This window comes from Diaporthe amygdali (assembly GCF_026229845.1).
Source record: "Diaporthe amygdali strain CAA958 chromosome Unknown NODE_4_length_2575358_cov_65_588622, whole genome shotgun sequence".
In the NCBI taxonomy this organism is placed as follows: Eukaryota; Fungi; Ascomycota; class Sordariomycetes; order Diaporthales; family Diaporthaceae; genus Diaporthe; species Diaporthe amygdali.
This window is the reverse complement of record NW_026517024.1, coordinates 1517844-1785114: the sequence shown is the minus strand read 5'-3', so window position 1 is coordinate 1785114 and position 267271 is coordinate 1517844. Positions and strand designations below refer to the sequence as shown.

Here is a 267271-nt window from a genome sequence, read left to right as displayed (position 1 = left end):
CCATGTCAGATGATGCAATTGAGGAGGATTTTCCAATCTTGTGGCCGCAGAGAGGCGCACCTAGGGATCTTGATACACCCCATATGATGCGATTCGCGAATTCGCACATCGACCACCTTCAGGCTTCCAATATCCAAGATCCCGACCCAACGACGATGCTTCAAAATCCACAGACGATTTCTCAAGTGGGCCACGATCTATCTCAGACACATTCGCATACGGGACAGTCGACCGAACGGCGCAAGGTGCCCGATATCGAGTCCCATCGTGACGACCCTGAGGAGGGTCTTGATCCAGATGGGCTGGTACAAACTACCTTGTACTTTGATAAGCTAGAGAAACCAAGATCGAGGCAAAAACCTCAGGCACAGCTTCACATTAACGAAGTCCCAACTCGGCGCAATCCACCATTCCGAAAGCCAAAGAGAGTCAAGGAACGAGATCGAGGTGACCGCAAGAAGGATGCTTGCACTGGCAGCGGTCTTGAAGAATACCTGCTTGAATCTCGAAACGAGAACAAAACCTCGAATGGTCCTGCGAGACGTCGGCGCGACTTCGACTCCCCTAGTTCACAAGATTTCATACTTGTGGATTCTGGGGTCAATCATACTATCAATCAGGCGGCTGCACAACAGCTAGATCGTGGGCATACTGGAGTCAGCCCATTCGATGGAGACTCGAGGAAGTACCTGATGAGAAGGCAGCGCTCAGAGGCAGAACATAGAAGGAAGGGCCGGCAGTCCATCAAGAGGACTAAGACTTACATGTTGCCCTTGGAGACTGTGCCATCGAGTGATGGAACCGTGCACCTCATGCTGAACATGGAGCCCGACAATACTGAACTTTGTAATCCTCCGAAGAGAACGCTTTCATTGGTCGGATACCGCCAAAAAGCAAGCTTTGGCGTCTTGATGAGTTTGGAGGACGTGGATGACATTCAGTCAAGATTGCAGACTGTCATTTCTGGCTGGACAGAGAGAACATTTGGGGAGAGAGCGGACATCGAGTTGAATCTTCGGAGTGCAGTGAAGAACTTTGCGACCGCCTAGTGTTGCTAGGATATCATGGCAGGTTGTCTGCGAGATCTCGGGCACCTAGGAGGTGATTTGCTAGGAGCATTTGAGCTGGGCCCGTTGTGGAGTATATGGAAAATGTTGCTTGAGCTTGCCGAACATGTATAATATCCTGTGGCTAGATTGGTAAGAGCTCTATGATCTTTCTTGACAAGAGCCGGCCGCTTCGGACTTTCCGCTTGTCCTTGATTTTGCTTTGCTTGCAAGTGACCTGTAACAATATATGAATTGCGGAAAGAGAGGTCTGGCTCACTTACACTGCCCCTCACACGGGGTAGACACAAATGCACCAGAAACATGTCCTTGATGGCAGAATCTGAATGATTGCCCAAATTTTACATTTGACGTTGTTCGCTAGAATTTTTGAATAGTCGCATAGCTTATTACTTAACCTTACACAAAACAGAGGATAGACCTCGTATCTTAGGACACAAAATACTGAGAGGACATTGTGTATCTGTTGCATAATCGGCGGCTAGAAAGCATTTAAACAGAACCTCGAATTGATCACTACTACGGTTCTATCTAGTCTTCATTCGGCGTGTCTCGGCCACTATGAATAGTCAGATTGACAGCAATCTCTGGTTCTCGAAATCTTGGAACTCACGAGCTTCCGCCTCCAACGAGGAATTCATCGGTCTTGATTGTCTTGCTCTCGTTCAGGTCTCTACTGGGATATGAGAACAGCTTTTCATCCTTATGAATGCTCAGCAATCTGGTCGACCCAGGTGGACAAGACCCAGATTTTCCATTAAAACTTCATTGTTTTTCATGGGCAGCAAGACCATTTTCCCCGAGCAGTTCAGCGCAGGCGAGCTTGTGCGGAAGGACAAGCCACAATCGATGAACATTTCCAAATCACGGGCATTCATGAGCTTCGGAGAACAGATAATAAGGTGCGTATATTGCCTGGAGACTCACCGTGACGGAACTCATAGCAACAAAGTGTGGATCACCAGCGAGTTTGATTTCGCCGTCGATTCTCCGAAGGGATTTCACTTGTAGTAGAGCAGCAGCGACGACATTGGACTAGGTAAAGGTAAGTAAGTGACTAGTGAGAGCAACGATATCTCGCCAGAACACCTGTTCCGGATAGAAGCAGTCGGCCACTTTTTCGGCATTGTTGCTGGCCAAGGCTGTATTCAAATCGTCCAGGACGGTCTGATTGTAAGAAGTAGGTACGTCATCTGTCATCACAACCGGGTCAACAGTCCCGGTAGCGATCTTTGGCAACGGCCTGTAGACATCTCCACGGAGATCAGCCTTCGGGGAGTACTCGACGCCCGGTGGGAATGCTTCAATATCGGCAGGCATGATAGTGAGGGTGTTGAAGCTCAAATGCTCTGAGCGAGACGGAGATCTGAGATGAAGGCGGAACCGAAGGGATCGCAGGCAAGTTGATGCAGTATGACGAGGGGGCAAGAAGCAGACACTTAGCTAGCCAGCAGAGTTGAAGCGAATTTCTTTCAAAAAGACACAGGAAGAAACTTGGTCAACGGAGCTGCCACCTCAGCTTCTCTGACCCCATCATTTAGATCTCTTAGCTCGCTGTCACTGCAGTCTTTCGTCTAATTGGTCTTGCATGGCCCAACACGTGCTGCTCGGTCCAACATGTTCCAATGTCTGTTCGTGGCGGAATGACCAAACACGTTTTAACTGTCACTGACTTTTTGCTTCAAGATTTATACAAAATTTGATTATATACAGACCCGACCTAATTTGTCACAGTTTGTGGTAATCAGTGTAATTGAAGACTATTATATACTTTGATATCGAGCATGAAAACTTGCTCGCTTTCGCACATGGGGAAAAGAATAGCATACGGTAAATACTATTTTCATGCTTGATAATTTAAGCCGTGATAATTTCATACTATCAGACTGCCTAGTGCTGACTGACGGTGACAAGCAACTGGTGGTTTTGGATGCATAATGCGAAACAATGTTATGGCAATCTCTGTCTGGTCTAGGTGTAATTTCCTGACATCGACCGGCAGTGACTAAGAACAGCCGTAGGGATTGCGTCGAAGGAAGCGGACTCTTGAGGTGTGGTGGTGTTCAGGGGAAAGTGGATAAAGAGAACAGACGGAAGGACGGATGGAAGAGCTAGTCATGGCTGCGAAATTGTTGTCTGAGAATAGGAAATATATACTTTATACTCCCTGGTCCTTCCGCGGTCCTTATCTGAACGATTTCTAGTATGATCGAAGACTAGATACTGCAGAAGCTGCAAGTCGAATTCCTCAACCAACGAAAGAGTTGGCTCGGAAGTATTGGGTCAATGAAAGCTGTAGGGATCGAGTCTTTTACTAATATGTTAATATGTTTATGTTTTCTGGTAGCATTGCCCGTGCACCAACGATGAAATGTTCGACTTTTCTCTTCCTCTCTTTCACTTCTCATTCTTTTGATTGTGCCAAAAACCGTTTGAGGGGGGGGGGGTGGTCTTCCTGCACTTCTACCGTCGCACACATTCGCTTTGTTTTAGTAGCTATGGAGACGTGATTATCGAGGGTGGTGACCTAGGGAGCAGCCGGCACAGTGGTGGATACGCGGTTACGAAGCCGGTCCGCAAGGACCAGTTATTAATAGCAGCAGCTCGAACGGCATCATAGGCATAGGTGCAGAGGCACGAGAGGGTAGCGCAGAGGATCGAAGCCATCGAAGATTCCCAGGGCTTCTGGTTGGTCTGCCCGTCGCCAAGATGGCTTACTGTGCAGATCACTCTGTGCGCAGGACTACTACTTCGTGTATGGTGCTGGTGCTGGCGCTGGTGCAGTGTTCTCAGTCGACCGACATTGAAGTTCCAAGGTTGGCAGGGTGGGGCGAGCCCCCTTGACATGGCCTGCCCTGCCCTGGCCCGCCCTGCCAATCGTCCTGTCAATCCCGTCACTGGCAGTGCAGGACAGAGTGACGGAATACCAGGGAACCTCATTTCCCGCGCAAATAAGGTTGGCTGCCAGGGTCCCTGTAGCAGTCAAGGGGGGAGGGGAGGGGTGCCCGGGTCGGTAGGCGGCAGTGACAGTGACAGTGACAGTGACAGTGGGCAGTGACCTGGGCTGTTGAAGAGCGTGGGCATATCGCGACCAGCGTACTGTAGGTAGTTTTCATATCGCGACGACGAGGTGCTCGGGTGCCTCTTGTTGATGCCGTGCGCCGTGGGAATCGGGTGGCGCTGCTGCAGCCGTATATGTGCGTGCGTAGCGGAACTAAGGCTTTGCTGACCCGGCGCCATGCCATTCGTCTGGCCATTCCGTTCCTTCGGCCTGTTTCCCCTCGTCGCGCAGCCAACTTGCTGCTACTGCTGCCTTTTTCCGTGTTATGCCATGCCCATGACATGCCCATGCTGTGGGTTGCTTCGTGTCTGTGTTGCGGTGTGATGTGACTCTTCCCGAAGCTGCTCGTGGAGGAAAGAAAGAAAGGACTCTCACTCGCTGGCCATCTTCGTTTCATGCCGACCTGGCTCACCCACAGTGGATACGAAGCCCAGCCCAGCCCCAGCACAAGGAACAGGCACAAGCATAAGCACAAGCACACAACAAAGCAACAGGCCTGCTGCTCCTGTTTCCCAACCTGGGATGCCAAGCTCGATTCGATCCATTTGCGCCCATCCACGGTTGCTACAAGCAGGCAAGCTCCTGGCAGGGAGCCCCGCTGCCCCGTCCCTGGACCGCGGACCCAAGATTGCAATCTGGAGTCGTCCCAATTCTTGACGGCCGCAGCGCAAGCAACACCACCACCACCACCACCACACAGTAGACAAACAGCACCACCACCACCACCACCACCACCACTCAACCCCCTTACTACGTAGACCATCTCCAACTCATCCCACCTGCCAACACACCACGTCATTGCCCAGGCAAGCCTGCAACAAGACATTCTCCCTAACTGAACACGCCGTTTCAGACAACAAAATACCACACGCCTTAACCACCTAATCAGCCAACACCCATTGTATCCGTCGCTCGCCCGCCGGACCCGCCAGACGACACCCAACCTATCCATCCACCCGTCCCGTCGCGTCTTGTTCCTTGCTTCGACCTGGACTGTCGATTGATTGCCTTTCTCCAGCTACGCCCAGAGGAACGTCGTGCGCCGACCTGGTGCCGGTTGGCATCCATCTATCCGTCCCAACTCCAGCTTCAGTCCCGAATTGCTCCCGCGGTACAAACACGAGCCTCAGTGGACCCAGTCTCCCAAGATGTTCATTATCTGACAGAGCTGCCCATTTTCCTTCCGTCTCGTCGCGATTCCACGCCTCCGCTTCTTCTACTCGTGCCGCGCCAATCATGCGAATATTCGATGCAACCTATCCTGAGATTGATTCTGGTCGGGCCTGCACTCCCTGCGACCATGACGCCACGAGGAACCGAGCCATCCAGCCGCAGGCTGTCGCACGGGGAAGCGACTTAGACGGAGCCGTGTACCACAGGAAGAGGAGAGGGAATCCCGGGCTCGTGAGGCATCTTCACTCCACGCCGACGCGCTTCGATAGGGGCATCACGACTACGAACAGCAAGCGATCATCGCGCTCTGCGACGAAACGCAGGATGCGATCCCTCGTGTGCCTATCGCTCTTGGCGCAGCCCGCGGCCGCCGTTCTTCTCGACAAATTCGACAACTGTCTCCCCGATTCGACCAAGTATAGCAATCCTCTCGAATTGCAATGGGTCCCGCTCTACGTAGGGGCAACTTTCGACACCAAGAACAAAAGCCATAATCTCAGGATCACCGTATGGGGGAACGTGACAGGCCGTTACAACCCGACCGCAACACCCGAACTGCCTCCCTGGAACAGCGATGATTGGAGCAATCCCAATGTCACCGATGGCAAGATCGTCGACAACCCATTCGCGGACACTGCGAACCTCCTCACCACTTTGCACAGCAAGATCGACGTTGTGACCTACGAGCCCTACTCGGCCGATTTCGACTTTTGCAAGGATGCTCTGACGAATGCGTCATGCCCGTTGGGCCCCGTCTTCAACACATCGGAAATGTGCGTATCCGCTCTGGTGCCTGTTCCCCTGCAAGGATATCTAGAGGTGGGAAAGAACGGCCAGTACGGTGATGAATATTGTTCGCTTCTCTGCGTTTGAGGTATGACAGCAGTCTCATGCTCAGGCTTGGACCGTTTCCGGTCGAGACGTCGACATCTCTGCTTATTAGGCACCGTTACGATGGGATGCTCACAGCTGGCATGAGAGCCTGATGACTGCTGTCTGACTAAATAGCAGATGCGAAAGTCGATATCCCCCAGTGATGGCCGTGCTTCCTCACCCCCTGATGCATTTCTTTGCCATATGCGTGAGAATAGTGCTAACAAGCAACGCAGAACCTCGCTCGCTGGCCTGCCATCCATCACGATGACGAAGGACTTCTATTCAAGCTATGCCTTCACATCGTTCTCGCCCACTTTCTCCATCATATATGGCGATGTCGTGCAAACAACCGTCGGCTGCATCTCTGCCACATTGACCCCGGATCTCGGCGGGCTGGCGTGGATGTTGAAGTTTCTGCCCCTCATGGTCCTCCTGTCGGTCGGATTTGCTACTGTCTTTGCCAGCATCTACAGTCCGTGGGGCACCACGGATATCTTCCACTGGAGCTCCAACTTTGGAAGGCACAATGACCTTCTCCGCTTGGTGACACCAGGCTTCGGCGACTGCCTGCAATACATTCAATTTGTGGCGTTGACTGGCGGCCTTACTCTCAACTACCCTGGGTTCTTCCAGCCTATCGTCAGCCAAGCGTCTTGGTCTGCGCTAATGTTCAATCAGAGCTTTGTGACCAAGGATCCAGGGTGGCAGAACTTGAGGGACGGACTTTACTTCACCAACGGCACCTACGGCCTCCATGAACTAGGCCAACTGGTCGGTATGGGCAATGTTGAGGACATCTGGGCGGGCATGATGGTCTGGCTCCTAGGCATAATAGGGGCTGTGGCCGTCATCACTCAATTGGGGTTTGCAGTGCAATGGGTTTATCGCTTCGTGAAGAACGTCCAAGAGGAGGATCTCCGCAACAAGAATCTTCCCTTCACCGTAGGGAACGTTGTGAGGATTGTGTTCAACTTCTTCCTACTACCTCTGGTGGCACTGTCCATGTTTCAGCTGGTGGTTGCCGCCCAGTCACCCGCTTATACGGTAGCACTCGCCGCCGCAACAATCGTGCTGCTTCTCATCTTTGCCGGGTGGCTCCTACGGCTTATTACGACGACCAAACCGCGGTCAGTTTTGTTCGACGATCTGCCGACCGTGCTGCTTTACGGGCCTCTCTATAACACCTATTCCGATGAAGCCGCCGCCTTCGCCCTGATTCCCGTCTTGTTGACGTTCATCAGAGGTGTCGGGATAGGCGCCGTGCAGCCTGTGGGAATCGCACAGATCATTGTTCTGGCTATCTGCGAAGTCGTGCAGGTGATAACGCTGCACGCATTCAAGCCCTTCTCGTCGCCCACGTCGATGAATGCGTACCATACACTCTTTGCGGTGCTACGATTCACGGTGATTCTTCTCATGACGGCATTCATTCCGCAGCTTGGGGTCACCGACGGCTCAAAGGGATGGATAGGATATGTTATACTTGTGATACACAGCGGCGTGTTGGTTCTGTGCTTCATGTTGAACGCCTTGCAGACTATTATTGAGGTCATCGCAAGGCTGATGGGCGCAGGAGGAGATGACAACAAGGGGTTGTCTCAAGGACCCTTGTCAAGAATATTCGGTGCTCGGCAGCTTTCCAGGCGAACCTCGCGACGTGGTGGTCCGTCCAGACAAAGTCAGTTGTCAAGCACAGCAATGTTGAGTGCGCAAGATCCAGCCCAGGCAGGGTACATCGCACCAAGCGGCCGCCTCCGAAGCGAGTCAGCTGGCAGTGTGGTGCTTCTCAACGGTCGGCCTCAGAGAAGCTCATCCGCCCTTGATGCTATGAGCTTTGACAATTCGATGCCGCCATCTCGTCTCGAGGCTGGAACGACTTTCACACCATCGACACCTGGCGAGACCAGCACATACTCCTTCCTCCCATCTCCCGTGGTGGGGCAGCAGAGCCGACACTCCGTACCGCCGAATGCTTTAGTGGCAGACAACCCGGGAGACACATTCTACAGGCCGCCGAGGAAGCGGGGGAAAACACTTGATAACCAATCCCCACATTCTAGAGCTCGCGCGTCCTGGGGAACAAGTGGTGAGTGGTCTCAAAAGCGGACGAGCCAAAGTGGTGGAGCGGCGCTCGATCCAGTTGACGTCGATCCCATCGACCGTGACCGCGATCGTGATCGCGCAACGCCTGCGACGTATGCCTTCCCCACCAGAACAGACTACGCTACTCGTGAGGTCGACTTTTACTACGGCGTCCAGCGGGGTTCGAGGCTCAATTCGGACGCGCCACAAAGAAAGTTGGGCACAGGGCCTGCAGACCCCACCGGGACAGTGGCCACTGCAACTGGCTGGTTCAAGAACATGTTTAGCGGCAAGAGGAAGGAGAAAGGAAAAGGATTTGAGGTTGTCCGGAGCTCACGCATGCCTCCTGCCATGCGGTCGGATCAAGCCTACGATGACACAGATCCTCCTGAAGGGACACCTGTAGCGATGGGAGTGCTAAGGAAAGGACCCATCGACTCAGATTCCGACGAAGGAACTGCCAAGCGCCCGCCGCCCGCCGCGCAAGGCGATGAACCTCCTCCGACGGCTCGATTACTCAATGACGATGGCGTCAGCATAGATGAAGACGCTGCTGACGAGCCTGGGGACCTGAGCTCTTCTCGAAACCCACCAGTGCTGCCTGACCTGGATGCGGGAGGAAGCTTTCACGTACCCAGTCGCGCAGTCTCGAAAACCAGCCACGCCTCCGAGAGGATTGACGTAGTCCGTGGTGATATTCAGAAAGCAGTGCCTGATGTTCCCAGGAAGAGTTCCAGGCGCAAGTCCGACCTGATAAGCGGACTGACTCTGAACCTGGATGCGCCGCCACCTCGGGGACAAGATCAGGCAACATCTTCACGCCTACCTTTTCAGCCGTTGTCGCGGAACGTATCAGCAGATCAGAGAACATCCTCGATCTCCTCGCTCGGGGCGGAGTCTGACACGCACCAGCTGTCCAGTGAGAACCGCTTGGGCACCGTGACCCATGGTAGTATCAACAGATTCCCATCAGACTCCCGGGGAAAGATCGAGGGCAGTTCAGCTGAGTTCGTTGATCGTTAATGACCACGCATGAAGATAACACAGCTGGGAACTACAACATACATACATGCATACATACATACCTACATACATACCACCCTTTGCTGCAAGCAGCACACACAGACGAGCCGTCTCCAAACTCGATCTGACACAAATACAATAATAGGCCATGGGATATTTTGGCCCAAAACACATCTGGGTTCCTTTTTCGGCAATCGGCAAGCGGGAGTTGGGTCGATCAACGTTCGGGACGTGCTGCCAAATGTACAAAAGGCGGCAATAGACTGATTTCTGGGTAACCTCATTTTTACTCGACTGCTAGCGATGGCGTATCAAAAATTTACTCTCGGGTGCTTTCTTGCGTTCTGCTATTTCGGTGTGATATCTCGGGACGGCTTCTCTGTAATTAGGGAAGATATCATGCGTGTACACTGGGATGACGAGTGTCTGTAGCAGCAGGGAAGAAAACAACAATCCTGCATCCACAACTGCCTGAGCTTCTGTTGAGTGATGTTCTGCTTGACTCTACAGGTGAAGACTGCCGTGAACGATCAATATCTAGTAATATTGCTAACCTCAATGACATACCTTGCCATCATGAGCGTAGGAGGGAGGGAGGGGTTGATGTAAGTTTGGTCAGTAGCTGGTCTAGATGATTCTTGCGTATTCGCGAAAAGTAAAATTTAATCAAAGAGGACGAGAAGAGGATTTCAAGTTGTTGACAACAATCTTTACAACGTGATTTGCACTTCGCATTAGTAGCTAGCTCGGTGCTTCCCTAGGCATTAAAGACGGTGGGTATTTTGCGAAGTGATATGCCAACCTCGGCGTGTCCCTAGCACTCGCCAGCGCAACTCACTTGACGGTCACAATCTGCGCCCATCGCTGTCGCCTTCTCCTTACCCAGTGGGCTCGCAGGCTCGCAGGCGGCAGGAGACCCGGCTCTGGTCTATTTTGGAACCATCTCCATCGGCTCACGCACCGGACCGTCTTGGCTGGACGAAAAATCCAACTCCCTCGTCGTTCTCGACGCTGACGGCATGGTAGAATTGTGCCCGTCTCAAGCTCGTGAGCCAAACGTACGGGTGAGATATATCTGTGTCCCTTCCCCCAAGACCACTATTCCGAAGTTCTTTTCGTAGTTCTTTTTGCACCCTGGCATTTGTTCCTGACGCAAGTGCCTGCAGAACGGAGGCTATAAGACACTAAACTGGACCGTGACCAGTCCTCAAGGCGTTCGTGCACATCGGCTCAACCCCAGTTTCATATCCGCACTCTTATCGGGAATTTTATGTTCAACGATATATTTTAAGCAGAATTAGTGCCATTGACTTAATACCGCCTTACTCTCGTGGCCAGGTCGCTATCTTGTGGCGCGGCGTGCAGAACGTGGGCAGAAAGGCAGCCACGAGGCAGCTTTATGAGGACCTAGATGAGCGCGCACCATCTTTGACGCCAGTCTATACTGAAATTTGTGTGTCTGTAAGTTATAGTGATTTTATTATTGAGCCTCAGTTATTTTCCACACCTAGTCCGTCTCGCGGTGCCACCCATTCTTGTCCGAAAACACATCACATCATACACTTTTCGCACCTCTATCCACCCAGACATCCTCTTCACCTTCACTCCCACACCCTCGAATACCCTTCACAACTACTATAAACCCTCGCTCCATCACCGGAAAGATCACCACACCAACAACAATGAAGACACCCGTGCTCATCGTCGTCATCGCCTCCGTCGTGGTCCTCAGCGCCCTCCCGGCCCTCTACCTCTTCCTCGCGTACCACACGCACAGGGAGCGCGAGGGCTGGAAGACGGACCACGACAGGGCGCTCGAGAAGATCGAGCACGAGGTCCGGCGCAGCCGGCGGCTCGCGGGGGAAGGTGCCGCCGGCGCCGCGAGCGGAGCCTTTTCCTCGGCCGCCCCTGGCAGGGCACCATCGTCCGTACAGCAGCAACGTCATCACCCACGAGGAGCCGCCCCGGCGCAGGCCTCACGGGCGCCGCCGCGGGAGGAGCTGAACGTGCCCAGGAGCTCACGCAACCATCTGTCACAGGCTAGCAGCGACGACAACAACGCGCCGCGCGCCGCATCCAAGCGCGGGAGGAGGCCCGCACCGAGCACGAGGAGGAGGAGCATTGGCGCCGGTGGGGGCGGCAGGAGCATCAGGGGCTCCGAGCAGCAGAACTCCGCGCACGAGGCAACGTCAGACGACAACAGCTAGGGGACGCGGCTCCTGCCGTCTGCCTCTCGGCTGCCATCCGTTTCTCAGCTGGCAGCTGCCTCTCAGCTGTAGAGAGCCGGCATGGCGCCGTCCGAGCAGAGCCGGCTCGCTGTTGCCGCGCAGACCGAGGGCGGCGACGAGCGCACAGCGCGGAGGCTGCTGAAGCCGAGGAGGCGCGCGCAGATCGAGGTATGGCTGGACGAGGCCATACGCACACGGGAGGATCAGTACTGCGGTGCCGGCAGGATGTGCGGCCACCGTTCGGATGCGCTCGCATTGCCAGGCGCCGACCAGACCGGTGGTGGCTCGCGCTCGATTTCCTCAGATGTCTGCCCAGTCTGCGGTCGGTCCTGTGAGGACGAGGAGCCTGTCACCACCAATCAGACAGAAAAAGAAAACCGACTAGAAGAGCAGCCACGGCCGGGCGGGAGCAAGCTAGGCAAAGGCAAGCACATGCTTCGCGGGATCAAGACGGCCATGGGCCACCTCAAGGCCAGGGACGGCAGCAAGAGCGAGGAGGAGGGGTTGGGCCGGGCAGTGTCGACGCAGATGTTCGTCGCAGAGGCCAGCGAGTACGGAAGCTCCATCTGCTCTGCATTCAGTTCCAGCCTTTCGAACATGGGCGGCGGCGACAACAACAAGGCGCTGGATGAGCGGATGGCGCGCTTGAGGAGGGCGCAGAAGTTACTGGACAAGAGTCAGGTCAAGCGTTGAGGCTGCAGGCAGGTATTATATTAGAGGACTGACTTAATCGTGTGACCCTGTTACTCACCACGTCTCCATGTAAATGATCGCCCATCAATATCCAGTGCCGTGACTGTGGTGACTTGTCTTCTGCGTGACCATTTTAAGTGAGCCTGGTGCCGCAGAGCACGGCGAGGACGAGCCCTTCAAGGTTGGTAGAGCCTTCACTTCCATATCACCCCTAAGATGTGCCGAGCCCACGGGTCGTTGCTTTGCATACTATCAGATCGGCGTATCGGCAGATGGGAGAGCTCGGGCACCCTTGTGACGTGGGCGTTATGAGGCGTTGCCAGCGCGGCATGCTCGAGGTACCTTGATCTTTGCAGCCCAATATCTAACTCTACCTTGTTGTCGCCTGCTTCGCTGTCTGGCCGTAACCGGATTCGGAATAGTAAACAAAGTTTGGAGGGTCGCTTTCAGTCGGCATTGACTGAAATGGTTGGTTGACTTGATGACTGTTTTGATTTTTTGGGGGGTAAAGGGGGGCTTTACATCTGTCTGTTGACCGATAAACATTGGGGGGTAATTCCGAGACGACCACACACTCTCTCTCAGTATGAAATAAGGCAAATGACGCATACAGGCGGAGATAAGGAAATCAACATAATCCATGAAAATCCTGGGTTGTGACTATCTGAAAGGGGGTAAACACCCAAGGGGAGTGCGAGGATCAGCCATGTTGCTAGAGCACAACGCCGAACCCGTCCAGGTGCCAATTCTCCCCCCACGGGAGCCAAAACCAGAGGACCCAAAGTCCATGCCCTGCGTTCTCGCTACCCATCGCAACCAACTCCCAGGAAGAGTGACCCCGATCGTGACCAATGCCATAAATCACATCCTCTCTCCACCCGTACTCCGCTTAGAGAGCGCCTCCCAACATCCTTCTGGCACGGACGCTAAGCTTCAGCAGGGAACTATCACTTTTCGACTTTCAGCAGGCGCACAAGGGACTGTGTGGCCCCTTAAGACTCAGGTGCGGGCTCCTCGGCCTTGGCCTCGGTCTTCTCCTCTGCGGGCTTCTCCTCCTTGGCGGCTCCCTCGGCGGTGCCTGCGGCCTCGGCCTCGCCGTTGTCGGACGAGGTCCACAGGGTGAGGTTGTCCCGGAGAAGCTGCATGATAAGGGTGCTGTCCCGGTAGGACTCCTCGGATAGAGAGTCGAGCTCGGCAATGGCATCATCGAAGGCCTGCTTGGCGAGGTGGCAGGCGCGGTCTGGGGAGTTCAGAATCTCGTAGTAGAACACAGAGAAGTTGAGGGCCAGTCCCAGGCGGATAGGGTGAGTGGGGGTCAGCTCGGTCTGGGCAACGTCGGTGGCGTTCTAGAGACAGGGATGTTAGCAGACTGCGCACATGAAACCACCAGGCGCAGCTCTCTCACCTTGTAAGCCTCGTGGGCAGCAGTGGCAGCGGTCTTGCGCTTCTCGCCGGAGGCGAACTCAGCGAGGTAACGGTGGTAGTCACCCTTCCTGTTTGTGTGGAAATCCAAAAGTCAGATATGGAGACGACCCTTACAAGGGAGTTAGGTAAATAGGCTTACATCTTGTGGTAGAAGACCTTGGACTCGCCGGAGGCGGCGTTGGGGATGAGAGACTCGTCCAGAACATCGAGGACGTCCTGGCAGACCTTCTCGAGCTCCAGCTCGATCTTGGAACGGTACTCCTTGATGGTGGGGACGTGCTTCTCGGAACCCTTGGACTCCTCCTTCTGCTCGATGGAGGAGATGATGCGCCAGGAGGCACGTCGGGTACCAACGACGTTCTTGTAGGCAACGGACAGCAGGTTGCGCTCGTCGACGGTCAGCTCACCGCCGAGCTTGGCAACCTCCTTCATGTAGGAGACCATCTCATCGTAACGCTCGGCCTGCTCGCACAGTCGGGCGAGGAAAGTCTTGCTGTTGGGGATCGGTCAGTTGGTTCTGGCGCGGATACGGGCAGGCATCAACCGATTCGGAAAAACGCACCTCTCACGCTAGAGATGGGGAGCCATAGGTTAGCGACTTGCGGAATCCAGATGCAACGGCACACAGAGGCAATATGAAGGTGTTGACAGCTTGCAGCAGCAGGGGGAAGGCAGGTGATGGGAGGTTATCAGGGGCGCAAGGGCAGAGGCACAGGAGCTGGGCAGAGAGGCGATTTCGAGAGCAAAGGGGAAGTGGGGGGTGGCTTGTTGGAGTGCAAGACTACACGTACCTCGTTCGCCATCTTGTCGGATCTCTTGCTGGTCTATTGACTGAAAGGTGCAAAAGAGAGAGAGGGAGGGAGTACGAAAGGAAGTCTGGCGGTGGTGGGAAAGAGAGAAGGGCAGGGTTGGGTCTGCTGGTTTTGCAGGTCTCGGAGGCTGTTTACAAGTGGTCGTTGGTTGGTGATGTTGTTGTGTTGTGGGCAAAGTCGGTGTCTTGGGGTTGGGGGGGAAGGGTGGGAAGAAAAAGCGGCAAGCCAGCAGGCCCAGGTAGGTTAGGTAGGCAGAGGGTAGGGTAGACAGGCAGGCACGCTTGGGCTTGGGTGTTGTCCCATCTGGTCTGGCTGGTCTGGCCTGTCTGGCCTGTCTGTCCTTGTCCTGTGCTCTCCTGTCCTGCTGTCGTCTGGCTGTCTGGGTCTGGGTTCAGGTCGGCAGGGCTGCGCGCGGGAGCAGGACGCCCAATGGCAGGGCTCGCCGGCCAATGTACCCAGCAAAATCAGCCTTAGCCCAGGAGGGAGCGCAAAATTGATAGCGGGGAACGCCCCAAAATTGAGGCTACCCCACTACCTACCTGTCTAGGTACTCTCTCATTCTCACTCTCCCACTCTCCCATCCCACTCCCTCAACTCCCCTCACACACACACTCAATCTCAATCTGGCATGCGGCCAACTGGCAGCCCACGCAGGCGTCGGGCTCCTTTTCTGGCAATGCAATGCCTGTCTTGGTTTCTTTGCTGCTGGCCCAGGTCTGCGTTGTTCCACCACATACACATACAGTATTCTACCGTGGTCCACCGTCGTCTACGGGACCAACCTGCCTACCTGCCTACCTGCCCTCTCCCTGTCTATACCAAGGTATTATTGTACCTAATCCAGGCAATTCGCGTGGGATTGGTGAGGTGACAGCGATGCAAACGCCGCTCTGGGTACCTAGTCCAGTACTCCGTAGATTAGGTATTCGGGTAGCTTGAGAGCAAGGCTTTCTTCTGACTCGGCAAGAGCTCGACGAGGGACGTCCGTGTTAGCCGAGCCTCGTCTTACCGCCCGTATATTACATTTTATTACATTAAATGTCTGTTGTGCTGTACATAGTACATTCGCGTGTACATACAGCCTCTCTCTCTCTCTCTCTCTCTCGATTGCTGCTGCACAGTACCATCAGGCCGGTCTTATTGACCACCAAAACGTGCGAGTTCGGCCTTCGTCCCTTGATCCCTCGTCCCCTCGTCCTCATGTCCTCATGTCCTCTCGTCCTCTCGTCCCATCGTCCCATCTAGATACCTGCCTGCCACATGTAATAAGAAGAAGCTATAGCTAGCTCGTTGCAGTCTGCACCGTGCAATAGCTAGCCTAGGTACCTGCTTGCCCGTGGTAGCCGGCATTGACCATCTTGTGATCGTCCTCATCCATCCTTCCTGTGGGCTCGTCCTCCCCGATCGGATTCTGTCCCCCTGAAGCGCCCCTAAATTGAAATCACGACAATTTGCCAGAACCTCGTCACATTCTCCAGCCCACGCCTTTTTATTAATCCCTTCCCGAGATAAGCTGCCTTCCACCGGGTTCGCCTGCACGTGTGAGTGGCAGTCTAGACCCTTGTGCACTCAAACCTTCAGCATTGCAGTGCGGGCGAACCCAAAAAAGAGTCATCATCATCAGGGCACAAAACAACTGAAGAGTCAGGCAGGGGCCGTGTCTTGGGCACGCAGCATCTGCCCTGCGGGCTGCAACATGACGACAGACCACAGTCGCACAAGCAACTTGTCTGAGCGCCGTCGAAGCCCGGTTCTCTTCCCTGCATCTAATTAGTTCACCACCACCACCACCACCACCACCAAGAGGCATGGGCCCGTCCTGCCTGCCTGCCTCTCCATTTGGATACAGCTCTGCCTCGCCTGTGGAGACCAGGTATCCAAGCCACCAAATCATACGTATTACCACCCCGAGGTGCCGGCGAGATATCCAACAAACTTTCTCAAGCAAAGCAGCAATGCCGATACCCCTCTCGGGCCCTGGCGTCTGGTATCAAGCCTTGATGAGCAAGTCAGGCTCCTCCTCTCGTCGTCATGCGTCCGGAACCCGACGGGCTGAGCCGCGCCTCCGAGGCCCAGGGTCTTCCCTGGTGGCGCCTCGAACCTTGGAACGCCCAGGTGCGGATCACCAATGACAAACAAGATGGAACTATGACACACCTGCATTGGGCGGATTTCCAGTCTCCCGGGGGCCTCACGGGCTGCAATAACCGTGAACGCGCCCGGGCCGGTATCGTCTGTCGTGAATATGTGAACTGCTCTCGCATCTACGAAGCCGTGGGAGTCAAAGATCGCATTGCTGTTGTCTGAAGTATTGCAGCCTGTCATGATTCATTACAAAATTGTGCTCTTTCTCACGAGCAAACTGCACAAGCCAAGGTATTAAAGCTTGAACACGTCGTAATCTCAACACACATGCCGGAATGACGGCATCTTGACAGCATTTCAGCCTTCTCTGGAAAATTTGAGAACGTCTGAGCTGATGAAAGCCCATTCAAAACCACCCTGCGGCCAGGTAGCCATATCTGGAGCCTGCGAGGGTGCCACGAGACTTGAATGTTCTCCTTCTTGCTACAGCAACCTGAGCGGACAGGCGAGCGCATAGACAGCCTCAGAATACTAGATTAACAAGCAGGTGAACATGAATATGTACCTTGTGCTTTAGGTTTGCCACTAGACAATTGACTCTGTTTAGGCAATAGTATACTTTGTGGAAGGGTGAAAAGGAACTGGTCATTCTTGCCCGGGTTAAGTTGTAAACTCGGAGCAGCCAGTTTACTTGCATAGAGAAGTCAAATCCAAACGCCTATTGCTGTGCCCAGGAATTTGTACAGGGCTAGCCTTGTGACCATGTTTACTCCCAGTCCCATAGATAATCCAATTCCGATCGAACCTCGACCAGAACGCCCATGCTAGACCTTCCTAACCGAAACAAGTAGAACCCGCCCATCAGGGCAATTTTGTTTTCCAGAAAAGTATTTTCCAGCCCAAGAACAAGCTCACAACTCATCAGGATGCGAGCTGACATTATACGGCGGCCGGCCCCAGTCCGACGGATCACCCCCAGGAACACATAGGCCAAGCCTCCAGAAATAGTCCCGATGGGCAAACAATAGTTGCCAAAGCTTCAGTCTTGATGGGATACCAGCCATCGTATCCGACAGGGTGTCTAGCCAGCCTTCACCCTTACGCTCCGCTCGAGGTACCTCATTCATGACCTCGGCCATCCGGGCCAGCACAGCACTGTCAGCGCCCGCGATGCACGCCGGGTCCTCGTCCCCGCGACACAGCCTCAAGTCCTCGACGCCGGGCGAGAGCTCGGACTTGGCGATGAAGACCTCCCCCGCGTGCGACCTGTAGCCCCACTCGCTCAGCGGCAGCAGCGGGACCGGGTCGTCGACGTGCGTGACCCGCCGGTACACCCTCTTCTCCAGGTCCGGGTCGTAGCCGTCGAGGCCGCCGAGCGCGAAGACGCGGTCGACGTAGTCCACGAAGCCGTCGTTGCCGGTCTGCGGCTCCCCGAACGTCGTGACGACCAGGTCGTCCCAGCCCAGCGCGACCCTGAGCTCCAGCGCCGCCAGCAGCGCGACCGCGCCGCCGAGGCTGTGGCCGACGAGATGCACCGGGTAGCCGCGGTGCCTCGCGCGCGCGCTCTTGAGCACCGGCAGCACCAGCTTCCTCGCCTGCGTCCACGACTCCAGGAAGCCCATGTGGACGGTGCAGTTCGCGCACCTGTTCTCCGTCCCGTTGCCTTTCCCGTCGTCGGGCGCCGGGTACGGCACGTACTCCTGCGGCACGGTGCTTAGGTCGATGACCGTGTTTGTGATGCTGTACGTCCCGCGGAAGGCCACGACGATGGCGCCGTCTTGGCCAGCACCGCCGCCGCCGCCGCCGCCTGCACCGTGCTTGGAGCCGGAGCCATGGTCCACGGCCACGTACCCACAGCTGTCGCTCATCAGCACACCGGTGTTCCACGTCGACACGAGCTGCAGGTTGGGGAACTCCTTGCAGCGCGAGGCGCACGAGAAGGGCGGGGAGATGCCCGTGGTCCCGACGCAGTATGTGATGTCGACTAGGCGGGCGAGGCGCTCGAGTGAGGCGAAAAGGGCTGTGGAGACGCTATTGGCCCCGGGGTACCCATCGTCGCTCGAAGAGGAAGAGATTGGTCGCTGCTGGTGTTCGGGGTGGGGTTCGGCGGACGAGCCGGCGAGGCTCGCCGGGTCGAGGACGCAGAGGGCAATTAGAGAAGAAAGGAGTCGCATCTTGGGATGCGCCGCAGACTGGTCGTGTGATCAAGGAGGGTGGGCCAAGTATAGGTTGATCGATTGGGCTATACCAAAGTCGTCGACTTGGTGGACTTTTTCACCTCACATCTTCAGGGTGCAGCGTTTGCCGAGGATTCAGTTCGGCGTGGAGAATTAGGGAGGAGAATGAATATGTCAATTGCTAGGTAAGAGAGTATTGGTCAAAAAAGAACGAAGTCATCTGGGTCATCATGAGGAGAATGAGTGTGGTGTTTGGAGCATGAATAACCACATGACGTCGGCTGGCGGCGGCTTGGTCCGTCTTGGGGTAGAAGGGCGAAGGTGGGGAGGGTTGGTTCCCGCAAGTCACAGCGTCAACGCCCTCAGGGGTCTGAAAGGGGAATGTCCCAAGCCACCATGCGAGATGCATCACCATGTTCTGTTGGGGGCCGAATTTCCATATTAAGATCTGACACAACGAGGCCAAATAGATGGCCACAGTCTCATCGCACGAAGGAATATTCGTGAACGGTGCTACAGTGCAACAGCTTTGTGCATACAAGACTCCCGGGCGAGGTTGTCGTCAAATTAAGAGGATTGTGCAACCCAGCACAGCCTATTTTCCGACTACTGCCTCCTCAGATTCCTCGCCAACAATCTTGGATATCATACCTCATCCCTCATCCTAGAAGCACCGTTTCCTTACACTGAAGTCTCAAACAAACATCGATGCCCTTCGCAGTCCTCAGGTCCGTCGGACCAGGCGGGTAGGTCCTGGTGCACCACCTCCTGTGTTCAGCGGCTCGATGCTCGTAAATTGTCCCTGGTAGGACGTTTGATTTGCTGTGCACTCCACACCACTGGTACTGTCCTGGCACGCCAACGTGGGAGTCCAAGATCCTGAAGTATCGTATTGCACTCTGCGTATTTGTTAGAGTGGGCACGCGGTAAGAAAGAGTCGTAAAACTCACGAGCTGGTGGAGCAGGCCAACTCAATCACGGTCAACTTGTTTTTCTGCCAGATAAAGTTGACTGATGAATTGTCACATGCGTATCTTGGGGCGGCGCCTTCCGCGCCAACGTTTTCTGAGGTTGAGTTAAGATTGCAACTGGTTGTGATGTTCGTGTCCGAGTCGACATCTACCATCTGTCAATCATCTGCAAGGACACCTAAAATGGCAATATGCCCAGAGCTCCAACTATGAAAGGAGGTACCACGCGTCATGGCTTTTCAAGCGAGACATACATCCAAATGTAACTTCTGTTTGGTTCGACGCATTGGGCGTGCACGTTGCGAAGTTCTGAATGGTGAAATAGGCTGGATATTCACAGTCTTGCGCGAGGTTCTCCTTTGGGATAGCGTCGGCGTAAGCCAACCCCTTGATGTTCTTCATGGCCGCCGCCAGAGGGGCGAGGCAAGCGAGAGCGATGCACTTCATTCTGGTAGATCTTGTGGAGTGTTACGGAGAGGAACAGGCGGGAACGGATCCGGAAAGGGAGTGGGAAGAAGCGAAAGATATTGATCTACGAGGCGTAGATGTTTGTATGGACAGTCGGTACGAGGCAGGCAGCCAAGACAGAGACAACTGGGGGAACGTCGAACAAAAGCTTATACCGGGTGCATCACACGCCCCTGGATGGATCGCACTATTTTGGCAGTGGTACCTTGCGGATCCCTTATTGCCGGCATTGCAGATCCCAAGTGGGCTGGGTAGTCAGTACTGCAATAATGCATGTTGGAAGGCTGGCAGGTTCCCGGGCAGAAATGGGGCCTCCAAGGCCTTCGGGATGTAATCCGATGGTCTGAACTGCGAGAATTCGCTTCTGAAAGTTGTGACACAAGACGACGTAATGAGCCTCGTATGGGCCCCTTTTTCAAGCATAGAAGGTAAGACAGTCGAGGACTCTTTTCAAAGTCTCAGGAGGTTGTCGGTAAAATGGGAGATGACTTCGATGCCCTTCTGGGACTGCCTGTGCCCGGTCCTGCGCTGATTGGCTTCCGAGCGAGGACCGTTTCGTTTCATAGATCTCGACTAAGCACTCCCGCAAACACGAGATGGCAGACGGGAGATGATTGGTGGCTGGTATGCGAACGGGGAGACAGCGACGGGTCCTGCGTGAGGCTCACTGCACGGGGCATTTGTGTCACCACCGTATCCCTTTGGTGTAAGGGGAAAATGCCCTGCTGTGGTGAAGCTGCCGACTGCCGCTCGCACAAAGCTTGAAGTGGTGACGGAGGTGAGGGAAAGGGGACGAGGATCAGCTCCTGAGATCCAGCATCAACCTCGCCAGTCCGGCGCGTATACGATGTAACTATGGGCCACGGTACGCAAGGAGACGTCGATCGAAATCTTGCAGGGTAGGTTCATGCAAGTCATGTCTAACACGTGATGAAGAATCAATCCGATACAGACATACCCTTTTGGCAGCCAACCCAATTAGCCCGTGCGAGAAGACAACAGGAGTGGATGCGTGACGTTAAATGTGCGTACACCGATGATATTGTACTTGCTGCATATTTATGGACAAAGTGCACCGCCGCGCTTCCTGTCTATGCAGAGGGGAGGGAGCCGAAACGTTCAAGCCACATTCAGCCAGTGAGACGACCTCTCCGGGATGACCTTGTGCATCTCGTAGGATAATCAATGAGTTATGGAGAAAGACAACCATACCTCTTGTGCTCTTCGAGTACACTTCACAATGCTTGTCCAGATGAGAATTGTACATAGTAGTTGGGTATTGAGCAGGACGTGCCAGCGAGATGCCACAGTCTACATGGTCTACAAGGTAGGAGTGAGGCTGTGTAACCAGCAGAATGTGGCTGATAGGGTTGGTCTAAGGCCGACAACTTGCAAGCTTGCATGTCACGTATGTGTAGTCACGGCAGCAACACCACGAATCTGATTACAGAGTACCCTTGGCGGTAGAGAGTGCGAAGTAATATCTTCCAGATTTGAGAAGAATATAGCTAAACAACAAGAGAGACACCCACTCGAAATGGGTTCTCCGTTGGATGGGTTAGGGTCTGTCTGTCTGTCAGAGGGGGAATCGGGAGGGGGGGGGGGGGGTTCTGGGCAGGGCAAGAACGGTTCGCTTTCAATTGGTCGCTTTCAACTGACCGCCCCACAATCGGGCAATCCACCTTCCGGCCTAGCGTCCACACCCACTCGAACTAAATCTTTTTGCAACTGCAGATTTCCTCACGAAGACCTCTCACCATCCCACATCGACAACAACCACAGCCATCCATCGCCATGGCCAAGGAAACTCCCGCCCGTTCGGGCCTGATTGTCGGCGTCAACAAGGGCCACGTACGTTGAAACAAAAAGCCCAGTCTCACCTCGTGGAGGATCTCTGCGCTGTCTTCTCGCAAGGCAATCGTGGACGATGGACTTTGAAGCTGATTATCGGTCTGTTCCAAAAATGTAGAAAACCACCCCCCGCGTCGTCAAGCCCCGTGTCTCCCGCACCAAGGGTCACCTGAGCAAGCGTACCGCTTTCGTCCGCGACATCGTCAAGGAGGTTGCTGGGTAAGTGCTATCTATCCCACTCCGCACCTGGCTCAAGGGGAGGATCCGAAATTCTGAACCACCCTGAGGGCACACATTCATCTCAAGACAAGTTCACTGACGTTCACTATGATAGTCTCGCTCCCTATGAGAAGCGTGTGATCGAGTTGCTCCGCAACTCCCGGGACAAGCGTGCCCGTAAGCTCGCCAAGAAGAGGGTACGTCTCAACCACATCAGGTCCTACTTGCCTCGATACCCGCAAATCAATACTGACAAACTTTCCAGCTCGGTACCTTCGGTCGTGCCAAGAAGAAGGTCGACGAGCTCCAGCGTGTCATCGCTGAGTCCCGTCGTGCCGGCCACTAAACGTATCCTTGCGAGCGTCGACTTTCGAGAAGCAACGACACGGACCAGGATTACGTTTCGGCGTTATTGGATGGGATTTCATGGACAAAAATCTGGTTGAGGGAACGAGGCTATGGGCACTGCTTCCACACATCGTGAGAACTGCCAGGCGTCAAAAGAAACGTTACGTCGATACCAAATGATGATACTTTGAACAACCAATCCATGATCTCTTGCATCTACTCTTATTACAGTCTGAGCGCTATGTGATGTCTATTTATGAAACGTCACTGTTAACATCCCCCGTAAACCTGGTAGCCTTCTATGTCTGACTTCAGGCGCTCGATTACCAGTGTCAAGCACGTGGCCAGGGAGGAGGCCGCTGTCATTTGATATGCCACAGATGCCCAACAAGCAAGGACGATTGTCCCGCCTACGTGTGATTTGAAGCGCCCCAGTTGTCTTCGTCTTGTTGTCGCCCAAGTGCCAAACACCATCGCAAGAAAAAGAACGAGTTTATCGCCTTGACGAATCGCGAATTGCCAACATCTACTCTCAATGGCTTGCGAGTTGCAGGAGTACAAGAGGAATACTCGCCATCAACAAGATGTGAATCCGCGTGGAAAGTCCCATAACGCCAACCACCTTCGCTTTCGTGACACCGGGGTGTGCTCTTCTTAGCAGATGTCTATTTCTTTGATAGGCCCTTGAGCCACTTCGGCATTTTGCGGCTGCTACCGCTGTCGTTGCTCTGTGACTGAGGTGGGGGTGCAACTGGAGCTGGAGCACTGCTCTCATCCTCCTCTTCTTCTTGGGGAGCCTTTGCAGGCTCCACCTTCTTCGCCTGGCTGGCGTAGCTGTCTTTCAGGAACGGCGCCTTCTTGACATTTTGCGATACCTCATTCTCCCAGACAAGATTGACAAGAACACGCCCCGACAGCTTGTAACCTCGGACGAGGGTATGCTTCACTCCATCATCATCTTTGATGAGGTTCGAAGGAGATGGAACCCCAGGTAATACCAGCTTGAATGGGGCGGAGTCATTCGCCATTACCTCCCGGACTGCCTTGTAGACGGTTGCACCGGTATCCTTGGGCCCAAAGCTCCATTGCGCCGATGTTTCGTCTGGAAATCGCACTTTCACATCAATCTTCTTCACCGCTGCTGCCTTCGCCTCCTCGGCTTGAGCCTCTGCTGCAAGCTCCGCATCGGACTTGAGCCGCTTATTGATGGCACTCGCCTGCAGCTTCTGTTGATGTGCCTGAGCATGTGCTATTGTCGGCGTGTAAACAGAGTCGGGAACATGCACCGAGGCGGCGGCCGGCGTGGTGTTTGTGGGCGCGGAGAAGATGTTGACAGGCTGAAGATTTGAAGTGTTCGAGCCAGGGACAGGATCCCCGTCATCAGTTGACCGAGGCTGTGTGTTCCCATCGTCAACTTCCATAGCGTCGACCGACTGTGAGACCACCTCGTCCGACTGGCCATCAACTGACAGCGCGTTCCCTGGCGATGTTCTCGACTGCGCTGGTTCAACACCTCTTGAGCCATCAGGGGCTGCTGCACCTGTTTCTGCAACTAAAGGAGCCTGCAGACTGCTACTGCCGACGCTCTCGGGGTTGGGCGCGTCCAAGAGCGATTGAGTCTGGACTGGCGTTGCTCCAGCTACAGCACCCTTCTCTTTTGCTTCTGCTTTTTTCTCCTCTTTGAAGAACTGGGAGATTTCCTGCATAGCGTCGTTGAGCGTCTTGTCTGTGGACTTGAAAGAAAGCTGGATCATATGGCTCCCCGACGTCAGGCCCAGTTGAGCAAGAGTCTTCTGAAAGTCCGCAAGAGTCGATATCTCCCGGCTCATGATCCGAAGTGATGGCATCTCATAGTACAGCTGCCCACTGCCTGCCTGCGTACCGTTGCTGGTCTGAGGTATGCCTCTGTCAGTGAAGTTTAATGTGTGGCCAGACGGGGACCCCTTGGACTCGAATGACCGCAGCATCTTCCATAGCGTAGTATCACTCCTGAATTTCTCCATAAGACGGCCATTAGGAACTGTCTTGGCTTCGGCTTCTGGAAGCTTGAGGGCGACATTCACCACCGAGGTTGTCTTGGAACTTGCTACAAGTTCAAGTTTGGCCCCTGGCGTAAGACGAGTGATGCGAAACTGATCGCTGAGATTGATCACATTCTTCTGGTGCCTGCCTTGCTGATTAGGTCACCAGGACAGAAAATAGGACTGACTATCTAAGTGAGAGTCTACTTACTTAAGAGACCACTTGTCCACCTCTAAGTTCAACTTCTTGCAAGCCTCCTCGAGAACATCGAACATGTATGTCCCAGGGTTGACCTTGACGCTGACCCGTTTGACATCAGGCGAAACGACGACCACGTGAGAAGACATTTTGAACAAGGACAGATCAGAGCACGGCCAATGGTTCAGTATGTTGTAGAATGTCGTCGTCCACTGCTGAAGTGAGATGCGCGTCAGGAAGCTTAGGCAAGCCTAGCTGCGGTGCGTAGCTTTCCTCCTCCAAAGACAGGCCCAAAGTAATTCTTTCGAAGATGCAATGGTCAGGATGTCCGAAGACCGACTCTGGACGTGGTGAGCAAGCTCCGGTCTCCTGGCTGGAGGTGCCCTGCCCGAAAGATCGCGGCGAGCTTCGATGTGCAACGTAGGTCAAGCAAGAGCTGCCCCTCCACGGACAGTGGGGCAGGGACTGTTGAGCTATCTGGGCAGATCAGGCACTGCGTGACTTAGAAATCCTGAGGACAGGGCTCTGCTGGCTTGATGGAACAGAGAGGGGGCAGAATGGCAACTTATAGAATAAGAAATGGTTCGAAGAGGAGGCTATGGCATAGGCCGGTTGTGGCAACCAGCTTGTCATGCAAGCCAGATTGTAAGCAGCTGATGAAGCAGTCAGGCAGCCTTGTGAGATCATACCTGGGCCCCCGTAACACTGCAGTCGGTCCCTGGAGTTGCCCCAAGGAAGGCGCCAGAAGAGCTGTGTGTACCTCCTTCCGTGGCCAATCAACGCTGGAGGCTTGGCTGCAGGGGGTGTGGTACCTACGTACTCTACCTACCACCTGGAGCAGAACTTACGCAGCTTACAGGTTGCCTTGGAGCTCCCCAAGCCTCGCCCGGACCTCACCAGCTGCATCGAGACGCCAACCTCACCTCCATTCCACCCACGCCTTCGCAAGCCCGCTCATACCAGCCCTTCCGACTCAGACAACACATCGTCAGACCTACACCCGCCAATTTCGTCCCAGGGTCGTGCCTTGGCTCAGTCAGAAAACCAAGATGGTGAGATCCAGACACCATGGCAAAGCAAACGTTCATAGCTAACCGCCTTTACAGTCATCGCCCTTCTCAATAAGTCAGCCTCTCAACATACCCCCGAGCCCATAAGCCCCCGAAGTCGAAACTAACACTGCCCTTCCAACAGACGGCGGCGCCTGCGTCGCGATGGTCGGCAAGGACTGCGTCGCCATCGCCTGCGACCTGCGACTCGGCCTCCAAGCCCTGACCGTCTCCAACAACTTCCCCAAGATCTTCAGCTACGGCGACAGCGTATACCTGGGCCTGACCGGCCTGGCCACAGACGTGAACACCGTGTCCGACCTGTTCAGGTACAAGGTGAACATGTACCGCCTGCGAGAGGAGCGCGCCATCGCACCAACCACCTTTGCCAACCTGGTCTCGAGTTCGCTGTACGAGAAGCGGTTCGGCCCTTACTTCGTCAGCCCCGTGGTTGCTGGTCTGGAGCCCAAGACGGGGAAGCCATTCATCTGCGGCTTCGACAGCATTGGGTGCATTGACTTTGCCAAGGACTTCATCGTGAGCGGTACGGCGACGGAGCAGCTTTTTGGCATGTGTGAGAACCTGTGGGAGCCTGATCTGGTAAGCTGGAAAGACCATTCATACACGATGGGAAATGCTGCATGGTCGGAGAGGTGATGCTAATCTGAATTGGTCACAGGGACCCGATGAGCTGTTTGAGACCATCTCCCAATCCCTACTGAACGCCGTCGATCGGGATGCTTTGTCTGGTTGGGGTGCACACGTCTACATCATCGAAAAGGACAAGGTGACAAAGAGGCTACTCAAGGGACGACAAGATTAAGCGGACGATTCGGGGCGAGACGTGGAATGGGGATTGGGCATAGAAGAAGACATGATGAAAGACGCATCCCGGCCCGCGGAGGGGAGGGCGAGGAGCTACGACCTTTTGTGCATTGTACGACTAGACACATCACGACACAGCTGGCTTGACTTGACTGCAGCCAGCTAGAATATCAGCCACGATGACAAGAAAGACCAGTTCATAGAGCCAGCTTCGCAGTGAGGATACGCCAAATGGACGCGTAGTAGCACAGGCGCAATGGGTCTTGTCCATATTGGCCACTCGAGCACTACACGAGTCTCTCGCACAGCTGCCGTACCGAAGCTCAGTTGGGGCGCTGTTGCCTAGCAAGAATCAGGGGCGTCGTTGGAAAGCCGTTTGTTCAGGGCATCATGTAGCTAAGTAATGGCCTGGCTTACTCCCAGCCGTACAACCGATCCCCGCCAATAGTCAGAGCCCAATCTTGAAGACATAACCTTTCAATATCAACATCGTGTCCGAGGTGCTCCGACGAAGCAACTATATCGCCTTACTACCCTCGTGCTCAGCGCGGGAAGACTAGGCCAGTCCACCAGTTCTCGGCAAGACGGCTGCGGGACAATCCTCCTCTATACACTGAGAGACAATTTGCAGGGTACGATGCGAAGAACCCTTGTGCCCCTACAGGTGAGTTCTTTGTACCGCCCTTTTACACAGTCGGGCTATCATCGGCCTGCCATATGTGCCTCGTGTATGTTCTCGAATATGTTGAGGGCGTTGTCGTCGGGCACCCAGCCAGCCTTCATGAAATTTAGCTCATGTCCGATCACTATCAGTACATGTCGAAATAAGTGGTCGCCCATTGCAGTTTGTACATTATGATTCGCGCAAAGCACACAAGCTGAAACGGATAAAGTTGATTGATGAGTGTATCTATAACCACGACACGTCACTCGTTGAGCAAATGAGGTGCTCATTGGCCTTCCCGTACTGTCATGTCCTCCCTCTCTATTTGACCTGATGGGAGCGGAGAGCAGGTGTTGGCAGTCAGACTGTGAAGTCGATCAACCACAACCGCACTCCTCGCTTGCCTATCTCTAAATGAGATCTAGAGTGCTGTGTTATACATCTCTGTTATTGTACATGGCCACCGTCTAAGATCATATAATGCGGCCAGTAATGGATCGTTTCCATCACTCTACTGTTCCTTCTTAGCTTTCAGCTGGCCTACGCTTGTTGTCTTTTGCATAAAGAATGACCGCTCAATGAGCTTAAGTCCTTCATCGATGATGCTAGAGTGTTTGTTAGCTAGATGTTCAAACAGCGCGAGTGTGGGAGCGATGAAACTTACATAACAGGCGCACTAATGATAAGCACCGCCTGCCACTCTGGCCAATTCAAGGGCAAGATCGAGAAAAGGGTTTGCAAGAACGGTGTGTAGAGCAGAGCAAAGTGCAGCGCCATCGACAGACCAATGGCATACACCAGCATGAGGTTGTCCCACAACGGAAGCGTCAGGAGTGATTCGCTGCTTGAAAGTGCGTTCATGGCGTTCAACATCTCAATTGTGACCAAGATAGACAGCGAGACCGTCGAAGCAGATTTAGCCATGTCATTTGTGAACATTTGGCATCCAATCTCTGGGAACTCAGCAGAGCATCGGTGGAAGTGGCGCAGCTGGGAGAAAGCAATCTGGGGGCCGCCGGAGTAGTACATGAACCACCAGGCGTAGCCGGCAACGGTAGCGACACCGACATAAGTACCAATGATAAGGTAGCGGATGAAGAGCCACCCGCCGATCAGAGGCTCGTCGCGCTTGCGAGGCTGGCGGCGCATGATGTCGTGATCAGGCGGATTGAAGGAGAGCGCGGTGGCTGGGAGACCGTCAGTGACGAGGTTGACCCAGAGTAGCTGAACGGGAATGAGTGCCTCGGGCATTCCCAGGGCGGCGGTCAGGAAGATCGAGACCACCTCGCCAATGTTTGAAGAGATAAGGTAACGGATGAACTGCTGGGTGTTGTTGTAAATAGAGCGGCCCTCCTCGATGGCGACCTCAATGGTAGCGAAGTTGTTGTCAGCCAGGACCATGTCAGCTGCCAGCTTTGACACATCGGTACCAGAGCCCATGGCAACACCAATGTCAGCCTTCTTGAGCGCGGGAGCGTCATTGACGCCATCGCCAGTCATGGCAACAACTTCACCCAGAGACTGAAGCAGATCAACCAGTTTAGACTTGTGGCTTGGCTCTACGCGCGAGAACAAGGAGGCGTTCTTAGCAGCCTCGAGCTGCTCAGAGGGGCTCAAGTTGTCAAACTCGCGGCCGGTGAAGCTCTTTCCCTTGAGATCCTCATACTGTCCAAAGACACCGATTTGACGGCAGATGCTCTCAGCGGTGTTGCGATTGTCTCCGGTGATGACGATGACGCGGATGCCAGCCTCCTTGCACTTGGCAATGGAGGCAGGGACCTCAGGACGAGGAGGATCAAGCATGCCGACCAAGCCAAGCAAGGTCAGGTTCTGCTCAATTTTGGCGTAATCAGCGGTGGATTTAGCGGATCGCAGCAGGCTGTTCTCTGAGACGTCATCAAGACTTGCGAGTGCGATCACCCGCAGACCCTTGTTTCCGTAATCCGTGACTTCCCGCATGATCAATTCTGAGAGCTTTGCATTCATCTGGACCTTGTTGCCGTTTGCGCCAAGTACGACACTTGTGCACCGATCAATGATTGATTCAGGGGCGCCCTTGACGAGAAGCTTCTGCTTGCTACCATTCTGAACAAGAACAGACATGCTCTTTCGGTCACGAGAGAATTCGAAGGTGGCGAGGCGAGAGTACTGCTTGTCATACCATCCGCTGGCGTGGTGAAGACGATCCTCGGGTGCGCTGTTCCTTGGCGCACATGGGCCAACTTTCTCAACCAGAGTTCGGAGGGCACCTTCGGTAGGCTCGCCAACATTAGAGAAGGCACCAGACTTAGAATCATACGCCAACATGGCATCGTTGCAGAGCGCAGCGACTTCAGACAATTGGCGGATGGTAGTAGACTTTTGAGAGAGATCCTGGACGACCTGGCCCTTGTAAGTGACGTCTCCCTTAGGCTCAAAAGTGGTTCCTTCGACGTCAAGTTCCTCCAAGTCTGTTCCATTCTCGTTAAGATAGACAATCTTGTTGACACTCATCTGGTTGGTCGTCAAGGTGCCGGTCTTGTCGGAGCAGATGATGCTGCAGCTTCCCAGAGTTTCCACCGAGGGTAAACTGCGAACCACAGCGTTCTTAGCAGCCATCTTCCTAGTTCCCAGGGCCAGACAGGTTGTGATGACGACTGCTAGACCTTCGGGAATCGCAGCGACACCAAGGGAAACAGCGATCTTGAGGTAGTAGATGGCCCCCTTGGCCCAGGTACCATGGCTGGGGTCCTTGAAGTTGGGGATGTTGATAAGCCAGACCAGAATGCAGATGACCGTGATAACCTTGGCCAGACTGTCGCCAAAGTCGTTCAACTTCTGCTTCAGCGGGGTCGGCTCGGAGATCTGGGCGGAAATGCTCTCGTGGATGTCGCCAATGGCCGTGTTTGCGCCAGTCAACACCACAACAGCCTTCGCCCTGCCAGTCACAACAGTGGTTCCGGAGAAGAGCATGTTGACCTGGTCTTGCTTGACAGACTTCTCATCTTGGACGACCGCTTGTGCATCCTTGCTGACGCTCTCGCTCTCGCCGGTAAGGATGGCCTGGTCGACCGAGAAGCTGTTGCTCTCGATAGCGATCAACCTGCAATCGGCGGGAATTCTGTCGCCAATGTGGACAGAGATGATATCGCCAGGGACCAGATCTTCCGCTTTGACTCTCGAGACATGGCCGTCGTTTCGGATGACGTTGGCTTCGTTGGCAGAGTATTCTTGGAGTGCCGCGATGGCTTTCTCGGCGCTGCTCTCTTGGGAGACACCAACAACGGCGTTGAGGATCAGAATGGTCAGGATCTGGAGTTTTGAATTATGGTCAGGTCCGGTCTGGTCTGGAAAACATTGAGCGCATAGCCAGGGGCCATCGGAGACTTACAACGGCGGGGTCGACAAATGCGCTCCAGCCGCCTTCGTCCTCAAACAGAGCCAGGACGAAGGAGACAGCAGCGGAGCCGAGTAGGATGAGAACGAGTTGGTCCTTGAATTGCTCAAGTATGAGCTCCCAAAGAGGCGTGGGTGGCTCTTCCGCGATAGCTGGACGGGGTCTGTCAGCGTTTCGGCTCGAGGCGCTTTGCGACAGGATGCAAACCTACCGTTCTTGCCATGCTTCTCGGTCAACTTCTTGACCTGCGCATCTGTCAGGCCAGTGGAAGCTTGCACCTCCAAGGTCGACAAGACCTGGTCTATCGGTTTTGCGAAAGCGTTCTCCATCTTTCGCGGTGGGGAGATGCGGGAGTCTCCTGGAAAGGACGCGATGTGAATGGAGGAAGCAGTCCAAGCTTCGGAAGCTTTTGGGCGCAGGGAACCGCCGCCAAAGCCGGAAGGGTGGATATGAGATCTCGGTCTGATCAAAGACACTTGAGAAAAGGTGACCGGCTTTCCCAGGAGGAGTGCAGGTGCAGCCGTTTAAGTGCAGAAGGAACGGATGAGTCTTGACGTCTTCTCCCAAGTGAAGAGACTGCAGGAGGTGCAGCAGAACAAAAACTCACGAAGCTTGGAATCAATCCTTCAACGTGTCAAGAACTAGATAAGTGCAGGTAGGCTGTGCTACGATGTACTGCCTAGGTTTTCCAGGTACATGTGGGTAGGTACGCCATGGAGGGCAGCAGTACCCACTCGGCACTGTTGCCGATGTCATGGCGGGGCTGTTTTCGGCAAGCCAGGCATCTGGAATGTTCACCAGGGTGGTCCGGGGGCCTGGCGGGTGACAGGCTAGACCTCGCTCTGCCTGGGGCTGACCTGCAGCCGTACTACCACAACTATCAACCGCTACTGTACCAGACTAGATCTGATAAGGAGGTAGTCTAGTCTGATAGTCTAAGTATCATGTAGTTGTGAGTCGTGTCTTCTATCACCCACGTGGACTTCCTGCATATTACTAAGTCGTCTCGCTGGCCTCGCAGCCTGGCTGTTGTTCTCAAACACCAAGCCCATGGGCTTTCCGTTGACATGCGTCCGGCTCGACGTCTTTGTGGGTATCTCTCTCGTGGTAAAATGCTCAGCCCCAATTCCTGAGATATTTTCCCCTGGCGTCTTGGGTAGAGACCCATTTGTCAACCGGCTATTGTGCTTCGGCACTGGTCCTCCGGGCATCCGTGCAATCCACTTCCTATTGGATTTTGTTTCATAACATGTCACTGCGAGATCCAACTAGGCGAATAGCCAAACAGACCATCCAAGAGCGAGTGCTTGAGCTTAAATTCATGAGTGGCAGTTGTACCTGCTCGTACTGAAGGCGCCGCCCCCCGGCCCCTTGAGTTAAAAAGAATGAAATTAAACTCCGAGTACATTTCCCAGACTGCTTTCCCGAAGCACATTTGTCATCATCTCGCCAAATCCCAACTTCCTCACAGCTACATTCCCTAACCCCTACCCCGAGAGTATTGTGGACTTGCCTGCGGCGGCCTATATGGGCGGTACACGACAGGGGTGCGGGTGTGCGTCGGGGAAGTTGCCGGCAGCTCGGGTATCGGCCGATCTGCCCCTTCAAGCTCAGCGAGCTGTTGGAAATGGTGGTTTGATGGTTGAGCCTGTTGATGTTCGACGCCTCGCTGTGCAGTTGATGGTGAAGTAGCCACGCCGTGCCAAACATTCTGTCCCGAAGATAATGGTCCCGTCGTATTGTTGCTTCTGGTCGAGCTTACGGAGTTCTGGCGACTTGACCGGTTGACGACGACGAGCACAGGCCTCTGCTCATTGACAAGTGATGGAGAGGGCGACCGCGACTGCGACCGCGGCGGGGACGTCGAGTACAAAGACGCTTGAATTGCGCGACTGGGATCTGAACCTCTCGTCAGTGCTGGAAGTGTCATCTGATGATTCGCGAGGTGCTCACCGCGAGGCACGTAGGAATTGCTTGTAGGCAAGATCATGCTAGATGTTGGTGGCTCTGAGCCCCTGACGACAACTCCTGTCCGTTTCTTCCATTTCCGTCTTGCAAAGAACAGCAACGCGCCGACCAGAAAGAGCAGGGCTAAAGTGGCTCCGGCGCTCACGCCTGCGATGCCCCCCTTTGATAGACCCGAGGAGCTGCTGCTACCTGCTGGGATCACTGGGATTGTGTTCGACGCTGAACTCGCCTCTGGGAGAGTCGCCGTCGTATCCACACTCGAGGTCGTCGTTGAATCGGACGAAGCGGCGGACGTAGTCGAAGAACTTAAGCTAGTCGACGAACTTGACGTGGCGGAAGAAACGGAGCTGGTCGAGGGACTGGGGCTGGTCGAAGAACGTGAGCTTGCCGACGAGCTGGAGCTGGTCGACGAGCTTGAGCTGGCTGTTGAACTTGTGCTGGTCGACGAAGTTGTACTTGACGAGATACTCGGCATCGACGTCGGCGTCGGCGTAAATGTTGTCTTCTTGAAAACGGCGGCGCTCTCAGAGTTGCTCGAGAGCTTCGCGCCCACCAAGTCCTCGTCCGGGCATCCGTCGTCGCAAGCATCGGAAGAACAGCAACCTAAGAAGGGGCGATCCAAGTCAAAGCACGTGTACCACTTCCCCTTTGGATTGAGGCATTCCTGGTCTTTGATGCCTGCTCCTTTGCTCTTCTTGAAGCTGGAATACGTGACATTGCTCGCAGGACAGATCTTGTACAGTCAAAGTCAGTCTTGGACTTATCCAAGGAAGAACATTTGAAGTGAGAGGAGGGGAGAAGGCTGAGTAACATCTCGTGGCCTTCCCAATGTGCTCCATTCGTGGGTATTTTGGGACCATGAGCTCATGGATGTTGCAGAAGTGTCTGTCATTGGAAGGTGCAGAAAATATTTGGAAGTTGCTTACACCTGAACCGTCTAGGCACGGGTCTGAAGCACAGCACCCTAGGAAATGGACATCGCTGTGCTCGCAGACAAAAAAGGCGCCTCCCTCAGGGCATGAGAGGCCGAATGCGTCGACTGGGTTGTACATGATGGTGATGCCAACCTGATATGGGAGTAGTTGGCTGGGCTCATGCTTCAAGCTCTAAATATGAGCTTCGGCTGATGGGCAAGAAAGTTTCGTAAAGGCAGGTTCCTGAGTAAAGAATTGTCAGAGCCCAAGTGAAGTGGCCTGGGGAGGGTTTGTCAAACATGGAGCGTTCGGGGTGGGAATGACTGGGAAGCAAACAAATTGAGATGGTTACAAGCAACGGAGGTACCAGGGCTTTTTTTTGCTGTCAACGTAATGCGTCAAATTAAACAGCCCGTGCTACCCACAGCCAAACCAAGTGACTTGAAGCTTCTTGTTGTGGATGTTAAGTTGGCCGTCTCACAATGTGTGTGCGGCCGTGTTCTTGGGCGAAAGGAATGTGTGGTCGACAAGTACGCGGCACAATAGTTTGGAGGCCTTGCTATGTAATATGAAAGCGCTTCTCGTTGTCTATAACACTATAGAATGAGCAGTGCTTCCATCCATCGGTCAGCTCGCACCAGATCTCTACGCTGAACAGGTGATCGTACTATTTCCAGGGCTCACCCAACTTCTGTCATGGGGAGGTTTCTCATAGTGTGCTGCCCATCACTACGGCTGAGTGACAACCAGCACTGCCGATGTGTATGTTGTATGTGTGCTTGTGCATGCTTATGCATATCTATGTATGTGGCTGTGTGTGTGGGCGTACGTAGCGATTCACTGTGTAGGACTTGCCAGACAAGTAAACCAAACTAGATCGGTGTTTTCGCTTCTCAATTTGTCGCCTCCCCTCAAGTCGTGGGACGGCGTAAACATTCGTAACCACCGTAGTCACGAAAATTCATGGTATCATTTCAGGTCGCTACCGATCTGACTGTGCCTCAGTCATAAATAGTAAACCGTGGACAATGCACGCATATATTACAGCCCATTGAGCACACTCTGAATACCCACACTGCTTGAGTCCTCTCTCTTCTGCACGATGGCCTTGAAATCGGCCTTGGTCAGCTTCTTGCCCGTCGCAGCTGAGCCCGATCCCAAGTTCCTGCTCTTCTCTCTCAGCGCCTCGGGACCAATAATGAACAAGTACCCGATCTCCGGAAGGAGATCTAATATCCCCTGGACGTCCTTGGTGAGGGGCCACTCCTTCAACGTCGAGATGTACTTGTTGAGGTCCTTAGTCACCATCAACCCACCAGTCGCGTTGACAGAGAACTTCTTGAAGTGCTCCAAGAGCAGCTTGTGTATCGCCAACGCCAGCTCACTGCTGAAGATCTCAAGATTGTGGCCATCAATGGCCTGCGTCGATAGTACGGAGACGCGTTTGAGGAAGGTGCAAATCGTTTGACATGTAGGTGTCTGCAACAGCTCTGCGATGAGCTCGAGCTCTGCATCTTTGGGGCGGAAGTCTGTCTTGCGCTGTGTTGCCAGTGTCCTGGTAACCCAGTTTATCACAACGTCTACTGAGCTTTTGACGACACTGTTCGTTTTTCTCTCAATTGTTTCCATCGCCATCTTTGCCTGAGCCTCCATGCTCCGCCGTACGGTCGCATTCCCTTCCGCGAGCCTGATCATGACAGTCTGTATGAATCGAGACATGATGTTCGCAATTGTGACGGCGGGTCGGATGTTGGGCAAGTAGGATATATCCGGTTCGACCTTCGAATTTTCTTGCGAGGAAGAAGCGTCCAGCGCGGCGTCTAGAGCTGTCTCGATGTAGACCTGGCCCATGCTGGTAAGAAGTAGGCTGAGTAGACTGTTAACATCCCTCGCAGTGTCGGTGGAGGAGCCGAGCTCGAGCGTCCTGCGAACACTCTCTGCGAGCCACCGCATCATCCTTTGAGCTACCTGAACGCTGATAGCACCGTCTTCATCAGAAACCTCGATTTCGTTCTTGTTCTCGCTGCTGTCCTTAACGCCAGCGACCCGCAACATCATTGCCTTTTGAGTAGGTGTGAGATCAGATGAATCAAGACGTTCCAAGTAAACGTCTTTGGCCGATGCCAGTAGCTGTGAGCCTTGTTGAGCTATAGCCGCCATGAAACCACTTGGTGCTTTCTTGCGTCTAGAGTGAAAGATGGTGTACTTGAAGAGCAGCGAGCTGTACAACTCCTCCAGATTCCTACGCTCTCTTTCGATATATGAATTCCCGACGAGATAGGGCACAAAAAGCTCTTCCATCTGCTGGTCCAAGGTTTGTGATATTTGCGCAGAGCACGGCTCAGGGTTATCGATCAGTCCGTGAGTCTTCAGGTCCTCGATGAGTTGACCAATGTAGGTTCTCGCCGAGTGCAGGGACCGCAGGAATGCTAGCGACGATACGGAATCCGCTTTCTCAAGCACCATTTCCAGCCGCTGTTGGACAGACTGTTGAAAGACTCGTTGAATGAATTTGATCAGAACTGTTTCCGCCATCGGGAAGGCTTGTTTGATGATGAACGACTCCTCTTGCATGACAACCCTGACTTCGTCAATTAGAGATTGTAAACTCTGCTCGATCCCGGGAGGTTCCTTGTCAGGATCGGCAAGCAATTCCCAAGTGTCATCGTCACCGGTGACCTCGTCTGCCAGAAGCTGGTTTCTGTTGATAAAGAAGTCGTGTTGATTGACGAAAGTGGCCACGACGCTGTTGCCTCCGTTGAAATCAAATAGAACCTTCGCACACTGCAGCATGTCGGGGAAGTTCTGAGATCGGTAGCTCCTGTTGAACTGCTCGAGCAGGTCCTGTTCCAGAACCTCGCAGAACTTCTCCAGCACTTCGCGAGTGTTGTGCTTCCGGCTGGTGCCAGTCACGCCATTTGTCACCCCGTTCCGTCGATATCCGTTCGTCTGCCCCCACGACGTGGGATCTAACCTCTGGCTGATGCGCATGAGTTGTCGCGCAATGTTGGCGCAACGGACTTTGTTCTCAGCTCCGCCTACCCTCTTCATCTCCTCTAATGAGCCAAGCTGCCCAGTCTCGGATACCTCATTCCAGCATTGAATCAGGAAGTTGGCGTCCAGCGCCCTCCTACGCTTCCGGTCCAACTCCTCGAGCCTCTCGCCGATCTGCACAGCTATGTTCCCCCCTATGTCGCTTCGCGCTGTCCTGTCGTGTCCATTAATGCCGTTGGAACTATTTAAAGTGGAGTCGAGTGCTTCGAATTGAGCCATGGACTGGTCTAATTTTCGACCAAGTGTTTCCAGGGTCCGGTCGTGCTGCGTCTCTGCTCGGCGCACGTCGTTCTGGAGTCCTGACTCCTCCTCTTCCAGCTTCTCGGTGAGTACGCCCAGTTGCGATAATGCATCTATATTTTAGAAAAGGATGTCAATGAGAGTCTGCAGATGGTCTGAAAACAAGAAAGGGCGACGTACTTTCAAAGGTCCTGATCAGGGGCTTTGGGTCGAAAGCAGGTTGTGTCGCAGGGGCGGATCGCCGGTTCACAGGAATGGCGCTCTCGGCCAGCTCGTCAATAAAGTCCCTCACGATGAACTCCTTGGTCGAAAAGTCCTTCTCTTCCAAACTGGGTCCCTGGGGGAACAGAGCTCTCGGGCCAGACCCGGACTCGGCCCTGTTCACAGCCATTAATGCTGCCGGCCCCCGGGGCGCATCGGTTCTCTGATGGGTGATTCGATCAGTTCAATAGTTGACTCTCCCAAGCCCAAGCCTGTAGCCGCTTTGGTCTGCTGTCGAGTCGCGGTCGAAGCCAAAGTCGAAGCCGAAGCCGTAGTCGTCACCGTGGTCGTGGTCGTATTCGTCTGCTCGTTGAAGCCAAATGTTGCCTTCGGGACGTTTCGCCCAATGTCTGCTGTGGAAAGGGAGCCCCATAGATCCCTGCCAACGCTCTACAGGGGTCCCCACCTATGCCCGACCTCCCCCAGCCTTGGACGCTCTAGCCCGTTCAGCACTGGGAACGTGGCTGGAGTTGAACAGCTTACTGCATGGCAGACAGCCAAGAGCTCCCTGCACAGCCGGGGTTGCAGGACTGACGACAGAGTTGGCCCAGCCAAGCTCACACATGCTTGCAGCGGGCCAGGATGGAATTTCCCAATCCTGAATAGCAACGCGGCGCCCATCTTCACTGCCACTCAGCATGCCATTTGTTCCACCGCCTTGTTGGTTCACATCTTCGCCTCCAATGCATTCGCTTGTTGCCATGCCCTTCTCTTGCTAGAACCACTTCTTTCTCTTCTCCGCATCTGCATTGCGCGTTCCTTGTGTATAACATTTGAGGCTACCATCACCATCACGTTGGAACATACCGGATCATCAGAAAATGCCGTTTGACACCAAGGACACCGAAGTCTATCGTCGCAACGAGAAGGCTGGCGGAAAGCTCCTGACCCCAGAAGAGAGGATCAAACTTCTAGAGGTGCATATGCCCCGTGATCTTGAGCGGCAACGGCAGCTAACACATACAAAGCCATACCTCCCTCCCACGAAGGAGGACGAAGGACGCGAACAACGAGCTTCCCCTGGCCGGCGCATCACATTTGGAGTTAGGAACTTTCTGAAGACGCAACTGCACATCCTGACCTTTACAATTATCCATGCCATATTCTCCATTTACATTCGTTCCCGACAGGCCTACCATGCCGTCCGCGATCGTACCTACTCGATTTTCTTCTACCACCATCGCGACCCAGCGATGATACAGAGGGACGTGAAACGACTCAGCAAGGTCCCCAAAGTTCTGAGTGTCATTCTGAGAGTGGAAGATGACGGGAAAGGCGGCGCCGAACTAGAACGCCTGGTGAACGAGGTAGCGGAAGTTTCGGCATGGTGCGCCAGCGCTGGAATACCCGTGCTGAACGTTTACGAGAAGACAGGTGCGCATCCCCTTGCGCCGGGTCCAGTTCTGCAACTGACAAAATCTCTCAGGCCTACTCAAACAATACCTACCTGAAACCCACCGAGCGATTTCCCAGAACCTCCGATCCTACTTCGGCAAGCAACATCCAACATTAACAGTTTGCGCACCTCATGCGCAGTCGATAGAGTCCACGTCCAGCCCACAGACCACAGATTTTGGTGGACCAGTCAGTCACCTTACCATGAGACTCATATGTGCCGAAGATGGCCGCGACTCTATGGTAGATCTTACGAAGACGCTGGCGGAAATGGCCCAGAAGCATAAGATCTCTCCTGCCGACATCGAACCGCGACTTCTCGACGTAGAGCTTAGGGAGAGCGTCATGGAAGAATCCGACTTGTTGATCATCTTTGGACCCTACATTGAGTTCCAAGGATATCCGCCCTGGCACCTGCATCTCACCGAAATCTACCAGGTGCCTGACAACGAGAGCGTCGGTTATCAGGTGTTTTACAGTGGCCTGTGCAAGTATGCGAATGCTCAGTTCAGGCTGGGACGATAGTTGAGGTCCTCAACTTCTGATAGAGCTGCTCTGCAGACGCAGCGCATGGGTACAGGAGTTCAAGGTGCAGCATAGAGAAGTGTTTACAGTTTTATACCCAACATCAAATCCTCCAGATCTTCATATCTTGAGCACCCTTGTCCCATTTGTAAACTGGCCCCGTCCCAACGTTATAATGGTAGTAGTTGTTGGTCCCGCCTTCTACCATGGCTTGACGAAATGTAATGTTGATTCTACCTCCGTCCTTCTCATTCTTCCCACTTCTCTTCGGAATCGAGTGCAGCCAGCAAGACTGAGTCTTACCTCGCATCAAAATCATGTCGCCGCTGTCAAGAGGCAGCTTCAGAGGTTTCGGGTCTGATCCGCCCGTATTCTGCTCGCTTGGGGCAATGGGCTTGTGCTTCAACAAGAAATCCCTCCTCGCGCCAAAAGAGAATGAAGCAATGGCTGGATCTGAGCCAAGGAAGCGCTCATCGTCAGAATGATAGCTTATACTGTCCGATCCTGAGGAGTAATAGTTTACAAGGCAGAAGTTGAACTTGCAGCCAGTAGCAGCTTCGGTCGACCGCCGTAGGTCATCGAGGCACTTGGGAATTGGACGGGGCGCGCAGTTTGGATATGAGCTGCCGAGAACTTTTGTTCCCGTCTTCGTATCGACAACAGTGCCCTCATCCGAGAAGCGTGAGGTGTTGTCTATGCCGAAGACAGTGGTATATCTTGGCGTGTTGATGAGAGTTTCCGTGCCTCCTCTCTTGATGGTGTACTTGACTCTGTAAAATGGCAGCTCCGACCTGAGAAAGTTGAAAGCGTCCTTGGCGAGGTAGCTTGGGACGTAAGGTTGAAAGTACAATAGGTCGAGGTCCAACTGGTCGTTGATGGCACGGCCTTGAGTCGCCGGGAGCGATGACAATTCCTTCTCAATATGAAGTGGGAGCCCGGGTATGGGGAAAGGATATGTTAAATGAGTGGATGTGGCGCTCTATGGCATGTTAGAAACATATTGCTATGACTCCAAACTCATCATCAAAGGCATACTGGTTCCTCTTGAGCTTCATGCTCATCCACTTTCCGCTGCTTCGCCGGTGGCGTAAAGAAAGAGTCGATCGTCCTCTTCTTTGACATCGTGCTCATAAGGGGGGAATTTTGAAGCGTTAAGCATACTGAGTAGAGTCTCAAAGTATGCCAAGTTATTATGAACTCTTGATATTCAAAGGGCGACTTAGTGACATCACTGACTAGCAGGAAGGCCATGGGCGGCACTAGCCTGCCCTTCAGCCTTGTCCCTTGCCGCTGCGCCAAGCCTGAAAGCTTCCCCAGTAAATTCCAACCACTGCGGTGAGCCTGCAGCCTCGTGAAAACTTTCGAGCCCCATAAATATTCATCACCTTCCTCTCACTCACGGACACGAACATGCACACACCCGCAACATTGCCCCCAGAAATTTGTTAATGATGTCTACCGGTGGAGCTCCCACAAACAATCCGGCCACGCAGGAGGAAGATACCATGGGGATCCTGCGCCCACCAAGATTGCCGCCCAGCACTACGCTGAACAAGGCTTTGTTCTCAAAAACTGTCAACCTGGCTGCAGCGTCTGTAAGAGACAACAAGAACCTATCAAAACTCAGGCAGGCCCTTTCCAAAAATGGAGACATTATGCCCATGGAAAGGATATCTGCCATCGCCCCAGACCCGGACACCGACCTCGCAGCAAAAGGCCGGAAATGTCTCCTGCTCAAGCCTTCGATCTCACCCAAGCAGCCAGAGACATGGGGCCCTCTTGTCTCACAGCTGGTGAAGCAGGATGAGGTTGGCATAGTCCCATATGAGCTGCAGCTAGACTATGACTACTGGAACTACCGCGACGTACTGTCGACTCTGTTGCCCGAGGAGCTGCACGATGACATTCCTGCCGGGTTCAACACAGCGGGACACGTCGCGCATCTAAATTTAAGAGACCAGCACCTTCCGTACAAGATGCTGATAGGTCAGGTCATCGTGGAGAAGAACCAGCACATCAGGACAGTCATCAACAAAACGGACAATGTGGGCACCGAATCCGAATTCCGGACCTTTGGCTACGAGCTGCTTGCCGGCGAGGACGATATGAACGTTGAGCTGAACGAGAACGGGTGTGTGTTCAAGTTCGATTATTCCAAGGTTTATTGGAACAGCAAGCTTGAAAAAGAACACACGAGACTCGTCAGGTCGTTCCAGCCGGGAGAAGTTGTGTGCGATGTGATGGCTGGCATTGGGCCTTTCGCAGTTCCGGCTGGGAAGAGGGGTGTCTTTGTTTGGGCCAATGACTATAATCCGGAGAGCTACAAATATCTTCAGGATGCTATTGGGAGAAACAAGGTGGGTGCCTTCTGCCGTTAAGCCAAATGCCTTGATCTCGACTGACTGGACAACAGGTCTCATCTTTCGTGCGGCCATTCAACGAAGACGGTCGTGTCTTCATCCACAAGGCAGCCGACTCGGTCCTAGCATCGTCACGGGCTGGTGAAGCGGCCGTAGTACCTTCAAAGCAGAAGTTCTCGAGAAGTAATCCCGACGCCAAAAGGCCACCGCCGACGGTAATTCCCATTCCACCTACCATCAGCCATTTTGTGATGAATCTGCCGGCATCCGCGACCGAGTTTCTGTCGTCCTACAGAGGTCTGTACGCCGGACAGGAGGCGCTCTTCGCGCCACACACGCAGACCAGGCTACCCATGATCCATGTCCACTGCTTCGCCCTGAAGAGCGACGATGATGTGCCCAGGATTGACATCTCCGAGCGTGTTTCGAAGGAATTGGGCACCACCTTGCGCTGGGACGGGAAGACTGGGGCGACCGTGAATGAGGTAGAGGATGGACAGGTTGCCGTGAACCATGTCCGAGACGTGGCGCCGGCGAAGAGCATGTACTGTGCGAGCTTCAGGCTGCCGTCCGAGGTTGCTTTCGCTGCTAGGCAGTGAAATCCTGGTCAGAAAAGGCCATTCGAAAAACTCATGACTGTCTTCTGGGGTTCTATCGCCACAGCTACTACGCGGCAGGAATTGCCATCCTGTCTCGATTGAAGGACTGCCGCTTCTGCCAACCAGCTACCCCCAACCGTTCGCGCTGCCCTTGGGCGGTCTTCCGACCGAGTCGACGAATGAACACCTTATCTGGGCGCTCGTGGCAACTGCGGGAGGAGGCGTTGCATGGGCCGTTGAAGATATGCATGTCACACGACACTATCAGCATACAGGACAACGCACAGCATTTTGACAATCTACATACTTTGCACTCTGGGCGGACTAGGTCGGCTCGAGGATGAAATGGACCTTCTTGAGATTTTGGCGCGCGGCTTAAGAGCTTATCCGGTCTCATGCAGAAAAGCAATGCTGGCCACTCTCGTCAAGATGCAGAGGGCGGACTGGAAGGCGGGCGCAAAACTGGGTCGGTCTGCTCACTTTTGCGCCAGCACCCCTCTTTCGCATCTTGGGATGACGATGGCTTGCGGCACTATCTAGCATTGAGATGGCTCCAATTTGATCTTCGCACTCGTCTTGCGCCGGTCGTCTAGGACACGGGTTTCATCACCTGTGGAAGCCTTACGACGCCTTCAAACCAGGGTCTTCCGCGTGCGTCCGCCCCCGGTTGTCTACCCCAGGACGTTGCTACAAGTATGGTGTGCGAGTCCAATCAACAGCAGCAGCATGCCCTTGTATAGATGCATTATGTCAAATCAGAGCAGACGGCTATTCGGACCCAATTGCTACCTCGCAATCGGAAAACACCAAGGATTGCGGTCGGGGATAGGATACTCGCGACTGCTGTTCAATTCCTTAAACCTCATTTCCCCCTGGATATGACATCAGGAGACGGCTCTCTGCAGATGAAGATTGTTGTGAAGGAGGAGAAAAGAGTCATCGGGTATGGTAAACGACGAGTATTACCACGAGCCAACAATCATTTACATGTGATTGATGACATGGGACAGTCGCACTGAGATAGGCAAGCTCGCGCGCTCTGCAGACGACCCTATTTCTGCACGGCAGCGGCGTCGAGATCATGTATGCTCACACCGGGTGCTGAAGATCGGTTTCCAATTAGGGAGCTCCTCCGGGATAAGGGGCGCGTTCAGGCTACTGCGGTCTACTGAGTCGTATCTGCAGGTTGAAGGGCTGCAAAAATATGTGATTGGCAATGCGGCTCTTTGCCAATCATCGAGGTCAATCACCCAACGAATCTACTTGGTTCGCAGAGAGGATAGGTTACACAAAGCGTTGACGAACGCGTTTGCCGAACAGCGAAAACACCAGGTGCACCGTCTAGCAAGAACGCCATGGGCCACGAAGAAGACCACTATGATGCACTCCAGGCATGGCATTTCTTGTCGGGGATTGAGGCTTATGTGATGATGGGCCACAACCTCGCCAAGGCAAGTGCCAGCCGTCAGCCCGGCAATAAGATGCGAGCGGAAGCCCTGCGGCGCAGTCGTGCTCTGGACATCATGCCGTGTGCCTGTTTCACAGCGGCCCCGGTCAGGTAGGAGGGGACCTACCACCCGCCTGTGGAGGGAGCTGTACGCAGATCTGGGATGCGCTGCAGATACAACATGCCCTTGATGCTTCCCAGTTGCCACGCCTTCCTACGGTGGGGCGTCTGCTTCGTTGCGCCAGCCGCCCAGGGAGTAGCATAGAAAGGCATGGATGGTGGTACGACAGGTAGACAGGAAGTATTAACCCGTAGGGTGATACAGGGCATGACGGATTGGAAAAAGGCAAGGCATGAACGAAGCGGCCCGCCCATTGAAGCTCGGTAGTGGCAGGACGGAGACAAGGAAGGTCGGGTAGGACTCGGACTGGGAATAACCGACTGAGGCCATCCTGCCATTCCCTCTGGGCAATCCCCACGTCGATCGCAGCGTCGTCTTCCCCATACATTCGCGTCTGCGTCTGCGGGGGGAAGATTGCGATAAACTTGCGGCACACCGGCTCCTACCCCCCTCCTGCCATGCCTCCTAATCTGATTAGACGCACACAGTCGACACTCGACCCTGCCACACACATGTACAGCGCACGACTATGACGAATCTGTTACGAAACTAGGGGATCTAGAGAGCTTGCCCTCACGCGATTAGGAGGTTGCGTTAACACAGTCCCAAGTGAAGCGAGATGCTGGGAGTACAGACACCGGTGTGGAGATATACGAGGCTGATTCGCCGGAGGATTGCTGCACGTTATCGCGGAGGCATCCGTGGGTGTTCGGCCTGCATCGGGCAGACCACACGCGCCGGCCATGCTGTCTGTTTTTGGGCGCATGTACATTACCAATAAGAAGTGCGTGTCTGTGACAATATGTGATGACAATAATATCAACAACAATAATGCCGCCTCTGAGCGGTGGTGGGATGGCGAATGCGGGGAGGCATCTTTCCCAAAACTCTGCGTAGAATTTGCTCCGGAAAGCCGCGAGAAATAGAGCGGCCGAGATGGGCCATTCGGGCCTCCTTCGCTTCGGGCTGCGCTGGATCGAACGCCAACTCCACCCTCCTTGGGGCCTCGCCTTGGGAGGATCCCGGCGCCGAGCGCACGGCGAAAAAGGTCGAGCCCGTATCCGTCTTCGCTAGAGCACCCAATGTATAACCGATCGAGGCTCGATGTACGTAGTTTCTGCACGGTACACATACTTAGCAAGCCGCTCAGCCCCTTCGGATTGCCTCATCAGGCGTGCTGGTCGGCGATCACCCAGAGCCTAAGCAGTGCTTGCGTGCTTGCGTGCGATAGCAAACCACAAAAGGTCGCATTGCTTGAGTATGCCCTCTACGTTTCATCTGAAGAAAGTCAAGGCTGGCCAGACCGTGTCGGTTCCCAGTCTTGCTCGGTGCCAGTCCTAGGCCGATCCCTCCAAGGGGCCACGTACGGGCTGGGCGGACTGTCACTCGGCCGATACTGGTGTAGAGGTTGTTTTTCCCAATCGTCAAGTGTCTGGCCATCTATTAAGCGTCGGCGGCAGTCGGGATGTCAAGACCTGGGGTCGGCTAATGCAGCGAGAGCGAGATTGGCAGAGAGTATTAGATTGCGCCCGTCCGGTGCCTGCCCGCTAGTCGTTGGCCCAGGCCTGGCCCAGTGGGAACTGGACCGGCGAGCGAGTGGCATCTCACCAAGGTCCTTTTCGATGGTACGGCGGTAGTCAGTTTCACTTGACGGTGGGGACGAGCAAGTGTGTCTCTCTCTCTTCTTTTCCGGGCGAGCCCTCTGGCCCTCTACGATGGCACCTCGTCCGCTCCAGTCCAATGCACGGGAATCTTCCCCGGGGGGACGGGAGGGAGGGCTGGGGAGAACTAGGCCTAGATGCAGTGCTGACACCTTCCAGGTCCTGCTTTTCTGTTCGCCCAGATATGAACTGTAAATTGTCTAATTATCTAATGAAAATCCACCCGGGGCTAGCCAAGTACAGCAAGACTTTTGGTATGAGCATCCCGCGCAAACCAAACCCACATTCAAGGCTTGTGTTGTTGCTATACGAACTATGGACTCACAACGCAGCAAGAACATGCCGAATAAGCCGTGGATGATTTGATTTACGGGAGGTACCACAGTACTCGTGACAGCTCTACTGGGTTCGTAGGCAAACCTAGCAAACGTCACTCACGGTACAGCGCCACCAGAGTCCTCGAGAACCCGGGCAGGTAGTCCTCGTCCATACCTGTTGATCCTGTCTCGCCAGGCGCCACCAACCCTGGGAAAGGGCTTCCAGAACGTGGCAGCTCCACTCCACATGTCTGAGGCGCTGGGAGGCGTCGTCGACCCCCGCGCGGCAGCAGGAACGCCCCCTAGCGAGGGAACGAGGCATATTCACAACGGCGAGCCCCATGGCTTGGACGTGTTTAAGACACCGCATCGACGGTGTTCCCTCCTGGACGCTGGAATGCCGCGAGTCAACGTCTCTTGTGGCACGACAAGGGAGAGCACACATCTCCGGGTTACCCGATGAGCAACACCCGCCCAGGACGACTCGCAGCCTTGACGCTGGGCAGTCAGCCTTGACAAGAGAGCCCGCGTCACTGGGCGGCTCCCAACTCGCGGCCCGCCCTGTGCTGGGTTGCATCATCTGCTTCGGTTCACTGCGCCTCGGGAATATGACAAGTCGAAAGTGACCAGGCAGGGGGACGGGAGGGGCTTGCTCTTTGTTGTGAACTGCCACTTGCCAATGAGAAAATTTTACGGGTTTGTCGTCTTGAGTCCAAGCCCGGTGTTCCTGCAATTCTACGAGTACCTTGACGAAACTGTAACGGCACCGAGTCCAGGGAACCCGAGCGGGGTGTAAAACACATGAGAGATGATAGATGATAGACGACAGGTTTGGTTACCGATCGAAAGCCTCGAGATGCCCACCTTCCCTTTCAGCCCTTCCTCGCCTACTCTCGATGTGGGACCAGGCCGTACTCGCGGGCCCGTTGTGTGACGGTCGTTCTTAGACGAAAACTATGGGCCGTGTCTTGTGATAGAGCCTCAACACAGAGCCTCAAAAAGGCAACTCCTAGCCGCTGGCCCCAAGGCCCGGAGATTTCCTCTTCTTATTTTACTCTCCCCCGCGGGCTGGAGCCGGCGCCAGGGCCGTGGTCAGTTGGTTTGTTTGTTTGTTGTCATGAGAAAGGCTCATTCCTAGGGCCTGATGGTCCCGGAGGCTAGCTTATCTCTGGACATCAAGGTCCATCCATAAAAGTCGTAACGTCTCACGGAAGTAGTCTACCGCAGTAGGACGCTTCCACTGCCCCCTGGCTTATCAAGAATGCGCACGGTTGAGGCAGTCTGCCGCCTGGCCGTATCTTGATGGCGTTGCCGTCGGCTTCGGGAGGAATGGACAATGGATTGAGCCGACAGATACCGCTCGAATTACGTGTTTGTGTCTCGAGTGCTGTAAGAAATGCTGCTGAGAGGAGCCTGGCCTCGCAAACTATAACACGATTCCTTAGAATAGATGCTACCGTGATGCTTTCGACCGCTACGCAGCCAGGCCTCTGGGGGCCTGGAAACATTGCGGTGGCCGCTGTAGTCCGAAACGGCTCCCGCTACGGCGACGATCAGGGTCTCGTCGTCTCCGCAATAGCTGCACGACCGGGCCCCTGTCCTTCCAACAATGGCGGCGGCTGGCGTTAGTCGGGAAAAACCTCCGAATCATTCGGGCTGCATCTCTGCCCGTGTTACATCTGGCTCACCCAAACCGACCTATGGTACTGATCAGATATGGCACGAGCAATTCCTAATCTCTCACAGGTCACCTCTCACCCGGGGGATAGTAGCATTGATTCAATGAAGAACCATCTCGGCCGTCGATGAGATCTAGTCAGTCGAACGTGAACTACTCTTCACCGCCCTATTCGGACGAAAGTCTAAACCCCACGAGGTGTGGGCGCGAGTCACGGCTTTGACCCTGAGAACCCACGGTTTCAGGCACCGGCGATATTAGCCGGCTCTAGGGCATCTGGCGTGCTTGGTTTGATACTGGTTGAGGCTGCTGTAGCTTGTTGAATTGGCTCCTGGGACTCCAGCCTGGCACCAGATATCTATCTGATGGGTAGTAGTGAGCAGGAGGACGCAAGGAATTTGCAACATGAGATCCTGGTATGCCTAAGGGACGAGGTTGCGTGGCGGCTCAGATACTCCGCCCAAGCGTCTGGGGAAAGATGAATTGAGCCCTGAGCTGCATCGTGCCTTGATCCCGGCCGCCCGCTTATGTGTCATCAGGGAGGACAGATTGAATTCGGCTTGGCTGCAGAGTCAGGGAAGTGGCATAATATGGAAATGCCGCATTTGCTAGGTCCTCTGTGCGGCTCGCCGTAGACAGCCCTTGCCGTCTGATGGAGCGAGAGATGTCAACCCGGCCAAGACAGTCGTGTAAGTTGACTAGAGTACAATGATGATGATGATCGAGACGCGGAGATCAATCGTGATTGACAGAACGGGCCAATTGATTCCGTACAGAGGCTGCAATCTGGTCCATCTATGGAGACGGCAGAGTCGTATAGGTTCGCTCAGTGCAAGGGACAAGCTACGCGGTCCGTGTTATGCAAGTATGTTTGGTTCGATCGAGGCCAAGACGGCGCCCTTGTCTCTCATTTGCATGTTCGCATGGCCTGGTGTGCGCGTAGGTTCGTTGCCCTACAGATTGGCAAGGCATACGATGTGACGGGTGAAGAAATAATGGCACTCCTTGGACGTGAACATATCGCGTCTAATGCAGCCGGTGGCCAGCAAGACCGCAGAGAACAGGAGAAGATGCTTGAATGACAGAGCTTTAGCTCGGACTATTTCATGTAGCTAGAGGACTGGCCGGAAGTAGCTCTAAAGTTTGGCGCCATCTCGTCTGCAGCTCCAAGCATGCCATGGACGGCCGGATTGCAGACCGACATATGCGGAACAATCCGGAACCCTGGCCGTGACAGTTGCCGACGGACGGGCGGGCTAGTGTTTCTGGTCGAAGCTGTATGACAATGAGCTCCCGGCCAGTCGACGTGGGAGATAAGCCGGAGACGCGGGGTGTACGAAGATAGAAGGTGAACCACCAAGGTTCGTTCGATGAGACCTTGATGGCCCAGGATGGTCAAGGACGCCTGAAGAGCTTGTGTGGGGTGCACCAGACGGGTTGCCGAATCTGCTAGCGGGTAGCCTTGATCGGACTCTGGCCTCAAATCTAGAGTCGATGCTCTCCTCAGCCTTACCGTACGTAGCGAGGAGGAGAAGGATGCTCCTAGCAGACAAGGCGGAGACAATTGGCTGGCGCCGAGCTGTTACACGCGACTCTGAGCTCGCAATTGGGTCGATAGGCAAATGACGAGCACAGCCTAGAGGCAACCGTCAATCAGCGATGGCCGAGTCGACTGCTTCTGGATTGTCGCTCGGCCTGGGGGTGCCGTTGATCAGCCTCGACGAAGCGAGACGTCAGCTTCAAATATGTACCAGTGTCAATACCAGCGTCAATACCAACGTCAATACCAACGTCACAAGGCTGGGCCCGTGTGTGCATGTGTGTATGCCAGGTGTGGTCCAGTGCCATGACACCGCAGTGCCAGCAAGAAGAAAAAAAGCAATATAAAGGCGTCAGAGAAGACCAGAAAGAGTCGACAGAGTGTGTTGAAAACTAGCAGCATTTTGCGTTTTCTGGCATGCTGTTGTAATGACATCAATTGTCAAGCAAGTCTCAGTCTCGGGCCAAACCATTTGTCGCATCTTCCTGCCCTGGACGCTGGACGCTGATCGGGTTCTCCAGTTCTGACGGTGAGAGCTTTGATCACCCAATTCCATGAGGCCACGCCACGCCCCCCCCCCCCCGGCGCAGATCCATCATCCCCAGGTTGGCAGGCCGTTTATGGGAATTCTGGACATCGATCACCCCCGGATTCATCAGAACCTAAGACATTCCCCAGTGTGACCCCCGCACTCCTTGGGGCAGAACAGGCTGAGAACCTTCAGCTCCAGGTTGATTGCAGCGCGTGTGAGCCCTGCACCCAGCAAGCGTAAGGTTTGCCCAGCAGGAGGGAAATACATGTAACATCCGGTAGAGTATAGTGCTAACGGGCTTCATGCCAAAGCATCTCTCGCCGCATCGCATCGCATAGCAAGATCAGCCAACCTGCTGGCACTGGCAGAGGCAGAGGCAGAGGCAGCGAGAGGGCATTTATGACGCCTTCTGCACCCAGCCCCACCAAGTCGTCCTGGAGTCACGCCAGGTCCGCATCAAATGACCTCTGTGTTGGCCCGGTCTGTCTGCCTGTCGTCGCTGGGACCCAGGGATTGAGAGGGTACATACAGGACACGACAGTACAGTCAAGTACGGGTACAGTACAGCACACGAGTGACACCCACGTATCAAGGTCACGACATCCTCGTCAGCGTCAGCATCGGCATCAGCATCAGCTTCAGCACAAACACCACACCACAGCAGGGCCCCATTGAATTAACATTCCGGACCCCATCCCCACGGACCGCGCGGGCGGGTGACACGGGGAAGCGCAGGAACGAAACCCAGGCCAGTCATTCATCGTCCCGTGACCGTCTCTGAGGCAAGACGGCGAAGGTAAATCAAGAGATTTGCCCGGCTCCCACTCTCAGCCCGCCAGTTGGCGTTGACGTTGGCCCCTCGGGTGCCTGTCCTGCCAGTCTGACCTGGAAAGCCCCATCCGCTAGATTTGAAGAGAATTCCTCAGCGGGCTCATCTTGGCCCATTTTCGCCTCCTCGCCTCGGAAAGTCCATGCCAAGGCCCCATATTCCAGGCGTACCGGGTATCCGTCTCTCTCGCTCTCTTATTTTCCTTGCCCCCCCCCCTTCTCCCTCCGGCCCTGTCTGTCTCCAGGGAGTTTCGACCAGTCTGCCTTACTGGCCAGCAAGCTTTGTCGCCTGTCACCTGTTGCTTGTCGCTTGTCGCTGGTCGCATGACAATCTGGTGCACCTAACCTAACTGCATTGCATCTGACCGGTCAAGCAAAGGCAACCAAAGGGACAAAAAGCCCGATACAGAAAAACGACGTGTTAATCACAAATCATTCATTAATGTGCGTACAGTTCCGTACCCTACAGGGCAAGTTCAAACGGCGGCCTCATCCTGATTAGGTCTAATTATTGCCCTGTGCCTGTGCCTGTCTTCCCCTGCCACTACCAGCAGCACAAAACCCCCCATACTGTTTAGACACAAGACGCTCGGACAGAGAGATCGGTGGGAGATAGCGAGGGCGAATCAAGTCCCCGGCTGCCCCCCTGCTTCGATGCTGCATCTCATCCTGCACTCCGCAATCCGCACGTTCGTTCTCCCATCTCTTGTGCCCTTGTATTTTTTGCTTTTTTGGCCCAAAGGCAATTCAAAACCCAGCACGTCCTTGACAACAAGCCCCATCATCATCGCTGCCATCATCATTCATCACCCTGTCTCGTCCAGCGCCCGGGTGCCCCAGCAGCCCAGGTTGGCCGCTGACCGCCCAGGTTGACCGCCCCAGGTGCTGCCCTGTAACTGTCTAGGTAGACTGCCAGACTACCAGATTACCTGATTTCTTGTACTTGTCCTTGTTGTCACCACCCAGCTGCCGGCCTGCAGAGGGCGCGGTGGCTGCAGTGCGTCAGTCACTTGCATGGGCGCGCAGACATGTCCCCTCACGCCTCCGGTCTGATAGCCTACCAGCTTTGGCGACGGCCAAATGGCTGACAACCTTGAAACCCTAAGGCTGCGTTCGGTTCGCTGGCTGCTCTGCCCCAAGATTGCAAGGTTGAATCTCAAATGATCCCCCTCCATTGCCCCATCCGACCGTTTCGTTCTCTCCTCCGAGCGTGTTTTGACGATGCTGCATACATGCTGCGTACATACTGTATATTCATACATTCATAACATAGCCCACTCGTCCACTCATCCATTCGTCCATTCGTCCATTACACCCGCCCACCCGCTTACTCCTCTTACCTAGGTACAGTACGTGCCCATGCCGGGTGTTTTTCGTGCATGAGGTGTGAGTGAAGCTTGACGCTGCACCAATCTTGGAAGCTCTAGAATCGCGAGCCACATGCACACACACCCCCTCGGCCTGATCCCGATATCCTACCGCCTCCCAGCCTGGCCAGCGTACTACTACTACACAGTACCGGCCTACCTACCGGCCTACCTGACCCAGGTATCTGCTTGCTTGCTTGAACTTGTCAAACCGCGTGCTGTGATAGACCCTGTACTCAAATCAGTCAGTCCGCCTTGTCCCGCCCTATCAAAAGAGACGGGCATCGTCGAGAACCAACCAAAACCGCCCTCCCTGCCAGGTCGTTCACACCGGTGACCCCCCTACCTCCCCCTACTCGTTACTCCCGGCTCCCTACCCCCCACCCTCTCTGCCTCTTCATCCCACGTCCTTCATTGCGCTACCAGTGTCAAGGCACGCAAGCAAGTGCACTTGGTCCCATGTCGTGTCGTGTCGCTTGGTGTCGTGGCAGCAAGGAGCCAGCGCTCGAGCGGTGCATGTCTCGGTAGGAGGCCGGCATGGCATGTCGAACAAATTGGGATTTCCCACCCCCCAGGTGGCCAGATGCAGATGCGAGTGCCAATGCGAGTGCCAGTGCCAGTGCCCACAGCACAGCACCCCAATGAGGGTCTGTCCCTCCCCCACGCATGCAAGCCAGCCATAGGCCACTTCCCAACCGGTGCTAGTGGCTCCAAGCCGAGCTACCCGCTTTGGTTAGCACTGCGCCTACTACTCTGCTCTGCACTCTCTGCACTCCCTGCCACAAGTACCCAGGCGTCCCAGATAGACCACTGCTGCTGCTGTTCTCCTGCTGCTGTATGCGGTTCCCTGTCCCGTCCCCATGTACCCTGGTACCCTCACACGCAGTTCTGCTGTGCAGCGCCAGCCAGAGAGCCCAGACCCAGACCTTCTGGGATCGGCAAGGACCCCAGACCTTTCACCTCCAACCCACGCAATCCTCCATCATTCTCTTTTCCACCATCCCACACTTTTAAGTCTTGGACCCGCCGCCTCCCCCCCCCCCATTGTCCCGGTTCTTATGTGCTTGCCGAAGTCTGTTTGGTGCTTTGCCCTCTAGGTCTCCTCCGACCACCGCCTCCGCCCTCCAGCAAGCCCCAGAATTCCTCCTTCGAGTCATCTGCGATATCTCTCTTCTCTCCACGCCCGCGCCCTCAGTCATGCAGCTTTTGTCCTGACCCTGAGACCCGCAGTTTCGAGACACCCACGCACCCGCACCACCCTCTTCCTTCAGATCGGCACGGCGCTGGCACCTGGGCGTTCTGGCCGGCCCTCCTGGCACTTTGGACGGACCTATCTATATCTCACCTCACCCACCTTTCCCTCAACGCACCCACGCTGCCAGTCATAAACCAAACAGCCACCCCGAGGGCCACCTCAAGGCCCACCTCCAGCCAGGCACCTTCACACAACTTCTCCACAACCTTGGTCATTGCTGGCCGTCCTGCCAATTCAGTCTGCCGCTGCACAGGATCGACTTCCAACACAACCAGGCAAATTCAGCTGCACTAAGGCGACACCAAGTTCGGCTGCAAGCTGGAACATCTATAACGTCACGGCGCGCCGCACAAGTGATAGCCCGCTCTTCCTGACCATTCTGGCGGCTTACAGATGACGGAATCCCTCTTATCTAAACTCGGGCAAATATTGACGGTGACGTTGGACGCCACGTCCAATTGATCGCCGGTGGTAGTCAAAATGGCGGTGGTAATAACTTCTGAAGAGAGCAGCTACTTCGCACCCTCCGCGCTGCGTCGATCTCATTCCCAGTCAAGATTCGGCTCAAGGCAATCGAGCGGTCTCCACGGTTCTTCTTCTGCCTCGAGGATACATGATCTCTACCCACAACCCGTCAAAATCTTCGGCGACTCGACACTCTCTACTGCTCCGTCCTCGCCGCAAACAATCCATGCGTCGACCGCCGACCATTCCTGCTCATCCACTCCCGCGAGCAACCTGTCGCTCTCGACAGACAGCGAGGGGTGCGACAATGGGCTGTTACACGATTTAGGCGACGACAGCGATATCGTGTTTCCAGCCTACAATGCATATTTAGGTCCACCAACACCCGAGGAACTGGAGCCTCCTCCCAGCCCGCGGACCGCCAATTCTCCAGGGAACGACGCATCCCTCACAACCTCAAATCCCGAGACTCCTGAATCTTATTGTGAGACTGGAGGTGCTGTAGACGACACAGCTGTCGGGGCACAGCCCACTCGTCATGTTGACTACCTGTCTCATGACTGGAAGGAGGAAGACATTTGGTCGTCCTGGAAGCACATCATTTCCAACAGGGATGGCTTCGGTGGCAACTCTGCACGGCTGGAAAATGCATCTTGGAGAACCTGGATCAAGGCAAAGAACAATCTTAAGACCGTCTCTCCTGAGACACTCAACTGGTTCGTCATACATTGATCCGACCGTAAATACTACCCTGCTGACTTCTGGTGCAGGTTGAAGGACTGTGATGTTACTTGGCTGTACGGCCCTTTACTGACTGGGAAGACGAGTGATCTATCGGGCTCGCGAAACGACGAAGCAACGGTTGGAATATCGAAGTCGAATTCTTTTATACAATCGCAGTCAAAGAAGAAACCGATCTTGAAGAAACGAAGCATGTCGGAGATTATGCTACAGAAGTCCTTGTCATCATCGTCCCTGATCAAACAGGCCGCAGCAGCTGTTCAGGCCCAGCAAAAGGAAATGCCTCGCGGCATTAGAGTGTCACCAAGGCCCAGATTCGAACGGGCTGCTACTGACTATGTGACGTTTCCCTTCTCTTCACGGCGGCTGAGTCGGGATCAATTAAGTACTGGGCCATCAACGTCGACCTCCGGGATCATCTCGCCCAACAGTGAGCGCAAGCACATACATTTCAACGAGAAAGTTGAACAATGCATTGCTGTGGACATCAAGGGCGATGACGAGGAGGAGGATGATGTTGACTCGGATCGGTACAACTACAATAGCGATTCTGACGATGGCATCATGATGAAGAAGACGACGACCAGGAAACGGAGGCCAATTTTGAGGAGGAAAGCGAGCAGCCACAGCAAGACTGAGAAGAAGAGCATCAACATGCTGCCACCAACCACCCTGAAATACCGCGAGGACACACCTGAACCGCCAGAGACAGCTATGAAGCACTCTTACAGGAGCCCAGTCATGTCGCCATCATCGTCGCAAGAAACTCTCCGGCCGTCGAAGCCATCCTCTAAGATGTTTTTCGTTGATGACGAAGACGAGGACGAGGACGAGGGGGATGACTGTGCAGAGTTCAGCGACGGCTTGAGATCGCCGCCTCCTGGCGGGCTCTCTTCCTCTGGATTCCGCCGCACAACTTCTTCGAGCAGCTTGAATGCGGCACCCTCCGGTATGAGACGGACGGAATCAGGTATGTTCATGCCCTATGAAGAAGGTGAAACGGCATCGGAAGGCATCGTTGGCTTCGTCCTTGATACGGTGAATACGGCCCGAGACATCGCCCAGTATGTACCTTCCGCGCCCAGAACCCTCGAGTCTTTCTTACGAGTCGACGAGACTCGAAAGACACTCAGTTGCCCAGATTTGCTAACCAGAGAATTGCACAGTGTTGTCTGGAATGTAGGATGGAGGAGATGATGTTGACTTGCTTGTTCAGAAAAAGAAGGCTTCGCAGAGATAAACCTCCGATTCCCTCGCTAAGATTGAGAGCCCCTCAGGGCTGTCTCTTCGTCTTGTTGCGGCCTTCCAGCACGTCTCTTCTGCCTATCATCAAACCAGTCCAGCCTCTGTAGCTAGCGAGCGATTGTACGATAGCGTCGTTGGTGCATTTGAGCATAGGGCATTGGTTGGGCATTGCCATTTTGTTTCCCACATCCACTACGACATCAGCCGGTATCACAAGGCCAACGGCATATTCGACCAAATTTAGCATTCGAGTCAAGCGAGATCTGATCTCCACATAACGATTCGACATCAGCATCGCGGACGGCGTTAACGAACATGACACCGGCAAATTTCTATTTTTCATCGCAACCTAGTGAGCAGCTATCGCTGCTCACTGGGCAAAGGCCACTTTTTCGGCTGTTCATTGGCCACTTGGGCAGGTCGAGCGCATGACCCATTTTGACTTCATTTTTGCGGCGTTGCGGACGGTCCCGGCTCATCGCAAATTTCTCTCGGCTGGTGCATGAGGGTCTGTCTTTTTTTTCTTCTGCCTTCTTCTCTTTACTGTTACGCCTTGCCGTTTTCGGCATGACGTGCATGGATCGAATTTTCAAGCGGATGCGTACAAAAGAAATAATAGGGAAGGGGAAAAGTCATTTGGGGTTTTACAGTGGCGTTAATCAGAGAGGGATATATCAAATAGGCCAATGGATGGACATCGAATCCGGGTTAACGGTCATGGGTCGAAGGGGTCAAAGGGGGTCTCAAATCCAAGGGGAACAGCCTCTTGATAGATAGGAACAATCAATACGAGCGACCACCCGCTAGCGTGGGACGCCGGCACTGACAACAGAGAGAACTACGACCCGAGATGCTGCGCACGTGTATCTCGTGTCCGGACGTGACACTACCTATAGAGGCGCTATTGTTCCGTAGGGGGAAAGGGGTAGCGAGCCGCGAGGTCATCTTGTGAGTAGTAGTGGTTGGACTTGTGTAAAAGCAGAGGCAGGCTGGAAAGAGGGGTGATCCAGCAGCCTTGACTGCAGAAACTTAGGCGCCCGTGCCGACTTACAAGCAAAATAGGCCCGAGTTTTCGAAAAAGGCCATTTTCGAGCGTGCGGGATTTTGTCCCTTTCCCTTTGTTGATCCCGCCGCACTGTTGCTGCCGCAGGTTCGCGAAGCGAAGCGAAGGGGCGTGCCGCTGCCGAGCCGGCGGGCCTTGGGGGGCGCGGCAGGATGCGATCCGATCGGGTTTCGAAAGGTGGGAACGAGGATGGACGGGGAGGAAATATGCCTCTGATGTGGTCTTGATGGTAGGAGCCTAAGGTGGGATCCTTTTTTTTTCCTTCTTTACTTCTGGATGCCTTGATCATTTGTTTGGTTGGTCCTCTCATCCGGGCTGTTCTAGGAGATGCATGAGAGATCCTGGAGCTGTACTGTTATAGACTTCTTCATCGAGCCTCGCTCGGCCGACTGTGTGGACCAGGCTATCCGTTGCCAGACTACGAAGCTACGCTTAATGGATCTGTAGGCCTGGCTGCGCATAAGCTTCTGTACTTTGCCCATAAGATTTATCGGCCTTCCTTGATGTGTTGGCAAGATATGTCATAACATGACCCGCACATTTACCGCGTCTCGGGACATGTCGAGACTACTAGTGAAGTGTTTATTCTTATTTCCTATTGTACATGTCGTACGTATTGTATCGTCACGGATGGGGGTATATATCCTACATTAATTGTACACCAATTCGCCTATGCGTGGTCTGTTATGTACCGTTTAAGTGGTTCGAGGCCATAAAAGATGCATCGACCTTCCGCACCAAGGGCATATTGTCACCTATTTCTCACTCGATATCCGCTGTGGCGTTCAGCCCTGCGTCGAGGACGGTGTAACCTCGCTGCGCTCCTGCGTGCTGATTCTGCGCACCGCCTGGACGAATACCTGGCCCAAGTGCACGTTGATGTCCTTCAGCTTGACCTCGAACACTTCGTCCCTCTTGATGTCAGCAACCTTCACCCCTATATTCCCCAACCCATCCTGGACCATGTACGCGTCCAGCCCGAACCAGTCCAGCCAGCCGCTGAAGCTCATGTTGTGTCCGAGCCCGGAATGCTTCACGGTAAACCGGAAGGTTTCCGGCAGTCTCGAGTCGTTCTTGGAGGGGTACTTCCACGCCCGGAAGAGGGCCTGGTGCATGTACGCATGGCTCCCCTCCACGTTTCCCAGGCGCCTGATGATGCGCTGCCGGAGCAGCAGCCAGGGGAACACGTCCCTTTCGAGCTCCTTCTCGCTGAACGGCAGCTTGTCCACCGCCACCTTGCCCGTCTCCATCTCCTGCAGGAGCGCGTGCTCGATCTGCCAGTGCGCCAGGAGGTCCGAATATCGCCGCAACGGGGATGTTACCTTGGCGTAGGCATCCAGCCCCATGATGAAGGATGAGCCAGGCTGCGTGGACATCTCGTCCGGGCCGACGAGGTCGCGAAACTGCCTGAACTGCTCTGGACTGGGCTGTTGTCCGCTAAGCAGGAGTGGATAGTAGACTTTGTCCGTGTAGGCCTTGAGAAGCTCCGAATTCTTCTCGGCCTTGGATTGCTTGATGTAGGGGATGTGTATTTTGCGATCTGCACACCACCGCGCGGCGATCTCGCCCGCTAGCACCATAGTATTGGTCACCAAAGGGGCCTCGCCTCCAAGTCCCCAAGAAATGCTGATGGATGGATCGCCATTGCAGGTCATGAGTCCTGGAGGTACCTCATGGATCAATGTCCCGTCGAATGAGGCCTTGGCGTCGGCGCGAAGTGGAAAAACTGGTACGGAACCCTTGGCCAGACGCCTTTTTCCAATGGCGCCTGCGAGCCGATGAAGCGTCTTGAGTGAATCTAAGTCATCTTCTCGAAGCTCAGAGGCAGTGACCATCTTCCTATTCTCAGGTTTCTCGGGAGGCGAACCGCCCACCTTAAAGCTTTTCGTGGTAGACCATGACGGCGGCCGTCTGGAATCTTTAAAGCCAACGGCCTGGTTTACCTGGTCGGGAGTCATGTAAATGAAGTCATTCAGCTTGCCAGGGGTAATAGTATACTCCAGGAGCTCCCCGTCATTGTTCACCCTGCCGCTGAAGGTAAGACAAGGTTTGTTAGGACCAAGAGAGAACAGCTCCTGAACCTCATTTCGCACGCCCCAGATGTTGGACTGGTGTCCTGAAAGGTACAAATTCAGCGGCAACAATTGAGCGCGTTCTCCGAGGGGAGATTCGCGCCGAATCCGGGAAGCAGGGTCTGCTACGTGAATGTGGATCCAATGTTCCTCTGGTTTGTCGGTCTTCTCGATTGACACGGCATCGTCGATATCGACTGTGCTTTTGGAGTCAATAGCAAAAATCCGGTGATCAGTCCACTCCTTGCGCTTGCCCACAAAAGGGTCCGCAGTCAAATAAGTTGAGACGCCATCTCGCCCCAGCTGCATCCGCTCGAAGCCTCTTTCCCGAGATACTGGTACTCCTGGAACGCGTTGGGTATAGCGTGCGTGGATCTCCCATGGACTCACATATCCAACCTCTTGCAAAAACGTCCATCCGGTGCTGGTAGATAGGTATTCGCTGTCTTTATACTTCCCAAGAGCTCTGAGAATTGTGGAGCCTATCCAATGAAAGCTCGAGGTCAAAGAGAATTGATCATAGCCAACCCACAAATTCATGAAGTGCAAGATGCTCAAGTCGACGTCGGTCCATTTTGTGCTAGGGGCCGGCCGAGGCTTCTTCTCAGGACCAAGAGCCCCATGGGGTGTCCATTCACGGTGCCGCCGGCTCTGGTCAATAGCCTCCCTGGCCTTCAGAATGAAGCGACCTAGCTGACTTTGATTCAATTGTGATGGTTTCAGAGCCGACAGGGACGTTCCGAATTTTCCGGGAAGGTCAGTGAAAAGCCTGATCAGCGTCTGCATGTTGTTTATCAGAGTGACATCTTCAGGCGGTGTGACTTCGTACACCGTATTGCTGGTGGGACCCAAGGCACCAACCAGACGGAATCCAACGTCGTTGCTCGAGATAGTGCGGTAGACAGCAAACAATTTATGCCAGGGAATACGCCTTTCCCCCCGCCCACTTTTTCCGTGGAGGATCAAACGAGTTGCGATCTCATGCAAAGTGAGATACCTGTCCGAACCACTGGCCAAAATCTCATGGGCGCTTTCGAAGCGCGTGGCGAATCTTTGCAGAACATCTTCCGTCTCCTGTTGAAACTTGTGCATCTTGCGCAGCAGGGGACCACCAGATTTGCGGTCCGGACCCATCTTGAGGTCTTTCATTGCCTTGATCGTCTCCCAGGGCAGAGCATCATTTGGCAGCTTATCGATGACGGGCTGGAGGATTTCCTGGCTAACGAAGTTCCTGACCACGAAGCGCGTACTGATGTTCGGGATCGGAATCCACCTTCCAGTGGCTGTGTAGAAGTGATAGACCCCGTGAATATTTCCAAGACAGATGGCCAAGAGCGTCATGTTGCCACCATCTTCCCGAAGTTCGATCAAGTCGCCCGCTCTGAACTCAGAGGGCGGCGGCAGAAGCTCGAGAAAAGCGTCTGTGTCGGAGGGCGGCTGGTCCACGTCTAGGAGCTCCTCCTTATCCAGTCCCAGCTCATCGAGATGGCGAGCTCTGGTAAGCAAATTCAGGGGTCTCCCTGGGCCGCCGTCGTCGACGTGAACCCCCATAGGTGCTGGCACATCGTTCTCCGTCTCCCATTTTTGCAGCCGCCGGCGAATATTTGGCACGAAGCCATCTTTTGAGCTTGTATTGGGCGTTTCTTGTACGGTCGCGAAGGCCTTGATATCACGTACACGTCAGACACGGAGCTGAACAGCATAAATCTATGCAAGGACCCTCCCAGATTGATGTGGAATGCCTACCCTGGGGCTCGCTATAGACGCGACATGACTTCGTAAACGATTGCCGCGGAGGCTTCTCTTGGCCAGTCCTGCTGCTCTGTTGGGGGAAGGCCCAGGATTAAAACCTCTTGATAGGCATCTCCAGCAGACATATGACCCCGCGGCAGGTATTCGCATGGTGGAAAGGGGCACTCAAAGAGTGGGTGTATATAGTACTGCGAAGTCGTCGCGCAGGCCGGCCAGTTGAAAAGTTTATGGGGCATTCCGCTTATCGCTATCCGATAAGAAGGACAGCTATGACGTGCATTGCATTCCGCTCACGCCCCTAGCTTCCCCGCGAGGAAATCTACCTGGGTACATCAAGACCACCAGTGCATCGGGACGTAGATGCATTCATGTATAGATATAGTCTATGTGTGCAAATAAACACACTATGCATACCCTCGCATATATCGGCTTATTAAAAGTGCTGAGCGAAAAGAAGTCCTTTCTCGCGCGACCACTTTCTTACTACATAGCTTGTTTGCTCAAGAGTTGCATGCAGATGCGCATAGGAAACAGCAGGCGACAAAGCCATGTGGTGCACGAATCCCGCTGCCCGTTGAGAGCTGAGTGATATGACCATAAAAAGGGCCATGTCTCACATTGCTTTGCCCGTGGCCTTCATAACCTGTACTACCCCTTCATCTCTCGCCCGTTTGCGCTGGGGGCAGCATTTCCCCTCCTACCATGCCTCGTGGCGGTTCGGGTGCACAAGACGTGCTGTGGATAGATTCGAAATGTCTCAGTTGCAATCGTCGGCCCGATCAGAACACAATCTCCCCCAAAGAGTCCTCAATAAGGAATGCGTCGGGAACGGGTCAGCAGTAGGACACTGGATTATTTTAACATGTTGGTTTCAGTCGCTCGTCTTCCGTCTTTCGTACCTGAGTAAATCGACGTCAGCTTTTCCCTCTAGGGAGCCATCCCTTCATTTCATGGGGGCCTCTTTCCGTCCTTCCCTCGATACTCTGGTCGTCCCTCGTCCTCGGCCGCGTTGATCCTTTGTCTGTGTCTCCATGCTTGCAGGACCGCTTGCCACGAAGCCTTGCATCGTTTGCGGCTCCTGCAGCACCCGGTCTTTGACAACCCCAGAAGGCGAGGACGCGCAAGGAGCCAGGCATGACGGCACACATCTCCTGTTTTCAGTGGACAACATTGCAGCCCTGACTGGCTCTTCATTCCGTTCTTCCTTTTGTTCATCGGCATCTTTCTTAAGCATCGGGCAGCCTGCCGCCCTTGGCCGTCAGAAAAGGACGTCAACAACAGCCTGACCTTCCATATCTTGTCGAAGCGTACCTCTACTCCCCAGCGCCGTACCAGCCGACGAAACTTGTTCAACGCGCGTCCTGAGCACTCGCTTTGAGAACATTCATCGTCATCATCCACAATGGCTTCACGATTCTTCGTTCTGGCTCTCGCAGGCTCGATGGCTCTGGCCCAAGACACAGACTCAATGCCGCCCGGCCACGACATGCCGCTGACCGGGGACAGTGCGACGACAACTGCGGAGAAGGCCACTGCCGAACAAACGACAGCCAGCTTGACCATGGCGGCAACGACGGCCCTGCCAACCGCAATCATGCCGTCTGACGTCTCCGACGTCACCGGCACACCGACCACCTTGGTCGTGGACACGCAGACGCCGCCGCCACCATCTTCTAGTATGAGCTGGGCCATCACAACCACTCATGACATGACCCACATGACCAACGCAAACGTGAGCGGTGCGCCGGCGCCAACTGGGGGCGCCCTGCCGTCAGGCACTGGCAGCCCAAGCGGCGCTGTTGGCAATGTCAATGGTGCCGCGCGCAGCGTGTGCAACAAGATATCGGTATGTTGGAGCTAGGCGCCTTTCAAGGACACTATTCATGACTAATGGCTCTCGCAGATTGGAGTCCTGGCTCTGTGCATTGTTGCTAGCGCAGCACTGCAGATGTAAGGGGGATCATGGCTCGTGCCAGGCTCACCATCGGGGTGTAACTTAGGGGGCAGGGGACGTGTGTTTGGGTTTGGTTAATGAGGCGATTCCCATTAGATGTGCGAGGGCAAGATGCCAATCTCATGTAGCCCACGTGGTGTAGGAAGTAGAGCGGGTATGTGCGGTATTGTTGTATCACAGACAGTGGGAACGACAGGTGACGATGCGTAGGGATGTGGAGTACTAGGCAGGGGTGCTGTGTTCTTGGAGGCCGCGTTAAAAGTAATGTTGATAGTATGAGAAGCCCCTCTGCCGTGGTCTGTCTCTCGTGGGTTGCGCTTGGATAGGGCAGGGGGGCTCGGAAAGTTGTCGAGTTGACTTAATGAAAGGCGACAATGCCTCGACATGTCATGAGGCCCTTGCCTGTTCCAGAATGGTACTGCCCCGTTGCCAAGCGGCTGTTGAAATCAGACAGCCAGCAGCGTGCGTAATTAACTGGACAGCCAAGCTTTCTCATCACGAGATGGATCTTCCGGAGGAAAACCAGTGATCAACAAGAGAGTGTCAGTGACAGGCCTGTGTGAAATATCAAGGGCGGGTCATGATCCAGTAGGGAGAAAGGTGGTCTCATAAGCGAATGGACAGTATAGTATATCCATGCGATGGTGCAGACAAGAGAGAGTGGGTGTCTAAAGATGGAAAGACACCGATCTCCAGGCCAAGGGATGGTCAGATGTCCTGACAGAACTAAAATAAACAGAGAGATATGGGATGGGCGTAGATTGGCACATTGGTCCCTGGATCCCGGACCACAGATCTACAACACAGCAACAGTAGCGCCCCCTCCAGATGCAGGTACGCCAGGTACGGCCTGCCCTTAGACGTTCGACTACACCGGTTTGAGTTACGGCTATGGAGATCGTGGAAAGAGCGATCGCCAGTGCTGACTGCTTGTTCAGGCCATCAAATCTTCACACTTGGTGTCGGGGCCAACCAGGTGCAGACAGCCTGAACAGCCCATCTGTGATACGAACAGCCCAGAGCGAAAGCGCGACACCATCCATCTCGTCGCATCGCATCCCATCGCATCCCATCGCGTCGCATCGCAACGGAGGGAACCACGGCGACGGCGAACGGCAGAGGCCATATCCGCCCAACGGGTCGGTAGGGCCTCGACTCGATCGACTCGAGTCATCATCCATCAGTGCAGTCCCTCTGCTCTATTTCTCAGTCCCTCTCCATCTGCATCTGGGATTTGCGGGTGCAACTCTATCCCCAGTTATACTTGGCTACCAAACAACCCCCCTCCCCTCCTTCATGTTACCGTTGCTGTCAAAGCTGGCCGAACTGGTCAGGCGGGCTCGAGCAGAAGTGCCGATATGCGGTCAGCTTCGGGAACTGTCCACACCCATACCATCACTCCTTCACACCCGTCATTTCGTGGGGTTGGCCGTGGACTTCAGCAGACGGCACCCAATCCCTTCTCATCAGCAACAGCTTGGCTTCTGATGCTGCCGCCGCCATTGCTTCTCAAAGTCGCCTCGAGCCCGCCTGCCGGGTCTGCCAAGTCAATGGCTGCAGGGCTAGCCTAGCCCAACGCTGATCTTTAATTCTCCTCGACTTCTCATCTTCCCACTTCTGCGTCGAGCAAGCAGGCAAGCAGGCACTGGGAGCCAACAGCAACAGTTGTTCATGTGCTGCGCTGGACTTGTTGTGCTAGGCAGATATCCAATTTCCCTTTTGTGGCCCGCCCATCCAAGCACCATCTTGACTGGCCAGGGCCCCCCTGGGTCCCCTGTCGCCGTTCGTCTGTTCTCGGTTTAACCTCGTCTGCAGCCCTGTCCTCTCCCCGTCGTGCCATCTCCAGGTTTCCCCCTATTCTGCCCGCCCTCACTTCCAACTCGGATCTCGTCGCAATACTGATTGCCGCTTTGGTCCACGGATGAACGCAATGGCACCTGTGATTGCGACTCTACCGCTCGAGTTGGCGTCCTGATGCTGTACCCAGCGTCTGTGCCCCCGCGAGTCTGTGCCCAACCAGAATATCAATGGCCTTATCACCTGCCATGCCATGTTGGATTGCCTCGTGACCGTCAAGCCGACTTGACCACGGCTTCGTCCACGGGCAGCAGTCCACGGGCGCTTCACGGGCAGTCCACAGGTCGACCTCTTGGCGGGATCCTGCGCTCCTCTGATGGGCCACCAGAGCCCACTCAGGCTTGATGAGCTGGTGGATATCATCTCTCCGTAGAGATTAGCACCCCTGCTCTACCAGACCGCACGATGGGGGCCCCCGTTGGACTCGACTGTGGGGATCCACCCGCGCATCTCGCCGTCAGTGCAGAGTTGACCCTCTTGCCTCCGTCTGTGGGTGACATGTGTGGTCAGGGGTACCGACGCTCTGCCCGGCTCCGCTCACTCTTCCCCAGCGCGCCGCCAGAGGTAATAAAACAATACACTCCCGACCCGGGCCCTCTCATTTCACCTGTCCCTCCTTCTCTTACCTCCCTCACGGAACTCGTCCCCTTTGATGCGGTGATATTGCCAAGTTGAAAGCATCGCCAGCTTTCGTCTCTCCGTACCACAAACCCGACCTACCGCTTCACTCTTTCAGCGGGCACTCGTTATTCTGCGACCAAGTACACATATAAATATTCCAACAAAAAAAAATTCTACGTCCAACTACTGCGACGAAATATAATACTTCTCGATTTCTTTGTGCTTTCACCCCGGAAACATGAAGTCCTCATCACTTGTGGCCGCGGCCCTCCTCGGAGGTGCCAATGCCCATGCCCACCGCCGTGCGCACGACCTCTTTAACAAGAGGTCCAACGACACCGAAGTCTGCGTTCCCGGCTGCACTACTTACTACACGACCATCACTGGAAGTGACTTCATCTGTATGCCGAGAGTTTATTATTCGACATCAGCATCTATTGCAAGCGACTAACCCTGAATATAGGGCAGCCAACTCCCAATGCCCCGGCTAAGACCACCAGCAGCGAGGTCATCACGCCTTCCGCGGCCGTGCCTGTGACCACGTCTGCCGCCCCGGCGGCTTCGACCCCGGCTGTGATTCCCACACCCATTGCCCAGACGGTCCCTACGCCAGGTGAGTAATCCGGGGTGAAGAAACTTGACCAAGGGCAACGCTGATCTTATTGCAGGAACGTACACATTCCCGGCCACAACCATGACCGTGACTGAGACAACCTCTACCGTGGTTCCATCCACGGTCGAGGTCCCCCCGGGAACCCACACGCTCGGAGGTGTGACTACGTAAGTCTTCTTGAGGTGTCTATTGCCTCCCGGGCTGGCTGGTGAGGGCTACGGGCTCTGTGCCGGATTAGGGATATTCGAGAATTGTCGACGGGGTGTTCGCAATCGATCATGGCTAATCAATCTGCAGCATCGTGGAGACTGCCACAACTGTGGTCTGCCCCTACGCTACTGTCTCGACCCAGAGCGGAGGAGTCGTTACCAGTCTGATCCAGACCACTACCTATGTAAGGACCGCCCATGCTTTTCAACATTCATGCCCCGAGTCAAAAGCAATGGACACGAAGCTGCGGCAAGTATCCAGAAATCCTTGGCTAACATTGGAATTAGGTCTGCCCATCCGCTGGCACTTACACCATTGCTCCTACGACTGTCACTGTCACTGCTCCCACCGAGACTGTGACCGTCCCTGTGGTGACGACCTTCCTCCCCGGTACTTACACCGCCCCGGCTGTCACGACCGAGGTCACCACTCAGACCGTCATCTACTGCCCCTTCGAGAGCGCCGAGACCCCAGCTGCGACGACCTCCAGCGCCGCCGCCGTCATTCCTCCTGTCTCCAGCATCATCCCTGCCGTGTCCAGCGCCGTCATTCCTCCTGTGTCCAGCATCCTTTCTGCTGTCTCCAGCGCCGTTATTCCTCCTGTGTCCAGCATCATCCCCGTGGCGTCCTCGGCTTCGTCCACTTCTTCCTCGGCGACTGCTTCCTCCACGTCCACTGGATCTCTCGGTGGCGGTGAGGGCCTGTGGGCTATGACCTACACGCCTTACGACTCTGACAGTGGCGACTGCAAGACATCGGATGTCATCGACACCGACGTTTCCTCCATCGCGGCTGCCGGCTTCAAGACACTCCGTGTGTACTCCACCGACTGCGACACTCTGCCAATGGTGGGATCCGCCGTTTCCAAGTACGGCCTGAAGATGATCACCGGTATCTTCATCAGCGAGTACGGTTGCGCCAACGGCACCCCCGACGTCGATACCCAGATCTCTGCTCTCAAGGAGTGGGGCCAGTGGGACCTCGTCGAGCTCATGGCTGTCGGAAACGAGGCCCTGTACAACGGCTACTGCACTGCTCAGCAGCTGGTCGACCTCATTAACCACGTCAAGAGTGAGATTCCGGACTACACTGGTCCTTACACGACCACCGATATCGTTGGCGCTTGGGAGCAGGAGGACGTTCAGTCCCTCGTGTGCGACGCCATCGATGTCGTTGCCGCCAACGTCCACTCCTACTTCAACGCTGATGTCCTGCCCGTCGACGCCGGTGAGTTCGTCAAGGGCCAGATCGAGATTGTCGAGAAGGCCTGCGGTGGCAAGCCCGGTTACGTTCTGGAGTGCGGTTACCCGACGCAGGGCAACACCAACGGTGTCAACGTGCCCTCCGTGGCCAACCAGCAGATCGCCATCGCCAGCATCAAGGAGACGCTCGGCGACAAGGTCGTCTTCTTCTCCATGTTCGACGACAACTGGAAGGACGATGGCGCCTGCGGCTGTGAGAAGCACTGGGGCGTTGGTACGCTCTTTGGAGCTCTTGGCCTGGGTGACAACGAGTAATTAGTATTAGTATAATGTGGCGAAGAAAAAAAGTGCGTCTTTGACTTTCTTGTACATCGGATTCATATGCCAACTACCAATTCGAGCTGTCAATTACTACTACTATTCGAGAAAGTACCTTGCTATTTGCGCCCGTGTGTGAATTACCAGTTCGGTGAGAGATTACCAGGCCAGGCCAAACATTGATTACTGTCATCTTCCGCTGTTCCGAAAGGGGTCTCGGCAGCAAGAGCCTAATGGCATGCGAAGGCTTGGCATTGGTATTGAGCCAACGTAAAGAAGTAGTTGAATAGTGAGTGTGCTGATGTTGACTGTCAAAATGAGGTTGGTGTTGGCATTGGGAGTGCGTGCTTTCGTGCGCACAAAGCTCAAAGCCCCTGGTGCATCACTTGCGGTTGCTGAGGACGGCGGTATCATGCACTTTGCCTATATACATGTTCATACGTTTGGCACACACACAGTGCAAGGGCCGGTCGGGGGTTTGGTCGCAGAGCATAGCTTAAACGTGCCTGGTCACTCTATATCAAGACTGTCATGCTGTCGTACTGAGGCTCAGACGGTGTGACGGCTGGCTGGATAGGGACCCCATAGGCCTTCCGGAAATACACCGTAGCTTATGATACATATTGTTTCAGCAATGAACTTGGCGGCGCCTCGCGCCTCAGTGGTACGATATTCCGCCCCTTGAAAAGTTAGGACAGCGGGCCATTCGGGGTCCTTAGTCGTCTATTGAGTCTACACACACGCACAAGGAGCAGATGAGAAAGAAGTGTACCGCGTGTCCCTCCCAAAATCGTGTCCTCACCCGCATACATAATCAGAAATTCATCTAGAACTGACAGGGCAGATGCAAATCCTCCTTCATTGCTGCCTAGTCCTATCTTAATGTTCACAATGCCGCGCCGCCTATGAGAACCACCGTGGCCTTCCAAAAAGTGGGTTGTGAATGCTCCGTAACACAATATCCTATAATTTGCAGCATTACAGCGGTGTGATTTCAGCTGACATATCGTATGGCATGATAGAGAAAGCAAGGAAATATGTCTTCCGAACATGCACAGAAAAAAAAAAACCAAGGAGTTGTTGAACCGTCTAGGTTGTGAGAGACAAAACAATGGATTGGTACGCCTTCTTCTGTGAAAACAGAAGCAAGCAAAGGTGAGGAAAATCCCAAAAATCTTTCCATGTTGGCTCGTGCCTGAGATCAACGCTCCTAATGCCCGAAACTCCCGCCTGATCGTTCATGCCCGCCAAATGCTGAAGCTCGTGTAATACTAATGACGCAGCCGTAGCCTTGTCAGGAGGGATTCGAAAAATTTCGAAGGGTATCATGTGTGGTTGCAATTATATAGAGAAATAGTCTCCGCCGCTTGTCGTTGTTGTGTTATGTTGGTGGAAATCGGGCCTCAGAAAGGAGTTAGGGGCTCGAGAGCTAGGGCGCGGCGTCTCCTTCGACTATCAGAGTGCCTTTTGATTTGCCTGGGCGTCGTCTTGAATTCGTGCCAGTCATAAGTGGTGTTCTTCCACCAACGGTCATAAGGCCTGTGCCTCAGATCGTCAACGTCGTAATTCCTCTCGGCGCCCACTCCGCACCGTTCGAGCTGGAACAAGCCACCCCTAACACGGTCACAGCAGAGGACATGGAGGTCCTGGCCCTCGTTGACGAAGGAGACACCGCCAATTTCGCCGAAGAAGTCGAAAGTCTGCTTCGCCTGGAATGTTTGTGCATCAATAATGTTAACAAAGTCTGCTTCTTCTGCAGCCACCAGCACACGCTTCCCAGACCCGACGGGTGAGAATTTCAGTGCTCTTACACCAGCCATCTCAGATCGCAGTGTGCAAACTGGTGTGGCGATTCCGCGGGCATTCGTCCAACGACGTGCGTCCCATATTTTGATAGATTTGTCCTGAAAGCCCGTTGCAACAGTCCAGCCATCGTCCGCCCAATCACATGCGAAACCGAAATCCTCGTGGCCCTCGAGACACTGTAGTATTTCAGGTTGGCCATCGGCTTCCGCTTTCGCAATGAAAACCTGTTGCTGATCGCCGACCATAACCCGCAACCGACAATCCGGAGAAATGGCGGAGCAATTGATAGGTTGCTGGAAACTCATGTCTGAGACGAATTTGTCGGTCTCAATATCAAGAACGCGGAAGCCTTTGTCATTGGATGCGAAGGCAGCCTTTGGACTCGACGAGTTCCTCGACAAGTGAAGCTGTACGTGATTCGTAATGCCGCTGTTGTCATTTGTGATAGTGCCCTCTTGGACCTGTGCGCTGCCAAACTCTTCATCTGAGTCGAGTCGGCGGAAGCAATATTCGCCAAAGAACCCACCCGCTATCAGCGTACCGTGGGCTGCGGCGAGGGTCGACACCTGTAGATGTGGCGTTTCTTGGGCCTTCATGGCAATTTTGCCCTTGCCGGATATTGGGTTGAACTGGTGAACGGTCATTTGACCAGGATAGAAGACCTGGCTTCTCGAGGTCGAGGCCAGGACATTGCGAAGCTGAAAGTGAGTGAGATTCACGTTTTTCCGAACGTTCAGGCGTCGAAACCTGAAATAGTTCTCGGTGCATGGCAAAGCATCGTGGTGCTCCTGCGGCAGAGTCAGACATGTCCTGGGTGGATTGCAAAAGTAAAGCATGCAGGTACTGTGGCCTGTGGTACTTCTTACCTGCCATCGGTCAGAACGTGGTATGTTGACATAGTTCTTGTATGTGAGCAATCGCCGCTCTCGGGCCTCGCTTCTTGTGACACCCAAATCATCCCAATTCATTCCCTGGACATCGCAGCTGTCCCCCTCAAGGTCCTGGTATTCTACGCGTGATAGATCTTTGGTGATCTGAGGGCTGATCCTGTCCAGCCAAGGATACCGGCCACGTTCTCGCGAAACACCCTGCCACACTCCGTTTTGCCAGGCCCACACGCGGATAAAATCGGCAAGATTATAATTCTCTGGTGAGAGTGCGACCGTGTTCGGGTTGTTCATGAAGTTAGTGTGTGCTGTTTGGGTGTGGTGGAGCGGAACGTGGTGCGCGTTATCGTTGTTCGTTTCTTGGCCCTCTTCAGGTGGGCCTTGAGGAGGATGAGGTGGTTGTATGTTGCCTGCAGCATGTGTATGCAGCATGGAGGCCGGATACTGGAGCGCATACTGGGCTTGGAAGGTGCCGTAGTGAGGCACATGGTTCATCAGCGGAGGGGGAGCGGAGGGGAGGTCTGGCAACCCATGGTGGGAGATGCTGATGTCATCGTCATGTTCGGAGTCGTAGTCCACGTCCATGCCTTGGGTCAAGATGTTGGCGATGTCCCCGTAATGCACAGGCGCACCGCCGTCGTCCATGTCATGATCGTCGGACATGTCGCCGGCTTGGGACTGGGTTTCGGCTGAGTGGAGGAAGGAGAGGTGTCGTTCCGAGTCGTGGTCATAGTCGGACAGATCGCGGTCGTAGGAGGCGTGCAGGTAGTGCTCAAACTCGAACGCAGACGCGGACGCGGACGCGGACGCCTTGGGGCCGTGGTCGTGCGCAGCAGCCGCTTGCGAGTGAGGGAAGGTCGAACTCGAGGACGAGGCCTCGCCGCTGCTCCCGTAGTACGAGGGGTTGTGAGGCCGGTCTGACTCGTCAGACCACATATCGGTCGACTAGCCAGGAGACTGCCGACCTGATCGCATCCGCAGGCGACGTCGAAGTGCTTGATGGCGGGGAGCCCCTCCTTGATGTCTCCGGCCGGGAGCACTGTCCACTTTCCGAACAAGTTTGTCGCAGAACCCTTGCGGTCGGATGGTTTCGTTCCCCTTTGATCTGCAGAGCAGCGCAGGGAAATACCGCGGGTTTGGAATTAACCAAGTAGTAACAAAGGGAGACTGCTGGCAGGAAGTGGACAGGTCAGGATCGCGAGCAACCGGGCGGCTGTTTTAGGGATCCTCGGTGGTGGGAGTGGAATATGACGGCGGAAACGGAACAAGGACGAGAGGTGCAGAGGCTAGACCAGACGAGACTAGACCAGATAATCGAGTCAAGCTCTGGCGATCTTTGACGGGATTCTGGTCTTGTGTCGAGTGATTCGTCGATGAATGCGACGATGGTGTGATGGTAAGAAAGTTAGTCTCCCGTCAGACCTTAGACTTTGAACATTCAGACGGTACACAGCAACAAGATGGATGCAGTCACTGCAGTGGCCGGTCAAGGTTCAGGCTGGCAGCTGGCAGCGAGCGTGGCCGAGGGCGCTGGTCGTGGCAGCAGCCAGTTTCCTCGGTACGTAGTCTCGTTGGCTGAGAAGGGGGGGGTGGTTGGGAAGGTCAGCTGCGCTCAAGTGAACTTCCAAGGATTCAAGGGTGAGAGAAAGAGAGACAGGCAAGGCAGCGAGCGCAGTGGGCGCGGGGAAAAGGTGAATTGGATTTCCTTGTGCAGGCTGACGGTAGGCTTGTGAGTGGGGATCAACCCAACTCAAGAGCAGTTCAGGTGGTAGTCTAGTGCTGGCTGGATGAACAAATCGAAGCGGGACTGGGTGGGATAAGAGACGACGAGACAACAGACAAGTCACTTCAAATGTGAGCGGCTATATTCTGATCTGACAGACCACGCTGTGCTGTGCTGTGCTGTGCTGTGCTGTGTTGTGTTGTGTTGTGCCTTGCTGTACAGTACAGGGAGTGAGTGACACTTGTGGGTGCATGGGTTGGTTGATATTTATTTGGCTGATTGATTGATGGATTGACTGATTGATTGACTGTTGGAGAGTGATTGATACGGCCAGACGGCTCAGAATTCGCGATTCGAATTCTTGTTTCCGTGCTTCCTCACCTATCGCTAACGAGATGATATCCTCATGGAATGTGACGCAGCGGGGCCACCCGCTCGCTTGACATGGGCTTCGGAGCACGCAGGCCCTCAGCCCTCAGCCATATCACCCCTTCACCCTTCAATCATCAATCAATCAGTCAGTCAGTCAGACTGTCAGTCTGTCTATCTATCTGCAGTGTCAGTCTGCCGCCTGTCTGTCTGTCTGTCAATCTATCAACCTGTCAATCAATCAGATTCAAACCACACCGGCCTTGGAAGCGCGAATCTCCACATTCGCCGCCATGGATGGGTTTATAATATGATGCATCATCCATCAGCACACTACTGCTCAGCGCAGTATCATGACCCTTATCATGTGTCAAAACCTCACCCTCACATCCTCACATCCTCACACCCTCTCAAGCTCAGCTAGCAAGACCGGCGACAAAAATAATTCTCATCATCATCGTCGTCACCACCCACCCACCTCCTCCACCATCATCATCGCTAGCATCGCAATAATGGTAGAGCTGGATCATGCCTGGCCCTCGCCCATGTGGCAAGCTAAGCATGCAAAAAGTCCAAGACCCCGGGCCTGCGGTGGAGGTATCCGGGGATTTTCGAATCTCGTGTGCCTCCTCCCTCCCATTGGCCCTCTCGCAGACAGCAGACAACCCCCCGACGCCCCCTCAACCTCTTCAGCTTGCACCTGCAGACGTGATGGTGTGCACTCCCTACTTTGCGCTCTTACACATCCATAGAGCCGTGCAGCCGTCGCAAGCAGTCATCCACCCCATCTGCCCATCCACCCACCCACCTTCGCCAGTCTTCGCCTTCTCCGGCTGTCCCAATTTGCCTCTTGCCGCCCCAAGGCCAGCCCGTCGGCCACTCCCCCAACAGACATGCCATTTGTCCCCGATAATCTGTTTCTGAGTGATGCTGTGCAACATCACCAAGTATTGTGTGGTCTGGCCTTCCCTGGACCGCTGCCGTGCCTCCTCCCTCGTGCCCAGGCACTGCGTTACCCCTTTGCGGCCTGAACATGTTCGACCCTGCATATCAACCGCCTTCCACACTCGGGCGAGACTCGGGGGAAGGGGGGAGTTTTCCTGGGGACTCGAACGTCAACTGACCCTTTCAAGCTTCTCGCAGGAAGAGCCTTAGACCCTGACTTGCTCTCCCAACTGCACTCTTCCTCACCGCCCCCGAGAACGTGTCGGCTGCACACGCAGGTTCCCGTCTCGCCAGCTATACCATCGACGGGCGATTACAACAGTAGTAGTTGCCAGACGGGACTGACGAACGCCCGGGGGGGTGCCCAAGGCACGAACGCGAAGACATCACAGCACAGTAGCCTGACTCGTACGTAGGCCACAAGGTCTGCAGCAATGATCGTCAGGGTAGCGTACACGAACGTGGAAAAAGCAAATCTACCAGGCATCGCTCCTTGATTGCTGTATATGCTAGATATGTATCAGATTAGTCTAGCAAGGCCCCAGCAGGCCACCAGGCCCTGCCCTCTCTCCACACGCACACGCACACACACTGTCTCTCTCTGCGTCTCTGCATCTCTCACTTTTTCTTGTCCCCCTTCCTCACTCACGCGCGTCTGCCTCACATCCATTGGGCCCGCAAGCCCATCCTGCCCCCCCATACCCTCTCCACGAGCTTGTGCAACCCCCCCAATCCGTGCAGCGTACCCGAGCCCGGCCTTCCCAAAGCGGCAGTGTGCAGCACGAGTCTTGCTTGTTCGAGTGTCTCCTGCCTGCCTGCCTGCCTGCCTCCTGCTCCCCGCCAGTGCCCGGGATTGCTGGTTCAAGAACGGATGGCTAGTACCCGCCCTGCTGCGTCTCGGTTCTCGATGGTCGCTGTGCGTGCCGTGCGGCCGGCCGGCCGGCCGAGGCCAGCAGGGTACACCATCATCATTATCATCATCAACATACCCCGTGTGGTTGGATTTTTTGTTGGCCCGCCCGTGGGGGCAAAATTATTTAGATGTGGGAAATGAGGTAGAGAAAGCCCTGCAATTATGGGACAGGGACCAGACTGATAATCCTCATGGCCTTGCTGTAACTGTGCCCTAGCACAGCACGAAACTGGGTCAAGTGGGTGTATTACTTCCTATAATGTCGGCTCTGAGTTTCACAGCCCTTTAGAGGAAAAGTTGTCAAGCTCGGTCGAACAGATGGCCGTTCGCGAGCCTTAATATACAGTGTGATAAGTGAATTCAGGCCATTTAGTATGAGGCTGGACAGACGAATTCAAGTTTCAGAGTCATGTTCTATACTGTGGAAATGCCATCTTTAGAGAGATGATCGTGGTTCATAACATTCATGTAATTACTGCTAAGCTGGGTTGTAATGACAACACAGACCTGCGTGTGTTCGTTATTTTATATACATGGAAGCAGCTCGGTTCGTTTGTTCGATGACGAGCGAAGACAGAACCGACGACTCCGCCATGCCCTCTGACCCCCCTTATTATTAAGTACTAAATCAATGCAACAAGCGCTTTTTCTTCAAAACACGACGACCACTCTACCTCTCCATCTCTAGCTCATCATTGTTCATGCATCCGAGTAGTACTCGTCATGGTAGCCAGGCGAAGGAGTCGCTGGCCAGTAACCACTACCGGTGTTGCCTGCGACACTATCTTTCGAGCCCCAGTACTGATCTCGCGTTCTGCGCTCACGCTCGAATTCGGCCCACCGCTTCATGGTGATCTTGCTGCTGTCGAACTCGCCCTCCTGCTCACCATGACCGCCCTTCTTTGTCTCGCCCGCTGTCTTACGAGTGTCTCCCCACGAGAAGTCATCAAACTTCCAGAACGCGTAGGTCGGCAGAACAAAATTCCAAATAGGTAGGGACACTAGGTAGATGATCATCCACACGATGTATGTCCACGAGTGTGCTGTCACGACCACGAGCACGCCTGGCAATCCCAGAATCAGCGCGAGCAGGACCAAGGGAATAACTTGGGCTGGCCCGATGATGGAAGAGACGACTGCCACTTGTTAGCTAGTGCAACTAATTGGGTGTTGGGAGGTCGCCGATATCTACTTACCGACGTAGAGGGTGAACGCAATAGCAGCAGGCAGGACCAGCGTGCCCATCAACTCGATGAACACCACGAACTGCATACTAAAACAGAAGGTACCACAGAGATCTCTGACAAGGACGAGCTCCATGAGATTGTGGATGGTCGAGTTGATCCAGCGACGCCTTTGAGACAGGAGGACCATAAATTTATCAGGCACCGTGGTCTTGCAAACTGCTTGAGGAACGAACACCTGCTTTCGCTTGGGGAATGTCCGAAGCATAAGGGTCGTCAGGTAACGATCCTCTCCCAAAAGGAGCAGATTCTTCTTGTGCAAGGTGTCCACCACGTTCTCCGAATAATGCTCAACCACGTCGGGGTTGGCCAAGACCGGGACCCAGTAGTTCGCGCCCCCTTTCGGAGCCTTGATTCGATACATGCAGAAACAACCTGGCAGGCAGGTGACACCACCAAAGACCGATTCAAACGACTTGGCCTGGTGATGTGAGATGAAATATTCAAAGACCTGGATCGCCGTCACCCAGCTGTCCCGTTTATTGGCAATCTTTGTCTCGCCGCACAAGCCCATGATCTCAGGATCCTTGACCATCGCGGAGACCATGTGGGTAAGACTGTCAGGGAACACCTTCGTATCGGCGTCTACCATCAATACTATTTCGTAGAAATCTGGTGATATTCCGGTGATTTTCCATAGGCCGTTGAACATCTCATACTCGAGTTCAGTCATACGTTCGTCAAACATGACCTTCTGCAGGAAAGACATGAGGATGATCTGACTGTCTCGCTTGCCTCGATTTCCGGGTTTCGATTTAGTGGCCTCGTCGGGCGTACCGCACTTAGATATCAACATCATCGGGACCCGTTGTTGCTTTTCCAAAGGAATTCGCGACTTGGTACCGTAGTCGTAGAAACCAGAGTAAACCTTGGCCATGTTGTGACGCTTGGAGCCCGTAGCAACAGCGACGTACGAGAATGGCTGTACCTCCTCGGGCAAAATAGTGAAGTCCTTCATCATGCTGAGACAGTATTCAGGTGTCGACATGCTCTCGCCCTTGCCCTTGATGATACCATCGCAGATAACGAGGATACACTTGTGGCTGTTAGGATAGTCAGTCATGGCGATTGAGTCGAGTGTGGTCCGAATGCCTTCCTCGCCCTCGGAATACCCAGTGACAAGACAGAGAGTGTGTGCTAGTGGGTACCCGAACGGCATCCAGTCGGATGGTGGTTGGGGCACGACTGCCTCGTGTATGAAGCCGGCCGGGCCCGGTCCGTCTGTGGGGCTGGGCTGAGGGCCGTACGGATCGGAGGCCAAGAAGCTGTTGCGACTGGGGTTTTGTTGCCCGTACATCGAGGTCGGGTGAAGCAAGGCAGCTCCAGAGCTTTGGCTCGCCATTGTTGTCGGCATAGTAGGCCTGCGGGAGTTCCGGTCGACACCGTACACAGTTGAGAATCGCGACGTAGTGGGTAGGAACGTGCTGGCGCGCTTGCTTGTGCGGTCAGACGAGGCTCCTGCAACACTGCTCCCAACGTCACCTGGCAAGCGTGCCGGTGCGCGGTAGATGTCCTCTGACCATTCCTCGATTTGCTGGTTGCGTTTTCTCCTGTCCGATGATTGGGACGTTTTGGCTGCTGCGTATCGCCGGCTGATGAACCACTGGAAGATCAAGGCCAAGACGAAGCGGACGACAACAACAGACAAAATTAGAACAAGTGAAAGATACAGAACGACCTGTGAAGCAATGCAGCCCACCGAGTCAGAGTCCACTGATCCGACCTTGATGATTTGCTGAAGACATTCAGCCGTCGCCTTGTCTCCTGATTTCATGAAAGCGTGAGTGACATCGCGGCCCCTCACATCCGCGTTTGCCGCAGAATTCTTGTCAGCAAGCTCCTTGAAGCGATTGGGAACTGAGACTTGGGATGAATTGAACCAGTTGAGAAGATCCAGATCAAGTACGTCCCCAGAGTAGACCACAAGATTTCGGGAGCTATTCTTGACATCATCCCAGTCGAAATAGACATCAGCGGTCGGGTTCAGGGCATAAAAGGTGTTCCGTGAGGATGCGGTCGTGTGGCAAGCGTAACCAAGGTAGTACGGAATGGTGAGGTTGGGGTCGGAAGATCCGTCTTGATTAAAAGTGTTGCATGGGAAGTACCAAGCCAGATCACCATCGCTGTTTGTGGGTACGTCCGAGTTGTCAGCCAAGGTGATAATGTCCTTGCATTTTCCGTTCACATTTTGGAACAAGAAGCTCCCGTCTTTCCCACCCTGCTTCTCCGGGAGGTCGTATAGAACATTTGCCCCTGAGGAACCCGACTTAGGGATGCCCTCAGCCGCCGGATGGTGGGATGTAGAGAGGTCGTATGCTTGCCCGTGGAAAATCATGAAGCCGCCGCCCACGTGGTTCACTTGGAGGCGCTGCGATGGTGTACCACAGACTGTGCGGGTGAACCCAAAAGTCAAGAAGCCGACAACCGCCATGATGAAGGCGATGATACTCAGAAGTCCCATCTTCTCTCGCCAGGCTCGTGCTTGGTCCTTTGATCGCTTCCCAAAGCACTTCAATACGAAATTCGGACACCAGAACGTGATGATGGCGCAGTATATGTCCCAGAGGCTAGGTGGTCGTATCTGCTCGACGTCCTTTCGGTGTTTTGAGCCCCTCTTCGTGATTTTCCCCGAATGCTTCCGGCTGTTTGCCCTCTTCCTTGAGCGTTTCGGTTTCTCGGCTTCGCCACTATCTCTGCTGCTTCCTTTTTTACCCTTTGATGTTATCGATTCAGACAGTGCGTCTTCCCGATTCGACGTGGCCAAATAAGTCGTCCCTTCGAACTCCTCGTAGACTGGGTTGTTGCCGGTCCGCGACGGCCTCGTGTCCATGTGTGCTGAATGTTGACGGTAGTGGTAGTTCGGATGATCCTTCCCAATTCTGTTCCGTTCGGGCTTTACCAAGCTTCGTTTCCGCGATATGGCTGCCTCGCCAGGCATGCCAGCACTCTCAAGGTCTGGCGACAGGGGCGCATCGTCTGCAGTGGTGTTAGATGGAGGTGGCACAGTTGTCGCAGCGGAGTGAGATGAAGCCCCACGGGAATGCATTGTGCCCTCGTTCCCATAACGACTACCAGCCTCGATGTCAGACGGACGGTTGCGCCGCGTGGATTGCCTGTATGCAGTACGCTGCTCGTACGAGGCTCTCGCACCGGGCCTTTCGGGGAGAGACATGGCTCTGGAGAAGGATACTGTTAGTTAAACTGGATTCTACCGGGCATAGTACCGAAAAGATGTTTAGGACCTGCGGGAAAGGGATGGCTTCACACTCAGAGAAAGGGGGCCAAGGGTTCTTTGTGTTGCTTGAGGCGGAGGAGAGGACTCGGGTCGTGGAGCGCAAACACAAACGACCCGTGAATGCTGGGGCACTCAACCAAAAGGGAAGCGAGAGACAGAGACAGAGACAGGTCAATTCAGACCAGACGAGGAAGCCAAGTCTCGAATCTCGAAGTCATTGTATGTTGTTGCGAAGGCTAAACCAGAAGGATCAGACACTCACAGTTGTTATGGGAAACGGCACCCAAGGACTGTATGGGTATAGCGCAAGCTGCTATTAGCGAGGGGTTCCTTGGACGACGGGCTGGAGAGTTTGAGCCCCGAGTCCAGACGACGGCCAGCCTGTTCGAGTCCCAAGGATGATGCAGGATCGAGGACAAGCCTGACGGGACAGCAACCACTGAGAAGCAGATAATGCAGTCCCACACTGCCGAGTCGATGCCTTGTCACAGAGGTATTCCTTGTTGTAGACGCAGCGGCACAGCTTGCTCTCCGTTGCCAGGTTGCTAGGGAGCGGCTGACAGTTGGGTGGTGGCTGGTTGCCCACTTGCGCCCAATGCACAGAATAGAAGCGGGCACAGCACTATCGATGTCACAGGCCTGATGTTGTTGGCGAGATGAACTGTTGCTTCAATCCACAATGTCGATGGGACAGCGCAACGGATAGTTGGTCTGGGAAGCTGCGCCTCTGCCCTTAGATCGAAGGTGGGAAAACGGCCACCACGACCTACCAACCGTCGATGGAGGATTCAAGCAAGGATAAACGAAGGAGCACGATCGATCCCCAATAGTGATGGTGATGGATTTGAAGTCCACGTAGACTGGTGATGTGATCTAACGAATGCACGGTAGAGATCGGGTTGAGAACAAGAGCAAACGCGCCCACCTGGTAAAGTTGGTGCTGCAAGGTGTCAAGGAAGAACGGCGAGTCGCGGCGGCGGCGACGACGGCGACAGAAAGAGAAGCAGTCAAAGGCGATGGCGATGAGGATTGAAGCACCCCCTGCTCACGAAATGATTATGATTATGGGTGGCAGACAGCGCAGATGAATAGAAGTGCAGTAGGTCGACCCCCTTTGGATTTAGCCATCCCTGTCGGCTCCTCCAACCTGCCTAGGTTACCATTCCACCCACCAGTCCACTCGGCGGCTTTGATTTCGCACAGGCACGGTCTCCAGAAAATAGTGCAGGGTGCGTGGAGATGGTGTGAGGGGATGGAATGTGCTCGCGTAGAGGATGATAGGGGTTTGGTTTGGCTTGTAAGCGATCCCTATCCAGGGTACTTTGCCAATATTAGCAGGGGTTGTCGATGGTACGCCGAATACGATCCGCCAGTCGTTTCCCCGTCGACCAGCGGCGAAAACCTGGAGAGAAAAATGCGAGGGCTGGAAGGTTCCAAGTTGTGGAAGCCTCTCAGCATTCGTCTGGTGCTTGTCAACAATAGGGAAAACCCCTCCGTGCTCCACGATGATGCAATCGGACACTAGAAACAAGTAAAGGCTCGGCCCAGATTACTGTCCAATATCAAGAATATCTGTGACGAGCATGGCGGTCTGCAGGCACCGGCCACCGGCTACCGGGAGCTCTGATATTAAGCATTCCTCATCTCCACAACTGGCGCGGGTCCCAGCATGATCTGGGTGGAGCGATCTCGAAAGTCCCCCATCACGAACGCAGGCGAGTCGCGTCACGGCAGATCGTACAAGTCTACTATGTAGATAAAGACACTTCACTGGATGACGAAGACGGTCCAAGCCATCTATACGTCTCCATCGTCTTTTAGGTCCGTACTGGCCTGAGTACCGCCGTCACGAACACCCAGGCCCGGTGGCGTCAGATTGCTGAGAGCACACAAGGAATGAAAACCGAAAGCAGGTTGAGCTGCTGACGGAAAACAAATTTGGCATCTCCTTTGGTGCTGCCCTGCCATCTGTTCTGACACCCTCGCCTCAGCCCCGAGGCGCCCAGCCTCGAGGAGCCTGCAGACTTGCTGTCTATTGCCTTTTGGCTTATGCGCCAAAATCTCTTGTGCCCTGCAACTGCTATTGTCGGAACCTCTTCTCCTTTCATCGGTCCGCTCTCCTGGCGGGTGGTGATCTGAAGGAAGGACTGTTGATTTGTTTTGCACTATCCGACCTATGCGACGAGACTCGGATGTCCTGGGGATATCGGTAAGTTCCGGATCCTGCACGATCGACTACTTCCCACACAGGGCTAGCCAGAGGCTGTACACATGTACATGCATCTCCTTTCGGCAGCCTCGCAGCTACCAGCTTGGTCCCTGAAACGGGTTTCGTGAACGGGCGTCTGGATACTGTCCGGTCTGTCGCCCTCAAACACTGTGGCACATTTGGCCTGAAAGAATATGGCTTCAAAATTCCCATCATCCGGATTGGCCGCAGTTCGCGGCAACAAAGGCATGAGGGGGACGGAGAAAAAGAAGGAACCTCGTATGTGTCCCAATACGAGGGCGCTAGGATGAAAAGGGGGTTTGCCCTTTTGTGGCAGGCTGACAGCCATTCTTCCTTCAGCCTACCTCCTGCATCCGCCCCAGGCCGCCCAGGAAGGATAGGCGCACCCCCGCTCTTGCTAACATGACGCGATTAAGTTAATCTCATATATAAGTGTCAATGGGCCTTCCCCAGACGCCATTGTGAGAGATTTGGGGCGGATCGGCTCCTGTGTGAATGAAACCTTGGGTTAGCTTGGTGAATGCAACACCAAGTGAGGGATGCTGGCCGTAGAGGGCGAGAGCCTTGCTAATTCCCCAGATTCCTCAGCTCCGCAACAAATTTCCCTCGCGCTCAGAACAGCGTCCGCACCCCTGAGGTGCAACGGAGGATCTGCACGGGATAATTCTCCGATGCCTGTGAACCTCGAATTTGGTGGCCTGTGTCTCCATAAGCGGGATCGCTGCCCAAGATTGTACTGCCGATCGAAGCATCAGCAGTATTTCGAGAGGGTTTTCAGAGAAGCCAACGACACGATCATGCTTCTATAGGGCTGTGTCAAGTTGCACAGTGTCTGCATTGGGCCGCGTTGACTTCGTTCTGGATGCTAACCAGATCGGACTTTGTTTGAGATGAGGCAGGCGAGGCGCGTTTTGGGTAAATTAAATTAGAAAGTAGGACCCAATGCTTCGGCAGGGAGCGAAGGAATATCTTCATCTCGGATTCAAGTAATACAAACTCATGGCGAAAGGGGTTTTCAAGTACCATGCAGTACACAAATTCTGCACGCTGCAAAGGCCCGGTGCAGCTGACCACCGGAATGCTACCCTCAAAGTCGAGAGATGACGCCCAGATCACATCGAGGCGCGAACTCTAGTAACGACGTTGGGGAACTGCCAGCTAGCTACAAAGTTTAGCTAGCAGCTTAGTAGCTCGTCCCGTGACAGGCCGGTCGACAGTTGGACCTGGGACCAAAGTGCGACCGGGGCACCGTCTGTTCGCAGAGCCGAGAGAGTGGTCATGTCATCAGAGCTTGGTGGATTCTTCTAACGCCGAAGCTGAGATGTTTGATCTGCCTGGTCTTAATGAATATCACTACTTCCAACGAGACTCGAGCCCCCGTACTGAAGTATACTTCGAACGCGGTAATGGCGCCAGCGACGACGGGCACTGTGGAGTGCGCCAGTGTGCAAGTACTGTAGGCATGCAGGTGCTCTCTCTCATGCGATACTGACGCGGCGCGGTCGTATATACCCATTGAAAACGGAGAACACGTGGGCTTGACCGAGTTTTATCAGGTGTACGGCAGGGTTTTGGTTCTGACAAATTCGTCTATCATCTCGTGAAATCGGCCTCAGGGCTGCCCAGCCTACGTGTAGACTTTGGTTGGCGCTGCGCCGAAGTTGCTGCCTCCTCGTATGCTCCTGGTTGGCTTTTTGCGAGGACCTTGGAATGCCGGGATTCCAGTGGATCGGTACCGAGCTTTCTTTCACCAGGGCATATGGATACCTGCTTGTTCGTGTTTGTCACGCCTCAGTCTGGTTACACTGCAGCACCGTGGTCGACGGCATCCGAATAGACATGACTCCGCGACACCGTCCGTGCAGGTCGATGCGGTCGGCGTGGTCGGCGTGGTGGTTTGGAAGGAAGTTGGCCGAGCCTGAAGGAGCCGTTGGACATCTGAGCCGCGCATCTATTTGCGTCTCCATCCATCGCCTGATCGGACTGTTGGTACAGGCACAGTTGCGGAGTTGTCAAGGGGTGCGAGACTTTTCCTGCCTCCTTCCCATCTGCAACTGGAAAATGTGAGGATGGACAGCTCAAGGACCAGAAGTCGGGGTCTGGGGCTACACAAGCACCCCGTACCTAATTTTGGTGCCCTGAGCTGCGGGCTACTCCTGGTGGAGCCACCGTGCATTGGGGGCTGCTAGCGCACGGTGCAACGGGCCCAGTAATGAGGAACCCGCTAGAGCAACGATCTACAGCCAAAACGGCTAGGTAGCCCTCCGTACCCTAGGCAGGCAGGGTCCATATACAGTAGTACCTGGTCTAAGTCTAGCACCAAAGTACCACCCACCTGGGCAGCTGGGGACCGCTTTCTCGGGGTCGCAATTCATAGCACCAACGGCGTCACTCTCAGCGTGCTATGAGATGAGTGCAGCCGCGCATTCTACCCCCTCTGGCCTTTTCTGATGTCCAGTGCCCTCTCATCACATCCAGTGTCGTCGGCCTGCGCTGACCTCCAAAGTGGCCTGGTCTCCTCAGCTGCCGCCTAGGATCGAACCGAAACCCAACAACGTGTGTGACCTGACGTGACAGAACGGACGTCTCTTCTGTTGTCCCCTTGTCTCGCTCGCTGCCTCGCCTCGCCTCGCCTCCCCCGGATCCCACCAGTCCGCCCAAGCAGCATTACGACTCGTCTCTGCCGTGCCACGTCCCGCGAGACTGTCGAGTTTTCTTTGTCATTGCATATAGGAGCATCTTTCCGCGCCATTCTCTTCACGGAGCATCTCAAGAACCCCCTTCTCGAGGAGCGCGACCTCCCCCCCTCACGATACCTCAACCGCCTGCTCGACGTCTGCCTGCCGCCTCCCCCCTAACCACCTCCTGACCACCCCGCCACTTCAGTCCCTGTATAGACAAGATTCCTCCACCCCAAGGTCAGATTTACAATTATTGAACAGTGCAGAAAGGAACACTGGACACTTCAATGCAGTCAGAAGAGAGCCTTCAGCAGCTGTCGCAATAGCATTGTGCCAAACGTACCCCTTCGCTGGTCCGTCTCACCTGCGACACCAGCTGGGATAGTTACAGCTCGGGAAGTCGGTCTGAAGTAGACGCCCTCAGACCAAGAACTCTCCTGTGCTCTGAAATGGCCGCGGTCGACACTTCAACAAGGGCGGGCTCAGGCCCATCAAGTCCCATACAGCGGAAACCAGTTGCTCCCAACCAAGGGTCACCACAGCGCAGCCTACGGGAGAAGGGGAAACCACTGCCCGCTCTCCCTATGTCTGAAGGCTCGCGACTAGGGCAATCGCCTGTTTCCCCAGTCAAGATGAACTTCAAGCAGGACAACTGGGCGCAACCTTCGGCTGCAACTATAGAAACGGGGGAGCCTCACCACCAGCAACACTTGCCAGTGAACTTGGAAAGGGAGGGGCTGTTGACAACCCAGTCACCTGCACAGACGTCGTACAAGCAAACAATAGAGTTCTCGCAACCGGAGGGGACCGTACGCCGTGCAAGAGAAGCCTCCCTAGACCCGCACCCTCCGACACAAGGACAGGCAAACGTGTCGGGGTCCGCAAGCCCAGCGTTTGGTTCTGACTTTGAATTCCAAGTGAATTCGAACCTCGGAGTAAGTCGAGCTTCAACAGAAGCGGCCAGCAGCACAAACCAGACGCCCACGAAACAGGAGGATAATCGGCATAGTCGCGAGACAGACACCTCCGGGTCTACACCCAGCTTGTCGAACCCTCAAACATCGACCGGTGTGTCGGTGGTAACAAGCGCAAGTTCAGTCTCCAATTCATTGGACAATGGACAAGGCAGAAAATCAGAAGATGCTTGTACCGTGGGCTCCATCCCTGAGGATCCTGAGGAGGCACAGCTCGTTCCACAGCTCCAGTACCACCATCAACCCTTCGTGCCGAGGACGGCAAGTTCTGCGAACGAACAAAACCCGCGCGCCGTGTCGACGCCGGACCTGTTGGAGAACGGCATGGCCGTCAACCGCCACTTGACACCTGTCTCTAACGTGAGGAGAAGCTCGATGCCTCGGCCGCAATCAACATACTCCGTCCATTCTGATCGTGGCCGATCGTCCGCGTACTATGGGAACTCGAGCCCACGCGCTCCTTCGTCTCATTCGGCAAGAAAATCGCCAGATAACCGTCAATCCACATACGCCGAGCTTCTCAATGTGCCATATCCGCAGCCAGCTCCAGCACCGCTCACCATTGACAATTCTCAACTGCGGAACGTAGTAGGATCTAATGCCTCTTTACTGAGCTCGCAGAAGACGCTTGATATGTACCGACAGAACGTAAAGAAGACGAACGACGTTTCGCTCCAGTACTCATTTGCGGTCTTTCTGATATCAACAGCACAGGAGCAGGGATTAGACGTCACGAAGCCTCAGCCGAAACCATCGTCGAAATCAGGGCACAGTCGCGATGGCTCATTTGTTGACGAGACGGGATCTGGCCCGCATGAGCTGGTGAGAGAAGCTCGAGCAATCCTGCAAAAGCTCGCCAACGCTGGGTACCCTTTTGCTCAGTACTACCTTGCGGATGGCTATGCGTCAGGCTTATTCAGCAAAGGAAAGGAGGACTACAACTCGGCCTTTCCTCTGTTTGTCTTGGCGGCCAAGCATGGCCATGCAGAGTCTGCATACCGGACCGGGCTGTGTTACGAGTTCGGTTGGGGTTGTCGAAAGGACCCGGCGAAGGCTGTCCAATTCCTGCGAACAGCAGCCTCCAAACGACATCCAGGAGCCATGACGAGACTGGGGAAAGCCTGTCTCTCAGGCGACCTTGGTGAAAAGCGCTATCGTGAGGGTCTGAAATGGCTGAAGCTGGCGACTGAGTCGGCGGATGCGATGTACAATGGGGCACCTTACCACCTGGGCTGCCTTTACGAGACGGGGTACGGCGAGGATATCTTCAAAGACGAGGGCTACGCCGCTGAATTGTTAACGCAAGCTGCCGATCTTGGTCATCCGGAAGCTAACTACCGCATGGGCGATGCCTACGAACATGGCAAGCTCCAATGTCCTCGGGATCCTGCGTTGAGCGTGCACTTCTACACCGGCGCTGCGGAGCGAGGCCATGCAGCAGCTATGATGGGTCTCTGCGCTTGGTACATGGTTGGAGCGGAGCCGGTTCTAGAGAAGGACGAGGAGGAAGCGTACGAATGGGCGCGCAGGTCTGCTGAGTTGGGTAAGTTCTGAGCTGTCCCATTACTCCTCCCATCAGCCGGCGTCAAGTTTACTCGAGAAAAAAAAAACCAAGGTGCTAACAAGCTCTTCCCAGGTTTCGTCAAGGCGCAATACGCGGTCGGCTACTTCACAGAGATGGGCATCGGTTGCAGGAGAGATATTCTTGAAGCCAATGTCTGGTATGTCAAGGCCGCAGATGCCGGGGACGAACGAGCCAGGCAAAGACTGAACGCCATTCGGGCGGCAGCAAGCGGCGGCACACCAATGGAGGTCGCACCTGCGAAAGCCCAAAACCTGAGGAAGTCGAAGAGCGGCACGAAAGACGACAACTGCCTGGTGATGTGATCACATAATACGTTGAGTGGGCCTGGGTCGTGTGTGAGCATGGACTTGTCTGAGCCGGAGCGGTGGAATAGCATGATGGAATTGAGCGATTAATGTTGATGCATCGGGGCTCAATTTCCTTTGGTTGTGGTTCTGGAAAATGCCCTCAAAAGGGCCGGTTGCATAACTTCGGAGGGTGATGAATTGGAGGGCAGTCTGCAATGTTTGCTGCATAGTTTCTACTGAAGAATTGGCGAACATAGCATGAGCTTTCAGAGCTGACCAGAAAAGATCGTTCGGACTGGAGCAAAGGACGCGGCATTTATGTTATTTATCTTTCCGCACACATCATATGTGCGCATCGTTATTAGCACCTCAATGATACACCCTTCTCGTGCGCCCGCTTCTCATCCAGCTCGAAATGTGCAATATGCCCTGGCCCGGCACGATCATGATGATGGTACAAACACCCCGAGCAGTGTAGCTTCCACAAATGCATAAATCATCCCAACCCCACGAACCTGAGGGGCTGGCTCGAACATCCAAGCACATAGCGAAGGGACCCCAGCTGGAGCACAGGATCTACAAAGAAGAGCCACGATGCTCGAAGCGACGCCTCCCTGCTCCAGTAGCCTTTTACTGAAATCCCTAGTCCTTTCAATTATGCAAGACCGGCGCCATAGTGAGGAAAATCACCAAATCTGGTACGGTGTCTTCGAAGAAGCATCTCCCTACTTTGCCGTCCTTGTGACGTTGTCAAGGACATCCAGAGCGAGGCAGACTTCGTGTGATGTATACTTTATCCTGATCATGACCCGTTTTCGCCGATATTGACTTGCCACCCAGCCAGCTTTAAATTACGGTCGTGCTTCATACCTGTAGTGTTATTGCGCCTCTGCCCGGTGGCGTCCTCAGCCCAGTCCGGCGCAAAGCCCTTGGTTGGATTTCTCAATAGCGACTGTCGCTACTCAATGTTTCGAGGTCCAGTGCTCTTTGCTGGACGAGTCTTTTAAAGGCCAGGTTCAAAAATAGTAGCAGACAGAGGGGTGACTAGTCGCCCTCCTAGTAACTCACAATACTTAACTTGGAGTGCCGCAGTGCAACACAATTCTCTTCCCGTGTTCGAGTACATCGGCCTTCAATTTACAAGCCCTGGACCACACTGCCTAATGCAGGCTGCCAATTCTTCATCGACATGGCGATATTAGCTTCCAAAAGCATCTAGATGAGTGTGGCTGATGTTGTGAACAGGCAAAAAGAAAGACAGGCCTGAAACAAGGCCCTCTGAGACCAGTGGGAGCCAGCTGAATCAGACTGGTGCCTACAATGTCTTGGGCAAGCAAAGAAGGTGCCCGAAGCCATCCGGAATGCCCTACCAGCCCTACCTGAGTCCAGCACAATACGTGAAGGCTGAAGGGGCATGTCGGGCACCATAAGGCAGCCCAACTCCCACGTGGATCCATGAATTTTGAACTGTCTTTGATAAAAGGAAACCACATGACACGAGACAGACGTGTTGAGCTTACTGTGGAAGCTGATTTCAAATCACTGCAACCATGGGCTCCGGAAGAGAACCTACACACTTCCACACAGCAGCTAGGCTACAGCGCGCCTTTGGTCCTGCGGAGGACCGATTGAGCTTGGCACATACTCAGGAATGTCAAGGAGAGATGACGGGTTTGACGAGACTCATAAGTTGGTGCCTCCATTGTTGTTTGTAGGACAGTGACTGTAGCAAGCCCAAGCCCGCATTCACTTTATCAGCCAGACACTTGTAGCACGTCAGGCAGGTTGATACTGATGAATGCATCTGCTGTTATATCGGGGGGTTAGAGGAGGATGGCTGGTTCTGGCAACAAATCAGACGTCACGTGCTTGTCAAAAAGCGGGTCCGTACAAAGACGATTTTTCGCTGGGATCCAAGGCGCCTAGCAACTTGCAACTCGACCGGCCGGGTTCAAAACATTCATCTGCCCAACACCATCACCACCGCCACTACAGGTGCATCTCTTCTCTCTTCATACCCACACACCCCTCCTTTCTTTGCACCCAGATACCCGCCCGCGAAGGTTCGTCCATCCTCAACCCAACTCCCAAATCCTCCTCGTCAGCCCGATCCCGCCTCCCTAGCCTCTGCATTTAAAAAGCCTTGTTGTCCAACTCTTGCAAAAGTACTGACGCCTGGTCCACCAGCCCCCACTTCCAGGCATTTACATCACTCAACCGCTTCCCAGTCACGCCTTTTCCTTCCTGTGGACTGAACAGAACACAACAACACAATGGCTGCTCCTGCTCAGCAAGTCCCTACCTTCAAGCTTGTGCTTGTCGGTGATGGCGGTACCGGAAAGGTGAGTCAATCCTTATCGTCATCTTGGATCAGGAGGCGGTGGGCAGCTTGCGCCTAGCGCTTTGCCATCGCGGGGCAAGCCTGCACGCCGCCCCCCGTTATCCCATCACTGCTCAATAGGTCTCAATAGGTCTCAACAGTGCCGAATAAGAGCTGACAAATGCTGAAATGTTATAGACCACCTTTGTCAAGCGCCACTTGACTGGTGAATTCGAGAAGAAGTACATGGCCACCCTTGGTGTAGAGGTCCACCCCCTCGGCTTCACGACCGTTAGTACCTGCCTCGCCAGCACACAATCGAACCCGAAACTAACCCGAACCAACACAGAACTACGGTCAGATCCAGTTCGACGTGTGGGACACCGCTGGACAAGAGAAGTTCGGTGGTCTCCGTGATGGATACTACATCAACGGACAGTGCGGTATCATCATGTTCGATGTTACCTCCCGTATCACCTACAAGAACGTTCCCAACTGGCACCGTGAGTAATTCGACCCGACCTCGGGAAGATGCCCATTCGCTAATGCGCTGTCAAGGTGACCTCGTCCGTGTTTGCGAGAACATCCCAATCGTCCTCTGCGGTAACAAGGTCGACGTGAAGGAGCGAAAGGTCAAGGCCAAGACCATCACCTTCCACCGCAAGAAGAACCTTCAGTACTACGACATCTCGGCCAAGTCCAACTACAACTTCGAGAAGCCCTTCCTGTGGCTGGCTCGCAAGCTTGTTGGCAACCCCGGTCTCGTACGTGGCTCCCGCCTATCTCTCATCGAGCATAAAGACATCGTTTGGCTGACAAACTAATACAGGAGTTCGTTGCCGCCCCCGCTCTTGCACCTCCCACTGCTCAGGTCGACGAGACACTCCTTGCCCAGTACGCCAAGGAGATGGAGGAGGCCTCGGCCATGCCTCTGCCCGGCGAGGACGAGGACGACGACCTGTAAACGGGTTGCTTCACCTTGGCACCAACCCTTTAGGAGACACTGTGCGGTGGATAGATTTCACGGGCTCTTTCATTCGACGTGATCAGCATCTTGCTTAGGGACAGCGACATATACAGGCAGGGCAGGCCAGGGGCAGGATTAGGCTACGTTGATGAGCTCACGATGGGATACAGGATGTGAAAATGCGAGGCGCGATGCATTAATGGCTGAGGAGGCACGTCGTCCAGTCTTGGTTTGATGCAGCATCGGCCCTCCGCGTTCCGAGAGTAGAATTTCGCGCTACACTCTGCACTCAGGCGCAACTTAGGTAGAATATCACCAAAAAGTCTCAATAGCGATCGCCCAAGCCCAATGAGTTTCCTATTCTTCTACTATGTGGGGTATCTGGCTTGTTCGCAACTACCACAATCGCGTGGCCTGGCTAGACACATTCCAGACTTGCCAATCCGAGTGGGCAATGACGCGTATGATGAAAGTAATAAACGCGGTCTACGTCGTACCAAACAAAATATTCAAGGTTTTGCCATGATGTCAGTCAATGGAGCGCTCTGCATGCGCCCCCATGTTTGATCCAGTTATAGGATGCCCAGGGGCCCTGGCAAACACGTGGTAGGAAATACAAGAACAATGTCAATATAGTAGCGGAGCGGCCTAGTTAGAGTCCAGCACTGACTGCGGCTAACAAAGAATCACAATCCGATGTTCTAGAGGGCTAGGCCTGACGCTGGCTTATACTGCACGGAATAAGCTGGCAATAGGAGGAGCGACTCACAGACGCTGTAGCAATAGGACAATAGTCGACCTAAAGGTCCGGGACTCGTGCGATGCAATTCGTGCCCATTATGCTCCAATGGTTACAAGGTATCTGTCACCGCCTTCTGATCAAAGCCAGACCGGTTTTGCCATCTCGCGGAGATAGCGGTAGCCCAATCCCCTGCACAGATGTGCCAAGTACAGCCAGAGCAGTCATCTTCTTTTCTCGGGCCAGAGACTTCCGAAATCACCTTTGACTTGCTGAGCTGGGCTCCCACCGGATCCATTTCTACCCCTTGTGCGCTCATTAGACATTGTAGACACCTTAGCGCAGTGACTAGCTGTGCCAGTCCTATCCTTCAAGTGGACGCACGTCAGTCTCGGGTATGAAACCATCTACGACACATGGACCAAGATCCAGATCAAATGTCCCAAGAGATATGTTGTATGCTGGGCAATACCGTCTCTCAAAGAGGCAGTATATGGCATCCCAGCATCCCCCGGCCGCCCCAGCCCTGCCTTGGCACCAAGGTCAACTGTAGTTCTCGCTGCGACGGTGCTGCAACGGGCCTCGATATCTTGACGAGAACACTCTGGCCGGCATTGCCTTGAACACATTCCGCCACCTTCTTCAGCTGGTCGTGGTTGGACGAGTCTACATAGCCAAAGTTCCTGATCAGATCGCCGGGCTGCAACCCAGCCGCCTCGGCCGGGCTTCCCGGGGCCACCGTGTTGATTTTCGCAAAGGGGTCGCCCAGCCGCTCTGGCACGAAGTCCCTCAGGGCGGGCTCCTGGGCGGCGCCCTCGGACGAGGACGACGCGGCGGGGACCTCGGCGTCGGTGGCGCTCTCGGCGAGGCTGGCGAAGTGCTCGTGGATGTGCTTCTCGATCCTGGCCATCAGGTCCTTGTAGTCGTTGCGCAGGTGGATGATGCGGGCGCGGGCGGTGCGGATCTGGGCGACGTCGATGTCGGCCCTGGGGAAGCCGTCGGGGGTGAGGAGGCTCGTGTGCATGTCGACGCCGTGCGAGTCGAGCACGCTGCTCAGGGCCTTGAGCTCGGCCTCGATGTTGTCCTTGCTGCGCTGCAGCTCGGCGAACGAGAGGTGCGCCGAGTTGCCGTTCGCGGCCCTTGCGGTGGTCGGCCCCGAGGGGACGGTGGGTGCGTGGAGGTTGTTCATTCTCAGCGGTAGGCCCATCGATATTCCTTGCTATTATGTCCAGCTACCATTTCTTCTTGGGCAATGCGGGAGATGCAGCGGGCGAGGGCGCGGGAATGGTTGCGCTGTGGGGCAAGCAGACAATCAGTCAACCGCCATGACGCGTTGCTTGCTGGTAAGACGTACTGTACTGTGTGCAGCAGAATTGGCGGACGACGAAAGCTAAGGCTGAGGCTGAATGAGAGGAGCTATGGAGGGGCAGGCTCACCTAATGAACCTAACTTTGTTTCGACCAGGGGTCGCCAGCTTAGCTACAGCGAGTATGGAGCTGGATGGAGAGACCCTTGGAGAGGTAGGGATTCTCCGCCAAAGATGGGCAGCAGGGGTATAGAATTTGGATCTTCACACACTTCAACCTACATGGTAATTTCTCATGGCAATCGGCCTCCTTCAACGTCATGTACTCCTGATGCTCTACACGCCGTCCACCAAAGCTGCTATGGGACATAAGGCACAAGCTGGCACCACACGTCATCCTACGTATCGCCAATCTCACATTGACCATGTCTAAGATGAAAAGGCCAAGTCAACCGGGGAGGTCGCTGCGCAGCTCCCGCGCCTCTCAATCTCCAAGTCTTGAGGGTCTGACACACAAGACACGCACACAAGCAAGCGTGGAGAGGTGCCGTACTGTCTCGCAACGGCCCAATGTGCCACTCTGTCAAGGGCGGAAGATTTTCGATTCATCGGAAGGGCAAGTCGCCCAACATCATTTCCCCGTGCGCATGGCAACCAGAGGCCCTTGTCTCTGTTTCTCTCTCTCTCGAAAGAGAGGCCCGCCTTCCACTTCCACTTTCAGACCACACCCAGACCAGACCACGCGCCTTCATCAGCCGTGTCCTTACACAACAACAAGTAGCTGTTGCGTTACTCTGTCTGCGGCACCTTCCTTGACCTCTTCCTCTTCCTCTTTCCATTTTTCTCTGTTTTGTTACATTGCAGGTCCGGGGGAGTTGACCTTCTCTAGCGGCTGATATCTTGAAGTTTGCCTCTCTTTTTGCCTGCCCTCATTCATCAGCCATACTTGTCATGATGTTTTGATACCCCCGTTTTGGACGCCTCGTTGCGACTTGTCTTGGAGCTCCTCTCCTTTTTGCCTGATCTCGAGGAGCAACAATTTTGGTTTCAAAGTTTCTTGGTCTCAAAAGAAGATATTATGGCTTCCTCCTCTGAATCCTCCGGGACCCCCTCTCCCTCTGGGTCGGTTCGGATCATCCGAGGCCCTGAAGACGGAAGAGCCCCCGGCCACAGCTCCACCGACTTTAATACTCCCTCGACCGCTCCAGAAGAATCGCTACAGGGCAGCAAGGACGACTTGTGTCTACCAAGCATCGTGCCGACCCAAACACATGACTCCGGCGACTGGGCTGATCGGGACACGATAGATCCGGCGCTGATTAGGTTCACGCTGGATGAGCCCCACGCCCTCAATCTACCCACATCGGACAACCCGACATCGATAGACTTGTACAAGGAGGCCTGTATAGAGCAGTCGCCCACGCCGTTCCACAGGTGGATGAGGACGTTGCGGCGGCGTGGTCTCGGCCAGCCGGTTCTGGTCACAGACGACGACCTCGTGCCCAGGCCCTTCTCTGCGAACGGCTTGCCAGGCAGGCTCAATGGCGGAGGCCATCACCGCCAGTCATCTTCTGGCTCGTCCTTTGGATTTGTCGAGACCGTCAAGACGGCCAGCGCCAGCCTTGCGAGCGGTAGCATTTTTGCTCGGTCCAGACGGACTAGCATGCGGTCCTCCCGATCTAAAACGCACACCGACCTCAGTAGCAGGGCATCGATGTCTAGTAACAGATGTTCGGAGGACAGCGCTGGGTTAGATAAGCCACAGGTCCTGGATAGGGCGACAGTGGAGCGCTCGCTCCAAAGGCGTCGGATTTTGGAAGAGCTCATCAGCACAGAAGAAGGTTACATTGGCGACGTGCGGTTCCTAATGAATGTCTACGTCACGATACTTGTCTCACTGCCCACTATGCCTTCGGGTCTGCGGTCCTCGATTAATCGCAATCTGGCTGACATTATCGAGCTTCACGAAGAGCTCCTGGGGGAGCTGCATCGAGCCGTTCCTTACTCAGAGTACACGCAGATGAACATTCCTCCACATTCAAAACACCATACTCATGGCCACAATCGGATTCGGAGCTTGGATGTCGTACCTGAGAATAACGGAAGCATGTCGTGGCTAGAGACTGTTCCCGGGATGGTTGCCGAGCCCAGTGTCGTTGCAGATGTTGCCCAGGTCTTCACGAAGAAGGTTCGACTCGCTCACATTTCCTTAATGTGGCTCAGTCTCCGCTAATGATGTAGCAGATGAATCGATTCTTCGTATATGAAGAATACGGCGCAAAGTACGAGATGATGATGAAGGACATTGCGTCGGCTCATCGAACCATGCCGCAATGGGAGCTGTATCAGAAGGGGCTGGAGACACTGGCATCCACACTTGGCCCAAACAGCAAACATGGGATCGAGTCAAAGAAGTCCTTGACCATCGGAGATCTTCTCGTGAAGGTAAAGTTGTCTCAGAGAGCACCTTGTTGTCCAGATAGACATCTAACATGTCTCAGCCGATGCAACGGGTCTGCAAATATCCACTTCTGTTCTCTGAACTTTTGAAGTACACACCCGTCATAGATTCTCCATATGCACATATGGAAATTGAAAATACTCTCGTCCGGTTGAGAGAGGCAACATCTCAAGTCAATCGAGCCACTGACGACGCACGAAAGAAGGCTGTTCTTGAGAAGACGTGGCTTCTGCAGGATCGTCTCGTCTTCCAAGATTCTGTAGGATCCCTTGCAAGCTACTAAACTTGAACACGCGCTGACTTCGGCTAGGAACTCGATGCTGCATCCAAGAACCGCATCCGCTCGTTTGGCCATATAGAACTTTGTGGTGCACTACATGCCTGCTGGCAGTCAAAGGATGGAATTCATGGGCAGTATATGGTGGCTATGCTTTACAAGGACTGGTTCTGTCTTGCTTCGGCGAGCCGGGTCGACCAGGTTTACACACTGCAAGTCTGTATACCAACAAGTAACATCAAAATCGAAGCAGCGGACAATGGACGAGGTAAGTCAATCCACCATAATTTTTACCATGCCATTGACTGCAAGTTGCTCATACATAAGTCTAGGCTTGCAGTGCCATACTGCTCCTTTCTCGTGGAAGATCGTTTTCGAGTGCGACTGTCAATTATATGAAATGATGTTGACTGCTTGCAATCCGAAAGAAGAAGACGAATGGCGATGCCGTCTTGAGGTTGGCTCCATGTCGGAGCCACAAGATCTAGCTAGCCCTGAGCTCTACGGTTCCTTATTTTTGAATATGAAAAGCCTTAGTACCGTTTTCGGAAAACAAGGTGAGAGATTCGCGTCACAGCTCTCTGACGACAAGCGTTGCTGAAACAGTCACAGGTACCATTGCGCGCAGGCTATCCATACAAAGAGCAACAACTGTCGGACCGAAAACGCCGCTTTACCATGTCGTTGTAAGAAACACGAGCGTCGAGAAAGAAGCTCTGTCTTCGTCCAACATGAACATCAGCCGAACACAGTCTCTCCTTGCTACTAAGGGTCGAATACCGGTGCTGGCACCATCACGAGGAGACAGAGCCAGGCTGGAGGCCCTGCTCTCGGATGTATGGACTCGAGAGGTCCTCCCGTTTCCTGGCATGACTACTCGAGCTCGCAATGAACACATTATCCGCACCTCGGCGCAATCTATGATGCGAAAGCTGAGTGTTACGAGCATCACAAGTACTTTTACTAAGCGCTCGGCCAGCTTCGCCAGTATCACTAGAAATAGCGACGATGAGTCTGTTGAAGAGGAGGTACTCGCTCCAGCCATCAACATGAGAGACAATGCCCCGTCTATTCGAATGCAGATTGGTGAGGAGGGTAGTAAAATAGCGCGCTTATCCGTCATCGATGACGAGTCGGCGCCTTCAACAGTTCGAGCCCGCTACGAGCCTCCTCGCACTGCGGACAGTGCTGAGAGCAAGAGGAGCCCGCAACGCCGAACGCGCATCCCCAGGAGCCCGAGTGCGTGGCAGCTTAGGGAGCTTGCGCTGGCTAAGACGCCGTCGGCCCCGGCTGCCCTTCACGCCAGGTCCGTCAACAGCCCAGGGCTAAAACGCCAGGCTTCCATATTGTCACGGAGATCGGTCTGTTCAGCATTTGACAAAAGTGATGGCTTCGGCAAGAACACAAGGAAGAGAAGGGCATACGAGCAGTCGGAGCCTCCATTGCCCTCAGAAGGGTCGACGCCGTCTCCGCAGACGCAGCATTCGTCTGCCAAGTGGTCCAAGGTGGATATGCTACGCCGGGGTGCTGTGGCTCAGGGGATCCGAGGCTTCTTTCGATAGTCTGGGAGAAGTCCAGCGTGCCAGTCGGCCTTGAGTTGAGCATTTCCGGAATGATAAGGATTTTGCATTTTTCTTTGAGAGGGACTCGGTTTTGGTTAGGGCTCTCATTTGTACAAACAGGCCCATGGTACTGCATATACCCTTTTTTTTGTGGTGGAGATCAGGACGGTTTGGGAAAGGTCGATGGTAGTACTATCAGGACTTGGTGGGTCACTCTCCTTTGTATATACATATCTCTGTGGCATCGCAGTATACCTGGCACGGTAAGCTGCTCGAGGGGTTCTGGGGGTTAATCCCAACCAACTGTGGACATCAGTGCGAGGGTCCGAGGGTCTAATCCACATAGGGAGGGATACTGAAATCAAAACATGCATATTTCTATTAAGACTTAGTGGATAACTTTCGCCATCGCCTCATGTAAATTTTGGTCGTCTCCGGGTGCCCATTTCCAATGACTCCTTGGGCGGGGTGTTAAGAAGACCGTCTCCTGCGAAGTTTCGCGGAGGGATGAGCTGCGGTACCAGATCAGATTAGTTTCCCAGGCTACTGTCTCTGCCATGAGTGACTGCGTGGTGTGGGTGATGCTCTCGTGACGATTTCTGCACGACTCGAAGGGAACGGTCTTGAGTAAGCAAGAGCGAGCGAGTCAGAGACATGCAGAGCGATTATAAGTATGAGCATATGGAGGTCTAGCAGACATTTCTATCTATGAATGGCTGTACTGCACAGCTTGGGCAGGCTGGCCTACGTCTCCCCGCTGAATGAATTTGTCGTTGGTTTGTATGGTTATTTGCATCAGTGGTGCGCTTGATCTATAAGCCCGTGGCGACCGGGGAGAGGAGCGCGGTCTCACACTTCCTGAGAAAATTGATGCGTCTTAGAGTGGCGTCACGTTGGCCAGGACTTAGCCCAGCAATGAGCTATATTTGGTCGTGTTTAGATTTCTTTGTGTGTTTTGGCAGGTAGTCTTGTATGGAGCATTAATGATTGATGGAGCCAAGTGAAGCTACCCCTGTCTCCCGCAAGATGTGCAAGTGACGTAGGGATTGGTGCTGCGGGAATGCAGGTACTGTGCGGTCATCTCCAGGCGGGATGCCCCACCAAGCTTGGAAATGGAAGCTCTGGACCTGAAGCCCCGCCATCGCAAGCTCTCTGTATGACGTAGTGGTCACGAGCTCCCCTCCTTATAAGACAGAGAGACACCACCTTGTCCTCTGCCTTCTTACCACCAACTTCAAATCAACACATCTACGAATCTAGAAAACAACGAATTGACGACCAAATTCTCTGATAACCATCGCAACTTTGATCAATTTCCTCCCTCAACACCAAAACAACCACCACAACAACAGTCAAGATGAAGGGCGCCGCTACTCAGGTCAAGGTTCACTTCAAGGGTAACGACGACGACTACCTCGTCTTCGTCGATGACCTCGAGACCTACAAGAAGTGGCAGGGAGACAAGTCCGTTCCCCTGGCTCACTTCGTCTCCGCATTCAAGATCTTCGTGACGCACAAGTAAGTTCTCTTCATGTTCCTGGAGCCACCCTCAGCGTAGCGGGACCTATTCTAACGAAAGCCTTCTTCCTCTGCAAACAGCCAAGGCGCACAAGGAGCATACGACAGTGCCCCTAAGGCCCAGCTGGAGAACGAGTTCGGCACGAGCAACGATGATGAGGTCATCAAGGCCATCCTGGGGAAGGGCTCCGTGCAGGAGTCTTCGGTAAGCCCGCGTCTACTTCCTCCCTTGGCAGGGCAGTCATACGCCCTGTCACCTAAGTAAACAGTGTGACTGACCATGGCGCCTTCATAAAGATGCCCGAGCGACAGGGACCCAAGAACGACTCCAAGGGAGCCATGGTTGCTCACTAAGCCTCAAGGCTGAAAAGATACCCATTGACGTCACGAACATTATTGGTTTAGCATTTGGAGGTTCAAGATGAACCGTTGACATCGGCGTTTTGGTAGTCTCCATAATCAAAATTGCTCTGTCTTATTAGGCAGTCTCCAAACAATTGCCTCCTCTGGTGTGCTCGTAAAGTCACAGAGAAAAGCCCCGCCCTTGCCCTGCCCTGTAGTGGACAAACAATGGTCTCAACCATCTTTGCGGCCAGTCTCCTAAGTAGTAGCTGTCTCGTCGTTCTAACTACAAGAATGGCGAGCGTCTGAATACAGTCTTCGACTTGTCACCCCGATTGCCTTCTTTTTGTGTGTAAAATGTAACAGCTCAGCCTGACGTGACTCCCTCTCGAGTTCTGCCGTGTCATGCCGCGTCACGATACACCGAGGCATTATGTCGTTTCTGAGCAGAATTACCTTACTAACCCATTTGCGTCGGCAACCCGTGCCGACAAGCCCCATCTCCATCAAGTCTGGGCCACATGTAAATACTTATGACCTATTCGATGCTTGGCATGATTATTGTGATGGAATCACAATCAAGTTTTGGCAGCTGCTGCGGGTGAGTTGACAATCGACAGTGGGACATCTGGTGGCGGGCTTCGGGGCCGGCCTTGACTCGGCCGGCCACCCACCGAGAGGGGGCGGGAAACTCTCCAACTACAAAGCCAGTGAAAATGGGCTCCACTGGAGTGGGTACTTCAAAAGCAGGCAAAAAAGGCAAAAACATACAGCACCGGGTATTCGCTGGTCGTCACCGACCCAACTACTAATCCAGCGATTACAGGCTTGACTATGGGAGAGCGGACGGGATCCCGTATTTTCCTGTATCTGTGGCCGTATGTGCTTGATTTAGAAGTAACGCAACCTATATAGTAGACACACCCACCTAGCATCTGGGACTCGACTGTGCTCTGAGCATTTCCAGCGACTAAGCTGTGCCTGTGTCTGCAAATTTGAATGGGCAATAGGATGCAGCAACCCCAATGATGGCCCCAATTTGACATCCACCTCATCCCCAAATCAATTGAGTAGACCCAAGACACAAGACTTCTGCCAAAGTCTAAGCAAGCAGAGGCACACACACCCACATTGGAACCTGAGAGAAGTCTGGGCGCAACTGAGCGAGCGTATCAATAGGGGACACAGCCAGAGTCTGCTAATCCGGGACCCATATAACATCGGGCCACCCAGCGGCATAGCATGAATAAGTAATCAATTGCACAGACGTTCTATTCTCTGCCGCTCACTTTGCGGCTCAAAAAAAAGGCTAAATTTGCAATGAACTCGTGACCTGTGCGCAACATGCACACAATTTCCGACAAGAAGAAGTCGGCAGTCGGAGCAGACAAGCCAGATCCTTGGAAGGAAAAGGAGGGGGAGAGAGAGAGAGAGAGAGGGTGGGAAGGTCGGACAAGAGAGGTTATGTCAGCCTGCCTTTAGCGCCAGGGCACCCGTTTCGCACCAGTTTCGCATGAGGGAGCCTCGTCCAAGCCTTGCTGACTTCTACCGGCGGGCAGGCGGCAACGCCTATTAGCTGGGCCCCCAATAGCTGGGCCCCTAACCTTGCCCTGCCTAGCCGACCTGTGTCAAAAGGGCAGTGTCTGAAACGGGAGGAACCGTGGGTTGCCTGGTTAGGGGGAACCGCTACGCCTACGTCTCCCTCGACAACCCCAATGCTTCCCCCTAACGCCCACTCTTCTCGAACCCTTGGCTGCAATAGCTCGTCTCGACCCGCGCCGTCCCATCTCTTGCGATGAAAACTCTGGGACGGGCTGCTAGTCGCCCTCCGATCTCACTTCGTCTAATGCCCGGCGGCTGCTCACACACATAGTTCTGAGGGTGGCAGTGAGATGAACGCTAAAATTCCATGATGAATTTGGTCTGAGCCTCACCTGCTGTACAGTCAAGGTGGGCCCAAATCATGCTAATAATAAAATAATAAACCTCCTCAGATGGTCGTGAACATCCCCGTCGTGATGAGGTCGTGGTGTAAAAGAAATTGGGTATTTTCCTAGCTTTCCTCCCGCTGTCCTGATCCTCCCGTGCCTGTAAGGTCATCCCAGCTCGTCCAAAGCTCCTGTGCCGCCTATGCGGTGGTGAGATTCATTCGATATCGAAGTCCGCTGCTGAGAAATTCGTTGTGGTATTTCCTGGCGTCTAGTCGTCCATTCGTGTGCTGACCCCGTACCTGTCTTGAATCGGGTTTGCCGATGATCGAGCCGATGGCTGTTTCGTGAGGACGGACTCGGGTTCTTAGGATAGTCTATGCTGTTTGAGACCGACCGCCTCGTTGTGGTAATGTCCATGGCTTGGCGCAGATGACCTTTGTGTCTATTTAGTCTTCATGTCCTCGAGTAGGCGATGGAGTCTGAACATACCTCGCCCTCAGAAAATGCCCAGAATTCAACGACCATTGCGACCAGATAGTACAAGGCAGCATTTGTCCCTTGGTACGTCAAGACAGCGGCGAGCGCAGCCAGAGGCAGGAAAGCCAGGCGGGCCTCCAAACTTCGGTGAATTGCGGTACCGGCGATGAACGATAGTGGCCATTCCCATGCCATCACCCATATTCCCATCACAAGATTGATGATCTGTAGCGTCGGAAAGGGTTTCACAGCTGCATCTAGGGTCTTGGTGGCGAAGTCCCAGAATATCTTGGGCCAGAAAAATGCCTCGATGGCCGCAGCAATTTGATCTGTGATGACTGTCAGCACATGCCCCGTGAACCAACAATCCTTCCCATCCCCTCAGGTGGTTGAACTCACATGCTCCGGCAGTGAGGATGATGAGCCTCGCCCAGTGGTTCTTGATAAGTCTTCCCATCGTGGATCCGATAAATGCTGCAACTTCCCCAGGAATATTGCGATTGCTTCCTAGCTCTTACTTCCTGACTCTTCCGAGGTTACTCTTCGTGGTTCTGATCGTTGGTGGCGTGTTTCCCCAGCTGAAATCGAGTATGCTCCAATTCGAATTAGAACGAGAGAAATTGGACCCGCTCAACAAAGTCCTCCACGGCACCAGCGTCGACAGTCGATAAATTACAAGTGAATAGTAAGGAGAGACGAGTGACCGGACTCGCTCTTTAGGTTGATATGCAGGTTGCCGATATGAAAGAAGGCTATCGACAAACTGTTGCCACACTGACGAAAGGGAAGGAAGGAACAGGTGCAAGGTTGTCAAACGATGAGTGGCCAACGGGGCCAAGCAGGACTATATTGCCTTGTCTTGGTATGCTGAGTGGTCTATGCCCTGTGGGCACAAGCCCGGGCCGAGAGGCGTGTATCAGTTGGCTTTGGGGGTGGACTGGGGAGGGTATCGAATGTTTCTGGCTTGATGCTGGTACGTCTTCGTCGGAGGTCCAGGCTCTTGAGATCCGGTCTATGATGACGGCTGGCATCCGAGCAACATTAAGCTTGATCGACGCAGACCTGGCAAGTGGAGATGATGGCTCATGAGAAGTATCATCAAGGGGTTGGTCCAGGTGCCGGGGCCAGGAGTGGAGCGAACGCCCTCTGCGATGATGAGATGGCGTTGTTTGATGCTCGCGGCGAAGCCAAGGCGGGTGAGTCGAGATGAGGTCAACAGTGCGTGTATGCTGGTAGCAGGCAGGGCTTGAGGCTCCTTCGCATTGATATGGGGTTTGAAGATCAGACAAGACGGAGGTCTGAGGCAGGGGAAGCTAGATGTTTGAGGCAGGGTCGACCTTTTTGGCATGTAAGAGAGCTCGCTTGATCTTCGCAGGTGCGGGAGCGGGAACATGCAACTTTAAGAGTGACATGAAAGTGCGGGTCAAGACGTGTGAGGAAGCCAATGCATGCAAGTACCACGGGTACGTGCCAGGGTCCCGGAAGAATGCAGGGGTGGCTATGGCAGAGACTCCACTCCCCCAAGGATGTACTGCACTACGCACATACGTACATATTCCGTATGGACGGGAGGGGATAGAGGTACAAGGGCAATTTGTGATGAGAGAGAGAGGCCCGCGCCAAATGAGACGAAGTTCGACTCGTCTGAGTGTCATGGGCGATCAAGCCACGGCCACGGCCGCTTCGAAGAGCTTGCCTCGGAAGCCGACTTAGAGACCGCCACTTGGGACCCATCCTGTGGAAAGGCGATAGGTTGACGCAGCGGCTACACTACTGGTGAACATGGAGGAGTTCTGACCACCTGACCAGAAGCAGCAAGTATCTCGCGAGTGTGCCGAGCAACGGTGAGGCGATGCTAGACGACGAAGAGGGGCTGGATGCCGTGTTCGTCTTGCCTGCCCAGGCCTCGGAAGCGGGAACCCTGCGATTCGTGTGCGAGAAGCCCAATCAGCAAGGCAATATGCTCTGCAAGAGACGGCCGCGCCCACGGCGGTAACGCACACGTCGTAACCATTGGGGAATGGGGGGGCAGGAGGCATGGTGTTGCGGTGGGAAATCTGATGTGCAAGACCGGCGGCAAAGGCATTCGTCTGAGGTGATTGGCAGAACATCAGATAGTGCAGAGTGTAGTACGGCGCGTAGAGATGGGGAACAATCCAATCAAGCCCCTGCACACACAGGGGCCAGGACTAACCCCTGCAGCGAGGCTGCAAGCTGGGTTCAGGGGTCTCGCCCTGGACATGCCGTTACTCTGAGGGGCAGAGGGGTCGTTCCAGGTCACTTTCGTGCTTCACATGGGCGGTTCTTCGCCGAGCGATAACAGTCGAGGCACTTGGAGGGCATGGCCCTGGCAGGTGAGGGGACGCCGCATGCATGGGGCCACCGTGATGCTTTGCTAATACTCCTTGCCTTTTCAGGCCTTTTTTTGCCAGTCTAGGGTGGCTGGATATCGCTAGACCATGTCGGCAACTCGATTTGGTCACTATCATGGAGTGGTGATGGGTGATCACAGTGGCTAGCTGTTGAGGAATGCCGATATCAACATCGCAAATGTTGTTGCATTTGATATTCGCCGGTAAGATCCCATTATTCACAGCATGCAGCCTCTCTTTGCCTCCCTGCGGGGTGGCCGTGGTGTGGCCGTGGTGCTGCAACCAGCGTCGGGACGAGACGCCTCAAGCCGCCTCGAGACGCCTGGTACCAAAGATATCAAGACAAATCACGCTCGACTTGCTGCACTCCAGACGTTGAATTCCTTTCAATTTGGTTGTCTCACCAAGATGTGCCGCTAGTGCAACTCGACTGTCTGTAGTGGGTTGACACTCGTCTCGTCCTCTCTTCCATCCCAGGCTGCGGTAGTGGCTCGACGCCACTGAGGAGTTCATCAGACGCAGATCTTAGGGTTCGAAGGTCAGCCGTCCCAAGATTGATGGGATAGTTGTTCTGTCCATTTTAGGTGCCGGGATTCATGCGACAGACGATCAGACAAATAGCGGTTTCGCCGAGACCAGCAATGGGAGGCTGAGGCAGAGGCCGTTTTAGGAGACTGAATGAGTGCGCCTCCAACGCTTTGGGCCCATTTTCAGGATAAAGTTGGGTCTGACAGGTCGCCCAAGTGGTAGCGGGGGGCCCCGAAACAGGGGACGCTAGTTCGGATCCGCACAGAGCCGCAATGCCTGAGACTCTCTCCCAAGGTCGCGTCCCATACAAAGCTACGCGGTGAGGTACATACATTTTAAAGTAGTGCACAGCAGGCCCGGCGGTGATGCGACAAGATGTCAGGCTCTTCCCTGTGGCGTGGTAGCGTCTGGTGCTCATCCCGTCGAAGACGAGCCATGCAGACATGCAAGTCGGGGGCACAGCGAACTGCGGGTCTGGAAGAGAGAGAGAGAGAACGGATGCATCTAGAAAACCGTCCGTTGTTCTTTGGATTTCATCAGCTCGGACGAGATTCGCCCAGGAGTTTCGAGATAGCCTTGGACGCCTCAAAGCGAATCTGCTTCGTTCGAACCTTGGATGCCACCATGGCCAGGTCGGACGGAAACATTCATCCTGATCTTGTTTTGGACCAGTTTGCAAGTGGAGAGCAGACACGGCGGTCGTTCATCAGATCGAATGAAAAGCCACCCGCGTTGTATAGGAATCGACTGATGCCCTGTCAGGCCTGTGAACTCGTGACGTGCTCGCAGGTTGACTAGCTGGCAGATGCAGCGGGCCTCCTGCCTCTTTCTGGCAGCTGCACCCAGGCAGGCCAGGCCAAGCAGTCTGTGGTGATCGGATGCCGATCATCCATGGCCGCAAAAAGCTCTGTGCTGTCGTAATGATGGGCGGGAGATAGAGTTAAGTTTGCAAGGTCTCGGCTGATTAGCAACAGCAGCAGCAGCAGAACGTGGCAGCTTGGCAGCGGCGTGCAGGACCAGATCTGAAAAAGGTCTGCCCAGTCATAGAGACTCGTTCCCCACCTCTGATCTGGTCCACACTGCACAGGCCTGCCCAATGCCAACCCAGCCCAGCGCTTGCACCACGACTCCAATTGGCATATCGAACGGGTGTGGGCCGCGGCGCCGACCCGCTCCCACGGTGGCTGGGTGGGGAGCACACCAGCCTCGCCCGAGAGGCCAATCAGCTCAGCACTCTCGACCGTGCCTATTTATTCCCTCGTGCAACCTTGATCTGCGAGACGCATCGTGATATCCGTCGTCACCGCATATTATGCCCCGACTGGCCAGTTGACACATATGAGCCTGGCGAACTATTTGATACCAAGCAATCTATAAATGGGAGCATTCTTGGACCCCACGATGTTCATATGTGCCGCCGTGCCGTGCTGTCTCGCGTCGACATTCGTGCTCGATGGCTAATTACTGATAGCTGAGATGGTGTCGTCTCCGGCAGTCGATCCCTATTGCAAGCTGTGGATCGCGAGCTCGATACGACTTGGGGCAGTCTGTGATCCCATTCAACGAGGGCCCATGAGGGGGTCGCCGAACTCCCACCAAGTAAGGTGGACCGGGAAAACCACGAACCGGGCAACTGAGGGTTCATGCAATCCTGGCTGCAGTCTCATCGCTGTGGCTTGATGTGGTCGACTGCCGTCGCGTGTCCGGGTCGACCGCACATGATCATTCCGGCATAGTCTTCTTCTGCAAAGTGGGCATACGTTCCTATACATGGTACCACACGGCGTGGACGACTTGACAAAGCCAGACGATGGCTGGACAGAATCTGCATCAATCCGTTAGCCCGTCCCGAAGACCTGATCTCGTAGATCATGGTCTCATATCGTTGGCTGTCATCCGATTGTCTAAATCTCATTGTATGGAATGTACGGGTTCACACGATATCGCAAGGGATGATGCCCTGCTTGCCAGAGCCCTTTGTACTAGCCCCCTGCCCCCGAACTTGTTCCTCAGTCAATCGGCCATGCAAGTGTTTTAAATCAGAACCATGCAGTACGCACCTGGGAACACACACATACACATCCACCGAGAGGGAAAGAGTACCTCTAACGTTTCGGCTGCATCAAACGCCGTCGACCTGTGGTTTGCGTTGCTATGATCCAGTCAATGGTTAGTCCATTTGCCCCAGCTGGAACGGTCTTTATTCTACTTTACGGTGACTGTTAGCCAAACCGTAAACAGTGATTCCACGTACTGCTTTTCAGCAGCCAGTGGCTTCCGACCTTTGATGGGTAGACATCAACCTTCTTCCCCGCAGACAAGGGACTCTGCGATGCATAATTGAGGGTACTTCACTCCCATCTTTGATTTGCGGTTGTAGATTCGAGCAAGCCAATGTGTTACGTGTTCTGTCATGATTGTTCCGGGCATATAGTCTTATTGTTTTTGGCACCCACAATTTCTCGGGGGCATAGCTAAGTTCTCTTGGACTTGCTGGTCGTTGTGTGTCCCTCCCAGATAGAAACGCTCTCCTGGGCGAGACCCCTGCTTGGTGTCTGTCCGTCCAGTGATTGACATAATGGCGGAGTATGGTCGATACTCGAGACGGTCTACATGAGTGCAGAATTGAGTCAACAAGACGAGCGAAGGCAAGGCAAAACTGCCCGATGGTTTGGTCAGTTCAAAAAGCATCGTGTCAAGTTCTTGCTTCCATTTTCCGGCAGAAACTCCGCCGTGCCTTGACCCAACGTGGATCGAAATGCCCTTGGTTCATCTCCATCACAGCAGATACTCCTGCGTCCAGAACAAGATTACTCGTCGTGCTTCCTCTTTGCCAAGGTATTCGGCAAGCTCCAACTGCCCATTCTCAGCCACCGCCTTGTTGGCTAGGTGTGCAAAGCCCATCGTCAAATCAGTAAGCAAGTTGGTTGTATGCTCACGCAGGGGAGGCGAGAGACCGCTGTAGGGGAGGAGCTTCTGCACGGCACTCAGGGCTGAATCTGGGCGAGAGGCGTTGGCTTGAAGGAATGCACGATGGAATCTATGGAGGGCGTCTGGCAGATCCTCCACACTTCGCAGTGGCAGGAGAGGAATCTCGAAGCTATCAACCAACCTTGCAGTAACATTTTGTCAGAAAGTGGCCCCAAGACAGACAATTATGCAACAAGAACGAGGAGTGGTTCGATATTACTCAATTTGAAATTGCAAGTAAGAGGACTGGTCGCCGCCTTCTCCCATCAACCAGACGACGGCAGCGTCGCTTCCACCGGACTGATTCTCAAGTCGCTCGATGCGCTGGCGACGGGCAGTCGAGTCCTGATCGGCTGAGGAAAGAAGAACGAAGCGCAGATATCGTGTTCCTGGCGCGCCTGGGCTGGGAAGTGGCAGATTGACATCATGAGTGTCAAGCTTGCCCTCTGACGCATCCATTCACTGGTCAGCACGCGATCTCCAACACAAGAGTTTGTGAATGCATCAAGTCTCGTTCCAACCTCTGAACTTGGGATTCCTGTTCTGAAGCAGACGGGGAACGACAGGCGCCCATTCTTTGCGCCTCCGTAACGAGGTGCAGAACATCGTGTCGTGTCAACTTGGTTGGAGCAATGTACTGCCACACAACTCAAAGGACTAGGTGCAAATGGAAGCATCTACTTAGGTAGGTAGGGGATATGGTTTCCATTGGCTTTTTTTAGATTGAAGAGAGGTGATTACGAGGACGGATGCCTGTCTAGCAGTCGGTTCCTTCCGTCCCAGCGGTCTTCTGCGGTGAGAGAGGTGTTTTAGAACCTGGGTATCGCAACCACCTTGGAAGGCACAGCTACGAACACAGCACTGTCGAGCCTTCCTGGGTTTGAGTAGTGATCGTGCACTTCCCCCCTCCCCCCGCCATACAGCACCCAACGCCATGCTCGTCCTTTTCGAAGTGACCCCCTGCTGAACGCCGTGGTACGATTCTATCGTACAGTCTATCTACAAGCTTTCTGGACATAGGGCGAAGTTTGCATGCCGACTTAGTTCACCTGAAAAGACTGTGGTTCTTTGCCTGTCCCGTCTCCGGCACCCTTGGATAGGAAGGCCATGGGTTTCGGATTGGGGGAATTTTCATGTTGCCGGCGTCGGTGAAGGCAGTAAAGGCTGCTTTGTCTTAGGGTCTTTATAATTCCTCAGGACCTCCTCGAGCTGCAGTATCCTGCTTTGTTGTCGCTTTTCCTCCTCTTCATGGTCTCGTTCCTTGGCCTGCAGGTCCTCGAACTGCTTGGTCAACTCCTCGATCCTCTCCTTGTTCCTGTCTGGTTTGATCGATGAGCGCCAAGTCTCGTAGAGGATCAGGGCCGTGGCCACCAGGAGAATAAAGCCATCCCCTATAACATCCGCGAAGAGGTCGACAGCTTTGCCTTCAGGCAGAGGCTTGAACTGCCGTTTCCATATGCTGGGCCGTAGAGAGCTTTTGGGCTGATTTGAATCTTTTGTTGTTGATCCGTACTTGGCCTTCAGTTGTTCTTCCTTCTCTATCTGCTCTTTGGTCTTGACAGTTGGTGCCTCGGCCTTCTCCTTGGCCCTCCGCTCTGCGTCGGTGTTCCGTAACAAGGCTACATTTAGCCTCATATTCAGCTGGTGGATCTTTTGGCCATATCTGGCAGCGAACGCGCGAAATTGAGGGTGGTCGTGGGCTTGTGATTTGATTCGGTTCTGCACTCCCGGTCAGTTAGTTTAACTCATCCCGGTGGGAAAGGAATCGGTCTCGACGGGTGGACTGACGGCTCCATATTTGGACACATGGCGGACAAACAGAGAGGCGAGCTTGAACAGTGGAAGAGGGACCATTGTGAGCGGGATGGCCCGGTGAGCACTATTCACGGGCGCGAATGTGTAACGAAGTCGATAGACCGGCCTCCGAAGAAACCGGACAGGCGACGGCGACGCGGGCAATGGCGACGACAAACGATGCAACGCGTTTGGGGTTTTAAGACAGCAGACAATAGAACAGAAACCTCAACATCCCCGACGAAGCAGATTTAGTAGCACTCATTCATTCACGATCGCCAATTTTGAAGTCCCGCAGATGCATTTGAATGCCGATAAGGGCCAATCCACGTCGTTCTGCTGACTCCGTACCTGAGTACCTAGGTACCGGAACGTCTCCAGCACGTAATGAGACAACCGTTCAATGAACCTTGATGGGCGCCGAAGGAGCCTAGTAGCCTGCCAGGCTGCTTACCTGGCTACCTAATCTAGGTACCTACAGCAGGTGCTGTAGGTAGTCTACTTAGCCCATTCACAGGGTAGGTTAAGAACCCCACAGTGGGCGCCCCTGCAGGGTAGCAGCTGGTTGCCGGGCAACGAGTAAGCAAATTTACCTGGCCATGCAGACCTCAGAGACAACAAGCTGCTGGCTCATTCAAGGATCCATCTTTCTGTCACGAACTCTGCCCTACACCAACTTGAGCTTCACTTTAGACACTGCTTCAAGCAATGGTCTAAGGTGCCAAATCCCCATCTCAATAGTGGCATTCATGGTCCTTAACTACCATCTCATGCCATCTCGCTGAACAGTCACCTGTGAGTCTTCTGAATCCACATATGCCCTCCTCTCGATGAAATATTGCAAGACTCCCTCGGCTTGTACGACGCCCCTCATCGGACTTGTGCTTCAAGGACAAGCCCCTCGCTTTTTAATACACTACCAAACCCCCCATTACATCAAGTGCAAAAGAAACCTTCGATCCCTTCTTCCCGACATCTAGAACATCCAGCATTTCTTGACCCGCCATCTCGTCATCAGTCTTTCTTCATCCGGATGTCAATAATCAAGCAGAGCATGAGATACTGACTTGACTGCAGCTCACTTTTCAAGTACATACTGGCAGCCAGGGGGCGGTATCGCTGCATTGCGTCTCAAGTCACAAATCTCCGGTTGCTAAATCCAGCTGCTCGGCTTCAGATATCCAGGCTCTAGCTGCAGGAGCTACGAAGAGCAATCACACATCAACACACATACATTGAGCTAAGGAACCCAGAATGGCTGGGAGAGGAGGCATCGATATGGAGGCTTTATCCCCTAGAGATGTGAACGCCCTTCCGAAGCGCACCACCGATCTCAAAGCGAAGGCTGCTGCTCAGCTGAGAACCGCCAAAGACAAGGACCACCCTCCTCCTCCACCACCACAGGTTGTCGAGCCTCCCAGTTCTGATCGCAAGAATGGAGCTGTGTACCAGGTTGGGAAGTTGCTAGGCAAAGGCGGCTTCGCTATTTGCTACGATGGCAAGCACGTCGACTCAGGGAAGAAATACGCTCTGAAAATTGTGAAGAGTACAATGCCTGTCAAAATGCAGCAGAAGGTTGGTGAAGTCTGATCAGGCTCTGGATGCGAATTTGCATATATTGGTACTAACAACTGGCCCTTCAAGTTCCAAACTGAGCTTCAAATTCACTCCAAGATGAGACATGCCAACATCGTACAATTTCATCGGGCGTTCACTTTTGAAAGCTGCACCTATCTCATCCTTGAGCTTTGTCCAAATGGCTCGCTTATGGAGATGGTGAAGAAGAGGAAAGGGTTGACTGAGGCCGAAGTCCGTTTTTACACCATACAAATTGCTGGAGCCATCAAGTACATGCACGGAAAAGGTATCATACATCGCGACCTCAAAATGGGCAACATTTTCCTGGACAAGAACATGAATGCCAAAGTTGGTGACTTTGGTCTGGCTGCCCTGTTGGTGACCGGTAACGACATGCACACCATCAGGAGAACCACCCTTTGCGGCACACCGAATTATATTGCCCCCGAAATTTTGCAAAAGGGCAAGGCTGGGCACGACCATAACGTTGACATTTGGAGCTTGGGTATCATCATGTGCGTACTGTTTTATTCGGCTGTATGATCTGGCTGGCCGCAAGGAAAGGTTGACTAATTGCTTTCCAGGTTCGCCATGCTCACTACGAAGCCGCCGTTCCAGTCCTCGACAACGGACGAAATTTATCGCCGCGCACGGGACAGAGACTACGACTGGCCACAAAACGACCAGAAAATTATCAGCTTGGAAGTAAAGGACATCGTGGCTTCCATGTTGGTTGAAGCAGATCGGAGGCCAGATCCAGATGCGATCGTGCAACATCCTTTTTTCACTGCCGGGTATGTTCCTGCTCAAGCCGACATAACATCGAGGCTGCGGGAAACAGCACCAGAGCAGGAAATCTTTCACGACTCTTGCGCGAGCCCTAGATTACAAGAGAGAGTCGAGCGCAACCTGAGGGATCTTTGTCAACAGTGTGAAGTCGGCCCTTGGCATCAGAAGATTCAACCAGTGAGGACAGCAATATGGCGGGAGATTGCATCGGAAGAGAAGCATGGCCTCACTCCCAGCATCCCACTGGCCGTTGATATCGTCTACCGACCCTACGACGAACTGCGGAGGGAAAAGCAGCAGCTTCAAGCATCACAATCAGTATCTCTATTGTGTGAGAAAACCGAAGCATTGACTCTTGATGCACCCGCGAAATTTGCACCCTCTGGATGGCTCAAAGCGCCGCCACAGAGCTTCGCAGCGCAACAGAGGGCTGCGAATAAACCCCCCAACGCCATGCCTAGCTCACGAACCCAACCCTCAATGAGTGCTGCGCCGGCGAGGCCCTTGGGCACCCGATCTCGTGGCGTCAAGAAAGATATCCCTTTGACTACTAGCGGGGCATTGTCTGTGGAGGACCATGAGCAGGCGGCGAAGGTATCGGCTCGAGCAACACGAACACAGCTGCCAACCGGCAGGTCGCAGCCGGTCGCGCGGCCAGCGCTTGTAACGAGATCATCTTCCACCGCAAAGGTTGAGCCTTCGCCACAATTCAAGCAAGAGGTTACAGATGAAAAGAAGGTTGTGTCACTATTCGGGCCTGGTGAACAGCAAGAATACCTAGAGGACACAAGACCTGATCTTGTCTTGACCAGGATGCGGAAGCTACAGGCCGAACTCGAGCGGGCTCTCAATTCTCGATCCATGGCGTATATTTCCACTAAACAGAAAGGGCCAGAAGTTCCCAAGGTCGTTGTGAAGTGGGTCGACTACACGAACAAGTTTGGACTTGGCTACATCTTGAACGATGGTAGCGCAGGGTGCATCTTGAACAGTGTAAATGCGCCGGGAGGAGATGAACAAGCGGTGCTGCCCCCATCTTTTCTGCTCGTCCATGATGCTGAAAAGCATATCACACGAAGGAACGACTCAACATATCACGAGAGGCACCAGGTCGTGCCTATGACGGAGCCCATCTCCTTCTACGAAACCAAAGGCGAAGAGGGGATCAGCCGAGTGCGTTTGGACCCAGAGGAGTTCAGAGTACCTGTGAACCAGGACGGGACGGCTTCCAAACTCGGGCCTGGCAAGACTGACTACGAGCATCGGAAGAGAGAGCGTATTGTGCTGTGGAAGAAATTCGCAAACTACATGCTTCAGTATGCGCGAGAGCATCCTGATGCGGAAACCGCCCGGCCGTACCCTGTCGACACGCCCGGTGACCTCGTCACATTCTACCAGAGATTTGGTGATGTCCAGGTATTCCACTTCTGCGATGGACACCTTCAGGTATGTAGCACATTGATGAAAGACATTGTCTCCCTTTTGAGCCCATACTAATAATCGGGTAGTTCAACTTTCCGGACCACACCAAGATAGTACTTGACTGGACGGGCACATGGTGCCACTTCTGGCACCTGTCACAGGAGGCCGCAGAACAGCTTGCCGCGACAGGAGGCATGGATGAGGCATCGCTGGATGACCGAGCTGTGTTGTCATACCCCCTCCAAACGCTCCTCAATTTCTCGACAGTGCCCAAGGCGTCGCAACGCAGTGTCCCCAACTCAACGCGACATCGGCCAGAGATCCCTCTGGAGCTCCAGGGCATACCGGCAGCGAACGATTTCCGGCGCAAGGTCGAGTTCATCAAGGCTGTTGTGAAGGAGTGGGCCAGGAACGGGGGTCTTGGAAAGAGTGACATGTCACGCGACGGCCGCCTGAAATGGCCTGGACTCCGACAGACCAAGGATTGTGAGGTGTTGTCGAAGCAAGCCTGGGTCACGGTTGGTGCTCGAGGGGGGGACAGCCGGCGTGCTGTGTGGGTGGACAGTCGAAGTCCAACAACGTTGCTGGATGAGATCGACGAGACCAAGAAGAGCTAGGGCTGTTGTTTCTGAGATGAAGGCGGCGGAGGCATGTGCCTCTTTTCGCTACGACGTTTTTTTCCTCCCTTCCTTTCTTCAAACCTTTTCATGTTTTGGCATTCTGATCTTCAAGGCGTCAAGGGGCTTTCAGCTTTACGAGACATGATGACTGCTTTACTCTTGCCTGTCTTTCCAAACTGCGCTGTCTCATGAGAGAAGTGGCGGGGGTTTCTTCCAGCCCCGGTGGTAGCCACACAAAGTAGCGAGTAAAGGGCATACATAATATGACAGTGGTTCTTGCACTGCGAGGCCACTTGTGTTTGTACAAAGTTTCGTTTGAATATGATCGCCAAATAAGCGTTGACAACTCACGAGCTTGTTGCAATTTCTGGGGGTCCAGTGGCTGTGTTGTGCTGTGTTGTGTTGTGTTGTGTGGATAGCTCGAATCGGGCCTCCACAACACAAACAGTGAAAGTAAACAAGACCCATCCACTGCGGGGCAACGCCTCGGCTCCCAGACAATGTCTCGACGGACCGTGATTACTGGGGTTTAAATGGCATCCATTACAATGGTTCATTTTACTTTGGCATGACGATATTGCCCCTCCACCCCCCGGTCCAGGTTAATTGCATTGCCTGTCTCCTCACGGATACTCTCATTGCATGCACTCAGGCGCTGTATTTACATTGTCTCGGAGTTGTGTACAACCAACCTGCTGGCTTATCGCCTCTGCAGTCTCTTCTGACCATGCTGCTGAAGACGAGAGGACGAGGCAGAATAAAAACGCGTTGTCGTCATACACCGCTCATCCAGAGGATTGGACATTGAGGACAGATGCAGAGATCAGACTATATCCAGTAGATTACCTCGTGCTCTACATAATGTAGGCTATATCGCGTATGCAGGCCGCTGCAGGATGAACTAGGCCTATTTTTTTCTTTCCCAAGAGGAACGAGCTGCATCGACGCCAATCACAGGCTGTGGTTTTCTCACCGGGGGTAGAGCTTGAGGAGCTCCCCACCATGTGCCACGACAATCCTTGTCGCTGTCAACCACCCTGGTCTCCACCAAAACTCGCTCAACGCGTCTCGTCTGGTTTGGTCTGGGGGACTCTGCGTTACTCGACGCGGCTGAAATTTGATATCTGCTGCACCACCTCCTCTTCTCTCTGCTTGTGTTTCTGTCTCGCTTGCATTTCCACTTTGGTTAACAGCATTCCTTCCTCTCTTTACCTTACTCCAGGCAATTAATGTTTCCATGAGTTCATCCTGTCAAATCATGTCTTGCTGAGGCTCAAATACTCCTCCTCAATTGTCATCAATAACACCAGCATATCCATTACCGAGACCAAATATGTCCAGTCAACCGACCTCTCCCGCCCCACTCCCGGGGAGCTCGCAACAGCAGAATGAGAGCACTGGGAATGCTTCGAGCTCACCTCACAGCACCGCCGATTCCGCCGTGCATATAGACGAGACCCAGGACAAAGTAGATGCCGACTCGTCTTTCCAGAGCAACTCGTCCGAGCGGCACCCCAAGGGCAAGAGGAAGAGAACCGCGTATGTTGCAGACACGACCCGCGACCTGGTCAACGCGACGGGAAACGGACCATTACTAACCACTGCTCTCTGACTCCAGTGCAAAGGACAAGGCAATCCTCGAAGCAGCATATAATGCCAACCCCAAGCCGGACAAGGCAGCGCGTCTAGACATCGTGAAGCGCGTGTCCCTTAACGAAAAAGAGGTCCAGGTACGAATTCCATGAGCCCAATTGAGCTCCCCACGCGCCGGACGCACTCAATTGGCTTTTGTTTCCAGCGCGGTGAGCATCGCTGACCGGATTTCGCGCCCAGATATGGTTCCAAAACCGGCGGCAAAATGACAGGCGCAAGTCGCGTCCCCTGTCACCGCAGGAGATCGCCGCCCTGCAATATGGTGGCATGCAGGTGCTCTCGTCCGACCCGGTTTCGTACGGCAGCCAGCCTCACATGTCTACTCTTCCCAACCCCAACACTTCTCCTTACCAGCAGTCTTCGCTGCCCGAGGGGACGGACGCGTCTTCACGACCCATCGCGGAGCATGCCCAGCCTGAAACGACGACCGAGTCCCAAGTAGAGTTGCCCGAGGCGCATCATAATAGGAGAGAATCCGCGGCATCGATGGGAGCTGCCGTCCTGCCGTCTTCCCAGCCTGTCGAGTTCATGGCAGGCCAGCCACACCACTTGCACCGGTCTGCCTCTGTAGGATACTTCGCCAACAGATTGCATGCTGGCACGTCTTACCAGGCCAATCGTCAGAGCCCGGACTCGTTGAGGTATGTCCTTATAATGGCGGCGGGCTGTCAAAGAGCCTTGCTAACGTGAGCAGACACGAGTTTCTCTCCGCTTCGCGACCGTCATCCTCAGCCCCTGTGCTTCCGCCACCGCTATCATCAGGGTTCCGCTTGTCGATGTCCATGGAAGGCAAGGCAGAGCTTGTCCCACAGCCATCGCCGCCGCGCCTCTCTCCCTCAGCATTGTCTGATGGCTCTCCTGATCCTTTCGATCGTCCCAACCTTCACCGTAGCCGTAGCGCAGCAGCCTGCATCACGCTGCCTCCCATTTCAACACTAACCGCTTCTCTTGACACGAACCGCTCGTCCCCGATCATCCAGGCTCATGTCTCGCATCAGCCACAGCCACGTCTGCCCCAGAGCCTCCACCGCAGCCGCTCTCGGGATGTTCATGCGTGGGAGGCGGCCTGCGAGGCAAATATCGAGCCCAGGGACGAGCTGACAGCCTACGCGGCGCGCGAATCATCTGGATCCGCCATCGCGGCCATCAGTCTCTTGCGCACCCTCAGCTCCAGCTCACTCTCCAGCATTGGCCATAATGGCAACGTCCTCCAATCCAACAGCGCCAAACGGAACGCGCGCCAGAATCCTCACCCAAATCCCAGTGCTAAGAAACCCAAGCTCAGCCGCGCCTCCAGCAGTGTCGGTCGCCTGCAGACAAATTTTGTCAACACCACAACAGATAAGCCCCCTGTGCGGCGGGAGCAGACGCCAGTGGAGGTTGACGACCTGAAAAAGGGCAAGGTGTCAATCCTGTTCTCACCGGGCGGCAACGACTCGGACAAGGAGAACTGGAGCCCCGATAAGGAGGGATACGCGATGTTCCGCGGCGCATCACGGCCTGCAAACGGAAGACGACCGCTGCCCTCGGAGCCGACGTCGAAGGGGGCGCTGCAGAAGCCCCGCAGGAGCGTGGGCCGCGTGCTAGGAGACGCCGGCAACAGGACGCTCCTCGGGCGCGCGAGGACGGCGCCGACCTCGAGGCGCAAGAAGGGCAGCACCCCGGTGAGCATCTTCGAGGACGGGGCCGGCGAGGCCGACGTCTCCGAGGCCGAGGAGGATCAGAGCCGAGGTGACCGGGAGGACGTCGACGACGAGGAGGTGGAGAGGTTCATGCGCGGCGAGGTCAGCCCGAGCAAGAAGGGGGCGGCTAGCGCCATCGCGGGGCTGTTGGCTCTGAGCCAGGGCAATTGGCGATAAGTCCTCCCTGCCCGACGGCTCGTCCTCTTGCTACGAGTGTTATTATTAGTAGCGTTGTTGTCGTCCGTTGCATTGTCACAAATGTCGATTGATTCCTCACCTCTCTCGATAAGCCCCCGTGCCGAGGTCCCGGTCCCTGTCTCTGTGTGAATATCGTCCGCCCCCCCTCGTCGTCGCGTTCGGCGGCCAGATAGCTGCCCCAGCCAGGCCGAAACCCTATCTCGACCCGGTGATAGGTCTGACCAGTGCTTAGCACATGGATCGATCGGTCTGGTCTGACCAGGTGCTCCGCGCGCATCAAACCGTAAATACGTGGGATGGAAACTCCGGACAGGTTTATTGTCCGCTTATAGTGCGTGGGTTAAGAAAGCGGGGAGGCGGGTCCGCGCTCTTGCATCTCGTGCCATCTCATCTCATCCCCCATCTCATCTGAATTCCCCCGGCGAGTGAGGCCGCTGTGTGGGTGCAGAGTCTGGGCTCTCACCGAGGATCATGCGCAATGGGCGCGCTGGCGGGGAGCCATTGAAGTTCGGTGTGTATGTGCGCGCATGATTGTCGGGCTCGAACGAATGTCATCTATGAATAAAACGAAAACGACACCTGTTTTGTTCTTGTCTTTTTTTACCTTTCGTTCTGTGCCAGCGAACGGTAATTGCATGAAACGTTCGGGGACAGGGGCTTGAGGGGAGTCAGGAGAGGGCGTAGGAGAAGGGGAACCAGTTTTGCTTTTCGACTGCATGAAAACAGAGATCGGCGTCCAGTAGAGCCCTTTCAAGGCTACCGATCGTGAATTTTGCTTGTAAAATATACGAACTTACGAAATGAATGAGAACTTGGTGCATAGAGAGAGAGAGAGAAAACCGTATAGTGTAAAGGTAGCTGTGACTCTAAAATTGTCATGGTATTAAGGGTCTCATTCCCTTTCTATCTGTATTTCGATGCCAACGAAGGATGGATCATGGTCTGCCACCATATTGTTGGAACTTGGCTGCGCTTTGCGGGATTTCTGATAATCAACGCTTGAATAACTCCTCCCATGGCTGGGTCTCAATCAAAGAATGCCTCCTCGCTGCCATGTAGCGAGCGTTTCGAATATGCTATGTCCAAAAGAAATGCCACGCTCTTGTCTCTTATCTATATTTCTCTAGAATATATATGCACTTCCTCGACGGGATAGATGGCTGTCGCTGGTAGCTTAAGATCTATCCTCCGTGAATTCGGCCCCGTACTTCGTTCTAGCCGTTCGCGACGGCCTCTGTTAGGTATGGTTGATCTACATCCCCAGAAGGCTCATTTGCCTCCTCAATGGGCTCGCCGCAGCACTGCCTTCCTCGGAAGCATAGCAAGCGGAGTCCGTGTCGATGTCCCATTCGCCCTCACCATCGTCGCACGCCTCGCTGCCGTTGGCGCTGCCAGTGTCGAAGCCCTTCTGCATCGCTGCACGGACATTCCACCGCAGGGTCCGGGAGACAGAGTCAAACCACTCAGTGTCGGTGCGGTTGACGGTGGGGAAAGGGTACTGAGATGCCGTGATGGTGACGCAGTCGCCCTGTCTGAGTTCCACACGTCCCTTGCCGTCGAAGGCACAATAGGCCGTGGCGCGAGAGTTTTGGGGCACAGTTACGCGCAGAAGCATCGTGTCGGAGAGGACCATGGGCCGGAAGGAGAGCGTGTGTGGGCAGATGGGTGTGAGGAGGATGGCAGGAATGTCCGGGTGGACAAGGGAACCGCCTGCAGAGAGAGAATACGCGGTTGATCCTGTACAGCAGATTAGTGATACGGTCCAGACATAAACAGTGAGTCTTTGAAAAATTGAAACTTACCAGTCGGCGTGGAAAAGATGCAGCCATCCGCCTGGACAACCGTTAAAAGCTCATTGTCTCCGTAAAGCTCCAAGTTGGAGACGTAGGGTGACGGGCCACGATCAATGACGAGCTCGTTGAGGACCTCGAACTGCTCTCCCTCCTCCAACTCACGACCTTGCTGCCCGTTCCGGTACACCGTACACGTGAATCGCATCCGAAGGTTGATTTTCATGCCATCATCTCCCATCACGCGACTCAGGTGTTCCTTGAAACGGTCATAGGCAAATGGCGTCAAGAATCCCAAGCTGCCCAGGCTGAAAGAGAGCACTGGCGGGACTATCCTCTGGAAGAGCCATGAGGTGAAGAGCACGGTGCCATCGCCTCCCAGGGTCAGGACAAGGTCGAATTTCTCGGGCTGGCTCCAGCACAGATCCGGCGTCCAGTACTTGAGCATGTGTTGGAAACGAGGGTTCTCGTCAACCAGCCCTTGGGCATTGAACCGTTTAGAGTTCCGGAGCTTTGCGTCCACATAGACGTTAACACCGAGATCTGACCCGTAACGAGGCGTACTGAGTAGCCACTGCGCCAGTTCGCGAGTCAAGACAACCAGCTGGTTGTCCCTCGCCTTGGTCACAATCATGACGTTCCGCACTGCCCGCTTGATCGGCCTCCTCTGCAGCTGCTTGGACACCTCACGGACTCCGGTCGCAGTCTGGACCAGGCGTGAATGGGACATCCACTCGTCGTTCTTGATTTCCTCCAGGACCTTGTCGATGTCGACGATGCCATCGAAGCGTTGGTGATAGAAACATGGCGACTGCAAAGCGGGGAAAGCTGTGGTAGGTGTGAGGGTACGCTGCGCAAGATCGTTGAGGGCATCACACAATTGGGAGGATGAGGTGCCGCGTTGGGCGTCGGCACCGCTGGGTTGCGAGGCTGATAGCATGCTGGGCAGGGATAGGGCCTCTGGCTTGTTGTTGCGTGTGACTGACGAGGCTAGAGCCTTGAAAAGAGTCTGTCGAGGAATAGACTCGATGGAGCGGGAGTTCTTCCGGTGACCTTTGGCGTAGGGGCTGGGGTCGGAGTCTTCGGAGTCTCCCCCTACGAGAGCAGCTGATAACGAGATGGGTTGGTTGTGATCGACATATCGAAGGTTTTGTTTTGCTTCGTCCAGAGACAGGTGTTGCAGGGAAGGCGGGTAGGGTATGGAGGTGGTCAAAGTAGGACCGGAAGAAGTTGATGATGAAGTTCTGGGGCGGTCATGTAGGTTATTATTATTACTGATCTTCGATCCCTCGGACTTTTGCAATGGCGGAAGCGCGGCCGGATTACTGAGGGCTGGGTGGATCGAAGTCGGGGATAGGAGTTGGTCCGACATGGTGACGAAAGGGGCACCCGAGAGATCTGCCGGCAGCCGGGAATCGTGACTGTGCTCTGGTAAGAGAGAACGAGAGGTGGTTGCGTGTCTGCAGGTGCAGGCACAGGTGCAGGTGCAGGTGTGTGCAAGATCCGGGCTGCAGGATGCTGCTGCAGCACGACACAAACAACCTTGGACTTGGCTGACTTGGAGCTTGCGACTCAGCAATAAACCCAAATCCTACCCGTTAGGACCGGACTGTCCGCGGCACGAAACACTGAGCGGGGTGGGGTTGATTGTAAGGGCAAGCAAGAGCGAACAGCGGCACTCCTTTCCTCTTCTAGTGCTCTGCGCGGCCCTGTCTAGTGGATCCGCACTGGAACAGGGGACGTTTTGGCGGGTGGGAGCGAGAGGCGAGATTGTGGGTGAGACAGCGGGATAAGGACGGGTCAGGACCTGCTGGTGGGGGGAGCCCAGCTTGTGTGTGGGGCTTCCTTAGCGGGCTCGTCAAGCAACAAGTTCAGCTACTCTGTTGGCTCCAGCTTCTGGCTAGACTTCTGGCCCAAATGATCGACCTTGTTCTGTGAGAGTGCTGTGTTCGGTGACCTGGGTGTTGACCATGCAACGTCACAGGTTTGGTGCCGTCCGTGTCTGGGCTCACGGCCGAGACGGTCTTCGTAGATCTCGCGGAATCTCGAGATAGGAAACACGGACGAGGCGATACCACGGGCAAAGGACCTGTAGGGGCCGTCACAGCAAGTCGTCAGTCTCAAAGTGCCTTCGACTTTCCCATCCAGGCTGCTTCTGTGCAACCTGTCAGGCGGGCGTCTGTCAGACAGGGGTCATGATCACCGGCCGCTGTGCAGCATCCGGATCTGAAGGATTCTGCTGCTTACCGTGATTCGGGGCGTCCTGCGTCGTCTGACTGAGGTGGTGACAGTGTGATGTGATTCGAGGTGCAGAGAGAGTTGTGCGTGGCTGGAGCCTCGTGAATCGATAGCCAAAGATGGTTAGAAATGGATTGTTGCTGAACAAATCGAGAATGCGATGGGTATCTCTGCAAAAGCAATGTGGTCTTCCGGGTATTAAATGCTGTAAGAAGTCGACTCCAGGTCTTGAAACAATGTAGATGCACGCGATGCTATCAAAACGACAGTCTGAAGAATAATTCGGTGGCAGGCCAGTATGCAGGCAAAAGATTGAACATATGAAGAAAAAGGGGCAACAAGCTGCTCTGCAGACAAGAGAAAAGAGCAGGTTTGAAAAGAAGGTAAGAAACGACGCCGGCGTGATTCAAGAACGTGGTGGGAGAATGAGATGGGACGGACAAGCTCAAGAGGCAAGGTAATTACTAGAGAACTACCAGAGCTCTGCTTACAGCCTGCCGTCTAGGGAGAAGGTGAGGAGGGGGAAAGAAGTTATAGACAAGATCGTCTCCAGTGTGTTGTGCCCAAAGAAGGTCGCGTCGAAACAGCCTACTTGTATTATGCCGCCCGCGCACTTTTCGATATTTATCGGGGGCCGTGAAGCAACAGGCAAGGATTGGTGCGAACCCAGGCACGCCGCTTATCACGGCGTGGAGGCATCTGAGTGGGAGCTGGGGTGAGAGATGCAATACGGGCCGCCTCAGCGAGGGGCGCGGGACATTGTCGAGCACGGCGCGGCTCTTGCATTGTCCCCGCTGTTCCAGAACGAAGGGCCTGACGGCCTGGCCCGCCAAATCAGATCTGTACGGCCAGCACTGATCCCCGTTGTGTACCACAGGACTAAATGCTCTGTTTGGCAATAGGGAGGATGGTGAACCAACGGAAGTTCCATGATCCTTGCCCCCTGCCCTGTCGGTTTCTGGCGAAGGTCCGCATTGATACGTCAGATCTTGCTGCCCCAGTACTTTATTGCTTTCCAGGCTCGGCAGCAGGCTGCCTGTGTACGTGATGATACAACATCTTGCCGATTGATCCGTATGCCCTTGGGAACAGCCTTGGCTCGGTGGATATTGGTATGTCGAGCCAAGCAGGCCTGCAGGGCGGGCTATCAAGGAGAGGAGGCGTCCTAATAGGCACGACGTTGTTTTGTGCATGCACATGCGGCTTGACAGGAGATGCTCCAGGGGTTCGGGGCCCTAGGTCCAGTCGAGTCTCAGGTCAGGGTCGCCAGGGTCTGCGGGAAAACTAGTGCAGCAGCTCGTCTCATCTCACGAGGCAAGGCGCCCGGGCGGAGCCCGAATATACCACTGCCTGCTCTTAATCATTTCAGTAGGCCTGACTCGATACGCCATGAAAATAGTTGTGCGTACTTCGAGACCTTTGCCGCCCATGTTGAAAGATGTTTGGCAGGATCTGCTCTGGCCGATCAATGCAGTCGGTGCCGGGCTGTCTCGTTTGACCCGTGCGGATCATACACCACTGTTGTGGAACACACGTACACAGTTGACGACGACAACAACAACATGACCAACAAGGGCCAAGGCTATTATCATCCTAAGGCAGAAATTAGGTCCTCTTGATAATGATCACCGTCAAGGTGCTACTTGGTGAGGTTTTCTCGAAAGGCACGTGGTGTAAACCTTGGCTACCGACTCGGCGCTTGCCCGGCTGCCCTGCATTTAGACATCGGATTGTGCTGATTTCGTCTGGTTTATTTGCCTATGTGTCGATGAAGATCCGCTTGCCGAAGACCCATTCGGCGGCAATCTGATGTGTTGAAACAGCCCCTCAAGCCTCTTCGTGGCTCCAGACGCCACCATCGCTGGAGAATCCACGAAGGGCGTTTGAGGATGCCAACGCGACCCTTCCAATAACCACCGCCACGAACACAGCAAGTGACGAGTCAGGTTTCACGGCCAATAGTGCATATGAGACTCACACGCTGATGTCAGGCTGCCGATGTCGACAGACTCGCGTCTCTTTGCCGGGGATTCCCAAGCATCCCATTCTTCCAGTTGATTTTTTACTGCGTCAGTGCAGGCAATCACCACACGAAGCCATTTGCTTCCTCGGGTCTCTAAGTATTAGACACACCCTGTCTCCTCGAACCGCCATCCCCCGCACTGCCTGGATCCGCTCTGTGTTTTAAAGGGGATTGTCGTTGTCGTTTCGATAGCGGGCAAAAGCCCCGGCCAAAATTGTTCATGCGGCAAGACACATCAAATTGTGTCAAACAATATTTGTCTGGAGCGCAAGAGACGCCCCAGCGATAGTCGTGGCTGCAGTCACTTCCAGTATAGATCTGCCGCAATTTTGCCCTCTGCTGCTGACCTCACAAACTGACGCATATTCGGGCCACTTTGTTGGGCTTCATCCAAAACAGCGTGGGTCCCGTTGCCGTCAGCCGCGCCGCAACATGCATTCCGCGAGGCTTCGTAGACTTCATCCCATTCGGTCATTGTGAAGTCACCCTCGCTCTCAGCAAGCAAGAGCTCGCTGGATGATGTGAATGCCAAGACATGGACGGATCGGGATTTGTCCGCCTGTCGTGGAGAAGGGTCCATTGTGATCTGGGTCTTGCCGTCACTGAGCGAGACGGCTGTAACAGCGCAAGTGGCTGTGGCCCTCATTGGCACTGCAGCGGACAGGAGGGCCAGGACTGCAGTCTGAAGCAGAGCCGGGATGATGAGCAGATTCTGTCAGGAAGGGTCAGCAGCGTTCAAGCAGCCCCGGCCAAGGAGACCAGGGGAGGGGGCCACGGGGAGCTCTTCAGCCTCATACCGAGCTCGCCTGGACGAGTTTCGTGTTGACATATTCATTGGCAGGCGTTGCTGTCACTTGCAGGACGATCTGTACGGTGCAACGAGGGAAGTTCTTGACCAGGATAAGCTGTCGCAGTGACTGTTGCAACAGAGATTCCAGATGCCTTTCTCTGGTGCCTATTGGGGAGACGTGAGCAGATGTTTCCTGATGGGCTTTTCTGGTTGCCCAGAGAACTGACCTCCAACTCCTGAGGCCGGTCGGACTACGACGTCGACCAACGCCTCGTAGGGATGCTCATCCCGTTTCTGGGCCTCGACTGGACCATTTGCAGAGGCTGTGATGGTGTAGCCCGCATAGGAATAAGTAGCAGAGCCGTCCGCCTTTGGCAACGGCGACATAGCCGCCTCGGGCTGAATTGACACTGTCATTGTAAATTGAGGCCAGCGTTCGAATACCCAAGGGAAACTGAGGTTCTGTGGCAGTCGGAGAGATTCTTTGCACAGAAAGGAAAGTCGCTTCCACTAACATTTGTCGGCATCACAACATAAAAAGTCGACGGGAATGAACTCATAGGCCCAGGAGAGCTTTGAGCCCCACCACTGATTGACTTGCGCTAGTGGGTCCCTGGAAATGCTTACCACAGTACCATGGGCAACTGCGTGCCTGGATGCGGCATGTGCATGTACCTAGGTACCTATACAGTCATCAGGCCTGCCAAGTTGCTTTGTAACTCGCATCAACGATGGCCAGTCAGGAACTACGAACTTCGTCAGAACATCAACAACCTTGCTGCCATCTACGCATGTGGGTTCACTGACTGTGTATTGAGATCATGGCTCCTACTGCAATGGCTCAGGCCACACAACAAGCGGCAGACACCAAGTCTCCGCCGATATCAGCACCGGCACCAGCATCAGGGCCGCAGGCAGTACCGAGTCTGGGGCACAAGCTTCCCAAGCTCGAACCCAGGCGGCGCCGAGCACAGCCTGAGAATCCCATCCCTTTCCCCGATACGCCTGCTCTTCCACCACCCCCAGAAAGCCCAGGCTCGTTCCGTGTACCGAGCCGTCGCATCTTGTCCAAAGCAGACCACGACTTGTTCATCTCCTCCCCATCCTTCAACCTGATATTGTCATGGATCTTCGGCCTGTCCGAGTCTGTCGTCGACTCGCCCATCTCAGCAGTGAAAGACGACGAGCTGACCACTCCAGTACGGACGCTCTTGGAGATCCTGGACGAGGTAGAGCAGCTAGTCTACCAAAACCCGCCCGACGACCAGGGAGGCTCGAGATTCGGCAACAAGAGATTCAGAGACTTCCTGGACAAGGCCAGGACACAGGAAATGAAGTGGCACCAACGGCTCGGCGTCGAGAACCCGGAAGCCGTCGCCGAGCTCTCAATGTACCTCAGCCAGTCATTCGGGAACCGGAAGCGCATCGACTACGGCTCTGGCCATGAGCTCAACTTCATGATCTGGCTGCTGTGCATCTACCAGCTGCGCATCGTCACGCGCGAAGACTTCAAGCCTCTCGTGCTCAAGGTCTTCACCCGCTACCTCGAGGTCATGCGCGTGATCCAGTGTTTGTACTATCTCGAGCCGGCAGGCTCCCATGGCGTGTGGGGCTTGGACGATTACCAGTTTCTCCCTTTCCTGTTCGGCGCGTCGCAGCTGGCACACCATAAGTACATCACGCCGCGAGCCATCCACCAGGAGCTCATGCTCGAGCAGTTCGGGAAGGACTACCTCTACCTGAACCAGATCGTCTTTGTGAACAGCACCAAGACCGTCAAGGGCCTCAGGTGGCACAGCCCTATGCTGGACGACATCTCATCCGCAAAGTCGTGGGAAAAGGTCGAGGGTGGAATGCGCCGCATGTTCGTGGCAGAGGTGCTGAAGAAGCTGCCAGTCATGCAGCACTTCCTGTTTGGGTCCCTGGTCCCGGCCGTGGACGGCATGAGCGAGCAGAGCCTGGCTGGGGTTCCGGACGAGGAAGATGACGATGAAGGCGGAGAGGTCCAGGTTTTTGACGAGGGTAACGTCCGGCACGTTCATCAGCAGAACGGCTGGGGTGAGTGCTGCGGTATCAAGGTTCCCAGCGGTGTTGCTGCTGGGATGGAGGCCATGAAGAAGGGCGAGACGCTACGGAGGATACCTTTCGATTGAAGAAATTTGGAATAGGTATGTCATGGGAAACTCGCAGCGGATGAAATTCTCTGTATGTGTGTCACGGCTTATGAGACAGTGAGAATTGACTACCTCGATCCACCATAAATCGTATCTGGAAGTTCTCGTCCGGCATATCCGATTGCAATCCAATTATCCAGAGTAGTTCATGAAGCTGGCAATTCAGCTGGATAGAAATACAGGTGCAATTGATCAGTTTCTTTGCCACCAGACTGCTGGCCAACTACGCTCTCTGCTTCTCTTGAATTTCCTATCTTTTTTTTAGTCACTCCGAGCGGCAATGCACAGGCGTCACAATTTTCACAAGGAAGCAGTTTTGGCAGGCATGCCGTAAAGAATGCTGCTATTCCAAGTCAGAGCTAACTATTCGCGCTGTATACTTGATGATTTCGACAAAAGCATTCTAAGAATGGGACACATCGTGAGATCTAATGTTGGGAAGCCACATGAATTAAAAAAGAGACCGCTTGCTGATTACCTCGACGCAGACTTGAGTGTGAGAGAATTAGTGGAAATGAGAGACAGGAAGTGAAAAGCAAGAGCTGCAAAGCTTTGGGCCGTCACGGCTCGTCTTCCTTCGGCGGAACACCTCTCCCCTCCTCACTTAAGCAGTTGGGTCGCCGCACGCCACGTCGTACCACGTGTACGGCTGGAAGGGGTCGATGGAGTCGACCTCGTACGCCACGAGGCCGCCGTACAGCTTGCACCTCGGGGCCCCCAGGCCGGGCTCCAGGTAGAACGAGTAACTGAAGCATCTCTCGACGGCGAACTGTGTCACGGAATGTCAGTACAGGGGTCAACAGAATACGAGATAGGAAACGGGGTCTGCTGGGGTCGGGGGTTCACTCACGCTGCAGAACTGGAAGCAACCTTGCAATGTCACAGGCACTCCGACCTTGTTATAGGCATATGTGGCGAGGTAATACGTGCCGATGGCCGTGCCCCGGATGCCACAGTGAATGTCATCTGGCGACGGCGTCCCGGTCGGCGCGTCGGTCGCGGAGATGGTGTTTGTGGGCGCGATGACCGTCGTCGGCAGGTCCGTCGGCTCGACGCTGGCCGAGGAGATGGGCGGCAGAGTCGTGACGATGACGAGCGTCTGCGTGGTCGAGCCCGAGGTCACGGTCGAGTTTGCCTGGTCGATGGGAGTCTGGGTCGGGTTGATCACCAGCGACGTTATGGTCGAGCTGACGTCAATGTCAGTCGTCGGCGTGGGGATGATGATGGACGTTATCGTTATGAGCGACGATGTGGGCTCCTCGACGCTCGTGGGGGCCACGAGGGACGAGTTGGTGAAGAATGCCGTGCTACTGATGTTTGGGAACGATGTGAACGATGTGAACTCCGTGTTCGGGATGGGCAAGATGCTGATTTCAGGCGAGGTGATGGTGATTTCAGTCGTGGTGACACTGATTTCGGGCGTGGTGATGTTGGCAAAGGAGGTGAAGTTCGCAGAGACCGTCTCCGACGTTGGAAGAGGCGTGGGCGTGATATCAGGGGTGGAGATGTTGGGGAAGGACGTGAAGTTCGAGGGGGCCAAGGTCTCAGTAGGGAGGATGGTGAAGTTGTCCGTGCTGGTAGCGTTGATGAGAGTGGGAAGTGCAGAGCTGGTCTCGTTCTGCCCATGCTGCCCCGGGTCTGTGATATATGGCCCGCTTGTGGTGGTCGAATTGGAGATGGGGAAGTAGGGCGTGCTTGTTGTAACGTTCACGGTGAGTGTGCTTGTTGTGATGTTCAAGATGGGCGCGCTTGTTGTGACGTTCACGATGACTGATGAAGGAACCGAGGTACCCGTCAGAAGGTACGAAGAGGTGCTGACTGAGGTGTTCCCGTAGGGGGCCGAAGTGAAGTTGCCAGCAGATGATGATGCGGGCGAGCCTGTACCGAACACGGTGACGGTTTCTGTGATCCTGACCACGGAACACACGCTCGTACTTGTGCTCTCGGGAAGTGCCGTGGAGCTATCAATCGCAGCCACGCTCACCGTCTCGTCGGGGGGAGGTCCATATGTTGGAGGCTTATACGGAGGCACGGACAAGACCGACGTGGGAAGCTGCCGGTGACGGTGACCTCTATTACGGGGGTTGAGACGCTGATATTAGTGTCAGTGGGGTGGTTCCAGGAAAGGTATACAGCCGTGTCTCAGTTCCTTCGGGAGTATTGATTGATATCACATACATTATTGGCATTGGGTGCTGCGAATACCGGGGTACAAATGAGCCCTGCGGCGACCAGAAGTACGTTGTGATGCATGCTTCTGTTATAGAAAGACTACAGAAACGAGTGATTCAAGCGGTACGGGTAATCAGGAGGAGGGTGCGTTTAGAGAGTGGATGCAAAGCGAATGACCGTTGCTGATGATGTGTTGAAGCTTTCGTCCTGCCATCTCGAGCTTCTCCTCGAGTCTTATAGACATCTTCATCGCTTGGGGTCCAAAGACTCAATTCACAAGGGATAGTATTCTCAGACCTAACCAGGCAATTATTGGCATGTGAGGGCTGTTAGCTCTCGCGAGGCTGGGAAGGGGATCTCCATGGGCACACTTTTTTCAGCAAGGGAGAAACCACCACACCATTGCGCCGCCATCACGAGGCGGGCAAGCCGCCTTGGACCTCCACCTTGACATCACTTCCAACCATGATCGCCAAAAATTTCCTTTAGGGATTCCACCTTGGCTCAAAGTCTCAATGTCTCAATGTATTCGGCTGCCCTTGACGACCTAGCGCTTATTTTGAGTGAGGCTCCCTAAGAGAAAAAGAACGGTTGCCATACTGTACAGTCCGAAATGTGAGACCCCCTCGCCGGTCGATCGGTCAATGAACAGATGCGATAGGGTATCGAACAGGCTCACGAAACGCCCCTCGCTTCCCTTGCGTGATCCCAAAATGCAGATATGCCTTGCTTCCTAAAGACGCCCTAGAATGCTTCCTGGCTGAAGATTATACAGTGTTCTTTCTACAGCAGCCAGGGAAAGGTAGAATGAAGGCTGGACCGGTCCGCGCACAGTCCACCCTCACAAGCGGCAACAAAAACAGCCATAGTCCGCTGTCTCATAATCAATCTTCCCAGATGGTCTCCAGGTCCAGATCCCCTCTTCTCTCTGCGCCACAAACACTCCACCGCTTCCGCTTATCTCTTGTCCCAAACCCGCTCAGCGTTCGGCCGCGTACTGGAGCGTCCAGGCTGCTCCGGCCCTTAGGCTCACCGCCGTCCTCGGCATCAGCAGCAGCCTTGAGCTGAGCAATCTTTTCTGCCTCAAGCGCAGCCTCCTCGGCATCGGGCGAGTCCGGGATAGTCTCCAAACTGGAAATGCTGGGGCTTCGAGACCTCATGGAAATGGGCGTAGAAGGCATAGATGATGATGGAGCGTAGCCGCCAGAAGATGCATAGCCGTCCCTCTCGCTCAGTAGATCGTAAGGTCGCTGGATCGGGGAGGAAGTAATGGATGATGATGTAAAAGAGCCGGGCAGCGAGCTTGTGCTGGAGCTCGGTATGTGACGAAGAGGCGATGAAGGACGCCGCTGGCGGACCAGGGGTGTGGCGACACCCAGGTTTGGGGAGCTGTTCCTCTCTGACAATTGTCGATCAGGGAGGACGGATGTGCGAGTGGGCGAGGCAGGAGGGTACATCTCATCGACTGGTTTTCGCAAGGACCGCTGCCGTTGTGGAGAGCCCTTTGGGCTCTGGGGACGTGGTATGAGGATGTGGCCGAGCCCGTTCACACCGGGCATGGACTGGGCACGACCCATGGGAGGTGGCGCCAGAGTGGCAGCTGATTTGGACCTGACATGGTTGCCTGACAATGGCGAGGTCGTCCGCGGGCGATATGGCAGAGCGGCGGCGTTCCAGGTCGGGGAGATTGGCGAAGAAGGCGAGGGATCGGTAGAGCGACGCATAGTGGGAGGCTTCCGAGGAGATTCGGGCTCAGAGGACTGAGACTGGGGGTGGTAGTTTGAGTGTTGTAGACGAAGAGAAGGGAGGGGTGCTGAACGGAACTCCTCGAGCTTCTCAGTCTCCGGGACAGGCTCCATGACGATGATGCCTCTAGGTGCCCGGGAAAGGATCACCGGAATGACGCATGCATAGAGCAGCGAAAAGAGTAGGAGGTGGTGGTCTGGACGTGACTGGAGGCGAGATGTAGCGGTAGTATGGTGGAGTCGTCGCAGCAGGTGCAGAAGTCGGAGGCGCGATTGGTGGAGGGGCGACAGGCTCGGCGATGGGTCTCTCCTCGTGCAGGCACGCCAGTACGTGTTTTGTGGTCGACAATGAAACGGTTTGTCGAGGCGATTGGAAAAGGGCTGCAGTGTGACAAAGACAGAGAAAGCGCAGCCACAGCGGTGAAAAAATTGTAATTCTGGTTTCGAGGACCGGTGCGAGGACTGTCTTAGGCCATTTCAGCTCGTTGCTTCTCCTGTCAGTCGGTGTACTCGGGACGCTGCAGCACTGGGAAGATAGTGCTTGCGGGGAGCAAGATTCGAGGGGGTCGTGGCGAAGCTTGGAGGAGGCGACGTCGTGATGGTGACAGGAACGGTGAGGTAGGAGGAAAAGAGTTGAGGTTGTCTAGGTATTCTGAGGTGGGTTAGGAGAGGTGTTGTGTAGACCACGAGAGGACAGGGTCGGGATGGTGACGGCGGTGGTATGGGTTGATGGGGAGGCGAGGCTAAAGAAGAGAACTGGGGTTCCTAGGACTCAGGCCTGTCACCAATGCCTAGTGCCTGGCCGTTTGGATCTGGCTCCAGCCCGCTCACTCTAACGTCCTGCCGCGTGCCTGTCTGGTGCACGCACACAGACACACCAAGGTACCGTGGGTACCTCGTGTGGTAGGTGGCGCCCAATCCACATACAGGTAGATCTGCTCTCCATCTATCTGACCAGGCGCCACACCAAGCAACGATCCCCTGGCGGCTCACGCCAGCAAACGCTTCCTTGAGGTGCTTACGGTACCTTGATTTTACATGGTCAATCTCTCAGGGTCAATGCACGTCGTCACTTGGCAGCAGAAACCATAAAGCTTCCTGCCCATGACGAAAGACAGCAACACAGCAGGCGGATAGACGGGCAGTGAGCAGTCCTCGATACGAGCCATCACTGGAATGCAAACGGCACTATAGCTCAGCACATCACTACAGAGCACACACTCATCCCTTTCGGGACCGCCCAAGGCCCTCTCGATCACGGGCCGAAGTCACGATGCTACGCTCCTTGACACATGTGACACTATGGCGCTGTGCACAGATTCAACTCCTGCAGCCCCTACAAATGCACTCCGTCTGTCCGTACTCTGCGGTGATCAGAACTGCAGATGCTGAGGCGGTTCATGCTCATGATTCATACCCTCTGCCCCGATCGCCCCCACTGGCCTTGGACTCTGTTCATGCGCATGGAGCTGCTTCTCCATCTCCTGCTTGCTTGCTTGCTTGCTGTCCACCACAACGCCGAGTCGGATGACAGCACATGAATATAGCAGAGACCCCTGGGCCTATATCTGCCGTCACACTGCTGTTACTCCTTGCCGCACTACAGTGACTGACATACTAACTCTGTCATTATGTACGGCAGACGGCTGGTATGCGAACAGGAGCACGATAGTGATCTGCGCCGTCTCACTCACCGCCTGCATCCTCTTTCATGGGACATGCATGACAAGCGTCGGTGGGACGGGGCCCTGCAGCCTTTGGAACCTCCGAGCCCCGCCTTTTGTTCCTGGTGCTGGTCCGCTGGCGGGTAAGGCGCCAAAGGAAGAACAAGCAAGACACATTGCATTGCATTTGCGACCTGCAAATAACCAACCGTCACTCCCTCGCGTCCCGCCTCCCCGTCGTCAGCCCGTCAGCCTTCGCTGTATATGCGCGATCTGCTCGATCTGTGCTGCGCGAGATCTCCTCTGCCTCGACCGTCCCACTGCTCGGAACATTTCCACCAACACACCGCACTACTTTGTAGCCGACCAGCAGTGGAATTGCTATGACACTACCGCTCAGGGATCTGGACTCTCGAAATTCAGGGTCCTCCAGCGTCCCGGGGCCATCCGCTTGATTGGTGGACTTTCAATTAGTACAGGCCGACCACTTCTTCGGGATCCTTTTTCAGGAAAGCTCCTATGTTCATGGTTTGCGGCTTTTTAATTTAGTAGCTGGGCAAGACGATTTCGGAGGGCATGGGTTTGAGACAAATCCGTCAGAAACTGGCTTTGATGTTGCCTGCCTCGAGCCTGCCAGACCGTGGTTTTCGGGACTCTTCCAGCTGTGCAATGAGAGAAGGCTAATTTGGCAGGGTTCATGAAAGACCGTCGTCCTCGGGGTGGATCCCCCCACAAAGAGGCGGTCACTTGATCGTACCCACGGGGACGGCTCGGCCGGGCAAACCGAGGCCCTGCTCCATTCCTAGTACGGCTTCGGCCCAGGGGTCGGCGGACTCGAAAGACGGGGCCCACCCGAACAATGCGGAAGAGAGCACGTAACGCACCAATGGACGGCGAAGCAACACGGACTCATAGGTAATCGGTCTAACGAGGGAGCAGATCCAACGGTTTGTCGTGTTGCCGGCTGTATTCTGCCCCTGCCGGACTCCAGTGCCGGCACTTTGCCGACCCCAAAAGAGACTTTTACACCAGTGGCGGGTCTGAGGAGGACTCGAATATACTCAGAGACAGATCTGTCATCCCATCAGTTTGCGCCATAAGGAGCGCTGCGATAGCGGCTAGGGCATAGCTGTTTTCAAAGAGCAATCTCCCCAAGCACAAAATTAAAGAGGTATCAAGTTGCTGAGAAACCAAAGACATGATGTAGCGGATAAAAAAGTAGTCTCCAGCAGAGAACACGGCCAACAGACTGTCTCTCCTTTGTCTTGTCGATTGAGAGGTTCCACGCGGATTCCAAGACTTAAGGGCTTACAAGGCTCACTAGCCGGCTATCATGTCATTCGATGCTCTTCACAGAGTAAGCGGACCGTCGACTGGTGATGGCCTCCGCACCGGTGAAGCGCTAAGCCTACGAGCTGGTTGCCGGCTGTAGAAAGCTGTCATATCAGATCAAGACGGCAAGAGATTGGAAACTCCACGATAGTGCCGCCTGTCCCATGGTCACCGACGAAGACACGACGTGTTCCGAAGCACCTAAGAAAACTGGCCGTCGGAGACATTCCTCGCTGTGGAGCCCATCCGCGCAGGTAGGATAGTAGGGGGCTTCAGCAGGGAACTGCTCATCGTATGGCCGACTTGGCCGGGGTGCCCGCTTAGTTGATCTCCATGACCCTCTCCTTAAGCAGTGGCTGGATCTACGATCGTCGTCCTGGGGAACATCCTCATAGTGCTGGCGCGATACTAGTATACGTGGACGATAATGGCCGAGAAATGGCCCGGAGGACCCATCAAGAGCAACGCCCAGGGGGCAAGATCTCCGCGGGACGATCCGGCGAATATGGCCATGATTAACACAAGGAGGAGGCTCGGCGGTATAGTGGACTGCCCATACTGGGCCAAGTGAGCATTTGAGGGCCCATAGTCCAAATCAGATTAAGCGAATGCTGCATACATGTACCTGCTGAGACGGCAAAATCACTTGTGGACTTGTATGGTAGTCAGGCTCCGATGAAGATGTGTTACCATAGCACGCCACAGGCTGGTTCTCACATTTCACGATATTGTTGACCTACTTGAGAGGTATTCAGGCAAGCTAACATGCTGTCACCGCATGAGACAAACCTGACGGCCTGGGCTGGTCAGTGAGACCTCAGGTCATACATGATAGTGGATGACGGAATCAAGAGCGACGTGTGTGTGGCAGCGCGGAATGAGGTTATAGGGCCGATGACTACCTGAGTGAGGAGCCTGTGGCATTTTAGAATCTTCACTTCTGCCTGTTGGTCGTACCATCCGAGCGCGGTCCTTGGATAAGGGGCATGTTTTACTGCCTCCTTGTATTTCGAGCGGTCACATCCATTCTCGCGGTCATGGGACCAATCCTGCTCAGATGTATTTAGGAGCCAGCACAAAATCTAGCTGTCCCAACGTGCTTACCATGGCCTGTAGGCTTGTTTTCATCCCCTCGGGTATGCTTTCAATGCACGAACATTGGGTTAATCTGGATTCTATTTCTACATGCATGTCTGCTCTCGAAAAAAAAAGGATTCCACGCTTTGGGGGCACTTCTCTCTAGCAACCCATGATTTATGGTCAACCCGTCCTACAACATGCGTGTGACAACAGTACATTCAGAGATCTCTTATTCCAGAACCGAATTCAGGAGTCTGTCCTGCATCGAGTAGCAGGAAGCAGGATAGCAAGCCATCAGACTGCCAAGTTCGGTAACGACCCAAGGCTTCAAGGCTCGTTGATTCGAAATCCGATTGAGATATGAGGACCAAACTTAGATGGTGGCATAATACGTCCTGAGATCGAGCCAAGCCTATGTGGCTTCGATATTCTCTGACTCTCAAGCCCGATTTCATGCTGTAGTGACGTTCGCTGAGACCGCCAGAGATACGATTTCATTAGTGATAATTTCAGGTGTGGTCAGGGCGATTGTTGCCGATCGCCCTTGGTTGACGTGACAACGCCATGTGCTTGACCATGCACTTGATGAGGCAATGAAGGGAGGCGGGGTTCTCTGCTTAGTTCGCAGGCTGTCTTGTGCCGTTAAGGTCCTCTGGACCAAACGACATGGGAAGCAGCTATGCGCAGACGTCCTTGGTCAGCCAGGGGTTATCTAGGGAGCATCAGTCTGGGGAGGCACTTACATCCTCGAGGCGGAGAACACAGTAGTTTCCATCCTTGTCAAACATCAAGATGGGCATTCGCAAATCGCAGAACTCCCGGATGCTAGGACGCAAGCATGTTAGCCCTATCTCTCACTTACAAAACAGGAGGGTGGGGGGGGGGAGGGGCTCACAACTGCCTGCACATGCCACAGGGACTGGCAGGCGGCGAGATATCGGTGGCCACCGCCACGGCCTTGAAGCCGCGGTGACCCTCGGTCACGGCCTTGCCAAATGCGACCCGCTCCGCACAGGTGCCGACGGGGTAGGCGGCGTTCTCGACGTTTGCGCCCGAGACGTAGGCGCCGGCGCTGGTGAGCAGCACGGCGCCGACGCGGAACTTGCTGTAGGGGCAATAAGCCGTGCCCTTGGCGTCGACGGCGTGGCGCCTGAGTGTCTTGATCTCGTCCGCCGTCAGGCCAAAGGTCTCGGCGGTCGACTCGATGTGCTGCTCGTTGATGCTGGAGAGCATCGGGGGCGGTTGGGGTGCCATGCTGATGATCTGAGGCAGGGGTTCAAAAGTTTGGTGATGAGGGAGTGCTGGCTGAGACAAGCTCGATGAATGGACTGCCCTACCGTGACTTGTCGCAAAAAAGAAAAAGAAAAGAAATCTATTGCCGTTCCTTCCTGCCTCGAACAAAGTTTATTTTCGGTAAGGAATGAGACAAAATGAAGTAATGCCGTATTGAATCACTGAGACTGATAAGTGAGAGAATTCGGGCCTTAGTGTCCCTAAGGAGCATCGAGACTCATAGTGGAGTGCGGTAGTCGCCGGCAGCCGGCAAGGCGGGCTTGCTAACTGCACTGGATTCTTCTCACCCGTTGACGAGTATTCAACGTCCAAAATGGCTCATATACCTGGACACCCGGAATATTCACGTTTTCTTGCCCTATTGATTGTGTCAGTTGGACATCAATAGTCGACGCTGCCGGGCCCTTGTGAGCAACCCAGCTACACCTGACCGTTGCGCTCACCCGGCGGGCTTGTATACCTCCGATATCTGGGACATTAAAAGATATTGGACTGTATATTTCTGATCCGATGTAATCGTCAATGGGTTCTGGTGAGCGTGAATAACAAGCAAACACGACACTTCAAGGTGAAACTTTGTGCGGGAGAACCAAAGTGCCGGGACACTCAATACACTGTCGCACTTGCGCATCACTATTACTTTGCAGCTTCTCATAATCTCTCTATCATTATCTTCAAGGACGGGCAATAACAGTTCGTGATAGCACACAATCCTATGAATGCTTAAGCACACGTCTCTTCCCAGGAACTCCACTCATATTGGGATAGTCATGGGGTTCATCACACTGGCCCCTCCATCCACCACCATATTGGCCCCGTTGACATAGGATGAGAAATTACTTGCCAGAAAGCCCGCGACTCTTGCCACCTCTTTTGGTAGACCAGCACGCTCCAGCGGGATGGTCTGCTTTTGAGCCTTGATCGTGCGCGCAAAGTATCATTAGCAAGAAGAAGCTGGGTGCGAGCTACGCTGGTGGAATTCTTACCTCGGGTGTTTGTAAGGATGCTGGGGGGAATTGTGCTGTCATCCCTCTCATGTCCATCTGCATGATAACATGTCAGTATAGTGGACAGGAACAATGCCCTGGCTGCGGCTGCTTACCCCGTTCAGATCAACGCCCACGTCGACTTGGCCCGGGGAAATGCAATTGATCCTCACGCCACTTCCCTTGAGCACTGCAACGCCGGCCCTGACGACCCCCAGTGCCGCGTGGGCTGCCATCGTGTAGCTTGGCCCCCAACAGCCGCCATAGGTAGATGCAACACTGCTGATGACGATGATACTGCCGTACTTTTGTGACTTCGGCGCAGCGTTGGGGTACGATTGCTTCTCAGTGAGCTTGGCCATGGCCGGGGGCGCGTACTTGAGCGCGAAGAATGGAGCCATCGAGTGCGCCTCAAAGCACCTCTGGAGGTCGTCCGGGGTGGTATCGTGGATCGATGGAGGCCCGAGCAGGCCAGATGAGCAGACCCAGATGTCGAGGCGGCCAAAGGCGTTTAGCACCTCGTCGATGAGCACGACCGTGTCCTCCTCCTTGGCGATATTAAATGGATAGGGGATGACCTTGGTCTGAGGGTGGTCCTTGGAGAGAGCATCGAAAAAGTTCCTGCCAGTATCTAAGGTCGTTGCTTGATCACAGGCGTATATCGCAGCAGCCCCGTGTGCTGCCAGCTCCTGGACGATGGCCTGCCCGACAGGTTGCGAAGTACCTGTGACGACACAGACGAAGCCGTACTTTGGATGGCGTTAATTTTGTGCTTCATTGATATACCATGGGAAGGCGATGGAGTCCAACAACTCACGATCTTGCCGTCAGGCCGGTATGGGCTGAATTCTTCAGCAGTATCCATTTTATCACGTCCGAGCGGCTAGACCTTACGAGCGAAAGTATGTGTATAAAATACAGTGTATGGAGACTATCAGTGAACGACACGATAACAAACCCAAGAAGCAAGATTCTTGATACGAAGGCTGGAAATACTTTGGGTGTTGAACATGGAGGCCTTATACTCGGGCGTGTAAATATGATGTCGAGCCATTTGTATTACCCATCGACAATGGAATGATTCTGGTTCGTCAATGGCTACGTAGGTACGGTAGGTGGTTGGTTAGTGTGCGATTGAGAGGTGCTTCTCCGAGGCACCGCTGGGTTACGGAAATCGACTGATGTGTGCTCGAGATAAGGACACACAGCAGGCGGGTTCGGTAGTACAACAGCAGCTTGCCTAGGTAAGCCAGGGCAAAGCAGCCATACGGAGGGTATCCCGTGGAAGGTTATCCTATGGCCCATAGAGGGTTATCCCACAAGAGGTTATCCCACTGGGAGGAGTGCTAAATACTGCCCAGGTGGTCAGGTTCTATCTAGTGCGAGGTGCAGCCTCTCGACTATTCGGAGGTCGTTTAGTGCTTAGGGCCTGAGCAAGAGGACTTGGGTAAGCACAGAAGTGTGAATTTGGACCGCATGCAGATCTGCAGGGCTGCCATTGCCCAATGGCCGAGCGTATTTGCGAATATCGGTGCAGGAATTGGTAAAGCTTAACTTGTTCGTGAAGACTCTCGAGGAGACTCGCTTGTCGGACTGGGGGGATGGGAAAGCAGAGTCTGGGAAATCACACCTTAGATTCCGATGTTGCAGCGATCCCCACCCCCCACAGGCTGGCTGGCCGAGTGCCGGTGCTATCACGCTTGGTCTGGTCTCGTCTAGACTTGTCCGTCGACCAGACTTGATTCCCTGCCCATTTCAGACACAGAGAGCACACGACTGCAGCCACCAATTGATCGCATCTCGCGATACACCGCCCTCCCGACCACCCCTCAAAGACATGCGGCACTTATGACACTAAGTTCGACCTCTGTACCACCGTGTCTCTGCTTTCTGCGTCATCGAGAGAGCATCTGCAGCTGGGCAGCCCGCCCTGTTACACGAGCTCGTGCCCTGCCCTGCCCTCGCCCGCGCCCTTCTTGATCTCGCCCGCGACCGCGACTCTCGACCCGATCTCACCATGGACCAGGCAGATGTCCCGGCGCTGCTAGCGCGCCTGGCCAGCGACGAGGATGCCTCCCGGAAAATGGCTGTGTTCAAGCTCCAATCCTCTATCAACGACCCTGCCTTCGCCGACGTCTTCATCTCCTCGGGCGGCCTCGTCATCCTGCGACGTCTTATCATGAGCACCGGTGGCAACACCCTCGCGTACTCGCTACAATCCTTGAGCAGGCTGCTTGAGGTCGACATGGGATGGGACATATTCGAGGGCCACATGGCCACCGACCTTGTTGAGCGCATCGTAGAGCTCATCGTCATGAACCCCCTGGTCAACATCCTGAGAGGTGCAATGTCCATACTGGTTGCGCTCGTCTCCCACTCGCAGTCGGCTCCCAGGACCAACCACATCGCCGCCTCTGTGAAAGGCCCTAGTTCATATGGCTTTCGCGCCCTCAAGCCCGCCGTCGCCGTCTACCCTCAGCTTTTCGAGCACGTCATCTCTCAGCTCCAATCCGCCGACCACGCCCTTTGCGCCAATGCATTGATGCTGATCAACGCACTCATACGTGACGCCGTGTCGAAGGAAGAACCGCGCAGTACTGCAAACGGGGCACGGTCAGGCGCGAATGAGGATTGGTCAAAGTTCATAAAAAAACTACAGGATCTCGGTCTGATCAAGGCTGTATACAACCTGATGCAGAGCTCGGCAATGCAGGACCTTGCCCAGCCTCTACTTGAATTCCAATCACTTACGAAGGTGCTCCTGAGGAGGTGGAAAGAGGTCAAGGTCGATCTGGAGCGACCCGAGCACAGGAGAGCACTGAAAGGTCTGCATCTTGCCAGCGCGCCAGATAAGTCGTTTGGCAACGGGTCCGGCTCTACCACCCCGGTGATGATGGACGGCGAGAAAGGTGGCAGGAAACACAACCCAGAAAAGTGGCGCAGGCTTGGTTTTGAAACAGAGAGCCCAGCATCAGAATTTGGCATTGCTGGGTTCCTGGGCATGATGGACCTGACGGATTACGTGCGCAAGAACGAAGACGGATTCCAGAAAATGCTTTTGGAGCAGTCGACGAGACCACTGAGCGAGAGATGTCCAGTCGCACGTTCGAGTCTGGCAGTTACGACAATGCTTTACGAGCATTTTGAGGTGAACAAGGCAGATCTTGAGGATACGAAGGGCTACCAAGCGCTTGAGAATGCCAAAAACAACGACAAAGTTTTCAGGCCTCTGTTACTACAATGGTCGCGGTTGCACACTGCTGGTCTCCATGCTTTCTTCCGGTTGTGGAAGGCAACAGGCGCAGAGAGGGACGATTTTGACAAGGTGGCTGAGCTGGTCCGAATACTCATCGAACAGGTGGTCGGTCAAGCGAGTAGGATGAAAGACGTGGTGGAGGTTGAAGAAGAGCTCCAGGAGCAAGACTGTGCGCGACTACGGGAACTACAGATGGAGCTTCTCGATTTGTCATTTGACGACCAATGGGGCCAGCACCTCTACCAGGTGCGTGAGGAGCTGAAACACGAAGCGTTGTCTTTCGTAAAGGAACAGCGCATTCGCTGTCTACTCCAAGGGGCTTGGTCTTCCAGGCCGTTGCCACGGCGCGATCAGCCGGAGCACCAACAAGATGATGGCTCGGGAAAGAAGAAGCTGTACCAGCCAAAGCCATGGAGGTTCGCGAAGCTGTCTCACAACAGACGCTATCTTCACTACGCCGACTTCGCGGAGAAGATGGAGCCAGATCCTGGCCTCGACTCTCTTGCCGAGAAAATCGACCTGAGCACCATCAGCTCAGTGGTCTCCAATGTGTCTGCCCCTAACGAGGACGTCCGGAGTGTATCTAGCGGATCTACGCTCAAGAACCAGGCGGCGAACCCTGGCGCGATGGCAGGCACCAATGCCGCGCCGAAGACGACGACAAAGATCACCATCTACAGCTACGTGAGGCCGGAGGAGGCGGCGAAGGGTGGTGACACCAAGGAGCAGGCCATCCTGACTCTGTTCCCTCTTAACCACTCTCTGGCGTCTGAGTGGCTGGACGGCCTGCTCATGCTGCTTAACCAGGCGCCGATCACGGCGGAGACAAACAAGCTGGTGACGCTGGTGAGCGATTACGGCCTGAAGATCAGGCTGCTTAATGTGAGGGTGGATGCGGTCTATCAGGGGCCGCCACCAGGAGCCGGCGTGGTGCCGAGCAGGGAAGGGTTGGACGATGATTACTTCTATGAGGTTTAGCCTTGCTGCAGTCAAGGCGATGTAGAGGTCCAGTCCACGGATAGCTTTTTCCGTTTTCTGTTTTTGTTTTGAGTCAACGCGTATACCCCGATTTAACCGAGGAGGCTGAGGGTTCGAGGGCTGTGGGGGACTCGAGAGCATGTGTTCAGGTTTTGCATATAATAATGGTCTTCAGCATAGCGATAAGACGTTTGTTTCGCGCTGTTTGTTTCGCGCTGTTTTTTTCTTCTTTTTTCGCGATGTACCATAGTTCACGTAAATAAGTACGCTCAGCATGATCTTGAACCAATGTCTTAGGCATCTGGGATGACCTTTGAAAGGAGTTGAGAGTGTGAACAATCAGAATCCTCCCAGGTGGAGACGAGATACACACAGTACACCTATGAAGCAAGTTGACTGATTCCAGGCAATAGAAAAAAATCAAGAGGAATGCCAGGGTACTGGAGGCAGCACAAGGCCTCGTGTGGGGTCACTGACCCAGCGCGCCGGGCCGACCTGCAGCAGCTTTACACCCTAGTCGCCTTAGTCTGCTAAAGACTGGGCTGGCAGGTGGCTGGGGTCAGGGGCAGGGGTCCAGCTCCGAGCTTAAATCAAACGGTCCCCGTCATTGACGGTTCGTTTGCCAAAACATGTTACAGTGAGCCCCTCCAGGCTTATGACAACATCAAAGCCCGTTCGTTCTTCATACATCGCGTGCATCAATCTCCGCCGTCTTCGAAGCTGCATTGAAGCGACGAGATGCCATACAAGACCCCATCCAGAAGGGGGGCGTCGGCCAAGAAGCCGTTTACGCCTCGCAAGAGAGGTCTCTTCGAAGACGGCCAATGGCTCTGTGAGGCCCACCTCCCCACCGCATGTGACAGAGTGCCTTTTCCCTCTAACCATGACCCTTTTTATCCTTGTAGGCGAATGCACACCGCGGAAGCCGGCTCTCTGCCTGACAGTGAAGAAGGACAGTCCGAACAAGGGCAAGCGGTTCTACACATGCCAGGAAAACCCCAAGAAATGCGACTTCTTCCTCTGGTTCGTCTCTCACACAGCTGTCTCCCGAAGCTCGGTGTACTACACCTTGTCTAAGGGGCATCTCGAGTCGCTATATGAGCACCTCAGCTTACATCAGATTCAGGGAGGAAGAAGCAATGAAGCGCGAGCGCGACGCCCTTCTGCTTCACAACTGTAATTCTGAAAACGGCATCACCACCAACGTGCGGGCCAAGACCCCCGAGCCCGCACCACCTCTGAACCTGCCTGCACCCAAGCCGGCCGCGCCGACCATTTCTCAGTACTTCGAGAGGCCCGGCGCACCCAAACAGAGGATTTTCAAAGGGCTCGATGAACCACGACAGGTTCACCCCTCACAGTCTAGCGACACGGATGACGAGATGAACGTGCCGGAGCCCAGCCAAACGCTCCGCGGATCGAGCTCGTCTAAGTCACTCAGCACCGACGCGGCAGCGGCAGACGCTGGTAGGTACGGCTCTGGGTTGCAGGCGCGGTACGGCGGGGGAGCTCCGGTAACGCCGACGGCAAAGCGGAAGCGGGGCATCTTCCTGGAGGACAGCGACGATGAGTTCGGGGGCGACGACCTTGACGACCCGGAGACGGAGAGGCAGCTCGCCGCCATCACGGACGAGAGCGCGCGGAAGCAGCAGCGGACGAAGGACGTCTACGATACGCCCGCCACAAACAAGAGCAACGGCCTCCCAACGCCCGTGAGCAGGAGACCGGGCCTCCTAATAGCATCTGATGAGCGGGAGCGCACGGCGAAGCACCAGCAGCACGCTGGGGCTGGCAACGACGAGGCCCAGTCGCAGGTGCTAGGAGACCCCGAGACGCCTACTCCCTACCGGAAGACCGACGCCCTCGCCGGGTTGAAGACCGCCACCGCAGCGGCAGACAAGTCGCCGGGCAATGCGGCCGTTCTGGATGACTACCCCAAGATCCTGGACGAGGTGCTCTCCCTCCTGGCCCACCAGCCGGTCGCGGAGTCTACGAAGCGGACCTTAAAAGCGGCAATGGAGCGGCACGAGATGCGCGTCAAGGGCGTTGTCCGTGGCAGGGAGGCTGCGAGGGCGGGCATCGCGGAGCGGGATGCCAGGATAGGCGAGATGCAGGACCGCATCGTGGCGTTGGAGAACGCCAGGAAGATGGACAGGGAGAGGTTGCGTGAGCTCAGTTCGGGGCTGCTCAAGTTGAGCCAGGAGGATTGAGTGGTCTGATTCGTCTGCTTTACTGGGTTATGGCCGGAGTTTTATTAGGGCTTTGTTCACTGTGTTTGGGAAGGTCCAGCGGGCTAGGACTATCGTGAAAGGACTGTAGTGAGAGAGCCTGGGCCTGGCTTTACGTTTGGCGTGCAGGATAGGATACCCCATTGAATATTTATAGAGACTGAAGGACCAAAATGATGCACGAGGAATCCACGGGATTACTTCCCGTCAAGTTCGACGTGGGTGATGTGATGATTTCATCTGGCATTGTTTAGATAGATGAGTCGACTTCACTGTTCCTCGGTTCGTGTTTTCAATCGAGCCGCTCGACCTCCCAATAACTGCAGCCTCAAATTGCAAGGCTTGCCTCGCCTCGCTTCTCCTTCGAAGCTAGGGATCAACCAATCCAACATTCAAGCAGGGGGTATCTCATGCGGCGAATGCAATAGTATGTAGCTATCGGCCGCTTAACGCTTGTACGGTGTGTCCTATATTTCCATCAAGACGGTTCCACCTCATCCCCGTTTAGTTTTACTTTCCAGTAATCCTTGACATCCTGGATCCCTTTACAGGGGCCGGCAGGCACTGGCCAAAAGCGTCGCGCTCTGTTGAAGACAGTTAGCAACTTTGGAGCCAATTGTAGAATGCATGTGGGGAATGCAACACTGACCTTCCTCGCTCTCAAACAATATCGTGATATCATCATGCTCACCCGGTATCTCGGGCAAGTCCAAGCACACAAAAGCCAGATCCTCCGCCGACTCTTCTTGGCCCTCCGGCCTGCGAGGCAGAGGGAACTTTGCGTCGTCGATTTTGATACCCGCCAACTTATTGCGATTTACAGCCTCGAAGATGTCGGTTGGCTTCAGGGGAAAGCTCATGCTTTCACCATGGTGGAAGTCCTCGAAGAAGGCCAGCACCTGGATGATGTTCTCTGACTGCACGACCTGGATCCTTGTCGCGCCTGCTTCCCACTTCTTGTAGATTGGAACCACCATGCGCCGTCGGGAGATGGCTAGGGTCGCTGCTATTCCATCGAATAATACCTTGAATCCGGTCAAAGCCTCCTGGAACTCGTGCAGGTTTCTTTGACTGGTGAATGTGAGTGTTCGCACTGAAGGCGAGCGTTGCGCGAGCTGCAGCGCCTGGTACATATCCTCTGGAGTCTGTTTTGGAACCTGGGATTCCGACAAAGAGATTGTCAGATCCCGTTGCGGCTGCCGTAAGATGGAGAGGCTCAATTTGTCTTTGACAGGTAGTCTAATCTTCAGCTCTCCAGGCTCGACATTGACTCTGTCAGCAATGGTACCGCATTTGAAATCGACGACGATCTTGAGCTTCTCAGCCAATACCGTTTCTGGAATTTCGTCTTCGGTGTCCTCATTGATAATCCTGACTCTCGACCATGGCAACTGGGAGAAGCCTTTCATGGGCCCGGACCTCGCGTTCTGGGATAATGCGAACCCGGTGATAGGCACTTCGGAGTGAACCTTCTCGTCCTGTTGGACAACAGTGCCGACCAAGATACTGTGGAAACGAAGACGTTCGGGTTCGTCGTTGAAAGCCATGACCATTCTGCCTGTTGAGCCCCCGTCGTCAAACCTGAGGAGAAGGGCCGGTTCATTGTGCTCGCCGCGCAAAAATCCGAATTGGACCGGTGTTTGTGGGCTATATGTATGATTCACCGCACTGAGTACTTTTGTGCTCGGGCCGGTTACGACAGCAAGGCGGAAGCCTCGGTGATAGCTTCTCTGCCCTGTTGGCGAAGACTCTTTGAGGATCTTTTCGAATAGGGCAATCTCGCAACTTCGAACTGCCTCTCTAGGAAATGCGGTCGATTGGGCATTCGAGTCGAAATATTGGAAGCTACGCAGAGTGGACTTGAAAACTATTTCCTCGTCTTTCCGCGGCTGAAGGGTTGCAAGCGACTTGGCGTTGAAGTCTTGCATGCCCCATAAGACCTTAAAGTCTTGTGGTCTGCACTGAGTGGCAAGCGCAAAGCCACGAGGCAATTTGACCTCCAGGGAGCATTTTTCCACCCTCCACTTCACGTCGTCCCACGTCGGTCCCGCTGCTTTGTTGCTTTGTATGCGGAACTGGACCGCACCATTCTGGCTTGCGAGACAGAACTCAAGACCAGCCTGCTTCGGTGCTCTTGTCACGGAAAGGAGGCAAGGGAAACGCAGTGGGTGGCTTTCCATCCCCTGTTCCATGAGGAAAACGTCCACAAAGTAGCGTCCGAAGCAATATAGCTCGGATGAATCACCTAGTGGCAAGGTTGCGAGCAGCGGAATCCTTTTGACGGATTGTTGCTGTGCAAGGGACCCTCGAGAGCCCCAGAGCAAGGCGACGACATCCTGACTGACGGCAGGATACTCCAGCCATATCGATCTGTCCAGCGTTTGAGGGAGTAGCGCATCCTCCGGGGGCAAGAATCCGTTTCGCTTCATCGAAGAGGAAAGTTTTCTCAGCTGCGACGTTATCGCCTGACCAACCTCCTGGACTTCTGCATCGATGGAGCTGCTCTTCTGACCCATGACTTCGGGCAGGACTTCCTCATATAGCCAAAGCGCTTTGGCCAGATCCGCGTATGCCTGCTGACGTGCTGCCGACACTTGCCCTTGAGTCTGTGGGGTCTGCGGCGTCTCTCTGATGGACATTTCCAGTGCCATTCTGCCCTTCAAGAACCACCAAAGTGCTGCTCGAGCAAGATCGTCTGGCAGACACGAAAGTATGGGTTTCACTGCCTCGGCATGCAGACGGAAGAGCTCGAAAAGATGACGCGTTCGAGCAACAAATATGTCCAAAGCATCGTCAACGGGTGCGCCAACGTCAGGCACAGCCATGTTGCGCTTTGTCGGGGACTCGCTCGGCCTGGGCGGTTCCCTGGTAGATGGCCATCGCTGTGAAATATTCGGGCTAGATGTAGACGTGTGAGAATAGTTTGACGACGCAGGGCTCTGTTCTACGGGCGGTCTTCTAAATTGGCTCTCAGGAGACTCGGCGCCGACTGAGGACGCCGCTGATGCCCGAGAGTCGGTAGGCGTACCGGGGCCAACGCCACTATGCCTGACTTCCTCCCACTGGTGCTCGAGAGAGTTGGCAGAGGACTGGCGCACGGCTTGGGCAAATGCCATGCCCTCTGCCTGACGCTGTTTCGCCTGGTTGATCTCGATGAAAGACTTCCTCTTTTCGTCGTTAGAAACCACCGAGGTGTCCAGGAATCTAGAAGTGTTAGGGGTGCCTGCAGGCACGGCGGGCACATTCTGAGGTGGCTCGGGAGGCAGATCACGGCTGGGCGCTGGAGCTGGAGCCGGAGGCACAGGAGGTGCTGGCTGCGGAGGAGAGTCCGAAATGGTAGAGAACCCGGTCTGTGTACGTCTCATGGGTTGCGGGACGAATTCTTCCTGTTGGGTCTCCGAGTACGCCCTCTCCCTCTCTCCCTCGCGAAGGTTTGCTATCTTCTGCAATTGCGCTGGTGGCGGGGCAGACTGTGCCCTCTTCCTCTTCCCAATTTCAGCCGTAGGAACACTGCACTCGTCTCCACCATCACCAATTACCTCTGGGAAAGTGTCGACGAATCTAACGACCAGACCCTTCTTGTTTCGTACCCGAGGGCTGTGAGAGCGCGTTCGAATGGGGACGCTGGGCTGGAGTGTCGATTGAGGGGGTTGCTGAGTACTGTACTCGGCCGCGTTGGGATATCGCCTGGCGGTGGAGGTGTCAAGCTTGGCTAGCAACTGCGGGCCGGGGTGATTGACTGTGACGGGCAAGTTGTCGTGAGAGCCGTGGAAGAAGTTATTCAAGTCCTCGTTCCCAGATTGGGCAGGGTTCGATGTCTTGCGGTCCCTCCCAAACAGCTTTCCCATCAGGCGTCCCCTTTTGGAATATGCGTCCTGCTCCATGTCTGTTGTTGGCTGTCGCTGGTCTCGTGATGAGTGTGTTCGAGATTCGGCGGGCAAGGGACGACGGGAGCTTGGTATTTAAACGTAAAAGATGACTCGTGCTCCTCAGGCGAGGTTAGGGGGCATGGTGTCACGGTGGAGGAGGGAAGGTGAGGCCGGGGCCAGCAACGTTCACAGGGCTGTGATGCGTTCCCTCGAGATCTGGTGCGACACGATCGTGATCAATGGCAAGTCAGGCAGGTGTTTGGAGTGGGAGGCTTCAGAAAGGGACGGGACTGGGGCCAGAGTTGCGAGTGCAAGACAGGATAATTATCTTGGGTCTAAATTTATGCGGTGATGTACAATTGCAGCAGAGTAGGTCTAGTAAGGAGGCTCGAGGTTGGCGAGGAGCCCACGGGTAGCCGTTTCAGCAACGTCGTCCTCTCAGGCTGTCAGTCAAGGGTGGGCAATGTGGGTGAACTGTACATGTCTCTGCTGTAACGACAACGTTGGGATACCCTGGACCCTGTCGCGCGCCTCTTGCTGTCACTTACTCACAGTAACGCAGTAAACGCAGCCCTGGCCCTACCCAGGTACCCTAGCAGCCCAGGTATGCACGCTGGTACGGCACAATACCTGAATACCTGGCCCCCGGGTGGGCTAGGCGGGCGTGGGTACAATGTTTCTTAGGTACATACAGTGCTGACCCGTGCATGTGGGACCCCGCCGCGGTTCACATCAGACGTCCGCAGCATGATGCTTGGCCTCCACCCCGTTGTGTTCCTGAGCTGGAGCTTTGGACCCCTTTTCCCAAGCTGCTGAGGCGCTTCTGAAATTAGGGGTATTGTATGAATCAGTGCCTCGCCCGCATCGCCCGCATCGACCCAGCGGCCGCAGCTTCAGCGCCAGCAGCAGCTTGGCCTCGGCCTCCGAGTTCAAAAAGAGGTCTCGAGTTTTCCTTTACGAACAAACCACTTCGTATTGCTTGATTAATGGGCCTGCCAGAAGCTTCAGAGACTTCGGAGCGGTCGCGTGGCCACGCTCAGGCACCGATGGGGCCCCACGTTCTGTGCCCGTGTTCCCGCGGTCAATCGGTGAATGCGCACCCCCCACCCCTGCCTCGAAATTCAGAGTGCCCACGGACGTGGAGCTTCTGTCTGCCTTACTGCTGGGCATACTATGTACCCGGGTGTGCCACGCCCGTCTTGACGGTACTCAATGGATGTACTATCAGAAAGTGGCCAAGAAAAAAAAAACTGCTTAGTTACTGAACTTTATTCCACGACATCTTAAGATTCTCCCGCATTACACACGACGTTCTGCCGAAAGCGGATATTCCAATGGAGAATTTCCAACGTAGGATATCCCAGGGGCAGGTACTCCACGGGATGTTCCCGCTGGAGGCTATCCAGAGGAAGAATACACGTCGCAAACACGGCTAGTAATTTCACAACCGAGTCCCTCGCGACCATCTGGCTGCGGCCGGTCCATCGATGACCTGAGGACAGAGGTCCACCGGCTGCTGCCTCTTGCCCTGTTTTACCGAGCAGATCAGTAGATCAAAGGCCCGTCCAGGTAATGGGGTAGGTCGGTCGCACCACATTGCCGCGGCCCAGGTGGGAACGTGGGAACTGTTGTCGAGACCACAAGGACAATTAAACTCTTATCTCTCTCTCATCTCCCCATCGCCGGGTCTGCGTGCCGGCCCTGCTCCCCGAGCCGTGATGGATTAAAGGCTTGTCTACTGACAAGTACCACCAGGGACATCATTTGTTCGTTTCATGTGGGAAAAAAGTCGACGCTGCAATCTCGACTATGCCCGACGGCTGTATGCCAAGAACGCGCCGTCCGGGTCTAGATAACAGCTTTGCTAGGGCCGTCTGCTCCCTCGACTCGGACGATCTGCTGGCTGCTTTTGCTTGTCATGTCTTGTTGTGTCTGTCTGTTTTGTTGCTCTTGTCTTTCTGAGACAATGGGTTTCATTTCGATAGGCCGATCAGCCGAACTAGCGGAGCTGGTCATCCATGATGGGGTTGTCTGCGGTGAAAGAACAATAGAGATCAGTTCGCACCAGGCAAAGCAGATCTGTGGGATCCCTGCGAGCTATAGGGACGGGACCCACTCTGTTCTTGCGGTGGCTTCCACATGTGAGGCGTCACCGGAGACTCAAAGGACCAACGTCTTATTTCCATCAACACAGGTAGCGGTCAAATGCTACCTAGGTACGCATCCTGCGAATTTCGGTTCTGCCAGTGTCACTCGCCTGAATCCCGGTGCGCGGCAATCTCCTTGTTGAATTGGCTTTGACGTTAGATCTGTGGTCCAAACGTGCTGGCAACCACTCACACGACACAAACACGCGTGGTTAGATCAACGACTCTCGATTGTTTAACGAAGGACCTTTCATTCCCCCGACGTAGGCATATATTTCGTCTTTCGAACCTACCTCGCCTCTTTCCTAAACACGAAACATATGATCCAAAGTTGTACGAGACATCTCGAGTCGAGCAAGGGACATGTGTGACGGCACAGCTATATAAGACTGCACTGTGTTCCAGACGGTATTCTGGAATTCTGACCTTATTTTGGGAACGGCGCTGGCTATAGTGCAGCGGTCAGGTTTGTCGTCTCAACATGCTCTTGAATATGGCTTTACGTATGCTCCTGCCTGGGCTTATCTCCCCCATACAGAAGTCTTGCGGCTCTCCGATCTCATTTTGCGCAGAGCTTGCTTAATGTTATCGTCGTAACGGCTGGACGTGCAGCAAGGGAGGATGAAGAAGGCTAAATAAGATGGCCAGTTTAGGCCCATCAGCCTCCTGGGATGTGTCTTGGATCACGACAGTCGCGACTGTGGACGGGTAAACTGACCTTTCGACTGAGTGACGAGGCTGAAGAGGCGATATAGCATAGAGAGGACGTCTGCTGACGAGTCCGAGACAGGTTCGTCATCGGTGGCAATGACAGTACCAAATCTCTGGATGTCGTGTGTAACAAGCAGACCATGACCTGGTTGAATGCGTGCCTCGCACGTCAGGACTAGCCTTGGTGGTCTCATGAGGCCTTCGAATGGGCAATTCCTCTGTTCACTATCCTGGACCCAATGCAAGTATATCAGGGCCGATTCAAGTCGACATTGACCAAAAAACAATTCTTGCGCGAGGATGAATCCCTTTACATGTCTTTCACGGCAGATGGCAGGCTCAGCAGATACTTCTGATGATGTGTTTCCCCTCGACTTCGATAGGAAAATCCCAAATAAGGTAAATCAGTTACGCAGGGTCTCATGGGTTTAGGAATCGGATAGTGTTACAATTTCTTGGGTCATTCCGGCCCGTCTATCCTCATGACTGATCTAGAAAGCGAAGGCCAAATGGGATTTGCGACTCTCGTCTGAGAACCGCAAGTGGGACGTGGTGAAGCCCCCGTTCACTAAGCGCTTCAAGATCCGCGAAGCTGACGTGGATCGTGGAATTGGGGCTCGGGTTTTCAACCTGAGGAGGCGTACTGGAGATCCCATCCGCGAATTTGTGGCACGGGCAACCGAGTTGTCCTATCAATGCACGGATGAACAGATGGCTGGACTTCGTTACCGTCTGTATGCACATATGGCTGTCCCCGAAGGCCATGCAGATTTCGAATCCGACCGTCGGATCCAGGCCGTCCCGCAGAAGTTCACTTTCTATAGTCTTATTTTAGAGCCCACTAGAAAATATCCCAAAGACAATATCTTACGAGATTTAAGATATACATATGCACATACACACACGTGTCTAGTGTTGTTGCTAAGTTGTTGTTTTAGAGCTACATGGAAGCCACGGAAGGCGAGTGGTGTGACCCGTGTATATCCCCATCTTAATCGAAGTGTATATCGAGGGCAGCAGTTGCAAGAATACTACCTCCTACAGAATTTTGCAGTCCCCAAAGTTGATAGCTGCAGACCAGGGCAGACACATGGATCGTTGAGACCGTGGATGTGCCTGGATATCAAAGGAAATGTTGCCGTCTTCAGAGCTCCCGCAAAGTGTAGACAGGGATATTCCAAGCAGGTACCAAGGAAGCAACATGAACGGAGATGACCACTTTGTTTATTGGAACGAGCGACTCAGTCTCTGCAACCCTGGAAGGCCTTGACCCATCCGAGAAGGTTTTGTAGTCCAATTTCTCCTCTGGTCCTCTGCCTGATTCATTGTAGTAGAGGCTATGCGGACAAACCGACTTTTCCTGTCTCTGCTTGAACGCGAGGGGGAGGGGAAGATGCATTACGAGGCTGCAAGTACAGAGTCTCTCAACATGCACGGCGCAATGCAACGTAGATCAGAATCACGTTGCGGAGATGCACCTGCTGACTGGCTGTCCAGGGATGGTTAAAGGACCGCAAGACTCTATGTATAGGCATCCAATGTACCTTGCCGTACTCCACACGCTGTGGTTGAATCCGAGGAACCGGTACCTGATCCAAGATCCAGCCATGGGCGGCTGTTCTACTGTATGCGGGGGAGCACGGGCCTCGGGTGCGCACAGTCTGTGCCTGCTGCTCTTCGATCAGAGATGCAGAGAATGACATCGGCATACAACGTCATGGGTCGGTGACTGCATTGCTGGCTTAGGGTCCAACCTTGGAAGAGCAACGTACGGCTGGCAAGCCGGGCCTGGGCCAGGGGGGTAGGTGTGGTTGTGCGGGTGGGGGGCGAGGCGAACCCCGCCAAATTGTCATTTGCTCACCCAGCTACTACCGTAGGCTTCTCTTATTCCCACCGGCGACGTCGGGCTGACCCTTCTGCCTGCTCTCAGCTTTCCCTGCCCTACATCATCATCTCGACAAACCAAAAAACCTCACGGTTGAGACTAGATTTCCCAACGGAACCCCCCACTGAGTGTGTGCTTTTTTGCCTCGAGACCGAAATCTCTGCCATCATCCTCCAGCCTTCTTTTTCAAGCTACCTGCTTCCATAGGTGCGTCTCGGCGCGACGAGCTCACACAAACCCCCCTTTGTGTCTTGACTTCCTTGGGAGAGAGGCCTCTCTCCTGGGCTATGCCGATGATGGGGCTTGTGTCTGGAGCACGTCGACGAGCGACATCAAATGCTAGTGCGTGAAATCTACAGTTCCTCCTTTGATAACAGTTACCCATGTATCCCGCCGCCGTTGTGACTGCTACTGCGCTGTGCTCTACTGAACGCTAACCTCCCCCTCGTTCTCCCCGTAGGTAGCCGAGGATCCGTCGATGAAGGCAGAGGTGACCAAGGTGAAGATGAGACCGTCATTGAAGCCGACCAGGGAAATGGTGCGTCAACTTCCAGCCCGAATCCCGAATCTTGTCCATGCTAAATATGTGGAATGCAGTGCTTGGGCATATCATATCCCAGCTCAGGCCCGGTGCAGATCTGAGTCGAGTTACGCTCCCAACATTCATTCTTGAACCTCGTAGCATGCTGGAGCGGATAACGAAGTAAATCGAGCCCCTATCTATACCTTGAAGCAAGCAGTTCCGGCTGACCGTCCGCCTCAAAGCTTCATGTGCCACCCCGAAATGCTCCTACCTATCCCAGAGATGGACGATCCCACCGAGAGATTTGTTTCCGTCGTGAAGTTCTACCTCAGTGGTTGGCATATCCGTCCTCCGGGCGTCAAGAAGCCTCTGAATCCTATTCTTGGCGAGATATTCACTTGCTACTGGGACTTTCCAGACAACACAAGAGCATACTATATTTCAGAGCAGACCTCTCACCACCCGCCGAAATCGAGTTACTTCTACATGGTTCCTGAACACCACATCAGAGTCGATGGATGCCTAAAACCGAAGAGCAAGTTCCTGGGAAACTCGGCAGCAAGTCTGATGGAGGGCACTGCTACCCTCACGTTCCTGAACAGGGGGAAGGACCCTCAGAAGGGCGAGCGATAGTAAGGCACAATGCGATTCGGCAGCCACAACAATACTGACTGTATGCCACAGCTTCCTCACACAACCGAACATGTATGCGAGAGGTATCCTCTTTGGCAAGATGAAGTATGAGCTTGGTGATCACAGTTTTGTTCGATGTCCCGAGCTGGGCCTTGTCGCAGACTTGGAATTCAAGACAAAGGGCTGGGTTGGTGGCACGTACAATGCCATAGGCGGCTTTATTAGAAACGAGAAGACCGGCGAGACGCTATACGAGTTCTCCGGCTTGTGGAGTGATGAGATGGTTATCAAAAATCTGAAGGTAAGCCAAGGATGCCTACTGGGAATACGCCATGGTGACACGGACCATTAACGAGAAAGCAGACTGGCCATAAAGATGCGTTCTTCAACGCACACCGCGCAAAGCCATCGCCTCCTCAGGTCAGGCCCTTAGATGAGCAAGACGAGAAAGAGTCCCAGCGACTGTGGCGCAAGACCGCACAAGCCGTTAAGGATAGGAACCACGAACTCGCCACGGACGAGAAGACCCGGATCGAGGATGCGCAGAGAGACGAAGCCGCCAAGAGAGCCCAAGAAGGGGTTGAGTGGCATCCGCGCCTCTTCAGAAGAGTCAGGGGTGGCCCCGGTGGCTCTGAAGAAGGGGAGGAAGACCTTGAATGGATAATCAACGCAAAACTGTGAGTGCCGCCCTCCCGAGATAACAGCTTACACGGAGCTTGCTGCTGATTCTCAACAGCGACACCTCCGACCCGAAGAAACAAATCGAGCAAATTCTGGACATCTATCCTATCACGCCAGGCCAGAAGGCGAACAGCACTCACTCGATTCCTCCCAGAGCTAGCATAAGCGAGGCTCCACCACCTCAACCGAAGACCGACGACTTGATAGATTTCGGCCAGGACGATACCCCAGCGGAGCTTCCCAAGCCTATGCAGCACCAAATCAAGGACGACCCCAAGATAGAAAGCACGGGGGAGATTTCAGGGATGCTCAAGTCTACTGGCAAGGCATCTGAAGGACCGCTGATCGATTTTCATAATGATCTGAAGAAAAGTGTTCCTAACATTCGAAGATCAGACACGACCGGGTCTAATGACGTCTTCGTAGATGCAAAGGAGTAGGCAAGCACGTCCACATGGTTTAGGCCAACTGGCGTAATAGGACTGTGCTCGAGGCGATGGCTTTGTAGATGATGGAGCACGAGGTCGACTGCCAAACGGGCATGCGGAGGAACACGATGGCGTTAAACTCACTTTCGCCTTTCACATCGCATTACAGTGGCGATCTCTATCGAGACAATATTGCATGGGATTGACTTCATTAATGACTTGGGCTGTTTCCTTCAGCATATCCCTGTGGAGAAATCATTGAATAGACTCCTGACGCCGCAACCGTTGTGATATCTCACATAGCACGCATCCCAATGACCCAATCACCCGTGGTGCTGAGAAATATACGCATGGGCTCTTCGCTTCCCCCCAATCACTTGCACTCACAAGCGCAATTGTGTCCTCTGTATCTTCGTACATATATGTCCAGTCGTGGCTCGCCACGCCGACAAAACTTGCGGGGCGCCATCATTCTCTAATACGAGTACAGCGGAGTGCTCTCCCCTGGCGCTCAAGTCACTGCTCAACCTTGTAATCCTGAGGGAGGTCCTAGTATCTCTTCCGGGTGGGCTCGGGGCTCGGGGACCTCGTGGGGCTGCGCTTGTTGGCGCCACTCTCCTTGAGCCACTTCTTGGTGCTGAGCATCAGGTCGCGGTCCAGCTCGTCGGAGGGGTTCTTGCGGTGGATGAAGTTGCAGAAGCCGCCGCGCACGCAGCCCTCGCCGCTGTTGAGGCGGCAGCAGGCCTCGCGGAAGTCGGTGACGGGCGACAGCTCGCAGTAGATGGGGCGCGCGGCGTACCAGCGCGAGTTGAGGTCGTCGCAGGCCTTCTGCGCCGACTCCTCGTACTTGAAGCGCGCGTACACGTTGCCGATCAGGTGGTCGTTGTTGTTGTCGCACACGACGAGCTCCTCCAGCTCGCCGTACTTGCACATCTCGCACCAGATGTCCTCGTAGAAGGCGTCGAAGTGGTTCTGCAGCTGCGACGCGTTCATGCGGTTCTTGGGGTCGAAGGCGGGGTTCTGGTACAGGTTCGGCATCAGGATCGTCTGGCTGTAGGACGGCTTGACGTGTTTCCGGGAGCAGCGGTCGCCGTGTCTGCAGGCTCCGATTTTGTAGTAGAATGAGCAGTTGACCTGTTGCGCAATTAGTTAGAGGAGCTTGAGGGGGGCGGGAGACGAGGAGGGGTGCCAGGAAACGTACCTTGTCCTGCTCGGTTCCGAAGATGCTTGCTAGATACTGAGCCATGATGATAGGTGTCCTGGCGGCGACTGGTGATATTGGAACGTGGTGTTGCTCAGAAAATGAATGTTGGCTAGGCGCTGTGTATGTCCGGAGGCGGCAGGTTGATCGCAAGATAGGCTCAGCGTGGAGAGCAACGCATGTGAAGTCTGGAAATTTCCCCAGCCACAGCTTGGATAACAGCTCGCTGGTCCATATCATATCGATACCGGCGGTTGCGCCACGATGTATTAGTAAGCGGACCCGTCGAAGCCTCACTACTCACTACAGTACTGCGTCTACCAGAGTCCACAGGGGTCTAAGGCGTAGTATGTAAGCCGGCAAGCAAACCGCCCTGTAGCATGATCTCCTCTGGGATAACCACTGTGATGACTTTCCATAGAGTAGCCTTATATGGATTGCCTTCCATAGGATTACTTATGGAAATACTTGTCTTCTTTTATTGGACAACCTATGAAGTATCAAGAGACAATTGCTTATGTTGGCTAGCATATCTTTCTTTTCTGTTGCTTTCAAATGTACAGCACCTCTGCACATCTTGGAAGACCCCTGTCGTGTGTATACTACATGTATTGTGCACCTGTGATGTTTGTGAAATGCTGTTGATCTGCTTGATCTGCACAGCAAATTGCTTATTGTTGAGTGGGTACTCATCCGCATTGTCCTTCTACTGAGCCTATCCTTGGGCGTTGATTTTTATTTCCTCGTATGGAAGGACTCTGGGTAGCAGGATCACGGCCAGGAGGCTGTCCTCTCACCCGAGCAAGGTATAAGTGCATCAATTTCTCCCGCAGACAGAGACATACCACTAGTGAAGGGGTATTCCGTCGTACGGCTATCAGATAGCAGCGTTGGGTGCGGGCCTACGCTGCTTTTCTCATATCTGTCCTGATCTGATGCACACCCACCCCACCGAACGGGATTCCTTCGTAACCCTGGAATACGGTGAGCCGCGGAGATGGATCTACGGCGGCTGATGACTCGGCCGTATGCTTTCGGGCAGATCAACGCAAGCAGCAGCAAAAGAATGGTTGCCATGTTTAGGAGACCCCACAAATACCTCAGTACAAAATCACACCTCATAGCCCACTGCTCTAAGGTGATTGTCTGTCTGCATTGGGTTAGGTGACCACGTGTTTCGGTCCATGAGAGTGTTTCGCATGCGAAATGCAATAGCATCATCATATTGAAAGCGCATCGCTCCGAGGCAGCCCATGTGGTTGTATAGAACAAGCTTTCCGGGGCCTTCCCTGGCAGACGAACTCATGGCCATCGGTCGAGCTACTGCGAGCCCCGCGTCTGAAAGATACGACTCGTACGAACCCCCATTATTGTCAGTTTCTTGCTCTTCCTTCCCGCTACCCTGCCGTCCATGTGGGGATGGATCCAAGTGGCAGTTCGCAGTGGAGGCAAGCTGGCAATGTCGCGACTTCAGTGACTGCGATAGGCTGGCGCGGAACGTGTGGCTTGCTGAAATCATTTTGTCCAACTGAGGCCTCGTGCAGAAATTTGAGTTTAGTGAAGCTAGATAGGTGATCGCGCAGTAATGCAAGCGCCGCGAGGCCAACGATGGCACCCTGGACCAAGCCATCGATCGGGATCGCAGCCCAACCTGATTGCAAGGTTGGCGAGAATGTATAGGTAGGCAGGTAGGCAGGTACTGAACTAAGAGTTTCGTGGTTCTTCGGCCCAGCATTGCGACAGGCGGTTGCATGCCGAGAAGCTGAGCAGCCGCTGCCTCTTGGCGCCATTCCACTTTCTGCCATCTGGAGACCGGCTAACCGAGCCTGTCGCCTGTCTGTCCTCCTTAGCACTGGGACAATTTCCTGTTGGATAACCCTCCATAAGGTTTCTTCCTGTGGGATAATCTCCCGTGGGATAACCTGCTGTGGGATAACCTGCTGTGGGATAATCTCCTGTGGGATACCCTCCAGTGGGATAACCTCCTCATAGATTGGCATCACCAACCACCTCAGGCCATATTCGCCGAGACAGGCGTGTCTCCCCTCAGCTGCGGAGTCGTACGTGCTGTGTAGCAGACAGACAGACAGCAATGAAAATCCTGGCCAGCCAGCTCCAGCCCCCCATCTCTTCGAGAAGCTCTGCGCACTGCTCTACACTCTGTATCCCTGCCCGAGCTTGATTTGACCCACACCCTAAGCCACAATGACAGACCCATCTCTTTCCCCGTTCCAGGTAGGCTCGAGGTAGGTCTACGTCACACTGAATGCCAGCTCTCTCCTTCAAGGGTCCCCCAGGGGGCATCTGTCCAATGCGCGTTTCTTGCTTGGTCTCCCACAAAGCAGGCTTCCAAGCTTGGAGGTTCCAGTTGTGAGCTGCACTTCTGATGATTCCGGTCCGAGACAAGACCACTTGGACGGGACTCCAAGCAAACAAGGCATTGGCAACAGGCTCGGGAAGCTTACCACCAACCTCCAATATTGCTTAGACTAGTACAATCCAAGCTACCTCAGCACCTTGTTTATCTGTCCCTCTTTTGCTTCAGGTCGGCCGACCAGCCTGCACTTTCTCCTTCCTCCCGTATCATCACATTAGCTCATCTCCCCCACCTCTCGTCCTCATTTCTCCAGGAAGACTGCTTGTGCTCAGGACAGTCGAGCCTTGTCTCCTGGCCAACGTCTCTGCCCGCAGCAAATTTGTCCCACGCCCTTACCTCACCTTCTTTGGTTTTGCGTGTATCAATTGATTCCCCCTCAGCGCTGCTGCATTTCGTAGCCGTGTTGTCCACTCAACATGGCGACCGAGCAAGCGGCATCCGAGCTCAAGCAGCAGGGCGCCATCGAGGCGGCACGCGACCCTGAGAGCTCCGTGACAGCCGACGATGCCCAGAAGAAGATGCTCGAGGAGAGCAAGGCTGCTGGTGTAGCTGCCTTTACCTTTGATCCAGATGCCAGCCCGGAGGAGAAGAGGGCCCAGGCCAGAGCTGTGAGCCCAAACGTCCACGATCCCAGTCGTGTCGTCGCGCCACTAACCCCAAACCCTCAAAGGCTGTTCCAGAGGGATTCCATTCCAAGCGGCCCAAAGGCGCAGCACTCGTGACCGACCAAGACGACGGAAGCAAGCCGCAATACGATTTGCCAGAAGCCTCCAAGGCCGGCGTTGTTGAGACCTCGAAGGACGCCGACGGAAAGACGATACAAGAGGACGACGACGCGGAAGATGGCGGAGCAAAGATGGGGCCGATGACTGGCTGGGCACCCCAGTTTGGCTGGCCTGTTGAGTCTATCCAAGAGGGCGAGAGCCTGCTCGACCATCAGACCTGGATGGAGGGAAAGGTTCCGGACAAGTTCTATGGTGACTGGTACTACAATGCCGCCGTCATCGCATTTGCTTGCATTTCCTCGTGGTTCGTGGCTGTTCTTGGAGGCGGCCTGGGATGGGTCTTCATCATCATGGCCATCTGCGGGACCTACTACCGGACTTCGCTCCGTCGAGTCCGCCGCAATTTCCGGGACGACTTGAACCGCGAGCTTTCACTCAAACGCTTGGAGACTGATACAGAATCTCTCGAGTGGATCAATTCATTCCTCGTCAAATTCTGGCCCATCTACCAGCCAGTGCTTGCGCAGACTATCATCAATTCGGTCGATCAGGTCTTGAGCGGTGCGACGCCCGGGTTCCTCGACAGCTTGAAGCTAAAGACATTCACACTGGGATCCAAACCGCCGCGCATGGAGCACGTCAAGACCTATCCGAAGGCGGATGATGACGTGGTCATGATGGATTGGAAGTTCAGCTTCACCCCAAACGACACCGCCGACATGACCGCCCGCCAGGTCAAGAACAAGATCAATCCCAAAGTCGTTCTCGAAATCAGAGTTGGCAAGGCCATGATCAGCAAGGGCCTCGATGTCATTGTTGAAGACATGGCTTTCTCCGGAATTATGCGCCTGAAGATGAAACTACAACTCCCCTTCCCACATATCGAGAAAGTCGAGATGTGCTTCCTCGAACGTCCGACCATCGACTATGTCTGCAAGCCTCTTGGTGGTGAGACCCTTGGCTTTGATATCAACTTCATTCCCGGTCTCGAGAGCTTTATACTTGAACAGATTCATGGCACATTGGCACCCATGATGTATGCGCCAAATGTGTTCCCTCTCGAGATCGCCAAGATGCTTGCTGGATCTCCTGTTGACCAGGCCATCGGTGTCGTTGCAATCACTCTACACGGTGCTCAGGGGTTGAAGAACCCCGACAACTTCTCCGGCAATCCTGATGGCTATGCTGTTGTCACTGTGAACAAGAGACAGCCCTTGGCACAGACTAAGGTTATCAAGGACACGCCGAACCCACGGTGGAATGAGACCCACTACATCATTGTTACTTCCTTCCACGACTCTTTGGATATTGAAGTCTACGACTGGAACGAGTTCCGCAAGGACAAGGATCTGGGCACTGCCTCTTTTGCTCTCGAGCATCTCGAAGACGATTACGATCACGAGAATCAGCGCCTGGAGATCAAGTCTGGCGGAAAAGACCGTGGTGTTCTTATGTGTGACATTCGCTTTTTCCCAGTCCTGGAAGCTACTAAAGACACGGATGGCAATGAAGAGCCGCCGCCGGAGACGAACACAGGTATTCTCCGGTTCACTGTGGAACAGGCCAAGGATCTCGATGGCTCAAAGAGTCTCGTCGGCCAGCTCAACCCATATGCGAACCTCCTGCTCAATGGCAAGGAAGTACACGCTACGAAGAAGTTGAAGCGGACCAACAACCCTATCTGGGACAACGGGTCCAAAGAGATCCTTATAACAGATCGTAAGAGCGCGAAGCTCGGCGTCGCTATCAAAGATGACCGTGAGCTAGCCGGTGACCAGATCCTGGGAACGTACCAGATCAAACTAGACGATATGCTGGAGCTGATGGCCAAGGGACAAGACTGGTATAATCTCGCTCAGACCAAGACTGGCCGAGTGAAAATGCAGGCTCAATGGAAACCCGTGGCGTTGTCTGGGGTTGTTGCTGGCACTGGAGGCTATCAAACACCAATCGGTGTCATGCGATTTCATTTCAAGAACGCCAAAAACCTGCGCAATCTCGAGGCAATGGGCAAGTCTGACCCGTACGTACGCGTTTTGCTCTCTGGCATCGAGCGGGGTCGCACAGTGCATCACCGCAACACTTTGAACCCAGACTGGGACGAAGTCATCTACATCCCCGTGCACTCTGCGCGTGAGAAGCTGGCGATCGAGGTCATGGACTTCGAGAAGATGGGCAAAGACCGAAGCCTCGGCTTGATTGAGATTCCTGCCAGCGAGTACATTTCACAAGACGACGTTGGGGAATATCTTGTCCACGACAAGAAGGAGCCACGTGAAGACGGCCTTAAAATGCACGGAAAAGGTGTTCCCAAGGGACTGCTCAACTATACTGTCGCTTTCTATCCTACGCTGAATGTCGCCGACCCCGAAGACGAGGAGGAGGAAGAAGAAAAAGAGAGACTGAGCACGTCCGCAGCATCTCAAAACGGGGACGCGAAGCAGTCACTCGATGTACCACGCTCTGGAGAAGCCGGCAAATTCTCCTCCACATTGGGCGCGTCCGCTGATGGAGACAAAGGCAAGGACGGAACACCGCCCAAGTCGCCTGTCACCCCTGTTTCCCCTGGCTTTCCAAGGAAGTCGAGGGAGGAAAGACGCCCGCCTAAGGTTCACCTCACTCCTCAAGAGCTCGTCAAGTACGACTCTGGTCTTATCATCTTCAAACTCATGGAAGCAGAATTGCCAGAAAGCCATTCTCATATCGAGGTTTTTGTGGATGACATGGCTTTCCCCTCTTATGTGTCCTCCACTGCCAAGCATAAGCACAACCAGTTCGATGAAATTGGGGATTGCTTCATTCGCGAGCTGGAATTCTCCAAGTTGACGATCAAGGTACGAGAGAAGGGTGGGAAGCAAGGCGAAGACGATAAGGATCACACGCTGGCTCGGCTGTCAGGCAATACCCTGGACACACTGAAGCAGTGTTTGGTAAGTTTGTTGCCAAACTGTCGGAGAATTTCAATGCTGACTTGACTCAGAATAACCCTACTACTCTAATCATGAAGGATGAGGACGGAAGACCCAGCTCGGTGAAAGTCAGCCTGAAGTATGTTCCAGTAAAGATGCAGCTTGATGCCAGTGAGAGCATCAACAACATGGGCAATCTTCGTGTCGACGTACTGGACGCTGCGGAGCTGCCGTCCGCAGACTCAAATGGCAAGAGTGACCCTTACTGCAAGTTCGAGTTGAATGGCCGAGAGGTATTCAAGACGAAGGTGCAAAAGAAGACACTCCATCCCGCCTGGAACGAGTTTTTCGAGGTTCCAATTCCCTCGCGCACTGCCGCAGACTTCAGTGTCAAGGTTATGGATTGGGACTTTGCAGACAAGCCTGATTTCCTCGGTGGAGCGGCCATCAATTTGGAATCACTGGATCCGTTCAAGGCGCAGGAGGTCAAGCTGATCCTGGATGGAAAGTCCGGTGTCCTGAGACTGCGGCTACTTTTCCGCCCAGATTACGTGACGAGAACCCGACAAGGTTCTTCAACATTCTCTGGTACATTCGCTGCGCCAGGCAGAATCGTTACTGGCGTCGCTGGTGCACCTATCAAGGGCGCCACGGGTATTGTCCACGGCATCGGCAAAGGTGCTTCTTTCATGAAGCGCGGCTTTACGGGCCGGAAGAAGGATGATGATTCTATCCCAGAATCACCATCCGTCGGCCTCCAGGAGTCGCCTGTGGTCATCAATGGTGGTGATTCGACCCCTGGTGGTCTCAAGCGATCGACTGGTATTGGATTCCCCGATGGTGATGTTTCACCGGATGCCTCTCCAACACCGGCCCTAGGTGCCAGCAACGGAAACCATAACCGCACGAAAAGCTTCGGCGCAGCGTCTACACACAGTGCAATAGTGCCTGGACCAGGAGCTGGCACGGCTACATTCACCATCGTTTCCGCCGCAGGCTTCCCAGCGTCCTCGGACTTATTTATTGTTGTCCAGCAGACAATGCCGAAGAACAAAACCATCGGCAAGACGAAGCATCACAAAGCCTCAGGAGGGACATTCACCTTCGGAGAAACATTCAAGTGTGTCTGCGCCCCTGACGCAGCCTTCTCCATCCAGGCCAAGGAAAACCACACCCTTCGAAGCGATGAGGACCTGGGCGAACAGTTCTTCCCTCTTGATGAATCACCATCTGTGAGCGAGAAGACGATCAATGTTGGCAGCGGCACGGTTGTCGTGAAGAGTTCCTTCGTCTCCTCCTCCTCCGAAGCCAACGGTGGCGGCAGTCTGGGCGGCGGCAGTCTGGCGCCGGGCAGCCCTAAGTCGGCATTCTCGCGACGAAGCTTCCTGGGCAAGAGGGAGGGCAGCAGCGCACGCAGCCGGGAGCCTACGCCCAACCCTTAGAGAGGGCGGGCGAATATGTTCTCAAGGGAGTCGCTGAGGTTGTCCCCTGATTCTCAAAGCTAGGAGTAAAAAGGAAAACTGTTTATGAAAATTGTGTTCGTTCGCTTTTTCGTAACTTTATCACTGCGGATACCTATTTCCCTACATCTTCTTTCTGTCGTTTCGGCTTGGATGAAAACGGGTGGCCGCGGCTGGACAAAAGGATTGGATTTGTCCCGTGCTTTGAATTGTGAAGACCGGGGAATTGGCTCCGGATAAAACAGGGCTTGGAGGAAATTCGTAGTACATTGTCTTATCAGACCTTCACCTTGGCCCTTGGTAGCTTTCCAGTAGAACCACTATTAATATGACGATGATGAATTTCATATTGCGATTTTGTCATCCTACGAGCTAGGCTCGACCTTCAATCTGACCCTGATAGTGATGTCAAGCGCAGGCACCAGCCAAAGATGCAGAATGCTGGTTCCATCCCACCGATATTGTGTAAGACGTGAAGAGAATCTGAGGCGGGATTTTATGTCAGGTTCTCGGTCAAGTGTCGCTCGTTTTCATGGAATTGTATGGTGGTGGCTGCTGGCCTTCGTACCAGCATATGTACAAGAGTTCTCATTAAATTTACGTATACGATACGGTTCCTCAATGTCCGGGCTCGCCGGCACTTTCCACCGTGGCCAAAACAGCCTCATTTCCAAACGCCTTTTATGAGTCCATGTTAAACATTCCCGGCGCTCTGATCCATTCAGCTATGTGCAATATCAATGCCGCCCATCCCCACCCCTGGTCCAAATAGTTATCGTTCATTCGTACAAGCGTCGTGTATATCAGTAGTATCTATCTATCGGGTCTTGAGAGCTCAACCAGCGCTCGGCTATGCTCTCAAATGGCGATCATGCCAGCAAGGAAAAGCACTAACGGTGCAGTGAGCTGCAGCCACAGCCCGCACGGCGTCGCGCTGGCGGATCTGGCGCCGCCCGAGACGGCCGTCTTGGAGCCGGCCCTGCTGTTAGGATCGGCGGCGGCGAGCGGCGGGGCCTCGGGCGCGCTCGTGGACACGGGGAAGCCCTGGTCGTCGTAGCTCTTGCTCGCCGTCGCCCACCCGGACGCCACTGTCATGGTGGTGAGGAAGCCTTGTCCGTCCCAGGTGGTGATGGTTTCTTCACCGCCAGCGGCCGCCCCAGGCTGCGAGGACGGAGAGGCCGAAGAGGCCGGCGAGGAGGAGGTTGTGAGGGGGCCCTGTGAGGAGTTTTGTCAGCGTCTTGTGTCTTCGGTGTTTCTGAATCCGGACAGGATGGCTTGAGCCCTTGGAGCTTGATTTTTTTTAAACGTACTAACCGCTGTCGAGCTGTTCGGCACGATCTTGCCGCTCGATGTCATGCGCCAGCCGCTGGGGATCGCGTCCACGCTCGAGACGCTGGTCGACGATCCGCCCGAAATGCCGCTGCCGGGGAAGTTCGAAGAGCCAGTTGAGGTGCTCCCGCTCACGGTGGTGACAGTCGCAGCCTGGCCCGCGTTGGCATTGATCTCGCCGTTGTCGCTCTTGATGGACTCCCACGTCCCGGACATGTCGCCGTATGAGTATTTGCTTCCGGTCGAGTAGTCGGTGACTTCAACCTTCTGCACCGCTGCAGAGAACGGGCCTTGCGAGTAGTCCGTCGAACCGCCGGCCCAAGAGATGGTGCCCTCTGAGTTGCTGGGATCGCCGCCAGCCCAAATGCCGAACTTGAGCTGCATGGGAGTCTGCGGATAGTAGTCGGGATATGTGGACGCCTCCAGGACGCGCACATCAGTGCCACCGACTGACCACACAATGCGCTCCGAGGTCCAGTCGACCGAGTAGGTGACAAACTCGTCCTGGTTGTTGGGAGCGGCGGCGTAGACAAGTGGATCGGTCGCCCTCTGCCCCTTGCCAAAATACATGAGCTGGACCTGAGAGTTGTCAACGCCGAGGAATTCCATGTCTATCTCATCGAGGTCGTCGGATTGGAGCACGACAGAAGTGACAATTCCGGTTCCAGATGCGCATTTCAGGGTGATGTCGACTTTTCCGAACATGATGTAAAAAACACTGTTCAGCTGTGGTGCGTCGCCTGATTTGCTGATTGTGAAGGTGACGCCATCAGAGCCGTATGTCGGCGTACCACCACTGGCCGTGAATGAGTTGACTTCGCCCTGAGTGAAGTCGACATCGATGGCCATTCCCAAGGCTGGATCAGCGTCACATGCTAGATAACTGCCGTTAGAGAGTGTCCATTCACAGCGGTGCTGCAAGGAACGACCTACTTGTTTGTGTGGGGTTGCAGTCGGTAGATGTCTGAGCCGCCGCGAAGCTGGCGAGAAGCGCAGCTGTGGCAGCTGCCCGCAATGACCTTGGGAGGAACATACTGGCTGCTTGAGTAGACTGGCGAAGGAGATGTCGAGGAGCCGGAGCAGAAGCAGGAGACAGTGAGCTTATTCTGCCTCGAAGGCTCTACTCTCTCCAGCGTCAACAGCCGAGGCGAGCAATGCTGGCGGAGTGAGCACTTGTATACTTCTGTGGTCTGCAGTACAGCCGACTGGGTGCGCCTTGCGAGAGAAAACAAACAAGCAGAGGCGGACTGTCTGTGAGGCGGACGTTGGGTGAGTCGCAAAGATGATGTCTCGGGAGACGACATGGCAGCCACATGGGATCGGGTCATGGCTTATGGGTTGGGTTATATGCTGCCCTTTCCCAGCCTCACCAAATCAAAACAAGCGGCCCAGACCAGACCAAAACAGACCGCAGGCAGCGTCATACCGCGACGACCACGTCGATGAGGAGCATGGGTGTGGGACCGTTGTAGGGCGTAATCCTTGCCCTGTAAAAGCCCCCAATGTGTTTGTTTTGATTGGCGCCGCGGGCCGTTGCCCATCCTGTCAAGACTCCCATTTCGGGCAGAAATCGAGGTGGTTGGGAGGGGCTGGAGCGGCCGAGCCCCCTAACAAAACCTGCCCACAGCACCGGCTGATGCTGATAGCGAGTCGACCGACGAAATAGTGGGCCACTCGACTTTCGCCGGTTGCCCTGCTTCAGTCTGTCTAATTTCACCCATCACAACACAACAACGGAGGGACCCCTGAGACTTCACTGCTCAGGGCCAATGCGACTGACGTCAGAGCTCACCAGTTCCACAATGATCACAAAAATCAAATCCCTACAGCAGGTTGTCTAGACCACTGCTATGTTGTGTCTCTCCTGTAGAGAGAGCCCCTGGACCTATGCCAAGCTAGAGACATCGCTTTGCTCCTGGAGCCCACCAAGACGCTTCCGCGGGAGGTGTCACATGTCTAACCTCCATCCAGTACGGATACCGGCATGTTATGGGCCTATGCACATGTGACCCAAATATGCGGGAGGAGCTGCTTGTCTCGCAGGTATCCTGCCATGCACGCCCTTGACTCGACGCAGCAAGCTGCGCCACTGCGTTCGCTGTTGTGGCATCTCGCAGTGGAGGCTCGGAGGAGGAAGAACCCTTCTTCAGACTCGGTTCCTCGTCTCGTGTTCGAGTTTGATGGCATGCATACATAAGCCGGCACACGATACAGCACACAGTGGATCAAAGATGAGCAAGAGAATGATGAAAACGATTTCCTTTAAATATGTAAAATCATCGCTTCCTCTAGCAATTTTCCTGTTTGTTTGGGTTTGGTTGCTTCTTCAGCATTGTTTCCACAAACCTTGTCTCTACTTTGTAGACGGAACCGGAACGTCTTGAGTGCGTCATCTAAAGCGCATCTAGAATCCTCTCTATCAAATGGTGAGCATTCAAGTGGTTTTATCGGGATAGCAAAAGATTGCCCTCGCAGGATGTATCCAGCCGCGTCTTCTAGTCTCAACGGTTTGCATGCCTGGCAGGGGCTAGACCGATTGTCTGGTTAAGAGAATATGCCGTCGAGCTTCGTTCGGCTGAAGTCCGGGTTCCGGGGGGGCGCCGAGATTTCTGGCCGAGTCGACAATTAATACATACTGGCGAATTGGGTGTGGTTGCCGTTGTTCAGGCAGAAAGCGATTTAGAACTCCCAAGCATCGTCGTCGCCGATAGAGGCGATGGCCCAGGTGAACTTTTCGCGGAGAGTCTTCGGGAAGAGTCGCTCAATGGGCACATCGAACTTGTTGGAGAAGACGACGCTGAGCCGTGGGTCGATGTAATTCTGCCCTAGATTAGCATAAATTGACTCTTGTCTGGGTCGGCGGCACTCACGATCTTGGAGGTTCCTAAGGCAACCTCCTTGTTGCCTTCACGGTCAGCAGACTGGGCTTCAAGGTTCTTGATCCTCTCCTCGATCTTCACGATATTGGCCTCGAGCTTGGCCACCGTCGGGCCCTTGCCCTCGGCCTCGACCTTCTTGGACTTGTTCTCCTTCTTGAACTTCTTCTCGAGCTCGGTGGCCACCTTGAGGCGCTCCTTATGCTCCTTTTCAGGAAGGGGTTTCTTCTTCTCGGCCACGAGCTTCTCGTTGTCTTTCTCAAACTTCTTGTTGATCTTGTTGCGCTGGTCCTCGACAAGGAAGGCTTGATGGCTCAGAACCCACTCATCAGTAAGATCATCCTCTCTCTCAAAGAACGCAACTCCCTTCTTCTTCTTCATCTTTGGGTCGACGTCGAGGATCATCATCTTCACCCTCCATCTCTGGTACTTGAGCCCTTTGATCTATGAACTTGCCCGTTAGCATAGGTTTCAGAGGCTTAGATTTCCAAGGGATGACTAACCCGGTCTCCCAGTTTCTCCATCGCCTGCTCATGGCTAGCACCCACGGTACGCTTGTGGTTGCAAAGAATGGCGACCTCTCGATTACAGTCGTTGTAAAGCTTGACCTTCTCATTGACTGTGAGGTTCTTGTGCTGCCTGGGATCAAGATCCTGCAGCAGGTTTGACATGGTCCATGAGGCGTTGTATGTACGGAACACCTTTGCCGTCAATCCGGTCATGTAATTGGACAAGTGCTTGTTCAATTGTGACGTCTAAAAGAGTCAGTATTTCTTACCTGATAGGTCAAACAGAATGGCGGACTCACATTGACACGGTCAAAAATGTCATCGCCATCCTCTTTGGGAGGCTTCTTGAACATCTTCAAGTTCTTGAAGACCTGACGGTCGACATTGACCTCGTCGTAGAATCGAATGCTGTCCTTGCCAAGGAAGTCGAAGATGACCGTATCTGGCTCTCGAAGGGTAAGATGCTCGAACTTGAGCGAACAGCAGCCCACGGTGTCGGCCTCGTTGTCAGTGTCCTTTTCATTTCCAGCCCTGAGCGCGAATTTGTCGATAAGGTACATCGCAGTGGCCATCTGGCGCTCTTGCATGACCTCGCTCTTCAGCTTCTTGGTGTAGTCCTTCCGAATGAAGTCGATGTGCTTCTTGAGCTCGCGGGCCTTCTCAAATTTGGCCATATCCGCTTTACCCTTGACAGAGGCGCTGGCAGCAAGCATAACGTACTTGTAGTTGCCGTTGACGTTCTCCTGCCACATAGCTAGCCAGGTTGCCTTGTTGTCATGCTGAACTGCCTTCCAACTATGTCCTGGTGGCGGCGAAGGAACTTTGGCTTCCTTTCCAATGTTGATGGTGATCTGCTCAGGCAAGACCCGTTTCTTGACCCTTCCAGTCTTCGGGTGCTCGCCACGACCGCGGAATAATCCAGGAGGCTCGACACGAAAGTTTCCAACCTTCTCTTTGCGCCCATTCCACTTGCAGTACATTAGCGGCTCCTCGATTTTCAATCTCTCCTCCTTAGCCTTGTTCTTTTGCTCTTTTGACCAGGCCTTCTTCGCTTCGGATATCGCCTTGAAGTGCTCGTAGATATTGTTGAAGTCGAGCTTCGAGAATTCTTTGATGTCAACCTTGTTGCCATTCTTGTCTTTGGCACCCCCAGTCTTTTGCAGGATCTCCTTGAAGTCCCCAAAGAAGTTTTTCTGGAAAACGGGGTTGGTGACGTTCTGGGTTGAGTTGAGCATGGCGCCAAAGAAAGTCGCAACTTCTTCCGCATCAGGATGAAGGTCCACTGGAGTGCCATCGTACAAAAGCTTGACCTTCTTCGGCAGTGGCTCGTACGGCGGGGGGAAGAGCACACCATTGTGCTCAAGAGTGTTCCACTTGACGCTGTCGTCTTCGGGTTTTGGCTCGTTCCACCACTCGTGGACCTCGTCATCGTCCTCGTCTTCGGGAGACTTGTCCTTGGCCTTGGCGGGCGCTTTCTTCGGCGCAGCCTTACCTTTGACGGGGGTCTTCTTTTCGGTCTTGACACCATTGGCTTTCGAAGCGGTTCCGTTCGGCTGCTTCTTGGTGGGTTTAGCCAGTGGCTCATCATCAGATGAGTCTTCCTTCTTCACAGCCTTCTTTGGAGCAGCCTTTTTGACCTTGGCGTCGTGTGCTCGAATGGCCTTGGCGTCCTTTTCCGCCTTCTTCTCGATCTGCGCCTTCTTCTTGGCTAATTTCGCGCCAAGAGGGGCATCATCGTCGGATGAGTCGTTCGGAAGGGCGGTCTCCTTGTATGAAGGAGGCAGCTTCTTGGCTGCTATGGGCTCATCATCGCTGTCGTCAGTGTCTTTGGGAGCCTTTTTGGGGCGTTTGGCCTTGTGCCTGTGTCAGCGAAAAGACTGGCCTTCAAATCAAAGTGGCGACTGTTCCAAGCTCCAAAGTGTCGAAAGGGCCAAACCTACCAGAGGAATCTCGTCATCGCTGTCGGATTCGTCCTTGTAGCTGACTTTGTTGCCGATGGAGGAACGTGACTTCCTCTTAGCAGTTCCATTTGGGTGATCTACGTCCATTGAATCATCGTCGATTGGGCCATTTCGGATTGAGATGCCTGGGGCAGAAGGCTGTGTTCTGGATGCGGACTCGTCCATAGCCTTGTCTTCGGCCTTCGAAATCTTGGCGGCTGAGACTTCACAAGACCATCAGCATTGGTTAGCCACGTGAATGATAACTTCCTTGAACGATGATGATGGACGGCAGATGCAGAGTAGGCGATCGAGGTGACAGCGGTTGGTGTCTTTTTCAACAAGGCAGTGGCACGTGAAAAGGGTCGAGTCACCACTTACGATGGTTGCCGTTGGATCTTGCCAGAGGCATATCATCGTCAGAGTCACTGTACGAAGACATGGCTGGTGATGTGGACGAGTCGAGTATTCGAAAAGGGTGGTGTGTGCTGTGCCCTGAAGGTAGCTCAGACGGGAGGTGGATGGAAGGAGGGAGGTCTGAGGTACTCGGTAGTGCGAAAGGAAGGGGAAGTCAAAGTAAGCGCAGGACGAAGGAGCAAGTCGCCGGGGCCCGAGCTGGCTCTACGGGTGGCGTTGGGGGTTTGCTCGAGTTTTTTTTGTGTTTGGTGGAAACTTGCGGTGGGCAGTGAGCGTTACGAAGATATAGACGGGCCAGAGAGCCAAAGAGAGTAAAGTCAAAGTGAAGTGAGAAGAGAGGGACGAGGGAGAGGATCGATGGCCAGGGCGGGCGCGCAAAGACTGAAGACTGACTGGCGCAAGGCGAGGAGGTACCTGTCTAGGTACCGACCCGAGTGCCTGCCTCCGGGAACCCAGACGGTCTTTGGTAGCACCCCCTGCCGTCTGCTTAGCCCACGTGACAGCTCCAAGCCGGTTCGGGGACGCGGCGAAAAGAGAACGGCTTGACGGACGGCCTGCAGCAGCATCATTTGAGAGATTGAGAGAGAGCTTCTCGCGTACCCTCCTACCAATCCCCCCGCCCGATCAATTGGTACTCCGATTGTCACTGCTCAATTGAGCCACCGTCGGCAGAGCATTCATTTTCAGATCCCCACACGACAAGATGCTGTCTCGAGCTGCTCGGCCGGCTCTGAGAGCTGGAGCTGCAATTCCCTCTCGGTATGTGTTCGACGCTGGCAGGTGGACCGCGACTCTGGATGGGCGCCCACCTCTAACTCTACGAGCATGCACGGTGCCTGAGGATGGATTGCCTTGACTGGGTCGATGCAGGAGCCTTCGAGCACGATGGAAGAACGGGTCGAGAACCAACCAGCTGACATCTCTTGTTAACCAAACAGCGCCGTCACGTCCGCCCCTCATGCTGCCGCCGGCTTTGCGACGCTGCGCGAAATCGAGGGCCGTCTCAAGTCCATCCGCAACATCGAGAAGATCACCAACACCATGAAGATCGTGGCCTCGACCAAGTTGACCCGTGCCCAGCGCGCCATGAACGAGTCCAAGGTCTACGGTGAGACTTCCAAGGAGGTCTTCGACCAGGCCGAGACCAAGCCTCTCGAGGGCGAGGACAAGAAGACTCTCATTGTCGTCTGCTCCTCCGACAAGGGCCTCTGCGGTGGTATCCACTCCGGTCTGTCCCGCTACGTCCGCCGTCAATTCGCCGAGAAGCCCAATGCCTATGAGCTCGTCATCCTCGGTGAGAAGTGCAAGGCTCAGCTGTCGCGAACCCAAGCCAAGGACATCCAGCTCAGCTTCGCTGGTGTCGGAAAGGATGTCCCCACCTTTGCCGATGCCCAGGCTATCGCCGACCAGATTGTCAACTTGCCCCACGAGTACGCCTCGATCAAGGTCCTCTACAACAAGTTCATCAACGCCCAGAGCTACGAGGCCACCGAGATTGATGCGTTCTCGGAGGACGCTATCAAGGCTTCCCGTACGTGCTTAGGCCCTCTTGGATTCAGGTTCTCGACGTCTCCTGTTTCTGCTGTTTACTGACGTCGTTCCCAGAAAACTTCTCTGCTTTCGAGATCGACGAGGAGCTCCTGCCCAACCTGCAGGAATACGCTCTTGCCAACGCCATCTACTGGGGCCTTGCTGAGGGCCACGCCTGCGAGCAGTCTGCTCGCCGAAACGCTATGGACGTAAGTGCCAGCACTTATGCCCCCTATGGCTACCGTTGTGACGCTAACCCTTCTATAGAACGCCTCCAAGAACGCCGGTGAGATGATCAACAAGTACCAGATTCTCTTCAACCGAACCCGACAAGCCGTCATTACTGGCGAACTGGTCGAGATTATCACTGGTGCCACTGCCTCCGCAGACATGTAAATTCAGAGCGGCGGGTAGAAGAGCTGCTCGGGCACGTTGCCGAGGTCCGGATGGACGGAATCTAAACAAATTTCCCTTTGTGACAACACATACCAACAGGCTTCGTTCGGCCCGTGTACCAAGATCAGTAGAATAAGAGAGAGATTTGAGAGGTGAAATCGGGTTCTGGCTCATATGCTCCGGATAAATTGCGCGGACCGCCCTCCGTGACATGAATTACTGCCAGTCGTTTTTTGGTCCACTCACACATCCGTAAATCACAGTAATCACCAACCCCAAAGTGTTACGCCACAATCAGCCTTCTAATGTTGGACTTGTTACCGTCCATGTGCTTGGTCCATCATCCATCTGCAAATATGGCACACCGGCGCCAGCATGAGCCCGTCAAACCAGGAGATGACGCGCAGTCCGAATAAACCATTCAACTAAAATCTCGACCCCGTTTTTGTCACTTACACATTTGATCCCACGTCTGTACGTACCTGACAGATACACCTGTAAGCTGCAAGGGCAGTCTAAGCCGTTCTCTACACGTTCAGTGCCATGCCGAGGAATGGCTCTTAGACAATTGGCACCTTCACAACGGCGCGCCGGGCACCAAAAAGCACAGAAGCCGTGCATTATAGAACATGTGCATTTAATGAGTATTCTGTTCTAGATATGTGGCGTGTTTTTGAGGAAGCCCCCGGAAGCCAAAGGAGACGGGACGGAAGCAGAAAGCAAGCAACAACGCAGTGCGCCTTGTCCCCAAAACACCAACCATGCGTGATAACCCGGTTCGTTTCCATGCGCTTCGTTTCCCTGACAATAATACTCCTGCGCCTCTAGGGAGACACATGTCTGGCGGCCATCACGAGCCGCCCATCTCAACACCGGAAAACAAAAGGAGAAAAAGACGGGCACACTCGGCAGAAGACTGGAGATGTGCCCCGCTCGCCAATTGGCATTAATCCATGTCAAGATCACTGTCGTCCTCCGCATAGCTCTCGACCCTCTTCGCCCTCCTCCCGCCACTCGCATATCCATTGCTATCCGCGATAAGCTCCTCTGGACCAGGCACGTTGGGGTGCGCCTTGATGTACTCTTGCCTCAACTCGATGGCTTCTTTCTCCCACTGGGCTGCCGCAGCGGTCCACTCCTTCAGCGCCTGGGCATAGTTTCGCTTCTGCTCCTCAGCAGCATCCTCAAAGGGCTGTCGGACTTCCGGCGTGGCCTCCTTCCACATCTTCGACGTCATGGTTCGTACCTCGTTGGGGTTGGGCTTGCCCTTGCCTGTGCGCCGGCCCTCCTCGCAGCGCTTGCGCCCCTCTTCGTAGTGCGCCTTGTTGAACAAGAGATATGGGTTCCCGGCCACTTTGGAAGGTTTCACCGGGTACAACCCAAGTTTGGAGTAGATATGCTCTTGAATCTCCATCTCGTAAGCTTCGAGGCGGGCTTGCACTGGGTCTTTATTCTCTTCCTGAGCCTTGCGCTTCAGTGAGGCGGAGGTCTCTCGAGGGAGGACCAGAGGTATGGGTATCTCGATAGGGCCCAGCATTTCCTCTAGGACGTCGGATGCGGCCCGCAGGCCAGAAAGGTAGGCACCGTGGACGGTGGCAGGGTGCGTGACGATTGTATGTTCGCCGGCGAAGTGCAGGTTGCCGATTGATCGAGCCATGATTTGGTAATCTTCGGCCTGCATCTTGACTCCGGCATTCGAGTAGCTGCCTCGAGCAAATCGGTCCGACTCCCATCTAGTCACCACGGCTTCGAGCGGCTGTGATGGTACTCGAGCGCCATATCGCATACGCAGGACTTCAGTGGCTTCCGCAATGAGCTCGTCATTGGGGGTTACCTCGGTATCGTACCCTGCATCTCCGGCCATCAACGCAAGTAAGCAAGGCATGCCAGTCGTGTTGCTGACGTTAAACCACTGGAAGAAGCGACCACGTCGCGAGATGTAGTCCTTCTGGTTCAGACTCAACCGATTCGTAGGAGTTTGTAAGGTCCCAAATATATCTCGATCTTTGTCCCAGAAGGCGTCCTTGTATACAAGAATGACCTTGTTCAAGACCCCAAAGCCCAGGCGTCCGATGGCATCAGTCTTCCATGAAGGCAGAGTAGGCTGAAACTCGATGCCACCTTGCTTCAAAACACCTAATGGTATGGTGTTAACGACATAATCGGCCTCGACCAATTGACCGTCCTCCAGATAAATTCTCGCTGGACCTGTTGCTTCTTCGGTGGTGTACATGATTCGCTTCACAGGCGCCTTCTGCCGGATGTCGAGAGGTGTTGGGAGCATTGAGAGGCCTCTTGCAACACTCTGATATCCGCCTACTACCATGGTGTGTTTTCCCTCCCACTCGTTGCCGGCATCAATATCCCACCCTTGCAGACTCAAGCGGTTCAAGTTCGTGGCATTGCTGTACTCCAGATTGGCAATATGCCAATTCAAAAGCCTAAAATCCTGAGCGTTGAGGTCAAGAATGCCTTTGTGTTGCATCAGAGCCTCGTCGACAACCGAGCCCAACGTGGCATTCCTATCACTAGCTGCAGCATCCAGATCGATATCTCTTGTCTCCGGGACCCCAGGCTTCAAGGTCCAGCCGAGCGACTTGGCCTTGAATGCAGCCCTAGTGGATCCAGGAGTGCCTGGCTCGACGTGCACTTTGCCTGTCATGCGGTCTGTGGAGACCGGCACGAGGTGAGTCTCGGGCGTGACGTTCTGTTGTGAGACGGGCGGCGCATGAGGTTGGGAAGCAGCTTTCTCCTCCTCAAAAGCGATCGTTTTGTGACCTTCCGCAGTGCTGTCACGGCCCTCGTCAATGAGATCGTAATTTCCCTCAATGAGCTTCGACGGCTGCGACTTAAACTTGTACTCGCTCACCCGATCAAGGCATGCGTTGAAAAGGTGCTCAACCATCTCGTCACGAGCAGGGTCAACGGCCGTACCATTTGTGTCATAGAGAGACATATCGCTGCGCAGACAGTGATATGGCAAACTCAATTGTCCCCTCACAAGTATGTTTAAGGGATTGCCCCTGTCGAATCCAGTAATTATCATGCCGCCCATCTCCGCAGTGAAGCGTTTGCCCCGAAATATACCTGGCGCAGTATCTGGCAGAGTTTGGAAAGCACGAGAGTAGACTCGCCCACCGACTCGGTTTCTTCCCTCTAGTACAATCACCCGAGGTGGATCTTCTCCTATATTGCGAAACCGCTTTGAGTACTGAGTGAACAATCCTTCCAATTGTCTGGCGCATCCGAGCCCGGAGAACCCAGCTCCAATGACTACCACAGTCTTTCTCTTTCGTGGCTGCGAGTCCTCGGCAGTGCTGTTCTTCTTGTGTTGTCGGATTTCGACGCATCCATAATTGATGAAGCCGCGACGAACTAGCCAGTCGAAACAAACATTTGCGACGTCGAACCAGCGAGTGTCCCTGGCACATCCAATTGCTTCTTCTCTTGTCACTGCGATCTGTGGATTCCGCGTCCAAAGCCTAAGTATGCCGTTTCGGATGTTCAAATAGGTCGTGACTTGCGCGTAGCTGAGATGCATACGCAACACATGATACTCCTCTTGATGCAAAGCGTATGGGTTCAAACGCGAATTCTCGGCGGCCTCGATACATTCTATGGCGTATTCTTGAGGGGTCAGGTCTGTAGGAATAGACACCTTCGGGCGCACATTGAACTGTATCCGCCGCGATCGTGAATGAACCCTAGCGATGGGCGTTGAAAGGGGGTTTGGCTGACTCGCAACTTCTCTCGGACTACCGGTGTCGAACGGAGTCGTCGCTTTGCTAGAGACCGAGGGTGGTTTCGAAGATAACCCAGATTGCTCCGTCAGGGCTGAGGCCGACGATGCGAATGAATGCCGTGACTCTCCAATCAAATGACTGATAGCTGACTTGGCAGGAGTTGAATCAAGGAGCGCCGCATCTGGCGATACTAGGTCAGCGGGGACAATGTCGCTGAGCTCTGAAGAAGCTTCGTCCGCATGATTGCCCATTGCCTCTGCTTCCAATGGTTCTTCGATAGTCCTCGAGGCTTGCGACGGAGCAACACCATCCAGGTCAGTGACATCACTCAACTTAGAGCTTGCCGTTGCTGAATCTAGAATTGCCTCATGCTCCTCCGTTGTCTCCTCGTGTGGCTCGAGCTCATTGCCCTTGTTCTCGATGGACATTGGGTCGTTCGCGTCTTGGTCTGTCGGCTCGGAAGGTGAATTTTTCGACTCGATTGAAATTCTCTCCATCAATTCTGTGTTTTTAGGAAGTGATTGTGCGGAGCCTATACCTGTATAGGGTGAGGCGGCGGGTATTGTAGCATCCACAACAAAAGGTTGAAAACCATTCACATCTGGGCCGTTATTTTCCTGTTCCACCGTTGAACTCATTTTTACCGCCCTTCTCACTTCAGCAGGAGCGAATTCTGGTTGTTTAGACTCAAGTGCTGCGACTCCTACGCCGCCGGATTCTGCTTCGGTCTGTGCCAGATCTGCTACAGAGTTCCTTGCCGGTTCCGAGGAAGACTTTATCGCCATAGAAGCATCCCCGACTGTGGTTTCGTCTTGTGCAGTTGGAAACTTGGACAGCAGTTCGTAACGCTCGTTCTGACTGGTCGGATGCGCCGCAGCAGAGCCAACGTCAAAGGTATCGGGCTCTGCTAATGATGGCTTCAAGGGCGTTGTCTCTGTGTCCATCGAGTCTAGAAGATGTGTGCATTCAGAAGTTGCGTCCGTAGGTATCGAATGCCGTACCAATTCCTCTACAGCAGCTGGCTCAGATGCATTTGCGCCAGCAACATCTGTATCTGCCCATTTTGGATCTGCTTTTATCGGCTCCGGCGTCGCCTCTACAGAGGCAACACGGCCAGGTGAAGACTGTTGATGAGCATGAGAGGCGTGAGGATCCGACCTGAAGAATCTTATGTCAAAAAAGACGGATCAAACGACATCACAGCAAATTGCGAATCTAATACAAAGCGGGAATCACGTGAGAGCCTCAGAACCAAGCAACATACATAATGGTATCCCCCGGCATCATCGTCTCAGGAACCTCATCATCCATTTCGAAACAGCGTTCTGGTGAGTCTGTGTTAACGACAATAATATCGGCGATGAACTCGTCTGCCTCCTCTGGCCCTGGGTGAGGAGGGGATGGACGGCGAGGTTTCCGAGATGCTCGGGATGCGGTACTGCTACGGCGTGATGATGATGCACCTGGGGTCAGGTTTTTCTTTTTTGGTGCGGAACTGGTCCGAGAGGAAGAGGTTGAAGCCGGTGAGAGTAATAGAGATGATGGGTGCGGAACCTGGGGGGTAGAGCCACTGCTGCTCCTCCGCGTAGATCTCTTTCCAATGCCACTGTTCTGTCCAGATCCAGCACTGCGCGAATTCGCTCCCATTATGAGGTCGGGACTCGACTTGGGCTAGAACGGAGATATCGATTTCGTTGCGTGTGAAGGCGTATGCAATCGCTGGTGATGAGGAATCGAGAGGTTGGAAGTGATGATATCGCCGCCGCCAATCTCATCCGTCGTCTCCATCGAACCGAGTCTGGATATCTCATGCGATGAAACCAGGCGGCCCCATTCTGAAATTGAAACGTAGTCCAAAGGCTGCAGAGGACCAGTCAGTGAAGAGGTTTATAGCATCAAAATGATGCTCGGTGCTTGATATTCAGAAGATGCCAGTCTCATGAGTAGTGCAGATCAGACCAGGCCCGGGGGAGGGGCAAGCAGGGCCGGCCCTTGCTGGTTTCGAAGGTCAGGTCTACCACCTCGCCCAACAAGTCTTGGAGCGCCGCCCTAGCTCACTCATCATCAATCAGGAGCGTGCAGCCGCATACAAAGCCATTCCTGCTGGAATTTACCAGCCAATGCGTTACACAAATGGACAAATAAAGGCGAGAAATACAGTCCATTTCTGGGACTGCTCCTCGATTTATTGCAAGCTGGGTGAGCTGATCACGTGATATATAAATCTCTGTAATCCGCCCTTGATACTTGGATTTTCTATTGCCTCCAGTCTTCCGACGCCCATCACAACCATATCCTGCCTCCGACTATTGTTCGATGAAGAGAAGATCAGCCAGACAATCGCGCAGCAAAACAGCTGGATTGACCTAGTGCCATTTACCCATAGCCAGCGCTGACAATACCCTTATGTGCTCTTCAACGCCCTGGCCCGTCGACAGGTCGAGTAGTTATAGCTGCTGCAGCTTGCCCAAAAGAATTCTTCTCAATCGCCGTGGCCATCATCTTGTTCCCACTTATAATCGACGTCGTACAAATTACAATATTTCTTCGGGCTGTAGCATATCAACATAGTCAGCGCTCGATATCTTAGGGGAGGGGAGAGGAGACCGTGAACTGTGAACGAGAGGAAAGGCCGCACGAACCTTCTTCTTGCTTCGCAATGAAGCGCAGTGCTGCGATTTCCGTGAATGTGACCCCGCCCACGAACACAACAAACACTGTTTTCTTCTGCCCATTGCCAGAAAGTAGCGCTCGAGCCTTGACAGCCTTGTCTTCTCCTTTTTGGAGCTCATCAAAGGTCTGGCCTCGTGCGTGCTTGACGGCCTCTTCGAATCCTCTCCAACCGTGACTGCCGGAGCTTGCAACTGCAGCACCTGCCACACCGTTGCCCTTCGTCATGGAAAGCAAATATTGCTTCTGAAGTATGCACTGAACGAGCCGTATCGAAAGTGGCGCATACCCACTGTAAACGTACGCTATATCATTAGGATTGTGCTCGTTGACTTCGTCTACAATGAGTCGCAGGGATTTCCGCAGGGTTGAGTAGTTGGTTTTATTACCAGACGTGCCTGCGGAACCAGCCATTGGAATCATCGACGCCATGGGCGAGGATTTAGGCAGGAAAAGCTGTAGTCTTTCCAGGTTGTGTAGAGTTAAAAGGTGCTGGTACCCATAGCCTTGTAAGACCAGTTTGCGCAGTTGATCGTGTTCTTTCGTCTTAATACCACCAGATATGCAAGAGTAGATGCACAGAAGCCGAAGCACCTCCGGCAGGGGTGCGTCACGAGCCACCAATTCCTCGATCGAGTCGAATTGGGATGAGGGATCGGCGCCCGCCGCGAGGTTTTGTTGAACCTCGAGAAGCTTGCTAAATTGGTCGGTGCGGGTGTACTTGATGATCTCTTCCACCATATTGGTATGTATTTTCAGATTTTGCTGTTCCGCTTGATAGCCAGGCAGTTTTCGCACAAAATCTGTCAACTCTGCCGTTGTTTTAGTCGTATGCCGGCTGTCCAAATCCTTTTGTATGCGCAGCGCGACCTTGTTGAGCAGATTTCCGACGATGGCGAAATTCGTGTCTCGGAGCTGGTCGTACATTTTGTCTGACGAATCCAGTTGGACTTTACGTCTTCTGGACTGGTTACTAGACGCAGGCGATGCCGATGCGCTCTGAGTGCTTGGGGCTGCACCGCCCATAATCGTCGAGTCGACTTCTGTCTGGTTGTTCTGGATGCCGAAGACCTCGTCTACCAAGCCTTCGTATGTCAGTTGAGTGAGAAGAGGCGTAACCATGTCGACCTCGCGATCAATAATGATGACGCTCTCTGTTGTCGTGCTAGGGCTCAGGCCACTCTTGTCGGGTTCACTGGCTATTTCACCGGCTAGAAGCTCCTGTCGCATACGGGCGAGCAACTCGGCGACTCTCTTAGCACCGTCGCCCTTGCCTGTGATACGGGGGAATAAACCATGTTTCAGCTGGATCCCCATGAGGGCCTGGGCGAGCAGGAAAGTTGGCGTCGGGTCTTTCGACAGGTATAAGTCCTTGAAACCATCGTTGAGTTCCAGGGAAAGGACATCTCGTTCTAGTGGGAAGAAGTAAAGGGGAAGCTCCGAGATGTTGACGTCGCCGAGGACGCCTGATTCTTCAAGGACTTTGTCGGACACAATAGTACGCTGCGGCACCCAGAAGATGTGGAACTCATGGACCGCCTGGCTCTCACGTTGCACTCGCCTTATCTGGTCTGTGGAAATGTCAGCACGCCCTTGTGACTCTCACTGCGTACCTCGGATCGCAAGCGGTGCTGAGGGCTGGGCGCTGGTGTTGATTGAAGACGGGTCGAGAAAAGAAAACTGCGATTGGCGGAGACGAGTGTGAGGAGTGAAATGTAGTGCCTGACGGGGGAGGGGGGATGGTTGCATCAAAGTGTATGAGATGGTGACTGACTTGCGATTTCCTGAGCATAGGCTGTGCGGGCGATGAACACGACATTCCTCTGGCTGGTCGAGACGTTGCTACTCTCTAAGAAGAAGAATTTATCGACACCGTAGTCCTGCAAGGTTTGGACCTTGACGATTGTTCCAATGGGGCCGGCGAGGCTCTGTTCGATGACGAGATTCTTCTTGCCCTGGACCTAAGCAGCAGGCCGAACGCGCTCAGTCAATGAAGCTGGTCATGAGCTTACACTGCCGTGGGAGCCATGTCGGGCGCCTTACTTACTACCGAGAGTAGGTAGAGCAGGTCTTTCCTAGCCTTGTCTCTGATCTGCTCCGTATCGAAGCCAACTGGAGGAGCCATGATGGGCTCTCCATGGACAAAGGTGAAGATTCAAAGCAAAGGGCCAACACAACAGTTGCAGCTTGACTACGCAGATTGCCCAGCTACCGACCAAGAGGAACGCGCGGAGCGGAGCTAGATGCCTGTAGCAGGTGGCTAGGCCCCACGGCCACTGCTAGCCTGCCTGCCGGAAGGGCGGCCGATAAAGAAATCGATTCGATAAGATCCCAACCCTGGGAGTGCAATAGACGTGATGGATAAACGACGGCTGGATCCTGCAGTATTATCGAGCCGCGATGACCAATTCAAAGGGGTGTTGGCCTGCGGACAGGACGAAAACTTTCACAGGATACACGCATCATTTTCTTGGTAATGACTGGTCAACGGACGGAAGGGCTTGACACCTTGTGACTGGTTATTGAAGTTCAGGTTTGTATTCCACCCTACCTAGGGCAACGACTTTCTAAATCTTCCAAAATCGAGTGCAGCTGATGCTGCTCAATGTAATAATGCCTGCCTCTAAAGAAAATCACCCTGCTACCTGAGCCTGAAACGTGTATTGGGGAAGCTTCAACTTCGAAAGCCTCCCTCACGAACGCTAGGAGAGGGGTAGACAACCAAACTCCGATCCACCGTCGCTGAAATCTCAGTTTCGTAACGCAGCGTCTTTGTTTCTTGTGTACGTGTGGCTTGAGTATTCACCCAAGTCAAGTCATCAATCCAAGACTTATTGGAAGTGAGCGACTGTGAGCTCGTCCACGACTAGACCTTATTGTCATGGTAGTAGAAGTCGATATCCCTTGGCCGCAGTCGATTGCTCCGGACAAAGTCCTCGTCCCCAGGCGGACGCTCGTTCTTGGTGTTACCGGTCAGCATGCTCTGCAAGGACATGCACACGCTCTCAACATTCTGCACCGGACTCCATCCCTGCTGGCCCAGGAGGTCGAGACAGATGATGCCGTTCGAATAGATATGGGGATGTATGGGTATTGGTCTGTCGGGCTTCTGAACAAAGGTCACCTCGGGTGGCTCTGCCTCAACTGTTAGCTGCCATTGTACTACAAAGTATCTGGGCGACGCTTGAGGTTCTTTACCTATTGGGTATTGGTGTCCAAATCTGAACATCAGTCTGTAAATGTCTGGGTAGAGCGGGTTGTCGTCGAGAACCTTGATGTCGAGGTACCACGTCTCAAGGTCATCGGCAGATACAAGGGAGATGCCCGCCGGGAGATTATCGGTGATCTATCACGAAATGATCAAGTCAGCACTTAAGGGATAAACCAAAAGATACAACGTGGTTGCGAGGATGGAGCGTGGCTTCTAACTGCTGCCAATGGCTCAGATCCGAAGCAAATTCGCGCGCGCGCACACACACACACACACACATACTTTTGTCAGCTCTTTCCCAAGCCGCCTATGCGCAAAGTTGGCACCCATCGTGAGAGGAAGAGAAGGTTGTCGGTGGAGGTGGAGGTGGGATGGGTTCGTCGAGTGCCAGAAGACCCCGGCTACATACGTCAGGGTCAAGTAGCTGACCAGGTGGGTGGCGGTTCGGTGTGAAGATGGGGACTGCAGCCACACCGGGGCCCCGCCGCGTCTTTCGAGAAGTGCACGGTAGAAGTCAAGAATGCAAAAATGCCAGCCAGGCTCCAGTCACAAATAAGTCAGAGCCAGACGGCAGCAGGCAGATGGCGACCAAGTTGTTTGGTACCTAAGTAGGCGGCAGCTAGATATGTAAGGTCATGTGTGTTTCGAGATCGGTCCCAATTCCTAGGTACAGTAGGTAGACTAGGTACCTGCAAAGGTCCGCTCAGTCAGAACCTGTCTGCTCATAGGCAGTCCGAAAGCTGGGGAAACCACGCTAGCCTGGCTAGTCACAAACAATGATCACGGTTTCCGTGATCGACACAGGCAAGTCCACCGTTGTGGCAGGCGAACATAGACACTTCTCGAATATTCAATACACTACCACTAAGAAACTCCCTTCTTAGAGGGAGGGTGAGTGGTACCGTCAGGGACTTGGTTCTCAGCCCCAAGATACATGGCAGATCCCCTGTGGCCTGTTGGCAATCTAGAGATGCAACGGGACAGACAGACAGACCGTCAGTCAGTCAGTTCTTGATGGCGACAGCCGAACGGAGCCGCCGTTTAAAGCTTGTGAGCCATGATTATTACTGTGTCGCAAGTGAACTTTGTCGGCAAACATGCCGCATGCATGGGCTAGCTCCCATGGTTCACAATCCATCAGGGCCTCCAGGGCCTCCAACTGGCGGCCGGCCAACTTCTATAAAAAGGGGAAAGATGGCAGTGCTAGGCCGGTGGTGGGGCAGCCTTGCACTCTGCCAAGGACCAGACCAGCAAGGAGCCGCTTGCCGTTGGGCAGTGAGGGGGGCTCTCTGGGAACCCCTCCTCTTGTTCGCCGTGCGCTTAGAGTGCTAGAGTGCCTTTTGACGGCGAAGCGACAACCAGATCCATTAGCTGTGCGGCTGAGCATTTGGGCTTTCCCTGCTCCCCTGCTGCCATCATCAGTTGGTGACACGAGCCAACCCCCTCTCACGCGCAAGGCATTCCCTCACATCCTATGCTGGCCAGCCTGGCCGACTCTGCTCCATCATTGTCGTTGCCCTCCCAAGATCTTCCACTACTTTACTTCAACAGGCTGTCATTGAACGACGAAGCTATCTCCCTCATCCCACGTCTGCAGAGGTTCCAGAACCACTTCATTAGCACTTGTTCCTTGTCTGTCTGAGCTCCTCCCTCTCCACTCAGCCGCCCGCCGTTCGAGCCCCTCCTTTTTTAGCCAGGGACCACTTGAGCTACTACTTTGCTCTTCCCGTGCTCTGCTCGCGCCTGCAGATTCTTGACGGTTCAACCGTCACGAAGCAACACACTCGAGAATCGAACCTCCGTCCGATTGTTTCTGTCTGCCTCCGGCTTCCCTCCCAACCAGCGCTCTAACACCCGCCTGGGCTCAATCGCGCTTGCCTAGCTGCCAACCGCTCGGTCTCACAAGCTCTTTGAAGAAAGTCCCTGCCGCCCCCATCCAAGGCCTGGATACAGCGAGCGCGATCCCACGCCGCTCTAGTTTCAGCAACCAGCTCTTGGGTTCATAGATCGATTTCGAGCAAGATGAGTTGTTAGTACTGTCTAATGCGCCTATTTCCCTCCCGTTGCACACCTATTTCACCATGTGTTATCGAGCAGCCGTTCCCAACGTGCCCATGGTCGACCCGCGAACCTAGATAGCCCCTCACCCCCCTATTCACCATGCTGACCAGATCCCCACGTGTGTCAGTCTCCAACATGCTCAACCGGCTACATGGCCAACCTGAAAGTTACGACAAGAAGTACGTATCCTGCTTCAGTAGACGCCAGGCCGCCCCCTCTGACTATTGCTGCCAGGTCCAAATACCGATTCGGCCGAACACTTGGCGCAGGCACCTACGGCATCGTGAGAGAAGCCGACAGCCCAACTGGCAAGGTGGCTGTGAAGATTATCCTCAAGAAGAATGTGAAGGGCAACGAGAGGATGGTTTATGATGAGCTTGACATGCTCCAGCGCTTGAAGCACCCCAACATTGTCCGATTCGTCGACTGGTTTGAGTCTAGAGTGAGCACAGCTTTACCCAAAAGCATGGCTGGCACGGCTGGCGTAGCTGTCTGAGATGGTGGGCTTCAACTTACACGGCTGCAGGACAAATACTACATTGTCACGGAGTTGGCGACCGGTGGCGAGCTTTTCGACCGCATCTGCGAGCAAGGGAAGTTCACAGAAAAAGACGCCGCCGCGACTATCAAGCAGGTGCTGGGGGCTGTTGATTACCTTCACAGCAAGAATGTGGTCCACAGGGGTGAGCGAAGGTCCAAACCGAGAGCTTCGTGCATAGAGCATGTCTGACCGTAATACAGATCTTAAACCCGAAAACCTGCTCTATCTGACCAAAGCGGCCGACTCGGACCTCGTTCTCGCTGACTTCGGTATCGCCAAGATGCTCGACAGCAAGGACGAAGTTCTAACCACCATGGCGGGGTCATTCGGCTACGCGGCGCCAGAAGTGATGCTTAAGAAAGGCCACGGCAAACCCGTTGACATGTGGTCCATGGGCGTCATCACCTACACACTTTTGTGTGGATACTCGCCGTTCCGCTCCGAGAATTTGCAGGACCTGATCGAAGAGTGCAGCAATGCGCAGGTGGTCTTTCATGAGAGATACTGGAAGGACGTTAGTGAAGACGCCAAGCAATTCATCAAGTGCCTGCTGCAACCCAAACCCGACGACAGGTGGACTTCCTCCCAGGCTCTGAACCACATCTGGCTGACTGGTGACAATGCCACGGACCACAACTTGATTCCCGAGATCAAGGCATACATGGCCAAGGCACGCCTTCGGAGAGGTATCGAGATGGTCAAGCTGGCCAACAGGATCGAAGCCCTCAAGATTCAGGAAGAAGATCCAGAGGATTCAGACATGCCGACCGACTCGTACGCTGCTGCAGGTTCCTCCAGCGCTTCGAACGCTTCGAGCTCCAAGCCAGAGGCTGGTGCTTCTACTACTTCAAGCGAAGGCAAGCGAAACCTTGCCAAGAAGCTAAAGGGTGCCATCTTCCGCGAGGTGGTGCTCGCGAAGGTGCGCGAGATGAAGCAGCAGGAGCAGACGTTGAAGGTCGCGGAGGAGGTCGAAAAGGAGGCGAAGAGGCGTTCGTTCCACGAGTAACGAGCTGCGCAATTTCGGCATTCTCTGGCGAGGGAGGTAGAAGGAATGGCAGAAGAAGAGGACCGAGGAGGACTTCGATACCACGGGGTACTGTCTTGGCAAATTGTCTCGTGTTTTTGATCGCAGAGTCAGGTTCATTACCCCCATGTTTCTCATTTTCGTCGGCGTCACCATGTTCAGTCGTCCGTCGTAGCCTTCGTCTTGGGCGCGTGTGCTTCAGTGCTTGTTTTGGAAAATTAGTCTCTTGAGTTGGATGTGAACTCCGGGCAAGGCTTAGGAAGCGAGGGTTACTGTTAGCGGGAGGCGGTACAGCTGGATTGAGCACATGGGCCAGTCGCTTGCTTGCTTTCAATAGGAAGGTACATAAGTATCTTGTTCATGGAATAGAATACCTTTGTTTGTTTTTTCTCTCTTCACGTCACGTCGTTGCGACGACCTCGTCATGATGCTGAAGTGTGCACCGAGAGAGCATGCACTCGCTGGGGAGTGAGTGGGCAGCTTGTGCAGGATGACGCTCACATTGGCTTCGAGTCACTTGTCTCGCAATCCCATTAAGTATCGGAGAAGAACCAGTGACGTTGTCCCCCACGAAACAACCATACCGTCTTGAAGCCAGAGACTCGCTTGGGGCACGCAGCAATGAGCTGTACAAGTGGTCTAAACAGGTATTTCGCGTTCAAAGGTCACCAAGGCACAATACAAGAGCATAGAGTCGCTTAAATGCTTAGGTATCTAAGATTTGATAGAACCATAATGTTCCAGAGGGCAAAGGTGCCTAGGTATATATATACACACACAAAAATATGCCAATGCAGTAGCCAGCGATGTAGCTGGCCTTCCCGTTGCTGAGCCCCGAACACCGATCCGATGCGTCCTTGATGCAGATCCATATATGATGCTGCCCGATATCCATCCATTCCCGGTATCTCGCAAATGTTTTTGATGCCTCCATTGTGTGCCGTCGTCCGATCTCATGATTGAAAATGCGCGGCAGGAATTATGTAATACCGAGCTTGAGCCCTTGAAAACAAAAGATACGCCCCCGAGACCCTCCCGTCGGGGTTTTGTTTATCCCCCCCCGTTTATGCATCTCAGTTGGCGTTCAGCTCCGCCATGACCGTCTCGCAGAGCACCTCGTAGCGGCTCGCGTCGAACCGCTTCCTCTTCCACCCGGACATGCGCAGCTTGTCGATCCTCGCCATGCGGTCCTGCAGGCGGGCCTCGTCGTCCTCGCCGATAGACCCGACGCTGCTGAAGCTCATGCTGCTGCCGCTGCGCTGCCGGCCGTCGTGGCTCACGCGGTTGACGTGCGCGGACTTGATGGTCGTCGCGTCGTACAGGAGCGGCGACTCGGGCTGCTGCTGCTGCTGCTGCTGCTGCTGGTCGTGGATCTGGAGCCGCTCGTCGCTCTCGAGGAGCTCGTTGAGCGAGCCCAGGTGGCTGGCCACCTGCGTCTTGAGCGAGGAGAGCGTCTCGCAGTAGCGGGACACGGAGCGGGCTGACTCGGAATCGATGGCGCCGAACTGGCCGAAGGGGCACGCGTCGGGGCCGAACCCTTCGGAGGAGGGCGAGCTGGATGGGCTGGGCTCCTCGTCCTCGCTGATGGACGGCATGGGCGGTGGCGATGACGCGGGGCTGTCTAGCGGGTCGACCTCGAAATCCTGACGAGACCAGCGCTTGCTGGAGACCGCAGGGAGGTCCGGGAGCTCCTGTCGCGATGCGCCAGACACAAAGTAGTCATCGTCAAAGCCCAGTGTTGGTGAGTCGGGGCGGACCACGGGCTCTGGTAGCCGGAACGACCATCGGTCCTTATCCTTTGGGAGCTCGAATGAGACCTTCTTCTTTGGTCTCTCCCGGTCCCCTGAGCGTGGTTCTTGCTGCAGACTGGATTTCCTGGAGTGAGTACAGCTCGGCGTCATAAGGCAGGACTCCGGGGTCCACGCCCGAGATGAGACCGAGCCTGATGGAGAGTGCAGGCTGGGTAATGACGACGCAGCAGAGGTCGACCGTGATTGAGAGAGCGCGACTTCTTCTGCCTTCCGGATTAATGACGAAGCAGCATTATAGTGCCCTCGCGCCTGTTGAAGAAGGCTGCTTCTGTAAGATGACCCAGGTTGCAGTGGCCTGGCGCACATCTCGAGGGATGCCGCAGCGTAAAAGTTAAGGTATATTAAATAGGCGGGCTGGACCTTTGACTACGGACGATGTCAGTAAGGTTATCACAACGCGGGGTGCACACTGGACGAGGAAACTCACGAGGTCCTTGGAATTTGTGAGGATCTCATTACACCTGGCTGAGCACGCGCGGTACCGGCGGGTCACGTAGCACTTTTTTATTTCCGTGATTGCCTTCTTCCACTCGGCCGACGTGAAGGGCAGGACGGGCAAGGAAGCGGGCACCTGCTGTGAGTGGCGCTTCGTTGTCTTGACGGGCGGCCGGGAGAGCTTGATCATGGGTGTGACATCGCTGGCGTTGCGCTTGTGCGCCGGAGTAGTAGACGACGCAGCAGAAGGGTTGGTGTATTGACCACCGGGGAGGATGACGGTGGTTCTTGAGGGACCGGAGCCGAAGCTCTCGGTCAAACTGGGACTGAGCATGAGGGGTATTAAACCCTTCGGCATGGTTGTGCAATCTTGCAGTGAGCGGACAAATGACGTGTAGGAGGCGAGTGCGCCGAGCTGTCAGGCTTCGAATTTCCGTATAGTATAATAGCAGGCGTTCTGCAAATTTCCACCAGAATATGCGCGTTAGGTTTGACAGAATAAATGAGTCCTGGATCGAAGGTCTGGAAGGTTTCCTCTCTGTTTGTTGCTTCGAGGGGCGTCAGGAATGTGACCCGAGAACTCGGGAACAAGCAGCGCGTTGATAAATGCAAGGTGTGTCGATCTTGGAATTATGGTATTAGAGGGCGAAGGCCGATCGGCTCAAGGATATACGGGTGTCTCAGAGTCTTAGACAAAACATTGACCTCGTGGGCATGACAGCCGGGCCTCGGGAAGCCGAGGAGTTGAGACACTCTCGCGTAGTTTTTTCCTTGGTGGGTGAGGAGGGACAGGCTTGCTTAGACTTGACGCAGGCCAGGGTGTGTGGTGAGAATCACAGGCGTGAATGTGTGATGGGCCGAGGTCACCAGATACTTCAGCCTCTCCAGCAATGCACGCGACTCTTCAACTGTTGTTCGAAGGGTTTGACAAGACAGTCTGATGGATGATGGGAGTGGGAAAAAGGAAGAAGAGACAAAACAGGGACTCGCAGGAGGTGGGATGAGTGACGCCGAGCTGACAACACGAAAAGGAGTGTATAAGATGAGGACGCTGCAACTTTGACCTCGACTCAATCTCCCCGGTCGTCTCCCCTGCCAGTGATGAACGTTATTGCACGGATCTTATTTTCTTGCACTGAATGCGGAAACAGGGTGGGCCACCGTTGCTCGAGCCTCGAAGAGGTGCAGCCAAACGGAACAGCCAATTGCTGTGGAGGCTGCCACACCTCTGGGCCTCACCCCCGTCCGAAGAGGATGTGGATCGTCGAGAGCGCAGGGGTGGGGGGGTTGGTTGGGACGGTCGAGTCCTTGCTGCTGTCCCAGAAACCAGGGAATCGGCCTGCAAGCCTCCCTAGGTGTTTGTCTGGACTGTCTGCATCTCCAGGCATGTGCGCCCCTTGCAGCCATCACCAGCCTCAAACACCCGCACTAAGCCAGAGTGCAGACTATCACGGACAGACTGCATGGAGACTAGTCTGGTGGTAATTAGCAGACGAGGTGACGGGATGGACTAGGTGACAAGGTGGCAACCCGGCCTCCCGTCCCCCGCGCCGAGCTGGCTGGTGCCTCAAAGTCGCAGCATCTGTGGCGGCTCCCGCGATCGTGAAACTCTGACAGGCAACATACAGGTCAAAGATACTAGACTATAGTGCCGCTGTGTACATTTCAAAATTTCAAATGCGCAGCTGGCGCGCTCAGATCCGTGACCACACACCTATTGCACTGGGCAGCTCCTCCCATCACCCAGTCACCGTACTGAACCCGCTGACTTGTAACATCCGACAGCCACTTGTCCTTGCTAGCACACGCAGCTATCAGACATCAGACACCAGACACCAGCCATTCCATCATTGCTGTAGATCTGTCTTGTCTGCGCGATAAAACCTCTTACCGTCAGAGATCGACTTCCTGGGTCGCAGGAACATCGGGGTTCATCTGGAATTGTCGCATTGAAAACTCTATCTGCCCCCCCATGTGTGTGCTTCTCTCGGCCCTCGATCCACGCATCTTGAAACCAGAAACTTGGGCCCCTAGAGCTGCCGCGACCCCACAATGCCACACCTCGTCGCCCTCCACCAGAGCTCCAGAAGCACGCGAGAAAGTCAGGAACGCACAGCTCTCCGTGGGGCGCTCCTCGTGCCTCGTGCCCTGGGGCCACTGTTAAATGAGCAGAAAACCCCTCCCCCCCAAAATTGGAAGCACGCCAGCTTTCGGTGGCTTGAGCGCCCAGCTGGACTTTGAGCTCCCCCTCCCCACCTCTCTCTTTTTTTTCCCTCTTTCCCACGCGTTAATCTCCGACTTTGCTTAGGCGAGCCTCTTCCGGTTCCTGCGTCAAATCGCTCAGAAATGACAGAAAACGCCGGCGTGAAATAAGACAGCTGTCAAGTGGCACGCGCCTCATGCGCGCCTTGCGTCGTGGGGGCCTTCACGTTCTCTGTCCACACTGTACCAAAATTGAATACTAAATTTACACGTTTCTTTACATTGAATCCCCACCGCCGATGCTCGTGGCAATTCCAGGATCTTCTCCCAAGCAGCGGTGGTGTACTGTGCACGCTGTGGTAAACAAACACACCTGTGGTATCGTCATCCCATGACTATAGTAACATCTCGTATCTTGCCCTCGTAATGCCAGTTGTCCAAGGTCCAAAATTCAAGCATCAAGCATCTTCTACAAGCTCGATTGCGCAAGCCGGATTGATTGAGAGCTGATGCACGCGTCGGCCACCGGCGCCCACTAGCCGGCTCGGACTACGTGGAGCCTCCCTCTGGTCTGGTTTTTTCCTATAACCCTCGTCTCTTTTTATCTACCAGCAACTTTGTTCAAGGTTCCGGAACCCCAGGGGGTCCCACATCCACACCCGAGTTTGCGCCCGCAGGCTCGGTCGGATATTACAGTACTGTGGTGCTTTTCTCTCACCGACTCACCGACATTCAGCATATCTCACAAAATGTTACGACCGTAATCTATTCTATTCCGAGCATAGACGATTACCAGAAATCCCGCTTGCAATCTCGACTCATCCTGTCCATCTATCCGGTACCAAGAAGTCGGGTATGCCAATGAATCCTGGTCTATGCAGCCGGTCGGTAGGGGGGGAATGGGAGGGAAAGCATCTATCTGCGTCTCAATCAGGACGCTGACTCGGGCTTCGGGTCCACCACAGCCGGCTCAGCAACAGTCGGATCCGGAGTCGCAGCCGCGGGACCAGCCTCCCCAGTGACGACTGTTTCGCCTTTGATCCCGTCGACGACACGTAATCCCGACGCGTCCACCGTCATCTCCTCGAACCTACGGAGCTGCTCAAGCCGCCTGTGAACCTCGCTCACGAGGTTCGGGATGGGCACGAGAATGCCTTCTTTCTCGGGGTGGCCATCGTCCAGTCCCATTTGCTTGAGCCTGTCAAAGGTACGTATGTCAGCAGTGATCTTGCGTGAATTCCGAGTGGCTTTGCAACGTACTTGACTTGGCCATTTGCCAGCTCTTCCTCGCCCAGAATGACTGCGAAGGGGACGCCGTTGTTCTCGGCAGCCTTGAACTCTGTGCTTTCCGTTAGCATGCATACCAGGTCGTGCTAAGCGCAGGGATTCACGCACGATTCTGCAGCTTCGGCTTGTTTTTGTACAAGAACTCGGCCTTGATACCCGCGGACCAGAGCTGGTTGCATATCCTCATGCGGTCCTTGACCATGCCGTCGAATCCTTTGCCGCCAAATGCCATCACGTAGACGTCCGTCTCGTTGTTTCTTGGCTCCCTGCCTTGCTCTGCGGCCATGCGTGCTGCCTCGATGGAGAAGATGCGGTCCACGCCAAATGAGATGCCGACACATGGTATCTGCCCCTTGCCCGAAAACATGCCGACCAAGTTGTCGTATCTTCCACCGGCTGCTACGCTGCCAACGCCAAGCGTTGGGTCATCTGAGCGGTCGTCGTCCTCGGATGCCTTGCCCTTCTTCTTGGGCTTGGACTTGGCCGCGGCGGCGCCGCTCCCGGCAGGCGCAGCGGGTGCTGAGCCCTCGGTGACAACTTCGTAGATGATGCCTGTGTAGTAGTCCAGCCCTCTCGCAAGGCTCAGATCGAAGGACACAGCCTTTGTAGCGTCAAAGCACTCCAGGTAGTCGAACAGCAGCCCCATGTCAGCCATACCCTGCTTCATTGACTCATTCGCGGCCAACGACTCGTCCTGCTGTAGCTTCTCCAAAAGATCCTTGCCGCCCTTGAGTTGGACCCAGACACCAATCTTGTCTGCGATCTCCTCGGCCAGTCCCTTTTCGTTGACCATCTCCTTCTTGACGTCTGCCCAGGGCATCTTGTCCAGCTTGTCCACAGCTGAAGAGATGGTCCGGATCTTGTCCTCTGGCACGCCACACACCTGGAAGATACCATCGAGGATCTTGCGGTGGTTTGTCTTGATCGTATATCTCCCGTGCCACCCCAGGGCCTCGAAGACCTCGCTGACAATCTTGATGATCTCGGCATCGGGCAGCATGGCATCGTATGCACCGGCAATGTCGAAGTCGCACTGGTAGAACTCCCTCATTCGGCCCTTGGAGACAGCTGGCTGGTCTCTCCTGTAGACCTTGGCAATGTGATATCGCTTGATTTGTTGGATATTCTTCTGCGCGACGAAGCGCGCAAAGGGCACCGTCAGGTCATATCGCAGGGAGCAAAGCTCTCCACCTTGGTCGGCCAGGTCGTAGATCAGTTTCGAGTCCTCGCCGTACTTGCCCGCCAAGATCTCCTTGAGCTCGAATACGGGTGTGTCGATCGTGACGCCGCCGTGGCGCTTGAAAACTTCGCGGACTGGGCAGAGTATACATCAGTTTATGTCGCTGGCAGCTACCTCCTGTCATGGCCTCAAAAAGCCCAATCGCATACAAAGAACCGCTGTTCCTGATGACCACGAGGGCACAGGCGGGGCCGCTTACTCGTATCAAAGATTTGCTCCCGCAGCACCATGTGCTTGCCATCCCAGTCCCTCGTGCCCTTGGGCGTCTTGAGTTCGAACCCGCCCTTGGGAGCCATGTCGTCCAACTCAGTGTTCCGCCTCGGGATAGATGTGCTGAAAGCCTTGGGTACGCAGTAGAAGGAGGACGCCGGATTCAAGGATTTGAACGGCGCGACTTGAAGGAGAGTACGTGGTCGTGCTCTGGCGGCCCTTGTAGCGTTTCCTAATGTGACGATACGCTTCATTCACGTGGTCATGGAAGGATGTCCAAAGCACCTTGCCGGCTGTTTCCGTCGCTGGAACGAGGAAGTGGACACAAACTACTGTAGTGGGCGAGCGCAGAAAGAAAAATAGAGGGGTGATCCGTTGGTGGTTGGAGGGGTTCGTAGTGACTCAGGCGCAAAGTGGGCAAATCTGCATGTCAACAGAAAATTCCCGTGCCTGACTGCAAGGCTACCTACGTCAGGCAACGCCAATGAATTGGCTGATCGACACTGCGCTGACAGGGGTACAGCTGCCGCTCATCTAGATGCATATGTTGAAAATCCGCAATGATCTGGGTATCACGATTGAATTTGCTAGCGGCCTCGAACTTTTTTTTAGAATAATAGTGATGTGTTTCCTACTGATCAGATGCCCTTGACCGCATGAGTACTATCAGAACGACCTGCCTTGCTGCCGTGATCTGATAACAAAAAAGACAAGACGAAAAGAAAATCGCAGTCTGAATTCTGCCGATCCAACCTTGCCAATTCAGAGCCTCCCTCCTGCTTTCAGGGCAGCACGTACTTCGTCCTACTCGAAGAGACAGGACTCGTGGCCTGGACTATGGCGCACCTCCTTTTTGAATTGCGCCCCCCGCCCCTTCCGACCGAAATACCCGCTATTGCACATTATAGAACAACGTACCAGAGCCCAGCCAAGCGGTTGGGGCCCGCACTTTGCCTCCGAGTTATTTTATGGAGTTCTGAACGTAGTGGACATCATCTGAGCCGACCAAGATCGAATCAAGTTGTAAATCCAACGTATTTCTGTGTGTCCTCGTTCACACATCCCACTCTTGCTCCTGCTCTTCGGCGAGATTGGCGCCGTCATCAGTGAGTGCAGCGAAAGACGACTGTGAAGGCAAAGCCTTCGCCTTGGGCCGACCATTGATCTCATTCGCCTTGAAGCCTGGCTTGTTGCTGGCTGGGGCTGCGTGGTTCTCCGCGGCGGACTCGTCGGTCTCGCTGACAGCACTCGTGTTCTTGCTCTTCTTCTTGCGAGACTTGGAGACAGGGACCCACTCCTCAGACTCCTTCTTGAGCATCTCCAGCTGCTCCTCCTCGGAGTACGGAATGTCGGCCCAACTCGTCTTTGCGCCATTCTGCTTGGCGGTATCCTTCTTTTGCGCGGGTGCTGGGGCAGTGACGGCAGCGGCCTTCGGAGTGTTGTCGAAGGTGTCCAAGGGCTGAACAGATGCCGCGGCCGGGGTCTGCTCAGACTTGCCGTTGACACCATTTCCGGTCCATGCAGAGGACTTTGGGACAGTCGTCCATGATGAGCCATCCTTGGCGGCTCTGCCTTCGGCTTCCCTGGCCGTGCGTCGCTGGGCCTCCATCAGGACCTTGCGAGCCTTCTCATCCTCCTCGCGCTGGGCCTTTGCCCTCTCGACCTTCAGCCGGTTCTGCCTCTGCTTCTTGGTCTCGGTCGGTTGTGGCGCCTTGGCCTGCCTGGGCTTCTGCTGCTTCTCGGCTGTGTCGGTCAGTCGGAGGACAGAGGGACCTGAAGCGGGCTGCTCAAGCATGTCGGAGATGCCTGTGGGGTCTGCGGCAGCGACAATGGGGGAAGCGGCAGAGGACTGGTCATCGTCGCCATCGATCCCAGCTGTGGACGAAGGGGCGGAAGGGGCCGAGGCCTTGCCGTTGTCTGCGGGTGTCTCGTGACTAATATCTTTGGCCTTGGATTGTTTGACCGACTTCTGCTTCTGCTCGTTGTTCACCTTGGGTGCAAACTTGCTCTTCTTGTTCTGTGCCATCTGCTTGGCAAACTCACGATTGTCGACACCATCATCGGAGCTGTAGTCCTTGGCCTTGGATTGCGTAGCTGCGGCATACGACTTGGGCTGGGCTTTGGGCTGAGGCTGCTTGCTGGACTCTGATGCAAAGCTTTCCATCCGTTGTCTCTTGGCCTTGTTTTCCTTCTTGGGCTGCTCTCGTGAGTCTTGCACGCGCTGCTTCTGCGAAGCTAACTTCTGCTGCTTGACCTGCTTGGCATTGTGCTGGGTGTATCCGACAAGGCCAACAACAACGAAAAGTGTCGCGTAGCCAACAAATGTCTTGTTGGTCAGAATTGAGAGTGTGTTGCCCATGATGGCGAATTGAGCAGTGTCGAGATTTAGAGAAGTCCGGAGGCCTGGGGAGGATGGCGGTTTGCGACCGGGAGAGCAGGTGTGGTCGAGGGTCGGTAGAGAGTCAGAGCCGCAATGGATCTGTTGGTGATGGTCGAAATCCAATTGATGTGTACCTGTTCACAAGCAAGGTGTAAGTCCAGTGAGGTCTGCAGCCTGTGGGGAAATCCATCAAGGTGTTTGCAAAAGCGGTGGTTTGACCAGCTGACCACCCATTCCCCCGTGCTATGGCTGGACTTACTGCTTATTGGTAAATGCTGCTTGCTTGACTTTGGAGAGCACAGCACAGGTCCCAAGTGCTTCTAAGAACTGGAGCCAGTGGGCCTTTCGACGTGGAGGTCTGGAGGTTAGGAGGAGGTGATGGACGGCTGAGCAGATGCAATCGAGGATTCCGATCCGGAGCCAGAAAGGAACTGTGGAGAGATGCTCGGTGGTGGTGACAGCTCCAGTGCTCGTGTTGACACGATACGATGCGACGAGGTCCTTTTTCCTGTCAGACTAATTAACAGGTGGCATTTCAGAGGTGCAGCGACGGCGGCAGCACCAGTACCTAGGTACCTACCTAGCCGGGTAGCTCTCGGGTTCCCAATTGGGGTCTCGTTTGGGGCGGACCCACCAGATGAGAGGGGAGGTAAGACGCTAGTTGGGCCGGGGAGACGGGGAGTCTGCTGCTGTGGGAGGGAGCAACTACACTACGGCACCATAGCCGTACCACCAAGAACCTTGGAACCTTGGGAGATTGGTCTGCTGTCTGCTGGGGCAGCTCACTCGAGATGGTGTTGAAGAGCAGGCAAGAACAAGGCCAGAATGGATGTTTCTTTGAGTCTTGAGATGATGAGTCTAGAGACATTATCGGACTTTCACTTTCTGATCCGGGTCAGTGAATTCTGAGCAGCTTGTGCACAACACCTCGTCTACCGAAGTACAGAGCAAAGTACATACTCTTCCTGCCCTGCACACCTGCTCAAGGACAAATCCATTGTGACAGACCAGCCGGAAGCCGAGACACCCAATCTACCACCCAAGTCACATCCACCTGCCCCCTTGACCATCAACCAGCATGCTATTAATAATACATTGCAATGCTGCAGACTCCGGTCAAATGCCATAACAAGACAGCCAGACAGCCAGACAGCCAGACGGGATAAATTGATTCAATATGTCTGCACCAAATGAGATAATCATTGCACCATCAATCAACAACAGGGTGAAATGGGTACTTGATCCACTACATGTTCACAGTAGTTAGTCTAGGTACAAAGACATGCTGACTGACCAGACTGCCAAAGTGCTGGTTATGGCGCATGACGTTGAGCACTCATTACCCTTTATCGCTCTCCCTTATCATATCAGTTCTGCAGTGTAATATTGAGGGGCCACCTCCAAACTTGTTCGAGCAATTTGCGGAGAAGTAACCTGCCAATACGTGCACCTCTGTGAGCTGTCTTGGTCGACTATTTGGATAAGCCTCATTATATTGCGCACTGTCTTGTCTGCCATATAGCTTATTTATTTTTGGGACCGTTCTCAGCACTCGGTTGGTTCACGGGGTCAATCCGCATCTGCAGGCAAGCAAGTAAGCACTGATCTCAAGTACTTCCCATCTGTTCCACCGCATCGGAAGAGCGGACAGGTACAGGCGAACGAACACAGGCACAGGCACAGGCACAGACGTAGACACAGACCACAGGCTACAGACACGGATGCAGCTAAGTCCACGTGAAATTCCCGAATCTCTTGCTGACTGGGTCTGAAGCCAATCTCGCTTCTAAGACTGCCATGGCTCCAAAGAACCGCATTATCATCGATACCGACCCAGGCAAGATGTCTCCTCCCCCGGGCCTCGTGTGCTACACTCTGGCTGACGCTGTGTGCAGGGGTTGACGATGTCCTCGCTATACTGCTCGCCCTCACGGCTCGGCCGGATGAGCTGGAGGTCGCCATGATCTCGGTGACATATGGCAATGTGTCTTTGCAAAGGTCAGTCCTACTTGTCTGCCCTGGTGAGACAAGAGAGATTGTGTGGGCCAGGCGACCAAGTGCTGACCTGCCGCTGAGCTTCCAGGTGTCTGCGCAACGCTGTCGCACTATTCCACGTGCTGGAAAAGGAAAATGCCTGGCGCAAATCATCGGGCAAGCCCGAGGGGTTTGAGGCCTTGAAGACTTCCAAGCCCATCGTCGCGGTTGGCGCCGAGCACCCCCTGCAGGAAGACATCCTCAAGGCTGATGACTTCCATGGCTCTGATGGCTTGCATGGTGTCCATGAGGCTGTATGTGCCAGTTCTCTCCGTGCAATATGCTTCTATATACTGACCTACAATAGCACCCGGATCTCACCCCAGCAGATACATGGAGTTCGCTTTTCGCCAGTGATGGAACCCACGGGGAAACAGGCTCTGCTGAGCCGCCTGCATTTTCCCCCTACTTCACACCTTCAAAGACTCCTGCTCACAAGGAGATGCTTCGAATTCTCAAAGAGAGTCCCGAAGACACCGTTACAATCGTTGCTGTTGGACCCCTGACCAATGTGGCCCTCGCCGCAGCCGAGGATCCGCAGACCTTCTTGCGCGTGAAGGAGCTCGTGGTCATGGGCGGCGCTGTCCATGTGGAAGGTAATATCACACCCGTGGGCGAGTTCAATTGCTTCGCAGATACAGTGGCCGCCGCCAGAGTTTATGCCCTGACCTCCCCCACGCCTTCTTCTACCATGCCTCCGTTCATTGAGGGCAAGTCCACATTAGGGCCCTATCCGGACAAGTTGCCCAAGAGGCTCCTGCTTAGTCTCTTCCCACTCGACATCACAACACCGCATCTTCTCAACAAGAGCTACTTCGCGCAGACCATCCAGCCATTGATGGACGCAGGTAGTCCTCTGGCTCGATGGATAGCGACTTTCATGTTCGGGACCTTCAACAAGATCGACTCCATGGTTGGTGACGGCAGTGAGCCGGGGCTGTCCCTTCATGACCCGCTCACTATCTGGTACATGCTGACACGTGACGATCCTGCTTGGAAGGCAGTCCCGAAACCTGAGGACATCCGAATCGAGACCGCTGGACAGTGGACGCTAGGCATGCATGTCATTGACCGCCGGAACAGGAGCAAGCCGGGTGAGCAGCAGGACGGCAAGGTCAAAACCAATCCTGAGGACCCAATGGATGCCGTGGAGTTTGATGATGTGCCCAACGACAATATGAGCTGGTTGAGTGTCAAGAAGGGAAACAGGATCAATCGCATTGTTGAGTCGCCCGGTGAAGATGCATTCGCGCCATACCTAATGAAACGTCTCTTTGGGTAGATGAAAGTTTTGATGGTAATCGGCAATCACATAGTTTCTGAGCAGCAAGCAGTAACATCAGCATCAATTGGTCGACAACTATGGCAGGACATAATGCATACCAGATATTGACAGATGGAATGACTTGAACAAACTTCCTGAACTCCCTAAACTCCACGCGCCTGCAGATGCATCATATTCCTTAAAGTGGCCCTTCGGCCCATCCGGCGCCGGGCTGAGGCCTTCAAATGCGTAGCTTCTACCGTAGAATAGCCACGCGACCAATGCCCGCTCCACTGCAAGTCTAACCCTGGGTATCTCGTCCATGCAATGACCACGCTCCCTTCCATACAAAATCACCTCTCCTCACCCATGCCTTGAACGGACAGATCCAGCAGCACATGGAGGAAGGCATTTTCCCGCCGTCCCGCGCTCCTCACCACGGAGCTTAGGAGTGCTTGATACCGCCGATGGGAGCGCCCTTGACAGCCGTCCAGTCGATGGAGTTGTCGATGTCCTCATCGACGACGCCCACGAGGCAGACGTTGTCGCCGCGAACGATGTAAAGACCGAGCGGCACCTCCACAGATGGCTCAGGGTCCTCTACCGGGCGGATGACGCGCTCGATGGCGTTCTGGAGGACCTAGTCCGTTCTGTCAGAAACCGGGGCCCTTCATAAATAACACGCGTCTCGTGCTGGGAGAAAAGCAAGCCGCAGACTTACTAGATTGGTCTGGTTGTCGGCGGAAATGAGAGTGCCAACTAGGGTGCGGCCGTCGGCCGTCATGATTGACACCTTCTCTGGAGGAGTTCAGCATGTCAGCCTGCCTGGAAGCTCGAGTGAAATGAGTCTAGGGCAACGTGAAGGTAAACTTACTGTCGATGTACTGGTTGAGAGACATGTTGTATCTGTGGATACGTTTTTATCTCCTTGGCTAAAGTGAACGAATGAATGGCCGAGTACTCTTCTGTTACTGCTGGACGATGGGAGACAGCAGAGCGGTGAGTCGCGGTGTCTGTTGACGTGTGTGAAAGTGAGGTTGGCCTGGGAAATTTTGAGCTGAGAGCTCTGAGGCGCCCCTGGTGAAGCTCGCTCCCCTGCAACAGCTTCAGCAAGCTCCGACGCCCTGGCATTTGGGCCTGGTGGGTCTCCGCTAAAACCGGCCCCTCCAACAGCTGTCCCTGGTACTGGCACCTCGTGATTTTGCCTCCCAGTACATTATTTCATGGGAGGACGGATGGATATCTTCAATTCTCCATCCCGCGCTTGACTTGACCAAATTTACAGGTTGAACGATAGTGCAAACAAGCCACGACCTTCTCAATATCTAGTCAGAAAACCATCGTCAGGGTGAGCTTGTTCAACGCGGGTGCCAGTCAGCCCTCCCCTCCCCCAAGAATATGGGCTGACCCATGTATTATAGACACATCATTACAATGCGCGCAACGAGCAGACTGCTGCAATTTCCCTGCAGGATCACCCTCTTCACCAGGGAACACTGTGGCCTTTGTGTTTCAGCACGCTCTGTGCTCTCAGACGTCTGGGACTCGCGGCATTTCATTTACAAGGAGGTCGATATCGTCAAGCCAGCAGCTCAATCCTGGAAAGAACTGTATGATTTTGACGTTCCGGTGGTATGAATAAAGTCCACTCCGAACTATATTTTGTCCACCAGGTGCTCACCAAGACCCGGACAGATCCATGTCAGCAAGTCTGACGCCCCGGAAGAAGATCCCAAGCTTGCTTCAAAGGCCTTGAAACTTATGCATCGATTCACCCCAGAGCAGGTGAAGGCCACGATGGATAAAGCCGAGCAAGGCTTGACCAAGGCATGACCGTGCCGTTCGGAGTGGCCAAGCCGTCTGCCTTCAGCGTGCTAAAGACGCCATATTGGCCTGGAAAGCAACGTTTCTTAGTGCCTTGCGTCCTGATCCATGCTCTGATAATATCACCTGGCCTACAAACCGATTTATGACCCGTACCCTTTACCCTTCTCCGGTCCCACACCGCCTTGAGCAGTCGCCATCGCCTGCTTCATTACAAACTCGATAGTTGTTATATCTGTGCCGACATTGATCATGTCAAAGCCCATGGCACCATATCTGTGCTTGTCAGCTGTTGAGGGTCATATGGGGACAACGTGGAAGGCGCTTACTTCGCAGCTTCCTCGCCAGACGAGGCATACATTCCGCATTTGATTCCGGCATTCTTGGTAGCCTTCAGGATCTTCGCGATCGCTTCCTTAAGCTCAGGCTTTACGTCACCGTTGATTATGGGGTGTCCGATGTTGTTGCCCAGATCAAATGGACCAATAAACAAGACGTCAACCAACGGAGCTATCTCATCCACTGCAGCCAGGGCTTCCTTGGTCTCGATCTGTACCATGACGAGAATAGCATCATTGGCCTGCTGGAGGTATTCCGTGAACGAAGGCACCGGACTGAAATTTTGCATGGCGATGGCGGAGCCGAATCCTCGGCGTCCTTGCGGCGGGAACTTGCAAGCGGCCACGACTTGCTTGACCTCCTCGACCGTACGAATAAGTGGCACCACAATCTAAGCATGTGCTGTGGTCAGCGACCCGCATACGTACGGAATGTGGACATCATCACTCTTACACCGTGTGCGCCGCAATCTAGTGCCCCTACAGCATAGCCAGTTAGCACATGCGGTTGTTCCTCTTCAGAGATCCATTGAGACTTACTCTTGATCATCCATGGCTGAAAGTCAGGAATTCTCACGATAGGAGATACTCCGCATGCGGCGATGGCCGGCACAAGCTCATGCATCGCAGCGTCTGCCGCCCAATGTCAGCATCCGACTTGGTCGAAGGGGTCCGGGAAGACGCACCATCTATGTTGCCGTGTTCACAGTCAACCGCTATCCAGTCGGGATTCGCTCTCGCCAGTGCCCTGGACACGTTGGCACCTGGGAACATTTGCTATCTACTTTGTCAGTGGAGTGTTGACATTGCATGCGACAGGCTAGATATGCGCCAGGGGACTCAAAGCAGCTCGCGGTTTGAGATGATCCCTTTGGGGGTGTGAACAAATTAAGACCCAAACTCGATCCAAGGAAATAGCAATACCCAGATCCCGTAGCTCGGTCCTTTGTTTTCAACGAACGCCGTCCGAAGCCGATTGGACTTTTGCATCGCTGTAGCTGCTGCCATGGTGGATGTATTTCGACGCTGTGGCTTGAGTCTGATAGCTGGCGATTTTTGGAGCCTTTGTAAACGCAGATAGGAAGCGCGAACTTGAATACGCAGGAAACTCTGAGAGTTGAACGACTGAAGCGACTTCATCGTCACGAAGTGGGAGGCTATCTGCCTGGGCTGTCCGGTTTATAGTCCGTTGCCGGGGCTGGTACCTAGCAAAACAGGTATAATCTAGTCGCTGCGGCTGTGGTTTGGTATATCAAGCTGGGGAAACAACTGTGCAGCTCCGATTTGCGCGCCGCTTTCTCCAAACTTATTGACATATGAGAGAAGCGATGATCTCAGATAGCCTGAGCATCATCGCTGCTCGGTTCGTATAAGGCCAGGTCGACGGCATCAACTTGGGGAGCCGTGGGGGGGATGCGGGGTCTCCCCGCGTTCATGATGTGGGTGAAGTGGACTGGACCGCAGCTCGATGCCAGAGAGACGTCTACTCCTACTCCGGTACAGCTTTTTACTCCACACAATACCCTGGTCTCGACTGAAGAGATGGTATAGAACAACAGCCACCGCTTGGTCTCGAACATTTATTAGTTGATACGCCGTGCTTGACCATGATGACACACCCGGGCACGTGTCCGGGGATCTTCGGAACAGGCCTCGGCGGTTTTCCGGACGATCTGCCCCCAGCCGGACTTCATCCGCCGGAGCTGGGATGCCGAACAGGGTGATCAGATTGATAACTCTGGAAGACGATAAGCATGTGATTCCATCCTTGATTGTCCCTCGAAAAGACGCGCGGGAATGTCGACCTGTGCTTTCTTGGATTCGAAGCCCTCACCGATATTAAGCAAGGGTGACTCTTCTCCGTCGATGAGCCCCGAGAGAAACGCCGTGGGATCCACTCAGTCCGTAAAAGTTGTGCGGCGTTGGAATAGTGGGAGGGTTGAGTATCGACCCGTCGGAAACTCCAGAACGGGTAATTTCGAAATGGAGCATCACAGTCTGCGCTTTGCGGTCTATTTAAGAAAATCGTCTCGGCGTTGATCGAAATCGACTGAAGATCGGAGTCGTGAAAGTAGGCAAAGAACCTCTACGAGAACAACGGCTCACACTCTGAGGGTCCTCGAAGGGATTTCGACCATAGACTGCTGCTCTCCGCCTACAAGATGAAAGTCTTCAAGCCATGGCCGCTGTACATCACGTCCAGCTTTATCACCTCCTTGATAGCAATGCTGTTTGGGTAAGCCACGGCCACCCATAATACAGGCCAATCAACTGATTTCTGACTGGGGCTAGTCTCGATACCGGGACGATTGGGTCCGTGACGACCATGCCTGCCTTTGAAATCACCATGGGCCCCATATCGTCCACAATCCGCGGTGTCATCGTCTCGTCCATCCTGCCAACCGGTGCCTTGGCCGCTCTCGTCGCAGGCATTCTAGCGGACAGGTACGGCAGGAAACGCCTCATCATCCTCGGCTCTGTGATCTACGGCGTCGGCGCGGCTATTGAGAGCGGCTCTGTCGCCCTGGCTATGTTTATAGTCGGACGGCTGATCAAGGGTGTTGGGCAGGGTCTGTTCCTGAGCACGGTGTATGTCCAGGTTTCTGAGATCAGCCCGGCCCGGACTCGTGGTACCATGACTTCACTCCCGCAGTTCCTTATCGTCTGCGGCCTTGTGACCGGCTTTTTCATGTCCTACGGGACTGCTGGCATCAAGGACTCATCCGCCTCCTGGAGGTTACCACTGGGTGTTGCCAGCTTCCTGGCCTTTGCTTTCGCAGCAATAAACGTCCTGACGCCTCCGTCACCGCGCTGGCTTCTCGCCAAAGGCCAGTTCGAGCAGGCACGCACCATCATCGCCGCCCTGGGCCTGGACGAGGCCGAACAGCAGGAGTTGTTGGATGTCTCCGCCTCCGGGTTGGAACACCCCCCGGATGAAGCCTTCCTGGAATCGCTGAATCAGATGTTCAAGGACTTCGCCGAGGCCTTCTCTGCGCCTTTCCGGGCGAGGACGGCGTTTGGATGTTTCATCATGGCTTTCCAACAATTCAGCGGAATCGATGGCATCCTCTACTACGCACCCATTCTGTTTCGTCAGGCCGGGCTTTCTGGCGAGAAGGCGAACTTCCTCGCCTCTGGTGTCTCCTCCTTGGTCATCCTGGCAACCACTATTCCCGCGTCCCTGTGGGCTGACCGCTGGGGGCGCCGCACCTCGAGTATCACTGGCGGGGTGCTTATCACCGTCCTCATGGTCTTGATGGGCACGATGTACGCCGCAGATCTTGTCCATGGAAGCCATGGCCCAGGCAGATGGGTTGTTATTGTCTCAATCTACCTGTTCGCTGTCGTGTATAACGCAACTTGGGCCCTCGGTTTCCGTACTTTCCTAGTCGAGAGCTTACCTAGGAAGACGAGGAGTAGCGCTTCCTCCCTGGGACAGTGCTCGAATTGGGTGAGCATCCTTTTCGACTATCCAGTCTGTGCTATTGCTGACGGACATTAGGTCGCAAACTATATTGTCGCACTCACCACCCCGGTCATGATCGCCGAATCATCGTTTGCTGCTTACTACTTCTTCGCAGGCTGTACATTGATTTGTACGATTGTATGTGCACTGTACATGTTTGAGACCAAAGGCCACACCCTGGAGGTCATTGAACAGAAGTATTTGGATGAGAAAGCAAAGTCTACTGGACGGTGGGCATTCGAGGGCTTCAAATTGAGACCGGTGGCGAGAGTTTCCATGTGTCAGAGTGTGAGCAGGCCGGCCTCTTTGGATGGCAATGGACACTCTTGAAAGGAGGTTGACAACTTGCCGTGGATGTACACAACTACACATATATTGTATTGAAGTATTATACTAGTGTTGTGGAGGTCAGGCACCATCTGTTCTTCCTGTATCTGTTGCTAATTGAGGAATGGCATAAAACCTCCGCTTCATACATCTACGCGCCAATATCCAACCTCGTCTTGCAAAGGACGACACTTGATCCAACCTACCGAACAAGGACATCGCTGACAGAGAAAAGCCACGGGTTGATGTCCCGTACCGTTATTTCCCTATCGATCTCGTGATGCTCATTAGGCGAATTCATCCGAATATTTGTATTGGACATATGTTCGATATTCTAGGATATTACGGATAACATCTCGTCTTGGGCCCCCGATATCTGTCCCAATTTCGAACCATCACATACACTATTGGGATAACACCGCCACACTCTCAAAAATCACAACACGTCATTACAGAGCCACCTATAGCTTAGTTACTTCTTCTATAGAAGGATATCCAACAAAAACCTATCCACAGGAGGTTATCTCGCAAGAGGTTATTCTACAGAAGGTTATCCTATAAGAAGTTATCCTACAGGAGGTTATCCTATAGGAGGTTGTCCCACAGGAAGTTGTCCCACAGGAGACTATCTCTTCCAGGAAACCATCCTATTAGAAAATAATTTAGAGTCAGTTACCCTTGAGAGATTATTTTCTTCTCCCATAACTCCCCCGCCCCCAACCCTTTGCTTCCCTCTTTATTCTATATGAATACTGTGGCCGCGAAGCGGACACCCGAGCTTGAGCTCATGCGAGTCTATTCTCGGCATTGGCTTCGACTGTATTATACTTCGCGAATGTCCATCGACTCAGGGCATTCTCTGCAGTTGAGGTGTCAAACATCAGTAAATTCATATCTGTCACAGGGACCACATTGATGCACTTCTTTAGGGAGCCCTAAGAAAATCAAGGTTCCTTTAGGGACGTACAATATTGTTTAAAAATCTATAAATTTTCATATATAAAATAGAAACTGACAGTGAATTTTGGATCACATCCGTTTACGACTGAGGTAGACCCATGAAGCGCAAGCTTTTGTTCTCATGACACTCAAGCACTGGCTGGCATGTCGAATTCGTAAGTGGCTTTCCGATGACCTTCTGAGGGTGATATGAGGGTGTTCAAAAATCTGCCGCCTTATCTCTGCACAGTAGGAGAGCAAGGTTGGTGTATCTTTGGGACCACATTGCCACCCCGAGAGGCAAACAGTGAACGCTCACGGATGATGTATGCATGAACGATGACGTTTCGCATGGGGCTGCCTCCACGGAACCGCTGTTACTGTATTGCCGCTGTTCGGGTCACCCTTTTACGCATCTAGGAAGCAGCCAGTTTTGGCCTGACTTGGGTCGCTTTCCAACCCTGCAGCAGATCCCAAGCAGTCCTTAAACACATATGTCCTGCTTCTTCCGTTTGATGTGTGCTGGTTGATTCAGACAGATCCCGTCACGTAGCGGAGCTGGAAGATTTGTTACGCTCTCAACCCAAGACAAGAATCTTTAGCTGCTCACCCATGTGTAGTCAAAGCTGTTCGGCTACCCACATCAAACATCCACAACGAATGGCTGTGCGTTTCAAAATTACTGTTCATCTATGTGTGGTTTTAAAACCGCCACGTTGTCGCGGATGGTGGGACACATGTCTCTAGCACGTCTGATGCCTCGGGGCCATGAATCCACCCCTCCTCAGGGCTGAGGCCAGAGCCGGGGAGCGCAATTCCCCCATCGTTCTGCATCAGCGCAAGGTCTACTGCGTCGAGATTGAATTGTGGGTCGAAATACGCAAATATATCTGGCATGTCGGGGATCTGGTAGACCGAGGGGAAGTTTTTCGCGGTGTATTGCACCGCATCGCACTGGGGATCTTGCAATGTTTGAGAGCGCTCGGGATCGGCGGCGGCTGTATTGTTCGACTCCGATACCTCAGCCTGCATGGCTGGAGGGGTAGGACCGTTTCTGCTCATTGCGGAGCCGTAGCTCGCCGAGCTTGGATGCGTTTCTCCATCTAGAGGGGGCACCGTCGCCTGCGTGCTTCGCTCATGCCTGTCGTGACGCGCCTCCAACACCGATGCCGCCACCCTGTCCATCTCCTCGACTGTCTTGACGGCGAGAGCCACGAGCCTCCGGACAAAGCCGAAGCTATCGGCGAAGTGCTTGAGAAGACCGCAGATTCCGAGGAGCTGGTCACGCGCCATGGACCGGTGCAGGGGAATCCTGCTGAAGCGCAGCTCCCGATACGATACGCGGAGGGCGAGAGAGAGGGCGTAGGGGACAAATGGGAAACTCGAGAGGCTAGCGCCGAGATTGTTCCCCATGATGGTGGTGAGGCGAGGTACGGATAGGTTCGCCCGCAGATACGAGACAGAAGAGCGGTCCGGATGCTGTAGGGAGTTGCAGCGATGGGAAAGCATGGCGACGGAGTGGTACAGGGTTTCGACCGTGGCTGTGAGAGTCGGTATTAGTAACCCGTGTAAACATAGATTATATATACAAATTCTACTCGTGCTTCCTCCAGGCCTCACAAGAGATATGGAAACGAAACTTCAATGAGGGACTAACCTAACAAATGAGTCTGGCACCGTACCGCATCGGCTCTAACAACCAATTCTTCGAAGGAGGGAAACGATAGATCGTCCTTGTGTTTTCTTGATTCTCGAAAGGGCCGATACAGGTCGGTGATCTCTTCGAGAAGACCACAGACAACCAACAATACGCGAAAGCCGTCGTCTTGCTGAGAAATCGAAGCCTCCATATTCCGGCCAATGTCACAGGGATGAATCAGCACAGGTCTCGAGTGGAAGGCAGCGTTGAGACGATCGAGAGCCCAGACGCAGAGGAAGAGCCGCACCGCCATCGCATCGTCCTTCCGAACGTGTGCGGTTTCGAGGTGTAGCTGCAGGGTCTGTGAGTAGCTGACCGCTCTGGCGCAGTACTCTGCTGAAGGATGGTCGTCTGCGGATAGTTGCGAAAACAGCGATAGGACCGTGAAGACGCGGACGGCCCTCAGTTTGTCGGCGCTGCCTGCCGTCTCGAGGGCTCTAACCAGGGTTTGCGAGAGGCGCCTGGCGAACAGTTCTGGTGTCCAGAGGCCGTCCTGGTGTTGCAAAGGGAGATATGGCCGGGCAGCAGGACTTGAAGCCACAGAGAGACATACTGAAAGCACCACAATGGTGTCGTTGCGTCCCAGCTCGTTTCTTGCAAATGTAGTTGGTATAGCTTCGGGCTGGAAGATGGGAAATAACGGGTGGATCTCCTTGAGATATATCTCCCGGAGCGCGGCGAATGACTCCGACTCTGGGAGAACGTCTCCGTCAAGCCATCGCTGCTTGGACTGCACGCTCGACGGTGTCGGCGCATCACTACCTCTCGCGGCCGAAGTTGATTTGGGGTGGAGGTCTAACTTCGACGACGGTTGACTGTTATGTAGCGTTTTTGTGTCTGCCGTTCTGGGCACCCAAAGCCCAAGAGAGTCATCGAGTTGAGACGCATCAGGAGCACCTGGACGGTTTAAGGCGACGAAAATTCCCTCAGGGTTGAGATGGCCTATGAATTCAGGACCATCATCGTTCTCGGGCCCTGAAGCTCCCGGGCTGCGGTGATGTTCGACTTGGTTGGCAGTAAGAGTCGGGGAATTGGTAGGGCTTGTCCGGGAGTGTTGAGTGTGAGTAGGAGTAGCAATCTCATACACGCTTGCAGGCGGCTCGTTGATGGGGCTGCGCGGAGCAGGCGAGACTGAGGTGTGGATCTGGGTTACCATCTGGTCAGACGGCAGTCGCTCCGACACCAGAGGATCGGGTTCAGGAACGGAGACCTGCGGCCCTTTGCTGGTTGCCTCTTCATAGTCATGTGGACATCGTTTCTTCGACACCGGCTGTTAGCATGAATGGTGGTGTCTCTGGCAACCTCATGTGTATTGCTACAGACAGGGTGTGACCTGTGCGTAAGGTGTCTAGAGTTACCTTGCGTCTTCTGCACGGCTCACACGCGTGCTGATTCCGTTTCCTTGTTCGAGAGCCCTGTGGGCGGTCGACGAATTTCACCACAAAGGTGGGCATTTCGTCTTGCGGCGCACGCAGGGCAAGGGTTGGCGGGGGACCATGCCTTGCCGTGGTCCATTGTGATCAACCGCGGATGACAGCGTTTGATCTGAAGTGTGCCTGGGGACTAAGACTGAATTGATCGTGGGGGTATGAGGTCAGCGCTTCGTCCTGACTCCTGCTATTGTAGGGTTCCTCAATCAGATACCCAACGTACAGCGTGAGCAATGCTTGTCACACGACTGTCTGAAGCGTCACCGTAGATGAAATCGAATCGTACAGTAATCCTGGACTTCCAATTCGTAGCCAGTGTTGTATGAATACTGGATAAGTGAAGTCTCCCCACTTCTTGGCCGTCCCTCCTATAGTAGGCGGCAACCATAGCGGGCGGAGAAAGCCCTGTTGTGGTTAGCGCCTGAGTGACTGCGGTCTTGAAGACCAATGAGCTCGCGGCGGAATTCTCGAAACGGCAATACTCCATCAACCCCTGAGAAGTCAGTGTCTGTAGACTACGTCCAGCACAAGGCATATCGTATGTGTGATTTGACTCCTCGATAGCGCCCTAGCGATGAGAGGTCCTTTTTTGATCGCAAGCTTGAGCTCTGACTCAATTTGGTGACCCGCACTAGCAAGGCGATCACTGCCCTTCTTCTTGATCAAATTCTCCCTGCCTTTGAGAAGCAATAGATCTTGCGTGGAATGGCCATGTTTTAACAAAATCATTGATTCCAAACAAGCAAATGTGGTCAAATGAGCGAGTACAGAGATTCGCGAATCATTTGATTCTGCCACTTCATTCTACCCTTCGCTTTTGATTCTAATTTTGCTTTCTATTGACTTAACGTTGTCAGCGATGCTTGCATAAGGCACAAGTGCATTGATATTCGAAAATTGCCCTTCACTATTAATGCCGCCATATTTATATACCTCGGACTTGCATCGATTGTCCAATGCTGCCCAAGAACCCAAATGTCTAAAACGCTCGTCCCCATGGTACGACATGCAACATCCATTCAGTGAAAATATGGAGGCAGGCACCAACTAAGAAGCATCACTCCCTCACACCGATTCCTTCATGGTGACATGAGCCTTTGCGATCCCATCCGAGTCATCAGTATCGATAACAGTCGCATCACTCTTGTAGCCCAGTCTGGTCTCGCGGAAACCATCAAGCTCCTTCCTATACGCCGTGTTAAGACAGGCAGGGAATATCAAAACCACGACAAAGCACGCCAGTGGGACCGCCATGGCCTTATGGTATCCTGCGTGGTCCGCCAACAGGCCTGTCAAGCTCGGAAAAAGCGCAGCGCCGCAGACGGCCGCGACGAGCCAGGACGACCCGCGCTTCGTGTGCCGCCCAAGCCCACGGATCGAGAGGGCGAAGATGGTGGGGAACGTGCAGGACTCAAAGAAGAGTACCATGGAGAGCGTGGCTACACCGCCCTCGCCCCAAACGGCCATTGCGCATGCATTGAAGACCATAATCAGGACTACAAAGACGAGTAGGACCTTGCGCGGCGCCATGGTCATGAACAGGCCCGCGGCGACAAAACGGCCGACGGCGAACAGCGCCTGCGCGATGGCATACCTGTCCGACGCGACTGAGTGGCTAAGTCCGGCAGATTCGACGGAGTAGCTTATGAATTGAGACGCAATCGATACTTGGGCTCCAGCGTTGAAGAAAACAGCGATGACTCCGAGGATAAGTTTGCGTTGCTTCCACAGTGGCCTCTCCACATAACCAGTGAGGTCTGCGCTTTCTTGTGCCTGCATAGCCATATCATCGTCCGTGATCTCGGGGATGGGAGAAAAGAAGAAGACAACAGACCACGAGAACACGAACGCCGCAATGCCGACGTACGTCCACTGGACGTGCCCCAGGTCGTTGATGTTGGCATCCTTGAAGAACAGCTTTGAGGCCAGGAGGGGTGCCACAACTGAGCCAATGGCCTGAAAAGACTGGGAGATCTCCAGCCGGAACTCGGACAGCCTGGGAGGACCGCAGGTTGCGATGTATGGGTTGGCGGAGGTCTCAAGCGTCGATAGGCCGGAGCCCACAATAAAGAGACTCCCACAGAAACCAGGGAAGGACTTGTAGACCGCGGACGGCCAGAACATGAGAGCGCCGACCCCGTAGATGCACAAGCCGGTTATGAAAGTCCACTTGTAACCAAATTTGCGCACGATCCACCCAGAGAATGTCAATGGAGCCTTTCTCCCAGCGTTGTCAGTCGAACGAAGCACGACACATACATGGTTGGTGACAAGATTGATGGGGACTCTCACAATTAAGTATGCGCCAAAGTAAGAAGCCTGCAGGCCACCAGCCTTGGCCGCCGTGATATTGAGCGCGGTCTGAAACTTGGCATTCAGCACGTCCAGCAGTCCGTAAGCGAAACCCCAGAGGAAGAACAGGACGGTGACCAGGCAGACGGGGAAGATGGACTGCCTGAGGGTGATTGTGGAATGGCTCGTGTGCTGTGGTGCAGGCGTATCTTCTGAGTTGGCGTCTTTTGTAGCCTTTGCTACAGAGGAATTGCAACCGCGTGCAGCGTCCCCCATGATTCGTCAATGGTAGAAACAAAGTAGTTGAAGATATGGAGACTGGGGGAGACTTAGAATTGCCCGCTGAAGGAAGTAGGCAAGATTTGACGAGAACGAAAGAAACATCGGCCCTGGTACATGGCTGTATGCTGGCCTTATATATTGTCTTCTGAGACTCAGTGATTGTCTTAGCGGTAATCGCGTCAAGTACCACCTTGATCAGTCATCTAGGGACAATGACCAACTCCTCCACAGCCCAACCCATGCATTGCTGAACTTCTGGGGTTCTGAGATCCTGGGGAACTGGGGTACTGTGGAGTGAGGATTTTGCGGAGACTCTGGGGGACCATTCGAGCCATTTCTGGCTTGACTGGTTGCCTGTTGACATTTCGTATTGATAACGAAGAAGTTGTAACAATCGTAGGCTTACCAGATGAGGAGTTCCTCCGCGGCGTCGGTCCGCCACTTGTTTTCCGACAGCTCTCAAGAGGCTCCAAAGGCGGCATCAAGTACTCCGCCGAACCACAGTTCTCTGAGCGGAATTCCAAATGGGGTAGTTTTGACCAGTATGAATCTACAAAAGCCCAGCAGCAGTATATATGTATATTCGACATTCACCTAGAAGGCGTCTTCTGCGTTGCTAACTATAGTCAGCTCGGTGCTTTCTCAGGCTTGACGCTATCATGATTCTCACTAGTCTATCTCAACGCGCGAGACCTGCGTTCCGCAAGGTCCAGCCTTTTCGCATGGTTGCCCGGCCCAGTTCACGAACCGTTGTGACTTGGGCAGAGCAAGACCACTGGGAAGATCCGCGCGGTCCTTTGGGTGTCGACAGACCAAGTCCAAAGCTCGCTCCTCTCACCCAGGAGAGCCCGCAATGGCTTCACGACCTTCACCGCAACGGCGTCAGTAGTCCCTTCCTGAGCATGAGCCTAAGATCTGAGCATACTGACCGACTCACCAGTGGGCTCTGGTAAAAGAGGCAGTTCCTAGGGAGAGAGCCCTAAACTACGCCCAGAAGGCTGAAGATTGGCTCGAAGGATTTAAGTTAGGATACAAGCGCGACGACCGTTCAACATGGAAGTCCAAGAACATACCCCGACACCGACACGGAGGACTCTTCGACCAGTAGGTCCAGCGAAGTCCTTCATCAAGATCGAAGCTGATGGTGTTTAGCTTCTCGTTTGCTCACGCGCAATTCGTCTGGGATTGCAAATCAGAGCATGGGGTCCGGGATATCTTTGCGAAGATCTGGGGCACGGATGAGCTCACAGTCTCATTTGGTATGAAGTGTGCCGTAGTCTCGCTCGTAGACGTTGTTGCTGATCTTTCCTGTCCAGACGGAGGCACGCTGGCGTTCCCTACTCCCGAGGAGGCTGATCACGGCAAGAAACCATGGCCGCATGTGAGTGACAGAAGTATCTTACCCTTGTACCACTACTGACCTTAGTTCTAGTCGGATCAGAGTGCCTACCGATCTTGGCCTCACTGTATCCAAGGCCTGCTGAACCTGGTACATCACCCTCAACGGTTTTTGATGGCGCCGCTGATTTTCTTCTCTCAGATTAGCTAACACAACGTCCCAGCTGCCCAATGGTCCCGAAGACGGTGGTCTGGCCGTCATGACCGGGACCGCTCCTCTTTTTGAGCAGTACTTCAAGGAGCACGAACCGGTAAGTTGATAGTCCTGAATTAGGTACTGGTGCGGTGATACCAACACGTGCAGCCCGAGGGTGGTTGGGTCAAACGAGACCTTGTCGACTGGACAGACAAGGAGCTCCAATGGTTCAAGGACCGTGGCTGCGAGTGGGTGAAGCCTAGCATGGACCCTGGTGACTTCATTCTCTGGGACTCCCGGGCTGTTCACTACGGCGCCGCGCCTCTAGGGGAAAACAAGCGCATGGCAATCTGTAAGCAAGTCCTGGCTAAACGAGATGTAGAGGAAGGCTAATGCTGGACTGTCACTAGACACATGCTACAAGCCTATCGAATTCCTGACCGAGGAGCAAAGAGAGCGCAAGGTGGAGGCCTTTAAACGGGGCTACATGACTGTGAGTTCCTGTGAACCCAGCTGTTGCCTGTTAGAACAACTGACATCGAGTACTAACCCGAGCGCAGTCGCATGATCCTACCGACTTTGTGTTGAAGGAGGAACAGATGGCGGATTTCAACATCCTACATCCCTATGGTCCTCCAACAATCAACGAGGCTACTCGACAGGCTATCGGCATGATTCCGTATAAATAAAGCCAGGGAACCCAACCCAAGTACGGACGGACTGTTCGGTCCAGACTGCGAGCACAAGGCTGAGGGACTCCGGGATGACAGGGGCTGCCAGCGACCTCGGATGAGGCTTGAGCCTAAGGCTTACGAAAAAATCACCTTATTCCCCCGCTTGGCTCGAGCTGCCATCTGGCACACCTGGGCATGTCATTATCGTACCATTCTTCGGACACCAATGTCGCAGATCCTTGCATGCAGCCCTACCGGCTCGGCCCGCAGTGTGCTTAATGGGATGTCTCCGAGCTAGAATCACTGTATTTAAGTTATGCAAGGCGGTGTATACGTACATTGCAATGAGTTGACCGGCTGTCCCATCTTGCTGTCCTTCTTCATGTCATAATATCTGCTGTCTCGAGCCTGCAAACTTTCATCCGCAGTGCCCAGTCGAGTGTGTGGTGAAGGCATCCGCTACGCTCATTATCCAACGCAGCGACCTACCACTTTTTCGAAAGTTGCAGTTGATTGATCGAGCATGAATAAGACATGCCAGGAAGCTGGAGCTGGTTGGACGAATGAACGTCGTTGCGATACCCTCTTTTTACGGACATCGAGCCGGATTTGGTCTAAAACCCCACGTGCGTCCTACAAAATCTCCAAATAAACTTTACCCACGTTTCCCTACCAAGGGGTCTCAAGCACCACGAGGCCAATAATGGAGCTGGACTGCTTCATGGGTAAGATCTATAACTACCAACAGTGGGGAGGTCTGATGTTTGATCATATATTGAATGCAACGCTCTGCGTGAATACTAGTATATATATCACACTTCTTATCGAAGGTTGTCGAACCTCATAGCTGTTCACTGGGCATAATTGTAACAAGGAAATCCTCTGAAATCCTGCTCAATAGATTCGAATATGAATATATGCCAAGTTGGATAATGAAACCGGAATATCGTGATCATTGCCGTCTTCGAACCGGGTTAGACCAAAGACACAGGTCAGGTCAGGAGGACACTCGGCCATTGGCTTCACTGGAATGGAAGGCACACAGCTTGGTAGATAAAACCCATTATTTCTACAGCGAAGTAATTTCTTCAGCATCAATGATCCATCAGGAAAAGATGAGCGTGCAATTTCTGGAAAGCTGCTTTGAGGTTCCAGCGGCAAGCCCTAACCCTCCGTTTGCAGGCGAGGCACGTCTACCAAGAGGTCGGTAGGGAGGGGTGCCAGCCCCGCCATGGGCATGACCCCACGTCGGAGAGCTCCTAGAATCTTCTGGCTCTAAAGCAGGGGAGTCAGGGTCTTGCTTTTCGAGCGCGACGTCACAAAACATTCGGGCGTCAACGGGCGAAACGGTCAGTTTCTCTCATCTTGGACCGCCTTCGACCACTGCCTCTCATTTCAAGGTCTTGAATTGCAAACACTCATTCCTCAAAACGGCTTCCATCCGGCAACATGGCCCAGAAATGCGTCCATCAAGGATGTGGCAAGAACTACACAGACCCTGAAGAGGTCTGCCGGTACCATCCAGGCCCACCCATATTCCATGAAGGCCAGAAAGGTTCGCATTCGTCCTCCCCTACCTCTGCCTCTCCCCCAAGGTTTATTCAGGGGACAGGTACCAAGGAACCCAGCTGACCAGGAGTGATACAGGCTGGAAATGCTGCAAACCCCGCGTCTTGACCTTCGACGAGTTCCTGGGGATCGAGCCATGCACTGAAGGAAAGCACAGCACCACCGACGTGCCACCACAAATCGAGAAGAAGGAAGCGGACCCATCGCTTATCAAGGAGGTCACCAACGAAACCTCAGCCTCATCGGGCCCCGCCCTTCCCCGTGCGCCTATCAATGTCCCTACGCCCACACAGACGCCACCTCCCCCTCCTCCTGAGTCAGATGACGACGACGCCTCTCTCGAGATCCCCGATGGCCGCACGTGTCGGCGGCGAGCATGCGGCAGTGTCTACAAGAAGGGGGCGGAGCGGAACGACAAGGAGAATTGCGTGCACCACCCGGGTATTCCTATCTTCCATGAGGGGAGCAAGGGGTATACCTGTTGCAAGAGGAGAGTGCTCGAGTTTGACGAGTTCATGAAGATCGAGGGCTGCCAGACCAAACCTCGGCACCTCTTCATTGGCAGCGGAAATAAAGAGAAGGGCAAAGATGTCGGCGCGGAGGAACTGCTCGAGACAGTACGGTGAGTACAAGCGGTTACTGTCCTCTCACCTCCCGACCACCATATCCTGGGACGCGGACGCCTGCTAGGCCGAGAGTTACCGGTGGTCGATCGCATCACGACTGCTGCGCCCTCTGTTGCGTCACGGTTCCCCAAGCCACGCGCTGTCATGCCCATGCTCATGTCCTTGCTGCCATCGAGATGGCGAAACACTATCACACGGATGCTACGGATGAGACATACATGCTGACCGCTTTTTTCAGAACGGACTTCTATCAAACGCCAAGCAGTGTAATCGCGTCTTTCTTCCTGAAGAAGATCGACAAAAACATCGCCAAGGTCGTCTTCACGCAGTCTTCCGTTCAGCTAGACTTGCCCACCACCGACTCGCCCCCGAAGAGGTACAGGACTGAGGTTCCCTTGTTCGGCGGCATCGACCCAGAGAAGACCACGTATAAGATCTTGGGCACTAAGCTCGAGGTGACGCTAGCCAAGGCGGAAGTCAGCTCTTGGCCTGTTCTGAGAGCCGACGATCGCCTCACAGGAGAAATTCTCCAAGTGGGCCGAGCCGGAAAGGTGCAGTAGGCGCGGGCTTTATGCCGATAGGCAATGAGCCGCGCCCTGCTGTCCCAGCTGAACACATCGTTACCGTGAAACCGCCGAATGGAGTGGAGGAATCGGTGCTGGTGCCTGTGTAGAGGAGTGGGAGAAGGGGAGCCTGTAGACGACACAAGGTTCAAACCCGGCTACCGAGCCTGGGAACAGTCCGGGCTGTTGGGCACCCATATGAGTGAGACCAGAGCACATGCTGGCCGACCTTCTGTCCTTTGAGCTAGTCGGACGCGCCCTGCAATATAAGAGATACAATCCAGTGGATCTGTCTGATATGGGTGCCACTCTCTAGTCTCACGGCTTGTGATTGGGGATGTCGCAAATAGGAGTCCTGCAGGGCGCCCGTCGATCAAGCGTTCTAGGGCCCTTGGCGAGATAGACAGAGCTGTTTCTGGAGCGGTCCTGGTATCTCAAGTGAGCTTGTCTCGAGCTTGTGTATTTACACGCCGGAGCAAATCAGACTCTGACAAGGAAAATACCGGAATGGTGCCAAGCAAGGCTGCCTTCAACGCCCGTGAGCGAGTGATACATAGTGACGAGTCGAGAGATTTATTCGGTGTCCGACGTACTGACCTAGAACCATATCGCCGCCCGCCAGAGGTCTCACTTGCCACCTATAAGCAACGGCCTGTGCCTGCCCTTTGCTGACGTCGTGACTAGCCCGAAGCGGGCCTCGCCATTGGGCAGCATTGAGAAACAAAAATCCGGTCGAAACTACTTCGGCACCAGCGACTCAAGCCTCCCGCTTGGCTCCGCTTGGCGGGACAGGTTGGGGGACACGGGCGGGCTCCAAAAAAAATACACTCGGAGCCAAGGCCGCTCTCCCTTTCTTTTGTGATGGGCCCCGCGCCCGTCCATGGGGGGTGGGCCCCCGGTCGGTGACACCCAAGTGGAGTGGCTGAGGACGAGCAACGACGGGAGCTAAGGCGGCAGCCAGCAGACAAGATTCTGTCCGCCGCGAAGAACGAGTCAGGAGCCGTTGTTTTCCCACGACGATCGATATGCCAAATACGCACCTCCCAAGACGGCAGACGCCTCTGCCGAGCAAAGGAAAGCAATAGCTTGTCTTTTTTAATGGGTGATCTACGTCTGCTGGGGGGTTCGGGCCCGCGCCGACTCCGTATTTATGTAGGTTTAGATTTGGGGGAATTCTTTCCGGCACATGTCATGGAAACCTAAATCGCAGCGCTTCAAGCCCGGCGCGCGGATCTTTGCATGTGAACGGGTTTAGCCTCTATGGCCAAGGGGACGGTGATATGGTTCCCCGAATCATCAGAAGAAAACCCTGATGGGAGGCCACAGGGGATCAGCACTCCTGGGGATTTTTTCAGATGACCAGGGTCGCAATGGCTGCTGTAACATTGCACACCAGATGACAAGAGTGGGTCATGTAGCAGGACTGTCTGCGATCGGATTCCAAAGGAAGCCTGTGTCGAAGTTTCAGATGTTTCCTTACAAATCACTGTTTCCCAGGGTCTGGTCTCTAGAGGTGGAAGTGGCCTTCTTGGTTTAAAGTTCTATCTGCTTGAAATGGCTACGCAATCAAAGCCGTCTTGACCCACAACCGAAACCTCGGTTTGATATCAAACTTCTAAGTGCTGCCGAAGAAAACCCTTGATGTAGTTAGACGCCCGCTGCCCAAAGTTGATAAGTGGACCAAAATAAAGTGGAAGTAAGAATGGAATGCCAAAGAGCCGCTCAGAAACGCTGCAACTCCCTTGTCCAACTAGCTCACCCAGTAGGAAGCTCATCATCATCATCATCATTAGCGAGTCATTATCGTAGTGATCGTCGTTGTCTTCAATGCTCTGTACGAGGTGCTCGCTGCTCTTTTCTCTTGCACGGCCGTAATTTGCGCGTAGACGCCCGAGGCCCCGGTGGCTGAATGTCCAAGAAAGTTTGAATATCCCGCAGCTTCCGCTGCTATCACTGTGAATTGAAAATGTTGTTCAAATTTCGGCACCCTTGTCGTGGGTAGAAAGCGATTTCGGACTTCTCCCCTAGACAGCCATGCCCACTGCCTTCTCAGGGTCAACATCGGCAGCGGGAATGTCGTCTTTCTCATCGTAGTCGAAGGCAGACAAGTCCTCTCTCTCTTTGCCCTTGGAGGGAGCACGGGTCATTGATCGTCCTCTGCTTATGCTGTCCTGCCTGCGGATATCGGCCTCTTTGGACGTTGAGGGTCTAATTGGCTCATCCCAAGTGATGCCACTGCTGCTCAGGGCGCGTGTCATGAACTCTTGACGGACGTTGGATGAGAGCCTGATAATCACGTCGCCGTCCTTAGTGTAACCAATGACTTTGGCATTGAAATCGTCATTACAGTCTCCACAGACTGTCGGGCTGTCTCCGTCATTCGATCTGGCCTTGGAGTCGGTGCTGTCACCCCTGATTGTAGGTCTGCCACGGAAATTGTTAGCATAAATGCATAATGTTGAGTGACAATAAGTTGGGTGCTCTACGTACACCTCACTCAGAGCCTCGGGACGCCCTCTGTCTGTCGGCTTGCGGCTACGGCTTCGGCCCCTGATACTCCGGGCCGCTTTCGATCTCTTGAGCTTGCCCTGAAAGTAGTGGCCCAAGCCCGCAACCACGAGCACCGGTGTCCCGAGAGCGAGTGCCCATGGTGGATGCTTCTTTCCAGTGACCATATGGCGGACATGAAGACAGATGCCCCAAACGGCGATGATACCTCCGACCTGAATCATTGTCCACAACGACCAGTAGAGACTGATCAGTGGCTCTCCGTCGCAGAATTGTAGTGTGTTGATGACAAAGGCTTCGAGCACAACGATTGTCATCCCGACGACGCCAGTGATAAAGCAGTACCAAAATATCCACCTCAGGCGCCGTTGTCGTTCGCGGCTCTCAACATTCAGATGCTCGATGCTTTCCATTACCCGGCCATACTTCCAAGATGCCGTGAAAAGGGCCGCCAAAACGAGGAAGAAAAATGCCCAATATAGGCCCTCAGCCTCCGTCCGTTTCAACGTGTGCATGAACCTTCCATAGTATTGACAATTTTCCTCTGTGGGCGTGGTTATCGGCATCTTCGCGATGACTACCGGGGTCAGACCCGGGCTTTAGAACGTAAGACTTGGATGAGGCCGTATTGCTAGTTCGAGGCTAGAAGCACTCATTCGGCCTCTAGAAAGAGTAGGTGATGAGGAGGTTCGACAGAATCGGTAGTAGCGTAAGATGGTACGCAGGAGGAATCGTATGTGAGATATGGATGATGAAGAAGTAGACTTGGGTTTTGCGGTGACAGCGTAGGATAGATAAGTCGAATGCATATAAGCAAACACGAGAGTGAGGAACAAGGACGGACTATTCATACTTAATATGTACATTTGAACGATTAGTGTTCAGTGGGCGGTACAAGGCAGAGATGGGAGACCTGGGGACAGGGGTGTGCACGCAGGAAGGAGGTGAGGACTAGCTTCCCTGTCATACTCAAGTGACACTAGTTCAGAGGAGCCGCTGTCGAGACATCCCAGTCCGAACCCACCCGATGGACTGCCTTCGGGCCAAGCACAACGCAAAGAGAAAGAAGCATGTGTACGCCCAGCCCACACAGACATGTGAGATTACCGAGCGTCAGGGAAGTGTAAACATGCACAGTGTCCAGTGTATGGGGCTCCATACCCCATGCCCCACGTCCCAACTTTTGGTTCTGCCGGTTACCGACAATGCATGAGAATGTTCTGTCGGGCTTGCAAGAATGGGTATTTTTGTAATGAAATGCCTGGCAGGGTACAGCGTTGCGGCCCTAGTTCGTGGTAGAGGCTAGTCTGGTGAGACTTTCTTTGTTCAAGTCCGGCTGGAACCTCTCAAGATCAGGAGGCTAGCGCCAAGGACCATAGCTGCCTCTGTGTCACTTTTCAAGGTAGGACGGCAGGATAAGTCGCACGCGGCATGCGATTGAAGGACTAGGTTGATTGGTATGGAGTGAATGCCTCTTCAGCTCATACCTTCCATCAACTCGACTCTGTCCAAGACCATGCCCTTACTGAGAACGAATTCGCGCAATGCCTGGAAGTCAGCGCCCTCTTCCTCACCATATCGGTGAGCCTGCGAGAAGCCAAAAGAGCAAGCCACCTTGTCTAGAGCGGCTCTCTCTTCTTCATGGATCCACCGTTCCTTCAGAGGAACTCCTGGGGCCCATGTCACGCGTTTCATGTGATCATTCTGCGTGATAACGGACAGCGCGCCCATCCAGCCGGTAAACCCAACGTAGGCCAAGATGCCAGCAGTGGCTACGGCGGTCGCCGTCTTCTGGTCGAAGGAGTTCTGGAGATGAGACAAGTTGAACGCCAGCAGGTAGACGGCCATGGGGGTCGCGACGACAGCCGAGGCAGGAAGTAGAGCTTTCTTGAGCAGCTTTGCCCGGATAAACGATTTAGTTGCGTAGCTATTTTCGATGATACCGATGGCTGCATCAAGGTTCTTGGCCTCGATAGCAGCGTTCAACGCTTTATCAACGAGCTCAGGATCGACAGCGTTGGCTGCCCTATCGGGATTTTGCTTTAGGTGCTGCAACGGACCATGGCTTCGTCGAGGTTTCGGTTTCGAGGCGTACAAACCCAGCACGTGCGGGACAGTCTCTACTCTGCCAAGCCGTGCTTGGGTGTCCAGATAGACCTCCAAGACCTGCGGTGTAATGAGGACGTTCGGGTGAGAGACAATGACAAAGGCGGCTTCGGAAACCCGGTCCGCCAGCTCGCTAGGCCGAGGAGGGTCTAGGATCTTGTTGATCCGCGGCGACTGCGTCACCTCTGGATTAGGCCCGTCCATAGATAGCAGTGACGATGCTGCAGTGTCTGACTCGGCGGATTCACCAAGGTGTAGAGGACTCGCTAGCTCAGCGTGGACCAGACTGGCAGCTTTGGCGCACTTGCGTAATGCGGCGATGACCTCGTCGTCATGCGGGATCCTGTCATGGGCCAGGAGCTGCTCCAAGGAGTGCTCGATGACGAGGACGACGTCTTTGCTGCCCACATTTCCCGGCTTGGAAGAAGCTTTCGCCCTGGAGAGTCCCGTCTGGGCCTCATCAGGCAGAGAATGCTTCGAGGGCTTGGGCGGGCCAAAACGGTAAGGCCTCGTTGTTGGCAAGATTGGCTTTGGCAACAAGCCTGCGTTGGGCATCCCTTGGAGGGACCTGACTCTGCGAGGATGAGCGCCAAGTGTTGCAAACAAAGCCTTGGCAAGATGTGAACCAAGCGGCGAGGGCGTGGGAGGCGCGACGAGGGCGCAGATCTGATAGACCCGACGAGGATTCCGGCAGCTTGGCCGCTGGGCGAACGGGCGGTGCATCGTGTATGTCCAGGGACGTTCCACGCTAGGAGAAGTAGAATTGTTTTAAGGTTGCGGTAGATATCGGTAGTTGAGAGCGGAACGTCAGGGACGGACCGGACGCCCTGGGGGTGGGGGGACGAGAGAGAAAGGGGGGCTTTGGGGGGCTGGTAGGGGAAGAGGGAGGAGATGAGATGGCGATAGCGACTGCGGCTGAGGCTGAGGCAGATGGCGCGAAGTTAGAAGGCGGTGGAAAATGTTTTAGGACCCGTTCTGAAGCGAGGTTAGAGTATTGTCTAAACTGGCGGACGGGCTGGGCGTCAAGGTTGTGGTTGTCTCAACGTTGCAATGTGCGCAAAGACCAGCACGGTAGCGTAGCATCCCCTTTGGTGCAGAGACTATCGGTCGAACGTCGACAAGAGACAGGCAGAGATAGATGACCGTGGTCTCGGATCGCAGCCCCCCTGCCCGCAGATCCCCGGGCGCGTCGGTAGTAGGCTCACGAATCAGAACCAAGCGTTTCAGCAGGGTCTCTTGAGCCTCTTCTTCCCAGCGCCGTGGACACGACTGACAGAACCGTCGATACCAGCCAACAAGCTCAGTTGGCCCCCCGCGGGGTGTTCTGGGCGAAACAGGCCGCAACAGGCGGCGTAGCACCAGCACCACACAACAGTCGGATTTCGGAACCCAACAGCATGAACGCCTGACACGGGACGAAGTAAAGATAGATTGCAGATTCAGGAGAGGCTGGCCTAGGCCTTTTCCGATCTGACAACTGACACGCGCAGCCCTGGTACGTGCAGCGTGGCGGCGCCAGTACGGCGGTGATGGCGGTCGTGGGGGATGTTGTTGGTGTTGAGTGGAGGGTGGACTGAACGATGAGGGGATTGGGGAGATACGCGCGACTCCAGAGCCTCTTGCTGGAGGTTTGCCGAGCCTGACCAGACAACCAATCAACTTCAAGGTAATCTTCCAGCCTCATGCCCGACCCCACTCCTATGCACACTCCCACCCTAACCCGTACTTCCAAGTGTCGAACCCACCACCCACCCCCCTTCCCCCCAATTCCCTCTCCTACTCCGGTGCATTTACAGTAGGGTTCGGGGAGGAGGGAGGCTCAGCACATGCCACATGCCTGCCCCTGCCCGCTCAACCAGTGGTTGTGACGACACCTGGACCGCTTCCAACGTCCAACTTGACTCTTACCACTGTCACTCCCTATCGGCCTGATTCGCAAGCTTTAGGCATCAAACTACATTGCTGTCGAGGTGTCTTGGCCCGCACCCTCGACTTGTCGTCAGCGTCTCGAAAATCCCACACCTATGCATTGCCAACGCCGAGCCCGAGCCCAAACTATCGTCTAGTCATTAACAAGTATCGCCGCCTACCCCGGCGCCTGCTGCCATCCTACGTCCGCTGCTGCTCGACCGGACCACCCTCCGCCATCCACGATTGTCTAGCACCAGCTGCTAGGGCACCTAGCTATCATGCCTCCTCCCCCTCCTCCGCCGCCTCCTCCTCCTCCGGGCGGTGGAGGCCCTCCTCCGCCTCCTCCCCCTCCACCCGGGAATCTTCCGGCGCGACCACCTGGTGGAGGAGCCGGAAGAGTAGGTTGACCACAGCCTGCTCACCCCAGCAGAGTAAAGCTAACATCGCTTCAAGGGCGCACTTCTCTCAGATATCTCCAAGGGAAAGGCTCTGAAGAAGGCCGTTACCAACGATCGATCTGCGCCAGTCATTGGGAAAGTGTCCGGCGGGCCGGGCCCGGCCCCGGTAGGAGGAGCTCCACCTGTTCCCGGCCTACCGAAAGCTCCAGGGGGCCTCGCACCGCCTGTGCCTGGTAACAGAGTAAGGAGCAACAGTGATCAGGGAAGTCGAGATGTATCTGCCGCAGCGCCGATGGACGCTGCCCCGCAGCTGGCTGGTCTCTTCGCCGGGGGCATGCCGAAACTCAGAAAGACTGGCGGGGGGGTAGACACTGGAGGTGAGTTCAGATCAGTGGCGGTCTTTATAGCCAGGCATCTAACGTTGTCTAGCGGACCACGCCGCATCATATCTATCCGATCCTGAATCCTCGCGGTCATCCGCACCGAAACCACCAACAGCCTCTGCTCCGCGACCACCTCCTGGTGCTGCGCCAGCAGTCCCAGGACGTCCGATGATACCAGGCTTGGCCAACCACGCATCAATAGCGAACCTGAGAAAGACAGCAGTCAACGAGGGGCCGCGGCCTATGTCGTCAGCTTCATTGAAGGGCCCGCCCCCTCCAATAGGGAAGAAGCCGCCTCCACCGCCGGGGTCGCGTAAACCATCCTCCAACTTATCATCCGCTCCTGCTCTGCCAAGCGCCCCGGCACCGCCGCCCCCATCCTCTGCCGCGCCGTCGTTACCGCCAGCACCTCCTCCTCCACCTCCTTCGTCCGCTCCACGGCTACCTCCGCCACCCGCAAGATCACAGCATCCCCCTCCACCGCCACCGGCTGCCGGCGCAGTTTCCCCTAATATCGCCGTACAAGCAGCTATTCGCGCAGCAGCAACGGGAGCAAGCTCCCCGACCTCAGCTCCCCCACCACCGCCTCCCCCGAGCGCTCCCTCGCCGCGATCGCCTGCCTCCGCTCCGCCACCGCCGCCACCGCCTTCAAGCACCGGACCCGCACGTGCTCATTCGGGATCCGTAGGTCGGTCGATGCTTGACCCCAGTAATTTCGTGCTCGCGCCAAACGGCAGTGGGAAGAGTCCAAGTCCCACACGGAGTAATTCGATGGCGACTCGGGCGAATGGTGGCGGAGCAGCACGAGGGGAGCGGATCGTTGTCCAGGATTCGAGGTGGAAGTTTGTAGATGAGTCCATGTTTCCCAAGCCAAGAGAATTCCATGGCGGAGCAAGGAGATATCGAGCCGGCAGGGGAAGCAGTGTGCCGCTGGACCTGAGCGCTCTGTCTTGAGACGAGGGTCAAGGTAGACATGCTGAGCCCTTCTTCCGAGAGCATCGCTTGTAAGACGACGATGCACTCATTTGATGGCGGCTTAAAGTTGGCGTACTTGGATCGGATGCAGATAAATCCCAACGTGCTTGACGTGTGCCTGAGGCCTAAAATTGGAATTCAAGCTTGATATGGTCATCGAGGTGGTGTATTAAATCGACCACCGCGCACAGGTCTTCCAGCGCTCTAGAATTGTAAAGTTGAGGTGCAGGGAAGCATGGCCAAGAGAATGAGACGGCCCAGATGAACAGCTCTAAGATAGACAAGGCAGGCAATTCAAGACATACTTGTGAAAATCAAGTTACAGGTACCAGGCTAGACATCAATGCCCACAATGACATTGGGTAATACTGCGCGCTCAACAGTCGCGAGCGAAACCAACATCAAAGGTGTCTTTTTGAATATTCACATGGACCCTCTCCAAGTCTGTACTATGAAAGGTCCAGAGGACGCGCGTCGGAATGATTTTGATGTATGATCGCGTGTCTAGAACATAGTACGCTATATTCGCTGATCGTGGTTTTCGACCGAAAACCTCCAAATCGCGTCCCGATACCAGCATTGAATATCCGTTGCCCACTCCTGACATGCCGATATACTTATGTCTCAATCAGTTATATGGTGCCATCTGGCGTACACGGGTAAGAAGACGCCATATTATCCCGTTTGGTCCTGCAGCGGACGATGAGAGACCCTCGACGTTTGTAGCAAAATGACACCGAAAACAGGATGTTGGCAGGCAGCCACCCACCCGTAGGATATATGCAACGCCGCGATAATGTCAAAACCACCGGACAAAGCCCGAGTAAACACACGCGGTAAACATCAGAATAACGTGGTGAGTACAAGTCACAATAGACGCATCAAGCACTCAACAGATCCCTTACACTCATTCCCCTCCCAGAGCCACTACCACTAGCACCACTACTGGCGGCGGCGTTGGACCCACCATTTGTACTCGATACCGTCCCCCGCCGGTCATTGTTCAGCATCAGAAGCGCGGCCATGGCCTCCTGGTCCAAGTCCCGCTCCCGCATCGGGCCCAGCGCCGGGCTCGTCAGCGTCGACCCGGCGGCCGAGTGGTTGCTCGGCGCGTAGCCAGCCGCGCCGTAGCCGCCGACCTGCGGGCCGAACGCGGGCGACGTCGTCGCGCTGCTGTAGCTGTAGTGCCTGTGGTGCTCCACCGCGGCCGCCGAGAGGGACACGTACGAGTCGTGGCGGCCCATCGAGGGATCCTGGGGCACCAGGGCCGGCGAGGCGGAGTGTTGGTGGGATGCCGAGGTTGTGGCGGAGGAGGGGCGGGTGGTGAATGTCGGCGAGGGCGCGTCGTCTGAGCCGGTCATCTCGACGTCTGGGGAGTGCTGCTCCCCGGGATATGCCTGACGGTATTCGTAGTCCGGGTCATATGGCTCTCGGCCTGATGGGGTACGTATTCCTTCCATCTCGGGGGCGGTCTGGCTTGGCAGCTCTCTCTGCGACTTGAGCTTCTCGACGCAGTCCTGCAGGTATCTGACGTATTCAATTGAGGCCTAGGACGGTCAGTAACGAGTGTATGACCGAGTGCCGACGGATATCTGTTGCTCACCTGCAAAATAGCCAGCTTGTGCATCTCGCCGGTACAAGCTGGTATCATATCCTTCAAGACGGCGAATTCCTCGTTCATCTTGGATCTCCGTCGCCGCTCGATGAGGCTATGTGCCGTCTTCCTGGCGATCTTCCGTCCTGCGGCGCTGGTTGCGGATGGCTGCTTCTTCTTTGCTGGCACGGCCTCGCTCGCGGCCGGGGCAGCAGCGGTTCTCTTAGCACCGGCTGTGCTGGCTGTGCCCTTAGTGGCCGTCACTGGTTCCGCGGGTTTCTTCTCCTCCTGAGGTCGGGGTTTCATCTGGATGATCTTACGAGATCTCGTGGGAGGCGGCGGCAACGCGAAGTTGCCGTCCTTGTTGCCGGCGGCGGCGTTGGCGGCGGCGGGAGGTCGCCGCCTCGCCTTGACAGCCTCACTGGGTTGTATCCTATATGGGGCCTTCGGTGAGACTGGGGATTCTGGGGAGGCAGGAATGTCCATTTTGTCTGTGTCAGAGCTGGCGGTGCGTGACTTTATGGCTGGAGGAGGCAGTTCGAAGGCCATCTGCAATTGCGATAACTGCTTGGTTCCATCCTCTCCTGCAATATCGGTAGAAGAGGCCGGCGTTGGAGGCAACGCCGTGCGAGGCATGTTTGTAGCCGGCGTTATCGCGCGGCGATGTGACCGTCCTGAGGTTGGTCTCTGGTGCCAACCACAGAGATGAGGCGTGTTGAAGAGGTTGAAATCTGGTATATATGATCTCGGAGGAGCGAAACAAGTAAACGCGGCCCTCGACGGCCAAGGCCAAAGTCAAGATGCGCAGCCACCAAAGCTTCGTTGCGTGCTGGGGCAGGCTGTGTCACAGTCGTCACGAGCGCAGCGGAGGGTGAGTAGCCGTCAGGCGGGATCTCCAGATCGAGCAACCCAGACTGTGAGACGCTTGAAGACTTGACAATGGCGACAAGACAAGGACACGGTTGGAAGAAGAGAGGCACGAGGCACGAGGCACGTGTATAAGCAGTGGGCTGGGGAGAATGATTGGGAAAGAAAAGGAAAGAGAAAACCTGCCTACACTACAAGAAACCTACCGGAGAGAACCTGACGAGAAGAATTACGGTGATAAGCAACGTGCCCTCGATAGATAGCTCGGGGGGGGGAGACGTTTTGGATCGCTTGGGCCGAGCTCCCTGGCTCCCCCCCAAGAGCGGCAAGTGAGGGAGTGCTTGGGTGTGTGTGTGTGTGTGTGTGTGTGTGTGAGTGTACATCCGTGGTGATGCAGGCCGTACCCAACCCACGAGTAGTAATAGCCCGGTACATACATAGTGTTCCCGGCAAGAGCTCACGCGAGCAATGGCGAATCACAGTGGAGCTTAAGACCTCGTGCTGGAGGGACGTCTGGCGAGGCGGGCTGCGGGATGATGGCCTGTGGCCCGTGCGTCCAGGGATCTCCCTCTGACGCCTTTTCAGTCGAGTGCTCGCAGCCCTCGCAGCCCTCGCGACACTTCACATGGCTCAATCCACAGGCTCTGGCCATGACAGCTTTGCTGCCACCCGTCAGGCCGCGTGGTGCGCCTGACTCGGCATTTTTCGGCGCCTCTCCCATCGACATGGCAGCAGAGCGTCTCAACTGTTCTTGCGGTTTGGGCCTGCCTTGTCAGCTTCTATATTACCGAGGGTCATACATCGCGATCGGCCTCAGAGCAAGATGCTCAAGACCAATGTTGCCAGCGCCAAAACAGGTTGTTGCTAGCAGCCCGTGGGATGCGGGCTAAATCCAGGAATGCCGGCTTCTGGTTCGATCAATCCATATCAAGACTAAGTTCCGCGCAGGCTGGCATGTATGTATGCATTCGGTTTCGTCCTCGCCCACTTTTCTGGCCTAAGAGGTGCCCACGTGCTCATGTCTGCATCAAGGTTTCGGTAATAGCATCCGCAGATAGACAGACTGCCCGCCAGGGCCCACGTCCCAGGACCGGACCCAATGTTTCACACTTGGCTTCCCGCCCTTTCACATGCTGTAACATCAATTTCGATGATCATATCTCGTCAACCATACGCCTATCTCAACGCCTGCCCATGTCCCACTACCATCACCTCAAATCTCGTTGCTCGGGTATTCCACCTTTGTAGTGGCACCAAATTCCTCCTTCAACGTCCTCATGTTCACAAATCTCCCCATGATCGCTGAGCTTCCAGCCTTGTCGTTCGTGCCCGATGCTCTTGCGCCGCCGAATGGCTGCTGTCCGACTACTGCACCCGTGCTCTTGCAGTTGATGTAAAAGTTGCCCGCCGCGTTCCGGAGCGCCTCCTCCGCGACACGGACCGCCGCCCGATCCGATGCGAAAACCGAGCCGGTGAGTCCGTATTCCGTCGTAGAATCGACCAGCTCGCAGGCCTTGACAAAGCCCTCGGGCGTGCTGTCGTCATACACGTACGCCGTCAGGATGGGGCCGAAGAACTCTGCCTTGAGGTAAGGGTGCGCAGGGTTGGTCGTCCGGTAGATGGTAGGCTTCACAAAGTAACCCTTTGAGTTGTCGAAGGTGCCGCCGGTGAGCAACTCCAGCTCGCTGTCTTTCTTCGCCGCCTCAATGGCGCCCGAGAGCTTGTTGAACGACGCGGTGTGGATGACAGGGCCGATGAAGTTCTGAGGCTCCCACGGCACGCCAGTCTTCAGCTTCTCGGTCTCTTCGACCAGTTTCTCCTTGAACTGGGGCCAGAGGCTCTTGGGCACATAGACCCGTGAGGTCGCACTGCACTTCTGACCCTGGAATTCGAATGCACCCCGCACTGTCTGCACGGCAGCATTCTCGACGTTCGCAGAGGGGTGGAGAATGTGGAAGTTCTTGCCGCCAGTCTCGCCCACGACGCGCGGGTAGCCCACGTAGCGTCCCTCGGCTATGCCCTCGCCAATCTGACCGTATAGCTTGCGGAACACGGCAGTGCTGCCTGTGTAGTGGAGAGCGGCAAACTGCTTGTGTCCTAATACGATCTTGGTGATCTCCTCGGGCTCACCTGGAATGAACTGGATCACATCCTTGGGCAGGCCTGCCTCAATGAAGATGTTGTAGAGGAGCCAATTGGAGGCGATCGCGTAGTCGGATGGCTTCCACACGACCACATTTCCGAGCAGCGCAGGAAGACCGGGCAGGTTACCGGCGATGGCAGTGAAGTTGAACGGGGTGATTGCGTATACAAAGCCCTCGAGCGGCCGGTATTCTAGCCGGTTCCACACACCGGTGGAGTGATGCTGGGGCTGCTGAGCGTACAGCTCCTCCGCATACTGCACATTGAACCGTAGAAAGTCGCAAAGCTCTGCGGCGGAATCGATTTCGGCTTGCCATGCGTTCTTGCCCTGGCCGAGCATGGTAGCCGCCATGATCTCATACCTATATTTGGTCGAGATCAGGTCTGCGGCCTTGAGGAAGACGGCTGCCCTGTCAGCGAAGGGCAGTGATGCCCACGCGTCCTTGGCAGCCAGTGCAGACTCAATCGCCGTCTTCACATCTTCCGGGCCAGCTTTTGAGTATGTCGCCACGACTTCGGAGTGGTCGGACGGGTTCAATTGCTTGCCGGTAGACGAAGTTGTGATCTGTACGAATGAGCGTGTCAGCTGGCGAGATCGGATCAGGGCAAAAGGGGGGGGGGGGGGCGCGATCCTGTACTGACTTCTTTGCCACCAACTACTATCGGGACCTTGACTGTGCCCTTGCTCTTGACTTTCTGAACAGTGGAGAGCAGGCCTTCTCTTTGGGACGAGCCCTTGGCATAGTGATGCTAAATTTGGAGGTCAGTGGGTTGTTTTGTGTGGAATAGCGTGTGGTCGCCCTTGACATACATTTGGCTCGTTCAAGATCTTGGGTACCTTGAACGAAGCAAGGACTGAGGCTCTGGGGGCTGATGTCGCAAAAGTGCGAGGCAGTGGAGTACCTGCCAGCCTGGGCGATAAGGCGGAGGTTGACCGTGAGGCCACAGACCGTAGACCGACGGTCCTGGAAGCCATAGCCATGACGACGAGAAGTAGGAGATGAGTTGGTGGGTGAGAAGGAAAAGGAGAGCACGAAAAGAGGTTGACTGAAGGAAGGGTATCACGAGTTTGGAAAGATTCTGCTTGCTAACAAAAGGTGTCTGTTGTTCGCAGATCAGAGGCTCATGTATGCATCTTTATTCACTTACACCAAGGGATATCGCCATCGCCGTCGGAAAGCCGCGGCCTTAATTGAGGACAAGGGTAGCTCCATCGCCAGCGTGGAGAAAGGTCATGCGGGGAGGGGCCCATTCCAGAAACCTTGACGGGTCAATTGACCAATGACTGCAGGCCATGACTCTGATAACGGCCCCGAAAGCCGGCCCCTAGAGCACCACGGACATGGCTGGCAGCCCAAGTCGCGGGCCTGTCATCGGAGCACTGATTCGTCTCGGCAGCCTTGAGTCCTTGACAATCACCGCCAGCTGGGTCTTCTGAATGCGATCCCCCCTTCCTCCCGACTTGAGCCGCCAGTCCTGGGATGGTCTTGGGGCGGCATGAGGCCATAGCCTGGATCACCTGCTCTTGGCCGTCGCCATGTTGCCAAGAGACTCGGTGCTTGTTTGTGCTGTTGGTGCGTGCCATGCCGTCTTCTATTTATTCCCGAGCCTGGCTGGTTAGGAAGGGCTGGGTCCTGCGTAACATGGCATTCCTGGTTGTTGTGCTGCTGCAATTTACAGTATGCCCAGATATACAGACCATTGAGGTGCCGTCAGGTGCTTGTCACCACTCAGCATCGTCTGTCTTCATCGTCACAAGGCAAGAGTGTACGATATCTTTCGGCACCCACGCCGACCCGGGGTGGTTTCACCGGAGGCAGCCCCCTTCTTCCGAACCCCCGCCAGTCTCAGAAGCTCTGGGTTTCAGACAAGAAGCTCTCGAGCTTGCTCTCACCTGTGACGTCTGCGTGCTGGCTGGTGTGGGGGTTTCTTCCAGCTCACTGTTACTGAGATAACGCCTGAACCACGTATGAAGACACAAACTGACACATGCAGCGCACCTCAGAATCATGCACTGCACTGGAGAAGATCTGGCCGGAGGCCTGGAAAGATTTGTGCACGAGAGAGATACTCTGTGGTAGACGGCAATATACATCACAGTGATGACGAGTAGTAGCTTACAGCTCTAAGGCATCCCAGTTGTCCACGTGTAACTTGACCAACGCACCCTACTAGCGGGATAACCTCCAGTAGGGTGAACTCCTGCAGCATAAACTGAAGCGGGATAACCTTAAATGGGATGACCAACTAAGGTGTAACTTCTTATAGGTTGGTGCTTTGTCTTGTAGATTGGGAATAACCTGTGATGTGTACTGTGGATTACGGTGTGCTTGTCTGAGAAGCATGGACTGCGGCCGAGAAGAAAAGAGAGGGGACCCATGGGTCGAACCAGTCGAGTGTTTTGAAACTGCATGCAATCGACAGGCCAATGCACCCTGGACAGGGACAAGGATATCTACATGGGGCGGGACCCCTGATCTCAAGAGTGCCATGGTCCAAGGTTCCCGAGATCCACTGCCACGGGGCTCACTGGCAGATGGGATAGAACAGGATGCTGATTTAGATTTCGAGTCGCGTTCAAAATGGAACACCAGAAATTAAAGAGAGCCCCTGCCTGCGTATCTCACAATATTGTCACTTGCAATGCAGCACAAATACAGAACGGCGAAGCACGGCACATTACACAGATTCCCCGTGTCCACACGGTGTAACTCGGATAAGCTTGGCCATTGATAATCATCTACTAGCAGTCGTACACCAACATCTCCAACGCGGCGGCCTCCAAAGGATTCTTAGAAGCAGGAGCACAGAAGGAAGGAAGAGAGATGGGCGGCTACACGCACCCTGATGTCTTGTCGCGGGACGGATGGGCGCAGACTCTCGAGGCACGATCATGTCCTGTCCTGACCTTTTGCAACCCACGGAAAGGGACCGAACAGCAAGCAAGCACACTCACTTGCTTGCTCAGTTACTCACTGCCTCGTGCTAGGAGCTGGCCTTATTTTAGCCTCGTCCCCATTTCAGCTTACATGGTGTGCATTGGAGACGAACCGCTCAACTTCCTTGATCAGGACGTCTTGGCATTGTCATCATCCCCAAATTGCACCCAACCTCCCTCCCACCAGAAACGGGATCGCGTCAAATTCGCACGGCTGTGCTTGCAGTCGTCCGCCGCCTCTTTCGACCAAAGCAAATCACAACAAATCAGAGTCCATTCGCTACTGCACCCAGTGGCGTGACTCTGCAGGTCATCATTCGTACCCACCGCTGCTTTGAATCTAATATTCTCTTCTGTTGATCCCGTTCAAAAGGTTTATTTTACGCACACTGCTGGACCACCTTTCTCCGTGCGACCCGTTGGCAGGCCTCATCTAGAATCCCTCTGTCTAAGAATAACATTCAGAGACGATCAACACCCAGCCAACACAAAAGTCTTTGCGACCCAAGGGCTCATACTCTTTCTTGTTTCTTATCAGTCTTCACATTGCCTCCCTTGCTGGCCCAGTTTCCGTGGACGCGGTATAACTAATTTACATACCTTGTTTACCGTTGCGTGGCTGGGAATAGTGGAATAGCACCTGCGACTGCGACTGCGACTGCGACACCTGTTGTGTAAGTCCCCACATCTGTGAACCTTCAGTGTTTCTGCCAATTGCGCGCGCTCTGACCCTTTTGCGACCCAGCAGCGCCCGTCTTTCCACCTGAGATATGTCTTCTCACCATGCGCACGACCGCGACGTCGACCTAGACGACGAACACCTTGACCCACGGAACCCCTACGCGTCGGGTACGAGATGGCGCCATGAGGAATCGAGTTCATTTCGCAAACATGCGGGTCAGACGCTTCAGCCAAGAGCCCCGGATGGAAAGAGCGGGACCCACGACCTAGCCAGCTTTCTGCACTCAACCAGGGTCCCCTCCAACGATGGTACAAAAGATGGCGGGAGTCCAACTGGCTCTGCTGTTGCTGGCAAGACACATCACCCCATCATGATCGACGGCAACGAGGCCGCAGCCGCGGGCGAGCCGCAAAATGCCGTTGACACCGACTTCGCGCACGCCGAGCCCCAGGACGGAAGGACCGTCGCATGTGGGCCTCTGCTTAATTACAGGCGCATGGAAGGGAACCACTGGGTCGGCAGCGTCCTGATCGTTACCAAGGGTGGCGGCAGGACGCAGGAATTTGTGCCGACTTTGGTGTTGCGGAGGGTTGGCGCGAGGCAGAGATCCCAAGGCGCCGGCCCCAGCGCTACAACCAACGGAGAAACCAATGGACATGTGAATGGTGCATCAGGTACAGAGATACAGGGAATATGTCTGTACTCCGACCCCCGTAACACTTTCTGGCGCTTCGACCTCATCGCCGAGATGGAGGCGGTCGAGGTTCAGTGGGAATACACCCTCCCTGGAACGCGTTTCGTCAGCCAGCAGAAGCCGCAGACAAACAGCTTCTTCGTCCCTGCCATTACGGAATCCATGCGAATCATGTTTCACTCCTGCAACGGGTTCTCTGTGGGCACTGACGAGGATGCTTGGAGCGGTCCCGCCCTCTGGAACGATGTCAATAGGCGCCATGCTGAAGCACCATTCCATGTCATGATCGGCGGCGGTGACCAGATTTACAACGACGGCATCCGGGTCAATGGCCCTCTCCGACAGTGGACAGAGATTGGAAACCCCAAGAAGCGCCGCGACTATCCGTTCCCTGAACAGCTACGCGCCGAGTGCGATGACTATTATCTCAAAAACTACATCCGTTGGTACGGAACAGAGCCGTTCGCTACTGCGAATGGTCAGATCCCGTCAGTATATGACCATGTCTACCCCTGTTCCCTATCACATATCTTGAATCATTTCATAAATCTTTTCACGCGATGCTCCGAAATATGAAGCTAATTTGCAGCAGAATGGTTAATATATGGGATGACCATGATATCATCGATGGGTTTGGCTCCTACGTCAACGAATTCATGAAATGCGACGTATTCCGCGGTATCGGTGGTTGTGCCCACAAGTACTATATGCTGTTCCAGCATCACATGCCACCACCACCATCGACCTACACCTCGGACGCGCCTCAGACAGTGACTGAGCCAGGCGATGGCCAAGCGACCGGTATCGATAGAAACCAACTTATTGACACGTATGTTGCTGAGCCCATGCGTGAGTCCAACTATATCGTTGGGCCCAAGCCCGGCCCGTACGTGGCTGAGCACTCCCACAACATATTTGCCAAGCTGGGCGCAAGGATAGCGCTCATAGGAATCGACGCGCGTACCGAGCGCACTCGGCACCAGGTTAACTATCCGGAGACATATGATTTGATCTTCGGCCGGCTGAGCCAGGAGCTGCAGGACGCGCAAGCCGCTGGCACGCCCATCAGGCACGTGATACTGCTGTTGGGCATCCCAATTGCGTACCCAGTAAGTCACTGGCTATCATGCATGAGGGACATTGAGCACATCTAACTTTTCATCTTCCAGCGGCTCACGTGGCTTGAGAACGTTTTCAGTAGCCCTATCATGGGCCCCATCAAATTCGCCAACCGAAGGTTTGGGCTAGGTACGTTCAAAGTCTTTCCCGGTTGCTTCAGGCAAGACGACGTTCAATTGCCTCTGCCGTGCTCACTTTGGCTTTGCGATCACTAGAACGAACCGCGATGGCTGACTTGCGTAGGCGGTGGTCTATTCAACCACTTCGATGGATCGGTCGATCTTTTGGATGACTTGGACGATCATTACACTGCTCGAACCCACAAGAAGGAGCGAAACGCTATGGTCGAGCGGTTCCAAGAAATATGCAAACAATGTAAGTTATCAGCCACGATGATGACCATTCCCTTTCGTGGCGCCGAGCTAAATCTGTTTGTCCAGTCTCTGTCCGCATAACCATTCTCGGTGGAGATGTTCACTTGGCAGCTCTTGGCCGCTTCTATTCCAACCCCTCGCTCAACATTCCGTGCGAGAATGACTATCGCTACATGGCAAACGTTGTCTCATCTGCGATTGTGAACAAACCCCCACCCCAGGCTATTGCGAATCTGCTCGCCCGCCGCAACAAGATCCACCATCTCAACCCATCGACCGACGAGACCCTCCTGAAACTCTTCGACAAGGACCCGGGCGACTCCAACAAGACGGCCAACCATAACCAAGTGACCATGCCAAGCCGCAACTTCGCCATGCTCACCGAGAACTCCCCCAACAACCCGCCCAGGGAACGGCCCGTTACCCATTCGACCAACGGGGCGGCGGAGCAACCCAACGGCAACGAGGCCGCGTCCGTCAGCGGGCGCATCTCCGTCAAGTCCAAGGACGCCCACCTGCCCATCCACCTGGGCGAGGTCGAATGCGGGACGAAGCACAGGGCGGCGTCGGCGCACGACCACGGCCAGGAGAACGACGGGAGCCTGGACATCTGTATTCGCGTGGAGATCGACCAGCACGATCGCGAGGGCAAGACCGAGTCCTACGGGCTGACGGTGCCTGCCTTGACTGTGACGGCCTGAGACCTTTTCACAAGCGTCCAACGCATCGGCTCAGAAACCTCATCTACCTGACGATTTTTTTTAATTTTGTTCCGCGTCGTTTGATTTTGTAATAAATACCCTATGTATACCTAGATACCATCTGCTACACTACCTCAATTGACCTTTGGCTTTTCATAATTAATTGAAACAGAACACAGCCTCAAATCTCAAACACAATCTTTAAATGAAGTATCGCCGCTGAACCTCTCTTGTTCATGTCTTCAGGGGATTCTGGGACCGTGAATATATTGGAGAATGTAATCCAATAGCCTCTAAATTTCTTATCTTCTAATACCTTTCATAGGACAACCTTTTCATAATATCAATAAGATAGTCTCCCACATGATAACCTCCAATGGGATAACCTTCATCTTTGAGGGTGAGAGGGCTCGTCATCTGTGATTGGAAACCTTAGGTCAACAGCATTGTTGCTGTCAGGATGTACACTCAATATCTCGCTGGATGTAGTCTATGGGTATTTACCCTTGATTTGAAAAATCACGCGGAACTAGATGGCCTCTGTCGTTGGAATGAATTGGCAGCGAATTCTAGCGGTCAGTCGATTATCGAGAGAAATTCGATCCCTCCCACACGATCGCGACTCTGCTACGTTCTATAATTTATATAAACTCGAATTTTGTTAACCCGAATAGATATTCCAAAGCGCTACGGGATCAGATTATCAAAAGCCAACCGTGTCACCCAGCCAACGAAAAGTCCGGCTCAAAGGTGATGAATCTGGAGTAGTTGATTCTGAGTGATTGATCTTATGGAGGGTCGTCTTATGGGGGGAAGTTTACACGGTCAGGGATAATGTGGCTCTCTATGAATTTTCGTTGAAGCCACTGGCGAGGCAGTCGGGCGGGCGGTGCGAATAGGTGTGCATCACCAGTCACTCGCACTCATGATTTCCTAGATAATCTTGTACTGTTCAGTTCAGTCCAGTCGCCTCAGACTTCCTCACGCGTCCGACATCATGCATAGCTGTAGAACTGGGATCCCTCGGCGGGAAGTGCCAGCGCCAGCACTCCTCCATCTCGACTCCATGGTCTCGCAAGTCCGCACAGCGTAAGTATATGCTCATTGAACCAGTAATGCAATCAAATACAACTCATCTCGGCATTGATATTGAAGAACGGATATTGCTGCTGTATGCCATTTCCGAGGCATAATCCGTCGAGGTGCTGTGTAAATTCAGTTAACAGCCGGTCCGGGTTAATTTACCAGGACTAATCGATCACAAGGCAGAGCATAATGGATCAAATTATGCGAAGTGATTTGACATGGATTGATTGTACAAGTCGGCAGAAGATACTCTAGACGTGCTTCCAAGCCTGTTGTAACAAGATTTCGAATGTTGGTGAACATTCATCTGTTCAAGAGAATTCTTTCTGACGGGGAAGCGGCGGTAAACTCTCCTCGTACTGCTTGTTATCCCACAAGTCGTCCAAATCCTCAAACAAAGACACAATCTCTGCGAGCGATCCACAGGGGTTACGTCTGAGAGCTTCGTACAGTCTCGACTCTAAATGACCTGCATCGTCTTTCCCGCTTTGAGCGCATCAATGTCCTCTTTTTCCAAAGGGTCACATCCATTGAGACTATGCCACGCCTGGTCGATGCTCCTCCAAGTCGTCAAGTCAAACCTGTCCCGGCCAATTATCGCGGTAGTTGCAGCTCCGCACGGTTTGAGGGCATAGGTTTGGGGGCGTAGGCCATGATATAAGCTCCCAGGTAGCATCGAAGTAACATGAGGCGGAATTGACTTCGAACTTGTTGCCAGTGTTAAAAACACCCGGCAGAGATTTGAGACTAGGGAGATGCTTAGTAGTGATTTTGCAAATTCGAACAAATTCGCGTATGCAATCGTCGAAGCGTGGGTTCATCTGCATCTTTGGCCGCGGTCCTGAGGCTCGGAGTAAATCACACTGGCGCATCTCGTTGGCGAATCTGACGAACGAAAACAGCGTGAGACAAAGCTTTCCCTGGCCGGGTCAGAATTCGATTTACTCACCATGACAAAGAAGGGTGAAAAGAGGCTCGAATGCAGGGCATTGATGTATGGATATGTTTCAATAAAAGAAACGGGTTTGTTGATGATTATCACAGTTGGAGGTTTGTACTGGCCCCGGAGCACTACGGAAGGGAAGACTGCAGAGCATCACGAAAGGGGAGACCGCAGAGCATCACAGAAGGGAAGGTAAGCACTCACCTAGTGAAGCCCCTTCTCATACAGGGCAGGGGCTCGTCTTCTGCAGTGGAAAGCTTGGAATAAGAACAGTCTTGCACTCATAATGTCTTTCCACTGCCCACAAAGCAACGACTTTGCCCTGATGGTATCCTCCTCCACCCTCCTCGGTGCCCTTCCGCGCATTTCTCAGACAGAGAAATGCTCACCAACCCTCACAAATCTTGTTACAACAGGCTTGAAAGCACGTCTGGAGTATCATCTGTCGACTTATCCTTCTATCACCCACGAAGGAACGGCTTTGCCCTGATGGTACCCTCCTCCGCCCTTGTCGGTTCCCCTCCATGCGTTCAAGTCGCTAATGACGCGTCTTGTTCCTCTGCGTATCTTCATGTTCCCAGTTCCTGCCCTTCTCTACTCAAGGCATTGCAAGCTTCATTTGCAACACATGTGTTGAAAAAGGAAGAAAACAATGGCCACTTTGTACACACCCACCCTCACATGAGACACCACCGCCATCGCCTTCCCGAAAAGGCTCCCAGTGACCAGGAAAAGGTCTTTTCGTCCTCCGTGATTGGAAACTTTAGGTCAAGAGCACTTTTGCTTTCATAGTTTACATCCAATCTCTCGCTAGATGCAATCTATGGCGCTCTGTACAGAGAGTAGTACCCGCTACACTCATATATTGTTGATATTTTTCGCGTTATCATTGATGTTGCTTGTGTATTATTAATCATGGCATAGGAATCAGGAGGGGGGGATCTGGTAATAGATGTATTTATTGCCGCGCTGGATATCGCTTTATCCTGACCAAATCACCTCGCAACAGTTGTGAAGTCAGCTGGTAGTGAGTGGCTGTCATAGGTTCATCCGTGCGTTGTGGTCGGTAATTGCTGTCAACGGCATAGCACTCTCAACATTGCTTAAATAAAATGGAATGCTCCTAGATATAACAGTCTATCCCATGGAAGGTTATCCCATGGGAGGTTATCCCATGGGAGGTTATCCCATGGGAGGTTATCCCATGGGAGGTTATCCCATGGGAGGTTATCCCGTAGATGAGTATTCCATAGAAGGTTATCCCATAAAAAGCTTTTTACAGAAGAGTATCCCATAGAAGGTTATGCTACAGAAGGTTATCCCACGGAAGAGTACCATGGGAGGTTATTCTGTGGGAGGTTATTCTGTGGGAGGTTATTCTGTGGGAGGTTATTTCGATGGAGGTCATTCTATGGAAGGTTAACATGTAGACGGATGTCTTATAGAAGGTTAAACCACGAGGCAGGAAGAGAAGAAGGATCCTTCTCAGTGAGCCTCGATGTCTGGTGTGAGTATAGACCTTGCATAATGATCTAAGATTGAACATAATTAGCCTGATCCATTCAAGACATACTGCTTTGTCGGCCGGTACCAAGACTGCTATACGAGTCTGGGAAAGCAAGACGCGCTCAATCACATCGACGGCCATCGAATAACCTTGCATTCTCACGGACATGATCCGTCCCGGGACGTTCTCCTCAACTCGGGGATGTGGCGCAGTGGTAGCGCGCCCGCTTTGCAAGGCGAATTCTTCGCCATCCGTCCATTGCGGAAGGTCTTGGGTTCGATCCCCAACTTCTCCATCCTTTTTATTTGCTTTTTGGGATCTTTGGGAAGAATCCTGACTTGTTTCTATTCATCTGAAGAGCGTGGGAGGAGGTGGGTTGACTGTGGTGAGCGATCTGAGCCGTTGTTGGTGTTTTCTGTGTGGTTTGTGTTGTATGCAACACCGGATGACTAAGCAGAACAAGAACCGAGAGACTGCTAACCTAGGAGCGTTGATTTGAGTGCTGGTTGCTTTAGAGAACCGAACGGGGTGGTGTTGTTTCCGATGTTCCGAGTGCCGGAGACTGATCCCGGAACATGCCGCGAGCTATCAGATCTCCTTGTACCATGTACTCACATACTCATCTAAATCAGACCCTGCACTGGCTAATCTACAGTGGAACAGTTTGTTGGAGGGTCCGACCTCAATTTATCTACATAGTGTTACACATATCCGGGCAGTTCATGACTTATTGCTGTGCACAATGCGCGGCTCCGTGTCGGGAGCCTCCCGTGTCGGGCCGCGTGCGGGGGAATCCGGTATGCTGTTTGATTGGTCAGATTGAGGCTGGCGAGTGCGCTAGCCGCGTTGGGAAACAAACTTTTGTTCCAGAAGGCCTGACTCAGCGCACGGACCAGCCCCCACATCGGCTGCTAAGGCAATTCGATTGATTCCGGTCGCATCAAGAACTTTGCCTTCACAAGTTGCGCCCCACCTCCTCGCAAGACGAACGCGACCACCAAGACAGTGATGATCTTTCGCTTCTTGAAGTCACGCATTATGTCTGAGATGGCTGTCAAAAAAGTGCCCATCCCTTCAAGGGGAGTCGACTACAGAGGCAAGCTCGTGCTGGCTCCTATGGTCCGGTCAGGCGAATTACCGTCGCGCCTGCTCGCCCTCCACTATGGCGCTGACTTGGTATGGGGTCAGTTTCTCTGCGCTTCTCGTTTTTTAATCGCTTTGACTGACGATTTGTCTGCATAGGCCCCGAAACTGTCGACAGATCCATGCTAGGTACAACACGAAGAATCAATCCATCCACAAAAACCATCGATTTCATCCGCGTACCTCATCAAGGACAAAAGCAGCCACCACCCAACGCCAAGGAGTCCGTGATCTACCGATTACACCCTGAACGCGAAGGGCGCAAGCTCATCTTCCAGATTGGCACCTCCGATCCAGATCGCGCGGTCGCGGCCGCGCGACTGATCGCACCAGACGTGGCGGGAATAGATGTGAACGCAGGATGCCCGAAACCATTCAGCACGCACGACGGAATGGGCGCTGCTCTTCTGAAGACGCCCGACAAGTTAGTAGCGATCTTGGAGGCTTTGGTGAAGAACATTGTGCCGGAATTTCAGATCGGAATCAGCGTGAAGATTAGAATACTGGACACACCCACAGAAACGGAAGCTTTGGTTAGGAGGCTGGTCGCCACAGGTATCACAGGACTGACGGTGCACTGCCGGACAACGCCCATGCGACCACGCGAGAGGGCGATTCGAGGACAGCTTCAAATGGTCCGGGAGGTGTGCCACGAAGCCGGCGTTGCGTGCCTTATGAACGGGGACGTCGAAGGTCGGGATTCCGCCGTGGAGCTCATCGAGGAGTTCGGCGTAGATGGGGCTATGATCGCAACGGCGGCAGAGAAGAACTCAAGCTGCTTCAGAACGAAGGAGGAGGGCGGCATGGCGCCTTGGGACGAGGTGACGGAGACATATCTCCGGTTGGCGATGGAAACGGAGAACAAGTTTGGCAACACAAAGTACATGCTGAACCAGATCATCCCTGGCAAACAACCTGCCTACAAACGCGTCCAGTCCTGCAAGAGTTATATCTCTGTCTGCGAGGCACTGGGGCTCACTCATCTGAAGGACATGGCAACGGACGCAGACAGGGCAGTGGGCCTCATTTCCGACTCGGACGCGAAATCTGCAGTCGCACTGAACGGCAACTCAAAACGGAAGAATGATGGCGCCTCAATTATGCAAACATCCGAGGAAATTTCTGCGAAACGCCAGAAGACGGACGAGCCAGTGAAGGAGACCGGAGTGCTTCAACCTCCTGTGGCCCTCTCAGTTTGAGCACACCGTGTACAAATCAATCATCAACAAACATATTCATGGAAGGGCATTTTGACGCGTCTGCGACAATTCGGCGTTTATGGTGGCATGGTTGGAAAAAGAAGGTTCTAGACAAAGATATCCACACATAGATGAGGCAATGAAGAAACATCAGCACGAACAAAGTGGTCTCGTGACAATCTGGGAGCAACTGTTTGCGTGATGGTTTGTGTCTTGGGAGGAAAGCCAGCACTCAAGGGGGTCGCGCCCGCCAGTGACGTAAAGCTGGTCGCACCCATTACAAAGTTTCAGTGCTTCAACGGTCGTTCGTCAATCTGAGCCAAAGCTCAAGCAAAGCCCAGAGGTGTCAGACTTCTTAGCCCAGAGGGCGATAGAGGGCCCTGTTGCGACACACTGTATAGCGCACTGTAGGCGCAGCAGTCTGCACTGGGGAGCCGCCAGACTGAGTGACCAGGTATCCCCTCGCAGCGGCCAGAGCCGCCCAAGACACCCACCCACTGCACCTGCAAGGTGACGTCCGTCATGGATCTCAACGGTCTGCATGCGCACTGATACATGGAAATAATCCTTAAGTGACAAGCCATATCCTGAAAATCTTCGATCACGTTGGAAATTTTTCTTCTCTTTTTGAGCGGAGCACCACTACGCCACGCCTAAGCGTGTCACTGGACCAATCCTGTTAGTCCTCCACATGCAGGCTTGAAGAGTCTCAATCATCAATCGCCGCCGGACGGGCTAGATGACGGATCACGATATCAGTTGCAACGGAGCTTGACGCACTCAAGATGAGTGACCTGCAGAAGGCGTGGGCGAAGAAGAAGATGGAGATGAGCAATGCAGATGTCTTCAACGAGCTCGACGAGGAGGAGGAAGAGGAAGAGGAGAACGGCCGCATCGGGGAGCTCCCTGAATACTTGGACGACGACTCCTCGTCCGCTTCGTCAGCGTCGTCCACAGGCACGGTGGTTCCAACTCCGAGCAGGAAGCTCTTTGCCAGACCTCTAGGGTGAGTGCTACTCACCTAAGGTTTCAGGCCCCTTGGCTTGAAGAGGCTCCAGAGGACTTACTAATTGAACCAGTCCTCCCAGAGGAGGGGGCAGGACGTTGGACCAGATACCTTGGACAACATATTTCGAGCGGGAGCTCTTCCTCGAAGGACAGAAAGACGACTCCGGTACAGTTCAAATCACGCACCACGCCTACCTGAACTCTCCTGGCGACAAGGGGCCTCTGTTCGTGATGCATCATGGCGCTGGCTCCTCGGGCTTGTCATTCGCGGTGGTGGGATCGGAGATCAGGAAGCGGCTGTCTTCTGCAGGTGTCCTTTCCCTGGACGCGAGGGGCCACGGATCAACGGTCACGGCGACGCAATCGCCTCCTGACCTCAGCCTGGAGACACTCCGTGTTGATCTGCTGACTGTGATCCAGCAGACTCAAGCGCAGATGGGCTGGAAAGAATTGCCCCCGATTGTGCTCGTTGGTCACTCCCTGGGTGGAGCTGTTGTCACGGATCTTGCAAAGTCTCATGCTTTGGGCAACTCACTTCTCGGATATGCAGTCCTAGATGTCGTCGAGGGCTCAGCCATGGACGCACTCACAAGCATGACCACGTACTTGTCAACCAGGCCTACAGGCTTTGCCTCGGTCCAAGCTGGTATTGACTGGCATATTCGATCGAGGACACTTCGCAACTCGATCTCCGCGCGTACGAGCGTGCCTGCTCTACTGACCCAGGATCAAACCCCAGGTGCGAGCAGGCCTTGGAAGTGGAGGACGGATCTCGCTGCTACGGAACCCTTCTGGTCGGACTGGTTCGTGGGCCTGAGCAAGAAGTTCCTCGAGGCGAAGGGCGGGAAACTGCTGATCTTGGCCGGAACCGACCGGCTGGACAAAGAATTAACCATCGGACAGATGCAAGGTACGTCTTTGCCGTCAAACGTGCGTGTAGCTGAGTTTGAAGCTGACAACTTCACAGGCAAATATGCGTTGCATATCTTCCCGGAGGCTGGCCATTTCGTCCACGAGGATGTGCCTGAAAATACGGCCATGGTTATCGTCGATTTCTACAGACGCAATGATAGAAGTGCTTTGGTCCTGCCTCCCAAGGTGGGAGACTTGTTGGCACAGGGCAAACGAGTCTAGCTCGACAAGTCATAGAGAAGATGCGTCAGGGCGTCGCAGGAGCTGAGAGACATTTCTCCACCTCTTTGCTGAAACTGGAGCTTTGGCGTGTTCACGAGAGTTGTATCCTCAAAACCCGTTGGAAGAAAAGCCTGCATCAGGACCTGAGCGCCTTGGTGGAACAGTTGGAATTCCGTGGCCCAGAGAGGCACTGCGCATATTGATCAGTGTCACCACGGGCACTAATGGTGGAGATAGATAAGATGTAGACGCTGTATTGTGAAGATACCTCAGGGCTCGCTCTACCCAGATGAATAAATCAGACCCGCCCATTACTCCGGAATCAGTAACCCAGTCCCAGGCGCTCATCAGTTGTAATTCCGTTGTGCATCCGACGCCTCAATCTCCCTCCGCCGCGCCTCCTCCTGTGCGGCCTGCTTCATGGTCTCATTCATGGTCTGCTTCTTCTGCTGCTGCAGCTGGCTGCCCAACTTGCCGGTGGCCCTGTCTTCTGCAGCTCTCGCCCTTGCCTAGATGAAAGTGTCAGTTCAGAAGTAGCACTACCGGTGCTACTGCCATCGTCATCCCGAGTTGGCAATTCTGGGCCCTCTCACCTCGGCAGCGTCGGCAGCGGCCCTTCTCGCATCTCCGGCACCTGCGGTCGATGAGCCACCCAGCGTCCGAGGGGCCCCGCCGACCACACGCTTGTTGCTGGGCAGCGGCGCGGTGGCTCTCTCGGGCGGGGGGGAGTCGAGTCGCCGGCCTGGCCCGCTGAAGTTGTCGTCCCTCGACTGCTTGCCGCAGAAGGAACCCATCTCTGCGTGTGGTGCCTGAATATGGATGGGGCAAGGACACCGCGAGAGACGATCAAAAAATTGGCGCAGCGATGCAGATTTGATTGAATAGTGCCTTTGACAGAAAGTGATTGGTGACCTTGGTGATGGTTTGGCTGTTTGGTAAATGCGCCCCGCAGCAGTGTCAACTGCGGGCCGGCTTGGTGAGTTGTTTATGATGCTAGCACAGGTGAGGGAATGCGCTCAGTGAGGGAGATGGTTGCCAGATGGTATGAGTAGGTAGCTGCTGTGACGACTTATATGGTTGGTTTGGACTGGGGCTTGTTTATTGATAGCATGCGACGCTGTCTAGCATATATGAATGCCCGGTGTGGTTCTTGCAGAGGGTCCTTCAGAGAGAGGAGGAACGTTTGACAATTGGAGACGGATTCCTCCTCACACGGTAATCAAACAGGCTGGCCCCCGTGTAGCTGTAGCTTGGCAGGCGCTATTCTACAGTGTGAAGACTATGATGAGATAAGCGGTTATGCCGAGGGGATTGGGTTCGTCTACAAGCGACGGCATGTCTGAGCCCCAAGAGCACTGAGCCAGGTCCCAATCCAGCAACAAAGTATTTATATTAGGGGCCATTACTCAGGAACATTGCCTGTTCGTAAGCACAAAGCACACTGGCTGCCCAGATAGTGAGCGCCGTTTGACCGTTTCGCCCGTTTGAGTCAGGATGGCACTTCTCAGGTACTTGTGGACACGCGCATGTACACACCTGAATAGATGTATCCTGCATTGCATACACTCATATCGCCAGTGACCTGTCAGTCTAATATGCTGGATGAATTCCAATCCAAACTTGACCGTGGGCCAAAAGAGACCCTCTTATCCTCCAACCGAGGACAATTGCCTGTCTTCATGTTACTCCACTCAATGGATTCTAGTCTGTCTGTACTGCACCGTGCCCGCCCTTGCCCATGTTCATGCAGGCACTCGAGCATCCAGCATCCAGCATCGAGAGCCAACCAAACTCGGCTGACTAAGTGCATGCCGACCCGGGCCCGAAAGCAGCGACGACCATCAAGGTTCTCAATGCCCTGTCCAATTCTGCCTCAGCATCAGTCCCCTCCACTGCCTCCTCTTCCAACGTCACCCCGCGGTGTTGCGCAGTTCTTCGCCTCGGGTCGTTCGTTTCCATGCTTTCTCTCAGTCCACCACTCTTTTCTCGTGATATTCTATTCGCCATATACTAGATCATCTCCTCGCCAGCCCTTCTGACCACGACATGACTTGAACCCGTGAGATCCTTTGGGAAGCCGCCATCTGGGACCATCACGGTGCCTCTTTCTCCCCAGCGAGCATCCCAATACCAGTCAATAAATCCGACCCGCCAATCTGTACCGGCACGTAGCGCACTCGAAGACTTTCTTTCAGCACGGACGTGTCAGGAAGCCCACAATGGATGACCTGGTACTGGGCATGGCTCCCTTTGGGAATGCCTCAACCCACGAGTTTTCGGCGCACGACGATACCTGTCTCATTGGAGCAGGCTGTCAAGGCCTTGGTCTCGTTTCTCGCCAAAGCCACCACGACAACGGGGCCACATTCAGTGCCATCCCTTACCCGACTTTTATGGACCTCGCCAGTCACGATGTCGCGTCTCCTTCTCCTCAGTCGCCCAATGCTGGCGACACCTTTCCTGAGGCCAACACCGGGAAAATCCTGTCCAGGATTCCATCACCGGGCCCAAGCGAACAGGATCCAGCGGCGCCCGAGATATTGTCGTTAATGTCATGCGATGACGGCCCTCAAAATGACGGGCTCTTTGACGAATACGCGCCATCAGAGCCAGAAAGCAACGCCTCTTGTGATAGCCAATGCTCAGGAAGCAAAGGTCCATGTAGTGCAGGTACCTGTGACTTCGTCACTGCCTGTAGAGACGAGAACTGCACGAGACCTGCTGTTGAACCCGACGTCGCCCATAGCGCCTTCATTTTGCAGACTATGACAAGTGCGAAGGAGACCAGTGCAAACATTGCGTCTTTTCAAGCCCGTAAGTTGCATTTTTTCTAATAATGTTTTCAGCGCTATGTAAGTTGCTCTGAAAAGGCTCTTGCAAAAGCTCACGAGCACCTTGTTCGCCTGTCCATCATCTCCGTCCATCATCATTTATGAATACCTTCTTACTTGGTTTACTTATCCAATCCACGTGATCCACGACTTACAATTCCACAGAGCCGAACCTCTGCGAACACAACATGGCCGACCAAAGCTATGGCTTCAACTTCGCCCAAGAGGCAGCCCCCGACTGCCCCGATCCAGGGGCGCACGATGTCTTTGCGCATATGTTTCAAACACAGATTCAGGCTCCTGGCTCTCAAGAGCAATTTGACCAGCACGGCAACCTAGTCCAAGGTGACCCTTTCAATATCTGGGCTCTGGGACCCAATCCTCATTGCCATGCGCCTGCTCTCCCAGGAACCCCGGGGCAGAATGGCATGATGAACTTCCAGGGTCATGCTACCGACAGCGGCAACTTCCCCGGAGAATGCGGCGTGCCCTTTCAAGACCCATTACAAGCTTCGCTGCATATCCAACAGCATGCTCAGCAAGGGCATAATGTCCCACTCATGGGCCAAGCCTTACAGTATGCGCAGAGTATGCAGCTGCAGCATCAACAACAGCCCGTCCTAGATTTCCCCGGCATGGGAACTGCGCCTGCCTTTCATCCATCGAACAATAACTTCTCTCAACAACCGGTAACGCCTGGTCAGAACGGTGAGCTTTTCGGGTTTAGCAATGGGCACTTGACGTCGCCAACGAACCAAGACTTCCCCGCTCAAGCATCTCCAGGCTTTAAAAAGGCCAGTCTTCAGCCATCGGTGTCGTCCGCTGGCCAGGAATTGCAAGGTTCCCCGGCCCAGTCCAGTGCATCGGCCAACAGCCCAGCGCAGGACACCACAGACTTAACGTGCCAGTGGCATCATGGAGATTCGATGTGCGGGATGGTTTTCCCAGACGCACACGAACTCGAGATGCATGTGCAAACTGAGCACGTCGAAAGCATGCCAAAGGCTGAGGGCGGATATATTTGTTCTTGGACTGGATGTGCACGCAAACACAAGCCTTTTGTACAGAAGAGCAAAGTCAAACGTCACATGTTGACCCATACCCAGTGTAAGTGACGTTTTTGCCTCGAAAAGCCAGACCCGAAGCTAATAGTGTCCACAGATAAGCCTTTCAAGTGCGAATATTGCTCACAAACGTTCTCTGCGAAACAGGCTCTGTCACAGCATGTCCTGATTCACAAACAAATCAAACCACTGGAATGTGACATATGCCATAAGCTTTTTAGGCAAAAGAGTGCTCTCAGTAAGCTAGATCAACATGATGTTATATCGCTCTGGAATAGGTTACTGACTTGTGACACTCACAGCCATGCACATACGTACCCATACTGGGTATAAGCCACTTAAGTGTGACATCTGCAACACGATGTTCGGCGAGTCATCAAATCTCTCCAAGCACCGGAGGACACATGACATCGTCGGTCGTCATCTGTGCCCGGAAGATTTCTGCGAGAAGAGATTCCACAGATTGGATCAGTGCCGACGGCACCTCGAAACTGTCCATAAGCGTTCCTCGGAAGGTAAGCAACGAAGCTTTCCAATTTGTGACCATCACATATGTGCTAACTCAATAATCAGAGGCAAGATCGCTTGTTCGTTCCATGCCATCCCGTCGCGGATCCAGCGCTCCGCATAGCCAATCGAGCGCCCGCAGTGACGTTGGAAGCAACAGCGCCTCGATTCTTCCAGGGCAGCAGGTTTCTCCACCAGTGCAGGCTCCTCAGGTTGGCTTTATGCCACAAGTCGCTACAGCCGAACAGTACTCCAGCCCAGCTAATCCAGGCAGCATGGTAGGAGCAATGAACTCGCCCTCTCTTCTGCAATTTGGACAGATGCCTGCACAAAATTCTCAGCTCTACGGCACCCAACCCGGCACGGCATACGGTACACCCATGGGACAAAACCCTTTCTCAGCTGGTGGTACGATCCCCAACGGAGCAGCATACGGTTTCCAGCCAGTTTCAAACTTCGCCGCGCCGGCCTGGTAGAAGTTTAAACACCATTCCAATATTCTCAGCAATGTTCCTTTGTGCTTTCAACTTTCCTTTTACTTATGAGTTAAGCGGGCATTTTTTATTACTTCCCCCCCCCCTCGCAGTTTGACAACAGGCAACGAAGGGGACGCAGAGACAGAAACGTCACGACACGATGAGATGATACCCACAATACCCAAGGATTTGCACAGCAGCTGGCGTTCAACGGGACGATTTCTTTTCTAATAGATAAAGAGGCGGAATGGGGAGAAAAAAGGGAGACAGCGAGATGGCGAGCATGGCTATCCGGTGCCTCCGAGGCAGAATGGTTCTGGAAGTTGATATTTTGTTGTCTTACTGTGCTTGGGACGCACTCCCTCTTCAGCATTAGTTAGCATATGCTAGCGTAATCCGTCAGCGTACAAAATAGTTCATAATTGCAAACCCGAGTTTTGGGCATTACATCAGCGTACGAATACGCGAGGTCAAAGGAGATGAAATCTCCAAACTGTATCCGGTGCGTCTTAGTTGTTCGTAGGTTTCAGCAAGAGCATCCTGGCATAGATGTGACACAGCCCTCGGAAGAGGCTGCTTCTACCGGAAGTCGAGGTGTCGAGTCCACTTTTGTCAAAGCCCATATGAATCTATTCTTACCTAGGTCGTCAAAAACAGAACGTGTAAGTGCTCGCCATACCTATTGCTCTGTTCCGGTATCATTTTTAAGAGCGCTCTGTGCGTGTTCCGGACGGGGTTACGCCATGCCTTGCATGCTCACAGAGTGGGCCCCATGCTAAGTCTACATTATTATTACACTGATATGTCGCCCGCATCATGGGCCACGATGCATTAGGAGCCTTCCACACACGACTCGTTGGATGCTACAAACGCGTTGACTTTACACTGGAACTTAGAGAATAACTCTTCTCGATGGCCTCGTCGTAGGACCCAGAGGCCCATCACGCAAAAGAAAATCCTCAATAGCAAGAGACGGATAGATGCCCGGTTGAAAAAGCTTAACACTTACTTTCAAGAGCCTGTATTCTCCAAGAATGTATCACACCGTCGTATAGTTTTTACGGAAATAAAGACAGTCATGTAATTAATGCGAACATCGCTTGTAAAGAACTTAAGGTGTATTTTGACATCGAACGTTGCCGAATACACAGCACAACACATGGACTGGACAGCATTAAGCAAGCAAAGATGTACTTTCGGACGGGAGCTGACTAGCCATCTAGTCTATCCTTCGAGTTCATCACACAGCATCGAGTAGCATTTCGACATCCTCGATGAGTGCAACGCACTTTGGGAGAGCCCCCGCTGACCGGGCCACGTTCATCGATGTTGCTGAGGGTCTGCGATCGTCGTGCCTTCTGGATAGTTTCGGCCTTGACCTTTTCACACGGAGGACAGAGCGTAGTAGGTGGTGTAAAGTCAACTCGAGCTCTCTTTTGGAGCTATCTGGTTGACTAGGTATCCGGGCTTGCTGTCATATATCCTCATAACACCGAGACCCGTAGCGGAAAACAGATTTGCCCCTGTGATGCCATACGAGAATGCGTGGATTCTTCTTTCTTTTGATTCTCGGAAAAACCACGCCAGCGACCTGTAGCCTTTTTGCCTTGACCTGCTTCAATTACCAAAAACCCTCAAATGCCGACGCCGTTTGCCACTTTATGCGGAAGCCTGTTGGATCCCACTCGTTAGTATTCTGCATGCCAGCACGCAGCCTCCGGGTACTTCTAAAGATCCGTTGCTGCTCCTAGGTATTCCGATGTAGACGAACCTTGATGGCGTATTTGCGCTGAGGGAAGTGCTGCTGGCGCTTCTTCGTCTTGTCCAGCTTCCTTGCGGCGTCCTCAGGAGACAGGCGGCGACGGATGGCACGGGTCTGCTTGGGGCGGAGGTCGAGAGGCAGGTACTTCTTGTTCTTGTAGAAGAGGCGCAGGTGGTGTCGCTCCTTGGCGTTGATGATGGTCAGGACGCGGGCGATCGACTTTCGGAGGTCGTGGCTGTGAAAAGAACCCCATCGTTAGCTCCCATGTTCCTTTTTTCCCCATTTCGACGCGTCCTCCGATATTGCAGTGCAAAGCGTGGTGGTGTCTCGGTGGATCGTGTGGTGTTCTGCCAGGTGGAGTTCGGGTTCCCGCTCACATCTTGTTCAGCTTGGTGCCAGAGGAGGCGATCTTCTGGATGCGCAGCTGACCGAGCTCGGTCTTCAGCTCACCGAGGGTCTTGGTGAGCTCGTCCTTGTTCTTGGACCACAGCTGGCCGGCCTTGATCTTGCTGGAAGACTGCGACATTGTCAGTGGCTCGTTCGAGGAGTCGTCAAATCGTGGTCGGCTGTAGTGGGGGGAGAATTGCGCTGCAGGAAATTTTACTTCCCGCAGCTCAATTGCCGCCCAGAGCCTCGCAAAATTCGGAATCGGAGTCGTAACGCACCATTTTCGCAGGTAATGTCGATTTAACGTCGTCTATCGGGGCGGGCAAGAAGGGCAAGTTGCTGGTCGTTCGCGGGAAGGCGCCTGTCGTCTTGGTGGAGTTTAGGAAAAGCCTGTGGGCGTTAGCAGCAGGTTCAGTTTTTCGGAGAAAAGTATACCAGATCGCCGGCTGCGTTGGTGCTGGGCTGGGCGGGCTGGGCAGACTGGGCAGACTGGGCAGACCGTGCAGGCTTTGAGGCGGATGCTGGCCCCTCGACGAATGACCGTCCTGCGCGCGGGACCCACTCCTGGGGCACTAAGGTCCCTAACAACGATACCGGTCACCAGGTGGAGTTCATCACACTGTGGGGGTACCGACTGATAGGACACTTGTGATCCTGCTTACGCTGACGGAGTATCAGGGTCTAGAGTCTGTGTCGGCTCCCGTCAGGTGTGACGACAGGCCAGCAGCTTCTCCTAGCACGGAGGTATCCAACAGCACCACAGCACCACAGCACCCTACATGCACATGCATAGCATATAACACAACACCAGCACCGTAACTACTCTGCGAACAAAGGACCAGTTCCAACAATTGCACTTCGCGCTGGGTGCTGTGACGCGCAAGCACCTGCCTCCGGGTCATTGCCACCGCTGCATGACCGCTTCAGCCGAAACACCGATTCCAGTTCCAGACACCACCTAGAAGATCATGGCATCCTCAACCGGCAACAACGGTTGGGCGCAACTACGCCAACAGGCACGATCATTGGAATCGCAGGTCAGCAGCCACATCAATAGCAATGTTGAGGCCTGCAGCTAACCTAATTCTCAGACCGAGGCACTATTTCACACCTACTCGCAGTTCTCGACAGCACCGAACATCCCGCAGAAGCCGACAGAGGAGGAGAGGAACACAGAAGCAAAACTAGAGGATCTCCTCGAGAAGGTGAGTCGGACATATATGTATCAGGCCACTGCATCAGACTAACGTCCCTTCTCACAGCGAGACAATGTAATCACCCAACTGAACCGCCTCCTCGACTCCGACGCAACCCTCACCTCGTCCGCCCTGAAACAAAACAACCTGTCCCTTCTGCGCGAGAAGCTGGCCGCCCACAACAAGGACCTGGCCCGCCTCAAGTCGAACCTGTCCGAGGCGCGCAACCGCGCCAACCTGCTTTCCAACGTCCGCGACGACATCGAGTCGTACCGCGCGTCGAACCCGGAGCAGGCCGAGGCCGAGTACATGCTCGACGAGCGGCGGCGCATCGATAACAGCCACGACGTCACCGACAGCGTGCTGTCGCAGGCCTACGCCGTGCAGGAGAGCTTCACGCTGCAGAGGGAGACGCTGGCCAACATCAACCGCAGGATCACCCTCGCCGCGAGCCAGGTGCCCGGCATCAACTCGCTGATAGGGAGGATATCAGCGAGGAAGCAGAGGGACGGGGTCATCATGGGTAGCTTTGTCGCGTTTTGCTTTTTGATGTTTTGGTTCTTCCTATAGTAGAGGACCGGGAGTGGGCGGTGGGTCGTTATGGCATGCGCGGTCGGTTTCGGGTCGTGGGTAATGCATCAACATTAGGCGGCATGGCGTTCAAGGCGGTGACATTCAAGGCTTGGCACGAGAATGATTGTACATTTATTGGGGTATCCTGGGGTGTAATGACAGCAATGAGGGGAGTTTACGCCCACCGGCTCGCACTCTTTGCGCTCGCTTCTGCTGGTGATGTCTTTTCCGCGGGCCTGAGTCCAGACCAGACTCCCTTGTCCGCCTCGTCCAAGAGCCTCTCAAGGCCTTTTGTCAGGAAGTCCCTCTCGTCGGGCTCAGCGGGTCCGCTTCCCGCCCAGCGGATTCTCCAGTCCCCGTCCACCAGGTATGTGTACCCGACCTTGCTGTTCAGATATCCGATCGACTCCTTGATCTCATCGGAGATGCCTTTCCTGACAAGGAAGTACTTGTCCCAGTTATCCTTCCCTACTTGTTTCCGTAAAGACCCCGAAAACATGCGGACCATCCAATACTTCAGGTACGAGGTGTCCTCGACATTGATCTGGACGAGCTGCGCCCTTCCCTGGTGCTTGTCAAGGATCTCGTGCAGGGCAGGGTTCTCCTTCTTCCCTATGAATGAATCTGCCTGCCTGCGAGCCCAATCGGTACTGTATATGGCGACGACCGAAGCCTTGCCTGCGAGCACAGGCGTCGTGTCCCGTGCTAGGCTCGTGCTCTTGAGGAGCGTGTGGCCAAACAGGTTCGGGAAGTAGAGGGATTTGTCGTGCTTGAAGAGTCGTGGAGGAGCGAGGAAGGTCTTGCCTTTGTGAAGGGCCAGGTTGGTCCAGTCGCGGAAGTATGGACGTGCCATTTGTGATTTTCTGGAAGGCCCAGTTAGTGATGCGCCCATGGACCCACGGCCCGGACCTGCGGTCATACTCACAACTGCTCGCGTCTCTTTAGGTGCAGGTCATAATTGACAAAGTCATCCCTCCGCTGCTTCAGAGAACGGAGATCGACGCCTGTATTCTCGCCCGGGCTGGGTGGGTGGTTCAGGCCTATAGGCCGGGCCAACACCTTGGGCGTGAACTCCTCGACCTTTCTGCCGTAAGACCGTGGCGCATCACGCAATGGGCTTGGCTCAGACGAAGTGGCTGCTCCCAAAACGGTGCTCTCGGTCGTGTTTGAAGCCGCGGCATTGGGCGCCTTGTTCGGATTGGGGTTTTCGAGGCGAGGGTAGGTCGTGATAAAAGTTCGCCATTGGCACAGCAGGCAAGTAGCCAGTGGCCGGCTGGAGGGCCTCAAAAGAGGTCGTGCTAACGTCCTCTTGAGCATCGTGTGGGATGCTTCAATCTGCCGCCAGTTGTTGGCAAAAGGAGAGCTGCAGCTTGGAGGTGGTCGCGCGGATCAAGCTCGATCGATCAAGCTCGCACTCCGGGAAATTTTGGCCGGCCATGATGCTGCAGCAGGGATCAGGGCCGCCGGCCGGCAAGCCCCAGATTTCTAGAAGGGAACCTAGGCCTGGGGTGTATTGACCCCGAGGACCCCCAAGAATCCTAGGTGGGGAAAGCAGCGGCTACCAGCGGAGGGAACGTCACACATGGCTGGACTCGGCTTTGTTTGCTCATGGACTCGACGGACAACGGCTCAGACTGCGACAGCCACGGCATAAGACAGCAGGCCAAAACATTGTAGTCTTGAGGGGTTCTGTGCGAGATGATTGTTCAATTGACCCGAGAAATGTAGAACTTCTCATCATCACCTCTCGGCCCTTTCCTCCTGTAGACACAATGCTCATGCGACGCTCCCCTCGTGCGCTGCGGCTTCAGTGGCAGCTGGCCCAGCGTATAAGTCGAGTATCCACCACAGTAACTGCGGCACCCCAATCTCCATTCTCCACGAGGTCACACCCCGAACCACGACAGACCGCCCCGTTCCGACCGACGAGGTGTTTTCATTCTACACCAAGACGTCAGGTTGTGAAGCCAGTCCTGCTAGCAGACATTGGCGAAGGTGAGATCCAGCATCAACTCCCTTGTCATCATACCCATGAGTTCTGACCAGCTCGGTCCCACCAGGAATCGTTGAATGCGAGATCATACAATGGTTCGTCGAGCCCGAAGCCCGCGTGGAGGAGTTCTCGCCCTTGTGCGAAGTTCAAAGCGACAAGGCCTCCGTCGAGATCACCTCGCGCTTCTCAGGCGTCGTCAAGAAACTCTATTATGACGCGGGAGACATGGCCAAGGTCGGCAAGCCCTTTGTGGACATCGACATCCAGGGCGACGTCAGCCAGGAGGCACTGGACAAGTTGACGCCCTCCGACGCCGAGACCAAGGAGAAGACGGCGCCGGCCTCACAGCAGGGCACAACGGAGCCAGCGTCTCCACAAAAGCCGGCGACGGGCCCGTCCTACAACGGGGAAGTGGAGACGGCTGCGCCTAAGCCTAAGGGGACACACGCCGCTCTGGCGACGCCCGCGGTGCGGCATCTCTCTAAAGAGCACAAAATAGACATACTGGAGGTGGATGGGACGGGCAAGGACGGCCGGGTGCTCAAGGAGGACATCTACAGGTTCATCGAGGCGCGAGACAGTGGCGCCGTTCAGGCTCAGCGCCCCGGCCCAGGCGCCGCTGCACCACCGCTATCGTCTCCAGCATCTGGCGTTCAAACAGAAGACCGCCAACCGCTGACCAAGACCCAAGAGCAGATGTTCAAGACCATGACCCGGTCCTTGAGCATCCCACATTTCCTCTACGCAGACGAGATCGACTTCACCGACCTCTCCGCACTGCGCGGCCGGCTGAACAAAGTCCTGTCTTCCTCACCCTCGTCCCCAGCGCCAGTCATCCCCAGCAACCAAGGCGTGACAAAGCTCTCTTACCTGCCCTTCATAATCAAAGCCGTATCAATCGCCCTGCAGCAATACCCCATCCTCAACGCGCGGGTCGACGCCTCCTCGGCTGGGGAGAAACCGGCTCTAGTCTACAGGTCCCAGCACAACATCGGCGTGGCGATGGACACGCCGCAGGGCCTCCTGGTGCCGGTGGTCAAGAACGTCGCCGCGCACAGCATCCTCACCATCGCGGCGGAGCTGGCCCGGCTGCAGGCGCTCGCGGTCGCGGGGCGGCTGGGCCCGCAGGACATGTCCGGGGGCACCATCACGGTCAGCAACATCGGCAGCATCGGCGGAACGTACTGCAGCCCCGTCATCGTGGACGGGCAGGTCGCCATCCTGGGCGTCGGGCGGATGCGCGACGTGCCCGACGTCGGCCGCGACGAGGGCTCCGGCGCGTGGCAGGTCAGAGGCATGAAGAAGGTGTGCAACTTCAGCTGGTCCGCGGACCACAGGGTCGTGGACGGGGCGACCATGGCGAGGGCCGCCGGCGTGGTGAGGAGCTTGGTGGAGGAGCCCGATGTGATGGTTATGCATTTGCGGTGATCAAGGCGGCGAGAGGAAAAGAACATAGAGCAATATTCTCCGAAAGTGGGAACTGATCTGCTTGATCCCGGAACACCTGCCGTCCCAACATCCTCGGATACTCGGGAATAACTGCCACTCGCAAGTCTTCCCGAGGATTGTGACCGGTGTGCAAGCTTCTGGCATATGCGGCCTGTATCTCGACCTGTTCATGCCGGGTATCGTACCCATCGTAACGTAACCACATATCCTCGCACGGTTATGTCCCGAGGGCGCGAGTGCTTCAACGAGTTCACCACCGCTGCTCTGTGCCGTATTATGTATGTCACTTGAGGAGGCTGAGCTACTGTATATCAGCCACCCTTCCGTTTCCCCGGTGAGCGAACAAAATCGACGAACGGCGAATCGAGAAAAGAAATGAGGCGGGCCGTCCCCCATCCTAAAGACTAGAGCTTATGTTCTTCTCTTTCAGCCTATTCTCCAAGGCCGTCATTAAGGCAGATTAAGGGACACACCGGTCAGTACGCTGAGGGTGTACAGGAGGTGCCCTCTACTGGTGTCACGTCCCCTGGGGACTTGGCACCGAGAGAGGCAAAGACACCTGCCAACGGATTACTGTGCGCCGGGGGCCCCTACACGTGGTCGAATGATATCCGAGACTGGCAGGGAAAAGAAAAAGTCCGTATGACTGCATCTCACAAGTGAGGCCTTTTCTGCTGCTAGCTAGCCTCGCTGAGAGGAGGGGAGGGGTTGAGGCCCTGAGGTATTTCGAAAGTCGTTGCGAGTATCCGGGCAGTACTGGTCCAGCCCGGGGACGGTCTGCGCGCGGATTGATGCTGCTGGCTGCGGCGTGACGCATAGAAGCAGCTAGTAGAGAGCTGGGCTCCTTCGAAACGCGAGGGAAGACCTCATTGGCCTTCATTTGTGTGTTGGGGGAAGACCTCTTTATTACCTGCATTTCTTATTTGCGTTGCGTTAATAATCTTCACAACCTTGGAAGTCGCATCGAGACAACCTTCATCCTCCAAGGGACAAATAGGATATCCTGGGCGGCCGGGGCATCGGTCCGGATTGTCTCTGAAACTAGGCTGGGCGCGCGGGAGCGAGGGATAAACATGACGTCCTGTCGTTCTGACTTATAACGCATTTACATAACAAGACTCTGCTTCTGCGCATGCGAGTGAGCTATAGTGCTTGCGCTTGATGCTGATTGAGACTATTTACGCTTTTCTTCTTTGTATTACTACGATTGATTGTCCTGATCTTGCGAAGTCACCTGCCCAATTAGGACACTCACGGCTCCCTCTTCACTAGTAAGATGCGATGTGTAGGCGGTATTGTTTGCACAGTGTGTGTTGAACGCTGTTGATATTGAGACGCCACGGCTGCGCAGCCGGGGCTATGTAAATGCGATTCCCATGTCAATAATCCAAAGACTCCTTGGCTTTTTGCCTTCCAGGCACCCGCCCAACCCTTCCAAAGCAGTGCGCCGATTCTTTTCGCCGAAAGCATATGCAGGCCCAAACGTTAGGTTCGAGGTATTGCGTAGAATGATGTGCTAGCAGTGCAGTTAACCCAGAGGACAGCTTTACGCCGCGTCCTCCGCCAGCTGCCTTACGGCCTGGTCAAGCGCATCACGGTTGACCTCTTCCATCGTTCGGCTGACGTCAACACTGATGACATCCTTTTCCTCCCTCGTCGGCGGCTCCAAAATCTCAAACTGGCTGCGGACCATCTTGGCGCCCATGTAGTGGCCCTGGCGCGCCGCTACTCTCTGCAAGAGCACTTCCTCAGAGGCATGCAGGTAAATGAAATGGAGCTTGGCGCCGGGGTAGAAGTATGGAGCCACGCGAAGGACGTCCCGATACTTCCGCTTCAATGCTGAGCAGGTCACAACAACACCGCTGTTCCCCATCTGGATCTGCATCAGGGCTTCATCGCGTAGGCGGGTGAGCCAGTCCCACCGGTCGGCGTCGGTGAGTGGGATGCCGTTGCTCATCTTTTCGATGTTTGCTGGTGGGTGGAACTAGGGCCTGGTTAGGAGTGTGTATGAGTGACACGGTTTTGTTAGGGACTTACATCATCGCCTTCAATGTAAGACATGCCCAGAGAATCCGCAATGTGCTTGGCCACCGTACTCTTTCCACAGCCTGCAGGGCCCGTGACGAGCCATATGTGGTGATGTTTCGTTTGGTCGCGGATGTTCGAGGCCATGGTGTTGTTTGTCATGATCATGTCTGCTTGTTTGAACTGCCGCGCAGGCTTGGAGGACGAAATAACTGGACGATTTGTGGACATGTTGGTTGGCGAGACTGGAGATGGTCCATTGACGGATATGGGGGAATCGTAGGATAGCATGGTGGACGATTTCTTTTATAGGGCTGTTTTATGTGTTCGTCGGAAGATTATGTTTAACGTAGTCCCACGGATATCGTGTTCGTGCACTGGTGAATTTGATGAGGGTGTTGTAGCAGAGCAATCAAACGACGCTTCTTTGCACCTCCTGCCGGGGCCGTTGTGAAATCAATATACAATAGATAGGTGTACGGGATGCTTCACAGAGGTAACGTCAATTTTGAGGCAATGCGTGTGGTGTGTAGAGTTTTCAGGAACAGAATATCAGAGAGGTCAAGACCAGGTTTTGGGAGGAAGGCTCGAAGGGGTTACTAAAGAAGGGGCCGCTGGGTCGGTCAGGGTAGTTATATGCGTGCTAAATGGTGAGGGCCCTCACTCAGGTTGAGACGAGCCGTCCCAGTCTCGTTCCCAGTCCACCGCTGCCGTCAGCAGGCCATCGATGAGGTAGGAACCCCAGCCTGTTCCTGGGCAAGTTTGGGGTGCAACTTGCTAGGGTCGGGGACCGGGGGGATGTCGCCCGCAAGTATCAAAGGGGCTGAGTTATGTACCGTGCAGGGCAAGCCGCTAGGAGTTCCAATCCTCCTTCTTCTGCGGTACCTGGGCCGTGCCTGGGAGGATCCCCCGGATTTTGCAAAACGTCACGGACTGATTCGCCCAAGCATGGGGCTGGGCTCGCAAGGCCAGTGATGCCCAGGGATGACGGTCGCTCTGCGTGTTTCCATTGTCCAACAAAGAAGTGATTGGAGCGCGGGTGTTGGACGAGAGTCTCTGTTTGCTCGGCCGTGTCACCCTTCGTCAGCTGGTCGTGTGTGCCGCTGTCCACACCAATCAAGATTTCGTGGAGGTCATAGTTGGTGCAGGTACACGGAGGTACAGAGCTAAGACGGGCCTTGACATCGAGGTCCTGACGCAATCTTGGGTCTGGAGAAGCGTGGGATGGCTCTGCAGACTGTGGGGAATGCGCCAAATCCCACGTTCCCATCCTCTTTTTAGACTCTGTGCTACGTAGCGTTCTCCTGCGTTCCCTTGCGACCACCATGTTGGTCCGCCCTGTTGGCCAAGCAAAGAGTGGTTGCTCGACATTCCAGATCAGTCCGATTCCTGCATGCGACCTTGCTCATCGACTTTGTTCGCCAGGGGACGTGACTTCGTGAGTACGTAAGAAGTGAAATGCGAACGACTTGTGAAAAATCTCTCCTGGCACCAAAGTTACGGGGAATTGAAAGCGGAACCCTGTCGCGTGGGGGTCCGCCGTCAAGGCTTTGTCTCATTTTCAGGCTGAAATTTGGGGGCCATCATAGTGACTCCCACGCTCGAGAGGGCCACGGAGGGGGCCCGACCCTCGGCGACAGCGAAACGAACCAGGGAGAATCACGATGCACCTTGTGGATACCACTTTGGGATTGCCGCCGTCGGGCTTTTTCTCGAAGGTTTGGAAGCTTTGCCGCCCTTCCTTCATAGGTATTCTGTCCTACTGCACAAGCAGCTGCCAGGACTGCAGGCGAAGACAACTCCGTGCGAAGGCAGTAGTCTCTGCCCCTTCACTGGCCCTTTAGACGCCCTTCCAACAGGCGGACCTCGGTCGGTCGTCATGGAACGGGCAGAACCTCGGGAAGTTGTACACCTTCCAATAGTATGGTTGACTGAGTCCCGACTTGCCTGCAGGGTTGACGGCAGTGTATCGGTTCGGCTTAGGTTCCGGGATGCGGGGCCGGCTCGCGGACGTGGTCAGCCGGCTTCTGCACGATGCCAAGTCATGATCCGAGGAACGAGGGTTGCAGTGCTTGTCGGATGGTAGAGAGCGAGGCACACACAGCCATTCTGTGCATAGCAATTGTCCAAACATCGGAGCGGCGCGGCGGCTGTCAGAAACAAGCGCTTTGCTGGGGAGGCACTTGACGCGGCCCTGTTTCCCAAGCTTCGATTTGGGTCGAATCGTGGCAAAGCCAGTAGAAACGGAGTCTGGAGACTCAGGGACTCGGGCGGAAGAGCTGGCTGACAGGACGAGGTGTACCCCCACGCTAATGAGGTACATGCGGTACATAGCAACACAAAACAGCAGAGCCAAGTCTGCCGCAGGGCCGATCACGAGCCCGTCGCTCCAAGGCTCCCCCATGCAGAACAGAAAAGTGGGAACTGCCATCCCGCATTTCCAAAGCGGTCAATATCGGCGATGAGACTTGCCGGTTGACAGAGATTTAGCTAGCTAGCGGCTAGCAACACCAAGCACCAAGAGCTGCACATCGTACATTAGCAACGTGAAGGTGCGGAAAAGCACACGAATTGGTATGCCGAGGAAGTTGTCGCCGTAGATTCCCATGGAGCTTCCAGCGTTGTCAACCGAACAGCTAGGTAGTCTGCAAATGTGGTATGAGGTTGACGGCCCGTGAGCGGGCAGAAAGGCTTCGATCGATGTGAGAGGGTCTGACCCAGCGTGCTGGGTCAAGCAGCGCCAAGTATATCTCTAGACCATGCCTCCGACTCTTAGCTGGGGTTCAGCTGGGGTTGAGGCACCTTGGATCTGCTCATCTTGTATTTCGTAACCGGTGTAGTGTCCAGGTCTGCGCTCGTTGTTGGTGTTTTTCTTGCGCACGTGAGCAGAGGTTGTGCGTTGGGCTGGCTGGTCTTGACATTATACATGCGCTTTGACAGACCACTGTCAAGCAGATTGCTCCTTGCTGATCTCCGGTAGTGAAGAGTCGAGTACTCCAGTGTCGTTTAAGCATTGGGCATGCAAGCCCATCCAGAACGAATGAACACGGATGAGAATGGCTGACGTGATCAAGATGAGTCTGGACTCTGGAGATGGACATGGAGATGGACATGGCAACTGTCCGATTAGCCCAGCGTCCCAGGTGAGGTGGGTGTTGGGGGCGTGCAGCACAGCCCAACATTCCCCAGAGGTACCCAAGTACCCAGCAGCATAGGCGGGAACATGGGCGTGGGCTGATGATCCCTGCCTGCCACCGAGCTTGGGGAGCTTTGCAGGTCGAGCTTCGATGACGCCCTCTTGTATCCCAGCACCATGCTCTCTCCGACCTTGGGCCTCTTTTACTGCCACGAGACCCGGTATTCCACGATATGGTGCCTCATGTCTCCCAAAACGCTCCGAGAGCTCTGTTGAGGGCCTACTGTGCCGGCACGAGCAGCAGCGCTGTCCGGGCTTACAGCTGTTCTCGCCGGTCCATACGCCACACCACCAGCAGCCCCTACTCGAGCTCTGCGTTGGCCCTCACAACCGCCAGCTCTGCCTTACCAACACGACCCCGCTCGCTCGAGACCAATGCAGCTTCTCGGACTCACGCCCGGAGGAGCTTTCTGACCGCGTCGGACCGCAGTCTCCCCGAAGATATCGCTGTCCTCGGCGGTGGTCTGACTGGTCTCACGACCGCCTACTACTTGACGCGCTTCCACCCCGATGCCAAGATCACAATCTACGAGTCCCAGGCCCGAGTGGGCGGGTGGGTAGACACGCAGCAGTTCGAGGTCACCACTCTCGAGGACAATGAGGAGACCATCAGCTTCGAGCGTGGCGCCCGCGTCGTCACGCCCCAGTCCAGCCTCACCCGGTGGGAGGATTTTGTGTTGTACGACCTGGTATGGTGACCCTGCAACACCGCCCCGGCAGCTTGCGTCCCATGCTAATATATGCCCCCAAGATCGCACAGCTTGGACTGGTCGACGAGTCGGTGTCTCTGCGAAAGGACGACCCAGTGCTGAGCAACCGCTATATCTACTACCCTGACCATTTAGTCAACTTACCAGGTAGCCTTCCAAGCGATTTCTTCGGGAGGCTGAAATCGTACCTGAGCATCGCATACAAGCTGTTGACTGAACCTGTCTTCACCGGGGTGATCGGGTCGGCAGTGACTGCGACCCTGAATACAAACAAGCGGAATGCAGAGGCAGCAAGGCAATTACTGGCAGAAGGCCAGAGAAGCACATCACACGCCATTGCGGACTTGAAGGACATGACTATGGGCGAGTACTTCGAAAGTCTCCTTGGGCGCCCGGATGCTATCAATAACCTCCAGTCGGCCCTGGTCCACGGCATCTGGGGTGGTGATGTGTGGAAGCTGAGCATGCGGGAGGGTACATTCCAGCAAGCGCTTATAGCAGATAAGCATGGTGCAACTCCCCTGATTGCAGTCAAGGACCATGACCTCTTGTCGGGCCGGGATATCGCCGCGAGGAATGAGTCTGCTGTGACGCTGATGGCCAACCATTACAACTCCGAGGTCGGATACATTAGTTTCCGTAACGGCTTCAGCACCCTAACAGATGCCCTGGCCGACGCCTTGAAGAGCAACCCCAACGTGACCATCAAGGCGGGCACCCCCGTCACCTCTATCAGGTACGAGCAGGGAAAGGCAGTCGTCGTTGCACCCGAACAAGCCGGGAGCACCACGGTTGGTGAAGTGAAGTACGATAAGGTAATATCAAGTCTGTACAGCGGCAGCCTCGGCAAGCTCACAGGCGATGCTCTCCCGACATTGAAGAACCACAGCACAGCTGTAACGATCCAGATCGTCAACCTGTGGTATCCCAACCCCTCCCTAACGGCCAACTACCCCGGCTTTGGCTACCTCATTCCGCAGTCCGTGCCCGCGGAAAACAACCCACACGCCGCGCTGGGCGTCATCTTCGATTCAGACCGCGACGCGGCGGCCGACATCCCCGAACGCAAGTTCGCACAGGGCACGAAGCTGACCGTCATGCTCGGCGGGCACTACTGGGACTACCTGGACGCCGACTCCTGGCCCGACGCCAAGGAGGCCACGGCGATGGCCATGGACACGGTCCACCGCCAGCTGGGCATCCCGCCCACGGAGCCCGTCTTCACCTCCACAAAGGTCTGCCGCGAGTGCATACCGCAGCACCTGGTGGGCCACCGGGAGCGCATGGCCAAGGCACACACCGAGCTCTACGACGCCTTCCGCGGGACCCTGGCCGTCGTGGGGAGCTCCTACACCGCGCCCGGCGTCCTGCCCAGCCTCAAGGCCGGCCGTGACATTGCGCTCCAGGTCTCGGGCCAGGGGTACAAGCTGGATGAAAACACGCAGTATGACATGATGTATGGCATGCCGCACGTCGGGGAGACGGGGCTGGGTCGCTTTGTTGGCAAGAACGAGACCTACCGTCTGTTCGACAAGAAGCGGCTGCCATACCGGTATGGGAACACCAAGGCGGTGAAGGCTGGTGAATGGCCGTTGTAGCGACAAATCCTCGCTTCGTTCACCTCGTCTTGTACATATCTAACGGAAACGCTTCTCGCAAAAAAGAAGGAGAAAAAGTTAATAGAGCATACGAGAGGTAAGACGCTTTCGTTGTAAAATCAGACTCAGGAGAATTTCCGTTCCATCACACACCACATGCCGAGATTGTGATGACCGACATGGATCAGTAGGGGCGGAGGAGGCGCGAAGGAGGGGCGCCAACATCAATCATTAAGAGAACCAAGTGGTTGGGCATGAAGGCACGAATATGTTCTTGCTGTCGTCTACCTGCCCTGTCGAAATAAGTGGTAAACATCGCTTGTCCTAGATTCGATCGCGAGAACCACACATATGAAGCATGTGCACCATATCAAGGACCGGGGACACCTTGTCGAATATCACTTGATAATTCACTAACTCGTCAATGCGTGGGGCTGGAGCCATCTGTCTGTCTTGGAACGGAGTCTCTTGACAGACATTTGCCGTCCCCGCCGCCAGCAGTCAACGCAGCAAACCAGGAAAGAACAATACACCGCTGTTGACCACCATGAAGAGGGTTTCTAAGCTGAATGTACTGGAAGCAGTCAAGCGGTGGATGGGAAACGATTGCTCAATGCCTACGTAGCACACAGGATGATTAACATCCCAAGCTTGCCCGTTTGGTCTCGAGGCTGGCATGGAGACTTATCATCCTGTTGCACCGCCACTGCTCACATCAACGCGCAAGTGATCCAATTCGTAAATGGTCAATTCATATCGCATTTCTATACCATGTCCCAAATCATCATCAGCCGTGGGTATTATTTCAGTCCATGCCTTGCCTATATGAGATCTACACGAGGAAACGACAGACAATAGTAGTATATGGCGCCAAGAGACCCTTGGATAGTCAACGTCATCATTTTCCAACAATACTTCCCACGCAGAGGAAAAGTGATAATAAACTATATAGGCAAGTACTCGAGGACTTGTTAAGGGAAGATGAGAAATGAAGGGGTAAGCCATGTGTGGCATGATTATGAGGGGTTGTCATTGCCCGTGTCCAAGTTATGGTTCCGTGTCGGGCCTCTCCGGTGAAAATGGCGAGCCAAGCTTGATCTCGACCGCAGGTACGTGAGGGTGATTCTCCATAGAGGGCCCTGGATCATCAAGCCGTTCCGGTGGAGAATTCGACTGCCGTAAAGGCTGAAGTGCATCTCGATCGATCCTCTCACTGGGCTCTTCCTTCGACTCGGAATATTCAGGAGGAGTTGAGGCTTGATGCTGTGCGGTGAGCCCCCGCGGGGAAGCCGTCGCTCCTTCGACGTCGGGTCGTCCTCGTCTTTTGTCCCTGTTTTCATCTGAAGTCGCTCCAGACTCGACGTCGCGGCGGAGATGGTATTGGAAGTCTGGATCCTGCTCCTTTACTGAACCCGCTGTTGTCGGCGTCCTGAGAAGGGCGGATTCTTGACCAACACTGGTGGCTGCACTTGTAGTGGCGCTGCTTGGAACAGCACTACTCGTGTTGCTCATGGCGCCACTGGTAGTCGCGGACCGAGGAGTTGTGGACGGGACGATTACATTGAGTACACAGTCGTCTAGATGCTCGTAGAAATCTTGAGCTGTGAAGAATTGGGTGTGGCAGATGGAGCATTTGGCGGTGGCACCTGCACTGGTGGCCCCGCGAGACAGAGCTGCGCCGCCATCTCTAGACGAGGCCGCAGACGAGGAGCTACTAAAAGCTACTTGTTTACGGCTATTTGGTGGCGTTTGTTCGACATTGTGAACGGCCGTTAAATGCCGCTTGAAGACATCGGCGCGGTTGAAAGATTTCTCGTAAGCCGTTCCGGGTCCGGGGCAAAAGGGGCAAACCATGGTACCCTTATAGTGCGTCAAGGCATGTCGATTCTTGTCGTACTTTCTGGCGAAGCCTTTCGTGTGGTATTCACATGTCTCAATTGGACACTTCTCCGGTCTTTCCTCCATGTGAGTCAACATATGGGCCGCAAGGTCTTTAAAAACCCGCCCACACTGTGGGTGGGGACATCGATTGCGGTTCGAAGTAGGAACCTCATCCGGTCTACTGATGCTCGCAATGTTGGCAAAACTCGTGGTATTGTTTTGAACTGGGCTAGTTTGGAAGTTAATCGTTGACGAAGTAGCGAGAGGCGGTATCTCCAGAAACGGCGGTGCAAGAAGAGGAGGTCGTTGCGTAGCTAGGAGGTGAGGAGGAATGCCGTGAGGTAGAGGAGGGGGTGCTGGAGCAAGCCTGGGAACTTCAAGGATCGGAGACCGACGGCTGCTTCGCGGAGACACAGCTTCAGACCGCTGCTTGAAGTCGTTGTCTTCCTCGCCACTGTCCGACTCTTGGTCATTAACATCTACAGACTGTCTGACTTCCTTCATCCAGTCTTTCAAGATTGTCATCGGTGGCCAGTCCCCACTCGCCTTACCGCCCCTGTGAGGATTGAAATGGGCTCTTCGCAAGTGAGCTGCCGCATTATAATAGGCACCATATCGTTTCTGAGTGACGCAAGCCTTGCACTTGGACAAAGGAACCACCGGTTGTGGTGAGCCTGGACTGTAAGTCTGTGGTTCGGAGCAAACCCACCGCTTCACAAGGGCAGCGTGCTTGGCGTCGTTGTGCCTCCGGAGCTCATGCTCGCCACGAAACCCTTCTGGATATTCGTTGCATTTCGCACAATAGACTCTGCGAAGTGGTGGCCGTTGGTATGATGGTCGGATCCTCGTTGCGGGAATCGGAGACGCGAGTCCCGTCGCTTCACCGCGGAATAACGGGCTCTCAGCAATACTGTGTCTCCGTGCTGGACTGGTCGATTGCGGCGATACCATCGTCAAATCAGAGAAAAGCTTGGGAGCAAACGCATTCCCTGCCGAAATTCCGCCGTTTGGACCCCAGTGTTCACTTATAGGGCGGACTTCGGGTAGAGGTCGCCGAGACGCTTCTCCAGAACTGGGAATGGAAGGCGGTGCAAGTCCCACGGGTCGGAAACTTGGGCTCCTCTGCCTAATGAAGCTGTTCGCGAAGAGACCATTGTTGTCATTTCCCCCAAGAACCATCAAAAACTCCTTGGTCGATGCCAGACCACGCTCATTCCAGGAATCTTTCTTCGTGATGTTGTATAGCATGTTGAAAAGCGTGCTTTCATCTTCACTCATCGCCAGGTGATTTTCGTCAAGCATCATCGGAGAAGCGGCGTCAAATACACTGACCAAGGCTTTGTAGACACCTGTCATAGTCGCTGCGGCCGATGTCGCGGTAGAGGTGGACAGAGGGCTAGCTCTCGAACCGGAGGAAGAAATGTCCACAAGTATGGTCCGTACAACACTGAACAGACACAATGACAGGAAGATAGCAATCCAGGTTCTTGGATCAATCGGGACGCCGTTCATTGCGACATTCTCGAATGACTGTAGAAATTCAGTCATGCAGTTGTACAGCAGGCGATATCGCCCGTGATTGGTAGGGTCGTCACAGGCTGAGTGCGTTTGCAACATGCTAGCTTCTGCATGAATCGAGGGGTCCGGTTGTTGCAAGTCGTAAAACAAAACTTCTCTGAGCAGCAGTTTCACGCGGTATAGCACCGGAAATGTCACAGCTTCAGCTTCTCTATCCGACGATATGTATCTGCTCAGTCTGAGCAGTTGCCAGAAGTCGTATGTCGTCCCGCTCATGTTCCAACTTGCCGCCAGAGTTGTCAGCACGGGCGGTGGCCTCTCCACTGGTTCTCGCAGAAACGATGGCACAAATTTGCTAGACGGCGATAGCTTCGAAAGGTCCTCGGACCACCAGAACCCATCATCGAAATCGAGATTGTGTTTCACCAGTCGGGAGACGTCAGGATTGACTAGATATGCTTGCTCAAGGTATTCATTCATGTTTCGTCGTGGTGCAAGCGGCGAGGCAATCGGAGTCTGACTTTGCCGCGGCGAGATGGATACTACTCTCTCGTCAGTCCTTAGTATAGCTGCATGGCAGGTCCTGAATGACAAACTTGGCACCAGAGTCTCAGCTAAGGCAGTCAATGGACCTCTGTGGCAACCAAGGACAGCCCAGAAGTCGCCAGAGGCAGGGTTGGCCTCATCCTGGCAGTAGGAGCATGGATCGTTCGAGTCGCACTACGCTATTAGAGACAGTCCAGATTAGGAACACCGAGAGGAATGTTACTTACTCCCTTCCTCACGACCTTGCACCGGAGGCACGGCCGAACATCGCGTAGCAGTCTGAGCTCCTCGATAGACTCTAGCTTGGATTGTCCAACGCGACTGCGCTTCAGAGGCGGAAGGAGAGGGTCCACTTCGGAATCAATCGAGCTTCGCAGATCCCTTACAGAAGATGTGGGCTCTGATATGAACGAGTAAGACCTTAATGATTCTCTGGGATCGCGGGAGAGCCCGGGAATCGGGGGCGTCGAAAGTTGCAAGCTGCCGCTGGGCCTTGGCAAATACAAGGGCGATAAGTTTTTCGAGTACTCATTACTGTAATTGCGACGGTGGGCGTGCTGATCAGAGATCAGTGGTGGTGTGTCGGTCACGGACAGTCCGGAGTCTCGCTTGGACGATACCAAATGGTCTCTGCTGTGCTGGTCTCGCTCCTCTTGGCTTGGAAATCCGTAGATGTAGTGCAAGCACCTTTCGTCCCAGCACTTGAAGGACCGAGAACTATGGGACTTGGACAGAAGACGATCCCTCAATCTCCAACTGCGGGCAATCGGATCATAGTGCGATAGGTTCCGGTCCAGCCAGGTCTCGTAACCAGCCGGAGCATCATGTCGAAAATAAAATTTCAAAGCCTCGTTCACTCTCTGCTCGTGGAGGTCCAGGCCTGTTGGTGCGTGTTAGAACAGAGCAAGGCCACTGTCCCGTATGCGAACATAGAGTCTCAGGAGACCAGGGCGTACCTTGTTGTAGACAAGCCGTCTCGATACACTCGCATTGGTACTGGAGTGCTCTGGCATCCTCGATCTCAAACAAGACCGGAATCTTATCGGATAGACCTGGTATACTACAACATCAGACGAAGGGGCGCCAAGAGAGACGATATCAGGTCCAGTGGAAACAGACAAGACATTGTCAATGGCATTGGAAATTCAACGAGAGTGGGCAACATATTCAAGGGTAGGGTAGGCTGGAAATCAAGGGAGAGCGGAGCAGGCTTGCTTACGGTTGTCATCGGCGAAAGCGCGCAAGGACTTGAGCTTGTGCCGTAACATGACAAGTTCGGCCGTGGAGTCTAGGCCGTGCTTCCGGGGCAGCAGAGCGGCAATTTTGGCTTCGATCTCGGCCTGCTGGTCAAGAAGAGCTCTGATGGTAGGGTCCAGGGAGGAGTCATGGACAGGACTGGCGGCGGAAGCTGAAGGTTGACCCTGACTGTGATGAATGCTGTGGCCCTGAAATGCTGCAGAGGGAACAGAGGACCCGAGGCCGAGGCCCCAGCCGGACCCAGCAGCGGTGTTAGTGATAGCGGCGGAGTTGTCGCGATCCAGCCGGGGAGCCGAGGCGACTGTGTGGATGGGCCCGATGTTTTCGGAGGCCATGGGGCCTGGACACGGCCGGCGCCCCGGTGGCCGTACGGCAACGCCAAGACGACGGAGGATGGGACGGGCGGCGTGAAGTCGGTGGGCGTCCGCCTCGCTGGGGATGTTTCAGTTCTTGTCTCAGTAGCCGTCTTCTTTTTAAGTTTTGTCCCTTCGCTTCGTCGCAACTGACACCAGGATCGTCGATCGATCCAGCTCTGCAGCGTACAATACGTAGAGTTTCGGGTGGGCGGCCAACTTCAACGTCACTTCGGATGCAGTTCTGGCACTCCCTCACACAGGCCGAGTCGACTTGAGTAACAGTCTGCCAGTCTGCCAGTCTTGCTCAGCCCTCTTTGGCCACTGACCAGCCGCAGTTGGCCCTGTTGTGTCAACAACTTGGTTCGGCCGATGCCGGTCTTTTAATTCGTCCCTTCCTCGCCAGTGCTTCAACAAATCAAGGTGAGGGTCGTGGGCAGCAGGTCCATTTGGTGGCCGAAGGATAAGAACTCGCCGTTTCTTGCGCGGACTCATTGGAAGGCGAGAAAGTGATCAGACACCTGTGGACCGCATGGCGCGTAGGAGAGGAGGCAATCCCAACGACGGTATTGACCCTGTTGAGGAGGCAAAGAGAGGACGGGAGGGGGGAAGAAGACGAGGACAAAGGCGTGGAGTAAGGACGAGGATAAGGACGAGGATGGGGACGTGGGTGAGGATGGGGATGAAGGTGAAGGTGAGGGTGAGGGTGAGGGTCGAGGCAGCCTGTGGCGCAAGGCGACTCAGTCGAGGCAGGCAGGGTAGAGATAGATAAATGGAGACGGAATGGGGCAGGAGGGCTGCTGCATGCTCATGTGCGATTGATGGGATCTGGAGCTGGCAGCTGGGAGCTGGGAGCTGCAGCTGTACCAAACAAGGGAAGAAGGCGAGGGCAAAGGTGCGAGGGTACAAGCCGTAGACACAGGCACAGGCACCGGCGGAGGACGAACGAGTGATATACATACATGGGCTGCATATTCTACATACAGGCATGTAGATACACGTACACGCACGATTGCACAATACAGGACCCAAGTAGTTGCGCCGTCAATAAGTCAGTCAGTCAAGCCCAGTCCATCAAGTATCCCTCCACGAGACTGGGGGGGCAGAGATACATCGGCAGGGAGGCACGAGGGACCCGTGAACAAACCCCACCTGAGCACCTGGGGAGAGAGAGTGCAGATGCGATGCAGAATGCAGACTGCAGAGTGCAGACTGCAGGCGCAGTTGCAGGCGCAGGCGCCGACACAGACACAGACGTAGACACAGACACAGACACAGACACAAACAAGATGCAGATGCAGGTGCAGGTGCAG

At 54.4% G+C, this 267271-nt stretch overlaps 86 protein-coding genes across 86 annotated transcripts in view; 40 read left to right on the top strand and 46 right to left on the bottom strand.

The window, feature by feature from the left end:
- Nucleotides 1–1049, top strand: part of J7T55_008747 (DNA mismatch repair protein mutL) — a gene marked incomplete at both ends in the record, with an annotated part of 2904 nt that extends 1855 nt beyond the window's left edge. Inside the window, one exon of the mRNA XM_053139098.1 lies at nucleotides 1–1049. This exon is cut by the window's left edge and continues 1855 nt beyond it. Coding sequence (XP_052998021.1) covers nucleotides 1–1049 — 1049 coding nt within the window.
- Nucleotides 1050–1598: 549 nt separating this feature from the next.
- J7T55_008746 (uncharacterized protein) lies at nucleotides 1599–2387 on the bottom strand (the record flags this gene model as incomplete). Its single annotated transcript, XM_053139097.1, has 4 exons — nucleotides 1599–1626; nucleotides 1681–1769; nucleotides 1995–2102; nucleotides 2157–2387. 4 exons carry the CDS (start codon nucleotides 2385–2387, stop codon nucleotides 1599–1601), a joined length of 456 nt encoding a protein of 151 aa, XP_052998020.1.
- A 2977-nt stretch (nucleotides 2388–5364) lies between these two features.
- Nucleotides 5365–9282, top strand: J7T55_008745 (uncharacterized protein; the record flags this gene model as incomplete). Its single annotated transcript, XM_053139096.1, has 2 exons — nucleotides 5365–6074; nucleotides 6411–9282. The coding sequence occupies 2 exons, from the start codon at nucleotides 5365–5367 to the stop codon at nucleotides 9280–9282; spliced, it is 3582 nt and encodes a 1193-aa protein (XP_052998019.1).
- Nucleotides 9283–10964: 1682 nt separating this feature from the next.
- Nucleotides 10965–11489, top strand: J7T55_008744 (uncharacterized protein; the record flags this gene model as incomplete). Its single annotated transcript, XM_053139095.1, has 1 exon — nucleotides 10965–11489. The coding sequence occupies one exon, from the start codon at nucleotides 10965–10967 to the stop codon at nucleotides 11487–11489; it is 525 nt and encodes a 174-aa protein (XP_052998018.1).
- An 81-nt stretch (nucleotides 11490–11570) lies between these two features.
- J7T55_008743 (uncharacterized protein) lies at nucleotides 11571–12203 on the top strand (the record flags this gene model as incomplete). Its single annotated transcript, XM_053139093.1, has 1 exon — nucleotides 11571–12203. The coding sequence occupies one exon, from the start codon at nucleotides 11571–11573 to the stop codon at nucleotides 12201–12203; it is 633 nt and encodes a 210-aa protein (XP_052998017.1).
- A 992-nt stretch (nucleotides 12204–13195) lies between these two features.
- On the bottom strand, nucleotides 13196–14431 carry J7T55_008742 (14-3-3-like protein; the record flags this gene model as incomplete). The annotated part of the gene is made up of 5 exons (XM_053139092.1): nucleotides 13196–13549; nucleotides 13609–13696; nucleotides 13768–14121; nucleotides 14198–14346; nucleotides 14420–14431. 5 exons carry the CDS (start codon nucleotides 14429–14431, stop codon nucleotides 13196–13198), a joined length of 957 nt encoding a protein of 318 aa, XP_052998016.1.
- A 1908-nt stretch (nucleotides 14432–16339) lies between these two features.
- Nucleotides 16340–16765, bottom strand: J7T55_008741 (uncharacterized protein; the record flags this gene model as incomplete). Its single annotated transcript, XM_053139091.1, has 1 exon — nucleotides 16340–16765. One exon carries the CDS (start codon nucleotides 16763–16765, stop codon nucleotides 16340–16342), a length of 426 nt encoding a protein of 141 aa, XP_052998015.1.
- Nucleotides 16766–17436: 671 nt separating this feature from the next.
- On the bottom strand, nucleotides 17437–18699 carry J7T55_008740 (triacylglycerol lipase fgl2; the record flags this gene model as incomplete). The annotated part of the gene is made up of 1 exon (XM_053139090.1): nucleotides 17437–18699. One exon carries the CDS (start codon nucleotides 18697–18699, stop codon nucleotides 17437–17439), a length of 1263 nt encoding a protein of 420 aa, XP_052998014.1.
- Nucleotides 18700–21935: 3236 nt separating this feature from the next.
- Nucleotides 21936–22557, top strand: J7T55_008738 (uncharacterized protein; the record flags this gene model as incomplete). Its single annotated transcript, XM_053139089.1, has 4 exons — nucleotides 21936–21992; nucleotides 22111–22211; nucleotides 22327–22408; nucleotides 22477–22557. The coding sequence occupies 4 exons, from the start codon at nucleotides 21936–21938 to the stop codon at nucleotides 22555–22557; spliced, it is 321 nt and encodes a 106-aa protein (XP_052998013.1).
- A 667-nt stretch (nucleotides 22558–23224) lies between these two features.
- Nucleotides 23225–24928, bottom strand: J7T55_008737 (ubx domain-containing protein; the record flags this gene model as incomplete). The annotated part of the gene is made up of 2 exons (XM_053139088.1): nucleotides 23225–24725; nucleotides 24792–24928. 2 exons carry the CDS (start codon nucleotides 24926–24928, stop codon nucleotides 23225–23227), a joined length of 1638 nt encoding a protein of 545 aa, XP_052998012.1.
- Nucleotides 24929–25410: 482 nt separating this feature from the next.
- Nucleotides 25411–26651, top strand: J7T55_008736 (proteasome component pup3; the record flags this gene model as incomplete). The annotated part of the gene is made up of 4 exons (XM_053139087.1): nucleotides 25411–25424; nucleotides 25491–25831; nucleotides 25974–26428; nucleotides 26508–26651. 4 exons carry the CDS (start codon nucleotides 25411–25413, stop codon nucleotides 26649–26651), a joined length of 954 nt encoding a protein of 317 aa, XP_052998011.1.
- Nucleotides 26652–27828: 1177 nt separating this feature from the next.
- J7T55_008735 (uncharacterized protein) lies at nucleotides 27829–31022 on the bottom strand (the record flags this gene model as incomplete). Its single annotated transcript, XM_053139086.1, has 4 exons — nucleotides 27829–27922; nucleotides 27982–30608; nucleotides 30688–30845; nucleotides 30905–31022. 4 exons carry the CDS (start codon nucleotides 31020–31022, stop codon nucleotides 27829–27831), a joined length of 2997 nt encoding a protein of 998 aa, XP_052998010.1.
- A 1495-nt stretch (nucleotides 31023–32517) lies between these two features.
- Nucleotides 32518–33443, top strand: J7T55_008734 (uncharacterized protein; the record flags this gene model as incomplete). The annotated part of the gene is made up of 2 exons (XM_053139085.1): nucleotides 32518–32638; nucleotides 32689–33443. The coding sequence occupies 2 exons, from the start codon at nucleotides 32518–32520 to the stop codon at nucleotides 33441–33443; spliced, it is 876 nt and encodes a 291-aa protein (XP_052998009.1).
- Nucleotides 33444–34616: 1173 nt separating this feature from the next.
- Nucleotides 34617–37260, bottom strand: J7T55_008733 (exocyst complex component protein; the record flags this gene model as incomplete). The annotated part of the gene is made up of 2 exons (XM_053139081.1): nucleotides 34617–36982; nucleotides 37050–37260. The coding sequence occupies 2 exons, from the start codon at nucleotides 37258–37260 to the stop codon at nucleotides 34617–34619; spliced, it is 2577 nt and encodes an 858-aa protein (XP_052998008.1).
- Nucleotides 37261–37314: 54 nt separating this feature from the next.
- On the bottom strand, nucleotides 37315–37695 carry J7T55_008732 (uncharacterized protein; the record flags this gene model as incomplete). Its single annotated transcript, XM_053139080.1, has 2 exons — nucleotides 37315–37433; nucleotides 37614–37695. 2 exons carry the CDS (start codon nucleotides 37693–37695, stop codon nucleotides 37315–37317), a joined length of 201 nt encoding a protein of 66 aa, XP_052998007.1.
- Nucleotides 37696–37951: 256 nt separating this feature from the next.
- On the top strand, nucleotides 37952–39050 carry J7T55_008731 (undecaprenyl diphosphate synthase; the record flags this gene model as incomplete). Its single annotated transcript, XM_053139079.1, has 2 exons — nucleotides 37952–38504; nucleotides 38557–39050. 2 exons carry the CDS (start codon nucleotides 37952–37954, stop codon nucleotides 39048–39050), a joined length of 1047 nt encoding a protein of 348 aa, XP_052998006.1.
- A 103-nt stretch (nucleotides 39051–39153) lies between these two features.
- J7T55_008730 (2OG-Fe(II)oxygenase superfamily protein) lies at nucleotides 39154–40181 on the bottom strand (the record flags this gene model as incomplete). The annotated part of the gene is made up of 2 exons (XM_053139078.1): nucleotides 39154–40029; nucleotides 40086–40181. The coding sequence occupies 2 exons, from the start codon at nucleotides 40179–40181 to the stop codon at nucleotides 39154–39156; spliced, it is 972 nt and encodes a 323-aa protein (XP_052998005.1).
- A 320-nt stretch (nucleotides 40182–40501) lies between these two features.
- Nucleotides 40502–42009, top strand: J7T55_008729 (uncharacterized protein; the record flags this gene model as incomplete). Its single annotated transcript, XM_053139077.1, has 2 exons — nucleotides 40502–41407; nucleotides 41464–42009. 2 exons carry the CDS (start codon nucleotides 40502–40504, stop codon nucleotides 42007–42009), a joined length of 1452 nt encoding a protein of 483 aa, XP_052998004.1.
- Nucleotides 42010–42887: 878 nt separating this feature from the next.
- On the top strand, nucleotides 42888–43571 carry J7T55_008728 (uncharacterized protein; the record flags this gene model as incomplete). The annotated part of the gene is made up of 2 exons (XM_053139076.1): nucleotides 42888–42952; nucleotides 43355–43571. The coding sequence occupies 2 exons, from the start codon at nucleotides 42888–42890 to the stop codon at nucleotides 43569–43571; spliced, it is 282 nt and encodes a 93-aa protein (XP_052998003.1).
- Nucleotides 43572–53235: 9664 nt separating this feature from the next.
- J7T55_008727 (uncharacterized protein) lies at nucleotides 53236–55158 on the top strand (the record flags this gene model as incomplete). The annotated part of the gene is made up of 3 exons (XM_053139075.1): nucleotides 53236–53936; nucleotides 53991–55025; nucleotides 55128–55158. 3 exons carry the CDS (start codon nucleotides 53236–53238, stop codon nucleotides 55156–55158), a joined length of 1767 nt encoding a protein of 588 aa, XP_052998002.1.
- Nucleotides 55159–57054: 1896 nt separating this feature from the next.
- J7T55_008726 (mitochondrial protein cyt-4) lies at nucleotides 57055–59892 on the bottom strand (the record flags this gene model as incomplete). Its single annotated transcript, XM_053139074.1, has 1 exon — nucleotides 57055–59892. The coding sequence occupies one exon, from the start codon at nucleotides 59890–59892 to the stop codon at nucleotides 57055–57057; it is 2838 nt and encodes a 945-aa protein (XP_052998001.1).
- A 1603-nt stretch (nucleotides 59893–61495) lies between these two features.
- Nucleotides 61496–62047, top strand: J7T55_008725 (uncharacterized protein; the record flags this gene model as incomplete). The annotated part of the gene is made up of 2 exons (XM_053139073.1): nucleotides 61496–61939; nucleotides 61997–62047. The coding sequence occupies 2 exons, from the start codon at nucleotides 61496–61498 to the stop codon at nucleotides 62045–62047; spliced, it is 495 nt and encodes a 164-aa protein (XP_052998000.1).
- A 2716-nt stretch (nucleotides 62048–64763) lies between these two features.
- J7T55_008724 (glycoside hydrolase family 17 protein) lies at nucleotides 64764–66865 on the top strand (the record flags this gene model as incomplete). Its single annotated transcript, XM_053139072.1, has 5 exons — nucleotides 64764–64926; nucleotides 64989–65138; nucleotides 65194–65305; nucleotides 65436–65532; nucleotides 65636–66865. 5 exons carry the CDS (start codon nucleotides 64764–64766, stop codon nucleotides 66863–66865), a joined length of 1752 nt encoding a protein of 583 aa, XP_052997999.1.
- A 1406-nt stretch (nucleotides 66866–68271) lies between these two features.
- J7T55_008723 (wd repeat-containing protein) lies at nucleotides 68272–70497 on the bottom strand (the record flags this gene model as incomplete). Its single annotated transcript, XM_053139070.1, has 2 exons — nucleotides 68272–69462; nucleotides 69541–70497. The coding sequence occupies 2 exons, from the start codon at nucleotides 70495–70497 to the stop codon at nucleotides 68272–68274; spliced, it is 2148 nt and encodes a 715-aa protein (XP_052997998.1).
- Nucleotides 70498–74210: 3713 nt separating this feature from the next.
- On the bottom strand, nucleotides 74211–77927 carry J7T55_008722 (chitin synthase 4; the record flags this gene model as incomplete). Its single annotated transcript, XM_053139069.1, has 2 exons — nucleotides 74211–74647; nucleotides 74708–77927. The coding sequence occupies 2 exons, from the start codon at nucleotides 77925–77927 to the stop codon at nucleotides 74211–74213; spliced, it is 3657 nt and encodes a 1218-aa protein (XP_052997997.1).
- Nucleotides 77928–83350: 5423 nt separating this feature from the next.
- Nucleotides 83351–85762, top strand: J7T55_008721 (uncharacterized protein; the record flags this gene model as incomplete). The annotated part of the gene is made up of 3 exons (XM_053139068.1): nucleotides 83351–83836; nucleotides 83894–85418; nucleotides 85512–85762. 3 exons carry the CDS (start codon nucleotides 83351–83353, stop codon nucleotides 85760–85762), a joined length of 2262 nt encoding a protein of 753 aa, XP_052997996.1.
- Nucleotides 85763–88020: 2258 nt separating this feature from the next.
- Nucleotides 88021–89031, top strand: J7T55_008720 (gtp-binding nuclear protein gsp1 ran; the record flags this gene model as incomplete). Its single annotated transcript, XM_053139067.1, has 5 exons — nucleotides 88021–88089; nucleotides 88266–88358; nucleotides 88417–88570; nucleotides 88626–88831; nucleotides 88897–89031. 5 exons carry the CDS (start codon nucleotides 88021–88023, stop codon nucleotides 89029–89031), a joined length of 657 nt encoding a protein of 218 aa, XP_052997995.1.
- A 1220-nt stretch (nucleotides 89032–90251) lies between these two features.
- Nucleotides 90252–90962, bottom strand: J7T55_008719 (26s proteasome non-atpase regulatory subunit 9; the record flags this gene model as incomplete). The annotated part of the gene is made up of 1 exon (XM_053139066.1): nucleotides 90252–90962. One exon carries the CDS (start codon nucleotides 90960–90962, stop codon nucleotides 90252–90254), a length of 711 nt encoding a protein of 236 aa, XP_052997994.1.
- A 1195-nt stretch (nucleotides 90963–92157) lies between these two features.
- J7T55_008718 (round spore) lies at nucleotides 92158–95379 on the top strand (the record flags this gene model as incomplete). Its single annotated transcript, XM_053139065.1, has 4 exons — nucleotides 92158–93267; nucleotides 93324–93524; nucleotides 93851–94085; nucleotides 94430–95379. 4 exons carry the CDS (start codon nucleotides 92158–92160, stop codon nucleotides 95377–95379), a joined length of 2496 nt encoding a protein of 831 aa, XP_052997993.1.
- Nucleotides 95380–96736: 1357 nt separating this feature from the next.
- Nucleotides 96737–97251, top strand: J7T55_008717 (uncharacterized protein; the record flags this gene model as incomplete). Its single annotated transcript, XM_053139064.1, has 3 exons — nucleotides 96737–96897; nucleotides 96979–97102; nucleotides 97195–97251. The coding sequence occupies 3 exons, from the start codon at nucleotides 96737–96739 to the stop codon at nucleotides 97249–97251; spliced, it is 342 nt and encodes a 113-aa protein (XP_052997992.1).
- A 2084-nt stretch (nucleotides 97252–99335) lies between these two features.
- On the bottom strand, nucleotides 99336–100104 carry J7T55_008716 (pro41 protein; the record flags this gene model as incomplete). Its single annotated transcript, XM_053139063.1, has 3 exons — nucleotides 99336–99407; nucleotides 99660–99976; nucleotides 100047–100104. 3 exons carry the CDS (start codon nucleotides 100102–100104, stop codon nucleotides 99336–99338), a joined length of 447 nt encoding a protein of 148 aa, XP_052997991.1.
- A 618-nt stretch (nucleotides 100105–100722) lies between these two features.
- J7T55_008715 (uncharacterized protein) lies at nucleotides 100723–101643 on the top strand (the record flags this gene model as incomplete). Its single annotated transcript, XM_053139062.1, has 3 exons — nucleotides 100723–100843; nucleotides 101023–101110; nucleotides 101463–101643. The coding sequence occupies 3 exons, from the start codon at nucleotides 100723–100725 to the stop codon at nucleotides 101641–101643; spliced, it is 390 nt and encodes a 129-aa protein (XP_052997990.1).
- A 3682-nt stretch (nucleotides 101644–105325) lies between these two features.
- Nucleotides 105326–106123, bottom strand: J7T55_008714 (uncharacterized protein; the record flags this gene model as incomplete). Its single annotated transcript, XM_053139061.1, has 3 exons — nucleotides 105326–105659; nucleotides 105738–105963; nucleotides 106039–106123. 3 exons carry the CDS (start codon nucleotides 106121–106123, stop codon nucleotides 105326–105328), a joined length of 645 nt encoding a protein of 214 aa, XP_052997989.1.
- A 525-nt stretch (nucleotides 106124–106648) lies between these two features.
- Nucleotides 106649–107371, bottom strand: J7T55_008713 (opa3 domain protein; the record flags this gene model as incomplete). The annotated part of the gene is made up of 2 exons (XM_053139059.1): nucleotides 106649–107236; nucleotides 107306–107371. 2 exons carry the CDS (start codon nucleotides 107369–107371, stop codon nucleotides 106649–106651), a joined length of 654 nt encoding a protein of 217 aa, XP_052997988.1.
- A 1194-nt stretch (nucleotides 107372–108565) lies between these two features.
- Nucleotides 108566–111717, top strand: J7T55_008712 (uncharacterized protein; the record flags this gene model as incomplete). Its single annotated transcript, XM_053139058.1, has 4 exons — nucleotides 108566–108886; nucleotides 108956–109404; nucleotides 109474–111124; nucleotides 111187–111717. The coding sequence occupies 4 exons, from the start codon at nucleotides 108566–108568 to the stop codon at nucleotides 111715–111717; spliced, it is 2952 nt and encodes a 983-aa protein (XP_052997987.1).
- A 1336-nt stretch (nucleotides 111718–113053) lies between these two features.
- On the top strand, nucleotides 113054–115232 carry J7T55_008711 (homeobox domain-containing protein; the record flags this gene model as incomplete). The annotated part of the gene is made up of 4 exons (XM_053139057.1): nucleotides 113054–113259; nucleotides 113339–113450; nucleotides 113554–114014; nucleotides 114068–115232. The coding sequence occupies 4 exons, from the start codon at nucleotides 113054–113056 to the stop codon at nucleotides 115230–115232; spliced, it is 1944 nt and encodes a 647-aa protein (XP_052997986.1).
- A 1273-nt stretch (nucleotides 115233–116505) lies between these two features.
- J7T55_008710 (NAD+ kinase Utr1) lies at nucleotides 116506–118415 on the bottom strand (the record flags this gene model as incomplete). Its single annotated transcript, XM_053139056.1, has 2 exons — nucleotides 116506–116990; nucleotides 117056–118415. 2 exons carry the CDS (start codon nucleotides 118413–118415, stop codon nucleotides 116506–116508), a joined length of 1845 nt encoding a protein of 614 aa, XP_052997985.1.
- A 503-nt stretch (nucleotides 118416–118918) lies between these two features.
- Nucleotides 118919–119334, bottom strand: J7T55_008709 (uncharacterized protein; the record flags this gene model as incomplete). Its single annotated transcript, XM_053139055.1, has 2 exons — nucleotides 118919–119132; nucleotides 119291–119334. 2 exons carry the CDS (start codon nucleotides 119332–119334, stop codon nucleotides 118919–118921), a joined length of 258 nt encoding a protein of 85 aa, XP_052997984.1.
- Nucleotides 119335–121605: 2271 nt separating this feature from the next.
- J7T55_008708 (exosome complex subunit rrp46) lies at nucleotides 121606–122481 on the bottom strand (the record flags this gene model as incomplete). Its single annotated transcript, XM_053139054.1, has 3 exons — nucleotides 121606–122016; nucleotides 122102–122259; nucleotides 122322–122481. 3 exons carry the CDS (start codon nucleotides 122479–122481, stop codon nucleotides 121606–121608), a joined length of 729 nt encoding a protein of 242 aa, XP_052997983.1.
- Nucleotides 122482–122915: 434 nt separating this feature from the next.
- On the top strand, nucleotides 122916–124247 carry J7T55_008707 (serine threonine-protein phosphatase 2a activator 2; the record flags this gene model as incomplete). Its single annotated transcript, XM_053139053.1, has 1 exon — nucleotides 122916–124247. One exon carries the CDS (start codon nucleotides 122916–122918, stop codon nucleotides 124245–124247), a length of 1332 nt encoding a protein of 443 aa, XP_052997982.1.
- A 625-nt stretch (nucleotides 124248–124872) lies between these two features.
- On the bottom strand, nucleotides 124873–126457 carry J7T55_008706 (uncharacterized protein; the record flags this gene model as incomplete). Its single annotated transcript, XM_053139052.1, has 3 exons — nucleotides 124873–125037; nucleotides 125119–126340; nucleotides 126447–126457. The coding sequence occupies 3 exons, from the start codon at nucleotides 126455–126457 to the stop codon at nucleotides 124873–124875; spliced, it is 1398 nt and encodes a 465-aa protein (XP_052997981.1).
- Nucleotides 126458–127324: 867 nt separating this feature from the next.
- On the bottom strand, nucleotides 127325–128299 carry J7T55_008705 (uncharacterized protein; the record flags this gene model as incomplete). Its single annotated transcript, XM_053139051.1, has 1 exon — nucleotides 127325–128299. The coding sequence occupies one exon, from the start codon at nucleotides 128297–128299 to the stop codon at nucleotides 127325–127327; it is 975 nt and encodes a 324-aa protein (XP_052997980.1).
- Nucleotides 128300–132878: 4579 nt separating this feature from the next.
- J7T55_008704 (cytidine deaminase) lies at nucleotides 132879–133515 on the bottom strand (the record flags this gene model as incomplete). The annotated part of the gene is made up of 3 exons (XM_053139050.1): nucleotides 132879–132938; nucleotides 133005–133086; nucleotides 133157–133515. 3 exons carry the CDS (start codon nucleotides 133513–133515, stop codon nucleotides 132879–132881), a joined length of 501 nt encoding a protein of 166 aa, XP_052997979.1.
- Nucleotides 133516–134308: 793 nt separating this feature from the next.
- Nucleotides 134309–135405, bottom strand: J7T55_008703 (3-oxoacyl-(acyl-carrier-protein) reductase; the record flags this gene model as incomplete). Its single annotated transcript, XM_053139048.1, has 4 exons — nucleotides 134309–134470; nucleotides 134541–134597; nucleotides 134657–135289; nucleotides 135358–135405. 4 exons carry the CDS (start codon nucleotides 135403–135405, stop codon nucleotides 134309–134311), a joined length of 900 nt encoding a protein of 299 aa, XP_052997978.1.
- A 1152-nt stretch (nucleotides 135406–136557) lies between these two features.
- Nucleotides 136558–138774, top strand: J7T55_008702 (elmo ced-12 family protein; the record flags this gene model as incomplete). Its single annotated transcript, XM_053139047.1, has 1 exon — nucleotides 136558–138774. One exon carries the CDS (start codon nucleotides 136558–136560, stop codon nucleotides 138772–138774), a length of 2217 nt encoding a protein of 738 aa, XP_052997977.1.
- Nucleotides 138775–139512: 738 nt separating this feature from the next.
- On the top strand, nucleotides 139513–140984 carry J7T55_008701 (uncharacterized protein; the record flags this gene model as incomplete). Its single annotated transcript, XM_053139046.1, has 3 exons — nucleotides 139513–139630; nucleotides 139680–139797; nucleotides 139853–140984. 3 exons carry the CDS (start codon nucleotides 139513–139515, stop codon nucleotides 140982–140984), a joined length of 1368 nt encoding a protein of 455 aa, XP_052997976.1.
- A 528-nt stretch (nucleotides 140985–141512) lies between these two features.
- Nucleotides 141513–144886, bottom strand: J7T55_008700 (uncharacterized protein; the record flags this gene model as incomplete). The annotated part of the gene is made up of 2 exons (XM_053139045.1): nucleotides 141513–141586; nucleotides 141652–144886. The coding sequence occupies 2 exons, from the start codon at nucleotides 144884–144886 to the stop codon at nucleotides 141513–141515; spliced, it is 3309 nt and encodes a 1102-aa protein (XP_052997975.1).
- A 5024-nt stretch (nucleotides 144887–149910) lies between these two features.
- On the top strand, nucleotides 149911–151891 carry J7T55_008699 (oxysterol-binding protein; the record flags this gene model as incomplete). The annotated part of the gene is made up of 7 exons (XM_053139044.1): nucleotides 149911–149956; nucleotides 150075–150152; nucleotides 150212–150317; nucleotides 150380–150769; nucleotides 150822–151071; nucleotides 151134–151447; nucleotides 151507–151891. The coding sequence occupies 7 exons, from the start codon at nucleotides 149911–149913 to the stop codon at nucleotides 151889–151891; spliced, it is 1569 nt and encodes a 522-aa protein (XP_052997974.1).
- A 537-nt stretch (nucleotides 151892–152428) lies between these two features.
- Nucleotides 152429–153125, bottom strand: J7T55_008698 (splicing factor u2af 23 kda subunit; the record flags this gene model as incomplete). Its single annotated transcript, XM_053139043.1, has 2 exons — nucleotides 152429–153013; nucleotides 153081–153125. 2 exons carry the CDS (start codon nucleotides 153123–153125, stop codon nucleotides 152429–152431), a joined length of 630 nt encoding a protein of 209 aa, XP_052997973.1.
- A 2748-nt stretch (nucleotides 153126–155873) lies between these two features.
- On the top strand, nucleotides 155874–160533 carry J7T55_008697 (c2 domain-containing protein; the record flags this gene model as incomplete). The annotated part of the gene is made up of 3 exons (XM_053139042.1): nucleotides 155874–156065; nucleotides 156128–159112; nucleotides 159163–160533. The coding sequence occupies 3 exons, from the start codon at nucleotides 155874–155876 to the stop codon at nucleotides 160531–160533; spliced, it is 4548 nt and encodes a 1515-aa protein (XP_052997972.1).
- Nucleotides 160534–161409: 876 nt separating this feature from the next.
- Nucleotides 161410–162913, bottom strand: J7T55_008696 (glycoside hydrolase family 16 protein; the record flags this gene model as incomplete). The annotated part of the gene is made up of 3 exons (XM_053139041.1): nucleotides 161410–161766; nucleotides 161866–162755; nucleotides 162814–162913. 3 exons carry the CDS (start codon nucleotides 162911–162913, stop codon nucleotides 161410–161412), a joined length of 1347 nt encoding a protein of 448 aa, XP_052997971.1.
- A 1646-nt stretch (nucleotides 162914–164559) lies between these two features.
- J7T55_008695 (dna topoisomerase 1) lies at nucleotides 164560–167647 on the bottom strand (the record flags this gene model as incomplete). The annotated part of the gene is made up of 6 exons (XM_053139040.1): nucleotides 164560–164700; nucleotides 164751–165200; nucleotides 165260–165511; nucleotides 165565–167118; nucleotides 167206–167429; nucleotides 167587–167647. The coding sequence occupies 6 exons, from the start codon at nucleotides 167645–167647 to the stop codon at nucleotides 164560–164562; spliced, it is 2682 nt and encodes an 893-aa protein (XP_052997970.1).
- A 678-nt stretch (nucleotides 167648–168325) lies between these two features.
- Nucleotides 168326–169548, top strand: J7T55_008694 (tp synthase gamma chain; the record flags this gene model as incomplete). Its single annotated transcript, XM_053139039.1, has 4 exons — nucleotides 168326–168381; nucleotides 168561–169153; nucleotides 169228–169361; nucleotides 169420–169548. 4 exons carry the CDS (start codon nucleotides 168326–168328, stop codon nucleotides 169546–169548), a joined length of 912 nt encoding a protein of 303 aa, XP_052997969.1.
- Nucleotides 169549–170494: 946 nt separating this feature from the next.
- Nucleotides 170495–174602, bottom strand: J7T55_008693 (uncharacterized protein; the record flags this gene model as incomplete). Its single annotated transcript, XM_053139037.1, has 2 exons — nucleotides 170495–174449; nucleotides 174556–174602. 2 exons carry the CDS (start codon nucleotides 174600–174602, stop codon nucleotides 170495–170497), a joined length of 4002 nt encoding a protein of 1333 aa, XP_052997968.1.
- A 130-nt stretch (nucleotides 174603–174732) lies between these two features.
- Nucleotides 174733–178086, bottom strand: J7T55_008692 (sec1 family protein; the record flags this gene model as incomplete). Its single annotated transcript, XM_053139036.1, has 4 exons — nucleotides 174733–175010; nucleotides 175934–177532; nucleotides 177736–177922; nucleotides 178009–178086. 4 exons carry the CDS (start codon nucleotides 178084–178086, stop codon nucleotides 174733–174735), a joined length of 2142 nt encoding a protein of 713 aa, XP_052997967.1.
- Nucleotides 178087–178827: 741 nt separating this feature from the next.
- On the bottom strand, nucleotides 178828–179502 carry J7T55_008691 (ubiquitin-conjugating enzyme; the record flags this gene model as incomplete). Its single annotated transcript, XM_053139035.1, has 3 exons — nucleotides 178828–179096; nucleotides 179160–179307; nucleotides 179455–179502. The coding sequence occupies 3 exons, from the start codon at nucleotides 179500–179502 to the stop codon at nucleotides 178828–178830; spliced, it is 465 nt and encodes a 154-aa protein (XP_052997966.1).
- A 1830-nt stretch (nucleotides 179503–181332) lies between these two features.
- J7T55_008690 (uncharacterized protein) lies at nucleotides 181333–182780 on the top strand (the record flags this gene model as incomplete). Its single annotated transcript, XM_053139034.1, has 4 exons — nucleotides 181333–181412; nucleotides 181468–181675; nucleotides 181760–181916; nucleotides 181975–182780. The coding sequence occupies 4 exons, from the start codon at nucleotides 181333–181335 to the stop codon at nucleotides 182778–182780; spliced, it is 1251 nt and encodes a 416-aa protein (XP_052997965.1).
- Nucleotides 182781–183871: 1091 nt separating this feature from the next.
- J7T55_008689 (uncharacterized protein) lies at nucleotides 183872–185402 on the bottom strand (the record flags this gene model as incomplete). The annotated part of the gene is made up of 2 exons (XM_053139033.1): nucleotides 183872–184975; nucleotides 185037–185402. The coding sequence occupies 2 exons, from the start codon at nucleotides 185400–185402 to the stop codon at nucleotides 183872–183874; spliced, it is 1470 nt and encodes a 489-aa protein (XP_052997964.1).
- A 2774-nt stretch (nucleotides 185403–188176) lies between these two features.
- J7T55_008688 (histidyl-trna synthetase) lies at nucleotides 188177–190237 on the bottom strand (the record flags this gene model as incomplete). Its single annotated transcript, XM_053139032.1, has 4 exons — nucleotides 188177–188444; nucleotides 188507–188585; nucleotides 188642–189847; nucleotides 189973–190237. 4 exons carry the CDS (start codon nucleotides 190235–190237, stop codon nucleotides 188177–188179), a joined length of 1818 nt encoding a protein of 605 aa, XP_052997963.1.
- An 800-nt stretch (nucleotides 190238–191037) lies between these two features.
- J7T55_008687 (uncharacterized protein) lies at nucleotides 191038–192342 on the bottom strand (the record flags this gene model as incomplete). Its single annotated transcript, XM_053139031.1, has 1 exon — nucleotides 191038–192342. The coding sequence occupies one exon, from the start codon at nucleotides 192340–192342 to the stop codon at nucleotides 191038–191040; it is 1305 nt and encodes a 434-aa protein (XP_052997962.1).
- Nucleotides 192343–193540: 1198 nt separating this feature from the next.
- Nucleotides 193541–195679, top strand: J7T55_008686 (inosine-uridine preferring nucleoside hydrolase; the record flags this gene model as incomplete). Its single annotated transcript, XM_053139030.1, has 5 exons — nucleotides 193541–193597; nucleotides 193671–193743; nucleotides 194259–194361; nucleotides 194447–194651; nucleotides 194705–195679. The coding sequence occupies 5 exons, from the start codon at nucleotides 193541–193543 to the stop codon at nucleotides 195677–195679; spliced, it is 1413 nt and encodes a 470-aa protein (XP_052997961.1).
- A 427-nt stretch (nucleotides 195680–196106) lies between these two features.
- J7T55_008685 (lsm domain-containing protein) lies at nucleotides 196107–196560 on the bottom strand (the record flags this gene model as incomplete). The annotated part of the gene is made up of 3 exons (XM_053139029.1): nucleotides 196107–196301; nucleotides 196383–196459; nucleotides 196536–196560. 3 exons carry the CDS (start codon nucleotides 196558–196560, stop codon nucleotides 196107–196109), a joined length of 297 nt encoding a protein of 98 aa, XP_052997960.1.
- A 535-nt stretch (nucleotides 196561–197095) lies between these two features.
- On the top strand, nucleotides 197096–197494 carry J7T55_008684 (glutaredoxin domain-containing protein; the record flags this gene model as incomplete). Its single annotated transcript, XM_053139028.1, has 2 exons — nucleotides 197096–197293; nucleotides 197357–197494. The coding sequence occupies 2 exons, from the start codon at nucleotides 197096–197098 to the stop codon at nucleotides 197492–197494; spliced, it is 336 nt and encodes a 111-aa protein (XP_052997959.1).
- A 134-nt stretch (nucleotides 197495–197628) lies between these two features.
- Nucleotides 197629–198831, bottom strand: J7T55_008683 (uncharacterized protein; the record flags this gene model as incomplete). The annotated part of the gene is made up of 6 exons (XM_053139026.1): nucleotides 197629–197761; nucleotides 197815–198215; nucleotides 198278–198303; nucleotides 198364–198456; nucleotides 198510–198571; nucleotides 198785–198831. The coding sequence occupies 6 exons, from the start codon at nucleotides 198829–198831 to the stop codon at nucleotides 197629–197631; spliced, it is 762 nt and encodes a 253-aa protein (XP_052997958.1).
- A 1154-nt stretch (nucleotides 198832–199985) lies between these two features.
- Nucleotides 199986–201619, top strand: J7T55_008682 (mfs sugar transporter; the record flags this gene model as incomplete). The annotated part of the gene is made up of 3 exons (XM_053139025.1): nucleotides 199986–200059; nucleotides 200116–201274; nucleotides 201326–201619. The coding sequence occupies 3 exons, from the start codon at nucleotides 199986–199988 to the stop codon at nucleotides 201617–201619; spliced, it is 1527 nt and encodes a 508-aa protein (XP_052997957.1).
- A 1638-nt stretch (nucleotides 201620–203257) lies between these two features.
- On the bottom strand, nucleotides 203258–206219 carry J7T55_008681 (uncharacterized protein; the record flags this gene model as incomplete). The annotated part of the gene is made up of 4 exons (XM_053139024.1): nucleotides 203258–204096; nucleotides 204213–204747; nucleotides 204808–205512; nucleotides 205908–206219. The coding sequence occupies 4 exons, from the start codon at nucleotides 206217–206219 to the stop codon at nucleotides 203258–203260; spliced, it is 2391 nt and encodes a 796-aa protein (XP_052997956.1).
- Nucleotides 206220–206749: 530 nt separating this feature from the next.
- J7T55_008680 (uncharacterized protein) lies at nucleotides 206750–208252 on the bottom strand (the record flags this gene model as incomplete). Its single annotated transcript, XM_053139023.1, has 1 exon — nucleotides 206750–208252. The coding sequence occupies one exon, from the start codon at nucleotides 208250–208252 to the stop codon at nucleotides 206750–206752; it is 1503 nt and encodes a 500-aa protein (XP_052997955.1).
- A 665-nt stretch (nucleotides 208253–208917) lies between these two features.
- J7T55_008679 (uncharacterized protein) lies at nucleotides 208918–210481 on the top strand (the record flags this gene model as incomplete). The annotated part of the gene is made up of 9 exons (XM_053139022.1): nucleotides 208918–209139; nucleotides 209199–209362; nucleotides 209411–209517; nucleotides 209575–209639; nucleotides 209691–209747; nucleotides 209821–209907; nucleotides 209961–210144; nucleotides 210203–210285; nucleotides 210353–210481. The coding sequence occupies 9 exons, from the start codon at nucleotides 208918–208920 to the stop codon at nucleotides 210479–210481; spliced, it is 1098 nt and encodes a 365-aa protein (XP_052997954.1).
- Nucleotides 210482–211915: 1434 nt separating this feature from the next.
- On the top strand, nucleotides 211916–213221 carry J7T55_008678 (cord and cs domain-containing protein; the record flags this gene model as incomplete). Its single annotated transcript, XM_053139021.1, has 3 exons — nucleotides 211916–212021; nucleotides 212114–212657; nucleotides 212900–213221. 3 exons carry the CDS (start codon nucleotides 211916–211918, stop codon nucleotides 213219–213221), a joined length of 972 nt encoding a protein of 323 aa, XP_052997953.1.
- Nucleotides 213222–215248: 2027 nt separating this feature from the next.
- On the bottom strand, nucleotides 215249–216298 carry J7T55_008677 (uncharacterized protein; the record flags this gene model as incomplete). The annotated part of the gene is made up of 2 exons (XM_053139020.1): nucleotides 215249–215648; nucleotides 215715–216298. 2 exons carry the CDS (start codon nucleotides 216296–216298, stop codon nucleotides 215249–215251), a joined length of 984 nt encoding a protein of 327 aa, XP_052997952.1.
- Nucleotides 216299–217208: 910 nt separating this feature from the next.
- On the bottom strand, nucleotides 217209–218561 carry J7T55_008676 (uncharacterized protein; the record flags this gene model as incomplete). The annotated part of the gene is made up of 1 exon (XM_053139019.1): nucleotides 217209–218561. One exon carries the CDS (start codon nucleotides 218559–218561, stop codon nucleotides 217209–217211), a length of 1353 nt encoding a protein of 450 aa, XP_052997951.1.
- A 1466-nt stretch (nucleotides 218562–220027) lies between these two features.
- On the top strand, nucleotides 220028–221484 carry J7T55_008675 (uncharacterized protein; the record flags this gene model as incomplete). The annotated part of the gene is made up of 3 exons (XM_053139018.1): nucleotides 220028–220147; nucleotides 220203–220524; nucleotides 220577–221484. 3 exons carry the CDS (start codon nucleotides 220028–220030, stop codon nucleotides 221482–221484), a joined length of 1350 nt encoding a protein of 449 aa, XP_052997950.1.
- Nucleotides 221485–222386: 902 nt separating this feature from the next.
- Nucleotides 222387–223735, bottom strand: J7T55_008674 (helix-loop-helix DNA-binding domain-containing protein; the record flags this gene model as incomplete). Its single annotated transcript, XM_053139017.1, has 2 exons — nucleotides 222387–223052; nucleotides 223109–223735. 2 exons carry the CDS (start codon nucleotides 223733–223735, stop codon nucleotides 222387–222389), a joined length of 1293 nt encoding a protein of 430 aa, XP_052997949.1.
- Nucleotides 223736–225179: 1444 nt separating this feature from the next.
- J7T55_008673 (delta-1-pyrroline-5-carboxylate dehydrogenase) lies at nucleotides 225180–227090 on the bottom strand (the record flags this gene model as incomplete). The annotated part of the gene is made up of 3 exons (XM_053139015.1): nucleotides 225180–226673; nucleotides 226751–226858; nucleotides 226920–227090. 3 exons carry the CDS (start codon nucleotides 227088–227090, stop codon nucleotides 225180–225182), a joined length of 1773 nt encoding a protein of 590 aa, XP_052997948.1.
- A 2726-nt stretch (nucleotides 227091–229816) lies between these two features.
- J7T55_008672 (transcription factor) lies at nucleotides 229817–232616 on the top strand (the record flags this gene model as incomplete). Its single annotated transcript, XM_053139014.1, has 5 exons — nucleotides 229817–230910; nucleotides 231015–231531; nucleotides 231592–231670; nucleotides 231785–231916; nucleotides 231982–232616. 5 exons carry the CDS (start codon nucleotides 229817–229819, stop codon nucleotides 232614–232616), a joined length of 2457 nt encoding a protein of 818 aa, XP_052997947.1.
- Nucleotides 232617–236894: 4278 nt separating this feature from the next.
- J7T55_008671 (dihydrouridine synthase) lies at nucleotides 236895–238494 on the top strand (the record flags this gene model as incomplete). Its single annotated transcript, XM_053139013.1, has 3 exons — nucleotides 236895–236949; nucleotides 237069–237335; nucleotides 237395–238494. The coding sequence occupies 3 exons, from the start codon at nucleotides 236895–236897 to the stop codon at nucleotides 238492–238494; spliced, it is 1422 nt and encodes a 473-aa protein (XP_052997946.1).
- Nucleotides 238495–239279: 785 nt separating this feature from the next.
- J7T55_008670 (protein phosphatase methylesterase 1) lies at nucleotides 239280–240636 on the top strand (the record flags this gene model as incomplete). Its single annotated transcript, XM_053139012.1, has 3 exons — nucleotides 239280–239500; nucleotides 239574–240412; nucleotides 240470–240636. The coding sequence occupies 3 exons, from the start codon at nucleotides 239280–239282 to the stop codon at nucleotides 240634–240636; spliced, it is 1227 nt and encodes a 408-aa protein (XP_052997945.1).
- Nucleotides 240637–240983: 347 nt separating this feature from the next.
- On the bottom strand, nucleotides 240984–241430 carry J7T55_008669 (uncharacterized protein; the record flags this gene model as incomplete). Its single annotated transcript, XM_053139011.1, has 2 exons — nucleotides 240984–241145; nucleotides 241230–241430. The coding sequence occupies 2 exons, from the start codon at nucleotides 241428–241430 to the stop codon at nucleotides 240984–240986; spliced, it is 363 nt and encodes a 120-aa protein (XP_052997944.1).
- A 1425-nt stretch (nucleotides 241431–242855) lies between these two features.
- J7T55_008668 (zinc finger protein) lies at nucleotides 242856–245514 on the top strand (the record flags this gene model as incomplete). The annotated part of the gene is made up of 5 exons (XM_053139010.1): nucleotides 242856–243450; nucleotides 243633–244453; nucleotides 244535–244574; nucleotides 244834–245046; nucleotides 245105–245514. 5 exons carry the CDS (start codon nucleotides 242856–242858, stop codon nucleotides 245512–245514), a joined length of 2079 nt encoding a protein of 692 aa, XP_052997943.1.
- A 1659-nt stretch (nucleotides 245515–247173) lies between these two features.
- Nucleotides 247174–247944, bottom strand: J7T55_008667 (60S ribosomal protein L35; the record flags this gene model as incomplete). Its single annotated transcript, XM_053139009.1, has 4 exons — nucleotides 247174–247185; nucleotides 247286–247511; nucleotides 247654–247793; nucleotides 247942–247944. 4 exons carry the CDS (start codon nucleotides 247942–247944, stop codon nucleotides 247174–247176), a joined length of 381 nt encoding a protein of 126 aa, XP_052997942.1.
- Nucleotides 247945–248631: 687 nt separating this feature from the next.
- On the top strand, nucleotides 248632–249429 carry J7T55_008666 (vesicle transport v-snare protein; the record flags this gene model as incomplete). Its single annotated transcript, XM_053139008.1, has 3 exons — nucleotides 248632–248700; nucleotides 248755–248868; nucleotides 248926–249429. 3 exons carry the CDS (start codon nucleotides 248632–248634, stop codon nucleotides 249427–249429), a joined length of 687 nt encoding a protein of 228 aa, XP_052997941.1.
- Nucleotides 249430–249607: 178 nt separating this feature from the next.
- Nucleotides 249608–250749, bottom strand: J7T55_008665 (F1F0 ATP synthase assembly protein Atp10; the record flags this gene model as incomplete). Its single annotated transcript, XM_053139007.1, has 2 exons — nucleotides 249608–250295; nucleotides 250358–250749. 2 exons carry the CDS (start codon nucleotides 250747–250749, stop codon nucleotides 249608–249610), a joined length of 1080 nt encoding a protein of 359 aa, XP_052997940.1.
- A 455-nt stretch (nucleotides 250750–251204) lies between these two features.
- J7T55_008664 (2-oxoacid dehydrogenase acyltransferase) lies at nucleotides 251205–253073 on the top strand (the record flags this gene model as incomplete). The annotated part of the gene is made up of 3 exons (XM_053139006.1): nucleotides 251205–251427; nucleotides 251493–252835; nucleotides 252900–253073. The coding sequence occupies 3 exons, from the start codon at nucleotides 251205–251207 to the stop codon at nucleotides 253071–253073; spliced, it is 1740 nt and encodes a 579-aa protein (XP_052997939.1).
- Nucleotides 253074–254420: 1347 nt separating this feature from the next.
- J7T55_008663 (glucokinase) lies at nucleotides 254421–255190 on the bottom strand (the record flags this gene model as incomplete). Its single annotated transcript, XM_053139004.1, has 2 exons — nucleotides 254421–254858; nucleotides 254912–255190. The coding sequence occupies 2 exons, from the start codon at nucleotides 255188–255190 to the stop codon at nucleotides 254421–254423; spliced, it is 717 nt and encodes a 238-aa protein (XP_052997938.1).
- A 3078-nt stretch (nucleotides 255191–258268) lies between these two features.
- J7T55_008662 (uncharacterized protein) lies at nucleotides 258269–260403 on the top strand (the record flags this gene model as incomplete). The annotated part of the gene is made up of 2 exons (XM_053139003.1): nucleotides 258269–258784; nucleotides 258847–260403. 2 exons carry the CDS (start codon nucleotides 258269–258271, stop codon nucleotides 260401–260403), a joined length of 2073 nt encoding a protein of 690 aa, XP_052997937.1.
- A 1047-nt stretch (nucleotides 260404–261450) lies between these two features.
- Nucleotides 261451–265940, bottom strand: J7T55_008661 (uncharacterized protein; the record flags this gene model as incomplete). The annotated part of the gene is made up of 5 exons (XM_053139002.1): nucleotides 261451–264344; nucleotides 264399–264489; nucleotides 264576–265228; nucleotides 265305–265400; nucleotides 265568–265940. 5 exons carry the CDS (start codon nucleotides 265938–265940, stop codon nucleotides 261451–261453), a joined length of 4107 nt encoding a protein of 1368 aa, XP_052997936.1.
- Nucleotides 265941–267271: the final 1331 nt, after the last annotated feature.